This window comes from Cervus canadensis, chromosome 9 (assembly GCF_019320065.1).
Source record: "Cervus canadensis isolate Bull #8, Minnesota chromosome 9, ASM1932006v1, whole genome shotgun sequence".
Lineage (NCBI taxonomy): Eukaryota > Metazoa > Chordata > Mammalia > Artiodactyla > Cervidae > Cervus > Cervus canadensis.
In genome coordinates, this window is record NC_057394.1 from 54018257 (window position 1) to 54306614 (window position 288358).

The 288358-nt window shown below is 36.4% G+C and overlaps 1 protein-coding gene across 4 annotated transcripts; it reads right to left on the reverse strand.

Moving 5' to 3' along the window:
• Positions 1 to 81325: 81325 nt before the first annotated feature.
• Positions 81326 to 193862, reverse strand: PCDH17 (protocadherin 17). Of its 4 annotated transcripts, XM_043478026.1 has the most exons (5): positions 189030 to 193862; positions 188820 to 188903; positions 153899 to 153957; positions 153593 to 153765; positions 81326 to 86038 (listed from the first exon to the last, which is right to left on the reverse strand). In XM_043478026.1, exons 1-5 carry the CDS (start codon positions 191388 to 191390, stop codon positions 85356 to 85358), a joined length of 3360 nt encoding a protein of 1119 aa, XP_043333961.1. In that variant the 5' UTR covers positions 191391 to 193862; the 3' UTR covers positions 81326 to 85355. The 4 variants fall into 4 exon arrangements, with proteins under 4 accessions (XP_043333961.1, XP_043333960.1, XP_043333958.1 ...); XM_043478025.1 differs by having other exon boundaries at positions 153593 to 153762; positions 188820 to 193862; XM_043478023.1 differs by having other exon boundaries at positions 188820 to 193862.
• Positions 193863 to 288358: the final 94496 nt, after the last annotated feature.

The following is a 288358-nucleotide window of genomic DNA, read 5'->3' on the forward strand; positions in this document are numbered from 1 at the left end:
AGTCTCTTCTAAAGAACTTGATCAAGCAGATTTGGAGTGAGGGTCCAATCATTTACATTTTGAACAATAATCCCTAGAGATTCTGATTCATGTGATATGCAGACCATGCTTTTGGCTGACCTCACCTTGAAACATCTATTAAACAAATGCTGCTTTTGCTTTGTTCTGTTATGGCTTTGGTTGAAACTCAACTATCCCATGGTCACCCATATGGCACCTTCACCACCTGGACACTTAAAGATTTAAGAAAAATTGCTTTAGAATCTAACTGCATGACCTACTGGAGTCAGAAGGAAAACCCTTCTGAATTCCACAGCCTATGGAATGGGTTAGGCTCTATTTTCATGATATCTTCATATCTACAAAGCATTTGTGCTCTCAGGATCCAGGTCCTATGTTTGCATATGTAGTTTCTAAAGGTGACATATAGAACTGAAACTCCTAGTGTGGGCTCTGCTTTCTCATCCCCATTTCTGCATTGTTGCCTGCAGTTAAACTATTCTAATCCCCAAGCCTTTAATAACATAATTTCTACCCAGTTTCATTTTATCCTTAACACGTTTACTATCTAAAATTATTTTATTTGCTTTATTCGGATATTATCTTTTTCCTGTCACTAGAAATTATTTTGTAAAAGTAAGGACTTCATTCATTCACCACTTATTCCCAACATTTGTTAAGGGCTGAATAGCAGATGCTTACTAAATATTTGTTTCATGAGAGAATACTAATTATATTTTTCAGATTCTACTCAACATAATATCAAAATTACTGCCACAGTGGGTCTTCCTCATAACCATTCCTCTATAATTCATTGTGTATGTTTTACCATACTTTAACCTTCCTTAAATATCATTTCATCCACACATCTGTAATGATTAAAATCTAGCCCCTCCTCTCTTTATAAGGTGCAAATTTCTCTGTTACTGTCAGCTATTAGACTTCTAACTACAAACAGTTTCTCGGTCTTTCTAATTCTCCAGTGCCCAAAGCAAAGCATGTGCCCCCACCAGGATTGTCTTGTCACTGTTCTGGGAACACACACGCTTCCTCCCTATGATTTGGCCTTTCCCATTTGTAGCTCACTTGGCCACATTCTTCTTGCTCATCAAAGTCTGGCTCAGGTCTCAGCTTTTTGAAGACAATGTCACTGACTGTGATATTAAACTGTATTTTGTTTCATAATATCCTTCTCTCCTGACCTAGTTACAACCTTTTTAAAGAAAGGGTCCTTAAGTCCTCTACAGTGGTGGTTTTTAATCTGTTTGTCCTAGATCTCAATGAACATTTTGGATGATACAGAATAACACAATAGAGTAGAAAGCAAAGACAGCATCAGAGTATTTCACAAATATAAACTTGTGTTTTGTTTCTAGAAACTTTCTTTCTGTTGAAGTGTGTGTGTTATACTGGTTCACAATATAAGAAGTATTGCTTAACTGTGGATCTTAGTTTCAAAAGTTTGAAAGCTCCTGTTCTGTAGAATGAATCACAGCACTGATCACATTATAGAAACTCAGTAAGTACCTTCCACTTGATTAGTTGAAATAGCTCACAATTAATACATACAGTGAATGATAAGTAATCAGGTCCAATGTTAGACGAAATAATCATATTGATGCTAAAGCAGTGTACTTAAATATGATTTATTTAATTATTAAATAATTGCAAAGGAGGAATTTAGATTACAAACATAATATGACTCACTTAGTGTCACTTAAACTTTGCATTATTCTGGTTTTTAAGTTTAATCTCCTCTCTAGTGAAAAATCAACTCCAGGTTGTTACTTGGCAAGAACAGGAAAACTAATGAGCTTGTGCTATATTTTTAAGCAATAAATAAGTAAGGGATTTAAAATTGACTTAATATGTTTTAGTTTAATGAATTTTAGAATCTGGGACCTTAACTTCGCTATAAACACACTAATTCTAAATCTGATACTTCTCTCCCTGGGATTTTCTATAATCTAGGAAGAAGAATAAAAGTTTTGAGCTTTTAGTGTCGGTATAAAAAGTGCCTAATTTCAGAAACTAGTCACCATGGAGGATGAATTAAATGGAATCAGTTTATAATGAAATCCGTATTATGCATGTTTCATTAGTTTATATTTCAGCATCAACCTTTGAGTGAAGCAGAAAGAATGGAAAGAGGAGAAGGATAGTTCTTTATTAACTAACTTTTAGTAACATATGGAAGAATATGGAGCTGTGTGAATCAAAGACAAACTCCTCTGAAGCACTGTAAGTGAATGAATTATAATCACTGCAGCATCCTATCACATTTTTCCATTCAATGTATTTTTCAGCAATTGGTTGTATTTAGTGTATTTGCCTAATGTCAATTTTTTTTTCAAAAGGGGAAAAAAAAAAAGATTTTGATTGTCTTTGTTTTGTTTTGCTTTCTTTGCTTTACAGAATAAAAAGGAAAGTCAAGGCAACACAGAGCAAATACAAATAATGAAAATATAGCAGACATGATTTTTTTGAGGGTAATGATAACTTATAAAACTATCAGGGTAGTAAAGTCTACTAAGTCAGGGGTGTGAAGAAGTGAGACTAAGCAAATGTGGTGAGGGCAGCTGCGGCCAGCATGGGGGATTGATATAACTAGCATGACCAAACACGGGGAAGAAAAGACATCTATCTCTTAGGTTATATTTTACTTGGGAATCTGAGAGTCATAAAATCTTTGCATTTTAAAGCTGGAAGGGACTCAGTTCAACATTCTAATTTCACAGAAGAGGAAATTGAATTATGTTCTGCTAAGTATGTAGTCCATGTTTGCAAAAATTGCAAGCAGATTTTCAGAACCAGGATTACACACTGGGTGAAATATACCTTGGTCTTCCTAACACCCTCCTCCACAGCGTACCATGAAAACTCTCTTTATCCTTCGTCTCCATTTACTTTCCATTATTATGTCTTTTATTTTATTCATTAATACACCAAGTGTCTTCAAATTTTCAAGCTAAATACTAGACATTGGATATATATGATCCTCGCCAAGTTCATGAACAAATGCGTGAATAAGATGATAGAGATAATAACAATACAGAAATATAAGTTAAGTAAAAACAGATTAATGCGTGATTCCTATGATTTTCATTAAAGTGACAACTCAGCCATTCTCTGGACATAAGGAGAACATGATGTTGAAGCCGAATCTTAAAGCCTTAGTAGAAGTTAATCAGTTTTATAAAGAATGTGGAATGGAATACATGTTTTATTTCCATTAACATATGTATGTGCAGAGGTGGGGGGAGAAGAAGATTGTTATATAGGCACTGATTTTACTGTAGTAATCTGAATGATCACGTATTTCCTGTTCAATAGACTTGCTTTTCTATCTATATTTACTCGCCAAGTGATCACATCCTGCCTTGTGATTTTAAATACCACCTATTTGCTGATAACACTCCAAGTTATCCCTTTAGACTGAACTTTTTCCTTGAACTTCAGGCTAGTGTATATCCAACTGCTTACTCAACATCTTGATTTAGAAGTCTAATATGTCCAAAAATAAGTTCTGCGATTCTCTTACAAGCCATTACTTACTGAGAATTCCCCACATCTAGTTGCTAAAGTAAAAACTTTAGAACCAGCATAAATCCTTTCTCCTTCAATCCAGATTATCTTAAAGAATCTCACTCAAATTTTACCATCTCTTCTGCAAGTATTACAGTTCACTATAAGTGTTGAATGGATCCAATCCTAATAGGTATCTTTGTGTCTACTATTGTCCCATCCAATCTATTCTCCTTACAGCAGCCAGATAAAAATGAGTTTCTGTGTCATTCCTTTGCTCAAAATGCTTGAAAGCTCTTTCCTATTATCTAGAATAAAAGCCACAGCCCTTACTATAACCATGTGGCCCTCTTGGCCTTATGCTACTTCTCTGCCCTAATTGCCAGCTTCTCATCCCAGCTTCACTCAGGCCTGCTCACATGGTCCTCACTCTTCCTCAAACACTGCAGGCACATTCATGCCCCAGGATCTTTGCACATGCCATAATTTCTCCTGGGGATACACTACCTCAGATATCAAGTCTCACTGTTGCTTCCTTCAAGTCACAACTAAAATTTTACCTTCTCAGTGAGAGATTCCTGTCCACTGAGGATTTCACTGTCCCACATTACCTAAAATATATTTATATGTTTTACTTATGTCTTATTTTTGCTTTTTTTTTTTTTGCAGGGAATGTTTTTGCTATTTTTGCTACCACACACTAGAATGTAATATCTAAAGGAACAACATTCATTTTTATTAATAATTGAGTCTCTCAAGTTCATACAAACCAACTTCAACACACCATTCCTTGTGGACATCTGTGATGAAAGTATTAGAAATTCCATATTGGAAATGTCTTAGAATAAACATAGATTTTGTATCTCTCTCAAATTGCAGCCACTCTTGGGCTGAGAAACATATCAAGTTAAATGAATTATTAATGCATTAGCACAAAATCATTAACTGCTTATTTTGCTTCCATGATAAATTCTTTTTAAAAAACACTAAAACTGGAATTTGGAAGATGGGGAGAAGAAATGGATAAGTTTGAAAAGTTATCTTTCAAATAACCCAATATCTGGGTCAAACAGATTGGAAGCTGGGGGCGGGGCGGGGGCGGCATTGGTTGCTATGTTGTGTCTGATCATCTTACCTCTGTGATTCTAAAGCAGCTGAGAGAACAGGAGAGCAAGATGCTGAACTGAAGGAGAAGGACTCGTTTAGTTTTCAAGGTAGAACCCTCAATGAAAACAGGAGAATTCAAATCAATGGAATTTACTCTATCGGTAAACTGGCAATCAGACTTACCTTGTAGATTGTTATATTGAAAATATATTGAAAATCTGAATTACATAGTACTTTTAAACAATGTTTCATATATAGCAAACAGTAACGACTGTAAGTAGGACCAGGAATTGAAGTACTTTGAGAATCCAGCTATTCACTGGTAGTTCATAGGGATACATTTCATTGTCCCCACTGGAAACACCAGATTACATACAGTTTATATTTTTAAGCATAAAGTAACATAGATACTCCACAGTATTTGTTAATAATGTTTGGCAAAGGAAGCTTCTTCCATAAAATCATTAATCATTGTCTGGCTTATAATAGTTATTGTTTTATACAAGTATAGAAATATGATCTTAGAAGATGTAGGATCAGTTCTATTTTTCTATGACTCTCTAAAAACAGATGATAGAGAAAGTCAACCTGAGATGGATAGAAATAAGTTATATCTTTTCATTTAGCATATATGTTATTCTTAGTCCTAAATAGTATGCAAAAGAAAGGCAACAATACCATAGGTTACAGATAAAGTTCAAGAAATAATTTTTAAATGAGTATAGATGTACATTTCTTAATGTCTTGCTTTGCTTTTTAGGTCTAGCAATTAGCCATGGCAAGTGAGTAAAAGTGAAGCTCTTACACTTCTCTGGCATCTACTTTGATATTTACAAAACTCAGCAGTCATTGCAAATTTTACTTTTTGTGTAAATTTCACATCTTATGGCAAAGTAGTACAACAAGACGTCATAAATATTTGATAAAAGAAGTCAGAAAATACCTGGGAGGAAGCAAAAAATGGAAAGGTCAGCGATGGGGGAGTTTAATCCAAATGAGTGAACAATTATTAAGGAGTCTGGCTTGAGCTGGACAGAGTCAGCATTGTAGAGGCATTGGATGAACTGAGGAATCGGGACTGATTAAGGACAGCTGTTAGAGGGAGGAGCTGAGAACTGCAGACTCACCCATGTGAATTCAGTGTAATTGACTCAGATTACCCCAGTAGCCTCAGCTCCTCTCAAGCTCTATAAGGCAGCTATTTCTTTTAGAAATAAACTCTTTTTGTCATTAATTTCTTTGATGTCCTGAAGAATTATCTTGCAGTAGCTCACAGATGTCTTTGCCAGAAAGCATCCAGACTCATTATGAAATACAACAAGAAACGGCACAACTCAAAGCAGCTTGGAAACAAATGCAGACAGTTTGTCTCTCCCGTTTTTCCCAAGAAAATGCCAGAAATTCAGAAGTATAAGTTTGAGAAATTCCAATCCGTATTTCATGTTTGTAATATGATTTGTTTCCAAGAACTGTAAATTGTGCTGCAGCGTAAATATCACATTCCTACTCAAACTCCAAAGGGAATAAGTAACTGTTTGGGGTGTTTTGGTACTCTACTTAAGGCCTCACTGAGACCTGGAAAAATCTGAATTTAACTTGTGAGGATTATGTGACATAGTACTTCAGCAGAGAGCCATATAAATTGGCTCTCAAAAAGAGAAATGAATATTGTGGATATCTAAAGAGAATTCTAAGGACTATGCCAACTAGAACAATTTAGTAAAAAATAGTTAGAAATTAAATAACACTTGAAAGAATATTTAAAATAAGTCTATATTCTCAAAAATAGCAGAAAAGAAAGTTCATACAAGAAAACATATCACCAGCATGGAAAATGTATCCAAAATTGAAAAATGACTCCAATTCTTTGGAAGAAAAGTTGAAAGGTAATTTTTTAAATTTCTTTGGAAATAAAAGCAAAATTTCAGATTTAGACTCCTTTTATATAAAGAATTCTGCACTAGCTTTAATCATTAAAAATATTATGGAATAGGATGGTAATAAATTTGTTATATGACAAGCAAAAAAGAAAAAAAACAGGTATTACTACATTCCTGTAATTAACCAGTTACTATAGCTTAAGCATGGCAGCTGCTATACTTCCCCAATAAATGAATGCTAATATCACAGGACTTTTAAGTGAATTGTGAGGTCATAAGACACTTCTTCACATCTAATCCTATACCATTCAGCACCTTTTATAATAAATTTGTATTTTTGCTTTTACTATTTTCTTAGTATGTATAGAAAAGGCCTTCTTGGGTCATGATAGTATTTAACTGGTAGAAAACTAAGATTATTTTAGACCAGTGCTCCTCAAATGACTATGCAGGCATATTGCCAGGAGATTTTGCTGAAATGCAAATTATGGCATACTGTTCTAAAATGAGGCCTCAGAGTCACCATTTCTGAGCTGCACCGAGGCTGATATATCACCACACTGCATTTGGAACTCAATGGCTATTGACCTTTTCTTTGAAATTGTTTGCTTAAGTACACGAAATTGCACATTGCCTCACCTTAAGACAATGTGCTGAAATATATGTCAGAAACAACATAGGTAACATCTACAAAGGAGAAACTGGTCATCAACACGCTTTTGCCTCTTTCTTATTCTTCCTCTGCATGCTTCACTGCTATTCTTCCTCGAAGCGAGAGAACACCTTAGCTAAAATGAACCCGTAACAGAAAGTGACATGAATACAGTTAAGCATGAAGCCTTCACAACACAGACTATCAGCCTGGATTTTGTTGACACTTTCTATTGCCTTCTCAAAATATGTGTCAAACATATTTTGTCCTAAACTTTGATTATCATTGCATAATATTATACCAATTTTACCATTAAACTTCAGATTTATATTTACACAATATTTTTAAGATTGAATCTACTAACTCTTTGTTTCAGGTTGACACTTGCCTTCCTCAGGCCTATTACCTGCCTTACATCTTGGGACTCTGAAAAGTCGTATTCAATTGCATTGATGGCTGCAACTGTACAGAATTCACACGTACAAACTGCTGTGGTAATCAGTGGTTCAGTATACTTCGTATCCTTTCCTTGTATGAGTGCATGCTCAGTTGTGTCCGACTTTTTGCAACCCCCTGGACTGTAGCCCACCAGACTCCTCTGTCCTTAGAAGTTTCCAGGCAAGAATATTGGAGTAGGTTGCCATTTTCTACTCCAGTCCTTTCCATAGTTACATACAAAGTATTGGAGACTGACTGATTCCTGCAATAATCTTTGCTAATGTCAGATAGTTAGATCTCTGCTAACAGGATCAACAGATATGCATCAAAATAATTGTTGATACTAAAGAAAGCCAAGAAGTGTTATATATACACTCAGAAAAATATGGATTATGGAGTAGTGCAGAAAGCAAATTATATGAACTCACATACTGATTGTAATTGCTAGTCCTTCAACAATTCAACCGTCATCTTAATATTTAGGAAAGGATGAAAATAGCAAAGGCAAACTTCCATGCAAATAACTCTTCTTTCTTCCCTGTCCTCAATTTATCTTTTGCATTGCATTTGGAGCCATAAGCAAAACCTCATCCACGTTCAGTATGCTAAGATCTTTTTAACATGGAATAGAAGAGTACGGTTGTAACAAAATGCGGGAACACACAATGCCAACTGTGATCCTGGCTGTGATCACTTTAAATTAAATGACCCAGGGAAACCAAAGGCACTGTCTACAGAACATCCAAGTAATTTCTTGTGAAGACTTCATGCACACATTGCCAGGAAAAGAGAAATGCAGTTTCCCTCCAACTGCTTGCTGCGAGTGAACAGATCTCAGATATCCTCAGATAACAGACCTGAGGCACTAAAGGTGAATGTTTCTGCTAGAAGGACTGTGGAGGTGTGGGGAAAGACACAGTAAATACTGAAGGGAAACTTACAAACACTGTTTTCATAGGCAGAAATGATGGAGAGAAGTTACTGATGATTGTAAATAGCATAATAAAAGAAAGTAACATAACCTGAATCAAGTAAATAAATTACAAATTGGAAAACAAAAAAACAAATTAGAGAATGCTTCTTAAGGTTAGCCAAAACAAAAAAAGAAAAGTCTTGTTTTTCTAAACTGGCAGTGTAAAAAATTATACATACAGCCATTTTGTGGCTAGACATTTATACGTGTATCATTTTAAATATATGGAATGATACGAAAGTGAAGTGAAAGTCTCTCAGTTGTGTCTGACTGTGACTTTCATGGAAAGTCTTGGAATGTACAGTCCATGGAATTCTCCAGGCCAGAATACTGGAGTGGGGAGCCTTTCCCTTATTCCAGAGGATCTTCCTAACCCAGGAATCAAACCAGAGTCTCCTGCATTGCAAACTGATTCTTTCCCAGCTGAGCTATCAGGGAAACCAGAATGATACAAAACAATTTTGCTTATGTACACCTAAAAAAAAGTTCAATTCAATGATAGAAGCACCAACATTATACTATAGGAAAACTAGTCACACTTTACACTATGTACATGAAACAGATCCGTTTCCACCACTGCTATGATCTGTTTTGGATTTTGACATTTCCTATATCCTTATTACAAAAACTACTCAAGATGTGCCAGAAAAGTAGTCACCTTAGTGCTAGGAGAAAAAAAAGAAAAGAAAAGAAAACTTAATATTTAATGTTCCATCTAATCTAAACTCTTTTTTAGCAAGCAAGAAATATATTTTTAAAAAATAGCCTTAGATCAAGAAAGGATCAATACAAAGCCTAGTATTTATTGAAGATAGAAGTTCATTTTAATGTTGAATTAACAATATTTTATGCTGAGTTGAGATGAATGCAGGGAGTTTCTTTGTGCCGCATTTTCCTTAATTTTAATTGCCCAATTAGCTGGGGCTGTGTTGTTCATGGTTAACAGGAGCAAGGCAGATCACTTTAGTAAACAGCTCAGTGGTTAGGTCTGGTAGTTTACTCATGTGTAACAAGAAAGCAAATTACCTTGCAGTCTTCAGAAGCAATATCATAGAGGAACTAATATCTAAAAATCTAAAAGCAATGAATATAATGAATATAAAAGATTGAGATTAAGGCTGCATGATTGTTTTACTCACTATTTTGCTTTATTTTCTGGAAGAATGTTACGAAAGAATACACCTCATCTTTATAGGCCACTTCGATGAGTTTTGTGAAAATTGCCACCTCCTATGAAATATAGTGTCAACATACATAAACATTTTTAACCTTTATGAATTTCTGAAGGCAACAGAGAAACTCTAAGTCTTCTAGGACTGCCCCAACTGAGGCGGCTTTTATACACAGTACAAAGGGACTCATGCATGGCCATGTATTAATTGATAGTTACTGCAGAAACTTTCTCCTTGAAGAAACATCACTTGCATAAACAGATTGCATTGAAACAACTTTGGTTGTTTTAACAAACTATGATATCACATCCTTTTTTACAAGTGTGTATTAAAATAAGTAGAGATATTTGCCCTCTGGGGCTACAGTGAAAATGTTTCTGTCAGATTTTGCAGTATTCCTAAATTCTATATGTATCCTGGAAGACTGAAAATGAAGGCAAAAAAATGAAAGAAAAGAAAATGCAAACATTATATTAAAAACTGGGAAAGTATACTCTTTTTCTTAAGTTGAACTTAATCATAATGAATCAAAAACTATGAAGCACAGCAGGTATTTAGTATAATTTGGCTTAATGACTGATTAAGTGGATAATGTTTTTACTAGTTCAGTTTGAAAGTTCAGATAGAAATAAGAAAGAGATAATGTAAAGGTTTTTTGTTTGTTTGTTTGTTTTTAACATAAATGTACTGCACCAGAACATAAAGACACGGGATCAATGCTCATACTACCAACACTAAACGCAAAATAAAATAGTATCAGGGAAAGAAAAGTTCATGCAAAATCTATGAATATATACACGATTTTGAAGCTTAAAGTGTAAAAGAAAATATGATAAGAAAAGGAAAGGTGTCAGATGAAAAGAAGATTGCAGATGACATTAAGACAAATAATAAGACATTTTTCAAGCATGGAAGAACAAAAGGTCAGTAACAGAGAGAGTGGAGTTTCTTACAGATGGCCAGAGCAATTTACTGACTGAAAAGACAGGCATTGCTAAAACAAAAATCAAATGAGTTCATTGCCTTCCTATTCTCAGAGAGGGCTTGAGAAACAGAATCAGAAATAGACATAAATCTCAGAGGAATAAGGAGAAAAAATACCAAAGGAGGACTGCACTGAAACAAGTGCTTAAAAATAAAATCAGTTATTTTTTTACAAGAACTGAAAATCGCTTATATTCTTAACAAACATGTTATTTTATATTTTTTTAATTTTAAATCTATAAAGAGTTTTGGAAGCAAAAGTATAGCAGAATCCCACTAGCCTCTTTTCCAAATTTGTGAGGTGACTAAAATTGGGACAATATGGGACAAATAGGATCTCCAATTTGAATTAGTTTCCCAGTAAGAAAAACAGCATTTGGAAAGATTAGTAGTAGATTTTAGGGGTCCTCAAATCTATATCAACTTCACTGAAGAGAAAGTCATCAGGTAACTAGGGTTGGGTTTACAATCATTTCTGTTATACAACAAAAGTAGCACCTGTAAAAAAATGTCTGTCTCAGTAGAAATGGCTAAACTAAATAGAAAATTCAACTTAAAATACCTATAAAGCATCACAACACTTTCATTAAGGGAAAGAATGCTAGAAAAAATGCATCTTGTTAGGTCAAGACCCTGGTTCCTACTGCTCAAACTCTTGAATTGCTAAGCTGATAATTTAAATGTATAAATAGCCCTTGAGTTAAATAGTGAGAGGTGGCTTTATAGCACATTCAGGTATAGAGTTAGTGAGCAAAAGTGAATTTCATTAGTACACCTTTATGACCAATTAGCATAAAGTAAGTAGAGACTGGTGGAGGTCAGCCTTGTAAGAACATAATCAAAAGAAGAAGGACTGTTTTAAGTGTAGAAGAAAGACACATTTGAAGAAGGTATATGGAAAGAAAAATATTTTAGATACTGTTAAATGCTATGCCATCTGATTTATGTTTTTTTGTGATGGATATAGCTATGAGGGGAGAAGGCAATGGCAACCCACTCCAGTATTCTTGCCTGGAGAATCCCAGGGATGGGGAAGCCTGGTGGGCTGCCGTCTATGATGGGGTCAGACACCACTGAAGCCACAGCAGCAGCAGCAGCATAGCTATGAAAAGGACCAAAATATTTTCCTTTCGGTCTGTAACTTTGGGTCATATATATATACATATATGTTGGGATGACAGGCTGGTTAATTTTATGTGTCACCTTGTCTGGGCCTGGGTGTTTCTGTAAAGGGGTTTGGATGATATTAACATTTAAATTAGTGAACTTGAGTGAAGCAGATTACTTTTCATCATGTGAGTGAGCCTTATCCAATCAGTTGAAGGCCTTAGTGGAACAAAGACTGACCTTTCCTGAACAAGAAAGAATTATCTCAGCAGATTGACTGTGGACTTGAACTACAACTTCTCCTGAGTCTCTAGTCTGCAAGCCTAGTGCATCTGTTTTGAATGCAACAAGCCTCCACAACGACGTGGGCCATTTCCTTAAAATGAATCTCTCAATATATAGAGAGTACATAAACATATACATAAATAGTAGATAGAGAGATGATAGAAGATAATGAATGAATGATAGATAGATGAGTAGGTAGATAGATATCCTATTGGCTCTATTACTCTGGAGAACTCTCCTAATATATTAAAATAGATGACAAGATTAAACAAGCACTGTATATTAGTACGAATTTTAAATCCCTTTAAATAACCTGGTGTCAGTGCACAGTTGAGGTCCAAATGTGAGTCCTGATGATGGGACTTAAATGAGTTACTCCACTAACTCCTTCATCTTGAAATCCATTCCACTTACCTCTTGTTTTGGGAATGAGATTCTTTCCAAAAGTTCAGGCAACTTGAAACCTCTTACAACCCTAGTCCAATAAAGTTTTAAAATAAAGTGTATCCTAGAGAGAAGCCAGAGTCAATTTCAGAGTGATGAGGATTCCAAGTGAGAAACAAAAGGGATCATCAAAGTGAAAAAATGCAGTGTCCTCAGTGTGAGGAAGTAAGAAGGATTAGCTCTTTGTTCTTTTGACAGTAAGTTCCAACCCAAACTGATTAATGTAGCTTAACAATTTAATCTTAAAATGATCCAAAGTCAGGTATTTCTCCAAAATTTGAAAAATGGGTGAAATAGAACCTTGGGGTTCTTCTAGAACAATGATTCTGAAGTTGCAAAGTGTATCAAGATTTACTCAAGGGGGGCTTTAAGTTAGTAGATTTTAACTGAGGTCTAAATTTGCAGAATTAAAAAATGGAGAAAATTCTGCAGTTGGTTTTTAATAATATTTCTTTACAATATAGAAAACCTACTTGAAGAAATTGGATTATTAATTAAGGTAAATTTTTAAAAGTGAAATAAAGAAAAAATGCTGAAGAATAGAAAATATACAAGCAGCATGTAAATGTCATATTAGAACTAAAAGATGAAAGAAAATAATTCTTAAGTCAGACTTAAGGAAAGGAAAGAAAAGACAAGAAACAAAGGAATAGGCATAAGCCATTTCCTTCAGTCATGAAGTGGAGAAAAGCTAACCATTAACCATAAAATCTACAATGGACTATAATGTGAGGGAGAAAAAATTTTTGATACATGTGATGTTAATTCAACTTTTATTTATTACAAGTAGCTATTATTACCCTAACTAACAAAAGCAGTAAATAAACAGTAAAATACTGAAGAAAATCAACTTAGTAATAATCATACATGATATGGTATTTTCTATGCTTTCTGCTTACAATAAAGAAAACAAAATTTTAGTTTTAAATAAAGTTAATGATAAACATAAATGTTAATTAAAGTATTCATGAAACAATTATATTTAATATTTTGCATTTTTAAATGTACATTATAGTCTTTGTGTTTATTAGAAATAACTGCCTTTGCAGTATTTCAATGTTCAAATAAAACATGTATAAATAAATTTATCATTTAACTCTGAAGTAAGAAAAATAGCAAACCAAGTTTAAGAATAGAAAGGGAAAAAATAATAATGATTAGTGTAGAGATTAATAAATTTTGAACTTAAAATATAACTGAATCACATCCCAGAGTAGGAAATTTTATATTAAAAATATGGTCAGAATTATAATTAGATAAGGGAAAAAAGGATATACAAATAAAGAATAAGAAAGCATATATTAAAAAATGGTTATATATTACTTGGTAAATTTAGGCTAACACATTTAAAAATCATAGTAAAATAGATTATATTAAAATTGAATTTAGACATTTACAAAAAAAAAATCTAAAACTGAAAACAGATTATCACCCATGAAAAGTATCAAAATGCTAGAAAATTTTTAAAAAGAAGCAAAATCCATGGAGTTTTAAATGAACTGTGACATTTTCTTGACTGTACTCTTATTTTCTTTACCTCACTCAAAGAAAGCAAAGGCCATAAAGTTTTCAATAAATTGTGTAAGGCTTCTATAGGTAAAAACAGTGCAAAAGAATACAGACAAATCTCACTCAGCTTACAGATATTCTAAATAAACTACAACCGAAATCACCCAAAGACACAAACCATGATCACTTATAATTTATTCTGTGTTTAATTTTACTCCAGAAAAGACATTACTATAATTCATCATGCTAGTGGGTTAATGTATAGATATGAGAGTTGGACAGTGAAGAAAGCTGAGTGCTGAAGAATTGATGCTTTTGAACTGTGGTGTTGGAGAAGACTCTTGAGAGTCCCTTGGACTGCAAGGAGATCCAACCAGTCCATCCTAAAGTCCTGGGTGTTCGTTGGAAGGACTGATGCTGAAGCTGAAACTCTAATACTTTGGCCACCTCATGCGAAGAGTTGACTCATTGGAAAAGACCCTGATGCTGGGAGGGATTGGGGGCAGGAGGAGAGGGGGACGACAGAGGATGAGATGGCTGGATGGCATCACCGCCTCAATGGACATGAGTTTGAGTAAACTCTGGGAGTTGGTGATGGACAGGGAGGTCTGGCATGCTGCAGTTCATGGGGTCGCAAAGAGTTGGACACGACTGAACGACTGAAATGAACTGAACTGAAGTGAGTTAAAGGTGGAGAGACTGTAGGTCTTGAGAAATATCCAAAATGCATCTGATAAATTTCAAAGTCCATTTCCATTTAAAATTGCAATAATGAGTAGAAAATAATTTTAAATTTTTATAGTAAATTAGATGTTAATATTTTGGAAAAAAGCCAGTAACAGAAATAACACAGACAGGGAAGGAGGCACTTTAGCTTAGGGTGAAGGTCCACTGGGGGTGAAGTGTAGACCTCATCAACAGGCTCTTTAGTTCCTCTTTGATTTCTGCCTATAGTAAAGAGAAAAATAAACCGCAGGAAAATGTCTATAGCATATTTGCAAAATAAAGGAGTATACTGTAAAGACTGCATATTGTCACTACGCTTATTTAACTTATATGCAGAATACATCATGCGAAATGCTAGGCTGGATGGATCAGAAGCTGGAATCAAGATTGCAGGGAGAAATATCAAAATCTCAGATACACAGATGATACCACTCTAATGGCAGAAATCGAAGAGGAACTAAAGAGCCTGTTGATGAGGTTCAAAGAGGAGAGTGAAAAAGCTGACTTAAAACTCAACATCCATAAAACTAAGATCATGGCATCTGGTCCCATGGTTTCATGGCAAATAAACACAGAAAAAGTGGAAACAGTGACAGATTTTGTTTTCTTGGGCTCCAAATCACTGTGGATGTGACTGCAGCTGTAAAATTAAAAGACACTTGCTCCTTGGAAGGAAAGCTATGACAAACTTTAGTCAGTTCAGTCACTCAATCGTGTCCAACTCTTTGCAACCCCATGGACTGCAGCACGCCAGGCTTCCCTGTCCATCACCAACTCCCAGTTTGCTCAACCTCACGTCCATCAAGTCGGTGATGCCATCCAACCATCTTATCTTCTGCTGCCCCCTTCTCCTCCTACCTTCAATCTTTCCCAGCATCAGGATCTTTTCTAAAGAGTCAGTTCTTCGCATCAGGTGGCCAAAGTATTGGAGTTTCAGCTTCAGCATCAGTCCTTCCAATGAATATTCAGGACTGATATCCTTGAAAATTGACTAGTTTGATCTCCTCACAGTCCAATGGACTCTCAAGCATCTTCTCCAACACCACAGTTCAAAAGCATCAATTCTTTAGCACTCAACTTTTTTCTTTTTAATGGTCAAACTCTCAAATAAACCTAGACAGTGCATTAAAAAGCAGAGACATCACTTTTCTGACAAAGGTCAGTATAGTCAAATGGTGAGAGTTGTACCATAAAGAAGGCTGAGAGCCAAAAAATTGATGCATTCAAATTGTGGTGCTGGAGAAGATGGTTGAGGTTCCCTTGGACAGCAAGGAGATCAAGCCAGTTAATTCTAAAGGAAATCAATCCTGAGTATTCTTTAGAAGGACTGATGGTGAAGCTGAAGCTCCAACACTTTGGACAGGGAAAGCTGAATTGCTGGGGTCCGTGGGGTTGTGAAGAGTCACACATGACTTGGCAACAGAACAACAGTAACATATACAGGTATGTATATACACAGAGAAAGAAATATGACAGAAATGAAGACTAAATATGACTGAGAAAAAATATGACTGAAATATGACTGAAAACTATGCTGACATTTTAATAGTGATCGATATTGTTTATTGTAATTTGGGGTGACATTTCTTTATATTTTATACAGTTTCAGGTTAAAATAAGCTTGTTATTTGCTTTATAACTAGAAAAGCAATTGAAGCTGATTTAAGTAAAATACATAACCTTTGAGACAGCAATTACTCCTTTGATATTAGACCCTAGTGAAATATTTTCAAGGAAGATTAAACCTACATTCAAAAACATGTTCATTAAAATATTATTGAAATAAAGGAAAGATTGTAATTAATTTTAAGGTGTTGACTATGTAATTGTTAGCATATGATAGCATGGGCAAAGATGATTTTTCCACAGCATATTATGGTCAAAAGAGGGCGTAGATAGGCAGAAGACTTGATTTCTTACATGAAACCCACCAGCAATGTAAACGTGGACACTGAGTTTTCTCCATCCCAGATACAATGGCTTAGTTTGGACAGTTGTATAAGGCAAAGTTTTCTCAACATTGTAACATCTTTCTGGTTCAGACCATTTTTATTTTGTTCCTAAAATTTAGAAGTTTCACCAGTAAATATAGAAGTGGAAATGAGACTTCATCTAAGTCTTGTGTTCATAGATAAAACAGGAACTAAAATCCTTTGCATAGTTGATCCATTATCATATGCTAATCAAAGAAACTGAAACAAGTTTAGAAGAAAAGAAATACGTTCCACCTTGGGGAAATACACAAAACTGGGGGAAAGAAACATGTAGGAATTAGACACAAGCCTGACACTAACAGTAGGAAAGTTCACCAGACCATTTTCCTTTCAGCCGAACTCAGTTCAGAAATCTCAAATTTCTTAACTAGACTACGCCTCCTTTAAGTCCCCACTCCTTATAATTGATAATCATTAATTAAGTAGAAGTCCATCTCTGGAGAAAAACAAAGGATAGAAATATTGTCAGTTTCTGAAGTCATGAGGTGAATTTGCAAATCCCAGCCCCAGTTTCTTCTTCCCCAGAGTGGGCTGACAGTAGTCCTCATAGGTTTTGTTTTATGAGAATTAAAAGTTATACAGAATATAACAGCCTAACACTGTGTCTGACACACAGTGGTTTCCACAATTTTTTTTAAAATTATTATTAACCTATGGCATGTGCAGTCACAATCAAGGCCAATTTCATGGGCAGGCAATCTGTGCAGTCACACACAAAACCACAGTCAGAGAAACTCCCATGCTTGAATTCATGCTTTGCTGTTACCAACTTGAAATTCTTAATAATTTTTTAACGAGAGGCTTCAAATGTTCACTTTGCATTTGGTCTCCCCAGTTACATAGCTGGTGTTGGTCAAGAAAAGAGAGCCCATATTATACAGAGTAAAATAAGTCAGAAGGAGAAAAACACATATATATATGGAAGCATATCTATGGAATCTAGAAAGATGGCACTGATAAATCTATTTGCAGGACAGCAATGAGACACAGACTCAGAGAACTGACATGCAGACCCAGCGAGGGAAGGAGAGGGTAAGCCAAACCGAGACAGCAGCCCTGAAAACACATGCACTGTGAAATTGATAGCCAGTGGGAATTTGCCGTGTGACAAAAAAAAAAAAAAAAAATCCCTGCTCTGTGACCACCCAGGGGGTGTGAGGGAGAGGAGAGGGGAGGGAGGCTGAGGAGGGAGGGGACATATGCACATCCATGACTGATCCATGGTGATATATGGCAAAAACTAACACAATATTGTAGAGCAGTTATCCTCCCATTAAAAATAAATATTTTTTAAAAGTAAATAAAATCATACATATCACAACAACCACAAAAAGAATCATTTGACTTTATCAATGCAATTTAATTATTTTGACTAGTCATAGTACTATTTTATGCATTCTCATTCATCTATACTCCATGGCTGTTAATGAAACTTATGGCTGCTCTTTTTACATAATCTCTCTAGGGTAAGGAAGCATATGATACATATAGGGTGCCTTATGGATCCAATCTGATTTCAAAAAAGCACAGTCTTCACTTTGATCAAAATGATTTAAAATCCTGAAGATTTATGGCAATTTTTGAGAAAGACAATTTATAATTTATTACATGGACTGACGGATGTTGAAAGCACCTTGTAATTCACACAGTGTTATGCTAAAAGTACTCCAGTTACTTAATTAGCCACAACATAAAAAAGATGTATGCAATTTCAGGTGGCAAAACAGCAAACTTGCAAATTAGACATTATAGGAAGGCACAATTGTAGAGGCTTCTGCAAAGTCATCAAACTGGATTCTAATTAGTAGTAGAGTCCACTTTCATCACTTGAAAATATCTACTCCTGTATGTGTGTTTTTATAGAACCCACTTTGTTAAAAGCAGAATTCAGTAAAGGGCAGAACATCTTATCTGCCTCATTTAAGTTGTAAAGGATCAAGATCAGATTTTTGAATTGGATCTGACAAGAAATTGATGGCAAGTACAGAAGAGAGGTGTATTTAGTTCTGTTAGAAATCCATAGTGAATGATTTTTTAGGAGCTTCTTTCTAGGTCAGCACTTTCGGTTTTTCAAAGTTCCAGTTAAAATGTGCTGCTAGCATTAAGATACTAAATGGTATTAATCAGAACATTTTTCAAATATATTCCATACTCCACAGCTGTGAATTAATGTCTATATCCCAAAAACTTTTTTTTTCAATTCCTCAATGTATATAAATTATAAACAAATGTGATGATATCTGAACAAATAACCTGAATGACAATAATTCTTCTGGCAATTCCCAGGAATAATCAGCTACTGAAATGAAGTAACAGCTGTTCACTAGCGCTGTCATAAAACGCACTACTCTTTTAAAAGGAGAAGATAACAGATAGATAAAAACACTATTACACATCTTGCAGCATTTTTTTGCCTAGCATGTTTCAGACAAGTAGTAGGAATATTAAAACATTTATTCAGTGACCTTTCAATCCATGCCTACAGAAGCAATCTAAATGGGTTAACCAATGGGATATATGAAGAGGAGTAGAATGACCGATGTTTACACCTTACATGTGTGTGCTACATTGCTTCAGCTGTGTCTGACTCTCTGTGACCCTATGGACTATAGCTTACAAGGTTCCTCTGTCCATGATTCTCAAGGCAAGAAGACTGGAGTGGGTTGCCATGCCATCCTCCAGAGGATCTTCCCAGCCCAGGGATTGAACCCAAGTCTCTTGATTCTCCTGCATTGGCAGGCAGGGGATGTACCACTAGCGCCCCTAGGAAGCCACTTACACCTTACAACTCATAACAGATGTTTCTGTATGAAAATTGGCAATTGGGATTGATTCAATTTTTAACGTTCATCATATGATTGCTACATTCAAATTGCAGTGAAATGCAGTATGAAGATTAGAGTGCTGAGAACAAAATATGAACAAGGCATATCAAAATATGGAAAGGTTTTAAAAATAAGGCAATATTAAACACAAAAGTAACTCAAAATTTGTTTTTGTTGTTCAGTTGCTCAGTCATGTCTAACACTTTGCGACCCCAAGGGGTGCAGCATGCCAGGCTTCCCTGTCTTTCACTATCTCCCAGAGTTTGCTCAAATTCATGTCCATTGAATCAGTGATACATCTCATCGTCTGTCCTCCCCTTCTCCTGCTTTCAATCTTTCCCACCATCAGGGGCTTTCCCAAGGTGTTGATTAATTATATCAGGTGGCCAAAGCATTGGAGCTGCAACTTCAGCATAAGTCCTTCCAATGAATATTCAGGGTTGATTTCCTTTAGGATTGATTGGTTTGATCTCATTGCAGTCCAAGGAACTCCCAAGAGGCTTTTCCAGCACCATAATTTGAAAGCATCAATTCTTCAGCATCCAGCTTTCTTATGATCCAACTCTCACATCCATACATGACTGTTGAGAAAACCATAGCCTTGACTAGACAGACCTTTGTCGGCAAAGTGATGCTCTACTTTTTAATACTCTGTCTAGGTTTGTTATAGCTTTTCTTCCAAGTGGTAAGCATCTTTTAATTTTATGGCTACAGTCATGATGATGAAATTTCCACAGGACTGGGAAACAGAGACTCTCGGAGGGCACAAACAAAGCCTTGTGTTCAACAGGACCCAGGGGAAAGGAGCAGTGATGCCCTCAAAAGACTGAGCCAGACCTGCCTGTGGGTGTTTGGGAGTCTCGGGCAGAGACGTGGGTCGACAGTGGCCTGCTGAGGAGTCACGGACACTGACAGAAGCTGTCCTGGGAGGCGCAGTGTGCTGGCCTAAGTCCTTTGAAGTAGGTCACCATTGCGCCTACCATGGTTTGGCCTCAGGTTAAACTATAGGAAGGCAATACAGCCCTACCCCTCAGAAGAAAATAGAAGGAACTTGCCCACCAGAACAAGACCTAGTTTTCCCCACAGTCAGTCCCTCTCATCTATGAGATAGAGAAGACTCCCGAAGTGTTGAAGACTCTTGAATCCCTTGGACTGCAAGGAGATCCAACCCGTCCATCCTAAAGGAAATCAGCCCTGGGTGTTCACTGGAAGAACTGATGTTGAAGCTGAAACTCCAATACTTTGGCCACCTGATGAGAAGAACTGACTCCTTTGAAAAGACCCTGATTCTGGGAAAGATTGAAGGCAGGAGGAGAAGGGGATGACAGAGGTTGAGATGATTGGATGGCATCACCTACTTGATGGACATGAGTTTGAGCAAGCTCCGGGAGTTGGTGATGGACAGGGAAGCCTGGTGTGCTGCAGTCCATGGGGTCGCATGGAGTTAGACACAACTGAGCTACTGAACTTGGTCCTTCCCATCAAGAATCTTGAGCAAACCTCTTATCCTCATCCATCAGAGGACAGACAGAATGAAAACCACAATCACAGAAAAATCTGACCAAAATGATCACATGGAACTCAAAACAGTAATTTAAAAGAAAAGAGCATTCTTTGATAAAATATATATCTATAACTGGATCACTTTGCTGTATACTTGAAGCTAGCACAATATTGCAAATTAAAGCTTCCTTAATATAAGTGGATAATTAATAAGTAAATAAGCATACTCAAAAAAAAAAAAAAGAATAGCATTTTTCATGTAGGTCCTATGTCATTGTTTTATTTTTTAAAATTGCTTCTAGGTTTTTTTTTTTTTTTTCCCTCTCTTATTTTGACAAGGATATTGCTCTATTTCCATTTTTTGTTATTGGTAGTATAGATAAAATTTGATTGTTTTGTACATTTACTTTATATTCAGTCATCTTACTAAATATTTTTTATTCATTCCAACAGATTTTTATTTTTTTTCCAACAGATTTTTAAATGAGTTTGGAATATAATATACATGCAACCATACCAACTCTGAGCAAAAACATTATTTTTTTATTATTCAATATTGAATTTACCAATTGGTTTTTCACATCTTATGCATATTCTGTCCTTGAACAGTCTACTTTCAACAGTTACCATACTGACTACTTCTATCTTATTCTGAACTAACAAGCAGCATTTTTATTATTTCTTTAATGATGTTGTCTTGTTTTTAGTTTTGGTTAAGATTTTCTTATATCTCCTTAGTTTCCATCTAGTCTTATTTTCCTTAGCTTTTAAGTTAGTAGTGCTAGTTAAAATAAATTTATTTTTGGTTTCTGTTGCTAAATCATGTGGATTTTTCCTTAATGTATGTTGAATTTTTAAGGGATAGTGATTTTTAAAAAATGACTCATTACAAAGGAAAGAAAAGTTGATCCTTGATTTTCATTACATGAAAAAGGGCACTCTGAGTGATTTAAGCTATTAATGTGCATGATAAAAATATAATAAATCAAATATAGAATAACATTTTATAACTCTGGAACAAAAATATACCCAAAGAAAACCTATTTTTTAAAGATAAATGTTAATAGACACAAACATAGAAAAAAATAAGGATATTGGTTTCATGTAGTAGGTGATGACAAAGTTGACAAATATAAAGATAATTGTAACATTAAAAACCAACAAGAGATCTTTTAGAGAAATAACCTATACATGCATCTGACAGTTCAGCAATCTCAAACCTAGTTATGTCCTGGAGAATTACTGATTACTAAATATACATACACAAACAGGTTCATTGTAGGTTTGTCTATGCAGGTTGGAAATTGGACTGCGCAGAAGAGCTCCAGCTGTGACGGACCGCGCAGAAGCAAGCCGGTGAAGAGCTACCCCTGGCCCAAGGTCAGGGGTGGCGACCGAGAAAAGCTACCCCACGTCCAAGGAGCGGCGGCTGCGCAGGTGCAGTACGACCGAGAGGAGCTGCTCCACGTCCAAGGTCAGGAGGGGCGGCCGTGAGGAGATTCCCCTCGTCCAAGGTAAGGAGCAGCGGCTGCGCTGTGCTGGAGCAGCCGTGAAGAGATACCCCACATCCGAGGTAAGAGAAACCCAAGTAAGATGGTAGGTGTTGTGAGAGGGCATCAGAGGGCAAACACACTGAAACCATAATCACAGGAAAGCTAGCCAACCTGATCACAGGACCACAGTCTTGTCTAACTAAGCCATGTTGTGTGGGGCCACCCAAGACGATCAGGTCATGGTGGAGAGGTCTGACAGAATGTGGTCCACTGGAGAAGGGAATGGCAAACCACTTCAGTATTCTTGCCTTGAGAATCCCATGAACAGTATGAGAAGGCAAAATGATAGGACACTGAAAGAGGAACTCCCCAGGTCGGTAGGTGCCCAATATGCTACTGGAGATCAGTGGAGAAATAACTCCAGAAAGAATGAAGGGATGGAGCCAAAGCAAAAACAACACCCAGTTGTGGATGGAACTGGTGATAGAAGCAAGGTCCGATGCTGTACAGAGCAATATTGCATAGGAACCTGGAATGTTAGGTCCATGAATCAAGGCAAATTGGAAGTGGTCAAACAGGAGATGATAAGAATGAATGTCTACATTCTAGGAATCAGCGAACTAAAATGGACTGGAATGGGTGAATTTAACTCAGATGATCATTATATCTACTACTGTTTGCAGGAATTCCTTAGAAGAAATGGAGTAGCCATCATGGTCAACAAGAGTCCGAAATGCAGTACTTGGAGGCAATCTCTAAAACAACAGAATGATCTCTGCTCATTTCGAAGGCAGACCAGCCAATATCAAGGTAATCCAAGCCTATGCCCCAACCAGTAATGCTGAAGAAGCTGAACTTGAACAGTTCTATGAAGACCTAGAAGACCTTTTATAACTAACACCCAAAATAGGCGTCCTTTTCATTATAGGGGACTGGAATGCAAAAGTAGGAAGTCAAGAAACACCTGGAGTAACAGGCAAATTTGGCCTTGGAGTACAAAATGAAGCAGGGCAAAGGCTAATAGAGTTTTGCCAAGAGAACGCTCTGGTCATAGCAAACACCTTTTTCCAACAACACAAGAGAAGACTCTACACATGGACATCACCAGATGGTCAATACCAAAATCAGATTGATTATATTCTTTGCAGCCAAAGATGGAGAAGCTCTATACAGGCAGCAAAAGCAAGACTGGGAGCTGACTGTGGCTCAGGTCATGAACTCCTTATTGCCAAATTCAGACTTAAATTGAAGAAAGTAGGGAAAACCACTAGAACATTCAGATATGACCTAAATCTAACCCCTTCTGACTATACAGTGGAAGTGAGAAATAGATTTAAGGGACTAGATCTGATACACAGAGTGCCTGATGAACTATGGATGCAGGTTCATGACATTGTATAGGAGACAGGGATCAAAACCATCCCCATGGAAGAGAAATGCAAAAAGGCAAAATGGTTGTCTGAGGAGGCCTTACAAATAGCTGTGAAAAGAAGAGAAGTGAAAAGCAAAGCAGAAAATGGAAGATATACCCATTTGAATGCAGAGTTCCAAAGAATAGCCAGGAGAGATAAGAAAGACTTCCTCAGCGATCAATGCAAAGAAATAGAGGAAAACAACAGAATGGGAAAGACTAGAGATATATTCAAGAAAATTAGAGATACCAAGGGAACATTTCATGCAAGGATGGGTTTGATAAAGGACAGAAATGGTATGGACCTAACAGAAGCAGAAGATATTCAGAAGAGGTGGCAAGAATACTTAGAAGAACTGTGCAAAAAAGATCTTCATGACCCAGATAATCACAATGGTGTGATCGCTTACCTAGAGCCAGCATCACTATGAACAAAGCTAGTGGAAGTGATGGAATTCCAGTTGAGCTATTTCAGATCCTGAAAGATGATGCTGTGAAAGTGCTCCACTCAATATGCCAGCAAATTTGGACAACTCAGCAGTGGCCACAGGACTGGAAAAGGTCAGTTTTCATTCCAGTCCCAAAAAAAGGCAATCCTAAAGAATGCTCAAAGCACCGCACAATTGCACTCATCTCACATGCTAGTAAAGTAATGCTCAAAATTCTCCAAGCAAGGCTTCAGCAATACATGAACAGTGAACTTCCAGATGTTCAAGCTGGTGTTAGAAAAGTCAGAGGAACCAGAGATCAAATTGCCAATATCTGCGGGATCATTGAAAAGGCAAGAGAGTTCCAGAAAAAACATCTATTTCTGCTTTATTGACTATGCCAAAGCCTTTGACTGTGTGGATCACAATAAACTATGGAAAATTTTGAAAGAGATGGGAATACCAGACCACCTGACCCACCTCTTGAGAAACCTATATGCAGTTCAGGAAGCAACAGTTAAACTGGACATGGAACAACAGACTGGTTCCAAATAGGAAAAAGAGTACGTCAAAACTATATATTGTCACCCTGCTTATTTAACTTATATGCAGAGTACATCATGAGAAATGCTGGCTGGAAGAAGCACAAGCTGAAATCAAGATTGCTTGGAGAAATATCAATAACCTCAGATATGCAGATGACACCACCCTTATGGCCAGAAGTGAAGAGGAACTAAAAAGCTTCTTGATGAAAGTGAAAGAGGAGAGTGAAAAAGTTGGCTTAAAGCTCAACATTCAGAAAACTAAGATCATGGCATCTGGTCCCATCACTTCGTGGGAAATAGATGGGGAAACAGTGGAAGCAGTATCAGACTTTATGTTTTTGGGCTCCAAAAATCACTGCAGATGGTTATCGCAGCCGTGAAATCAAAAGACGCTTACTCCTTGGACGGAAAGTTATGACCACCCTAGATAGCATATTAAAAAGCAGAGACATTACTTTGCCAGCAAAGGTCCGTCTAGTCAAGGCTATGGTTTTTCCAGCGGTCATGTATGGATGTGAGAGTTGGACTGTGAAGAAAGCTGAGCGCCAAAGAATTGATGCTTTTGAACTGTGGTGTAGGAGAAGACTCTTGAGAGTCCCTTGGACTGCAAGGAGATCCAACCAGTCCATCCTAAAGCAGATCAGTCTTGGGTGTTCATTGGAAGGACTGATGCTGAAACTGAAACTCCAGTACTTGGCCACCTCATGCGAAGAATTGACTCATTGGAAAAGACCCTGATGCTGGGAGAGATTGGAGGCAGGAGGAGAAGGGGACGACAGAGGATGAGATGGCTGGATGGCATCACCGACTTGATGGACATGAGTTTGAGTAAACTCTGGGAGTTGATGATGGGCAGGGAGGCCTGGCATGCTGCGATTCATGGGGTTGCAAAGAGTCGGACACGACTGAGCCACTGAACTGAACTGAATAGTTGTCTATCACTAAGAGAAGAGATAGAAAAAGTATTGTCGTTGCTTATGGTAAACTACATGGTGATATGTAAATTAGATGGCTAGTAGGAAGTTGCTGTATAATCCAGGGAGCTCAGCCTGGCCGTCTGTAACAACCTAGAGGGCTGGACTGGGGTGTGGGAGGGAGAGAGGTTCAAGAGAGAGGGGGTGTATGTATATTAATGGCTGATTCAGGTTGTTGTATGGCAGAAACCAACACAACATTGTAAAGAAATTATCTTCCAGCTAATTTTTTTTTTTTTTTAATACCTAATAAGAGTTAAAATGCCATGGACTAGATGGGTATATGAAATGGATTGGGCTCAAAATCGGAACTGAGTTTTACAAGAATCTATCACTAAAAGGGATTTATAGAAATATGCAATTAAAATTTGTACATTTAAAACAACACTGTAGGGAACTGCCCTCTTGGTCCCGTGGTTAAGAATCTGCCTGCCAATGTAAGGAACATGAGTTCAGTCACTGGTCCAGGAAGATCCTACTTGCCACAAAACAACTAAATCTACACACCTCACCTACTGAGCCCATGCACGTTCTCTGCAACAAGAAAAGTCACTGCAGGGAGAAGCCCACACACCACAACTTAGAGTAGCCCCCACTCGCCACAACTGCACAAAGTCTGCACACAACAAAAACCCAAGGCAGCCAAAATTAAATATTCTTAAAAGCAACACTATATGATTTTTGTAATGTATGCTTCAAATATATCACAGATCACAACATACACAGATCATAGCATAAAACATGGAAAGGAAAGCAGAAGGATCTGCTTAGCTGAATATCAGGGCTGAGGAGTGAATTTCCTCCTATAAAGTTTGGACAGAGTTTTTTATAAAATATTTGAGTGCTATTTATTTAGTTATTTGAGGAATTCTTTAAAAATCTTTTATCTTACAGAACAGTTTTAAGAATAGTACAAATAACTCTTGTATCTGCAATCCTCCATTATCCAGAGTCCCCAGTATTTGGGATTTTACCATATTTGACCTTATCAATCATTCATCAGTCACTCATCAATTTGTATTTTTGTATGTATTTCCTAGGGAGAACACTCTCTCATAAACCACAATACAACCATCAATACCAAGAAAGTAATATTAGTTTAATACTACAGTCTGATTTATAGATCTCATTCAAATTTTGCTGGTATTTCCAATGGCCTTTATAGATTAGAATCTAACATAAGATCATGAGTGGCATGTAGTTGTCACAACTCTCTGTTCTCCTTCAATCAAGAGGAATTTCTTAGACCTTTCTTGTTTTTCATAACCTTGACATTTTTTAAAGAATATTTTTTAATAAACCAGTGATCTTTAGAATGTATCTAAAATTGAGTAGCTCTGCTATTTTCTCATGTCTAGTCAAGTAATGTAACCAAGGTAGGAACACCGCAGAAGGGTTGCTGTGTTCTTCTCAGCATACCACTTTAAGACGCACACTCAGTAAATGTCAATCTATAATCACTTGATATAAGGGTGTATGTTTGCCAGATTTCTCTGCTACTAAGTGATCATTATTAGTTGGCATTCTATTGAATTAGTATTCTGCACCATTATTTTGTTCATACATTTATTCATTTACTTATTTATTTATATCACTTAAGTGCTATGGGTGAATTGTAGCCTCCTCAAAATTCATGGGCTGCTTTCCTAAACTTTGTACCTTAGAATATGATTGTATTTGGAGACAGGATCTATACAGAAGTAAGTTAAAATCAGGTCATTTCAGTTGACCCTAATTCAGTATGATTGGTATTCTTATAAGAAGAGGAAATGTGGAAACGATTGAACACAGAAGGAAAGGCATGTGAGGGCATGGGGAAAAGACAGCCATCTACAAACAGAAGAAATAGGCCTGGAACCTCTGTGGTTCTCAAAAGGAACCAACCGTGCCCACATCTTGGTCCTGGACTTCAAGTGCCCAGATTGTGAAAGAATAAATGCACGCTCTTTAAGCCATCAAGTTTTGGTACTTTGTCATGGAAGCCCTAGCAAACTAATACATCAAAGACTCATGGATTTGACTAAAATATGTTATCATTTATTTTAACCCTTACATTAAATCTCATATTTCAGATTTCATCAGTCGTAGCCTCTTAAAGCTGGTTTTCTGGGGTTTTTTTTAAGACTTCCTCATTCATTCACTGACTCAATGGACCTGAATATGAAGCAAACTCCAGGAGAGAGTGAAGGACAGGGAAGCCTGGAGTGCTACAGTCCACAGGGTCTCAAAGAGTCAGACACGACCTAGCAACTGAACAACAACAGCAATGTTCATGGAATACTTAATTTGTGGCACAATAAAGTTTCTCAGGCCTATCTTATATATATATATATATGTTTTTACTTGGATCTAGAATTTGTAGTTCTTTCTAGTGGAGAACTTGCTCCAAAACCATGATCAACGCTTACCTATGCACTGGGTTACTGATATAATGCTACTCCCAAGACAATTTTTATTTAGAGAAGCTTAGGAATATATTTATATGTGCACATCATCATTTTCTTTCCACACACACAAACACACACCAAATGTATACATTAATATTTATATATAAATATATGTATTTCTTTTCATAGTTTTATTTTATTTGTGAAAAATTGTAATACTATCTTTGATCAGCAGACTCCATGATGGTCCCCAAATATGTATCTCACCTTGGTTCTCACTCACACTCTCTAGATCACAGACCTTGTGAGAAGACAACTTCAGGGTTATCAGAATGCCCCTTGCTGATGCCCACCTGAATGCCCTTGGAAGTGGACTGCCTCATTTTCTGATGGTGTGTTCAGATGAGATGTTAGCCTAGACCCACAGCTTGACTGCAACCTTATGAGAGACTTAGGGCCAGAAGAGCAAAGCTTAGTCAAAATCAGGTTTCTGACTTTTAGCAAATGTGAAATAATAAGGGCTCATTGTTTTAAAACACAAAGTACTGTGGTGATTTTTTTATGCAGCAATAGACAATTAAGAGGGTTTTCCAGTTGACCCAGTGGTAGAGAATTCACCTGCCAATGCAGGAGACTCAGGAGATGTGGGTTTGATCCCTGGGTCTGGAAGATCCCCTAGAGAAGGGAATGGCAACCCACTCTAGTATTCTTGTCTGGAGAATCCCATGGACAGAGAAGCCTGGCAGGGTACAGTCCATGGGGGTCACAAAGAGTCAGACACGACTGAGCAACTGAATACACAGATAACTAATACACAAAATTCCCGACTTATAATAGTTTGAATTACACTTTTTTGATGTTATAATGGTGCCAAAGTGATGCACATGTACTTGAAACCATACTTCGCATTTTGAATTTTGGTATTTTTCCAGGTTAGCCATAGGCCTTAGGATACTTGCTCAAGATGCTGAGCAGGGCAGCAGCTGCAGGTCTCGGTCAGCCCCACAGGAACTAAGACAAACAGCCAATAGACTGAGAACCCTACTGGACCCAGACAGCCATTCTGGTTTTCATTTTCAGCACAGTATTCAAAAAATTTAATTAAATATTCAGAAGTTTGTTATAAAGTAAGTTTTGGATTAGATGATTTTGCCCAGACAGTCAGTTAGTTCAGTTGCTTAGTAGGGTCCAGCTCTTTGTGACCCCATGGACTGCAGCACACCAGGCCTCCCTGTCGATCACCAACTCCCAGAGTTTACTCAAACTCATGTCCATCAAGTCGGTGATACCATCCCACCATGTCATCCTCTGTCGTCCCCTTCTCCTCCAGCCTTCAATCATTGCCAGCATCAGGGTCTTTTCAAATGAGTCAGTTCTTCACATCAGGTGGCCAAAATATTAGAGTTTCAGCTTCACATCCATCCTTCCAGTGAATATTCAGGACTGATCTCCTTTAGGATGGACTAGTTAGATCTCCTTGCAGTCCAAGGGGCTCTCAAGAGTCTTCTCCAACACCACAGTTCAAAAGAATCAATTCTTCGGTGCTCAGTTTTCTTTACAGTCCAACTCTCACACCATACATGACCACTGGAAAAACTATAGCTTTGACTAGATGGACCTTTGTTGGCAAAAAATGTCTCCACTTTTTAATACACTGTCTAGGTTGGTCATAACTTTCCTTCCAAGGAGCAAGCGTCTTTTAATTTCACGGCTGCAGTCACCATCTGCGGTGATTTTGGAGCCCCCCCCCCAAAAAGTCTCTCACTGCTTCCCCATCTATTTCCCATGAAGTGATGGGACTAGATGCCATGATCTTAGTTTTCTGAATGTTTTAAGTTTTAAGCTTAAATGTTTTCTGAATGTTTTCTGAGTTTTAAGCTAACTTTTTCACTCTCCTCTTTCACTTTCATGAAGAGGTTCTTTAGTACTTCTTCACTTTCTGCCATAATGGTGGTGTCATCTGCATATCTGAGGTTATTGATATTTCTCCCTGCAATCTTGATTCCAGCTTGTGCTTCATCTAGCCCAGCATTTCTCATGATTCACTCTGCATATAAGTTAAATAAGCAGGGTGACAATATACAGCCTTGACGTACTCCTTTCCCAATTTGGAACCAGTCTGTTGTTCCATGTCCCATTCTAACTGTTGCTTCTTGATCTGCATACAGATTTCTCAGGTAGCAGATAAGGTGGTCTGGTATTCCTGTCTCTTTCAGAATTTTCCACAGTTAGTTGTGATCCACACAGTCAAAGGCGTTGGCATAATCAATAAAGCAGAAATAGATGTTTTTCTGGAACTCTCTTGCTTTTTCAATGATCCAGTGGATATTGGCAATTTGATCTCTGATTCCTCTGCCTTTTCTAAAGCCAGTTTGAACATCTGGAAGTTCACGGTTCATGTATTGCTGAAGCCTTGCTTGGAGAATTTTGAGCATTACTTTACTAGCATGTGAGATGAGTGCAATTGTGTGGTAGTTTGAGCATTCTTTGGGATTGCCTTTCTTTGGGATTGGAATGAAAACTGACCTTTTCCAGTCCTGTGGCCACTGCTGAGTTTTCCAAATTTGTTGGCATATTGAGTGGAGCACTTTCACAGCATCATCTTTTAGGGTTTGAAATAGCTCAACTGGAATTCCATCACCTCCACTAGTTTTGTTCATAGTGATGCTTCCTAAGGCCTTCTTGACTTCGCATTCCAGGATGTCTGGCTCTAGGTGAGTGAGCACATCGTCATGATTATCCGGGTAGTGAAGATCTTTTTTGTACAGTTCTTCTGTGTATTCCTGCTACTTCTTAATATTGCCTGCTTCTATTAGGTCCAAACCTTTTCTGTCATTTATCGGGCCCATCTTTGCATGAAATGTTTCGTTGGTAGCTCTACTTTTCTTGTAGAGATCTCTAGTCTTTCCCACTCTATTGTTTTCCTCTATTTCTTTGCATTGATCACTGAGGAAGATTTTCTTATCTCTCCTGCTATTCTTTGGAACTCTGCATTCAGATGGGTGTATCTTTCCTTTTCTCCTTTGCCCTTCACTTATCTTCTTTTCACAGCTATTTGAAGGAAGGCCTCCTCAGACAACCATTTTTCCTTTTTGCATTCCTGTAAGCTGACATAAGGTATGCTAAGCTTAGCTATCATGTTCAGTGAAAGTGAAAGCATTAGTCACTCAGTCATTTCCAATTTTTTGTGACCCTATGGACTGTAGCTTGCCATCCTCTGACAGTGAAATTCTCTAGGCAACAATGCTGGAGTGGGAAGCCAATCCCTTCTCCAGGGGATCTTCTTGACCCAGGGATGGAACCCATATCTCCTGCATTGCAGGCAGGGTCTTTACCAATTAAGCCACCAGGGAAGTTATCATCATGTTCAATAGCTTCTCTGTATCAAATGCATTTTCAACTTAAGATATTTTCAAGTTTAGATTTGCCTATCAGAATGTAACCCCAATTCCATCATAAGTCAAGGAAGAGCTACATATTACTGATAGCAAATTCAATGGTCATATCTTAATTACAAATATTTAGTGCATTCACATTTAATTTGAATATTCTACAATATAATATTTAAGTGCCTATATTTGGAATTATAAATGATAGGTGAAGCTAAACTTCTGCTTCTTTTTTGGATTTCCTTCCCAGTTAAGCAAACATTTTGGTTATCAATTATTTATGTAGTTCTGGAACTTTAAAAATATATATATAATGCTATGGGTTTGTCCCTTTGAGAAATGTTCTGTCTGATGAGTGTGCAGAGAGGTATAACTCATCTGTGAGGGTGATTTCAAGATGTCATAAAGGATCATGAGTGGTAGGGAGCAAGAAAGGAGAATGTAAAAGCTAATACACACAAGTGAAAATGTCCTTGTCTCCCTTTATAAAGTATTTAGTAGAATGACACTGAAAGGTTGTAAGTATGTGATGGCAAAGATTTGATAGTCTCAACTTTCCTTCAATCACAAATGAAAATTCTGCTAAGTCTCATTAGAAGTATTGTCTTTGTATTTTTGTCGTCAGTTTTCTTATTCTCCACAGCCACTGCTACATGTTTAAATCTACCTTTGCCATTTTATTGCTGGAAGTATTGCAATCATTTTCTATTTGGCTTTTACTTTTAAATTTACTCATTCTCCTACTTAGAAGACTTAAGTGTCTACTCAGATTCTTTGAGTTACAATACTAAGTCTTAGCTTGCTTTCCAAACAAAGGATGCCCTTTATTATTATTCACTCACTTACCTCTTCAGGTTCATTAACTACTTCATTCACACCAGCAACAAAACTTTGTCAAATGCAAGGAATTTCTTCAAGCTTCCTGTAGGGACTATAGTTTTGTGGATACATGTATTCTGCTAGCTTTGCTTGGAATTTCTCTCTGGTTACTCCATTTCTATCTGCCCTCATTCTTTAAAATCAGCTCCCATAATGCTCTCTTTCTCAGTCAATTCCAACTTTTCTGAGGTTCTCCTCTTCTGCACTTAAAGAGCATCCTTCCTGTAATGACGGTAAATGTAGTAGTGCCTACCTAGTGAAATCTGGGCGGGGGGGTGGGGGGTGGCTTAGGCCTATTCAAATTATCTGTGTTTATCTATAGTTGCATAACTAATTACCTGAAACACAGCAAATAGAAACAAGAAACATTTGTTATCTTATCATTTATGAGGGTCAGGAATTCAGGAGCGGCTGAGCCTAGTGATTCAGGTTCAGGTTCTCTCAGGAGGTCACCACCGAAGTGTGGGCTTGGGCTGAAGTTTTCTGATGGCAACACTTGAGCAGGAGGATTCTCTTCCAGAATAACCCACTCACTGTCATTTGAAAGGAGGACTCAGTTCTATCTAGGAACGGAAGACTTCAGGTCCTTGCAATGTGGCCCCTTCCAGAGTGATAACAGGAGTGCCCTCAGTACATGACAATTGGTTTCTCCCAAAGCAAACAATCTAAGAGCAAAACAAAACTGCAGTGTCTCCTATGACCTAGACCTGGAACTCTGACTACACTCTTTCCTCAATATTGCATTAGTTACACAGGTTACAGGATTGTATTTGTTATCTGGTGTGAGAGAAGACCACACAAGGGCATGAATCCAGGGAGGTGATGATCATTGTTGGCTATTATGAGTTTATAAAATTGAAAAACTTTAACATTACAGAAGACTATATTAATCATTTAATATCATCTTAGAGGGTTTCCCTGGTGGCTTGGATGGTAAAGTATTCTACAGTGCAGGAGACCTGGGTTGGGAAGATCCCCTGGAGAAGGAAATGGAAACCTACTCTGGTATTCTTGCCTGGAAAATTCCATGAACAGAGGAACCTGGGGGTGAGGGGTGCTACAGTGTATGGGAGTGCAAAGGGTTGGACATAACCGAGCAAATAATACTTTTACTTTCAATATTATCTTAGAATGTTCTGTTATTCTAATTTAATTGTAGAAGAAAATTTCCCCAATGATATTTGCCTTCATGGAGATCCCAATTTAAGATAAAAGACAATAATTAAACAGTAAGACTTTTCCATGACATATATATATATATATATATATATATATATATATGTATACATAAATACATGGCTTCCCCCAATGGTTTAGTGGCTAAAGAATTCACCTGCAATGCAGGAGACACAGGAGAGTCAGGTTTGATCCCTGGGTTGGGAAGATTCCCTGGAAGAGGAAACAGCAACCCATTCCACTATTCTTGCCTGAAAAGTCCCATAGACAGAGGAGCCTGCTGGCTACAATCCAGGGAGTCACAAAGTGCTGGACACGACTGAGATAGTAAGCACACACTCGTGTGTGTGTATATGTGTATGTTTTATACGTGTTTCATTTTTACTACTGTATTTTAATTTATGAGCAGTCATATATTTAAAGAAATAATTAATCATTTATGAAGAACAAATAAGAGGACAACATTTTCTTCTGAGTAGTTATATAGCCTTGAACCATCTATGGAACTTACTTGCGTTTCACCTTTGCCACCACCCAGATCAGTAATATAACGAATTGCCCCTCACATCTCATGAAACTATTACTATGTCAGTCAGTTCAGTCGTGTTTACTTAGTTGTGTTTGAGTCTTTGCGGCTCCATGGACTGCAGCTCACAGACTTCCCTGTCCATCACCATGTCCGAGAGCTTGCTCAAACTCGTGTCCATCGAGTCAGTGATGCCATCCAACCGTCTGATTCCTTGTTGTCCCCCTCTTCTCCCACCTTCAGTCTTTCCCAGCATCAGGGTCTTTTCCAGTGAGTCAGTTCTTCACATCAGGTGGCCAAAGTATTGGAGCTTCAGATTCAGTATCAGTCCTTCCAATGAATATTCAGGACTGATTTCCTTTAGGATGGATTGTTTTGATCTCCTTGCTGTCCAAGGGACTATCAAGTGTCTTCTCCAAAACCACAGTTCAAAAGCATCAACTCTTCAGTGCTCAGCTTTCTTTATTGTCCAAATCTCACGTCCATACGTGGCTATTGGAAAGGCCATAACTTTGACTAGATGGACCTTTGTTAGTAAAGTAATAGCTCTGTTTTTTAATATGTTGTCTAGGTTGGTCATAGCTTTTCTTCCAAGGGGCAAGTGTCTTTTAATTTCATGGATGCAGTCATCATCTACAGTGATTTTGGATCCCAAGAAAACAAAATCTGTCACTGTTTTCATTATTTTCCCGTCTATTTGCCATGAAGTGATGGGACCACATACCATGATCTTCATTTTATGAATGCTGAGTTTTGAGCCAGCTTTTCATTCTCTTCTTTCACTTTCATCAAGAGGCTTTTAGTGTTTTCTGCCATAAGTGTGGTGTCATCTGCATATCTAAGGTTATTGCTATTTCTTCCTGCAATCTTGATTATGAGTGTAAAGAAAGCTACTGATAACAAGCAGCATTAAAAAGTTAGATGACTATGGAAAGGTAGTGCTAGTCACTCAGGCATTCCAACTCTGCCACTCCCACCAGGATCCTCTGTCCATGGAATTCTCCAGGCGAGAATACTGGAGTCAGTTTCTATTTCCTTCTCCAGGGACTCTTCCTGATTCAGGAATCAAACCCAGGTCTGCATTGCAGGCAGACTCTTTTCTGACTGAGCCACCAGGGAAGCCCTATGACAAGGTAAGATGCCTTCGTTAACTGATTTGAGAACACATCTCATAAACGGTATTTGGATATGTGTGCATTACATATACATTACATACAAATGATAATCAATCTAGCTATTGTACAATGCTAGTTTCTGGTGACTTTTCACAAGGCACTCTTTTTTGCTACCAGATTAGCTCTTCAAAGAGGTAGATCCACAGTGCCACTTGTAAAGACACTATTGACTGTCAAGTACCACAAGTCTTTATTCAAGCTCAGTATAGAAGTGCAAATGAAATTGCAAGACTGGGGAGGTATGTAAAAGTACTAACTTTATCTACAAACCACAGAACATTTAAAAAGCCTTAAAATATTAGTCATATTAATCTATTTTAGAATGTAAAAGGCAAAAATTAAAGGCCATATATGAATGAAGCAAATTACCCATTTATTCAAATTTCAACTTATGGGCCTTTCAAGAAAAATAAAAATATCAATTGATAATATTTCAAGGCATTTATAATTAACACACAACTGAAAGAATGGGCAGATAAATTTCAGAGGGATTTCAAAGCAATTGCATCAGTTATGTGCAACATTTCCACAACAAACTGTGGAAAATTCTTAAATACCAGACCACCTTACCTGCCTCCTGAGAAATCTGTATGCAGGTCAAAATGCAATAGCTATAACTAGACATGGAACAATAGACTGGTTCAAAATTGGGGAAGGAGTATGACAAGGTTGTATATTGTCACCTTGTTTATTTAACTTATATACAAAGTATATCATGTGAAATGCCAGGCTGCATGAATCACAAGGTGGAATCAGGATTGCCAGAAGAAATATCAACAACCTCAGATACGTAAATGATACCACTCTAATGGCAGAAAATGAAGAGAAGCTAAAGAGTTTCTTGATAAGGTTGAAAAAGGAGAGTGAAAAGGTTGGCTTGAAACTCATGGCATCCGGTCCCATCACTTCATGGCAAATAGAAGGGGGAAAAGTGGAAGTAGTGACAAACTTTACTTTCTTGGGCTCCTAAATCCCTGCGGATGGTGACTGAGTCATGAAATTAAAAGATACTTGCTCCTTGGAAGGAAAGCTATGAGAAACCTGCTGCTGCTGCTACCAAGTCGCTTCAGTCGTGTCCGACATTGTGTGACCCCATAGACGGCAGCCCACCAGGCTACGCCGTCCCTGGGATTCTCCAGGCAAGAACACTGGAGTGGGTTCTCATTTCCTTCTCCAGTGCATGAAAGTGAAAAGTGAAAGTGAAGTCACTCAGTCGTGTCCGACTCTTCATGACCCCATGGACTGCAGCCTAGCAGGCTCCTCCATCCATGGGATTTTCCATGCAAGAGTACTGGAGTGGGGTGCCATTGCCTTCTCCGATGACAAACCTAGACAGAGCATTAAAAAGCAAAGACATCATTTTGCTGACAAAGATGTGTCTAGTCAAAGCTATGGTTTTTCCAATAGTCATGTATGTATGGATGTGAAAGTTGGACCATAAAGAAGGCTGAATGCTAGAGAATTGATACTTTTGAACCGTGGTGCTGGAGAAGACTCTTGAAAATTACTTGAACTGCAAGATCAAAGTAATCAGTCCTAAAGAAAATCAATCCTGAATATTCATTGGAAAGACTGATGCTGAAGCTGAAGCTCCAACACTTTGGCCACCTGATGTGACTAACAGACTCGTTGGGAAAGGCCCTGATTCTGGGAAAGACTTAAGGCAAAAGGAGAAGGGGCAGCATGGGTTGAGATGGTTAGATAGCATCACCAACTCAACCGACATGAATTCAAGCAAACTCCAGGAGATAGTGAAGGACAAGGGAGCTTGCCATGCCACAGTCCAAAGGGTCACAAAGAGTGGACACAAATGAACAGTTGAATAACAAGAACATCTGAAGTCATGTACTCATCTAGAAGGAAGATTTGACTCAGATCTTCACTTTATAAAGTATTTTTTAATGTATAAAGTGACCTATTATTAAACATCATTTATAATGATTTATCACTGGCAAATTAATTTGTTCCTACTTCAATTTTATTTAGAGAGAAAAGTAAGAAACCACTTGACTTACACAAAGATTTGTTGCCCTTAATTTGACTTATTATTGTTTTAAATACTTGAAATTTTTTTTAATATGGAATTTGTAACTATTTTTTTAAAGAAAAAGTTAGTTGAGGCAATGATGTTTTCCCCTTTTTCAAGGGGTTAGTCAAAATAAACCTTGTTTTTAAAAAATTGCTTAAAATAATCAGGACTGTATGGCTGATATAGAAACTGCAACCCAGATATGGTGTATTGTCAACACAAAATTTTTATGTCACTGCCTTAGCACCCTTGCTGTGAGTGACTAGCGAACTAACTGATAATAAATCTAGAAGGAAAGTAACCCAGCTTTCTCAATGGTGAAATTATTATTAATGTCTCCCACCATAATTTGTAAGGCAAATAATGTTGTTTTAGGAGAAAAGGTTGGAAAACAGAAGACTAGTAACATGTACTAAGCATCATTGACTGGATTTTTACCAGATCTTAAGAAAGAGATGATTTCAAAAAGAACTGAATATTTCCAAGAAGAGAAGAAAAAAGAAAAATCAAAATTCAGAAACTTGAAGATTTAGAAAATACAAATATAACTCAATGCTGTTCAGTTCAGTTTAGTTGCTCAGTCATGTCTGGCCCTTTGTGATCCCATGGACCGCAGCACGCCAGGCCTCTCTGTCCATCACCAGCTCCCGGAGTCCACCCAAACACATGTCCATCGAGTCTGTGATGCCATCCAACCATCTCATCCTCTGTTGTCCCCTTCTCCTCTTGCCCCCAATCTTTCCCAGCATTAGGGTCTTTTCAAATGAGTCAACTCTTCGCAACGGGTGGCCAAACTATTGGAGTTTCAGCTTCAGCATCAGTCCTTCCAATGAACACCCAGGACTGATCTCCTTTAGGATGGACTGGTTGGATCACCTTGCAGTCCAAGGGACTCTCAAGAGTCTTCTCCAACACCACAGTTCAAAAGCATCAATTCTTCAGTGTTCAGCTTTCTTTGCAGTCCAACTCCCACATCCATACATGACCACTGGAAAAACCATAATCTTGACTAGACGGACCTTTGTTGGCAAAGTAATGTCTCTGCTTTTTAATATGCTATCTAGGTTGGTCATAACTTTCCTTCCAAGGAGCAAGTGTGTTTTAATTTCATTGCTGCAATCACCATCTGCAGTGATTTTGGAGCCCCCAAAAATAAAGTCAGCCACTGTTTCCAGTGTTTCCCCATCTATGTGCCATGAAGTGATGGGACTGGATGCCATGATCTTAGTTTTCTGAATGTTGAGCTTTAAGCCAACTTTTTCACTCTCCTCTTGCATTTTCATCAAGAGGCTCTTTAGTTCTTTTCACTTTCTGCCATAAGGGTGGTGTCATCTGCATATCTGAGGTTACAGATATTTCTCCCAGCAATCTTCATTCCAGCTTGTGCTTCCTCCAGCCCAGCATTTCTCATGGTGTTGAACAGTAGACTATTAAAATTAAAACATTTATAAAAGTCTGTTTAGAGGCAAGGTCCAAACAGTGTTTGCCTTTTAACTCATTATTAAAATACCTTGAATAGCTAAGTTAGTGCATAGTAAATCTGTTTTGGACAAAAGAAAGAAAAGCCATGCCTCCACTATGAACGCTTAATAAAACAAAATAATTGCAATTGCTTTGAATGTATGTGAGAGCTCATGTGATGGTGAAGAGAATGCAAGAAAATAATAGAAAATTTAGTAAGTATGTCCATAGAAAAATAGAATGTAGATACATGATGTTGACTGGAATCAAGTAGATAAGAAGCAAACTACATGTTTTAAAGCCATTCTTTCAAAGAAATTAACTCTCAAGGAGAATATGGTCCATAATATTCAACTCAGTTATGGAAATGGAGGATGGTAAGAAACAAAAACACTGCTAGAACAATGAACTTGAGAACTAGCCCTCTCAGGGAACAGAATTGAATCCAGTCATAAAAAGCTCCTCTTTCCCAGAGTAGGTAGCTCTCCCCAGTGTCAGATTTTTTTTTTCTTTACAGTAGGTCTTTGTTAACTATTTAAAATATATCAGTGTGCACATGTCAATCCCAAACTCCCAATATATTCTTCATCATCATCCTCCCCTTATGAGTTACATAAGTTCATTTTCTAAGTCTGTAAGCCTGTTTCTGTTCTATAAACAAGTTCATTTGCGTGAATGTTTTAGATGCTGCATATAAGCAATATCATGCAATATTTGTCTTTCTCTGTCTGACTCACTTCACTTAGTAAGATAATCTCCAGGTTCAACTATGTTGTTGCTAATGGCATTATCTCATTCTTTGTAATGGCTGAGTAATTGACATTACTATTATATGTCTCCCACTCTTCTCCTTTTTACTGTGTATGGTTATTGTTATGATTCTGATCATATCTATACTTTGTAAATTGAGTGTGAAACAGAAAACTCCTTTTTGCCCATAATTCTCAAGAGGATCCACAAAAAGGAACTATCCAGAGATCACCATCCATCATCTCTGATTAAGGGCTATTAAGATCCTGAATATTGAGCTTGATGCAATGGTTAGCTGAGAGTTTTGGATGGTCTTTCCTGGACAGAGGTGACAGGGGTTTCTGTTTGGAAATGAAAGTGGACTGAATATTTGGTAATCAGAAAAACTAACTCTTGTAGTTATTAACATTCCTTACAGATACCCTACCACACAACCAGACTGGAATTCCAACTGGTTAAGAATAAATTTTTACTGAGATAAATCAATTTCTATCAACGCATACCTTGTTCCAGGATTTTTTTTTTAATGCTTACACATAATAATGTCTTCTCTAATAACGCCTCCTTCCCTCAGTCATCCTTTTATCCTTTTTTTAAATGGGGAAATATTCAGAGTTCACCTGTGACTCTGATTTCATACTACCTGCTCCCTGAGTGACCTTTTCTAATTTTATGACTTCAGCTATCAACTGTACCTTGGATGAATATTAAATTTCAGTGTAGATTTCTCTACTGAATTTTAAACTCAAATATCCAATACTTAATAGACATTTCAAATGCATTATCACTTCAGATTGAATTGATTATTTTTATCACTGTGAATACTGTTGTCTTCCCAAGATTACCCTTTCACTGATAGTTATTGAAGGTCAAAAACCAGAGTTTTTCTGAATTTTTTTTCTTTATCTAATTACTCACCAAGTCCCATAACTGAAAATGCCTAAGTACATCTAGAACGCTTACTGTTTTCTCTGCCCTCACTGTTACTATCTCACTATCTCATGGCTTTGGCATCCACTGTAATCCTGGACCCAAAGGACTCAGAATATCTTTTGAGACAGAAAAGGAATTTCAGTGATTAGGATAAAATATAATACATTCTGTAATAGACATTTGCAGGGAGAAATATTGAGGAAAGACATCTGAAGTTAATCTCACTTTGAGAGATCTAAGAACACTTCTAAAGCATTTTGCTCCTTTCATTCATTTCACAGATGTTTATGATATGAATTCTCTATGACAGCTTATCCTTTTCCTTTGTTTCTCTTCTGTGCAACTCTGGATAATCTATGACACCATTCCTCTTGAATTCACTGAAGAAAATGGTGAGCAATAATGGTGTAGGATACAGTGGAAAAAACATCAATCTCTAGGAGATTAAAAAAAAAAAAACTGAACCTCAAAATACTTACTGGAAACTGCAAAACATACATTTTGTAAATGTCAGTATTAAACTAGATTAAGACTTTGTATACCATGTGATGTTTTCAGAAGATTATCCTTATAATAAGAACCCTAAGAAAATAATCACATTCTATAGAAGGTGCTGTAGGACATGGTAAGAGAATCTTCCCTGTGTTCTAGCCCATGGGGTCAAATAAATTTTTACTTAAGTTTAAGGAAAGAGTAGCTTTATCCTTAGCTAATGTTTTAATACAATTGGTCAAAATGAAAATTAAAAAGTGAGATTAACCTAAAAAAACTAAACTTGAATAAAAGTAAAATTCATACTTTACACAGACCAAAATATGCCTTATTCAGGAGTCTTCAGTGGCTCAGTGGTAAACAATCCGCCTTTCAATGCAGGAGACCTGGGTTCAATCCCTGGGTTGGGAAGATTCTCTGGAGAAGAATGATAACCCACTCCACTATTCTTGCCTGGGAAATCCCATGGACAGAGGAGACTGGCTGGCTACAGTCCATGGGGTCACAAAAGAGTCAGATGCAACCAAGTTGCTACACATCAACAAAAAATAGTGTGACAAGGGGAATCAAAAGAATGCAAAGATGAAACATAACATTTTATCTGTTGGGTTTTTTATAAGTAAAATAATCCTTTTATAAATATTTATATTTTGTAAATTTTCCCAAGTGCACATGTATTATTTTATAATCAGGAATAATAAAGATTCCAACAAATGTATTGTTGATCCTCTCATGGGCTTTCTGATAAAACAACTATTAGATGAAAAATAAATAATTTCTTATTATATTTGACATATATTAAGAAACAAATAGTCATAGAAAATAAATGCACTCACGACCTCCAACACCCTCTGAGTTATGAGCTGCCACTGATTGTTCAAAATTTCAAATGTGGTAGACTATTTGTCATGGTTTGCTATTTTTTATTAAACATGGATACTTCTAATAAACAATGGGCCAAGAAACTTGGTAAAGAAAAAAAAAACCATGAAAATGCTAATTTTGAATCCACATGATCTTAAAAAAAATTGAGAATTGAACAACAGAGTTTCAGCTAAGCTTCTCTTTTGTTAGTAAAATAAGTAGAGTATGCAATTATTTATTAAATCTGGCAAGCTTACATAGTCACTCTAAGCAAATCATCAACATTGCTTGCCAATTATTTTCTTTGAACAGACACTAATAAAAATTATAAAGTTTTAAATATTTTAAGTCATCCAAATTTGTTCTTTGCGATAATGAAAAGAAGCTATGCAGCTGATTATTTGATATGTAGAATTTAACTGTATTCCACACAAATCTTCAGATGGATGTTTATGGCACCTTTATTCATAATTGCCAAAGCTTGGAAACAGCTAAGATGTCCTTCAGCAGGTAAATAGACAAATTCAGATGCATCCAGACAATGTAACATTATATAGAAGTAAAGAGCATTGAGCGATCAAGTCATAAAAAGACATGGAGGAAACTTAAATGCATAATACCAAGTCAAAGAAGGCAATCTGCAAAGGCTACTTACTGTATGATTTCAACTATATGATAGTCTAGAAAAGGCTTTATGGATACGATAAAAAGATCAGTGGCTGCCAGTGGTTGGGGAAGGGAAGGATGAATAAAAGCACAGGTGAACGAATTATTTTTAGGGTAAAAATAGTCCATATGACACCATAATTATAGATGCATGTCTCTATACATTTGACAAAACCCATAGAACGTACAATACCAACAGTGAACTGGAATCTATGCATTTTGTTTTTAATTAATGCATTAATTTTTTGGTTGTGCTGGGTCTCTGCTGCTGCACATGGGCTCTCTCCAGTTGTAGTGAGGGGGTTCCTCTTCGTTAAGGTGTAGGCACTGCTCATTGGGTGACTTCTCTCGTGAAGCGCGGGCCCCAGGGCACGTGGGCTTCATCACTTGTGGCCCACACTCAGTAGCTGCAATGCGCGGGCGTTAGCTGCCCCTCAGCATGAGGAATCTTTCTGGACCAGGGCTTGAACCTGTGTCCCCTACATTGGCAGGTGGATTCTTATTCACTCTACCATAAGAGGCATCCTCAACTGGAATTAAAAGCACAGACTGGGTGATTGCAATGTGTCAGTGTCCCCAACAATGTCCCCAGCAGTAACAGATGTACAAGCTGGGGGAGCTGGGTGGCGTGTTGGTTGTGAGGAAGCTGAGCACGTAGGGAGTATACAGAAAGCTCTACATTGTCCTCAATTTTGCTGTGGAATGAAAACTCTCTTACATTTCTTTTTTTTAATTAAAAAAAAACCTTTGTGTTGACTACAAGTCTTCTTTAAATGTCTTTAAAACTTTTCCATGCTAATACAAGTATTCCTCACATATATTATAGGTTCAGTCTCAGATCATCCAAATAAAGCAAGTATCAGATAAAGCAATCCACACAGATGTTTTGGTCCCAGAGCCTGTGAACGCTGTGTGGACACTACACTGTCAACTAGTCAGGGTGCAGCAGAATTACATCTAAAAAATGCACATATCTTAATTAAAAAATATTTTATTGATGCCTCCAGCAAGTCATAACATTTTTGCAATTGTAACATTAAAGATCACGGATCACAGATCACCATAACGAATATAATAATAATGAAATGTTTGAAATATTGTGAGAATTACTAAAATGTGATGCACAGACATAAAGTAAGCCAATGCTGTTAGAAAAATGGCACTGATAGATTTGATCATTACAGGGTTGCCACAACCTTCAATTTGTAAAAACAATGTCTGCATAGTACAATAAAGCAGAGTGCCATGAACTGAGGTACACCTGTAAGTAAAAGCCAAATGTTCAATAACATCTTGTCTTGAAATATTCTTAAATGTGGTTTCTTTCTTATTTTGCTTTGAGGATGAATAAAATTTGGGTCACTTATTGAAGATGGTTTGATATACTAGAGCTGAAAAAAAGGAGAAGAAAGAAATAAAAATGAAGTGAAGTATATTTTAACCACACATGTAATACTTTAATGAGTATGATGCATGGTAAGGTTTAAGCCATAGATCTCCTTGGACATATTACATGGGTCCTGAGCATCGAAGAGAACAAAGCAAGATTCAGTAGAGTTACAGATTTCAAATTCAGCATCATGTTTAAGAATTATAGCTTTTGACACCAGGCTAAGGAAATTAATGGTAAAGAATCCTCCTGCAGTGCAGGAGACCTGGGTTCGATCCCTGGGTGGGGAAGATCTCCTAGAGAAGGAAATGGCAACCCACTCCAATATTGGATTAATCAAAAGGGAACAGTCAGGATTTGCCTAATTTGTTGGCATGCTATAGCATCCTGGTTGTTAAAGTTGAAAAACTGAACAAATTCAATATTTTGCCTCTGATTTCTTTTTTGCCTTTTGTTTTTATCTCATTTACCAGTTTTTTGACTCAGTGATTTAACCAAATAGAAATGAAAGTTGCTGGTTATATAGCCAGGATCTTAGCCAATAAATTGGGAAATTGGCCCAAAAAAAAAAAAAAAGCCAACAAATATTTTTGCCTGCTTTTCATTGAACTAGTAATATGCATTGCTATGCCAGTGTAACCCTTATTTCATTGGTGGCTCTCCACTTACTCCTGCGGGTCCCTAACCTTCTGTTCAATCTTCCGTGTGATTGCTGGTATTGAACAAAGGTCTTAATGTGCTCATAAGAAAGTATGTTTACGTCCTTCCTATTCACACAGTGCTCTCTCTGTTTCACACAAGTGCAGACTTATGATTCCAGACTTTCTTAGTTATTGTAGTGAAGAAGCTGAATCATTTTCTTTATTATTCTGTCTTAGGTTAGAGGATCATTAAAGCTATCCTGGTTTCTTCTCCACCGTTTTAGAATTCCAATGAGAGTTGCTTTCTCCAGTCTTACTGATGGATCCAACTGTGGACTCAGAGACAGCTTTGAGTGCTAGATACGTCATGTTGAATTTAGAATCACTCCTTTTTGATTACAATATTTCTGTTATTCTGCTCACTTTTCTCCCTTACCTCGTTCTCTTAGGATGACTTTTCTTCTAGGTAACAGAAATGCAAAACTACTTCTGGTTGGCTTATTCCATAAATCCTCAAGACATGAGTAAGCACTGTGGATTTGCTTTGGTGGACACAGCTGGGGTTTGCTACGATATATAGCTGAGGTGTTTGATTTCTTAAATAAAGATGATGAGCATGCTTTCAAATAAATATATGGCAATTTATCCCTCTTCACATATATACTCTTTCCACTGGGAAATGCAATCTATCTAGTGAGTGTAACCAGAACAGACTGACTGACTTATTTTTCACCTGCACTTATTTTTAATTTAGTTTATCCAACTTATATTTAATTTATTTTCTCTGGTAGCAGTATATGTAATTTATAAGCATTATGAATATAATCCTTGCAAAAAAAAAATGACTAAGCAAGTTTCCTTAACGAATTCCAATGTCACACAACAGCTCTATCTACATATAGATAATATGTTAATAACAAGCTGACATATAATTAAAATATGACAATATTACAGCTTGGGATTTAAACTTCATACATATAAACATCTTTCACGGTATAATTTTTATCAGCAGTATGTCTAGTGGTAAAGAACCCATCTGCTGATGCAGGAGACATAAGAGACCGGGGTTCGATCCCTGGTTAAGAAGATGCCCTGGAGGAAGGAATGATAATCCACTGCAGGACTCTTGCCTGAAGAATCCCTTGGAAGAGGCTTCTGGGAGGTTACAATCCACAGGGTCACAAGAGTCAGACGTGACTAAAGCATCAGCACAGCGGTGCGTCAGTAAGAGATTAGTAACTCGCTTTTCAGTAGGAAAAAAGCCCTTATGTATAAACTTTGCCGATTTCCATGGTGTAGATACTCCCACAATGACTGATTTTAAGCTACAAAAATTAAAAAAATAATGTCCTTGAACATGCAGTTGAGACGAAATGTAGAAAATCAGTTCTGCTCACTAGCTGATCCAAGCAAGTATGAACTTTCTACAAAACACTATTACCTGTTTTTATATACTTTACAATAAGTACTTTGAAAGTTTCTATTTCTAAGCTAATATATTTTTAATTTTGAAGTAAAATTCAGTGTATTTTAAGTGCTAGTATTATATAATACCCCTTAAAATGTCAATCACTAGGAACTTACAACTGCAGATAATAAAAATCCTGTATCTTGGATATCAAAGATAACTATTTCTATTGCAAGGAAAAATAATAGGACACACCTAAATGGGAAGGAAATCTATTAATACAAAAGAGGGTATATATTCATTCTTCTATCTATTTCGCTTTGCTGTACAGCAGAAGCTAATACAATATTATAAATCAACTCTGTGTGTGTGTGTGTGTGTGTGTGTGTATATATGTGTGTGTGTGTGTGTGTGTGTGTGTGTGTGTGTGCGCGCGCGCGCGCTCAGTTGTTCCGTCGTGTCTGACTCTTTGCGACCCCGTGGACTGTAGCCTGCCAGGCTATCTCTCCACGGAGTTTTGCAGGCAAGAATACTGGAGTGGGTTGTCATGCCTTTCTTCAAAAGCAACTATACTCCAAAAAATTAATAAAAATAATGGAAGAAAAGTCTGTAAGAACCATAAGGCCTATGATGATGGAAACAGATAGGCAGGCATATTCTTTAGGAAATTTTCCTCAACACATTTAAGAATGGCCTAGATAAAATTAACACTCTTAGTAAAGAAAAGAATTTAATACTGAACTCAGTTCATTTTACAGAAGAAAACAAAAATTCCATGGTGCTTACTAAAATCTTTAAAACTTCATTCTTCTCAAAATCCTGGCTTTGAATTTTGTAAAATATATGTACTTGAATTTTATGATTCAAGTTCAATCTTTTAAATATTTCTGTCAGAAAGTTTATAATACATGACATAAAACAGTAGATTGGAAATTTTAATTTCATATGCCTCTCACAACTAAACTTCCTTCAGTAAATCTATTTTATGGTAAGATATAATTGTATAGGATTTAAGATACCAAAGAAGACACTCAAAATAATATTGATTTGAGATAAGGTCATAGCCTCTCAGGGTTAGAAAAAGGTCATAAATTTAATTTGTTACATCTATTCACTTCATATTTAAATAAGCTCAATAAAAACATTTCTAGTTCAGAATACGTGTGTTGACTGGCAACTTCGTTCTACTTTTGGACAATTCTCATTATGATAAATGTCTCCACATATTGTCTTTTTGTCCTTAGGTTTATCCAACAGAACAATATAAAATGATGTTCTTAGTCTAAGTCTTTCAAGTACTGAAAACAGCTTAATATTATAATCTTTCTTCACCTACCGAAACCCATTTTCATCAGCCATTAGTCACAAAAGATCATTTTGTATTCTTTGAGTATTCTGATTACTTTCTTCTGAGGACTTTCCAATTTTGATATTATTTCAATGGTTTGTTTCTAGAACTGAAAATAATTTTCCAGGTGTGGTACTGCCACTGGAGACTAGAAAAGAACTTTTATTTATTATACACAATTTCTAGCAATTCTGTTCATAGTCTTCTGCTAATTGTCTAAGCGAGTTTTAAGTGTTCACACACACACACACACACACACACACCCCACCACCACCACCCTCCACAGATAGAAGTATACATTCACATTTTTTTCCTAAGACAGATTGCACACCACACTCTTTTCTCTCGCAGCTGGGACTTTACAACAATAACAATGGCTGTATAATCAAACCAAAGACATAGTTGAAGCTAGGGTCAGCAAAATATAAAAAACAAGAATAGAAATCCCTCTGTTTTCTTAATAATACTTTCTCATTTATGAATACTCCAAGATCCTTCCCATAGAAGGCCAAAGACATTTTAAATGACCACAACAATACCTGTGGTTTCCTTTAAGCAAAAAAGTAAGCAAGTTGATAATTTTACCTCTCTTCTAGCTGCTAATTTTGTCACTTGTTGCTTACTTAGATACATGAAGCTACTTTTGAATGATGGATTTAGAAGAGATTATAAAGCATATCTACACAAAATATTGATTATTCATGTTACAAAATACAAATATCATATTTCAAAAGATCAGAAAATATCATCATCCTCTTTTCCTCTCCCTCATCCCTTTGGCTCTGCTCCTAAGAGGTCAGATACATGATATATGATGAGGGCTAAGGTCCTACTTCTATCTTTGCAGAATTTTTCCCTTGGAGTTCTTTCCTCTACAGTTACACCTTTGCTGTATGTATTTCTCTATTCTATTTTCTATTTAGCCATGAATATCTGGTTTCTATGTATAGTAGCTTCAACACTATTTGTCAGACAGGATACCATAATCTTTCCCTTATGTGTGGGTGTGTGTATAAGGAGAAATGGCTGACAAATGTCCCCTTAATAAGGTTATGTGAGAGACAACTGAGGATAATAATTGGAAAATTCATTTGTTCTTTTTCTACATGAGGTTTCCTATATAATGCATAGAAAGTATTAAGTGAGTGTTCCATTAGCTAAATTAAATACATGTGTGAATCCCAGATTGCAAGATTTGTTAATTATTGCTAAGAGAGATTAAATTTCCAATACAAATTCTGGCAGGTTAATTACATTATGAATCCAGGATTTACTGACTAGAGAATGACCACATGTCATTGATCATTGCTTGTACCTAAGAGAAAGAGATCATGGATCAAATCCTTATCTTACACACATTCTGGAAATGTTAACTTGCTCTTCCTGCAAGTTTTCAACCAAAATTCCATTAAAACATTTCTAGGTAATCTATACCATAAATTAAATCATACAAGAGATGACATCAGTGTTATTTCATATGGTGATGCTATGTAAAGATGGTCTGTGTAGAGATGAGAGTAAAGATGTAAAGACCCAGGGTATATTTTGATAAGTGTTTCTGATACTATCAATTGTGCCACATTTTAAAAGATTTTATAATGTCTAATTCTAGACTTTTCCCCTTCATATTCTATTGCTCTGTTGTAGTTCTAGTGAGCCAGCTCTCTGCACTGGCCCTGATAGATATTCTTTGAAAATAAATGGAGGGTTAGAAACTAGAATTTCAAAAAGACTTCAGGGAAATGTGCTTCTAATCAGTATTGAATAGCATGCCTGCATTTCCCCTGGCCCTTTAAACCAGTATTCATTTGACTTTCGGTGCATTTTTTCCCCGTCTTTTCTACTTCCCTCTTTACCTCTGTCTGCCATGATGGTTATAAGCGTAAGTTTCAATCAATCCATTTCTTTCCTACACTCTTGGCGTTGACATTTCTCATTGTGATCCGTGCTGACCTTCCCACTTCCTGTATCTTTGGCCACAGAACCCTTCGCTCTCATATATACACAAGCCAGCCACCTGCTCTGATTCAAGCCAAAGGAGGATACTTCGGAGTTACTATAGAAAGCAGTGGAAAAAAATATATTAGCACCCTACTTATGGTTATGTTACAAAGTCATAATAGTTGTCTTGCTAATATTTTGACTTTCACATGTTTCAAAATCTCTACAAAAAATGTTAGGATGAATTAAAAGCAAGATGGAGGAAGTGATTTAATTAGAATGAATTCTTTCTTCAACTGCAAATTATTTTGTATGTAAAAATTCAACAATAGTCATTGAAATAATGCCTAGAATTTCAGTTCAGTGTTTAAATGTACATTGATGTTTTGGGACTCTATCTGCAGTTTAAAATACATGAGCCTAAAACAGCGTTTGGCAAAAAAAAAAAAAAAAGTGTGAAAAATTACATCTCTAAACTGAAAAAGGTGGCTCAGACAGTAAAGCATCTGCCTACAATGCAGGAGACCCGGGTTCAGTCCCTGGGTCGGGAAGATCCCCTGGAGAAGGAAATGGCAACCCACTCCAGTACTCTTGCCTGGAGAATCCCATGGACGGAGGAGCCTGGTAGGCTACAGTCCATGGGGTCGCAAAGAGTCGGACACGACTGAGTGACTTCACTTTCACTTCCTTCTGTAATTGCAAGGGAGCATTGGTAAAAGATGTATATTAAAAAATTTACCCTCTTGCATTGTCTTTCCAACATGATCTCTTAGTCATGATCTTTCAGTTATATAATGTGGCAATTTTTACTAAGGTAATTCAACTGTTAGAATCTGCAGTCTAGGGGTTTATTTGTTTTTTTCTTTCAACAGTTTAAACTACCCTATGTAGGAAATGGAATTACCTTTACTAACTCTTCACTGGTTTGAAACCTAAAAAATCAAAAATAAAACAGGATTTTTATGTCACAATGGTAAGGTGTGGTAAAGAAACCAACATCAAAAGGTGAATGAGTTCTAACAAGTGCGAAAATATTGTTTGAGCCAATGCAACTCAAGCAGACCATAATAACCTGTTGGGGTTAGAAAAGTTCATGCCAAAAATGGATGATTTCCCTAGAGCCAATCAAAATGATGGAAACTGGTGCAAAATCACAGCTGAGCAGGTTTAGTCCTCTCTTCACTAGCTACAGATGGCATGCAATTTAGGAATGCCCATTTGGTGAAATTTACCAGTTCCTCTAGAGATCACACATATGGGTTTGCATTTAAAAAGCAATTGCGCCACGAATAGCTTTTTAAACAACAGATGTAAGTATTGACAGTAAAAGGATGTCCAAAAAGCAAAGTATGTCCACATAAGAGAAAAAAAGAGCTTATGTTATTCTTTATAGCACTATAAGTGGCCTTTTAACTTAAAAAAAAAAAAAAGACCAAATAATTATGAAATCAATGCATACAATATTTGCCAAGGCATGAATTAGATATGAGATTCTGTCTTCACACTATGTTACTTTCCAGTATTTTACTTCTCTTTTTTCACCTTTGCATATTACAACCACACTCTTAAATCCCCAAAGAGTCCAAAAGTACCTTAAGAGGAGTTTGAGATGTGAGTCAATCTGAGCTCTTTACTTTTCACAGCTCTGTCTTTTGTTTGTTGTTTGTTTCTTACAAGGAGGTTAATAATGGATCTGTGAAAACCCCATCATCGTTTAAAAATTGAGTGCGTGTGTGTTAGTGTACACACAGGGAGAAATTTCTGTTTGTAGATGTGTGCACTAGTTAGTAAAGGATTCTAGTTATAAGTTGTGAGGTTTCCAATTGCCTGTCCTTTATTGCTTCCTTTAAAGAAGGAAATTAATTGTGTAAAATTGCCTTGCTGGTAAAGTGATACCAGATTGCAATGGCAGCATTGACCTAATCAAGCAGTAAACAGGCAATCACATCATCAGTGAACACTCATAGAAATATTTGATTTCAGGAGTGTGCAGGACCAAAAGTTTCCCTGGAGAGGCACGCACGTAATTTCTATTCTTGTAAGTAGTCCTGTTGTGGATTTCTCCTGAATAGTGTAAGCTTTTTTTGTTTTTATTGAAAGATAAGGTTGTGTGCCTCACAGTACAGTCCCATATGGAAAGAAACTATAATTAAAAGGTTAGGTCTGGACATCAGCCTTTTGACACTGATTGTTTCTTGATTGAATAAAATATAATGTCACTTTTCTCTCATTCTCTGAAGCAATGATGCACTGGAATACTAATAACTATGCAAATGATGACATTAACAAGAAGATTCCATTTTTCTGGCTGCTTATGACTAGCATCAGGTGAAAAATTGTGGGAGATTGAATTGCTTTTGTTTAGAGGTGCAGAGATGGGCAATTGGTACTATCCCAGGAAGCAGAAGAAATTGAAATTGCTTGTACAAAGGGATGAACAGATTCACATTAGTACTCAAATATTTATGACACCATTAAATGGATGTAGTGAGGATGCAGAATATGGAAAGCCCAACATGTACATATTCAAATAAGAAAACTGTTTTTATCGTAAATCTTCTATATTCAGCTTTATCTTTGTACCGGATATTTACAAAGAAACTACAGCATTGCTCAAGCAGTATTAAATTTTTGTATTAAACTAATTCAAGTGCTTTTTTATTTCACTTAACAGACAATATTAGAAGTACAATTGCTTGTATGCATTACATATATCACCATAAATGCAATTGATTATTATATTCCCACAGTGTGCTAACTGCCACTGTTCAGTTAGACAAAAAGCCCTGATTTTAGAAATAAAATTGAGAAAATAAAATAAAAAACTAAATAAGGCTTTCACAAAGTTATCAATTGCTTCCTTAGAAATGGAATAATTTATGTGCAATTCCCTGCATATAGGAACGTGCATTAAAGCAAGTCTGAAGGAAGAGATCGTCTACAGAGAAGACAAACTGACAATTCCAGACATACGGAACCCTCCAAAGGTGAAATCCAGAAACAAATTGCACAAGTAATTGGGAAGGATCAATGGTAATAAGTTGTTCCGTCACTCAGTCTTTACGACTGTTTGCGACCCCATGGACTGCAGCCTGTCAGGCTTCTCTGTCCATCACCATCTCCCAGAGTTTGCTCAAACTCATGTCCATTGAGTTGGTGATGCCATCCAACCATCTTGTCCTCTGTTGTCCCCTTCTCCTCCCGCCTTCAATCTTTCCCAGCATCAGGATCTTTTCTAATGAGTCAGCTCTTCACGTCAGGTGGCCAAAGTATTGGAGTTTCAGCTTCAGCATCAGTCCTTCCAGTGAATATCCAACAATAAAAGGGGGTATTGAAAAGTTGGTCCATTGTGACCGTATGTTGCAAAATGCTTTGTGGAGAGTTTGTAGGTCTGATTTTTCCTGTACTTCTGATCACTCTGGGCTCTCTCCATTGCTTAGACTCAGGAGTCAAAGCAGACCCTAACGTGATTATGCTTGGACATTAGACTTCAAAAATTGTATTTTAAGTGTAGGAAAAGGCATGGGTTTCAGAAGTGACATTCTGGATTCAGAGAAAGGCTAAAAAATAGGCAGAACAACTATTTGCTGCAAATCTCCTTTTCTCTACCCCCCTCCTCCATAAACACACACACAGGACACCCCTGGCCCTAGGAAAATCATTTCAAATAAAGAGAGAATTAAAGAGAAAAATAAAGCAATGTAGGTAGGTCCTGGGTGTGCTGGTGAAGAGATCACATGTCCACCCTCCATGGAGAAGAGGCAATCATGGCCTAAAGGGTAGAGATAAGAGAAAGGAGGTATAGGTCAGCCTTGTGGAATATCTCTGCTCCTTGATGAGAATAAGAAGAGCCCGCTTTTTTCTCAGACCTGAATGTGCCCTGAACTAGCAGGCTATATTATTTTAGGTGAGATGAGGAAATCATGAGCTGTTCACACATCTGCACCCACCACACTTCCAGCCTCCCACCCCAGGTCACATAAATATCGCAGAAGCCAGATGACTTACTAAGGAGAAGTTCGGAAGATACAGAGCTGCTTTTGATCAAATTTATCCTGAAACAACTGGGGAAACTCTCAAGCAATTGAATTTATACTGAATTGATAACATTAAGTTTTTCATTGCCAGATAAAATGACTCACTATAAAAATTTACTTCAGTTAGATTTTTTAAAATGTTAGATTTTTGCACATCTAAAAGCATGAATGGATAGTTCATCCATGTTTTATAAATTAATCAATAAATAAGGATTTGGGAATATAGCTGTGATTTCTAATTAAGGTTCTTTTGTGGCAATAGTATTACTGTACATTAAAACAATTAGTGAACTATCCATGATGGTACATAAGTAGGTACTAAATTGTGTGATGCAGACTACTAGTGTGGACACTTGGAAAAGAGAAGATAAATAAAGGTTGGGGAGGTCATAAATGGTTTCCCAGAAGTTTGGAAAAGGTGGCTATGCCCTGAGAGAAAGGATATTCGAGGATGGAAGAGGGACAGGAAAAAGCTAGCAGACAGGCACCGGAATCACCATGAAGAAAAGGCCCTTGCCCTCTAAGCGTTGGATTGATAATATGCAGTCTGACATATTAGTAGACACAATAATTATGGAATTCTTGATTCAATATGGTCATTATAAACTTCAAATACAGCAAGATTAGTCCAGGGTTTCCCAGTGTCTGAAGCACTGATGTTCTGGAGCAGATGACTACTTGCTGGGTGCAGCTCTCCTGTTCATTGCAGCACATTTAGCATCATCCCGGCTTCTGCCCACTAGATCCAAGTAGCAACCACTCTCCCTCAAGGCACAGTAAGCCAAAATGACGTTCCCAGAAGTCACTTGGAAGGCAAAATAGTCCCCTAGTAAGAGCAGCTAGACTGACCTGACGACACCCTGGCAAGGAAATGAGGAATCGAGCTGCGACAAGGAGACTAATTGAATATCCTTTCATCGATACAGGCTTCCGTGTTTTACTGGGCTGAGTCACGGCTCTGTTTTCCTAATGAGGCACCGTTTGTTTAGTTCATAGTCTGTCCTGGTATTGTATTTATAGTAATTATTTAAACTCTGAAATAGGTATTGTTATCTGTATTTTGCAAACAATGAATTACCAAAAGTCCTGCAGTTGGATTTGTACCAAAATCTGTCTGACTCATATTTAACATTAGGCTATCCTATTTCTTTATAACACTATAAGTTTCTAGTACATTCTGACTCTTAGATAATAGGTTTACACCCAGGTGTAGCCATATCTATAGAGAGATGAATAGATAGATATACACACATAAAGATACTTGCTCATTCTTACGACATAACACACATTGATTACTTTGAAAATAAGATTATCTGGAATGAGATGTGTATTTCAATTATTACCTGAGCCATATGAATCATACTTTATTCAATTTGAGTACAGTGTTGACTAACACTTCAATTAGTTCCAGTTTGCTTGATTTCACACCCCATAAAAGTTAATGCTGGCTGTGTCTACACAGACCAAGTGGAGATGTGATAATTACTGCACAATCATAAGGAGCAAACACACATTCTGTTATTGAAGAAAGTTAGCCCAATAATTCTGAACTATTCAGATTGGCTTTCTGCGTCCAGGACATAATATTAAAAGATATAAAATTGTTAACTGACCCTTAGCAAACCTTATTATATGTGATATTCATCTCAGCAAAAGATAAAATGAAGAGTATTTCCAGCCCTACTTTACAACTAATCATAAAATCATATAACTCTAAATCTGTTTCGTATGCAAAACAATTCCCCTGAATTGTGTAATCTCGTTCTCCTGCTGCTGCTACTTAAGCAAGATGGCTGCTGCCTCCCCCAATAACTTAGAGGCTGAATTCAAGGTCCTCAGGCCTCCAAGGTCAGACAAACTTAGTCTTTTGATGTGCAGTGACTGGATTGAAGTACACTTTTTTGTGTACATGACACGATGGTCATTCACACTCAAAATTTAAAAGGTGGTGCAGGCACTGCAGCTCCCCACCTCGGGTCCAGAGGCTCAGTTATGCCATCCTGGAGTTACTCATTTAATTCTCAAGCTTTGCTCCTCTTCTCCAGTTTCGTCCTTTCAAGCAGGGAGTCTAATCAGAATCTGTTAAAAATGCCATAATAGGTCATGTTATTATTTCTTGTCTTACTTGCCTAGTAGTCTAAACTGATTATCATGAAACTAATCTTATATTGCCTATCTTTCCATAGAGATAGTGATATGGAGCAATTAAATTTGACCACCACAGTTTCACTGGGTGGATTTGAACTGTAGTTTCACCCTTACCATGTGGGTATCTTTGTTCAAGGTAGGAAACTCTGAATTTTAGTTTTACTCATTGATACAATTAGAGTAACAATAACAATAACACATAACTACATAGCAATATTGTGAGGAATAAATAATTGAAAACAATAAAACACTTGTAACTGTACCTAATAAATACCTAGTAAGTCTTTACACAGCATTTGCAACTTTATGTTATATGATTATTCAGGACTGATCTCCTTTAGGATGGACTGGTTGGATCTCCTTGCAGTCCAAGAGACTCTCAAGTCTTCTCCAACACCACAGTTCAAAAGCATCAATTCTTCAATGCTCAGTTTTGTTTATCGTCCAAGTCTCACATCCATTCATGACCACTGGAAAAACCATAGCCTTCACTAAACAGAACTTGTTGACAAATTAATGTCTCTGCTTTTTAACATGCTGTCTAGGTTGGTCATAACTTTCCTTCCAAGGAGCGAGCATCTTTCAATTTCATGGCTGTGGTCACCATCTGCAGTGATTTGGGAGTCCAAGAAAATAAAGTCTCTCACTGTTTCCATCGTTTCCCCATCCATGTGCATGAAATGATAGGACTGGATGCCATTATCTTCGTTTTTTGGATGAGGTTTTAAGCTGGCTTTTTCTCTCTTCTCTTTTACTTCCATCAAGTTCCTCTTCGCTTTCTGCCATAAGGGTGGTTTTCTGCACATCTGAGGTTATTGATATTTCTCCCAGCAATCTAGATTCTGGCTTGTGTTTCATCCAGTCTGGCATTTCTCATGATGTACTTTGCGTATAAGTTAAATGAACAGGGTGACAATATACTGCCTTGACATACTCTTTTCCAAATTTGGAACCAGTCCATTGTTCCATGTCCAGTTCTGTTTCTTCTTGACCTCTGTACAGATTTCTCAGGACACAGGTAAAGTGGTCTCTTTAATAATTTTCCACTGTTTGTTGTGATCCACACAGTCAAAGGCTTTAGTGTAGTCAGTGAAGTACTTTTCTGGAATTCTCTTGCTTTTTCTATGATCCAACAGATGTTGGCAATTTGCTCTCTGGCGCGTGTGCTTTTTCTGAAACTAGCTTGAACATCTGAAAGTTCTCGGTTCACATACTGTTGAAGCCTAGCTTGAAGAGTTTTCAAGATTACTTTTCTAGTGTGTGAGATAAGTCAACACAACTTAGAGATGTAGGCAGGTTTAGAATCTATTTTGATTATAGAATAGATTGGTGGATTGAATAAAAGCAAAACAAAAGCATGAAAGCAGACAAAGCAACTTAAGGATAGCTTTCAGGTTTTTAGTTGAATAAGTGAGTAAGCTGTGGTATTTTCTGCGGTGGGGAAAACAAGTAAGGGGACAGGATTAGCCACAAGTAGTAAAAATTTTCAGTATGGTTACTTTTGAGTTTCACACTCAGCTATTAAATCTACCTCATTGACTTAATTTTTTTCTGACTTTGCCAATCTTGTTCCCAATATTCTTGTTTTTAATTATCTTGTATTCTTTTTCTTGCTTCTAATTATACACTATTTTCTCTGAAATCTTTACTTGATCAACTTTCTTAATATGGTAACTCATCTGCCAATTATTTTCCATTACAGCACCCATTTTATTACCTCATGGCATATATCAACATCTGAAACTATCTTATCTGTTTACTTAATTATCATCTGGACATATTGTCAGCTCCATGACAAGAGGGCAGTGTCTGTATTGTTCAGAATTTTATCCCAGAGATAGGTAACACTGTCTGACAACTAGGTAAGTGAACAATGACTAGATAAATGTACGACTTTCTGAGTGAAGACATAAACAAAACTGAAAGGGCCAAAATGGAAGCACACAGTAATACTAGGACTATTTATGGATTATATCATATTTATCTCTATGAATATGTTTTAATTAAGAAAATGATAGTTTATTTATTTTCTTAAGCCTTCTGTGTATTAGAATTCAGGATGAGAGAAATTCTCAGTCTTACAGTTCTCAAGTAGGCAAATCGTGTCATCCTTGTCTATCTGTTAAACTTCCTGATTCTACTATTGATGATCACAAAGACACCCATGTCATACTTTTTGTCAAAATTCACTTGTTGCTTTGCTTTATTCCTGCCTTTTGTGGGTTTTGGGAAGCAGCAGAGTAGATGCTGTCTAATCAACTTCGCCTTCTACATTATTTATTTGCTAAAGTTATAATCATAATTTTCCTACTTGTTAATAAATTTAGTTACTTTGAAATTCAAGTTAGTTCAACCGATATTTACTGAAGGCCTATTATATTCAAAGCATTCTGTTCTAGGTGTTTGGAATGTAATAGCAAAGAAAATAATATAAAAGAATAACATAGATCCTCTGCCTTAGAAAGCATATATTCTAGTAATGAGATTAGTCAATAAGCATGAAAAAATTACTTTTTTAGAAAGTTACAATTGTTAAGAAAAGAAGAAAGCTTATGTACAGGAGACATACCTCTTGAGAAACCTGTATGCAGTTCAGGAAGCAACAGTTAGAACTGGACATGGAACAACAGACTGGTTCCAAATAGGAAAAGGAGTACGTCAAGGCTGTATATTGTCACCCTGCTTATTTAACTGACATGCCGAGTACATCACGAGAAACGCTGGGCTGGAGGAAGCACAAGCTGGAATCAAGGTTGCAGGGAGACGTATCAATAACTTCAAATATGCAGATGACACCACCCTTATGGCAGAAAGTGAAGAACTAAAGGGCCTCTTGATGAAAGTGAAAGAAGAGAATGACAATGTTGGCTTAAAGCTCAACATTCAGAAAACCATCATAATGGCACCCAGTCCCATCACTTCATGGCACATAGATGGGGAAACACTAGAAACAGTGGCTGACTTTATTTTTCTGGGCTCTAAAATCACTGCAGATGGTGATTGCAGCCATGAAATTAAAAGACGCTTACTCCTTGGAAGGAAAGTTCTGACCAACCTAGATAACATATTAAAAAGCAGAGACAATACTTTGTCAAAAAAGGTCCGTCTAGTCAAGGCTATGGTATTTCCAGTGGTCATGTATGGATGTGAGAGTTGGACTATAACAAAGCTGAGCACCGAAAAATTGATGCTTTTGAACTGTGGTGTTGGAGAAGACTCTTGAGAGTCCCTTGGACGACAAGGAGATCCAACCAGTCCATCCTAAAGGAGATCAATCCTGAGTGTTCATTGGAAGGACTGATGCTGAAGCTGAAACTCAATACTTTGGCCACCTGATGTGAAGAATTGACTCATTGGAAAAGACCCTGATGCTGGGAGGGATTGGGGGCAGGAGGAGAAGGGGATGACAGAGGATGAAATGGTTGGATGGCATTACCTACTCAATGAACATGGGTTTGGGTGAACTCTGGGAGTTGGTGATGGACAGGGAGGCCTGGCATGCTGCAGCTCATGGGGTCGCAAAGAGTCAGACACGACTTAGTGACTGAACTGAACTGAACAGAGGACATGGGTTGCCAGAGAGTGTAAGTGGGGTGAGTATGATGCAATATTAAGTAGAGTGATCAGAGTAAGTACCAGTGTCCAAGTGAGAATTCAGTCAAGACTTTGTGTGAAGGCTTTAACCAAAGTGATGTCCAGAAGAAAGAGGCCAATGTTCCTGAAACAGAGTAGAGGGATGGTAGAGTGGTGTATAAAACAAAGCCAGTAAAGAGCAAACTCACCTTGTAAGCCTTTATAAGGTCTTTGCTTGTTTCTAGTTTTTCCTCTCTAAAGGACATGGAGAACTATTTGCCTATTATGATTTCAAAGGATCACTCTGCATTCAGTTTGAGAATAACCATTTAAAAACGCGAAGCCAGAAGCAGAAAGACATGTCAGGATATTATAAAGGAACTTGGGCTAGAAACAATGGTGTTGGACTGTGGTAGTTTAGTGGAAGCCATGGATAGTGGAAGGTTTATGCATATCCTGAAAGAAGTAACAACTTGTCTGACAATCTAAATGCATCTGGGGGAAAAAATGTTAAGGAGGCCTCTGTAGTTAGGACCTAAGCAACTGAAAGCTTAGTTGGCATCAACTAAGATTCAGAAGGTTATGAATGGATTCTTTTGCTGTTTCATTTCATTTTAATTGTGAAGATCAAAGGTCAGTTTTTTGAGATGTTAAACTAGATGTAGCAAGTGGCAAAATCAAGGAAAGAATTGGGTACACGGAATTGGTGACTCCTTTAGAAAAAGGGATCTAGATGAGAACTATAAATTTTAGAATCATTGGCACAATGATTAAAGCCATGAGACCAGTAAAGACTACAAAAGGAATGCATATAAGTGGAGATATAAGTGATGTAAAGACTGAATTCTGAGGTGTTCCAATTTAAGAGTTAATGAAGAAAAGGGAAAGTTAGGATACTGAAGAATCAATCCATCTCAGAAAAAAAAAAAAACCAAGACAGTCCTGTAATCCAAGTAAAAATGAATATATTAATGAGAAAAGTGTGAAAAGTGTTAGTCACTCAGTCATGTCTGACTCTTTGTGACCCCATAGATTGTAGCCCACCAGGCTCCTCTGTCCATGGAAATCTTCAAGCAAGAATACTGGAATGGGGGATCAAACATAAGTCTTACCAACCTGAGCCACCAGGGAGCCCATATTAATGAGAAAGAAGTGACCAACTCCTTGAAAAGAGGCTCATGAAATTGACTATTGCATTCAACAACCTGGAAGTCAGCCTTGGTTTCAGTAATTTTGGTAAGAGCAGTGTCATGAGAATGAGAGAAGAGAACAAAAGCTTAATTGGACAGGACTTCAGAGAGAACAGAAGAGTTGAAGACAATAGCATAGAAAATTTATTCAAGGAATTTCATTGTAAATGGGGAAACAACAATATATGTAATAGCAGGTGGGGCAAGGGGGTCAAGAGAAATGCATGTGTATGTGTGTTTATAAATAACAACACATTTGTTTACTAATTGCCATGCTCAAAAGAAACCAACTAATTGATCATTCAGAAGTGGCAAGAATTGCCTAGAGTAGTCTCTGAGAAGATGGAAATTGGTACAGAAATGGAGAAACAGATTTGCTTGGGAGAACAGAGCTGTCATCCATGATGACTCTGGAGGAGGCAGAGGATGTGGGTGCATATACTATTTTCTCTTTTGATTATTTCAATTTTCTCATGAAGTTGGAAGAAACATTGTGAGATTTGAAAATGTATGTTGATATATGTAAAGAACAGTTCAAGTCATTATAATTTTCTAACAGGAAATTGCCTCATCAATTCTTTTTAACTTTTTTTTTTTTTACTCTATCATACATTATTTTTCTGATGGGCAGTTTCAAAAACCTTTCATTGTCATCTTTGATAAGAAATAAAAACTCGTAGCAATCAAGGACCTCCAAATCTAGAACATTTTAAAAATCACATTCTTGTTCATTCTTTCCCATTCTATACTCCAATTGCGTGGATGTGCTACCCAATATCCAAATGATGGATGAAATATCAGCCACATGTACCTTTGCTCTTGATGTTCCCTTATCCCAAAATTCTTTTCAATCTTCCTACCCATTTCATTACATGAAGGTCTAGTTTGAGTGGTACAGGCATTCCTTGGAGATATTGAGATTCACTTTCAGTTCAGTTCAGTTGTCCAGCTCTTTGCAACCCCATGCACTGGAGCACATCGGGCTTCCCTGTCCATCACCAACTCTTCGAGCTTGCTCAAACTCAAATCCATTGAGTCGGTGATGCCATCCAACAATCTCATCCTCCATCATCCCCTTCCCTTCCTGCCTTCTATCTTTCCCAGCATCAGGGTCTTTTTCAAGAAGTCGGTTCTTCACATCAGGTGGCCAAAGTATTAGAGTTTCAGCTTCAGCATCAGTCCTTCCAATGAATATTCAGTACTGATTTCCTTTAGGATTGACTTGTTTGATCTTCTTGAAGTCCAAGGGACTCTCAAGAGTCTTCTCCAACAACACAGTTCAAAAATATCAGTTGTTTGGCGCTCAGCTTTCTTTATAGTCCAACTCTCCCATCCATACATGACTACTGGAAAAACTGTAGGTTTGACTAGATGGAGCTTTGTCTATAAAGTCATGTCTCTGCTTTTTAATATGCTGTCTAGGTTTGTCATAGCTTTTCTTCCAAGGAGCAATGTCTTTTAATTTCATGGCTGCAGTCACCATCTGCAGTGATTTTGGAGCCCAAGAAAGTAAAGTCTGCCACCGTTTCCCAATCTATTTGTCATGAAGTGATGGGACCCGCTGCCATAATCTTCATTTTTTGAATGTTGAGTTTTAAACCAACTTTTCACTCTCCCCTTTCACTTTCATCAAGAGGCTGTTTAGTTCTTCACTTTCTGCCATAAGGGTGGTGTCATCTGCATTTCTGAGGTTATTGATGTTTCTCCTGGCAATTTCAATTCCAGCTTGTGTTTCATCCAGCCTGACATTTTGCATGAACAGTTCAGTATTCAATAAAGTGAATATCCCAATAAGCAAGTCAAACAAACTTTTTAGTTACCCAGTGCATGAAAAAAGGTATATTTATGCTGTGTTATAGTCTATTAAGAGAGAAATAGCTCTCTTAGTGTTTTTAAAAAAATCCATGCTTTAATTAAAAATACTTTATTGGTATATATATATATATACTAATCATCTTTCTAATATCTAATATATATCTAATATATATATACTAATCATCACTAATATACTAATCATCATCTGAGCCTTTAGCAAGTCAGTACTTTTGCTGGTGGAAGGTTTGAAAAATTTGTGAGAATTATCAAATGTGACACTGAGACAGAGAAGTACACAAATACTGTTAGAAAAATGGCACTTATATAGACTTGCTTGATGCAAGGTTAAAACAAACCTTAAATTTGTTTAAAAAACAAACAAAAAAAAAAGCCACAATAGTATGTCATCATTAGTTATCTATGTGGAAGTTTACACAAGGTGCTATCTGACCCAAATGGGAAGGGAGTCCAGGAGGGAAGGGATATATATATGTATGCATATGTGGTGATCCCTCTGCTGTCCAGTGGATACTAACGCAGCCTCGGGAAGCAGCCGTGGTGGTGCTGGTTTAGTTGTTCAGTCGTGTCCAACTCTCAGTGACCCCATGGACTGTAGCCCTCCAGGCTCCTCTGTCCATGGGATTCTCCAGGCAAGAGTACTGCAGTGGGTCGCCATGCCTTCTCCAGTAAAACAACTATACCTCAGTAAAAATGAATGAAAATGAAACAAAAAGGAGAAACACTCCACAATATTTTCTAAGTACAATTAAGCAAAGCACAATAAAATGAAGTATGCCTTCAAAATATAGGTATTCTCCAACCCCTGGAGTGCAATTTACCCAGACGAAATATGTTGTTGAAAAGGCACACCTTTCAAAACTTGGTTAAAATCCTGTGTGGGTTGTGTCAGACTTCAGTTTTCTTATGCGTTAAAAGGGAGATAGTAATAAAAATATGTAACAAAGCATTTATTTTTAAAATTAAATAGATAAAATATATCAAATTAATTGGAAGAGTGTGTATCTCTTGCCACCTTCCTTAATACTCCCACATTCACTCATGTATCTAAACCCTCTTGCATTAGTAATCTTTTATTGTACACAGGAAGTAGAATTTTTATCTCATATCATAAACACTATCACTCTTATCTTCACAATAACATAATGAATTACGTGTAATCCTACAAATGAGAAAATGTAATTCAGATAATTTATAAATTATCCAAATGCACCCAGATTACATGAGTTTGAAGTTGATTTGCATATATTTATTTCTGATTTCAAAGCCTGCGCTCTTAATAAGTGATCTCTAATTAAAGATATCTCAAATTTGAAGTAGAGAAACTTTTGAATGAGAATAAAGAAAATGAAGTGAGCTTTATAGAACTTCTTACATAATGAAATTCAAATAAGTTGTTTTCCTCTAGCCCAAGTTTTGCACATGGTGAAATAAATGTATATAGATATTCATGTTGTGCAATGTACATAAGTAGTGCAACTCAATCTTTTAAAACTAATCTATACAAGAAAGACAAAATTTTAAATGCATAGGGTAAAGAGAGAACATGGCATTATCCTAAATTCTCTCACAAATGAGATTCAAGAGCACCAAGCCAAGCAAAGGTTATAATTTTGATAACATACAAATATTTGGTAGAAAGCTTCACTAAACGTAACACAATGCACTACTTTGATATAATTTTTTTTTTCCCCTAAAATGTTCCCTTAGGGACAACCAGATCTGTTGTTCAAACACTGCCACCCACATCCATATGTATCATCTTCCCTGCCAATGTTTTTCAGTTTTTGCTTTGTTTTGTTGTTTTGCTTTTAGCCACCATGTAGACCTTAAACTGCCAATATATACACATACACGTTTATTATGAGAAATACGTGGTGCAGAAGACATAACAAGAAAAAGTACTTTCTGCTAAAGTGTAATTGAGCAATTCTTGCTAAACTGAGGACATATTTGAATTCATTGCTAGTTACCAAGTATCTTAGCAATATGAAGTAAGACCTTTTAGAATCTAGATAATTAATACAAATAACACGCTGGGAAAACATGCCAAATTATCACTTCCTTTTGAAGGAAATTTCTTATTTCCTTGGAAAAAACATTTGTCTTCGTGGAACAACTCTTTCACTCTAGCTTTTAGCACATTGTTTTGTCAGTTTATTAAAGCTTGAAGTAGGAGTCATTCAGATTAGTCTACAATGCCTTTTTTTGCTTTAGCACTAAATTTCTGTTAAAATGGAACACTTCATTATGTTCATTCATCATCATTTGACTGTGAGGCTGCTGTAAGTCAAACATAGTCAACACTTGTGGAATGTACAGTAATTGAGAGCAATAGTAAATTGCATTTTAAGGGTTCACCGAGGTGAGAATGAGACCCTTCAGTGCCACTTCTTGCTTCTTTGTTAGGAACTTCGCCAAAGTGGAGAAATTTAAAGACGTGTTAAGCAGTGTCTTATCTCATTGACCTTTCTTCCTCTGGAAGATTACCACTCCACCTAACCAGGATCTCATGTTGTGAAGGTTTGCTGGATGGCACTGATTTGCTTTTTTTCAACTCACTTGTAGATGAAGGCAGACACCCTTATTTAGAGTCATAAAATCAAATGCAATTGCTAAAGCCAAACCATATGTCTCTATATTTCTATAGTACATTCTGATGCATCTCACAATTTAATGCTTGCATTCTGGAGAAAAAACATGGAGAATAGGATAAGGAGAACAAAAATATTTTGGAAAAAAATAAAATAAACCCAGGTTAATAAGTGATCACCATAAAATATCTTTCTGTAATAGTTTCTCTCAACTGGGGCCAATATGTTCTCTGGAATATGCAGACATACCCTTGAGTGTCACAATATTTTCTATCTCAGTTTTCAAAGTATAAATGTTCACCTTAAAAATCATAGAAACTTTTAGTTACTAAGACCTATCAACACTTATTTATTGTACTAGGCTAAAGAGAAAAGAATAGAGACATAATTAATATGTAAATAAAGCATTCATTCAGAAGATATCAGGATATGTGTACTAATAAATGTTTTACAGTAGGTCAAAAAGAAATATGCAGTAGATTTCTGTCATTACGAGATTCACAGGCGTTTAACAATGCCAAACTTGCAACCAACTGCAGCCATCCCTAAACAGAGTGTTGTGCCATGATCATGCTTATGTTTCTAGTGGCAGTTTAATTTCACAAATATAATAATATCCTACTACCTTACACTAATTGTGGTTTATTTGCGTTTTATTAAATGTGTATTCCTGTTTGTACGTAATTTGTACTTTCTTTTTTTCAGTTAAAAAATATCAGTGTATGGAATTCATATTTAGTTTATTTTGTACCCAGTCAACTTGCAAAATAATACAAATAATCTGTTAATAAACTGAGAACTTTTAGATATGTTTTCTTTTAAGGAAGTAGCACTGCTCCAAGGAGATATTGAGAAATCTTGGTCTATACCAACCTTACCAAGAAATCATTCTACAGGCTGTTACTTTGACAGCAATAATCATTCTAGTGAAAAATTTCCTATTAATATATTTTCCTAAACAAGTCAAAATCTTTTGGGCATCCAGGTTTTGTATGCATTGCTTTCATTTCCTAGAAGTCCATACTTTTCATCAATTTCTCCATCCCTTTGTTCACTGTATAGACTTAACCTTGAGAACAGTGAGGTAGTTCCTTCATGTAGCAACACTTTTGATGAAGATGTTTGGGAGAATCAACTTATACAGGACTTGGATACAAAATTAATTCAGGTTATATTTCTCAGCATGGTCTTTGACTATCCTAACCAAACTGACCACTAAGCAAATTGACTTAAAGTCCTGACAATATTATGATACATCACTTGTATTAATTGGGATTCTCTAGAGAAACAGAACTAACAGGACATAGATAGATAGATAAATACAGATAGATATTACATGGAATTGTCGTGTCTTTGGGACCCCATGGATGGTAGCCTGCTAGGCTTTTTCATCTATGGGGTTTTCCAGGCAAGAATACTGGCAAGTATACTGCCTTTTCCAATTCCAGGGGATCTTCCCGACTCAGGGATCAATCCTGTGTCTGTGACATTGGCAGGCTGATTCATTACCACTGAGCTACCTGGGAAGCCCCACATATAGAATTAAACATTGCAATCCATATATAGTTCAAAATAAAAAACTTTATGGAAATAAAACATTTGTGAGATCCAGTATTTATTTAATAGTCCCCATTATCAATTTGACTCTTTAAAAATATCAAATATGACAATCACTTTAAAGCTTACTTCTAATTTTATACCACTGCTTTGCTGATGTTCTGAACCTGGACACAGATTATTCACGGGGAGATCCAGGTACCATTTATACCCCCAGCTGATCTTCCACACTTAGATTCATTAAGTTCTCAAATACTTAATATTAAGTTATGAACTGAACATCAAATTTAGCTATTACTTATTGAGATCTCTGAAATGAAACACTAATGAAAGTTGAACAGGTATAGTTTCTTGAGAAAAATCTAAGTCAAGATACTGAAATGAAATGGAGGAAAACACAAAAGAATCTATTGTTTAATAATAGATAGTATATGGGTTTTGTAGTATATGACTCATAGGTTGTCAAAATTATTTGCTTGAGTTTATTGTGGATGTTTAAAAGTACAATAACATGCAGGGTCCCTTTGTGTCAGGTAAGGTGGGAGATCTGATTTGATTTTGAGACCCCCACCCTTCTTCCCTTCTCCAGTGTTCAGTAATGCCTAAATATTTTCCGGTTGGCAGAGATGAGAGCATTGTAAGAATTAAAGAGGACTATTTCTGGGACTATTAGTTTTCTTAGGTGCTCATTTTTTTTTTTTTTTTAATCTTGAGCTGGCCTTGTAGGCACATCTACACTGAAACATTTATTTTTTAAGGACAGTTTGGTCTTTAGAGAAATTAAAAGGAATACTTTTATTGAATAGAAGTATTACTAAAAACATGTGTATATCAAGCACGAATTACATTTTAAATTTTCAGAAAGTTATTTTTGATTTACTTGATCTACTTTTGTAAAATACTATTTGATCTACTTTTGTAAAATACTATTGAAAGCACGTTGTTAGATTACATTTTCAATTTGACTTAAAGAACCTTTCCTTTAACTTTTCATTTTTATTTAAAATAAGTCACATAAAAATTGTTCCTATGTGGATTATCATCACGATGTCTTCCTGTGGAATCCTAAAAGTTCAGATGTACTAAAAATACAAGAAATTTCTCATGGGAATTTTGTTCTTTCTGGATAAGATTATAAGAATATTTTACTTTCTTATGAAAAAACACAATGGAACAGGTGTTAGGTTTTAGGATTTTGGGGGAATCAGAAATTAAGTTACTTTATCCAGATTAGCTACTCATTTTTTAAAAAAAAAATTAGTGCCGACTTTGCTTATATAAATTTAACTTAATCCTATGTAATTATTTTATGTAGGTATTAAAAGCTGTTTTGATGAGCTTTGCAAGAAAAGAAAGCTAAACACAATTTTTTTCTTTGAATTTTCTTTGCTTTGGCATCTTTTTCTACTTATTTAACAATAATTTTATTGATCTCCAAGAAACCTTATTAAGCCTTTGGAGCTATTTTTTTTTTTAAGAATTCACAATAAAGGACAACTTTTTTCTTCTAATAAATTATCCTTTTAGTTCTGAGCATGTCTTTTCAAGTTCTTCTCATAGTTGCCTCCTCAGGCATTTGTGATCCCCTTGTAATTTCCAGGTGTTTGGTTTCATGCCTTGCCTATGCTACACAAAGCTCAGATTACTATAATCAAATGCTTAATGCAGTACTTTCAGTGGAACACAATTATAAATGATTCTGAACATAAACTGAGGAAAGGTCGGTTCATTATTTTGAATCAGAAATACTTTCAATAATGATATATATATTTTTCTAAAATTCAATAAACAATAATCTTTTCTGCCTGTTGACTTGACTTTGAGAAAAGATCCATAGTTTTAACAGCTATCTGTTTTACAAAACAGGGCTCAATCACACCAGCTGGTATTGACTGATGTATTTAATAATGTAATAAAGATGCCAACCATGACAGAATTGGTTAGTTTGATATTGGGGCAAAATGCCATTTCTTCCACAAAGTTGGCTATTAAAAAATATTGCCTACAATATGATGAGACCTGTCAAGTGAATTGATAATATGCAAAATTCATAAGCTCTCAAGTGTTTCTTTGGAGTTTGGCAGAATGGGCAGCCTATAGTGTGTTCTCTGTTTGTGTAAGAAATAAATTGAATAGAGGGTGAGCTGGCTAGTAAGTGGTCCACATTACAAGTGATTAATTGGAAATATTTCACGTTTTATATGCATCTTGTATCAAGAATATTCTTCTTTGGAGAGTTCTATATTTCACATTTAATTTTTATGTTCACTTGCAAGTTTCTCTGGTCTCTCAATTCAAAGAGAGTCTGTTGAAGGGGAAATTAGAGGCTGTGATTCAGAATTCAGTGAGTCTAGTCCCTGCAGAAACTTGGCAGAGGATAAAATCAGTTCTTAGGATGCCAAATTGAGTGGCCCTCGGCCAGATGCTAATTTTGAATGCATGGCACACATCACTTTGTGTCTCGATTAAGCCATGTCTGTGAATCCCATGCAAGCCCAGCAACAGATTTTATGCAACACATGTATTAGTGTTCAGCACATCATAGATTTAATACTGGCTTTAAACATGTAAAAGAAATCACTTCTTTTAGATTAATAAACTCCACCTCTTTGAAAAAAATCAATAAGGAATTTTAATTGACTTTTCGTCCATGATTCCTTATTTAAAATTTAATCAATTTTGATCATTTCTTAGAAAAGTACATCCAAAAAGAAAGATTTAGTCTTACACGAATGTAAAAATTTGATAGTAATAGCATAATTTTCCCCTTCCATTTATATGCTTCTTTAGTATATATTAGATAGAAATGTATTAATGAATGTGCATTTGTTCATTAGCTAATTCAGTAGTCGTCTTAGAGAAGACTAATAAAATTTTTGGAGTGAAAGAAATTAAATATCAATGTCTAAAAACTGGATTAAAAATGGTTTTATTTGATTGTCAGTATTTTCACTTTATTGGAATCATACTGCTGTTTTATCACCTGATAACCTCACCAGAATGTTCCTCTCTGTTCGCCACATTGGAAAACTAAAACCGTCAGTGTATGTAAGCCTTCAGAAACATGACCCTTTCCATGGGAGTGGTTTTGGCATTGTTCTTTTTTGACATCATTTGTAAATAAATGAATGAATAAATAAATAAATAAATAAGAATTTTAATGTAAAAAAATAGTTCCTATTGCATTTTTTTTTAATGGACCTATTGAGTGATAGGATTAATGTACTGTCTTATGACTTTGAACTGTGCCAACTTTCTCTGTTTTCCTCCAGATTAAAAAGATCAGGGTTAATCAGATACACCTGGCTCTGTGATTTACAATAAAACATAATATTCTTGTAAATATATTGTCTTGAGAGGTATACACAAGTCTTCTACCTATACTAATAAGTTTGAAAAAAGAAACAATATATGAGAAATCTTTCCCTTTTGTTCAGAGAAAAAAGTCTTTTAGTTAATTGATTGATTTTGTGCTTAATTTTTTTTTGTAGCATTTTATTTCTTTTCTGTTTTGTTTTATGCCACTCTGAGGCATTGTATTTAGTCACCATTGAATACTTAACAGAGAAAGGAGAGGAAAAGGCAAGGACCAAACTAGAAACTCTTTTTTAAATTCTTGACTCTTATTCCAGCCAATCTTCTGGAGTCAGAAATAATGTTGCCTTGTGGTTTTTTGTTTTCTTGTTTGTTTGTTTGTTTTTGATTTTGAAATTAAAGGGAAAAAGAGTTTAGTGTCAATTATATTGTTTGCTTTCTTTGGCCTAAGGGAAACACAAGTTGAAATAGGACAAACTTGTGAAGCGCAGTGGGGAAAAACCTTGTTTTCATCCAACACTGGTTGACTTTGAATGGATCTCGTCTAAATTTTGGGTACCGTGGTCGTATATAAGAGAGATGAAATTGGAAGGCTTGACGTATCTTAATTTATTTATTTCACCAGCATAATGCTAGCCACCTCCTGTTTTTATTATACCAATTTAATGCCAGCCATTTCCTGTTTTCATTAGACCATTGTAATGCTAGCCTCCTACTGTTCTCATTAGAGCAGGACTGTGTAATGGCAGCCACCTCATGTTTTCATTATAACAGAGCTGTGTGGTGCCAGCTGCCTCTTGTTTAACTTTACCGAGAAGCATTTGACCACGGACTACATACTTCCGCTGCTAGTGGCGAACAAGGTAAAGGTATCCCAGATTCCGGTAAAATAGTGCTAAGTGCTGAAATGACTTATCAGCTGCTAACGTGCAAGGAGTAGTGACTGGGGATGACTGGGAAATGGCAATAAACAGAGTGAACCTTGGGCTATTTCATTATTATTGTTTTTTTGGGGGTTTTTTGCTTTGTTTATAATAATCTAAGACCTTCAACAAGATTTTGCAATGATATATTATGATTATGTGTGGCTATATTTTAATTACTAAGATGAGTCTATTTGAGATAATAGTGTTCATTGAGAGTTTTCTATATGTTCAAAATGCTTCTAAGCTCTTTATGTTTTGCCTCATTTATTCCTTACAATTACTTTAGAAGTCAGTTACTCTTACATTTTACAGATGGAAAAACTGAAGTATCTAGTAGTTATGCTGCGTGGGTGGTTTAGTGGTAGAATTCTGCCTGCCAGAAGTGGCAGAAGGCCTGGGTTGGATGTCCAGTCCGTGCAGCCATAGCATCCCTTTTTGGGTTTCCCAGGTGGTGCAAGTGATGAAGAACCCATCTGCCAATGAAGGAGGCTAAGAGATGCGAGTTCAGTCCCTGGGTTGGGAAGATCTCCTAGAGGCGGTCATGGCAACCCACTCCAGTATTCTTGCCTGGACAATCCTGTGACAGAGGAGCCTGGCAGCTTACAGTCCATAGGGTCACACAGAGTTAGACATGACTGTAGCAACTCAGCATGCACTCATGTGTAGTACTTCATGTAAATTTACAACGTAAATTTCCTCTGTGAAGGGCCAGGCAACTTTATTTATTTATTTATTTATTTATTTTTTACTTTGTGGGACATACAGTTTTGTCCCAGCTATTCAACTCTGCTGTTGCCAGATAGACAACATATCAATAAGTGTGGCTGGTTTCCAATAAACATTTATTTACAAAAATAAGCTGGGGATTGGATTTGACCCAACAGCTATAGTTTGCCCACTCGTGATATAAGGTCACACCACTAGAGAGTGGTAGATAAGGGTTATGTCTCTGAGGTAAGAGTCTATAACTTTTAAGTTTTGTACTTCCTTGCTGTAACTTTGTAAATGGAAATACTTCCATTTTCATTTATTTGGGAAACTTTGTATGATGATCAAAGCTTTCAAAGAGAAAAACAACTTTGCTTAATTATGCTTAAAATTTTTTTCTTTATATTTTTAGTTTGGTCCCTGATGCTTTTTATATGAAGCATCTAAGAATTCTTCTGAATAATAACTTTATGAAATTTATTATTAAAATAAAAGGAGTCTTTTCTTACGAATAAAAAATAAGCTTTTGAATTTATTTGATCTATATTTTTGTTTCCTTATGTAAAAATGTTATGGAATAGTTTTTTGTTTTTTTTTTAAATCCACCACTTTGTTACCCTCAGATTGTTACATTATTAACTTTACCAAATAGGGTAATTGACAGATGTGTGTAAGTTTGTTGAAATGATTAAAAACTGTTGAGAATTGTAACTTGCCAGAGTTCCCTGAGAAAAAAGTCCTATCCATCTGTTAGGGGACTCTCCAAATGACTGTAATGAGTCACCTTTAAAATGGCAGTTGTCACCCTAGGATTTGAACCTTGAAGCCCCCAAGGAAAATGCACATATATAATGATGCATGTGCTTCAATGACAAGGGAAAGTTTATTGCACCAAGTTTCATGCTCTAGATCACAGGAGGTCAGAAAACAGTGCTTTATTACATTAGGCTGTGATCTACAATTAGCACCCCCATCTGTCTGAGGCCAATAATAATCAGACAAGCAGGAGTGATGCTGAAATTTGGCAAGACATTCTATGTCTCACTTGTCTTTTACATTTCCTAAAATGAACATACCCTCACAATGAACTTTGTAGGACTCAACATCACCTGTAGAAATTACCTTTATTGAACTGCAAGCACTCTAAAGATGAAGAAAGAGAAGACTGAAGCATAAAGTCAGTGCACTAGTCATGAGGGGAGAAAGCACCTGGGTTATTCATGCTCTCTCCAGACTCCAGGTTCAGTATTGCCAAGACGGGATGAATGGGTTCAGTTCAGTTCAGTTCAGTTCAGTCGCTCAGTCGTGTCCGACTCTTTGCGACCCCATGAATCGCAACACGGGTAAGAAGGTTCTTATATTCATTCTCTTCTGTTCTCTCAAACTGTTCCCATTTCTCTTTGCTTTGGTGTCTCATTCAAACTAGGGCAGGTGGCATGTGAGAGCTTGTCTATATGGATGTGAGAGTTGGACTATAAGAAAGCTGAGTGCCGAAGAATTGATGCTTTTGAACTGTGGTATTGGAGAAGACTCTTGAGAGTCCCTTGGACAGCAAGGAGATCCAACCAGTCCATCCTAAAGGAAACCAGTCCTGAATATTCATTGGAAGCACTGATGCTGAAGCTGAAACTCCAATACTCTGGCCACCTGATGCGAAGAACTGACTCATTGGAAAAGACCCTGATCCTGGGGAAGATTAAGGGCAGGAGGAGAAGGGACGACAGAGGATGAGATGGTTGGATGGCATCACCGACTCAATGGACATGAGTTTGAATAAACTCCAGGAGTGGGTGATGGACAGGAAGGCCTGGCGTGCTGCAGTCCATGGGGTCGCAAAGAGTCAGACACGACTGAGTGACTGAACTGAACTGAACTGAGGGGCAGGTGGAGTCACAACATTTTCTGTGAAATAAAATGCAAATTTCACTACGTAAATAAACCATTAGGAAGTAAATTACCTTGAACAGTAGTGGTATTTCAGCTGTTATATTGCTTTTCTATATAGAAAGATTCCAGCATAAATAAAACCCAGCAAGTTTGTGCATGTGCTGGAGGGTGACCGAGTCCCTCTAGAAAGAACACATCATAGGTTCAGACTATGGTTTTCCCTTTCACAATGTGTTCCTGGTCTGTTGGTAACACCAGCCTTCACTACAGTGTATGTTAACTTTACTTTTAACTCACTTAGTGCATATTTAGCTGAGTTTTACCAAATAAAATCTCAAATGTGGATTGGCTATGGTAACTACTATTTGTATTAATTAGCCTGTCAATGTGCAGACTTTCATCTTTGCCACTGGAGTTCCTGTCACCCTTTTAACACATTACCATTATTATTTTTAAACCAGAGTCATTTCAAGTTCAAATTCATAAAATGTGCACTGGAACCGCCCACCCTGCTTTACAGATGGGTAAAACAGAATATGTGTCAAAAGAAATAAAACTTTTAAGAAACCATTTGCACTCACCTTCCCCTCACCTCATTTAGAAAGTCAGTCTGACATTTTTGGCATTTCACATATTACTTTGAAAGAATTAAAGTCAGGTCAGAAGATGCCCAAGAAATCAATAGAAGCATTCATCCTATAGCATCTGGACATATTTACGATCCCCTAGCTTCTGTTTTAACATTGCCATTTGTTGACCTGACACCTCCCACCACCATCACTTTTTCTAATACCTGGCCCCACAAACTCCCAGTGTCATGGGAGTGACAGATTCCACACACACGCATTAAGGACAAGTGACTTGAGTTTGGAGCATAAATTAATCTTGTCATTTGACCTCTATGGCAGCAGTAGACCGGACGTTTGAAATAGTCCCAGAGGCAGATTCTTCCCTCCTTTTACATCTGGGGAATTTCATTTTACCTGCCCTTCCTAAGGGATCAGCGTTTGACTGCTTCAGGAGTAAAGAGCCATTCCAAGCAGCACCTTTCCATGGAGATTCTTTCAGTGAGTTATTGATACTGATTTGCTGTTGTTCAGCCATGTCTGAATCTTTGTGATCCCATGGACTGCAGCACACCAGGCTTTGCTGTCCTTCACTATTTCTCGGAGTTTGCTCAGTCTCACGTCCATTGAGTCAGTGATGCCATCCAACTGATTTTAAACGTGATGGCGCCCTTCCTACCATCCTTTGGTGGCTTCTCCTTTGCCCTTGGCCATGGGATATCTTTTCTTGGTGGGTTCCAACATTCTCCTGTAGGTGGTTGTACAGCAGCTAGTTGCAATTTGGTTTTCTCACAGGAAGGGATAAGCTCATGTCCTTCTACTCCATCATCTTGGAGTGACTCAGTACTGATCAAAGCCTGAGATTATACTCACGACTGCAAGACACATTGGCATGCCAATCTCCAGAGCAGAATATATCTGTAAGAAATTTTAAATAAGTCCTTATGTTAAGTTATTAGGAGAATTTCCAGAACTCTTCTCAAAACTCAGGAAGAAAACATATCAATTCATTTAATAGTCAATGATTGTTTCCCAAAACCTAATATTTTTCACCCCTCTTTTCCTAAATACGTCCTTCCTAAGGCAGGATATCTCAAACCAGACATTAGTGACATTTTTTTGTTAGGTGGGGGGGAACAGTCTATTTTGTGCTGCAGAATGTTTTATTCTTTATAAACTTCTGTTTGTTTATTTTTGGTTGCTCTGGGTCTTCCTTGCTGCTGGAGGGTGATCTGTAATTGTGTCGAGTGGAGGATACCCTTTAGCTGTGGTCAGCAGGCTTCTCACTGTGGCGGCTTCTCTTGTGCGGCACAGGCTCAAGGGAGCTTGGGCTTCAGTAGTTGCTACACGTGAGCTCAGTAGTTGTGGCGCATGGGCTAAGTTGACAGTATGTGGGATTTTATTTTCCCGACTAGGGATCAAACCCGTGTCTCCTGCATTGGCAGGTAGATTCTTAACCACTAGACCACTAGGGAATCCCTGCAGGATGCTTAGTAGCTACTAGATGCCGGTAGCAACCCAGTTCCCCCCACTTGTTAGCAATCCGAGTTTCCTCTGTATGCTGTTCAGTGTATCAGTCTGGGGTGGACGTGTTTACACTACTGTGTAAGATGGATACACAACAAGGACCTAGGGTATAGCACATGGAACTCTGCTCAGTGTTATGCGGCATTCAGGATGCAAGGGGAATTGTTGTTATTCAGTTGCTCGGTCGTGACTGGCTCTTTGCGACCCCATAGGCTGCAGCACGCCTGGTTTCTCTGTCCTTCACTGTCTCCCAGAGCTTGCTCAAACTCATGTTCATCAAGTCGCTGATACCATCCAACCGTCTCATCCTCTGTCTCCCCCCTTCTCCTCCTGCCTTTAATCTTTCCCAGCATCAGGGTCTTTTCAAATGAGTTAGCTCTTCACATCAGGTGGCCAAAATATTGGAGCTTCAGCTTCAGCATCAGTTCTTCCGATGTGTATTCAGGGTTGATTTCCTTTAGAATTGACTGGTTTGATCTCCTTGCTGTCCAAGGGACTCTCAAGAGCCTTCTCCAGCACCACAGTTTGAAGGCATCAATTCTTTGGCACTTGGCCTTTTTATTGTCCAGCTCTCTGTGAAATACTACTGGGAGGGCACAACTGAGCCCAGTTGGGAACCAGTAAGCAAAGGCATTATTTCTTATGGTGGTGGTGGTGATGGTTTAGTTGTTAAGTCACGTCCGACTTTTGCAACCCCATGGACTGTAGCCCACCAGTTTCCTCTTTCCATGTGATTCTCCAAGCGAGAATACTGGAGTGGGTTGCCATTTCCTTCTCCAGGGGATCTTCCCAACCCAGGAATCAAACCCTGGTCTGCATTGCAGGCAGATTCTCTACCAACTGAGCTATGAGGGAAACCCATTATTTCTTATGTCAGTGTCTAAGTAATCAATAATTAAAACCTCCTCTCTGATATGCATGGAATATTATGGAAGAATTAAGATAATATATCTATATCAGCCTGGAAGGCCCTGGGTCAATGGACATAGATTAAAAAGAGAAAGAAAGAAAATTACACACGGAATCACTCTGCCAAACAGGTACCAGATTGGAAAATCTGGGAATGTTAAAAAGTCAATTTTCCATGAGATGAAACTCATCTATGCTCTTGGTCTTTACCTTTCTCTTCTCTCTGCCTCCTAAAGCTTCAAACATGATTACAATTTCAAAGAAAGAGTTATTTCTGGGAAGCTGGAAACATACACATAAATACTCTGCTGAGAGCTTGAAGCTGAGAATTGCAAGATTCAGCAAAGTTGGCATTGCCTCTAGGTAGTTGGACCTGACCCAAGAACAAGGTGCTATTAGGCAGCATCTTATAAAGAATGGATCACCAGGCAGCAGCAAGCTGTCCTCGTGTTATTTTCCTGAATTCACATTCAGCTTGGCAAGACTTTCACAGAGCTCTCCCAGTTAGTGAACCTAATTCAGGTTTCCTCGAGTTTTCTCTTTCACTGGAGTAGAAATTCATGTGACATGGCAGCATCAGTACAATCCCCATCTTGACCTAACCTACCTTCCCAAACCTTCCTAGCTTTCTATTTAGAGAATATTCTGACTTTATTTAAATGTTTTGCACACACTGCCTCTCTCTGCTTCCATAACGCATTTTCTGTACGTCTCTGCTGCCAAAACCCTGTCCCACCTTAAATTCTCAATTCAAATGCTGCCTTCCCTCTCCACCTCTCATCTCCTTAGCCGAAAGTACTCTGTCTCTTTTTTACCCACTGCAACTTGTACTTCTTTCATAGTACCAACTACAAACTGCATTGTGTAAATAACTTCCTTTCCCAGTGTATTTTAAATCTATGGAGACAGAACCTGCATTTTGTTAATATCTGTATGCTCTATTATATTCAGAAACACAATACGTGCTCCATAAGTTAATATTGAATTGAAGTGAAATGTCACATTCTTGGGAAGGAAAATTACCAGAGAAGTCACTTTTGACCCATTCATTTATTTCCTTTTCTTCTTTGGATTATGAACACAGATTAAATTTTAGTAGTTATCCAAAATGAGAGAAATGATGAAATATGTATAATAGTTGAATTTTAGAGGTATTTGAGGGGAAAAGGCAGACAGAAATCATAAGCATATGTCAGAAGGAAGGGTCTTTTCTTATCTTCAGTAAAAGCCAAACATTTCACATGATGAGTTTTCAAAATGAGAATTTCTTAACATGTAGGCACTAGTAATAGTAGAGTAAGATGATTCACTTTCTATCACTTTTTCAAATTTTCAATGAAGTAGTGAGGCACTCTTGCATAAAGATTTTTAACTAAAAACCCTGTATATTAATTTATTTACCACTTGTATACCTCTGTTATATTTTATTAAGCATTTTGTCAATTTTAACACTCTACGTAGGCTACATCTAAAAAACAGTTGTTTCCTAACGGTTAATAAAAGCAATTTGAACATTTTCTACTTGCTGTAACTATTAGATTGCACATCACTACCTCCATAATTGATCCATGAATAAGAAGACATATACAAATATATTTATATGAACATACATAATGGAAAAATAAATAGATGATAAAGACTATATAATACTTGATATTGATAGAAAATTATGAAAATAAGAGACTGGTCATATGCAAGACAGTAGATAATGCTATAAAAATTAATGCTATAAAGATATCTATATAAATAAACCTGATTTTTAATAGAAAGAATAAAAATTCAAAAATATTACATCAAAGCAAATTATCATAGTGAAAACATATTTCAGCTGCAAAAATAAGGAGGAATAATATCAAAATATGATGGCAAATAGATAGTTGAGATATTCAGCTGATCAATAAAGTGAAGGAATGAATACCATATCCCATCTATCTGAATTTAAATTTTCAAAACATAAAACCGTTAGTGATAAAATTACATTAAAATTTATTTCTGGACCTCTTGAGAATAAGGTTGGTTTTCTGTAAATTGCAAAGAGAGATATTTAAAAATGAATGAGTAAGCAAAACTCAGGAAGAATCAGAACACTTCACTTTTGATTAACCAGACTGAAAATGACTTAGGTAGCTATAGTAATCTCTCTTTTTCATCAGATTACTGAAAACAGCAATGATATAATATTTTATCAAATGTGGATGAGGAAAGTCATAAATGAAAAAGTGTGCTCATCCTTTATCCATATTGCTACTACTTAAATTCTCTTCTTTATTTTGTGATACTGCCTTTTGAAATAACTTGACTCTCATGCCTCCATATGGGCATACGGATCCATATGTATGAATGCAATATTTAAATGTCCTTTCAATATCATTAGTTTATGTGATTATTTCTAAGAAGTCAATTAGTAATCTTATTGATTCAGCATATGCATAACCTTATGATGTAAAGGAATTAAATAAAATCTATGAATATCTTCCATGAGAATATATTAAGTTCATGAGAAAGCAAATCTTCCATAAAGTTTCAGGATATTTTGGAGACCATACGATCAATGCTGTGAAACAACTTTATAAATGACAGTAAAGAATTGAAGGCAATCTTAAGAGAGGCTCAATTCTTGCGATGTCTTTTGTTTTTCTTGTAGAGTATAATCCCTATTCTCTATTTTTAAATTATTTAATGTTGTTATGAACCATTAACATAGAGACTATCTAGGTTATACGATGTGACTGTCAACTATAAGTGAAAGGCATATTACTGGCATAATTTAATGTTTTAGTACAATAAATTTAAAATACTAGAAAGGCTAGATGTTAAATAGGGCAAGATTTTGGAATCCACAAAATCAGCTGCAAATAGAGGAACTGCTCAGTAAGTTCAAGTGTGGTCTTAAGACTTCCAAGCTCAATGCCTTTGGTTAAGTTTATTTACCTCCTTGAGCTTCAGAATTTCTAATTTTGTAATGCCTTCTAAATTTGTGAAAATTCTCTGGGAATTGGAAAATTCTCTATAAATAGAATTTATCAGTATTAACTAGGCTTGTGTAACTATTATTTGACCTGTCTGATGTTACAAACCCTTAGGGAAATAAGCACAATTTTCATATAAATAGTGCTGACCAATATTTTATACAAAATATCATGATAAACTGTGTAAGTTGAACAATAACAAAGAAAGCTTCCAATATTGTTTCTGTGTTACAACAATCTTTGAAAAATATTATGAAATAATTTGATTGAACATTGTACCTTCAGGAAAATAGATTTTGAAATATAAATAATAATTGAAATTTAGTTCATTAGAATGCTACAGATCATTTATAAATTGTTATTCTCAAAGTGAAATGCTTCATTTGTAAGATAAAGAATGGAACACATCTAATGGGTGAAGTCAGTCTGTGTGATACAAAATTTGTAAAAAAAAACAAAAAAAACAAAAAACTCAAAAATATTTCCTCTCTAATCAATATTTGTATATAAGATACTCATTAACATTTAGAGTAGCTTCAAAAACTAATCTATTGTTTGGCAACTTTTTCTGAATTATTTAAAAAGGGAGAACAGGGAAAGAAGTTGCACCCTTTTATAAATCCTAACGGACAGTGGATTATCCAGCATTATTCATTTCTAATATGAACAGAAAATGATATATTTCCTTGGTGAACCATGTGCAACCATCTACAAAAGCATTTAATAAATAGTTTGAAGATGGTCCATTAACTTGATGATCTAGTTCTCTGTGCTGTATTGATGCTGTAGTGATGTTTAAGAATTTGTTCTCTTCATATCCTACAAATGATTGCTCTCTGATTGTCAAATAATTGTATCTTTGGGGCATATCTACTTAAAAAATACCCTAATCTGAGGGGCTTTAACAGCTCATTGACATGAAGGAAGCTTGTGATACATGTTGCACACATGACTTCCTCCTCATTGCAACCTGGCCAGGTAGAGTTGTTCATCTGAATGACTTCCAAATCCTTCAGCCCTGGTCAACTGGTTCAGGTGAGTCAATTAACACACTTGAAAGCAATAAATGATGTAATAACAATATGGTTTTGCTCTACTTAACACAGAAATATTTTTATTATAAAAGGTAATATAAGGTCAATTAATATGAGGCAATATAATTCAAGGCAATATAACATCAATTTCTATGTTAGCATATACCACCTAGGTACAAGCTATAAGTACTCTGAGGGTAAAATGTAATTATTTTAGTTTTTTGTACCTTAGGACCATTGTATGGAACCTGACATCTAAGTGGTGCTCATTGAAAAAGAAACAGACACGTTAACCAACAAATGAGGACAACAATGGATAGGACATTTAGTCTATTCTAGTAAGTCTAAACCACAAAGATTTTAAATATGGAAAAGCAAAGCACATTTCTTGATGTAATTTATACTGTCAGAAGAAAAGTAAAATTAAAAGAAAAAAATCAACAGGGGCAGAACATTATGTTGGTTTGTAATCACTGGGTGTGAACTGGCAGAGATGTGGGATGTGTGGTCTAGCTGAGGGAAAATGCAAACAAGCAAATCTAGTTCATAAAGAGTAGAACTTACCTCTGTTTCTCCCACCAGACTACTGTGACCCAGGCACCATTCAGATTTTACCGTTTACTCCTGGGGCATAATTGCCCAAGGAAAACACAGAGTAGGAATTCAGTAAACATTTGTTTAATAAGTAGAAAGAGAGGCTTATTATTTTAAGATGCCACAATAAACATGTACTAACTTTAAAACACCATTTATAAATAGGTGGTTTTATTAGTCATGTAAGCTTCTGAGAGGTCTTATAAAAATGATTTTTCTGAAATCCTTTAGGATCTTGTACCAAAGTATCTTCAAACCAATCATAAATATGAAAAGTCACTAGTATCATTAGGCTATGACTCCATGGTAAGTATTTGACTATCCAACTTATCAGGCTATCTGAAAGCCTGGTAACGAATTCCCACTGAGTAACATTATTATTAAATAAGTTTTCCAAAAGCTTATTTTACTGGCAAATAAAGGAATAGCACAAACATTTGTGATGTCACAACTGCTTTCCAAAATAATTATGATCAGGGTCCCTGCGGTACACAGTGTATTAGAGAATTCAAGGGAAGGCAACACCACTATTAGTAATAGCTTTTTATTCAGAGTCCTCATTTTCCAGATAGGTCACATTAAACACAGCCATTAAACAATAGCGTTGAGATAAATCCATACAACGTATGTTGCTTTGTTGTCCTTGTTCACCAATCACTTGGTGCAGCTAAGAACCGTATGGAGTGATGGGGCTGACAAATGGGGATAGCCAACCTACGAAACACGGAGCCAGGAAAGTCAGACTTTATTCAGGACTCATTCAATCACATTTCGAATCAACACATCTTGATAGCCAAAACTCTCATTTGAATTAATGCTCCGATAAGTGTTGTGTGTTGTCAAAAGAATATAATTAGACAATAATGAGTGGGCATATATTATGCCAAACCTCAGTCTACTTGTTGACCTCAGCAACTTCTACTCCATTAGGCAACAAACAGCTTTTAACCTGGTTCTAATAAAGCATACTGCTCCATCACTACATTGCTTTTTTTTTTTTTTTCTTTTTTATGGTGTCATTTTTTAAATTGAGCAGTACCTAGATCCTTTAAAGGGAAGTCATGTTTTACAAGATCTCAGCTAATTTAGAAAAAACAAAACAAGTCAATTTCCCAACCAGGAATTCAATTAATTTATGGAGTAGTGAGCCAATATTTGCATATTGCCTGCAGTAAGGATTAAGTATGCCAGGTTAAGAAATAACATGAAAGCATTCTTTGAAACTGCATAATGCGTCTCTTTTATGTTTACTTTGGTATAGGTACAACTAACACTGATTCTCACTACTTTTAATTTTGATGAAAAGATCTTTTATCATTAACACATTAACACTGAATGGAAACACTGCTTTGTTACCGGTACATTTTTTAGTTCATCAGTAAACAATTTTTAGAACTTTGACTTTCTTATGAAAAATTCTGTAGATTCTTTTTCTGTGCTTGATACAGTTATTTAAGGACCTAAAAGACAAAGTATTTTTTTATTTATTTTGATTGTGTGTGACTTTTTTGAGGGGCTAGTAATCGGAGCATGTGAATTAAGATAATTTTTCACATTCTGAATTGTGACAAAAACCCCTTGAAATATCACTGCATCACCCCTTAGAGCAAGTTGCTCCCCAAAGGGGTAATTTTGGCATCTCAGAGACTTCCATGGAAGCCAAGCACCAGAGGTCTGTGATAAAGGCAGTTGCCAGCCAAATGAATAAAAGCAAGATTCCCTTCAACTCAACTATAAAAGCTTAGCGTCCTGACTGCTGAATTACCACCAACTGGTAAATAAATAATCACCACTAAATACAGATAATGTGTTAAACAGCTAACGCTAGTAAATCACTGGTGACAGAGAGCCTAAAGGTAATCCCTCACACGTTGGCACAACCAATTCTTAAAATCTGATAGTGTTTTAATGTCTTCAGACACCTCTAATAAATTGAACAACTGGTTACTCAGCATTAAGAACATTTTAAAAATGAACCCTACTCTCTTTGTTGATTTCATTTACATACTGCCTTAGATTTTACTACTTGGCTATTGTCTAGAAAGAGAGAGGCAAACTTGGTAAGACTAAATGGAAATCAGTTTTCCATCAAATCGCAGCTATCAAGCTAAATCAACCTGTAGTCTCCTGGCAAAAAATAACATCATATAACAGAGACGACACATTTCAGATACATAAATTGTCCAAAATATAGTCAATTAAGTTTCACATGTACAAGATCCTTGCTTTTCTAATTTAAACATTTATGAATAATAAAAACCAAGAGTAGAGCTTTGGAAAGGCTGTTACTAGGAACCAAATACAGTTCTCAAGAGGATAAGGCTGATGGGAGTCGTCCACTCTTCCCTTTCAAAGCAGTTCTGCAGACGAGGTACAGTCTTAAATCTTGACAGCATTTGACGGAAATCTTTTCAGTTGGATTTTTCGAGGTTTAAAATTACAAAACTCAATTCACCTCTGTGTTTGTTTTTGCTTTTGTTTTTGATATAAGGATTTTTATGACATTTACGCTGTTACTACACTGGCTTGGGGGCCAGGAAAGAAGGCACAGAATTCTCCACCAGTTTGCAAATAATGCATTTTTCTGCTCCAGTGCACAAACAGCCTTTATTTAACTCAGCACCACATATTCTAAGGTATGGGCTGGAAACTGTTTGTCATGAAGCTGTAAAATGCCAAAATTTTTAAACGCTGAAGGAAAATGTCAATCAAGGCATTTTCCCATCTGCTGCTACTTCTGCAAGTGCTAATTTTACTTTTTCCCAATTCCTGAAATTTGAGGTTTCCTAGCCTCATATGGAAGTAAGTTTGAAACTTGCTAAATGTCACAAGGAAAGGTGCAACAAAATGAAGGAATAGAAGGTGTATTGTTCTCAAAGGACACCAATAAAAAGAGGCAGAAGAGCACTGAAAAAAAATAGGCAAACCTTTTGTTAAGACCAAGACCTCTTGTAAAACACGACACAATGCAAGTAACCAGTGCTGGTACCACACATGCATTAAAGCATTTTGCATGGTTTTGAAATATAATGGGAACACACATCTTGAACCACTTAGGATACTTTTGAGAACTAATCAACAGTATGATATCTACATAGGCAGAAGCTGCAAGTTATCGAAAAACATGAAGAAGTTTCAGGTATTGGTACAAATGTAATTCTTGTGATTTAGCGTGACTTTAATAAAAGCTTCCACAAAGGACTTGCACATAACCGTGACTGACAGATGTATTTTTTGACCTTTCAGTTAGCTCCATCAGCTCACTCAAACACATTTTGAACAGATTATGTACTGTAGTACTTGGTAGACTATACATTAAACAAGAGACTTTGCTCTGAGGCACTGCTTCCAACACTCCATGGGGAAAAGGAAGCAGGAAAAAACAAAACTCATAGAGTTCGACAGCTACCAAGGCAACACTTGCCATTTACAATATAAGCCCAAATATTTTTGCAACACAACTATATATTAATTTAATAAAATACACAATATAGCTCTTATACACTCAACAATTTGGCTCATATGCACTGAATCTGCAATAAATCAATAAAAATATGTCATTTGATGTAAACACATTTAATCTTCTTACATTTGCACATTTAAATGGTCATGTGATTTGTGTATGTCTAAAACATTTTCACGTTCCTGAGCTATTTTAGTGTCCACAAATGAATAAAACATATCAATCATGTTAATTGTCTCTGAATATCAGCACTCAGTGGTAACTACTTTTCAGAACTTTTCCAGGGCAAATTTAAAACATATCCATTGTTACATATATGTTTGTTGGACACTAAAATGCTAAAGAGGGATTTTAAACCTTTAAATTTTCTTCTCCTTTCATGAAGTGAGTTAGTCTATGTGTGTGCAGGACAAAATGGAATATATCTTTTTACATTTAACTTTCATACGACATGAGGTGTTTTACAAATGACCCAGTTTTTAATTTTTTTCGACTAATGATATGGAATGTTCTCTGTGTTTATATGTGTGGCAGGTAACTTTATACAGAAATGTTTACCACAAATATGTGTTAATGTTTGGTGTAGCTTGGACTACTGCAAGGTCTTTTCGGGACGTTCAGTAGAAGCCTGTGGTGACTGCTAGAAATTCTACCACAGATCAAAAATTATGACCCTGCTTTGTATGGGGTTTATAGGTAAACAGTTAAGTCAGCATTAATCATGGAGGACAGTCTTAGAGCCATCAGAAAAAATCTTCCATTCTCACACTGCATACCTTCCTAACAGATTGTCAAAAGGTAACTTGCTTCATCATCCTCTTTTATCTCCTCTCCTTTTTCTTCTCTGTTTGTCTTTCCTCTTTGAGCTTCTGTTAATTCTGTCCTAATATAATTCTGGTCAGAACAAAACCATCGTTATCTCTGAAAAAGAAACAGCAGTGAAAAGAACATACTCGTGGGCACTTCAGATGTTCACTAAGAACCTGAAAGCAGCATCGGTCTTTCTTCATCCCTGTAAAACGGGGTTGTCACCAGGAGGGATCAGTTTTCAATCAAAAGAAGAAACAGGAAGATGCCAGTGCCTTTTGTTCTTCTTCACTTCCTCACAGCCACAGGGTCATTTCCCCGGCAGTCCTGCAGAAGCTTGTCGATTTCCCTCACGACCTCCTCTGCATCCACCGACTCTCTGCCCAGATCCTGGCCGGGGTGGTCAAGTTGCTCCAGAACGGTGCCCATCTCGCTGGAATCCCGGCTGGCTCTCGAATGCACGTCTGCGAAGACCCTTGCCATCTGCTCAGAAGCCAGGAAGGGAGGGTCTCTTGGCTGCTTGCTGGGGGACAGATACTGACTGTCAGTGGGCAAGTACTGGCCGCTCGCCTCGGCCAGGGCTCCTGGCTTTGCTTCGCAACCATCCAGGGAGCCTTTTGTGGAAGTGCAAGGCTCGATGCACGCCTTGGTCGGGCTGCTTGATGCTGAAGGGACCTCTTGGAGGAGAGGGCTCAGGGCACGTTTGGCTTTTAAATAAGGTTTCACATTGGCAATGAGAATCGTGTGCTCTCGCTTGTCTTTTCCAAATGTACAAAAAGTCTTTTTCCCAGTGGGATTCACAGTTTCATAAGTCTCGGTCTCAACATTCGCTTCAACTGTGGGTACAAAGAGATTTGTGCGGTAATCTGCATTTTCAGCCTGATTGGTTGCAGGGAACTGTGGCATCCAGCACCTGTCAGAATGACCAAGCACTCGGCATTCATCTGTGCAATTAACACACTCTTCCGGTTCTGCAAAACAAAAGGAAGACAGCAAAGCCAATCACTAGGGTTGCCTTTACATTTCTACCGAGACTGTGATCCGCTCTCCCTGGGTTTGCTTGACCTCTGGTCTCTTAATTAAAAAGGAAAAGAAAACAATAATTAAAACATTTCAGGATGGTTGCATAAACCTGCTGGTTGAGACAATGGTTTTATTTAAGTCTATTCTCTAGATATTAACGAATTCCCATAGCCTGGAAAGAAGTAAAAAGTGGCCATTGGAGAATCATTCTCAGTAGAATAGAACATCACTGTAAACTAATCCCCTGGGGATATCAGTTAGTCTTTGTTCTGTATAACCCATCCTGGAAACAGGGAACATCAAAAAGGATTACCAGGATTAATTTTTCAAATCAAATAACAGTACAAAAACTGAATTGCAAACTTCCATACCAAGTCCTAAACTGTTTTTTATTTTTTTCATGTTTTATTCCTATTTTGCTTGTAATTGTTATTTTGGTAACAGTCATGAAATAAAACTTTTCTTACTGAGAATGGCAAATAGAATTTTCTATCAAAATGTGTAATAAACAACCTTGTCAAAAATGTACATAGTCCTATTGTAGTAGATTTGCAGATGGATCACGTAATCAGGTTTCTTCACTTCAATTTTGTTTGTTTGTTTTGTTTTTGGTGTAAGTACGTGAAAATGGATTTAGTCAACAGATATAGTTCAGAATGAATGACAAATCTTGATTTCCTAAACAGTAATACTTTCTGGGAGAATTTCACTTCTCTTTCACGATAACATGTAGATAATCTAAATAAACTATTCTTTTAATCACCACTGTTTCAAACATGCTGAACAAGAAAATATGAAAGAAAATTCCTTCACTATGACAACAGTCCATGAACTCAATATTTTAAATTGTAACTTTGAACTATATCTTCCCAGTTTTCCCTTTCACCAACAAATGGTTGTCCTCCTTATGTTTAATGATCCTTTTTAAAACAGGGACTTTTTTTCAGGAGAGGATATTTACAATTTAACTCCATGCGATGGGAATAGAATTCCCTACACATTTGGGAACTCTTGGGATTACCATTTAATTGATGCAAGAGGATCTCTATAATGTATAGTGTCCTATGTGCAAGGGAAAAATCAGCAAATTTAATAGCACTGATAAATTTATATAGCTACATTTAAAAGTCATATACAAAATCTGTTTATATTTAAAACACATAAATAATTCCTTATCCAAAAAGAAAAAAAAGAACACAACTTAATTCACCTCAAAAGGTTTTAGGATAAAATAATTTTCTATGAAACTAAACTCTTAGAAAGGAATCAAAATAGTGTTTTGACAGAACAAAAATTCTGTGATATTTCATAGCATGTATCATTCACACATGAAATGTTAAAAGGAAGTATCTAGGTGTCTTTTCCCTATTTTAATTGTCTTTCTTCTTTAAAATACATTTACCTAGCAGTGAATAGAATATGTTAAGCTTATTATGTAATGCAGTCAAGAATGCTGAAATGTAGTCTCAAATTAAACTATCTACTATCTACTCACAAACTCAAATACTGTCTATGATGTGAAAGGTTGTCAGACAGATGGACACAAACAGAAGCAGAGAAGCTAGGCAATTTTCTGAAAACCTCCTTGTGCAGATTTAAAGTAGAGTAGGATTCAAACAACAGGATATTGAAAAAGTTTAATATCAGGTATCTGTTTAACATTATGTATTCTGAAAGTAAATCATTAATATTATACCTGTGTCAGTAAGTTTTAGAAAAAACATATGTATCATTTCACTCAACTAATTTTATTCTTCAAAGATCCAGTGAAAAACTTTACCATCCATTTCACTTGGTAATATTTCTATATCTTTTAGAGTTGTGATTTTTAAAAACTTCATTTACAGCCCATACACTCTCTTTGAAATACATTAATGTTTTATTTTTCAATATTGAATGGCCTCAATTTCAGCAACTTGGAGAGCCCAGCTCTGAATGAATTCAATATGTATTTAAGAAGAGAGTGAACGAGATAGAGTAATGCAGATGTATGATAGTATAAATCGACCTTGAATTTGAAACCATCAACATAAACCCTGCAGTTTTACTACTCAACTTCATGACACAACTAAGGGAGAAAATTTCAAGTACTGATTATGACACATTACATGCTGTTCCCCTTGGGATTAGACTGTAATTCTGATAGCAGCCACGACACTAAGGAAACCCCAACTCTGTGGTTTCCCCAGTTTAGTGGTTATCATGTTCCCCCAACATGCACAAGGTCCCTGGTTGGAAACTGGGCAGAAACAGCTTCACTTTTGGGCTTCCCTGTGGCTCAGCTGGTAAAGAATCTGTGTTCTGTGCGGGAGACCTGGGTTCGATCCCTGGGTTGGGAAGATCCCCTGGAGAAGGGAACTGCTACCCACTCCAGTGTTCTGGCCTGGAGAATTCCATGGACTGTATAGTCCATGGGGTTGCAAAGAGTCGGACTCAACTGAGCAATAGGCTTGATAGCAGCAGTTCACAGACAGTGAAGAAAATTAAATGGACATGTTTGCATAAATAGCAGAAACTATGAGCATAAAGTGAACTATAATTGCCAAGGGTCAAATAATTTATGAGAAAGTCAAATTATTTCTGAAGTAACATAAATAAATAGATGATTAGGTTGGTACATAAAAGAGACATTGGTAGTAAATAAAGAATGACCAGCTAGACCAACAAGAGAAAAAAAAAAAAAAAACTGACCAGCAAGACAAAAAGAAATAGAGAGGGTAGAAGGAATTCTAAGTGAGAAGAGAGAGGGATGGAGGGAGGAACTAGAGGCTTAAGGGGAGAGGAGTCATATTGGGAGGATTTTTGCTATGCACACCTTCTATTATAATTTTTAAAATCTCCTCAATAAACTAAGTGTGTATAATAAAGGATAATAACGTGGAGGATTTTCTCCAGCTCTAGAGCTATAAAGGTAGATAATCAAACTTCTTTCTGTACCTTGGGGAAATGAAATCCAGAATAGACATGTTGAATTATGAACTATAAAAATGAAAAAAGAATCAAGTTCTATAGACAGCCACTATTTACAGAGTTTAGATATTCGCATCAAAAGAGAAAAAAAAAAAAATGTAAGGATCCTGGACAGTAAACAAACTTAGAGAACTTTGACCCAAGATTCACTTTTACTTCTGGGCCAATCTGGGATTACAAGGAAATTATTTACCCTAATTTTTGTCCTTTCCTCAATATAACATGATAACTCTTTCACAAAATCACCGTTTGCCAAGAAAGATCAGATAATCCAAAAAGTATACAGATGAGAGTAACCGAGATATTGCAAAGTGAAAACAACTCTGAATTCCAACAGCTGGAAATATGGGCAGTTCTGTCTATAAAGTTTACAGTGTCTAATCTTTTAAATGTATAATTATCTGAAGGACCATGTGACATCTGCATACATTTAAATTCTTGTTTACTGTTAAGAATCACTTTCTACACTACTATGGACTTCCCTGGTGGCTCAGATGGTAAAGAATCGATCTGTAGTGCAGGAGACCTGGGTTCAATCCCTGGGTTAGGAAGATCCTCTGGAGAAGGGAAAGGCTACCCACTCCAGTATTCTTGCCTGGAGACTCCCATGCACAGAGGAGTCACAAAGCGGGTCACAAAGAGCTGGAAATGACTGAGCAAGTAGCACTTTCTTTATCACTATGGTCATATCTGGCTATTATATAAGATCCCAAGGGGAGGGATCTAAACATAGTCATCTTAATTAGGTCAATTTTAACTTATATGATCTTTTTTTTCCAAAAGATATAGTCACTCAAATTACGAGAAATACTTGCAATTCAGCTGCCACCATAAACTACACACACACACATACACATGTACAAATCTCTATTTGTATGTGTGTAATAAAATTGAGCTTACTCCAGCAGATAGTGCAAACAAAATTTTAAAACTCAAATGCATTTCCAATGTATTCCTGAAAATTAAAAATCAGTAACTACCATAAGAGAAATACAGGTGAATGAATAAAATGCACAGAAAAGTTATATATTAGTAATATAAAAGCTACATATTGGTAATATAAAAGTTGTGTATTAGTAATATAAAAGATATATCTCTATAAGCATATATATGAACATTTTCATAATTTAAAGAATTTTATATATAATTTACGTGTATAAATCTTTTTATTTAAAATCACCAATAAACAACATTTTAATCTTTCTCTGTTCCCTTCAACTGAGTGTGAAATCTCTGACTGAATAAACAACTTGACTACTGATTTTAAAATTTTATATAATTCAAATAGATTTAGAAATAAAGATGTTTGAAATCTGCATATTCATTTTGGCTGACAAATCTGAAAGCTCTTTCGATCTTTTTTTAAACCTAGACTAAGCTGTTTAACAACTTAATCTTAAAGATATTAGGCAAGCAATCATTTTCTGCCAAAATATACCTTCAAAGGAACAGTCACTGTGAAAGTTACATATGTGTGAGGAAAAAAGATTTAGGTAATACATGAAATTATCTGTTCCCAAAGTACTGGATTTTAGCAATCTTCCACAAAGGTTACCAGGACCTAATGTTCATAACGTGATTTTAACACTGTGATGTCACTACATCATTAAGAGTGCACTGCCGTTTCAAGATGGGTAAGAGGTGCCAACAATCGCTATGTATGAGACGAAAATTTGAAGTCAAAACACTATTTAAGCCAGCAAGGATTATTAAAGATGAAGGGGCATCTGTTGAATATAGTTATTTTGGGAAAAGTCAGAGGAAAAATATCCTTGCGTGTTGTGACTCTAGTGTTCACCCCAAAGGAAACATGTTGAGGAACCAGTTCATAAAATTCCTTACTTCAGAGTAAACCTATCTCTTTATTTGAATCTGTATCACTCCCAAGAAGTAAATTATAAGATAAGCTTATTTTCCCTGTCTTCAAAGCATTATACCACACCGCCCAAAGGGAGATATTAGCAACTAATTTGTTAACATTTAGGGAAATACTAGAAAACATAAAAGGGTTTCCTCCCCTTAGTTTCAGCTTTGCCTGCTGCCTCTGGAGCCCACATATTTGTACATCTGAAAACATGCATATTATTTCTGGAATAGGAGTCTCACATATGCATCTGATTTATTTTTTATAATGATGAAATAAAGTCTCTGTCACAGAAATCTGAAAACCAAAATCCATAAATCAGAACATTAAGTAAGGAAGCTCTGAAGGGTTGTGGTTGTGGGGGAAGGCCATCTGAGAGAGTTTTCTGTGCTTCATGGCTGTCAACAGAATAGCTTTATTTCTGTTTTGTAAATAGCTTTAAATAGGAAAAGTGCTCTTCTGTTAGTGTGGTGGTTGCTCCTGTTTCTAACAGCATCTTAAAATTAGAGTTGTTTCCAAGTAGACAACTCTATAAATGGAAGTTCATTTTTCATTTGTTCTCAGTTTTCTTTTTTATTTCTAGTTTACCTTCTTCCGAGCTTCCCTGGCGGCTCAGACGGTAAAGCATCTGCCTGCAATGTGGGAGAGCCGGGTTCGACCCCTGAGTCGGGAAGATCCCCTGGAGAAGGAAATGGTAACCCACTCCAGTATTCTTGCCTGGAAAATGCCATCGATGGAGGAGCCTGGTGGGCTACAGTCCAACAGGCTGCAAAGAACTGGACAGGACTGAGTGACTTCACTTCTCACTTGACCTTCTTTCACCAATGTAAGCTTTCATCAGACCTAATTAGCTGTCTGGGAAAGCAGAGAGCTGGCACCCATCTATATTGGTGGCTGGCCCAAGTGTTCTGGAGATGAACTCTGCAGAATCTAAATTGACCCCTCTCACAGATTATCTGCCAGTAAACAATGACAAACCAAACCTTAGACAGAGAGTGTATACCAGTGTTCTACTGAAAGTTTTTAATGATGTAACCACATCTTGCTTTGCTATTTTTCTCTTTCTTCAGCACACACACACACACACACACACACACACACAATTTCAAACAAGCATGGACACTTCTCTATGAACACAACAAATTACAATTAATCCAAATATATTCCAACAGAAAAAAACACCAATACTAAAATACAAACACTAAATACCAGTACAAAACACCAATACTAACTAAAATTCTAGTCAGAATACAGTTCAACAACCTCAAATAAAATGTATCTTTCAGTAAATTGACACAATTCATAACATCCTGTGAACTGACAGCTTTCTACCGTAAACCGTTCTCTCCTTTTTTGACAATGTTGATGATTATTCACTTATTTCCCTTTATCATCCTATAAACTCCTTACGCTTGTTACATGATAGGGTGAGTCATTCCATATAAATAGCACTTTAACAATCTATTCATTCTATTATTTGCATTTATGATTTCTATGTCCCATTTACTAGCACATTAGTTAAAAATAAACCTGATTTCCCTCTATCTAACGATGAAGGGGCTAAAAATTCCACTTTCAATATTATTTCTTAAGACAGCGTTGGAAAGTTGTCTCAAAACATCTTTCTCTGCTTTGGGGGGAAAAAAAAGGAGTATCCTCATAATTTCATTACACACTTTTTTTTTCTGCTAGTGTTCACATGACTGCCAGGATTAATTTTAGTACAATTTTTAATACGCTTGGTGTATCCCTATGCAGGGAAGAAAAGGGAAAAATGTGGCATCAGAGAACAGTCACTTTTCTTTAGCTGAGTGATCTCATCTATTGCCTTGTATTTTCCGTGTTTCTCACTTGTGCATAGTGATCTAGGTTGTTCTACTCATCAAATAACTGATACACAAATGCATAGATGTGGAACGTGTTTTTACTTCTTTTGCTTTTTAATGTAAGATCACGTATCTTATTACAACATGCTCCTTTGCTTATTTCCTGAGGATGCTTGTTACATTTTTCCAGTGATATCATGATATAACATTGTGTATAGACGCCAGGAATTAAATTATTTCCTAATAATTGGCCATAAGTGATTAGGATTTAGGAACATAGTTCACAAAATAAAAATACTATGAGATAAACGTATATATTTTAGGTGGGTGCACTGCCAATTTGGCTTCCGGATTTGACCTCAGTTGTGAAATGCCATTCATCTGCTTTTGATAGGCAGAGAGCACATTTTGAAGAGGAAGTTGGTATAATACTATCAAATAGTCAAACCGCGACGGCTTTGAAGTACCAGTCCTCTGGCGAGCACTTGCATCACACAATGTTTCAGAATGTATTGTCCCGGCTGCATTCAGACACCAGAAACCACTGATCTATATCACATTCAACTGAATCCAATTGCAACCGGGTCTCTGGAGTGCCTGGAGCATTTACATTTACTATTCAATGCACCTGCACACCTTCAGGGATGGTTTCAAGTGTTTGTGACTCTTTAGACATAATAATAGGGTCTCCCAGAATGAATTTTCTGGCATATATGTTGACAATCACAGATAATGCTCTGAGACGAAGAGAAAAGAAATTAAAGGGGAACATATATTAAGGAATAAAAGCAAAAGGATTTTATTTCCTTATAGGAAATCTGATATGGAAGCACCAGAAATTTAAAAAAAAAAAATGAGAGTGTAAACCATGCATCAGGAACCTGTGGCACAAATATAACTATGTCTTGTGGCACACTGTTCTGAAATTAACTCTCAAAACATAGCTGTTCCCCTCCCCTGATCCCACACTACAGATGCAGTCATCACTGCGGCAGAGGCAGAACCTTGGAAGTGAAGTCACAGATAAATGTGGCCATCTCTTTCTTAACAGGTACCCTAAGGAGAACTGACTCTGAAGCTCAATTCTATAATAACTGGAACAAATTTGTTTGTTTTCTTTTGTTTTTTGAATAAAGGACTCTGACATGACCTCTCGAGGAAAAACAATTCAACTGAAATGCCCCACCAGATTAAAGACAGCTCTAATTCAGTGAGAGTAGTAGATGTGTGTGATTCAACAGTTTAAAAAAAAAAAAAAAAGTATATTCAGTCATTCATAAGGTTAAGAATGAACTAAACACTGACTTTGTGCATTGGAAGTTTTTAAGCAAAGGCATCTTCGATAGAATTTTGTGGAATAGGTATTATGTCAAGCAAAGGTATGTGCTAAATGAACTCATATTTACCCACCTCTAAAATTCACCAGTCTGGAAGAATGTATCTTTTCACCAAGGAGTTTACACTTTGACTGGAAGCTAGAAACTTGATTTGAAATTAGGATAGGGAAAATAATTCATGAGAAATTATAATTTAAACTATGTTATAGTAAGACATATATGTTATAGGAAGACAAGACTCTTGAGAGTGCCTTGGACTGCAAGGAGATATAACCAGTCCATCCTAAAGGAGATCAGTCCTGAGTGTTCATTGGAAGGACTGATGTTGAAGCTGAAACTCCAATACTTTGGCCACCTGATGAAAAGAGCTGACTCATTTGAAAAGACTCTGATGCTGGGAAAGATTGAAGGCAGGAGGGGAAGGGGACGACAGAGGATGAGATGGTTGGATGGCAGCACCGACTCAATGGACATGAGTTTGGGTAAACTCTGGGAGTTGGTGATGGACAGGGAGGCCTGGTGTGCTGCAGTCCATGGGGGTCTCAGAGTCGGACACAACTGAGTGACTGAACTGACTGAACCGATAGGAAGACAAACAACAGAAATGCAGAGAAAAGCATAAACTGTAATATTGTGAAAGGCTTTGTACAAGAGATAGTGCTTGATCTGCAACTCAAAAGATGATCAGGGTTTCAACAGCCGGTGGAGAGCAGGGAGAGGATGATGTAGGTAAAGAGAGCAGAACCTGAAGCAACCAGCACAGAGAAACGTGCACTTCACGGGATGGTGAGAGACCAGCTGCAGAGGTGGAAGGACACAGATTGCAATACCAAAAATAAAATTACATGGGAAAAATTGGCTAGAATTTAAAAGAAAGTGACAAAGCTCTGAATAAAGGGCCAAATTTAGTGCAACAGGCCATGCAGCACCAATGTAAGTATCCGAGCAGTTTACTGCATGAATCGGAAGATTTCTAAAATACTCAGGAGCTCAACTGGAACACTCCTGAGCAACACTTACAAATATAAAACACTGGGATGGCCACAGGGCAAGTAGTATTCAAATCAACACTACCTCTGGAAACAAACATATAGCATTTTGGCTGCAACCAGGATTTGTTTCCAACAGAGCACCAAGGACCTGACATGACTCCCTGGCACCATCATTCCAACTCCAGGGCTACCCCAATCTGCTTACATCCCACTTCTAAACTAAAGAAAGCCTTCATGTGTGATGAGTAAAGAGATATTTGTATTAACAACATAAATACTGTGTTTCATAATTCTGAATTCAAAAAATATCTTTTTCTTCCCACATCTACTTTATCTCTCTTCCTGCTTTCTCAAATATGCTGTTATTATTTAGTTCAGTTCATTTGCTCATTCGTGTCCGACTCTGCGATACCATGGACTGAAGCATGACAGGCCTCCCTGTCTATCACTAGCTCCCAGAGTTTACTCAAACTCATGTCCATTGAGTCGGGGATGACATCCAATCATCTCATCCTCTGTCATCCCCTTCTCCTTCTGCCTTCAATCTTTCCCAGCATCAGAGTCTTTTCCAATGAGTGGGTTCTTCTCATCAGGTGGCCAGAGTATTGGAGTTTCAGCTTCAGCATCAGTCCTTCCAATGAATATTCAGGACTATTTCCTTTAGGATTGACTGGTGATCTCCTTGCAGTCCAAGGGATTCTCATGAGTCTTCTCCAACACCACAGTTCAAAAGCATTAATTCTTCAGCACTCAGCTTTCTTTATAGTCCAACTCTCACATCCATGTATGACTGTTGGAAAAACCATAGCTTTGAATAGATGGACCTTTGTTGGTAAAGTAATATCTCTGCTTTTTAATATGCTGTCTAGTATGGTCATAGCTTTTCTTCCAAGAAGCAAGTGTCTTTCAGTTTCATGGCTGCAGTCACCATTTGCAGTGATTTTGAAGATCAAAAATATTAAGTCTGTCACTGTTTCCATAGTTTCCCCATTTATTTGTCATGAAGTGATAGGACCAGATGCCATGATCTTACTTTTCTGAATGTGGAGTTTTAAGCCAACTTTTTCACTCTGCTCTTCCACTTTCATCAAGAGGTTCTTTAGTTCTTCTTTGCTTTCTGCCATAAGGGTGGTGTCATCTGCATATCTGAGGTTATTGATATTTCTCCCTGGAATCTTGATTCCAGCTTGTGCTTCATCCAGCCAGGCTGGATGTACATATGATGTACTCTGCATATAAGTTTTATCAGGGTGACAATATACAGCCTTGATATACTCCTTTTCCAATTTGGAACCAGTCTTTGTTCCATGTCCAGTTCTAACTGCTATTTATTAACCAACCATAAGATTGCATATGACCCCATATCAGGAAGATTAAATATTCTGGAAGTTCAGAAGAGGGAAGGGCTAGAAGAAATAAGATCATTATAGGTATCTAGGAGAGAAGTAATAAATACTCCTACAAGGCAAGGAAAATGTTACAAATAAAGCAGATGTTGAATCTCAGAAAGTTTTCAAAATTTATTCTGGCTACTCAGAAAAATAAATAACGAAAATTCCTGAAAGTATTTTCCAAAATACATTTCTATTTTAGACAAAGATAATGCCTCAATTTTCCTATTGTACTATTTTTTTTAGCATACTCCATGCCTCTTATTTTTTAATCTATTTACCTCATTGAGTTCCCTATACTCCTTGAGGATCAAGACTCAGGCCCTGGTATATTCTTTCATGCTCTATTCCTTGAGAACACACTCAACAGTCTCACTTCTGAATTTGAACAGAATGCTACTATGGATATAAAGGAAGATTATATTAAAAAAGAATCAAATACTATTTATTGGCTATCTATAATACAAATGACCACTCCTTACAGATTACTCAGCTCATTTATGAGAACGTAATGTCAGTTTTCAAAACAATACCAGGACCTTACAAAATTATGCATAATAGCTCTGTTTTGCTATCAGATACACAGTACTTAAAGTAACATCAGATCTGTTAAATGCTATATTTATATAAAATTCCAAAGTTCTGTATTTATTACTGAAAATTATCTTATTATTATCAGTACCATTTTCAATACTATAAATAAATCCTACCTGACATATATCCACTGGAACATGGAAGTCAGAATATTTTCCACTGAAGATAACTTTTTAAACTAGTGATACTGTTATTGACATTAAAAAATATATTTAAATAATCATCTCTTTATAATTTTAAATTACAAAAACAGTGAGTATTCTAAAAATCCTACATGTCAGCATCTGTAAGTTTTTTTTCTTCTCTCCTAGGTTCTCCTTTTGTCTTTTTTTTTAATACTGCATTGTTGGGTCAAATGCACCAGTTTCTCTCTTTTGATTTAAGGTAGCTGCCTCAGTGTTTTATGGTTTATCTGATAGCTTCCATCAACATATTAATTAATTAATAGGCTTTTGTAATGTTAGATTCTTAAAAGGGTTAATGCAACTTCCAAAATTCCTGATTTATATGCAGTGAGAAACCTACACTCTGGCATGCAGTAGTTAGTAAAAGCTGTTTGGTTTACAAGGACAAATTTAAATTTCTAGCAACTTAAATAATACTGTGAATTTCAGACCCAAAACTATTCAAATATACTGCTATGGAAGAGACATTTTCCTTCTGTTTTATCACTTGTGTAACTAACCGTATCTCTGATAATGACACCACTATTGATGCCATGGATGAATACATCTAAAATTCAAGTCATTCTCCTAAGCAAAGTGGTAACTCTGCAAAGAAGGTCAATGAAAACACACCTGTTAAGCCAAATTCTTTGTAAGAAGCAAGCAAGATCGTCTTTTTAGTGTTTTTCTCTCCTGTCTGCTATCTGATTTCTGTCCAGATGAGTATCTATTTACAGTTTAAGTGTCACTGTTCACTTTGCTTCTATCATTTGTTTGTTTTCCATTGCTAGAGACAAATAAACAGAATTGGTATCATTTTTAGCATTCTCAGAAAACAGTTAACTCAGATGCAACTAATCCCATCCTACTTATTATTTAGTAATCAATGCCTGACAGTAGGATTTGGGAACCCCAGAAGGTGGATTTTTTAAAAAAGATTTTAATACTGTTATATTTTAATGACGTTCTGATCTCCAAAAGCTCCATTAAATTCATAGAACTCTACTCTAGAGACAGAACTAAAGTTTCAATTTGGTTACCTTCAATTAGGTGGACATAGTTCCAAAAGAACAGACGAATGTCTTGTTCAGGTCAGTATTTTTTAAAATGTAATTTTTAAAAATAAATAAGTAATACAAAAGATGTTTTCTTTTAAGATTTAAAATGGGAAAATAGATGAAACTATGATTATCAACATATATAATTCCTATAAAATTACTTATTATAATCATTTAAAATAAACTGAATCTACATATCCTCAATATGAATGTATACACATGCACAAATATGTATCTTCACCAAAAATGCGTCCTGTTAGAGAAATCTTTCTGAGAGAACTGTTAAACTTGACAATGAGTCTAGGTAGATTCAGAAAAACAAATAGGTCTTTTGAACCAAAACAATTTGGCCCTCATCATACTAAAACAACTCCTAAAAAAAAAAATAAATAAATAAATAAAACAACTCCTACCACAAAGTTGCTAATACTACCACTATCATTGCTACTATTATTATAGTTCAAAATATATGAACCGTAGGAAAAGAGAGAGTGACATTTTAATTGACATTTTAAATAAAGCCTGTTCTCGGAATTACATCTCTAAAATCATTAAGTTAGTTTTTATTACCTTTACTATAACTGCAAGTTTACAAAGCTGGTGTTGTTTACCCTGAAAGAGTGGGGTCACCCCAAGAATGAATATTTAAGCAAAGTCAATATACTCAATATCCATGTACTAGAGTAAATATACATAAATGCATGTTATCATGGGTTTTACTGACAATAACAGGCCATTTTTCTAATAATAGTTTTAATATTTCATAATCATTAAAACAGACTGAAGCAAAAATATTGGGGAAAAAAGTATGAAACTCACATACAGAAAGAGGATACAGGGCCTTCTGGGTCACCCTGATATGTAATCAAACTGAGCATCAAAACACTATTGGAAAAAGCTATTCTTGAATCAGAGCAAAGATTAAAATGTGTTTTAAAAGGATATGAAACATGTGCACACATAATACAGTATAAACATCAAACGGTGCCTACAGTGGTGTTTTAAGTACTTTTTATCTTGGAGAGCATTTTCTGATGTTTAATTAATAGTCAACTAAACCCAAAGCATAGAACAGATGATAAACAAAAAGGGCCTGAGTAATAATAACAGGGAAATAACTGTAAGTATATGAGAACTTATTTTATTTTCAGACTCATAATCTAAACTAATCTAAAAGGAAATCCATATTGAAGTCACAGGGGAAATTCATAGAGACAGTCTTTTTTAGATTGAGCATACTGTATTTGAGCTTTTCCCTTTAAAAATATGTATGCTCAGTCTCAGAAAGAAGTGATCCTTTGTGCTGTCAAAGTCATTTTTGAGTAGCTGCTTAACAATTCCACGGTCATAATGAAAACAGTCATAATCTGAACTACTGAGTTTGTTGTTCAAAGCCCTCCTTAATCTGGCCCAAAGACACTTGCTAGGCAATTCTATCATAAAACAACAACAACAACAAGCAACACCACCACCACCAACAAACAAATTCTAACAAGTCTAATCTGTACACTTTCTTTCTCAGCAAATCTCTGTAATCTTTAGGAAATGGCAGCGATTTTGTAACTGAACTCTAACATTCCTTGAGAGCCTTATAGGACTTAAGTCAGTTGGAGAATGTATTAATACAATCTGTCATTGACACATAGTCAGGATTATAAACTGTCTGCTTAAAGGAGAGGAAACTTGAATTGAGAAAGTAGGACTCTCATCTTAAATTTTTCAGTTCAGTTCAGTCACTCAGTAGGTTTTGACTCTTTGCGACCCCATGGACTGCAGCACGCCAGGCCTCCCTGTCCATCACCATCTCCCAGAGTTTATTCACACTCATGTCCTTTGAGCCGGTGATGTCATCCAAACATCTCATCCTCTGTCATCCCCTTCTCCTTCTGCCTTCAATCTTTCCCAGCATCAGAGTCTTTTCCACTGAGTCAACTCTTCACATCAGGTGGCCAAAGTATTGGAGCTTCAGCCTCAGCATCAGTCCTTCCAATGTATATTCAGGACTGATCTCCTTTAGGATGGACTGGTTGGATCTCCTTGCAGTGCAATCAACTCTCAAGAGTCTTCAACACCACAGTTCAAAAGCACCAATTCTTTGGTGCTCAGCTTTCTTTATAGTCCACTCTCACATCCATGCATGACTACTGGAAAAACCATAGCTTTGACTAGATAGACATTTGTTGGCAAAGTAATGTCTTTGTTTTTAATAAGCTGTCTAGGTTGGTCATAACTTTCCTTTCAAGGGGCAAGTGTCTTTTAATTTCATGGCTGCAGTCACCATCTGCAGTGATTTTGGAGCCCAGAAAAATAAAGTATGTCACTGTTTCCATTGTTTCCCCATCTATTTGCCATGAAGTGATGGGACCAGATGCCATGATCTTAGTTTTCTGAATGTGGAGTTTTAAGCCAACTTTTTCACTCTCCTCTTTTACTTTCATCAAGAGGCTCTTCAGTTCTTCTTCACTTTCTGCTATAAGGTGACTTAAATTTTTAGGTGACTTATTTTCATTTTTGAGGTTCAGATGAGTGTGTTTCTCAACCTAATATTACCTAGTATTAAAATACAAGGTCCAGGCTAAATTAAAATTAAATTTTACTATTTAACTTGGCAAATTTCTAATAAAATGTTTTAATGTTTATTAACTGAATTGATAAAAATATACATGATCACAAAAGAAAATTATTAGCTAATTATTATAAATATGATTATAGTGTTAAGTACTGTTACACACTGGGAAACTGCTAAATTAGGAGTATGCAGAAAAATAGAACTTTTGTATCTATTTGGCAGTCATTTTATTATTAAAAACATATACCTGTAAATAATTTTGCATAAAATTTCAAACATAAATGATGTGTTGTGAGATTAAGCATTTATTTTAAAAAGTATGCAGTCTAACATTAGGTCACTGAGCTACTTATTTCCATAAACATAAGAGCTGTAGCTATAGAAACCACACATTTCTGCACTTCCCCAGTGGTTCAGTGGTTAAAAATCTGCCTTTCTATGCAAGGGATGCAGGTTCGATTCCTGATTGGGGAGCTAGGATCCCACATGCCAGGGAGCAAACAAGCCCATGCACCATAACCAGAGTCCGTGAGCCGCAATGAAAGGCTGCTCATGACACAACTGAGATCTGACACAGCCAAATAAATATATATTAAAAAAAAAAAAAAGAAACCACACATTTTGGAGGTAGTGACTTTAACAAAAAGATAGTTATTCTGATTACTGAATAACTTACATATATATGATGACTGTGTTATATATAATAATTGTAGTATAACAATAAAGGAAATATATATATTCTATATATAAGCAGAAAAGATTACGTTCAGTGAGCTCCAATAATTGAGTTCTAAATTGAAGAGTTTTATACTAGCTTCACTATTTTGATACTTTAAAAGAACTATATAAGTTTGAAATAGTAAGATGACCCCAATATGTCTGATGATAATCAACAAATAAATACAACTGGAAAGCAACTGGGCATACCATTATGCATGGACCCTTTGTACACACCATAAAGGAACACATTCCCGCGCCAGATGGAAATGAATGGCAGGAGCCTTGCTTAAGGGCACAAATCCTCAAGAACCATTTAGTGAGTGTTAAACAAAAGCGGCCTCATCCACGTAACAACACCTACTGGTTTCCCTGGTGCTCAGTCACAGGGCCCAGATGGCTCCATGTTTCAAGCTGGAAGCTGGCCATGGAGGCACAGGTGTGTACTCACACACACAGTCACAGGCAGCACACCCACACACAGGGACAGAAAGTGGGTCTCAGACTGAGAGAGAAAGAGTCTTAAGAATACACAAAAGGACAAACAAAAATGTACATTTTACAAACTGAAATGCTCTATGGGTATAAATATTATCTTTGATTCAATTTTTACAGAACTGGAAAATAAAACTCTTATACCCAAGTGGACAGCAATTTAATGAACATGAAATCACAACTATCTAAGGATAATAAAAAAGACTTTATAGATGTGTGTGTGTGTGTGTGTGAGAGAGAGAGAGAGAGAATGTCTGCACATCCACATTGTCAAACTTCCCAGTTCACCCTCCAAAATCAGGAACAGATATAACTTTTTGACTCTAGTTCTGTGCCTCAGGTCTTTTCTTTATTTTCTCTCCAATCTCCATTCATTTCCATGCAAACCTGATGCAATCTTTTTCTGGCATCAGTAAAGCTACACAAATAAATACAACAGGGATAGTTAGACTGCTATCACATACACGTATATTTTTCAAGCACAGCAATATATCATATATGTATAAAAATCTGTATTAGTGTGATGTGTAAACATTTTACAAGGTAACATGTAAAGGAGCCTTTAAAGCATTTCTACAAAATAACACTTATCTAATGCAAAATGAAATTATATTTCCAAAAGGAAACAAGAATTTGGGGATCCAGTTTCTGAGGTAAAGCATAATTCTTCAGTGCCAAACAGTGAAAGTTTGCTCTATACCCATATATAACATCCAAAGAAAACAACCAGCTCCGTTTTCTTGTCCCAATTCACTTTTCATTCCATTAGTTTCTTACTTTGCTTTTCCTACCTACATGCTTTCCTAAGTGAAATTAGTGCAAGTAGTAGATTTTTTATATTAAATAATTAAGAATTAAGTCACTTAAACTCACATAGGAATAATAAATATTAACAACAATATAAACAAATATTTATATTCTCTTTTTAATCCTTAATATCAGATAGATTTTCCTGGTCTACTAATAGTACCAATGCACATATCACTGGATAAATTACTTATTTACTATGCTATTTTTCTTTAAAAATAGTCTACATGTTCTGCCTGGATATATATACATATATGTGTATGCATATACATGTATATATATATACATATATATAAAATGTATGTGTGTCTAGTCCTCTGACTGCCATCATTTAACAAGTAAAATTCGGATTACAGAAAGCAAGCTAGCAGATGAAGAAATTGCTCACCTGGAGGAGGCAGATCAACAGACTGAAGTCTACTTGTGATGGTGTGTAGGGTGAGGATAGCAAAGGAAAGCAAAGTCGGGAATGCTTGAAAAATAAAATATTTTTAGTTAACAAATAGAAAAGCCAAGTTGGAAAATAGGGCCGATAGAATCACGAATCCTTCTCTACTGACTTCAAATTTTATACTACAATTCTCTAGATGGATCAATCCTTATGGACATGGTTATTGGCATTTCCCCAAATACAAAAGACAGTCTTATTGGAAGGAAATTACTTTTTTGGAGTATTTCAGTTTAGATGAGATAGAAACATGCAAATTAACTATATGAATGCCTAGGACAATAGGGAAAATAATCTTGTGATGATGATAGAGTCATTTTTCCTAAATAAAATAAAAACTTTTCTTCAGTAAAGAAGATGTAAATAAGCAGGATCAAAATTAAACTTGCAAACTGTTCAATATCCCTAGAGAGTAAGGCTTTCATAGTTTTAACTGCATTTTTTTTTTCTTAATGTTAGTTACACAATATATGTTGTTTGGTACTTGAAACAACAGACTGCGTGCAATATATTTAACTCTTTACTCAGTTGCTTAGAAAGTTTTGATTTTTAGAATGTACTGAGAGTACTAATGATGAACATATGCATTTCTGTAACATTTTCCACTCTTTTTCCACACAACATAAGTTATTAAATATAAAATTAAGGAAATGTGGCTTTTGGGTGTTTTGTTTGCTTTTTCTGAACTTCTGCCTAACTTAGGTACATACTGATCAACTTAGACTAAAAAAGGAACATTTCATTTGCATTAATGCTATTGAAATGTGCAGTTAATATATGAAACTGATTGCTGCCTAAACGTTCTGCCAAAAAAAAAAAAAAAAGCCTGCCCGTGAGCAAAGTAGCTTTATTTTCTAAATAGTCTCAATTTCTTATGTCAACCTTTATTCAGCATCAGTTGTTTGCCCCTCCCCAGCAATGTAATTACGCAGAATCCAATGTAAAACAGGTTGAGTAGTTAATAACAGGCTGCTCAAACACTTTTTTTGCCCTGTTGCCCTACAGATGTTTCCTTTTTTTTCCCCTCTGTCTTTGTGTTTAATTTGTGTATGTTTCTCTCTTCTTCTTAAAGTATATTCCCACAACAGATGGAAACACCTGAAAATAAGTCTGCCTCATGCACAGGTTTAAATAATGCTTATTGTGATTTTTAGCACAATAAAGAGAATACAGAACACATAGAATATTAGTTTAGGGGGAGAAGAAGAATTAATCTATAAGTCATCTTGTTATGTACTCAATTGAAAATTCTGAAAAGACAATTTAGTTCTTGCTGAAGACAGATGAGAAAAAGTTATAGTCTACAATCTTCATTTATTCTTACTTTGTTACCAGATTCATTTGTCTTTTATAAATTTGACATGATTCTCTTAAATTTTCAGTCCTACCACAAACAATTTTTTTCTATTCACTGACCATTTTACTGTGTAAAAGGCACTTCACATTCATTTGATAATAATTCAAAAAAGAAAAAAGAAATCAATATCTAACATTTTTTCAGATATATTAAAAAATATCTTATATTTTTAAAATAGCATAACCAAAGTCACATAAAGTGTAGACTTTTTATTCAGAAAAATGCACCACATTCAAATTAGGGATAAAGAAGCTAAAGGTTATGCACTGGGTTGGATATTGTACCCCAAATATTCATGACCACCCAGAATCTATGACCTTTGGAAACAGGGTACTTGAAGATGTAATTAAAGATGAAGTCATACTGGATGATAGTTGGCCCTACTCAAAATTCTGGTGTCTTTTTAGGAAAAAAAAAAATACACAGAGAATCACACGGGGGGACAGTCACCCAGGGGCACACCCTGTGACAATGGAAGCTTGCAGTACTGTGTCTAAGATTGCCGGCGATCACCAGAAGCTAGCTAGAGACAAAGAGTCCTCCTCCAGAGCCATCAGGGAGCAGGGGCCTGATGATACCGTGATTGGTTGGTTGGTTTAGTTGGTTTCGTTGTTCAGTCATGTCTGACTCTTTGCGACCCCACAGGCTGTAGACAGCCAGGCTCCACTGTCCATGGGACTTTCCAGGCAAGAACACTGGAGTGGGTTGCCATTTCCTTCTTCAGACACCTTGATTTGGGACCACTAATCTCCAGAAATGGAAGAGAATAAATTTATATTATTTTAAGCCACATAGTTTATGGTATTTTGTTATGGCAGCTTTAGGTAACTAATAATGATTTTGGTACCAGAAGTGAGGTGTTACTTTTAATACATAACCTAAAAATGTAAAAGTGACTTTGCAATTGGGTGACGGATAGAAGATGCAAGGTTTTGAAATTTATGTTTTTTAAAAACCTTAAATTGCCTTAAGGAAGCTACTGGAAGAAATATGGATATTAAAGGTGATTTTGCCGTGAGCTCAAGAAGAAGCCAAGGAGAGCTGTACAGAAAGCATCTGTCATCTTAGAGGAAACCTATGTGGTTATCACGAACAGAATGTAGATAGAAGTACAAAAAATACAGCTGCTTCTTGTGAGAGCTCATAGGGGAATGTTACTGGATTCTGGATGGCAATTGTTGTTATAAGTGGCAGAAAACCTGGCCAAATTATTCTGCGCAAAGTAGACTGTATAATCAATGAACTTGGATATTTAGCTGAGGAGATTTCCAAGCAAAGTGCATTAGATGTGGTCTGGTTTCTCCTTGCTGGTTATAGTGCAATGTAAAAGAGATTAAATGAAGAATGGACTTTCAAGCAGAAAGAAACCACCACTTGATTTGGAAAAGTCTCTGTTTATCCAGATAGCATGCTCTGGAAATAAGGACAATGGTGGACAGTCATTTGCTACAGAGATTTGGCATATAAATGATGGATCCACTCAATCATCTCAAGAGAAGTCAGAATTAGGAATGGGATTATCAAGGAATAATCTATGGATGTGTATCTAATGGCATGGATCCCCTCAACATCCACAGAAGACAAACATTTTTGACAATTACATTCTACTAGAAACACTGCAATTCGAACTGAAGGGGACAGATATGGGATAAAATGCAGGGACAGTGTGTCCAAGAATACAGATGCGGTGACCAGGAAGGGTGGGCTAAGTGCAGAGGGTCAGGACAAAGCATTAAGACACAGTAAAAACACAGACAATTACTTTCAGGCCTTGAAAACTAATGGAAATTCCCCTGCTGTGTTGTCAGCATCCTTTAGATTCAGTTCAGTCACTCACTCTGTCTGACTCTTTGTAACCCCATGGACTGCAGCATACTAGGCCTCCCTGTCCATCACCAGCTCCCAGAACTTGCTCAAACTCGTGTCCATCGAGTCAGTGATGCCATCCAACCATCTTATCCTCTGTCGTCCCCTTCTCCTCCTGCCTTCAATCTTGCCCACCATCAGGGTCTTTTCCAGTGACTCAGTTCTTCACATCAAGTGGCCAAAGTATTGGAGCTTCAACTTCAGTATCAGTGCTTCCAATGAATATTCAGAACTGATTTCCTTTAGGATTGACTGGTTGGATCTCCTTGCAGTCCAATCGACTCTCAAGAGTATTCTCCAACATCACAGTTCAAAAGCATCAGTTCTTCAGTGCTCAGCTTTCTTTATCATCCACCTCTCACATCCATACATGACTACTGGAGAAACCATAGCTTTGACTAGATGGACATTTGTTGGCAAAGTAATGTCTCTGCTTTTTAATATGCTGTCTAGGTTGGTCATAGATTTTCTTCCAAGAAGCAAATGTCTTTTAATTTCATGGCTGCAGTCAAAATCTGCAGTGATTTTGGGGCCCAGGAAAATGAAGTCGGTCACTGCTTCCATTGTTTCCCCATCTATTTGCCATGAAGTGATGGGACCAGACTCCATGATCATAGTTTTCTGAATGTTGAGTTTTAAGCCAACTTTTTCACTCTCTTCTTTCACTTTCATCAAGAGGCTCTTCGGTTCCCCTTTACTTTCTGCGATAAAGGGTGATGTCATCTGCATATCTGAGGTTATTGATATTTCTCCTGGCAATCTTGATTCCAGCTTGTGCTTCATCCAGCCTGGCATTTTGCATGATATACACTGCATAAGAGTTAAATAAGCAGGGTAACAATATACAGCCTTGACGTATTCCTTTCCCAATTTGGAACTGGTCTGTTGTTCCATGTCCAGTTCTGTTGCTTCTTGACCTGCATACAGATTTCTCAGGATGCAGGTAAGGTGTTCTAGGACCCCCAATTCTTGAAGAATTTTCCACAGTTTGTTGTGATCCACACAGATCCTTTAGATTAGTAACACCTCATTCTTTCCAATTTCTCTTTCAGAATGAGAATGTCTAGCCTACGCTTCTTCCACCACTATTTTAGAAGCAGATAACTTGTTTTCTAGTTTGATAGGTCTGTGGCAAGAAGTAAACATTGCCCCAGGATGGACCATGCCACACCTGATTGAGATGCTGATATTTGGACTTCTCAAGTTGATATCTAGAAAAGATTCAGGACTTCGAGTTCATGCTGGAAAGGGTTACGACAGTGGGGTGAAGTTGAAAGGGGGTAATGGATTTGCAAACTGGATAGACATGAATTGGGGTCCAGAGGGTCAGTCCACCCTCTGGTTAAATTAGCATCCTCCCAAATTCATGTCCACCTAAAAACTCATGATGTGACCTAATTTAGAAACAGAATCTTTGCAGACATTATTACTTAAGATGATGTCCGTTAACAGTAGGAATGGCCCTAATCAAATGACTGGTGTCCTTATAAGGAAAAAAAAAAAAAAGAGAGAGAGAGATTCAGAGACAATCATACAAGGGGAACACGATATGATCACGGAGGCAGACACAGGACTGATGCGTCTGGGTTTGCTACCAGGCACCAGAAGCCAGGAAGAGGCAAGGTGTGTCTAGGAACTAATGCATAATGTCAAAAAAAAAAAAGAAAAGAAAAGCCTAAAAACTTATAAAATATAGAATACTCAGTTACCTGTCCAGAATGACAATGGGGAAAATAAAATGTAGATTCTAGAAAAGTGAAACAAGATTGATATGAATAAATTAAAATGTTGTTTTCAATATTATGGCTTATAAATAAGCTAAACTTAGCATCAGAGATTAGTACATAAATCACTAAAACTGATACCAGGAGTAGAAGTCTACACTGAAATTACCCAGGAAAAATATCTGTGTAAGATTGTTCTCAATGTTACCAAAAACTGTGAAACAGAATTTTTTGTAATGCTTTGTCCTTATTTCCTCAGATTGCTAGCTTCTCAACTTATATTACTTTCAACTTTTTATGTATAATAATCATATTTTACTGTCATCTGCATGGTAAATTTGCTTAAAATTCCCATGTATACTAGGGGACTATTAAAAATGTGCACATATGTACATGAGTATTTGGAATGACAATGAAGAAAGAAATAATCTCTTACAAGAAAGTATATCTTCATATGTGTAAATGTAGCTTCAAACACATGCATATTTTTAGTGAGAATATTTTTACTATGGATAGCTGGAATATATGATTCAAATCCACAGATATTCAGCATTATCTCAAACCATGTATTAATAAATTTCCTATACCTTTGGAAAATGAATGTATTAACATTAAAATATTCAGTTTTTATACATGGATCAAAAGGCAGTTGACTATATTTTTCACCCAAATAGAAAAAATAAGGCAGACATATATTTCCTTTAAGAAACATGATACTGAATTTCACTAAAATATACTGTACATTTGCAATAGTGATATGCATTATTAGCAAAGGCATTTTTAAAGTTACTTCAGTACACACATGTACATTGTGTTTCTTTAGGGCTTTATGTCTCAATATATTAAAATTAACTCATTTTTTCAGGGAATTCCCGGGTGATCCAGTGGTTAGGACTTAGCACTTTCACTGCCATGGGGAACTAAGCTGCAATCCGTGTTCAGTGAACTAAGATCCCACAAGCATCACGGCATTCCCCCCCAAAAAAGAATCAAAAATAAATAAATAAGTCGTTTGTATAAGGCACTTGTCCTAGTCTGTTTGGGTTGCTACAACAAACTGTTATAGGCTGGAAGCTAATAAGCAATAGAAATTTATTTATCACAGTTCTGGAAGCTTAGAAAACGTCTAAGATCAAGGTACCTGCAGATCCAGAGTCTGGAGAGGACCTGGCTTTTGGTTCAGGGTAGGCTGTTTTTTTCCCTCTGTGTCCTCACACGGAGGAAGGAGGCCTCCTTTACAAGAGCATTAATGCCATTCATAAGGACTCCACCCTCATGACTTAACACCTCCCAAAGGCCCCACTTTCAAATACCATCAGCTTGGGGATTAGGTTTCAAAGAAAGAATTTGGCAGTAGGATACAAACAAATCTTCAGTACATAGCAGAATTCTACTTCATGAAATAAAATCAATATTGTAGGAGGGGAGAAGACTGAGAGTCATAGATCTAAAAAGAAATTGAATATATTTTTCAATTGATCTGTTATAGAACTAATAAATAATAATAATAATAAAAACTTGATACATTTTTGTATGTTGTATTAGTAGCTCAGTCGTGTCTGACTCTTCACAGCCCCATGGACAGTAAACCACCAGGCTCCTCCGTCCATGGGATTCTCCAGGCAAGAATACTGCAGTGGGTTGCCATGCCCTCCTCCAGGGGATCTTCCCAACCCTGGAATCAAACCCAGGTGTCCTGCATGGCAGGCAGATTGTTTATCATCTGAGCCACCACAGAAGCCTTCACACACATATGTATATACACACAAATACATATATATGTTAATTAGTGGGATTGATGGCGCCCTTTGCAATTTCAAAGCGTTATCAATCCATCCAAGTTACATAATAACTCTAAAAGTGACTGAATCTAAGGATGTGGTAAAAAGTGACATTGGTATCTTACACACAATGCAAGAAAATATCTCTTGCTGTTTTGTGATATTTTTCACAGTAGAATCTTTCTGCTGTGTTATTTCAGTTTCTTTAAATGAAAATCAATGCATGGTTTTCTGTAGCATAGCAAATTACCCCCTGTCACTTTGTTTCAAATAATGTCTTTTAAGTACCATGCCTACATCTTAGGTTTCAGTGGGTTCTTAGTAGAAAGTTTAGTCACTGAGCCAGGCTTTACAATAGGAAACAGCTACTAAATTAAATTTTATCCTGATATTTGGTTCTCAATTATTATACAGATATGGAAATATGATGTAAAATTAGTTTTTAAAAGCAGATTTATATTATCAGAATAGTAATCAAAAGAGAAAAACTCTCGATACACTTTGGGTTTTCTACAGAATTTCTACTGACTATTGGACAGCTCCAGTGAGTAAATTTTGTAATCTATGATGCCTACCAAAATGTCAGGAGGGCATAATAGCCATACTATCATAATTATCCTTGACAAATGCTACAGAAAAGGGAGACTGTATTTAATTCATATTACTTTGATGATAAAACAAAATGGCACAAGGACAGTTACAGGCTGAGTTGTGATTAAATCACAGAGACCACAAACCTGCATGACTGAATTCTCATTCTTTTAGTCTTGAAATTAGAAGACAGGTATCTAAAACCATTCAAACATCCAACTAAAACAGAATAGATCTTATCTGAAAGTTTCTCTGTGAATTTCCTCCACTCAATCAGTTCAGTTCAGTCACTCAGTTGTGTCTGACTCTTTGCAACCCCATGGACTGTAGCACACCAGGCCTCCCTGTCCATCACCAACTCCCAGAGTTTACTCAAACTTAGGTCCATTGAGTAGGTGATGTCATCCAACCATCTCATCCTCTGTTGTCCCTTCTCCTCCCACCTTCAATCTTTCTGAGCATCAGAGTCTTTTCCTATAAGTCAGTTCTTCACATCAGGTGGCCAAAGTATTGGAGTTTCAGCTTCAACATCAGTCCTTTCAATGAACACCCAGGATTGATCTCCTTTAGGATGCACTGGTGGAATCTCCTTGCAGTCCAAGGGACTCTCAAGAGTCTTCTCCAACACCACAGTTCAAAAGCATCATTTCTTCGGTGCTCAGCTTTCTTCACAGTCCAACTCTCATATCCATACATGACCACTGGAAAAACCATAGCCTTGACCAGACGGACATTTGTTGACAAAGTAATGTCTCTGCTTTTTAATATGCTGTCAAGGTTGATCATAACTTTTCTACCAAGGAGCAAGTATCTTTTAATTTCACGGCTGCAATCACCATCTGCAGTGATTTTGGAGCCGAAAAAAATAGTCTGTCACTGTTTCCACTGTTTCCCCATCTATTTGACATGAAGTAATGGGACCAGATGCCATGATCTTAACTTTCTGAACGTTGACTTTTAAGCCAGCTTTTTCACTTTCCTCTTTCACTTTCATCAAGGGGCACTTTCTGCCATAAGGATGGTGTCATCTGCATATCTAAGGTTATTGATATTTCTCCCAGCAATCTTGATTTCAGCTTGTGTTTCATCCAGCCCAGCATTTCTCATGATGTACTCTGCATATGAGTTAAATAAGCAGGGTGACAATATACAGCCTTGACGTACTCCTTTTCCTATTTAAAGCAGTCTGCTGTTACAAGTCCAGTTCTAACTGTTGCTTCCCGATCTGCATACAGACTTCTTAAGAGTCAGGTCAGGTGGTCCAGTATTCCCACCTCTTGAACAATTTTCCACAGTTAATTGTGATCCACACAGTCAAAGGCTTTGGCATTATCAATAAAGCAGAAGTAGATGTTTTTCTGGAACTCTCTTGCTTTTTTGATAATCCAACGGATGTTGGTAATTTGATCTCTGGTTCCTCTGCCTTTTCTAAACCTAGCTTGAACATCTGGAAGTTCATGGTTCATGTACTGTTGAAGCCTGGCTTGGAGAATTTTCTTTGCTAGCATGTGATATGAGTGCAATTGGAACGAAAACTGACCTTTTCTAGTCCTGTGGCCACTGCTGTTTTCCAAATTTGCTGGCATATTGAGTGCAGCACTTTCACAGCATCATCTTTTAGGATTTGAAATAGCTCAACTGGAACTCCATCACCTCCTCTAGCTGTGTTCATAGTGATGCTTCCTAAGGCCCACTTGAATTTGTATTTCAGGATGTCTGGCTCTAGGTGAGTGATCATACCATCAAGCTTATCTGGGTCATGAAGATCTTTTTCTATAGTTCTTCTGTGTATTCTTGCCACCTCTTGTTCATATCTTTTGCTTCTGTCAGGTCCATACCATTTTTGTCCTTTATTGTGCCCATCTTTGCATGAAATGTTCTTTGGTATCTCTCAATTTCTTAAAGAGATCTCTAGTCTCTCCCATTCTATTGTTTTCCTCTATTTCTTTGTATTGATCATTGAAGGTTTTCTTATCTCTTCTTGCTAATCTTTGGAACTCTGCATTCAAATGGGTATATCTTTCCTTTTCTGTTTTGCCTTTAGCTTCTCTTCTTTTCACAGCTATTTGTAAGGCCTCCTCAGACAACCATTTTGCCTTTTTGCATTTCTTTTTCTTGGGGATGGTCTTGATTCCAGTTTCCTGTACAATGTCATGGACCTCCATCCATAGTTAATCAGGCACTGAGTCTATCAGATCTAATCCCTTGAATCTGTTTCTCACTTCCACTGTATAATCGTAAGGGATTTGATTTAGGTCATACCTGAAGGGTCTACTGGTTTTCCCTACTTTCTTCAATTTAAGTCTGAATTTGGCAATAAGAAGTTCATGATCTGAGCCATAGTCAGCTCCCGGTCTTGTTTTTGCTGACTGTATAGAGCTTCTCCATCTTTGGCTGCAAAGAATATAATCAATCTGATTTCAGTATTGACCATCTGGTGATGTCCATGTGTAGAGTCTTCTCTTGTGTTGTGGGGAGAGGGTGTTTGCTATGACCAGTGCATTCTTTTCAAAATTCTATTAGCCTTTGCCCTGCTTCACTCTGTACTCCAAGGCCAAATTTGCCTGTTACTCCAGGTATTTCTTGACTTCCTACTTTTACATTCCAGTACCATATAATAAAAAGGACATCTTTTTGGGGTGTTGGTTCTAGAAGGTCTTGAAGGTCTTCATAGCACCATTCAGCTTCAGCTTCTTCAGCCTTACTGGTCAGCACATAGACTTGGATAACTGCCATATTGAATGGTTTGTCTTGGAAACGAACAGAGATTATTCTGTCATTTTTGAGATTGCATCCAAGTACTGCATTTTGGACTCTTTTATTGACTATGATGGCTACTCCATTTCTTCTAAGGGATCCCTGCCCACAGCAGTAGATATAATGGTAGTAGATATAATGAGTTAAATTTGCCCTTTCAATTCCATTTTAGTTCGCTGATTCCTAAAATGTCCAAGTTTACTCTTGCCCTCTCCTGTTTGACCACTTCCAATTTGCCTTGATTCATGGACCTAACATTCTAGGTTCCTATGCAATATTGCTCTTTACAGCATCGGACCTTGCTTCCATCACTAGTCCCATCCACAACTGGGTGTTGTTTTGCTTTGGCTCCATCTCTTCATTCTTACTGGAGTTATTTCTCCACTGATCTCCAGTAGCATATTGGGCACCTACTGACCTGGGGGTTTCATCTTTCAGTGTCCTATCTTTTTGCCTTTTCACACTGTTCATGGGGTTCTCAAGGCAAAAATACTGAAGTGGTTTGCCATTCCCTACTCCAGTGGAGACAATAATGATAACATTAAAACAGTAATAATAACATTAAAAAGGACAAGATGAGTCAGCATTCTTATGACAGAAAGCAAGTATCACTAGTGAATATCCATGCAATTGAAAGTACTGAGTGTATACACAGACACACACACACATATATTCCACAATTGCTAATGAGCTATGTTCTGAAAATTTATTCATTATCTTTACTAGGGAATTCAAAATATACTTTACTATATTTAAAAGTCATAATAAAATAGATTTTTGGTTTAGTTTACAAAAACTAAAACTGCTAAAGTTACAGTGTGGTTGGACAATAGTACCATGACTACTAACTCTGGCTTTAATTTGAAGATCTAGCAATAGAGAGCAATAGAATATAATAGGAAGTGGAGAAAGAACACCTAATTCCATCCTTCAAAGATACAGAAGTGTTTTCATGAAGACAAATGAAGCGAGCTGCATTTACTCCCCTTTCCTTATCTTTTCTCCATTTAACACACTTTCTCTTATCCTAAATTTATTTGACTTCCTTCATATTTCCAATCGGGAGGATCACCTTGGCCAATTTACTCTCCCCATAAGTTCAGTACTCCCCCACATTACCTATAGATTTTTCCTTTCTCAAGAGAACTTTCTTTCATGCCAAGCAGTTTATATCTGGCATACGTTATACCTAAAAGCAATCTGATTAAAAATATCTAAATTCATTTGATTTAGCTGCTAATTCTCTCAAAATTTAGGGGGAAAAAAGAGGGAGTTTTTTGAACTCTTTAGTAGCTTCCTGGCCAAAGAGATCACATCTTTACAAAAATGGGAACACATAAAACTAGCTAAATGTCTCAATTGTAAAATATTCATAAAAGTAAATTGATGACATAAAAACAAAATAAAGATAGACTACACAGATTCACATGTGCACTTGCTCACACATGCACATGCAGTTTTGCAGAGACACAGTCACATGAGAGCCTGCTGGCATCCGCAGTCACGCCTATTTCCTTTTACTGCTTTCTGAATGCAGTCAGCAGCAGGGGTTCAGAATGTGGCAAAGACCGTGAGGAAGGGAGAGTGTCCTTCCATGCATGTGGGAAATTTATAGGTCAGAGAAGGCCTGTCTTGCTACACACAACTGCATATGCACTGCTGAGCCCATTCAGTACTCGGAGAGCATAACTGAGGCCATGAGGGAATACTTACACCATCCCTGAGGGCCATGAAAATTTCAGTGTCTAGAGCTGGATTCTTACAAGTGTCAATTGTGTTTAGCAACTGAACTATTAAGGAAGGGCAGAACTTGAATGTGGTAAACCCAATAGCTGGATCTGCATTCTGGGTCAAATCTCTTAAATTCTATACTCTTTCACTTTCTCATCTATAAAATGGGGGTATCCTCATAGGATTATTGTGGGGGTTAAATGAGCAGATGCAGGCAAAGCACTCAGTTCACAGAACCACTGAATGAACACTAGGATTAGGTTATAACCCTATGGCAGGATCAGCAAGTCAAGGAATGTATAACACAATTTGGACACCTAAGTTTGAAGGCAGAGCCTCTTTCAAGTAAGAGCTACTCATTTTTGGACTCTTTTAGAATCACAAAGCAAAACATATAATTGGTGCTTTTAATATGCTCACTATAATATTACTTACCATCCCAATTTAAGCATTGAATGAACAGAACACATAATCTTCTGAGAAGTGAAAGTGAAAATCAATCAGTCATGTCCAACTCTTTACGACCCCACAGACTGTACAGTCTATGGAATTCTCTAGTCCAGAATACTGGAGTGAGTAGCCTTTCCCTTCTCCAGGGGATCTTCCCAACCCAGGGATCAAACTCAGAGTCTCCTGCACTGCAGGCAGATTCTTTACCAGCTGAGCCACAAGGGAAGCCCAAGAATACTAGGGTGGGTAGCCTATACCTTCTCCAGCGGATCCTCCCAACCCAGGAATGGAACCAGGGTCTCCTGAATTGCAGGAGGATTCTTTACCAATTGAGCCAGCAGGGAAGCCCCTAATCGTCTCAGGGTGAAACTAGTTTACAGTTGACATGAAAAAGTCATAAATGCACAGTACTGTTTCGTTCTGAATGATTTTTGAAATGATGGAATCAGAATCCCAGAGCTGTATCTCTATGCTTCTCTAACAGAAAAGTGGGTTCAAATACACAAAAGCAGAAATAGGCAAGATACATGTTCCCAAAGAAAAATATTAATAGATGGAAAATAAGTCATTACTGCTCTGTAAAAAATATTGTCATAAAACAGCAAAATTATGGGTATTTTAAAATTAGAACATGAGAATCAAACACCTGTAATAGTCATTTGATGATTCATAATCATACATTTACTATCTTTTAGTGGAAACATCTGAGAAATACCAGAAAGGTGAAGAATTTGACATGGGCCACATGCAAATTAGAAGCAGACCTGGAGGTCAGATGGAATGTCTCACATCTACAATATAGGGTTTTTTCCCACCCTCCACTTTTACAATTTATGTGACAAAAATCAGAGAGTCAAAAGAGATAAAGCAATGCTGAGATATGGTAATTTGATAAACTACAGAGAAAGTGATGTTAATTTTTGCTTTCTTTGATATTTTTAGTAAACTAAATTCCATTTTAATAAATATTTTCCATTATATCTTTACTATTAGAAGAAAATAATGAGGAAGGTTTATTTATAGATGGGCCTTCTATTCATTATTTACTTATGGTTTATGGCCACTCAAAGAAACAATGACACAGGAAAAGTACATCTTATTTAACTCTTATTGAACATTGTAGAAATAACTGTCTTTATAGAATTGCTTGGCCTGAACTTTTTCTTGGTTCTAGTTCCGATTTCCATGTATATGACTGACTGCTCACATACAGAATGATAGTTGAATTATTAAATAAATTTGTTTTATGTTTTCCAAAGGTATTGGGCAATATCAACAAAGCTCTAAGCAAAAGAAAGCAAATATTCACTCCTACAATCAGGCCATCTCTTAAATAAAACATATTCATCTAAGCTAGACTCCTTGTACCTGTTTTTATATGTATACTCCATCTTTGTGCAGTTTAAATCTCAAAAGAGATGCAATTAGGTGTGATAATTTATATTTTAGTAATGAGAGGGATGCTCGGGCTTATTCAAGAAAAAAACGTCTTAATTTATAGGCAGGAAAACAGCTTCAGAGTAGACAGTGGCAAAACAAAAATTATTCTCCTGATTCCAAGTAGAGTTCTTTCCCCATATTTCTATATCTAAGTATTTTTCTTCTTGTTTTGCTGTAGTCACCTATACTAGGGCAACTACATAATCTGTTATCCAAACAAAAGTATTTTTGAAAGAGATAGAAGCCACTATAAATAATTATGTCTGGACAATAGGTATAAACAGAGATTTTTTTTTTTTGAGGAAACCATGACCTACCCAGAGTGTAAATAAAAAACAAGTATAGAAATCTTTGATTTGCTCCAAGATCATTTAAAATAAAACAAAAATTTCATTTGGGATCCACATTTTGTCTAGAAAATAATATAAATCTTTATCTTTTAAAATCAGAAAATAATTGTATATTTATTGACTGCATTAAAATATGTTTCATCCATATACACAGAAAAATGCAGTAGGGAAATATTTACTGCATTTTTGAGAAACAATAGTTACCACCATGAACAAACATAGGGGAATGGTTGATAAAATCCATATAAAATATTAACCTAATCAAAAAACTTCAAATCAAAAAAAAAGAACTTCAAATCAATTAAAAGCTATAAAAAGTAGCAATAAAAATGTCTTGTAAAAAATCTAATAGAGAAAGTAGCAAGTAAAGTACAGCATATAAAAATAAAGGATAAAAAGGCAGTAGATACAGAATAAAAATGTAAGTACGTAAAGAGAATGAGTCAACTAATCATACAAAGAAAGATATGTAATGTACAAATTTGATGAAGGAATCTGATGGTGCTCACTTGAGTAATCAAAGAATGACAGATCAATAATGAAATCAGAAAGAGAGCTAAGAGAATAGTTTCTTAAAAATTCAGAAAATTAATAGAAATGTTTGGCATTTTTTATTAATTTGGGGATGAAACAAGGCAGAGATATTAATTATTTCACACATACAAATTTTCAAAACACAAATGAATGAAACATAACTATAGATCTCTAATAGCTCTTTTGACACAACTTCAATGCCTGCAAGGGAATGCATGCATTACAATCATACAAGCTGAAACCATTCAGATGTACCATGGCCAATAATTATCTAGGACACTAAGAGATGTTGGCAAAAGTTAATCTAATAAATCTACCATTATCTCTAATGCTTAAAATCTGTGCCTTGAGCTAAACAGTTGTCAAATGGGGCTCTGTTTACATAGAAATGAATCAGAGTAGGGGACAAAGATGTCAAGGCTTTTTAAATTATATTTTTTGTTTCAATTGTTGGCATAAAAATGGTTAGCTGGTATATCTCATATTGATTTTCTACAAGATGCCAAAGGTCATTGTTTTTCCTCAGAAATATATGCTCTGTAACATGAGGGTGAACCCTCATTTGAGTTCTCTAGCTCTGAAAGTTGTGTTTGGTGGTGTTCAAGGCATTTCTACAAGGCAACATCTCTGATCATTTTATCTTTATGGCCTGAAAGAATTAGCTAAAGAATGAAAGACAATATGTAATATTTTTCAAGAGCGTCATATTACTCCAAGATTTCTGTACAATAGATAAATTCAATTCACTACACAGTGCTCAAAATTACTAATTGAAACTATGCAAAACATAACACTATGTCAGTATTTCCAATTACATGAGCAGGAATAATTACCAGAACCCTGTAATCAGCATCTGATTATCAGGAAAACTAAAGAGAAAGAACTTTGATTTAACTTCAAATCTGTTTCAAAACTGTGACTCTATACATATGCTGTGTAGCCTCAATTTCTCTATCAGGTCAGTAAGAAAAGTTTGTTCCCATAAGAGTCTATCTTCCAGTAAAGGCACTGAAAATAACTGTGTGAACAAAGAATCTTCTGCTATTAAAAAATAAACAAAGCATCCTCTCCTCTTTTTATATCTATTTCTCTATACATTCTCCACATATTTATATACTAAAAAGCAATAATTCAACCCAGAACATTTATTGGTCTATGATGTCACAAAGAACATCAGGTCAAGGTAAAAATCCACTTGATGAAATCTAGGTGTACACTGTTACCCCGAAATCTACACTTTACTTACCTATGAAGATTACAGATATTTAGTGTCATTGAATTTAGATGCCCCATTTCTATGACTTGTTTACACATGGAAGGAACCAAGAATATCTGGGATACTATGCTATACTTTTTGAACTTTCCAGGTGGCACTAGTGGTAAGGATTCCTCCTGCCAATGCAGGAGACACAGAGCCAGGGGTTCAATTCCTGGATTGGGATGCCCCCCTGGAGAAGGAAGTGTCAACCCACTCAAGTATTCCTGCTTGAAAAATTCCATGGACAGAGGAACCTAGCAGGCTGCAGTCCATGGGTTCACAAAGAGTCAGACACGACTGTCTGCACCCACACGCATACTATATTTTAACATTTTTAAAAGAATGATGAAAACCCAAAATAGAATTAAGATCTATATGATTTTGTATAACAAAAATATTTTAAATTCATTTAATGTGAAGTACTCCAGACTTGAAGTCTTGCTCGTTTTGATTCTGACCCCTTTCCCAACTTTCTTTGTAGATTAACAACAACAAAAATTACTTTTGTTATGCATTACAGGATAAGGATGCTAATAAGCATGTAGACTCCAGGGTTCAGAGTTTCGTTACAGTATTAGTATTCTCGGTGCTCAGCCACTTAGTTTTGTCTGACTCTGCAACTGCTTGGAATGCAACCTACCAGTCTTCTCTGTCAGTGGAATTCTCCAGGCAAGAATACTGGAGTGGGTAGCCATTTCCTTCTCCAGAGGATCTTCCCAACCCAGGGACTGAACCACATCTCTTGCATCTCCTGCGTTGGCAGGCAGATTCTTTACCACTGAGCCACCGGGGAAGCTCATTGCGATCTTTTAAAAAACCCAACTTTCCAGAATATTTGACTTGTAATACCATATAAGAGGATATAAAGACAATCATCTCATCTTGCAATTTGGTAACAACTTTTTTATAGTTCATTTTTAGTAGAAATGTGTCATAGTAAACCTAAATAAGTAGCAGAGAAGAATATAACTGAGCTATTAATGTTGGATATAAAAGACAGATAGCTTTTTAACATAATTTCCTATTTTGATTATTTGGCAAGATATTTGCATCTTTTTTTGTGTGAGTTGTATACAGTGGATGTTAAACACATTAACCAACACAAATGTAAACGTTGGGTTAACAAACCTAGCATCTTTTCAAGAATAAAGTATCTTAGATTTCTAGCACAAAACACTCATGAAAAAATTTGCTAAATTGCAGTTCTGCAACATGGCTAATGTGCATAAAAAACATTTTATTTCATGAATAAATAAGAACTATTCTGTACAGCATAAAGTTCTAGAAAGAGTGGAAAACCAGCCTGTATTTATAGAGTTTTCACTTAATAAAAATAAGTACATAGAGTTCAATGGAGAGAGAATCATCTGAAAATGTAAGCAGGTGCCCAAAAAACTAGAAGGATGTCTCCTTAGAAGATGGATTTCCCCACTTTAGAATAAAACAGCAAATCATTGCTCTAAAAAAGTAAAATGCTAATAAATAAATAAGATCATAGACAAATGATTACCCTTGATGCAAGTATTTCCTAATGATTTCTTCACGTCTACTTGAAAATTCAAAAAAATTAAGAATTATTTAAACAAATCGAGTGGGCTATTATCAGTTTGTTGAGAGCATCAATCAACTGTGAATGTGGGAGGAATTTAAGTAGATAAAAATATTGCCAACATTCATATATGATTCTTTTCTCATATTAACACTTTAGAAAAACTTTAGCAGTTTCATTACCACTCAGAAGGAAAATATTTTTTTTTCTCATAATGAATTTCAATTTATAAACCCTACATAACTTTTATTGTTAATGTTCAAAATGTGTAATATCATATTGTTTGTAATAGAGAACTACTAACTTCCATTTTCCAGTATAAATGATAACAATAAATTTAAATGTCACTATTAATGCTTTGAAATATGTAGTATATTTTGCTGGATACAGTTTAAGACTATAAACAATTAATTCTAAGGCACTTAAAAGCAGTCCTATTATTTTTATGTTCCTTGCAAAAGTATTATGTGTATTTTCCTTTGTTAAAATAATCTATTTAAAGTAACACTGACATTTTTATTGATATTCTATTTTAATATGTTTATCATTAGGTTTATTTCTTAAAATTTTAGGACTAAATACAATTAGTTATACAAAATTTCAAGTCCACTTTTTTTAAAGGGACTTACCTTGTATGTTTTTATTTAAAAGCCCAGTTTCTGGCAGCATGTCATAGCCAGGGAATTAAACTAGAATTGCTAAAGGAGAGGCTATGATTTACAAACAAACTAAATGTGACATATCCCTCTTTCTTATGAATTAGTTTTTTAAGATGTAAAATAAGGACAATTTGACTATCCAAAACTGAAGATTTAAATAATTTTATACAATCTGATCTCCTTTTTGCATTCTAGGATCAAGATAGTATTTTCATAAAATGCTAACTGGTCTGGAAAACCAAAGTAATCATTACAAATAAAATGTGAAGATCAACCTATTCCTACTTCCTACTAAGAACAGCTGTTACAATAACATCGTATATAGAGAGAGTTTAAACCGTGTTTACATGTATCAACACACTTAAACTTCATCTTTAAAGGAGATGGAGCAGTTGTTATTAGTTCCGAATTTCAAAAGAAAATCCAGAGTTAAAGGGACAAGTAGCAGAAATAAACCAGCACCTGGGTTTTGGGCTTCATGTCCATTTCTTCAGGAAACAATGAAGATAATTTGAGCAGACTCAAGTACAAGAATAGTTGCTGATTCATAATCTCTTCTTTGGTAACCTGCAACCAACTTAAATTACAGAGCTTTTTTCTGTGAGGACAGTGCTGACATATGTAAAAGGTTGGATATAAAGTAGAGACGGTAGTAAATGACAGATATGTGCTCCACTGCATTGGTCCATAATTTTTAATTCAACCTCACTTTTCTATCCAAAATTTACCATGCTGCAGACAAGATTATTTTGATGGGAGAAATAACAGACTATAACTTAAAAATGGGTTATTTTCATCAAAATCATTTCAGTAAATATAATTTCACCTGAAGACATAACTTACTTTTAGAAACCAATCTTCACCCTTCCTTTCCCCTTTCTATTTCCTTTCTTCCTTCCTTTCTTTTTCTTTCTTTTCTTCGCTTCCATTTGTAATCTCAACCTACCTTGTATGTTTTTATATAAAAACCCTGTTTCTGGAAGCATGTCATAGCCAAAGAATTAGGCTAGAATTCCTAATGATTTACAAACAAACTAAATGTGATCATGTCCCTGTTTTTTATGAATTTGTTTTTTAAGATGCAAATTATCAACATACCTGGAGCCATTGTTTTATACCAGATATCTAGATAAAATATGATAGAGAAAAACCCACTCAAATTTCCCTTCTCTTCCATACCCTTGATTTTAATTTATTTGGAAAGGGAAAACATAGTTTATTTCATTTCTTGCAGCCAGTGGGGAACTCTTTTAAAAATTATATTCAACCATACAATGAGACTTTCACTTACTGGAACAAAAGTGTGTCCTACTTAGCAGGTACACTGAGCAGTAATCAAGCGGTTAATAAAATAGAAAACACTGAAGTCTATATAGCACAAAAGGCCAATATCTCTCTACTCCTCATCAGGGAGTTATAGAAACATCCTGACCCAGCTCTTTGGACACACAGGAGTTACCATCTGATTCAGATCCTTGATTAATATACTCTAGAATGATACATCTGGCAATGGCCTACATATGATTTCTCTGAGGACTGGGGGAAAAAATAGACACTATTAAAATGGAACAATTATACTACCATATATTGCTACTGTTTTACAATCTGTGGTAAATTTTTTAAACAAAAGGTTATTATTATTATTTTTTTTTTAATAATCAAATGCTGATTTCAAGAGGAGAGATTTCAATTCAGGATGTGTGAAAATAAACATAAAATTTTTCTTGATATTTATTTTAGGTACTGAAACTAGTATTAAGTGTGTTTATTCAACAACAAATGAACTCACACAGATTTCATTTTGGAAGATTAAACATTTGTTTCCCACTTCTGAGTTAGCTAATGCTTCATAACACTTATCTTAATGCTGAACTTGCTCCTTTTCACAGGATAAAGCCCAGCATATAAGATCAAGACTGAACAGGAAAAAAAGTTCCTCATTCTCATTGAATCCTTTTCATATCCATTACTTACTGGATACTAACAATTGCTCTCTATGGTGAGATGCAAGGCATTGCTGACATAATTCCACAGATAAGAAGGTAGCTCTTACAATGTAGCAGTTAGAATGTGCCCTAAAATCTACTAGAGACAACGCCTATCCATCAGGCATTTGTAACAACAAACACCTTTTGCTGAAAAAACACAGCGTACAACTTATATACATGGGCTGGTTTACCTGCTTATAGCATTCCCATCTCAATAATTGAATTAACTTTTGCCACATCAAGGTAGGCTTGATTTCATTTTATATCTACCTTGATCTGGAAAAAAAAACCCATACAACTTGTGTACTGCCATCAATTATCTGGGCCTCCTTGATATGCCATTCTTTATGTAAATTGCCTTAAGAAAATCACTGAATACTGTAATATGACCTCTATAATTTATGCATCAACAGTGTATACATTGGAAGCATTCTTACAAACTATCTTGACTTTAACTGGTTTCTGAAGACATGATTTGAATTGTTATAAAAGAATATAGGATATAAAACTGCAAAATCTCAATACACTGTTTTTTTATTTTCTTCTTAAATCAGGGATTTATAAAACTGCATTAGTTTGTCTCTGACAACATGTACACCCTCCAAAGACAATAAAGAGATCATAAAATGTGAAAAAAGCAACATAAAGTACTTTATATAATTAAGAAAAGTACTATTTGGAGTAAAGTGCTATGTAATAGTTTAACCCTTCTTAAAATATATTTCTTTGTAGCTGAAAACTTAAAACTAAAGCACTTATGAATGCTGAATTATTATAATATTTAAAGTAATAAATACAAGTGATTTTATGCAATTTTATTTCATTCACTATTGCCAAATAAAATACGTAGAATCTACCTCCACTGATCTACCTGTAGTTCTTCTAATAATATGCTGAAGCTTTAAAAAATAAACTATGAAAAAGCAAAACAAAAATTTTAGTAGATCTGAATCTTGAAATTTGAGCATTATTTGAGAAAATATGAGATTGAATATACCAGTTTCCTTTTTAAAAATTTACTTTGAATATTTCAATTCTCAATGAATTATCTTATTGAAATAGAAAAAAAATGTTGATCTATATTCCATTGTTCACCCTTACTACTTTAAGAACACTAGCTTTCTTGGTATCTGAAAATTGTGAAAGTATCTTAATGTGGAAGTGCTAACAACAGACACATCCCTTAAGATGAAGCGTCAGAAGCTGTAGCCTCCAATCCAAGCTGCGTCATGGATTTCTTTTTAGCTATGAGAAAGCTATGAATCCAAATGTCACTATTTCTTCAATTGAAGAAATCTTTAAAGTTCCTAAAAGTATATCTGTTTATGTGAGAAATGAACATAAAATAATTTAATTGTAAAATAAACTCATATAATCCAGACTGCATATACAGATTATTTTACTGCCAAATAGATGCATTTATATAAATATGTGTGTATACATATTTTTATTTTGAAACAGTCACTTTGAAAGTGAAATTTACTTTTATAGTCAAAATTGGAAAAATTAAACAGATTTTTCCTCTTCTTTGAATAGGAATCTAAAATAGAAAAAAAAAAACAAAGAAAAATAATAATCTAGGATTAGTGAATTTTAAAATACACATTATTCTGTGTTCTTCCCCACTATTCTAGATTAGTTCATCTAATACTGCTACTTTTAGAAATGTCCCAATGATATGTGAAATACACACATCATTTTAGAATGCCCAGAAGTAAATTTTCTATATGAAGAAAAATATGTAAGCTACTATAGAGGTAGCTAAATCAGTTTATGGTTTATTTTAACTCATCTTAATAAAAGACTTACAAGATTACCACATATCAGCCTAGCTAACCTCAAAAGATATTATAATATTAAAAATGTAAAAAGCAAGAGTAAACTTGCACAGATAAATTTAATTGCTGATAAGCCAAGAGAGAAGCTATTTAAAGCAGCATTCAGTTGATGTATGGAAGTGAAAACTGTCAGCATGCTTCCTGGATATGGCTGAGAAATGAAGAAGCTCTCATTTATTTATTCATAAAATTGCAGACAACTTAACAATAAGCATAGAACTGTTTCTCAAAGCATGAAAGTGCTAAATATCAGTGTCTGTATACCAGGAAATAGTGAATGAATGATAAGAGAAAGTTGTACCAGTCTTGCTTGTGAAACATCATCAAGTTGAAATTATCTTTCTGAATTTTATAAGCCTTTAAACTTCCTGTTCTCACTGGCATTTATTAAACCATAAGTCACCTTAAATAGGTTTATCTGTATTAAAAATTAATAAACTCTAGTATATATTCAAAGAAAGACACAGTCTAATATGCATTCATATTAAGATTTGCCTTTAATTCAAAAATAAATTACCTTTATTAGTTGCCATAATATTAATATATTTATTGATTTAGGCAAAGGCAACATATGGAAGGACAATACACTTTCACTTTGGTAGCAACTAAATTTACTCTAGACATGCTGTTTTATCTATGAATTAAATTTTAAATAATTTTTTTTTCTCATGGATTCCCTTTCAAATGATCCATTTTCACATCTAAACACACAGGGAAATGGTTAAAGCTATTAAACTTTTAATTGATGTGTACACATTCTACATCTAAGAGTAACAAAAAAAGCTAGTATTCTTTTTAAAATTAAAATTCAAATGTTGAAAACTTTAACACTTAAAAAAATCATCATAGAGGAACCAAATAGAAAAATATCAACCTTTACTTCTCATTTTTAAATCTCTCCATTCTACTTATATTTTGATTTTCCTGCACAATCACTTTTTATCCCATTGTTTTTTAAAAATATTCCTGTATATAATTCCTATAAATTCAGATTTATCTTGAAAAATCTGCTTCAATTGATGTTTTAAAAAGCCTCTTACATCCTAAAAAAATGAAACGTTTTGGATAATAAATAGTATAGTCAACCCATTAAATTCTGCCATGAATCAATGAATGAATGAAATTAATTTCAAATGAAAAAAAGCTCGTTTCATTTTCTTTCTATTTTTTTCATTTAACAGAATTTAAATATTTGCCCATAACTTTTAGTATTCAATTTAGGAAACATTTTTGATTAATGACTTGGCAAATAGCCATCAAAAATCATTAACTTATTATAATTCCAATAAGAAAGGACAGAAATTAAAAGTATATTGTAGACATTTTTCAGAAACTGTAGTTTTTAACTCAAATGCATTGAATTTAAATGTCTATGAAATGATTCTGCATTTAAGAATCACAAGAGACACAATTTTCAAAGGTTATATAGCTACACTATGTGATGAAGGACATACTAGTTAGAGTAATGCATTAGTGAACATGCTCTGGTTAGATTATTTTGAAATTTGTACCTGGCAAGAGGTAACGACTTCACAATTTATATATTACACATCATCACACATAAATGATGCTATCTGGACACATACTATAAAGATTTGTACTATGACTCATGTATTGAATCATTTTTTGCTCACCCATGAAGATTTTCAGTTTTATTCAGAAGTCAAATTCTCTGATAATAGATATATACTAAATATATTTTTCACCTACTAAAAATTCATGATTTTAGTAATCTTCACCTTTTTCATTTGACTTCTAAATAATTTGATAATTTGATAAAATAAGGTATATTCCCTCATGAATATTATGGCAATATGTTTAAGTTTTCCAAACTGCAGTATCTGAAAACAAAAGTCCTTTATTTCATTAAATGATCTCTTTTCATTCTAATTGGATAAAGAGCCTTTGAACACAATCCACTAAACTCTATTACATTAAGCTGATATACAGTAATACTTAAAACTAATTTGTGAAAACATTTTTGCCCAAATAAGACCAACAATATAATAAAAACTCAGCATGAATACAGTTAAGGTGCTGGTTTAAAAATTCAAATAATTATTTTTTCATACATGATTTTTGAAGTCTAGTTAAATATGAAATATGACAAACTAACTATATTTCCTGCAGAATATTTCCTCTGTGGACATAATGGACAATGGGCTGGTTTTGCATGTGAAAAATTTGAGAAATCTATAGCTTATTTATTTTATTTTAAATTCTATGAAATTTTAGTGTTTAATCAAGAAATTTTAAGAAAAGTTATGTTTTTTGAAACAGTAATTTGCTCCTAGGACCACTTCTTAGGAAAATAATAAAATATATTATTGTAAAAGATATCTTCAACAGTATACTGCCTGTAAGAGTAATTAGAATAGTTCATTAAATATCAAAATAATTATAAAGTATATGTATATATGTATTACATACAATTTTACCAAATAGAATTATGCTTCATTAAAGAATTGTTCAATCAAAGGTTTGAATTTTGACTTTAAATACTGAGAGGAATCAGACTACTACATTGGAAGAAATTAAGGGATCAGGGATTTGTTCAAGACATATTGCTAAGTGTTAAAGGAAATGTACAAAATATATTTTGGATGAATCCAATTGTGATGTATACAGTTATAGATTGCTGCTGCTGCTGCTAAGTCGCATCAGTCGTGTCCGACTCTGTGTGACCCCATAGACGGCTGCCAACCAGGCTCCCCCGTCCCTGGGATTCTCTAGGCAAGAACACTGGAGTGGGTTGCCATTTCCTTCTCCACAGTTATAGATTAGACATAGAGATACAGATAGATCCATTAAAAGACACCCATCGAGAAACTATGCAAATAGGTCCAAACAGGTTTGATTTACTCTATTATCCCCATAAAAATCTTATATTTTAATATAAGAGAACCCTATTTCAATGATTCTTTCAATAAACAGGGCCATAAGCATCATCAGTAAGATAAATAAGCATGAATTGTGTCTTTTCCCTGCAGCCCTAATATTATCGATTTACCACTTTCTCCCCTTCTCATCTGACACCACCTTTGCCTCAAAGTCACCTCCTCTCCCCAGCAGCGTTGGACTTGGTGCTTTTTATTCCAACTCCAGGCTAACAGGAACTGCACAGGTCACTCTCTGCTTGGAACTCTTCCCTAGAGAGCCACCTGGCTGTATCACTTCCTTCATGGCTTTACTGCCCCAGTTCCTTCCATATGGTGGCTAGAAAGCCATATTTTCAATGAGGACTCTTGTCTGCTCTTTCTAAAATGTACCTGGCTTATTGTAGACACACAGTGAAAACATGCTACATGAATGAACCTTCAGTTCAGTTCAGTTGCTCAGTCATATCCAGCTCTTTGAGACCCCATGGACAGGCTTCCCTGTCCTTCATCAACTCCTGCAGCTTGCTCAAACTCATGTCTGTTGAGTTGGTGATGCCATCCAATCATCTCATCCTCTGTCATCCCCTTCTCCTCCAGCCCTCAATCTTTCCCAGCATCAGAATCTTTTCCAATGAATCATTTCTTTGCATTAAGTGGCCAAAGTATTGGAGGTTCAGCTTTAGCATCAGTCCTTCCAATGAGTATTCAGGACTGATTTCCTTTACGATGGACTGGTTGGATCTCCTTGCAGTCCAACGGACTCTCAAAAGTCTTCTCCAACAGCACAGCTCAAAAGCACCAATTCTTCGGTGCTCAGCTTTTTTTATAGTCCAACTCTCACATCCATACATGACTACTGGAAAAACCACAGCTTTGACTAGACAGACCTTTGTTGGCAAAGTAATGTCTCTGCTTTTTAATATGCTGTCTAGGTTGGTCATAGCTTTTCTTCCAAGGAGCAAGCATCTTTTAATTTCATGGCTACAGTCACCATGTGCAGTGATTTTGGAGCCTAAGAAAATGAACCTTACTGCCTAGAAATATTTATTAATATATTATCATCCTTATCATTAGCAGCAATAGGTTTTTGAAAATTTGGATGGTACGAATGAATTCCCTCTCTAATGGATGCTTATTGCTATCACCTATGTAGAATTAATCATATTTCTGCACTGAGAAAATAACCAGATTTCAAGCAGAGCTGGCATTACTTTTCAGTTTTCTTGTGTCAGTATGTAATACAGCACTGTAAGGTGGTAAGAAGGGATAGGCTACCCACTCCAGAATTCTTGGGCTTCCCCTGTGACTCAGCTGGTAAAGAATCCACATGCAATGTGGGAGGCCCTGGGTTTGATCCCTGGGTTGGGAAGATCCCCTGGAGAAGGGAAAGTCTGCCCGCTCCAGTATTCTGGCCTAGAGAATTCCATGGACTGTACAGTCCATGGGGTCGCAAAGAGTCAGACACGACTGAGTGACATTCACTTTCACTTTCAAGTTAAGGTCACAGTTCAAGACACAGATATGCAACTGGTATTACTACTGAACCAGTACTAGAACTGAAGTCTACTGATTCCTTTTCTAACATTCATTACAATATTTTTAAAAGTTTCAAGTCATCTTCTGTATATTTGATGATAAAATAAAACAACTTTATATACTATATGGCATTTCTGCAAATACTTAGGCAACTATAGCTGATAACTAAATGTCAGTATATATTTCCAAACGACAAAAATGATTTTGAGTTAAAGAGAAAGATCAGTCTCAGATATAATAGTCAATAAACTTGCTTTTACTCAACAAAAAAATAGATAAATAAAATGATTTAGTATGTTTTGCTAGTATAAAAATGGAAATTTTATTATACTTGCTGTATACAAATACAGCTTTCCCCATAGAATTTTTAAATGCATTAACTACCTAACTGTGCAGAAAGATAAGTCCATGACCTCTAATGATTTCAGAGTAAATGGAAGGAGTGGTGGTAAATGAACTTAGCTTTTTCAGCAAAGGAAGCATTTCCAGGCTGTTTGGAAGCCACTGCTCTCTAAATGATTTAAATGAACAACTTTTCTCTACACAGCTTATCCTGAATAAGTGCTCTTACAAGATTCCAACAATTCTGATTATATTTGCATCTGATTAGGGAAAATAATCTATCAGACTCCAGAATCTCCCCCTATACAAGGGAGTGCCCTCCACAGCTTTGGTATCCGTAACTCATCCTCTTGTGTGAACAAAAGTCCCATTACACTTTTCAAATATTCATGGTGGAATTAGTGTCCAAAAGTATACATCTTTTATCCATTTCAATCATAAAATTATGCCACATTTTTCTGAATTTAAATGTAAAGCGCTATACAGATCAACATTACCAGATGGCCAACACCAAAATCAGATTGATTACATTCTTTGCAATTAAAGATGGAGAAGCTCTATACAGTCAGCAAAAACAAGAACAGGAGCTGACTGTGGCTCAGATCATAAACTCCTTATTGCCAAATTCAGACTTAAAGTGAAGAAAGTAGGGAAAACCACTAGACCATTCAGGTATGACCTAAATCAAATCCCTTATGATTATACAGTGGAAGTGAGAAATAGATTTAAGGGACTAGATCTGATACACAGAGTGCCTGATGAACTATGGATGGAGTCTTGTGACACTGTATAGGAGGCAGGGATCAAGACCATCTCCAAGAAAAAGAAATGCAAAAAAGCAGAATGGCTGTCTGAGGAGGTCTTACAAATAGCTGTGAAAAGAAGAGAAGTGAAAAGCAAAAGAGAAAAGGAAAGATACACCCATTTGAATGCACAGTTCCAGAGAATAGCAAGGAGAGATAAGAAAGCTTTCTTCAGTGATTAATGCAAAGAAATAGAGGAAAATAGTAGAATGGGAAAGACTAGAGATCATAGAGATACCAAGGGAACATTTCATGCAAAGATGGGCTCAATAAAGGACAGAAAAGGTATGGACCTGACAGAAGCAGAAGATATTAAGAAGAGGTGGTAAGAATACACAGAAGAATTGTACAAAAAAGATCATCACAACCCAGATAATCACGATGATGTGCTCACTCACCTAAAGCCAGACATTCTGGAATGCAAAGTGAAGTGGGCCTTAGGAAGCATCACTACGAACAAAGCTAGTGGAGGTGATGGAATTCCAGTTGAGCTATTTCAAACCCTAAAAGATGATGCTGTGAAAGTGCTCCATTCAATATGTGAGTAAATTTGGAAAACTCAGCAGTGGTCACGGGACTGGAAAAGGTCAGTTTTCATTCCAATCCCAAAGAAAGGCAATGCCAAGGAATGCTCAAACTACCGCACAATTGCACTCATATCACACGCTAGCAAAGTAATGTTCAAAATTCTCCAAGCCAGGCTTCAGCAATACGTGAACCACGAACTTCCAAATATTCAAGCTGGTTTTAGAAAAGGCAGAGGAACCAGAGATCAAATTGCCAACATCCGCTGGATAATCGAAAAAGCAAGAGAGTTCCAGAAAAACATCTATTTTTTCTTTATTGACTATGTCAAAGCCTTTGACTGTGTGGATCACAATAAATTGTGGAAAATTCTGACAGAGATGGGAATACCAGACCACCTGACCTGCCTCTTAAGAAACCTCTATGCAGGTCAGGAAGCAACAGTTAGAACTAGACATGGACCAACAGACTGGTTCCAAATAGGAAAAGAAGTATGTCAAGGCTGTATATTGTCACCCTGCTTATTTAACTAATATCCAGAGTACATAATGAGAAACACTGGGCTGGAGGAAGCACAAGCTGGAATCAAGATTGCAGGGAGAAATATCAATAACCTCAAATATGCAGATGACACCACCCTTGTGGCAGAAAGTGAAGAAGAACTAAAGAGCCTCTTGATGAAAGTGAAAGAGGAGAGTGAAAAAGTTGGCTTAAAGCTCAACATTCAGAAAACTAAGATCATGGCATTCAGTCCCATCACTTCATGGCAAATTGATGAGGAAACAGTGGCAACAGTGGCTGACTTTATTTTTGGGGGGCTCCAAAATCACTGCAGATGGTGACTGTAGTCATGAAATTAAAACACGCTTACTCTTTGGAAGTAAAGTTATGACCAACCTAGATACTATATTAAAAAGCAGAAACATTCCTTTGCCAACAATGGTCCATCTAGTCAAGGCTATGGTTTTTCCAGTAGTCATGTATGGTTGTGAGAGTTGGACTGTAAAGAAAGCTGAGCGCCGAAGAATTGATACTTTTCAACTGTGGTGTTGGAGAAGACTCTTGAGAGTCCCTCGGACTGCAAGGAGATCCACCCAGTCCATCCTATAGGAGATCAGTCCTGGGTGTTCATTGGAAGGACTGATGCTGAAGCTGAAACTCCAATACTTTGGCCACCTTTTGCGAAGAGCTGACTCATTAGAAAAGACCCTGATGCTGAGAATGATTGAAGGCAGGAGGAGAAGGGGATGACAGAGGATGTGATGTTGAATGGCATCACTGACTCGATGGACATGAGTTTGAGTAAACTCTGGGAGTTGGTGATGGACATGGAGGCCTCGCGTGCTGTAGTCCATGGGGTTGCAGAGTCAGACACGACTGAAAGACTGAACTGAACTGATACAGATCAACAATGAATGTGAGGTCCTTTCTCCCACCCACAGAATCATTTTTTTTTTCCTTTTTTTTTTAAATTTTGTTTTATTTTTACTTCATTTTGTCTTTTTGCATTTATTCTTTAAAAAAATATATTGTCAAAGTCATCAGGTAATGTTTTACAAACATCATAACACCTGAGATTCCCAGACCATTCTCTGAAGATTCTAGTTTAGTAGATTGGAGCCAGGCCTGAGAACTTACATTTAGGCTTTTCACACAATTCTTAATATTAGCTAGCATTTAGAATCCATGTCATAGGCAAAAATCAAAATGAAACAAACAAAAAAGCTCCCATTGTTATGTGGTGGTTATTGAAAAATTATCATTAAATACTTTCACAATTACAGAATGATTTTGAAAATAGCACAAAAAAACTCCCGCATGTCCTTCACTGTATTTCCCAGTTTTAACAATTTGCTCCATTTGCTTTATCATTCAGAGAATCATTTTATAGCTATTCTTTTGGTGATGCAACTTTAGAGTTTTTGTTAATGAAGAGTTGGTTTCTTTCATAAGAATGACCGTAAAGAGCCAGTCAAGTCAATAGAATGCAAATTTAAATCCAGTTGAGACTGTGTTTAATCGAAATTTATTTCTAACTTGAAGACTTTAAATGGTCTACAAAAACCTTCTGGGAAACTTGATCGACATCAAAAGGACCGTTTCAAACAACAGGAATATAAGTTTCAGTGCTCTCTCTCAAGTCATTACTGGTGTTTTGTGGGTCAATTTCAAATTTGATAATTCCAGACCATTTTCTTTTCTTTAAAAGTTTCAGAAGTAATTTATTTTCCACTTGTGAAATACAGAACATAAAATTACTTTTAATAATCAAAGGTAGAAATGTAAATGAGAATAAAATAAAAGTTAACTACCTAAAATTTCATTTCATCAAATGAATTTGGAATTGGAGCAGTGTGCCATTCTTAGACTTCTATTATAACCATTAATTAATATTCTGAATATGTATTAGAGATTACTGATTAAGAGATGTCTGGCAACTGGAAATTTTCCTATTTTACTCCTCATTCTTAGTTTATGCATTAAGTTCATGATGTGCTTATGAGAAAATATGAATATTTAAAATAAAAGAGCAATCATTATCATAACAAAAAAAAGTTGTAAAACAGACCACAGTGACACTGTAGGCTGAAAAATTCCAAACATTCCTTGTTCATTGCTCAAGAGATTTCAAATTATTTAACCAAAGGATATTCCTGAAGGAAATGATTAAATTTTCATTTAACCTTGGGAACTCAAATTTGTCTTCCTTTACCCTAACTAATATAACACTATCAACAATTGTAATTTCTAAGTCTAAAATTACATTTTAGTTTTATTCTATATGCAGTTTATTATGTCATACATCTCTCCTCTAAGTCACCCACACTTTGTTTTTCTGATAGGTTTCATATCCAATAAATTGACAAATACTGTTAATTACTTATTTCTACTGTGTCTAATCTTTATCTTTACAGTAACACTGACGAGGACATTAATTCTGCCTTTATCACTTTGTATGGAAATTACTGAATTAGATTGATCTCTTGGAAATCACCACTCCCGTCCTACAGTTTGTCTACGCAGTACTAGGAAATGGTGTCCCTAAGTGATTACTCCTTGGAAGGAAAGTTATGACCAACCTAGATAGCATATTAAAAATAAGAGACATTACTTTGCCACCAAAGGTCCATCTAGTCAAGGCTGTGGTTTTTCCAGTGGTCATGTATGGATGTGAGAGTTGGACTGTGAAGAAAGCTGAGTGCCAAAAAATTGATGCTTTTGAACTGTGGTGTTGGAGAAGACTCTTGAGAGTCCCTTGGACTGCAAGGAGATCCAACCAGCCCATCCTAAAGGAGATCAGTTCTGAGTGTTCATTGGAAGGACTGATGCTGAAGCTGAAACTCCAGTACTTTGGCCACCTCATGTGAAGAGTTGACTCATTGGAAAAGACCCTGATGCTGGGAGGGACTGGGGGCAGGAGGAGAAGGGGACGACAGAGGATGAGATGGCTGGATGGCATCACCGACTCAATGGACATGAGTCTGGGTAAACTCCGGGAGTTGGTGATGGACAGGGAGGCCTGGCGTGCTGCGATTCATGGGGTTGCATAGAGTTGGACACGACTGAGTGACTGGACTGAACTGAACTGAACTGAAGCGATGCAGTAATTATATTAGTCTCCTCCCCACACATTTTCAATGGTCCCCTACTTGTCATTAAAAATGCTAAAAAGTTTCAGTTAATATCTAAAGTTCTGCACAACTTGGTATCCTCATTTTTTCCTCTTCCAAAGTTAATAGTTTTTAAAATAATTTCAAAATTTTAGAACAGTTTTAGATTTACAGAACAACGGAGAGGATACTAGAGAGTTGCATGGATCTCTCACAAAATGGGCCTGTCTTAACATCCTACATTCATATGGTACATTTGTCACAATGAATGAGCCAACATTGATACAATAATGTCCATACTTTATTCAGATTTTACCTCATCTCATTTTTCTCTTCAAGGATTCCATGCAGGATATCATTCCTCAATATTTTTATTGGCATGAAGGGAATATAAATTCCATCCTACAGCTTTCACAGGTGTAGGTAAGATATACTTTTATCTCACCTAAGTTTTAAAGCTTATTTCCACATAGCTGCTGACTTTTCACATGGTAGATCTAAGTTGTGTTTTTAGACTGGTGTGTCTCAGTAATAAAAAGTCAAATGAGATGTTCCAAGAACTTTTAATGACACAAACATCTACTGAGGTGAGCAACAAAAGATCAGGACTTAGGTTTGTTTTGTGTATAATGTCTTTCCCTAGTGCCATGTACGGTTTCTGGAACAAATATTTGAGAAGATAGAAAAAATATGTATCATTTTAAGGTGTCAGTTTAATTTATACATCAGTATAATTATTACCAAGTATACATCAATATAATTATTACTAAGTGGGTTTATTTACCTTTTGGAATATTTTAATGGATATTGAACATTAAGAACAGAAGCAGAACTATAAAGGGGTACTTATAGTTCTAAAGGAACAAACTACTTTTAGTCTCCCTTAAATAAATTAGAGGCAAATTATAGATAACACACTAATTACTATCTATCACATCTACTTATCTTTGAAGATGTTAATAAGGATTTATATGGCAACATACTATTGACTCATTTGAATTTCAGTACATCTTTGAATTAAAACAAGATAGAAATCTATCTTCTTTTAAAGCAATTCATGATGCAGATAGGTTCCCCCGCATATAGAATTACTGACTGTACTGTGTTATTATTAAAGTGAAATTGAGTAGTTTAACATTATTGAATTAATATCAGAGAAAAACTGGTTATATCTGAAGGAAATGATAGCAAATCACTCAAACTCTGATTTAATGGTTTTAATAAAAGTATCCAGAGTGTTCAAATTAACTGATGTAATAAATATACTGAAATGAATGTACATATTTATATTCAAAACACAATTCCAAAAGCAAATTAAGAGAAACATGCAACCTCTATTCATAAAAACCTATTACTCAAAACGTAAAAGGGCCTCCCTGATGTCTCAGAAGGTAAAGAATCTATCTGCAATATAGGAGACACAGGAAATGTGTGTTTGATCCCCGGGTTGGGAATATCCACTGGAGGAAGAAAATGGCAACTCATTCTAGTATCCTTGCCTGAAAAATTCCCATGGACAGAGGAACCTGGCAGGCTACAGTCCATGGGGTCACAAAGAGTCAGACATGACTGAGCAACTAATGCACATTCATAACCTAAAAATAAGTAAATTGCCCTATGACTTTTTTTAAAGACTTCTCTTTTTATTCTTTTCCACACTCAAAATTTTGTAAATGATGGTTAATAAAATATTGTCATGTGGACACAGAAATAATTAGGTTGTTAATGGGTTTTGAATACTCTTGTGCTAATGAATCTATTTGAAGACGCATTATATATTGTTCACACATTTTGTAATTTCAAGGACAAGTCTCTAGTAACCTGATATAATTTCCAAGCACAATTACAATACATTGGAGAAGTTAATGATATTCTTGTGGATATAGGCTAAGTGTAATTTAAAAAAATAAGCTTTTGTCATTCAAATATTGAAGATATAAATATAGGTGAACACAAACTCACCTATGTTTTCATACAAATATGTGTGGGTATAAAACAGAAAATAAATTTAGTAATCAAAAGATAGATAGTCACAGTTACATCCCATAAAAAAATCTAGTAGGAAGTGTATTTCCTAACCTCTGGAGTTTTATGTAGCCTAGATTTTAAAATCTCAATATTTTATAGAAGAAAAGAGAGAGCAAAAACATACTACCGGTGTTCTCAGTAAAATGTAGGGAAGAAATCTAGAAAACTTTGGCCTTTAGAGTGTTGTTTCTTTAACCTTTATTATTTTAAATATATGTTCTTGTATGAATTCAAGGAGATCTCACATCATGCCCTGAAGAACTACACTAGCTCTTCTTTTTAGTAACTATTCAATGTAGGAGTACTTTCATGCCTTTTCTTAGTATCATCTATTATCACTTTTGGCTAAGCCTTCATTTCCACTATTATTTTTACCACATCTCTATTACTTTAGGTGGACTTATATAAACTGACAATTTAAAAAATCAGTACATGTATTTCAGCAACAATATCAGGCAGGATACAATCCACGGGGTCGCAAAGAGTGGGATACGACTAAGCATGTATGCATGCATGCATGCACACATCAGTATTTCACAAATAAATGAATCCTACCTGCTGGGATCAAAATCTAATTATTTTACTGCAAATGTAGCTCTGGGCCCAGTGATACGAAGGAGCACTTCTAAGCCCTATGGAATCTTTACTGCTGCACTCACTCACAAGATAAGCTTTCATTTTGCTAATTTGTCTCCAGTATTTCATAGAAGCAACCTGATTTACTATTTTCCTTAACATGTCAGCTTATCTACTTGCTCTAATTTTTGTATATATCATATAGTCCAATATTAATGAGACACTCAAAAGCTAACGCAAATGTATCCACTTTTTCCTCAATAATGCAGTATATTTTGAATGCCTTCATTAACATATTTCAAATACAGAAACCATATTTCAAACAGATTGTACTTTTTGCATCATCCATTTCTCTTTTCACCCAATTCTATTGTACTATGTACTTTGCATGGTGCTTTAGCCAGTCAATACTATTAAGTAATCCAACCATATTGTTTAGACTTGGTGGAAGTTTTTAATATTGCAGAATTTGATGACTATCTCTTACTCCCTTCCCAGATGTTAAGGTCTTTATTCTCCAAATATTGTCATTCCAATGACTCCCTTATTTCCACTATCGTTTAGACTGGTTAGAACTTTGTTATTTCTCATGTGGCCACTGCTATTCTGAAATAATGAAAAGACCCATAAAATTAGAATCAGATCCCTAGGCTAAAATTCTGACTCAGTCACATAAAAGTCTGATGATCTTAGATTGGTCATTTCCTCTATTTGAAATGGAAATGACAGTGCCTATCTTGAAAGTGAAAGTTGCTCAGTCATGTCCAACTCTTTGCAACCCCATGGACTATACAGTCCACTGGATTCTCCAGGCCAGAATAAAGGAGTGGGTAGCCTTTCCCTTCTCCAGGAGATCTTCCCAACCCAGGGATTGAACCCAGGTCTCCCACATTCCAGGCAGATTCTTTACCAACTGAGCTATCAGGGAAGCCCTTAAAAAACTACCTATAAAACTACTTTGCCTACCTTATAAAGCTATTAAAAACTGTATAGAGTAAATGAGATAATTCAATTAAGTTACTGGAAGTAATTAAATGTTTGTTGGATTTGTTAACTATAGAACTGGCTTTTCTAAAGATTAATTCAATGTCATGCTATTTACCCCATCAAGATCCTTTTAATGTTTATCCAATGACTTCAAGTTCCCTAAAATCTTAGTCTTAATCTGCAGTTTTATCACAATAACCCATTTTTTAAAAAACTAAACATTGGGGTAGCCCCTACATTGGAGAACAAATGTATCACCTTTGTGCACAGAGTATGCAGATCCCTGGGAGAGACAAGTTCATGCTAAGAAATGCTTCTGCACCTGAAGCCTCTCTCTTGAGTGAGCAAAGAAGAAACTGCAGGAGCCGTCCAGGATTGTTGTATAATGAGCTAGCAGGAGAGTTATCAAACGTGAGGATTCACATGGTCAGTGTCAGAAGTCTAACATTTTTACAAGCCCTCTGGGGAAGCCATTAAAGAGTTTTAATTGGAGTGAAATCTGAACTTTTATCTCAAACAAAATATAAGTTTGAACTTATATCTCAAACAAGACAGCCAGGAAAGCAGGTGACCACCTACCCTGGGAAGGTATGACGGTGAGAAAAAGAGGTAGCCTCTGATGGGTAAAATACATCAAAGGTAAGTGAACTGAAGAAGTAGAACTGGCTCATGGTAACAATAGGACTCAATGACACAGCTAAGATGAGGAAGAGATGGGAAATAAGAGGAGTCCCTGTGTTTCTGACCGGAGTGACTAGACAGATGGTGGTACCAGTAACTGGGATTAGAAGGGAGCTAGTTGGGGGAGCTTGGGAAAGTAGAAATAAAATGTGTTGGGGGTAGAAAAATGAAATAAATAGAATTTATTCCATTTTTGCTCCATTTTAATTGAACAAAAACCTTGATCAAATATCTAGAGAACTGTGACATTTCTTAAGAAATATATGGACTACGGTGTTTTACAAATTATGGGTTGTGAATAAGTGGAATTAAATTTGTGTCTATAATAGATAACTTGAAGTAGTCTGTCAGAGGCTTAAAAGTAAACTAATGCTAGAGCTTGATACAGATAGTGCTTTAAAAACAGAATGTATTTTATTTATTACTCAAAAATAGTAAAAGTATCTTTTTTTATCAAACTTAATGGAAATGAATGAAGAGGTAGAACACCGTATCTGGAACTATCTTGTTACATTCTGTGTTTAGCAGCAATTACACATTGATAAAATAGCCCTCACATATGAAGATGGTTTTTAGAAGTATATGCAAAGTATTTTCCAAATAGTATTAAAATGTTAGCATGGCAAATATTGTGCCTTCTTTCTAATGACTGGGTTAACTGTAGGATCTGTAGTGCTGAAATAAATGTTATTTGGGGTAAAGACAAACAGTCTATATAAGGATGAAAAAGCAATCATCTCCTTATTAGATACCACTGCAGAGGAAATCATTGATGATACTAATAAAATTATGTCAATGAGATGACTATATGTGGTACTGAAGAGCCATTCATATTTCTATACACTTAGACATACATCATCAGATTCAACTCTACTTTCAAAAGTAAGATACCCTATTTTCAATTTAGAAATACTAGTATAACTTCCCCGTGAACTCTCCTTTGCACATTATTATTGAAGACTGTAAATAAGCAAAAAGAACCAGAATGAAGAGAGCACAGACGTGACATCAGGGTGATAAGTGCTACACTGCTGAGGGCATCAACCGCGGACAAGCTACTTCAGTCCCTTATGCTCAGGTTTTTCATCTGTTAGAGATAACAGCCATTTCATCAGCTTGCTATGAGGACGAACTTGCTTAAAGGTGCTTGGTGCAGTCCTTGACATATAGTAGCTGTTCATTTTCTTTTCAGTGACCTGTGACTATCAGCTGTTCTTTTGTTATCTGACTGAATAAGTCCATACAGTTTGTTATACATTTATAATCTTTTAAGGGTTTCATTAAGATTGATATTTAAGGTACAGTTTTCAGCTCTGCTATAAATAAAAATGAAAGAGAAAAATCAACTTTGTTCATAATTGACAGACACAAATAGATGGTCCTTTGAAGTGAATAATCTGTATTTTGAGTTACATTTATTACTCAGAATGATTTCTATGAAAACTCTTGGGCTCAGCAATTAAATTAGGATACACAAAAATTAGAAAATATTAAACATGATACTGTCCCTTTGAAATTTGATGAATGATTAGTGTTGGCCTTTGATCTCCTTTGATTTCCAACCCTTCTTTGGTATAATATTAACTGAATCATCTACAACAAAATTCTGATCAAGTAACTCAAAGTTTTTAATGGCCTATATAATTAGATTCAAAATTCTTAGTGTGGCATTTAAGGTGTTCATAATCTGACCCTAGTCCATTTATTTGGCCCAACTACTCTCCATTATAACTCTATACACCAAACTCCAATAAAAATATCCCTATTTATCTGCCACTCCTGGATCATGCTATGAAAGAAAGTGAAGATGAAGTCACTCAGTTGTGTCCGACTCTTTGCAACCCCCTTGGACATAGCCCACCAGGCTTCTCCGTCCATGGGATTCTCCGTCCATGGGATTCTCCAGGTAAGAACACTGGAGTGGGTTGCCATTTCCTTCTCCAGGGGATCTTACCAACCCAGGTATTGAACCCCGGTCTCCTACATTGCAGACAGAAGCTTTACCGTCTGAGCCACCAGGGAAGCCTGGATCATGATATGACTTGTGACATTTCTAGCATGATCTTGGATCTTGCTATTATCCCATCTTCAGATATTCAACTCACCTATATCCTGCAATCCTACTCTACTTACAAGACACTATTAGAGGCTCATCTAATTCATGAAGTAATTCTCTATTAATTTTTCCAGCAGAATTAATTTTATTTTTACTTATTACACATACTACAGTATTTAACAAATGGAACTATAGCTAGATGGACAGAGGAATGACAACTTCAAAAACTAAACACCTTGAAGGTAGAGTCATATACATGGGTACTGAAATAAAATGTATGGAATTAATTCATTCATATATTAATGCTAATGAAAGTCATTCCTGAACAGGAGTCACAACTCAAAGAGTGAAAAAAAAAATTATCAGGTATATTTACTTAAGATTCAATCTGTTGTCTATTGTTTTCCAACCGTGTGGAGGAACACATGTCATGAAGGCATTCTGCATGTATTAAAATTTTCTGAAGTTTTCTTGCCATCCTTCTTTTAAATATCTTTAAAAATGTCAGCTTTTAGAGGTAAAAGCTCAGATGGCTATAAAAGGATATTATGTAATAAACAGAGTAATTAAAATTAGGAAGGAAATGACTCAGGGCAAAAACAAAACAGAGTTTCATCCCTCAGTATGAATTTTCAAAACCTCAAAAAAAAAAAAAAATCCAGGGCAGACGAATCAATCTCCATGAAATATGTATTTTGTTTCAAAAATATATCCTGTATCAGAGGTAGCAGGGCATTTGTTATCTGTCTACAAATCCTAAAAGTACTACTCAAAATCTTCTTATGACATGATTAAACATTTAAGTGTCCTTCCCAAAGTAAGTGTTTACCACATTAAAATGATTATAGAATATTTTCATCTCCATTTGATCTTAAGTAAGACTCCCCCCATTGCAGATTTCTATTATGACTTAATAGGAAACTCGGTTAAATAGTTTCTCTTGTTGATAGATATATATTTTTTATTATCATGTTACTACTGGGATCATCATCAATACTATTAGTTATCAAGAGTTTAAGGAATGAAAAGCTCCAATATGCAAATTGAGTACAAGTCTACAATTTCTTGTCCATTTTGAAATAAAAAAAAACATTTCAGGTCTGGATGTTATTTTGCTACTCATTTGGTGGAAGAAACTGACTTGAATTGACATAGGCTATCTATATTATTCATTTATTCCATTTAGTGTGAATATTTAAGACTTTTCACTGCAAAACTGATAATGTGTTTAATTGCAAGTACTGGCACAGATCCCAGTGGGGCTAAAACATAATATATGGTATATGCAATATATCATCTTTCTAAATAGAATGTGAAAGAATATAATTCTAGAAAAATCTAGACTTTAGGCTTACGCATCACATCTATTTTGAAAACTCCATGCAAGCTATAAAATTGAAAAGTACACGAGGAGCTAATTTAAATATGTTAATGTATTCAGGTTGGTATAGTATGTTATTTTGTCAACAATTATAAATATGAAATAATAGCAGTATTTGTTTTTGACAGATGTTCATTTTGCAATAGATTATCTTGGTAATTGTCTGAACTTCTCTAGCTTTTCACAAATCTGAGTGTCATTTATATTATACAAGTGTTTCTGTGAAATAATGAGCTTAATGAAATCTGCTTTCCACTTTATAGAGATCGGAACCAACAATTACTTTACTTTTGCCTCTACATCCCTGTTTATCTTTTCAAATCTTCTGTTTTCTTTACTTTACTTTTGCCTCTACATCCCTGTTTATCTTTTCAAATCTTCTGTTTTCTTTACTTTACTTTTGCCTCTACATCCCTGTTTATCTTTCCAAATCTTCTGTTTTCTTTCCCTTACAGGAAAAGTTTATCTTCACTTTAAAGCTAGCCTCCCCTTTTATGCTCAGATAATATCTATTTAATTCAATTCTTCAATAATTCCTTCTAGGTGGATTGTTTACTTCAGTATATTGATACTCAGTTACCTTGAATAATTAAAGCAATTTCCATCTATAATACCACCTTCTTTAGCTTTCCTCCCCTTTCTTTCTCTTATTCCATTACTATCTTGGAATAAGAAAAATGTCTGTCTCCAGTTCCTGACGATGCTTCGGTTATATAACCTTTAAAAATCTGTTTCCCTTTTTCATTATCCCATCATAACTTCTCTCATGGAAACCAAGATAGACCTGTAGTAATCAGATTGAACTGGTGTCCTTGAGCCTCATTTTTTTGTTTGTTTGTTTGTTTTTAATTTCTCTAGAGTCAACACGCCTCTTGTCTATCTTTGACCACAGTGACACTATCACTGCCTATTTCCCCTTCTTTACTGACTGCTCTTTCCTGTTTCCATTTGCATATTTTCTTCCTTCTATAGGTTTTCCTCTAGACACACCTGAACTATTCACTATCCCTTAAATATCACGTCTGTATCCTATGGTTGGTTTATGGATTTGTTCTATTTCTTCTATCTCAGAGTAAAAACTTTGTTCATTCCTTAAGCCCTAGCTCAAATTTCATCTTATGTATGAAGTCTTCCTGGAATAATGATCAATATTCTATCCCTCCTTTTGAAACTCTCACACTTTTATTTATATCTAATCAATGGTGTGTTTCTTTCTACATTTTATATTTTCTGACTATAACTTCTGTGAGAATGGGGTTCATGAGTCTGAAGAGGGTTCGAGAATCACATTCTCATTCAAATGTAAGGTCCATGCGAACAGGAATATTTATTCTGTTTATTACTCCATCCTCAGCACTTGGAGAAGTACCTGACACATACCAAAAACCTAACAAATATTTGTTGAATAAATATTCAGTAGAGCTTCTAAGACAGTGCCATATACTATATATACTAAGTTACTGCAGTCATGTCCAACTCTGCAACCCCATGGACTGTAATCTGCCAGGCACTTCTGTCCATGGGACTCTCCAAGCAAGAATACTGGAGTGGGTTGCCATGCCCTTCTCCAGGGGATCTTCCCATATACTATATACATACACATAATAAAGAAGAAATGTATAATAAATATACACAATAAATACTACACAAAAAATTACTGAGTTACAGTAAAAATTCAAAACATGATTTCAGGTAAATGTTCCTTTAAGTGGTGAGTTCTGGAATCACACATTTATGCCAGTGATGTGAGATCATGTATTCAGAACTGTCCTCAGATTTTGTTTTGAATAAAAACAGACTTGTCTAGATTGGCTTAATGAATTGATTTAATTTGACTCTAGATTATGATGGTTGGAAATGAAATCTAAAAACTCTTGGCTTCAGTCAAATAATTCATGTAGCTGTCCTCCAGATTTTGCATTGTCATACAACACAGCTCGTATGCCTTGTCTCTGCTGATTGGACGACTGTTGAACTTTACTCCTTACTGTTGTTCTCAGCCAGATTCTATCACGGCTGCTATTGCCTTTCCTCTCAGCAATCCCGTCGCGGGTTGACCTTAAGTGTGATACTATGTCAGCGGTCTCTACGTTTGTGTCGCCAACCTCTCCTCTCATCCAGTTCAGTTCAGGCGCTCAGTCGTGTCCAACCCTTTGCGACCCCAGGGACTGCAGCACGCCAGGCCTCCCTGTCCATCACCAACTCCCGGAGTTTACTCAAACTCACGTCCATTGAGTCAGTGATGCCATCCAACCATCTCATCCTCTGCTGTCCCCTTCTCCTCCCGCCCCCAATTCCTCCCAACATCAGGGTCTTTTCCTCTCATTACCAAATGGTAATTTTAAGTTGTCTCTTTGTTAATCTCCTAAATGGTTTTGACTTTCCAAATGCTTTCCCCATGATACTCTCATCCTGTTTCTACCACTTTGCTAAAACTCAGTTACCCAATTCACAATTCTGATTCATTAGCACACCAAGTTGTATACTACCTCAGTGCTTTCTGAAACTTTTCTCAAAGATCTATCAAACTGAAGTTTTCTCCTTGCTTGTTTTTCTCTCTAGCATTCTTGAATGGTAGATTTCTTTATTAAATTGATTCCTGTGTACAAATAAACATTGATCTTTTAGAGAAAAAGCTAACATCTCAAATATTTATGTGTTAATTTACTATATGTGATATATACTACATAAGACTTACTTAAATGCATTAAAATGCATTAAATAATTCAAGTGATATTCCATTTACTTGGGCATCAAATGATTTTTTTTCCTTTAGAAATCCTTATATCAAAATCAATTTCAAGTGAACACTAAGCAATTCATTATAATCATAAAAGTAATGACATATCCTAAAACTTTTGAATCTTTCACTTTATTCCATTCCTTTCTTTACCACTCTAGGCCTCATACTGTCTTGCCTTGTGTTACTTGCCCAGCTTTCTAATTGTATTCCTATTTCCCAAGACACTGCCATAATTATCATCCCTTTAAGAAGAAGTTTGAACCGTTACCTCCCAGGGCTACATTTCAGTGGTCCCATCATTGGGCTTCTTATTCACCTCCCCAGGCTCTATTCCACATTCCTATTCTCACACATCTCTATTCACATGCCTCTAAGCAGCTTGCCAAACTTTGCTTCCTTTCCTGTGTTTCTGAGAGTGCCCGTCATCTTCCCACCCACCCCAACTTCACCATGCCAAATGAGCTAAACATATGCTGAAGAATCAGCTCTGATGTCTTCTTCTCCAGGAATGTTCTTTGATCCTCCAAATCCGGGCAAGGTTTCCATTCTCTTGACTTCATTAATACTCAGGACAAACCTCTCAGTGCACCAATCTCATGACTTGTATGTCAAATTCCCTTAATACAGTGTGAACTTCTTGAGGACCCAGCCTGTGTTTTCATATATCTTTGTATCCCTGACACAATCATTTATTAAAATATCAAATGAATGAATGGAAATCTCTTCTGGCACCCACGATTCCTTAGCATGCTAAGAAGGTATCAAGGACCCACAGTTAGGAGACGTGTAGGTGATGTATCCAGATTGAAAAGAATATTTATTTCAGAATGCCTCGTGACAAATAATCCAGAAGCATCAGTGTACAGCTTAAAGAATGATATATTTAGTTGACCTTTTGGAACTTAAATTCAATATCTTTATTCAATATATATATGATATATGGATATGTGAAGTATTTATTCAATATGTATGAAAGAATCAAGCTCTGGAGCATAGAGGTTGACTTCTTCAGATTAATAAGGAAAAGAAGTATGATGATGAATCTGAAGTGCCTCTTCAGAGATTTTGAGGTGTCTCTTAATGTGACACAGGAATGACACAGAAGGAAGGTAAGGGCTCTAGACAGAAAATTATAAACCTGGAACGAGTACTACCTCTTCTGCTAGCTTGAAGACCCCATGGAAGTCAATCTGTTTTCTTATCTACACAATAGAGGAGTTATACTTGAAGGATTCTTACCATAAAGTTTTGCAACATGGCTTTCAAAAGAATAGAGAACCTGCAATGTTATAACATGTTATTAAAGTGATATGACAGGAAATTACTGGGAGGTTTTAGACCAAATGACATGATTTTCTTGCAGTTCTTAATTAACAAAGGAGCTGATAACCATTTTATATTTTTAGCATTTATGGGCTCACTCCTGCTTTCATAAAAATGCATATGACTAGTATAGAATTTTATTTATAAAAATTTAAAAATACATTATAATGATTTATATATATTATTTAAAAAATTAAAATCCTCTAGTTGATTGGGAATATTTCAGAGTGTGTAATTCTAAGGCAGGGGAGGGTTCTGTTGTCCCAAGTATACAGCAAAACTATCTTCAAAAGTTTGGGAAATACTCTCCCAACATTTCCTAATTGGGATGTTTCAGCAAAAGTCATTGCTGTGCTTATTAAAAGCAAGAGAATCTCAAAATCACATTGAGTCTATAGTAAATCATGCAACACTTGTTAGAGAGGCTTTACGATGAGCAACAAATGTGAGGGTGATAAAATCTCTCTATTTTCATGATACCAGATGCTGAATTCTAGAAGCAGATGTTTGCACATGAGAAAAAGAGATGTCATTGAAACTTTTAAAGTTAGGTGAACTATGGGACAGTTGCAAAGCCTGGTAAGCAAAAATAAAGTGAAGCTGCTCACAGTTTGAGAAACATTTTATCTAGTAAAATGTAAAGCCAGATGAATTTGGAAGGTACTAAAAGACAGCACAGGGAGGTGGCGAAAATGATATTACAGTGCTCTTGGATAGATGCAGCCTAATAAAAACTCACAGGGCTTGAAAATAATATGAATTCTTGGCAAATAATACGATTTCTTAAACACTATGTATGCAAATCATAAAGCAGAAGTTCCCCTAAAATTTCATAAATGATTTCTCTCTGGCATTAAATATTTAACAGTTCCTTCCCGCCCCCTATATATGGCTGTAATTTTCCATTCCCTTCTTAAGACAAATTTCCTATTAATAAGTTTATAGCAACATTTCTTTTAAAAATTATTTTCAGAGACTGCCAGATGGCTGCTGAGAAGATGGACACAGTCACCATCTTCATGTTCTTACTTCTGTAGATTTGCTGTTGCCTGTTCTGGGTAGGCCTAGGAAAATACACTGCTTGATTCGAAGGTAACCACAATGTAGACGAGAAAACAGAACAAAAGCTTGAGAATATAGAAGTACTATGCTAGCACTTTTCTATTCAGGGTCAGTTCTAGGGGAAACTGTAACATACGTCACATTTGTGTTCAGCCTCCCAACCCTCTGTCTCAATAAGCTCCTCCTGGATCCTGAATGCACAGCTCCCCCTTCACTCCGGTGAACAAGGATCACGACCTCTACTCTCCTATTTCCCTACTACTGCTTCTTAGACAGCTCCGTCATAGTAAAGACGAGGTTGTGGAAACTGCTTCCTTTCCAGACATAATCAGAAATATGGTGACATTGCAATCATTATGCAGTGAATTAGGGAGGGAGAGTAAAAGGAGTGGACCTCAGAGTCTCACCAAACTCTGAAATCATATAACAAATACTGCAGTCATTGAAACTAGTATAAACCTGCCTCGAAATATGGGGTCCACAAGCAACATTCAAACACTCACTTAAACAAAAAAAGGAATAGCTACAAAAAAAAAAATCCCTTAACTTTAGTTTTGTAGTTTTCTAGAATGTCCTCTGGAAAGAGGAAGAAATCTTTTCCCAAAGAGGAAACAGCTACTGACCCTGATGAGTCAGAAAACAAGAGGGTCCCCAAGAGAAAGCGGAAATTGTCCAAGGAGGAGCCACTCAGCAGTGGACCTGAAGAGGCTGCTGCCAGCAAGAGCAGTGGCTCCAAGAAAAAGAAAAAGCTCCGAAAGCTATCCCAGGAAAGTTAGAATGGACATCTTCCTAGTGGGACATAACTTACAGAGGTATTCCCCGTCCCATCCCCTAGAGCCCAATAAAAATAAAAACAAACAAAAACAAAGAATGCAATTTAGTTTTAAAACTGAATTCACTGGAGCAAACCTACTTTGTTTGGTATTTCATTTATTCTCAACTTTCTACTGATTATATTTTTATTAGATTATAATCAGGGATTCCGTTGTGAAATGTTTTGAATTCAGAACATAATTTAGGAAGTCAGATTTTTCTGGCAGTAGAGAGAACAGGGGAGACACAGACTTGAATAAAGGAAATTATAAGGCAATTAAATAAAATAAGAAATGAAAAAGAATGTGAAAGGAGCAACTCCTGAGGCTCAGAAATGTCCTGCAGTCCAGTCCAGGGAGGGGACCAACAATCTGGCCCCCACAGGGTATTACACTCCAGGTGGGTGGTGTTCCATTGCGGTCTCTAGCACAAGCCAGGCCATCTGTACTCGGGATGAACAATGCTACTCCACTAGTGTCAGACTTCAATTCAAGGACTTGGTTTCAGTGAACTATAAACATATCAGAAGACCGATTATCCTTGAAAAACTGAGAACAGTCACTGAGCTATCAATAAGAAGCTCAGAAAAATTGCTGGTCAGCATTTATAAAAACTGCACATTTATTATTTGGGAATCAATAGCGACTACTGAATTTTAGGGAAAGCTTATTACATCTTTTAAAAGAAAAAAAAGCAATTATTGCTAACAATCAAAATACTTTACAGGGCTTCTGATGGATAGAAATTCAAGGGTACCGTACTTCCTTGAAGTCAAAGTATAAATGGTATTCTGAGGTATAAGTAGTAAGTTACCTTCAAAATTTTTTGAAAGAGTTTTTCTTCTTTGTAAAATTGTGACTCTTGTTTACAGAAGTAACATTATGTATTTTTACTAGTTCTTGATATAAATTAGCTTTTCTCATTCCAAAATATAAAATCAGCAAGAATAAAATCAAATGTATTTTAATCAATTTTCTGTGTCATTTTCCAATAAACAATGACTTATTAAATAATGTGTGTGTGTGTGTGTGTGAATGTGCTACTATTGGCACCATATGAATTCAAAAACATTCAGATTGTTTTATTATCTCCCTCCTTCTATCTACCAACTAACCTACCTATCTACATTTAATATTTGATGGAGAATATATGGGGGAAAATCTAATTGACAGAGAGGCAGACAGAAAACTGAACTCAAACAGTAAGAAACTAAGTACATTCTTTGAGAGGTGTTTTGTTTTGTTTTAAATCACACTAAGAGAAACTAAAATAACTTCTTTCTATTAGAGGGTTTATTAACATAAAATCCTTAAAGCTATCTTCAGCTATAGTGCAGTACACCACACCATCAATTAGCTACTGAATCCTCTCAAATTTTTTTTTCTGAAATAATGGGCAACACATACTGGTGCTGTATATCTGGGATGCTTAAACTGATGGTAGCAAAAATACACAAATAACAGCAATAAAACAAATGGAAAAAAATCTAATGGTACAAAAGAGAAAATAAAACAGCAACAGTTGAGTTAAAGAAATAAAATTTCAAATGTACTAAGCTATTTGCAAAGGAAAATCATTATTAGCATAGAAAATGTCCATTGAAAATATGAAGATTATTTTTTAAATTGATTTTAATTTCTAATTAAAAAAGTATTTTAATTTAGAAAAAGAACATTATTTTTCTTAATAGAGATAATTTAAACAGGGAAAGAAGTCAACTAAACGAATATAAAAATAAGAAATATAACATGCTACAACTTTTTAACTAAAAACTATTAAGGCACTCCTATAAGAAAAAAGTGATAAATAGGTTTCTTTCTGTTTTGTTTTAAAGGAAATTTATTTCTGTTTTTTAGGAGATTTTTTAAGATATTAAAAATTAGAGTTTAACATATGAAACTTGGACATGAGATAATTATTTGAATACTGCTGTCATCTTCTTTCATCTGTAAAGGAAATTACTCTTTATAGGTGAGCATTAAATTAACTTAGCATTGGTGTTTGCGATGCTTTTCAAATAAATTAACAGAGTACAATGACCAAGACAATGGCTGATTGCTTCTTCAAACATTTATTTATTTATTTATTTTCTGAGTAAACCATTCATTATATGAATAGTATAAAGCATTGGTTAAGAGGACAAACCCTGAAGGCATGCTATTTTATTTCTAATGCTGACTTCACTACTTACAGCATGGAACATTGACAAAGTTTCTTAACATCTATAAACGTGAGAGGAACTATATTCATCTATTTATAAATGCAATGAATACTAAAAAGAATATTATGTTTTAGCCACTAATAATTCAACACATATAAATCATTTTGATATTTTCCCCCGAGGTTCATATACATGAACTCAATAACCTTCAACGTTTACTTGATATCTAGTCATAGCAATGAATCAGAATGTATACTTGAGCAAATTCTCCTATTTGGAGATAAAGTTTTATAGAAAAGATATAAATTTTGGTCATATATAGATCTAAGATAAAATTCCAACCTGTTCTGCAAGTTAACAAGTTCCCCATAAGCTCAGTTTTTTTTTTTTTTATATGTAAGATACAAATGCTAGCTATTTTAGAGTTTTCGGGTTAAATAAGCTAATGTTGAAATGAATTTAGCATAGTTTATGGTAAATAGTAAAAACAATAAATACTAGCCTCCTCTTCATCTAGATAGGCAGGTAGATAGAAGTATACATAAGATACATAGATAGGAAAAAGACAAAGAAATAAGGGAAGGGAGCCAGGGAGACAAAAAGATGATCTAGGTGATGGACAGAAAAAGACAGATTGGAGGTAGATAGAGAGCTAGGTAGGGAGATAGACAAGAGATAAAGGTAAATGAGAGAGGAGATAGGAGAGAGAGAGACACAGAGAGAGTCTCCTATCTCTATTACAGTTACATACAGTTTCTTGAAGGCAGGCTCCAAATCAAATTTATTTCTGATGTCCCCAAAGTATCTAACTTTCCTTACTATTGAAAACATTTAATAGATATTACTAAATAAATGAACTGAGTCAAATCCATCAATCAATCAATGAAATACTCTTTTAGTTAATCCTTCAAAAATCATGCTTTAAAGTACAAGTCAGTCTCCTACGTAATTCAGAGATTATCTTCTAAGTGTGGCTTTCAGATTCATAACTTTCTCATGTTTGTTAATAAGAATACATGGAAACTACTTTTTTATGGGAGACATCTCTATTGGCATTCTCACTCATAGACTAGAAGTTATTTTATGTGTAATACTAATTAAAATACACATCAACTATATGTTCTTTTAAGAACAATAGCCACCCTTCCAAGATATTACTTTTTGATACCAAAATAGGAAAAAATAATAGGTTTTCAGTATAAACTACATTTTCAGATATAAATGTCCTTTACCTATAGTTTTTTTTTTTTTCTTATCAATTACATTGCTCATTCAATGTATGGAAAGGAATTAAGAAGTGAATAGTGAGCAGCAGGCTGGTTTTAATTAACAAATTTTCTCATGAAGATATGACAGTAAATGTAAACTCTTTACTTACTCTATGCAGCTTTACAAATAGTAGCCAATGAATTACCTGCAAACCACTTTATCACACATGTAGATGAGTCTGTTAGGCTATGTATTCACATACCAAAATCCAAAAATTCATTACCTAAAATGTGCCTAACATATTTATATGACATTATCTAGTCAAACCCATAAAGACCACATAAGTCACATAAAGTAAACACTCAAATTTGCAAGAACTGCAAATATTAGGTAAGTATTCAAATAACTTTTGTTTAAAGTAATTTTTAAAACAATATAGACTTGTTATGCAAAAACTTGCTACAATATATCTGGCACTTATTACTTAGAAAAGAAGGCTTTGGAGAGGGTCATTCTTAAAATAAGGCCAGCATAATTATATTGAGTGCAGAAACTTAAATATACATATTAATTAATTTCTGTATCAAATGCATATATGTGTGTGTATGTGCATATTTGAATAGAAACTTCAACATGATTAGAGAAATTGAAAAGCATTCTATCTGCTGATGTATATGTGATAGGAGAGATTGCACTAGAGGCAAAAATTTACTTTCTATGAATCATCTATCATTAAATGACTTAGAAGAATAAATAAGTTCAAATAGTTTAAATATAGCTTCTCAAAACTTAAATATCAAAATACTTGCATATTATCAATATTTTGAAAACTAATATTAACTAATATAATATGCATTTGTAACTCTGAAATTCAATTTATGCAACAGTTCTTTTTACTTTTTATAACTGGATATAAAAAAGCTTTTTCACAACATCTAAGTCTTACACAAAAGAGTAGCTTAATTGTCTTTGGATGAATCATTAATAAACATTCTACTGTGTTTGAAACAATAAAAATATCATGATTAATAAAAAGACATATTGAGCTAATAAATTGAAGTTAGACTTTCAGAAAAGACATATATTCATGAAGAAGCATTTCTATTTTACCTCTATCAAACTAAACAAGTTCATGTTTATTTGATATCCAGGAAGACTTAGATGTAAATCAAAAGAAGGAGCCAGAACTCTGGCTTAGCTGTTATTTGATTCTTGAAAAACGACTTTGAAGCTAAACCCCACACTAAAAATAATACCAACCCTGCTAAGAGCTATACAATTTCAATCGAGTTTTCATTTCACCTAAAAACGTTAAATTTATTCATTTAATCTTTATATTAATATATTAAAATGTGCATATCTAGTTAGCATATACCATATTTTCCTTTACTAAAATGCAAAACAGCAAAGGTTAGTAAATGTTCATAAAAATAAGTATAATCTAGTGACTTTGGCAAAGTTCTCATTTTAGGAAGATTTCAGGCTAGAATCCATGAACTTCATTTTTCTATGCTTACTGAAGTATTGAAAAATTGCTTTTTGTCTGAGGCAACCTCGGAATTTGCTGTTTGTTTTGCTATATGATAAAAGCTCCATTCCAAGGTGATAAACTACAACTAGTATTCTGAGGTTTAATATGCTTAAGCTTCATACTCTGTAAGCATTGGAAGGCTTCACTCACCTTGTTCAAGTGGTTGGCTTTTAGTTGACGTCGTTTTCATCTTGAGCGCCTCCCTAACAGACATGTCACAGCAGGAGCCTTTGTTAGTGTCTTGGTCACTGTCAGCCTGATCACTGTCCCCGTGCCCACTGTCTCTCAGGCTGGCTCTTTCTGGGTCCTTAAACGTGGAGCTACTGAAATACATATAAAGAAAAAGAAGAGAAAGTATTGTCTCTACGAGTTTGAACCTGAAGTGTAGACTCTTGCAAAGCAATTTTGACACGAATGCAAATGGGGAAGCCGAGAAAGTTATTTAATAGGCCTTACCTTTGAACAAACTGCTGCCTGCTGCCCATGTAATTGGGCTCTGCGGGAAAATTGTCTGTCTGTGAAAAAGAAGGAAAAAAATACGTATAGTTGTACACTGGACAAATCTCCTGCAGAGCAACAAGATTTCCTAGTGGAAAAATGATTAATAATTCAAAAATTCCCTTAATCTTCAGATTTGTACATTTTAATTAAATTGGAAATTGCTGACATGTAATTATGTACTCAGAACAATTAAATGATTCCAGTCCACAAATTACCTGTTAAAGTAAACAATGAGCCCGTCATAACTGGCATCCTCTGTTAGTACCAGGATGGATAACACTCTCTGCGTTGTTTCATTACTTAGATATTAAGATTGAACATTTGTGGGAGGAGTGGAAAAATGACCTAATTTCTCCATATTAAAAGCATGAATTATTTAATAATACTCATTTTGAAACAAACTGGCATCATCTGCTGGGATTCTTTGCCCTCCTTGATGTAACATCATTTAAAGTCATCCCCGCCTCAGTTAAGAGATATAGGGCCTTTCCTTCAAATTGTACCAGTGACAAACACCAGCATAGCACCTATGACTGGACTCATCTCTGTAATTCATTCTTAGCTGCATCCTTACACTGGAAATTGTACTCAATACAAGAGAGAGGGGTGTTAGCTCTTGATTATTAAAACAAAGTGAAATCAAAATGAGAGTTAAAATGTTACTTAAAACATGGAGAATTAAAGACACTGAGAAATGAGGCTTGTTTTTGTGGTTGTTTTTACTGCTTCCAAACTGACATGGAGGTCTGCCAAATAGAACTGAATTCTCCTTGTACCATGGAACAGAGTCTTTTGGGAGAAAGAGAGTAGATCTTTCATAGATCTCCCTATACTGTACATTCATACACATTACTTCTTCTTGCAGCTGACTCAGTGACAAAGGTTCTCCTGTTTTCTGCCTCACTTCATATCACACCATTGTGCTCTGAAGCAGCTATGGGTTACTACAAGATCATCAAGTGTGCAAGTATCCGTGACACAGAAGCGCATAATTCATGAAGCAGAGGACCCAAGGTAAGGCTTAATGCAGAGCACTATGTGTTTTCCTTATAAATAAGGCTAATTTAAACTAATAAGACTCTTTTCTTGTCCCATGTTAATAATTTATTTGGCTTTTTAAACTATTACTGGAAAAAAAATGTTGAGAGTAATAGCTTAAAGTACTCTCTAAGGTTCACTGTCTGTTAAAAGTCGGGGGACAGGAAAAACTTGCACAAATTTCTTAAACTGTTTCTTGCTCTGTGGTTCTAATGACCTTTGTCAAGATAAATGCAAAGATGACGATAAAGAAGGTAGATTAATTTCTCACTCCTAATCTATTTTAACTAGTAGTTGGTAGCAGACTTATTTTATTAATGTTTTACAAATTTCCAGATTCTGTGAAGCACCTTAATTGCTTCCATAACTAGCTATCCATCTTTAAAAAATAAATATCTTCCATTAAAGTAGTAATGGAAACCAACACCAAGAGCAAAAATGTTTGCAAAAGAATTTTGCCAATTTTAAAAACTAAAACTACTTAGAAACTCCACATATAAACTTAAAATCATCTAGTTCATTTTTTTTGAATTGGCTGAAAACATGAATCAACCCATTATTGCTGTCAGCTGAAAGTTAAGCCTGAGTATTTATATCACTTCAGAAAAACAGAATCCAGTATTAGGGAGAGTGTGTGCCCAGTCTTGTCTGACTCTGTGCGACCCTATGGACCATAGCCAGTCAGGCTCTTCTGTCCATGGGGATTCTCCAGGCAATAGTGGAGTGTGTTGCCATTTCCTTCTTCAGGGGATCTTCCTGATCCAGTGATCAAACCCACATCACCTGGGCTTCCTGTGTCTGCTACATTACAGGCAGATTCTTTACCACGAAGCCACCGGGGAAGCTCATTAAGGAAAGAGTAAAATGTAAAGTGAAAAGTGTTAACTCCTGATATTTTCTATATCAGGGCTATTACAGCTAATCTTGTAATGTTAATGGCTTTGGTTATGTGGAACTTCATACAATATGGATCCCTATTCAGTTAGACACAGAGAGATAGACTAGGAAAACTTTTCTTCTCCTGATCTAACAGAGACAGTAACTAAAAACGCTTGCATAATATCAAAGTTCTAAGCAATTCTAAGAGACTTAAACTAAGAAATGAAACACATTTTCCAATTAAGTGAAGGGTTATTTTAAATTATTTGCTAGTGTGTGTGCAGACCTGTCTTTGTATGTTTGCATGTATGTCTCAGAGTGTTTGTGACCACTGGGCAATGGTAATGCTACCAAATATTGTTTTAATGAAAATAAAAACAAACAAACATGAGACACTTAGGAAAAAGAGAATTTTGGAAAGGAAAGAAAGAGAAGAAAATAAAGGCAGGGAGAAGGGCAAGAGGAAAATAGAGGAGGAAGAGTAAAATAGAAAGATACATACAGGAGGAGAAAAGAGAGTAGTTTAAAAAAAAGGCTAAAAAATGTTGGTTTCTTATTATGGAATTTCACAAAGTACAATTTTAGAAGTCTGAAACTTAATAGTAGCAGAGATTCAGAAGTTTACTAATAACGTCTGTCTGCATTTTTCCATTAAAATAGGCAGGCATGTGAGAGAAGGTGTGTGCTTATAATTACCATAATGAAATAGCCATTTAGCCTTTAACAAACTTATGACTAATGCACTATAAAAAACACACTGATTTTAATATAGAAAATAACATTTTCATTATCCAGGCTCCAAGGGTGTCTGAAAACTCATTAAAAATAATCTGAATATAAAATAACAGCATTTACAGTGTAAAACAGAAAACAGACAAAAAGCCACATATCTCAAGTGCTAAATTTAGAAATAGAAGGGCTTTTAGCTATTTTCCAACATGTATTCTAAAAATCGAGTTCCACATTGTATATTTAAAATTCTTAAATTTTAAGTCTAGAAAGAAAGTAAAATTTGAAGTCAAAGACAGACTTTTAGGTCTCAGCAGAGTAATTAAATTATGAATATGTTTAACTCTTGAAAACTTTATTCTTTCCATAAAAATGAATCATTAGAATGTTTTCCCTTCAAATGCAACTTGAACACAGCAACTTTTACCATTTATTTTTAAAGCATATAATTTGTTTATTATTAAAAAATGGATCCATGGAATTCATGAGTAGTAACACAAAAGTTCTAAAGTAAACATTTTGAATTAAACTGTAGGATATGATGATCATGTAAAACTATTTCACTCAGAAATAAAAAGCCAAATGTTTTGGTACTTTTTTTTTAAATGATCATTTGCTCAGAATGATTACTTAAAACAAATCTAAACTAATTTATAAAACTGCTTGACCCTCCTAATTGATTTTTCTGGTTTGTTGTACTGATTTTTGATGAAGATAAAAATTTAGATACTCTTTACCTTCTTTTTTTACATAAAACATAAGCAAATAAACAAGTAATCAAGTAAAGAAAGCAGATAAAATCTGTATGATACAAATGGTTTCTTTGATATTTGCCTTTATGCATTTCTCTTCTAGTACTCAGCAAATTGTAGTAAATTATAAATGATACTTGAAATCATAATTTTTATTAGCAGTAGGTGGTAATTAGCTATTCCTAAGATATACTATTTTCTACTACTTGCTCATCTGTTAGAACTCTAAAAATAAATCTATAAAATACCAATTTAAAAAATTAGTATCTCCAAAAAAAAAAAAAAAAAAAGAATGCACCTACTAAAAGCTGGACCACGTTGCCTGAAATTGGGAAAACTTTTTATTTGTGGAAGTAGATTAATTTGATATGACCACTTATATGTACATAAAAAAGTTGAGCTGAAAATAGCAAAAGGAGTCAAAATAATTTTTTTAACTATTAGAAGCATACAAATAGAAATTTTAAAAATATGTCCAACATTTGACACAACATCTATTAATGATAAAAATTCTCAGCAAATAGGGATAGAAAGAAACTTCTTCAGTTGTAACAACAGCATCAATCAAAAAAGAGTATAACTAACATCACTATGAGAAACCTAGACAGCATATTAAAAAGCAGAAACATCACTTTGCTGACAAAGGTCCATCTAGTCATAGCTATGGTTTTTCCAGTAGTCATGTATGGATGTGAGAGTTGGACCACAAAGGTTGAGAACTGAAGAACTGATGCTTTTGAATTAAGGTGCTGGAGGAGACTCCTGAGAGTCCCTTGGACTGCAAGGAAATCAAACCAGTCAATCCTAAAAGAAATAAACCCTGAATATTCATTGGAGGGCTGATGCTGAAGCTGAAGCTCCGACATTTTGGCCACCTCATATGAAGAACTGACTCATTGGGAAAGACCCTGATGACGGGAAAGATTGCAGACAACAGGAGGAGGGGGCAGCAGAAGATGAGACGGTTAGATACCACCATGGACACAATAGACATGAATTTTAGCTAGTGGAGGACAGGGGAGCCTGGCATGCTGCAGTTCACAGGGTTGCAATGAATTGAACATGACTTAGCGACTGAAGATGACAAATATCACACTTGAAAGACTGAAATCATTCACCACTTCGATTTACCACTGCATGAAAGCCATAGTATGGTCAATAAGGCAAGAAAAGTAAAAGAAGGACACACAAATTGGAAAAGGAGGAAAAATTTTTCCCATAGTGTTGTTGTATACTCAGGTAATAGTATTGCTCAAGCAGAAAATGAGGATCAAGACAAGTGAAAACAAACAAAACTTCTCAAAATCAACAAATAAATTAAGCAATGTAGCCATATTCAAGGTCACCACACAAAAATCAATCATATTTCTATATTATAGCAATGAACTATTTGGAAACTTAAATGTCTGAAGCAACAGATTTATAATATTTCCCTGAGAATCAAATACTTAAACAAATAGATAATTTAGGAAAAAAAAAAAAAAACAAGTACAGAATCTGTATGTTGCACATTACAAAAAGTGATGGAATAAGTCAAAGAAGGCCTAAATAAATGGAAATATATATCACGTGTATGGATTAAAAAATTCAACATAGTCAAAACATCAATGTTCCTCAGATAATCTATACATGTAATATAATTCCATTCATATTCTTTGCATGACTTTCTGTAGCTATAGACAAGAGGATTCTAGAATTTAAAACAAAAAGAACTATAATATTCAAAATATTCTTGAAAAGAAAAAGATTAAATTTGAAGGAATCACATTACACTATTTTAAGATATACTATGAAGCTACACTAATGAAGACACTGTAGTCTTGAAATTGAAATGTAGTCTTGTCAATGGAAAAGACACATAGATCAATGTGACAGAGGAGACTATTCAGAAGTAACCAACAGAAATATTCAACTGATTTTCTACCAGGTTGCAAAAGGCAATTCAATAGAAATAAACAACTTATTAAAACAAAACAAAAAAAAAACTTTAAAAACTTGAAATGGACCACAGATCTAAATGAAAATATAAAACTTAAGAAGAAAACCCTGCAGAAAATCTATGTGACCTGGTGTTAGGCAGAATTCTTTGGCATAATACCAAAAATATGATCCATAGGGGAAAGAAAAGAGCAAAATTAGCCCAATAACTTGGTATTTACCTTAAATAAATGAAGACTATGATCACACAGATATCTGTACATTTTTCAAGAGCTCTCTTTGCCAAAACTGGAATCAGCCCAGATAACTTTCAACCGGTGAACAGACTGTGGTATATATATAGAATGAAAACTATAAACAACAACAACAAAAACAAACAATTGATCCAACAACTTGGATGAATCTCAAAAGCATTATGTTGAGTGAAGGAAGCCAATCTCAGAAGAATTGTACACTGTATGATTCTATTTATAAGACTTTGCAAAAAAGCAAAAACTGTTACGACAAAGAATAAATCAGTGGATGCCAGGGTTAAGATTGACTATAGAGATATAGTATGAGGAAGCTTTCTAGGGTGATAGAACTCTTTAGTATGCTGACTGTGGTGTTAGTTTCATGAAGTTATACACGAACACACACACACACATTCAAAAAAGGTTCATTTTACTGGATGCTAATAACAGGTAATTCCAAATATAAATGTATATAGTGATCTGCATCTCATACACACTGAAGATACTTCTGTTTTACAGACAACTATAAAACTAAAATTGTTTTCATTAAGTGGTCTCAATAAAGAGTATTTCTGAACTTTGTCTTTAAAATTTATACAGTTAACTTTCAAAACACTATGTAGAAATCCCATGTTTATTTGGACAGGCTACAAAGGGATTTGAGATATAAAACTCTATATAGCCACACTAACAAACCCAAGCAACACAAGACAGTCATCTTAAATATGAATTATTTAGCTTAATTTTCTTTTTTTTCAAAGATCATTTTCTTGTGTGTAGTTCTTGTTTACCCAGCCATAATTACATACTTTAAATAAATAAAGATTTCAGACTGCATTTATGGCAAAGAAGCTTTTCCTTTCAATGCATGAAAAAACGTAGCTGTATCATGAAGCTGTATCATGAAGAACTAGGAACCAGCCTTAAAATGGTGAGATTTTTAATTTAGAAAATATCTCATGAAAGTGACTCTATATTTGGAAATAAGTGAATCTTTGTAAAGACTAAAGACTCTGCATATGAAATTGCTAGCATCTAAGATGCCCCAAAGTGTATGAAAAATTGTCAAAATAATTTTACAACTTTGATGGTATCAAAGGATAAGACTATCTAAAATGTGGGGTTTTATATTTTATATGAGATAATATGTGAAAATTTCTTAGTTGTATAATAGCTTTCCTGTTATAACTTTTTAACTTTTTTATTTTTTGACTGTACTTCACAGGTTGCAGGATCTTAGTTCCTCAACCAGGAACTGAACCCAGGCTCCCTGCAGTGGAAGCGCAGAATTCTAACCACTGGACCACTAGGTAATTCCCACTTTTAAAATTTTTTAATCCTATAAGCAGCATTGTAATAATCTTGAAATGATGATAACTGGATGAAAGTCCAGTAAATTGTAAAACACTACCAAATTTATAGAAAATGAGAAAACTGTGGAATGAGAAAAATAAAATCCTCATCATTTTGAGTCTTATTTCAAAAGAACTTTAAGAAAAAAATCAGAATACTATTCTCCAATTGTATCTCTACAAAAGGAAGAGAGAAAAATATTGTGAGCATTAGGAAAGCAGATTCTATAGTTATTTTTTCACCGTCATAGATACTATTTAAGTAAATGATGCTAGAACTCAATCTATGATTAGTGCAATAACTATGTGATAAATATATACCCAATACCTTGGTGCTAATTTACCAGCAATATCTGATATTTCCCATCATAGAGTCATGAGGCAGACAGGAAACTTCCTATGGAGAGATCAATTTTGACAAACCGAACAGCTCTGGCATTTCCAGAATCATTGTGGAAACACAGAAGACAGTGGTTTAAAAACTGCTGGCATTTTTTGGATGTTATTTTGTGTTTCTATGTCTGTTTTTTACCAAAGAGGAGGCCTTTGGAACAGAGGTTCAGTAGGTAAACTCATTCCACAAGCATACATTTAGCTCAAACTATGCACAATATAAAAATCTAGCATTCAACAATGTAAAATTTGCAATATCTGAGATTCAATCAAGAATTACAAGGCATGCAATAAACCAGGAAAATATAAACCATATCTAGGAGAAAGATCAACCAATAAAAAAGAGACCCTGGCATGAAAAAGATGACAGAATTAACCAACAAGGACCTTAAAATCTCTTAGAATATTGAAAATATGACCAGGAATGTAAAGCATGACCCTGAGAGTAAGTGCCTCAAGTTTTGAGCCCTAAGAACCTCTCTTGCGGTATCCTCCTCTCGGGTCTAAAGGCAAGAAATAGAGTCAAAATGAAAGTTCTAAAATTGAAAAATTAAAACTAAAATTCAAAACTATAATATTTGAAAATAAAGATACAATAAATAATACTGACAACAGATTAGACAATGAGGGACAAAGATGTAGCATTTTGCACCAAGTTCTAGAAGCATCTACCTCACCAATTATATATATATATATATATATATATATACGTACATGTATATACACACACACATATACGTATATATGTGTATTATAATATAAATGTTTTATGTTTATCTGAATAAGCTTTATACATCTGTGTCAGCAGCCTGTTTATAATTTTGTAACATATGAGAGCAGACAGATATGTCAAATACAAAAAGGTTCTTTCAAAGGTTGCAATACAAATAACAAAGAAAGCTTTCATTCTAGTGTTATTGATCTAGAATTGGAATTATTGAAGAAAAACGAAAGTGTGTATTTGACTCTTAGAAGTCATCATTAAGAGAAAACTTCTCACAAATGAATGTTCAGTTGGATGTGTAGTTATAGTTTCAGTTATACTTAGATGATCAGTGTTTTCCTAATTCAGAGGAACAGGGGAGTGAAATTTTGAAAGTACCTTTGAATTATGGACAGAAGATTGATAGTATGTATTGATGCCACTGGGTTGAAAACAAAATGAAACAAGTTGAACTTTTCCCTTAATTCAAAGGCACTACTTTTCACATTGATAACAAGCATTCTCTTTGCAGCAGTCTGAACACAAGGGAGTGTTAAGAGGTGAATAATTCACTTTAAGCCTTTTCATACTGACATTGCTTCTGATAGCTCTGCCTTCAACAGAATATATGGTGTGGTTCTCTACACATTGCTGAAGTAGGCAACAACATTTTAAGTCACCACTTATAAAGTTATCTGACAGCACCTATGGCTTTGAAATTTCTAAAGTGCATGAGGTATGGCAATAACTGTATTTATCAGTGATTTCCAAAATAATACATTTTATACAAATACAATGTGGTCCACACTTGTGTTACATTACTAAAAGCACAAGGGAAAAAAGAGAGAAATTCTTACCGCATTGAGCAAACACTAACATTACTTTAAATTAAAAAATGAGGGGACAAGCTATATCCTGTAAGTGAAACTTGTAAGTCCACTATTCAACTCGGATGACTTAGATGAATTTTTGAAGTGATGTGGCTATATCTGAAAAACTCTTGAAAATGTTAACCCTTTTATAAATGGCATTGATAACTTTAATAATAGCTGGTATGCCAGAAATTAATTATGCAATTTGTGATCTTAAAGTCATCTTTGACAAGAAAGAAGAAAATTGAAATACTCAAAAAGTAAAATGAGAGCTATTTGTTACCTAGAGAGGCACACAAAATAGAGAATGCTGCACATTCTCTTTATATATTTGCTGAAAGTTGGATCCACCAAATGCTAACTGCGCTGTTCCACTGGCAAGGGCAGCACATTAGGCATGAGTTCATGTCTTAGGAAAAGAATCCAAACCAGTTTACTGAAAGATTGCTAACTTCAACATTCCTAATTAATCCATTCTCTTCAGGATGCTAAGCATCTCCATCTCAGCCCTATGCAATATGCAGTTCCCTTTTTCTTCCAAGTAGCAGAGGAAGTTTGATGTTCTTTTGTTTTCTTTTTAACTCTTCATCAGACAGTTAGTCTTAAGAAACTCTTCTCTGCTTTCCTCCTATTGTACTTTTTCCACCTCTATGAAGAATATGGAAGGAATTTTTCCCCTGGAGGGAATATCTGAAACTAAATTCTCTGCAAGTGGGCCTCCAAGAAACTAATGACACAAATATACATCACCAACAAAAATTCATTATAAGCCTGAAAGTCTAGAATGTTCCACATAAGAAAAGAAAGAACAAAAGGGGAGGGAGAAAAATTAGTGACACATTATTTGACTTCTTATCACTATGAATGCTGTCTTTCTGCAAAATACATTTCTTTAAAATCTAATTTTATTAATTTTGAGAAACTTGCTCATAATCAAATGGAAATTTTAAAAAATTGAATTATTTGCTTCAAACCAGCTTTTAGTCCAATTAACTTAGCTAATATGGAAATGCTTTGAAACTCTACCTCACTGCATCTAAATGCATGTAAATGGTATCACCGTGCCTATTCTGTACTTGGAGATTTGCAGTATGCTGCCCTACATTAGGATCTACAAAATAGTATTATTGATATTTACTATTCATTCTCTTCAGTTACCCTAGGAGACACAATACAGTCACTGTCCACATTTATTTTTAAACAGAGAAACTCCAGCTGACTTTAATAGGGTCACTTGTCATATGCCCAATTCACTGTAGAACAGTAACACTTGCCAAAGACTGCCAGGAACCATTGGTTGATATACTGCGACTCTGAGAAATAGAGAAAAATAATGCTTCCTCCCCCAATATTTTCAGAAATAACTTAATGAGACATTAACGTGAATTGCCTTGAAATGATCTGAAAAATTATTGTTACATACTAAGCAAAATAGTACTACTATTACCCCGATAACAAGATGGCTCTTTGTGCATTTGTACCTTTCTTTTTATACTTTCATGTTAAATTATTTTAATATGCTTAATATTATATTTAATTCTAATGACTATATTTTTCCAGTCACTCAGTCATGTCTGACTCTTTGTGACCCCATGTACAGTAGCCTGACAGGCTCCTCTGTCCATGGAATTCTCCAGACAAGAATACTGGAGTGGGTTGCCATTCCCTTCTCCAGGGGATATTTCCGATGCAGGGATCAAACCCATGTATCCTGCATTGCAGGCAGATTCTTTACCATCTGAGCCACCAGGGAAGCCCTAAAAAGGTAATAATGGCATCTATTATCAAATATATAATGCATACAGTAAGCTTAACTGTATAATTACCATCAATATAGTTATATAATATCAATTGTTAAAATAGGCACTTCTGAACACTTACCTTTTAAAGTGCAAATTTAAGGTATTACACTTAGTCAATCACTAGGTAAAATTCCTAAAAAGCAAATAACTAACCTAAAAAGTAAACCAATCTGTATGGCTGTTATCCATTTCATTAGTTTATTTTTTCACAATACACTAAAATTTAAAACTTTATGCATTGAATGATTTGGTAAGCACAATTCACCAGTCTTGCGCCTCAAAATATTCACAGTCAATTATTTTTAAAATGATGATTATACTCACAAATGCAAGAAAAAGTTATCAACAAGATCACTTTCTGATATAATTTTGCATCAGCCTTTCAAGTCATTGGCTATATAGATGCATTCCAATTCTTAAGAGAAGAAAAAAGTATGAGGAATTCAATATGAAATTAAATGGTGTAGCACCTTTCTCACATTTCCTTCCTCTAATGCTTGATACACATAAAGGATTTTTAACTCTTTATAAGTAATGATTCAGCCAACCAGTTGAACAGACAATGTATTTTACAGTAATTAGTATATACTTTTGAGGAATTCTGAGTCCCCAACATGTTGCAAGGATTTAAAGACAATTTACTAACTCCTTCCAAAGAAAAAATTATATAAAAATGTAAACTAAAAAAATACCCATTGGATTTGAATTTCTGGCTTAAAAACAAAAGAGTAATTTAAAAGCACAATTATGGAAATTAGAAGATAACATACAGGAATCTGGAAGACTTGTCCTCAGAAATGAACATTACAAAGAAAAAGGCATTCCTATATTTGAGGAAAAATTAATTATTAATCAAATTTATGAGTATTAGATTACTAGAATATTTTTCATTTCCCTCTGAAATATAAGAATAAGTATCACATTTAAAATGCATGATTCAAAGGAAATAGTCTATTTTAGTTTAGTGTTCTTACCTGAAATTAAAATAAAGTTAAGTGTCTTTACTAACGTTAACATATTTTTAATTAAACATTACCACAAAATGAAATGAAATATCTCTACTCTTTATCAGGCTGTCACTTAATTCTTAATTCAAGCACTCCCCATTCTCTCCTTGCTTGAAGACTTTAATTCTAAGAATTTTTCTCCTCTAGTACTCTTACCTAGAGAATCACTTCATGAGACAATAAGAAAGCATTCTTCCAATATATCAAATGTCTAGTTTTGAAGTAACAGATAGTCATTTTTATTTTGTTAGAAACCATTTAAAGTCTGGGCTTCCCTGGTGGCTCAGTAGTAAAGAACCTGCCTGTCAAAGCAGTAAACTCAGGTTCTATCCCTGGGTTAAGAATTTCCCCTGGAGAAGGAAATGGCAACCGAATCCAGTATTCTTGCCTGGGAAATCCCATGGACAGAGGAGTCTAGCAGGCTCCATGGGGTGGCAAAAGAGTTTGACATGACTTGTAAAGTCCAAGTAGTGCAGTTTTTAACAGACACTCAAACAGAAAAAATTAAGAAATATTATTAACAGGAATGACCTACAAAATTGGTTGGTGAACTCTGGGTGGTTATGGGTCTCATTCTCTGTTTTTGAAAATAAAGTTTTATTGAAACTCAACCATGCCCTTTCATTTATATGTTGTCCTTGGCTGCTTTCGTGCTTCAATGGCAAAGTTAAGTAGTTGTGACAGAGACCATACCACCCCTGAACTGTAGAACAGATACTATCTCTCCCTTCATAAAAAAAAAAAAAAAAGTTACAGCCTCCTGACTTAGAAAGACTAAGTCTCACTTCTTAACATATAATTAACCTAGATAGCATATTAAAAAGCAGAGACATTACTTTGCCAACAAACGTCTGTCTAGTCAAGGCTATGGTTTTTCCAGTGGTCATGTACGGATGTGAGAGTTGGACTGTGAAGAAAGCTGAGTGCCAAAGAATTGCTGCTTTTGAACTGTGGTGTTGGAGAAGAGTCTTGAGAGTCCCTTGGACAGCAAGGAGATCCAACCAGCCCATCCTAAAGGAGATCAGTCCTGGGTGTTCATTGGAAGGACTGATGCTGAAGCTGAAACTCCAATACCTCGGCCACCTCATGCGAAGAGTTGACTCATTGGAAAAGACCTTGATGCTGGGAAGGATTGGGGGCAGGAGCAGAAGGGGACGATGGAGGATGAGATGGCTGGATGGCATCACCGACTTGGCGGGCATGAGTTTGAGTAAACTCCGAGAGTTGATGATGGACAGGGAGGCCTGGCGTGCTGCGATTCATGGGGTGGCAAAGAGTTGGGCACGACTGAGTGACTGAACTGAACTGAACTGAACTGAACATTTTTTACTCTACTCACTTCTATAGATAAAATATTAATAGTAATGAGGCATTTTCACATATATGATTAGTTGCTCAGTCATGTCTGACTCTTTGCAACCCTTTGGACTGTAGTCCACCCGGCTCCTCTGTCCGGGGGATTTTTCAGGCATGAATACTGGAGTAGGTAGCCATCCCCTTCTCCAGAGGATCTTCCTGACCCATGGATCAAATTGTGTCTCCTTTGTCTCCTGCATTGCACGTGGATTCTTTATCTGCTGAGCCATCAGGTCATGATTTAGAAAAAACACAAGTCATTTTCATCCTCTGTGAGACACAGACTTCCTCACAGAGTATGCATTTAGAAGGTACCTGATTGAAAAACGAATCATATTTTTAAGCAGATTTAGGCCTTAGGTGATTTGTAATATGTTTATATTCAATTCCAAACAATTTAAAACTGCAGAAACAGTACCAGCATGGGAACACTTGAAAGCAAAATGCACCTAGACACATGAAGTTTCCTGAACTGTATTTTAAGTTCTTCTAGAGTGTTCTTAAGAATAACAGTAACCCAGTCCTTCCCAAAGAAAAGAATTCTTCAGTTTGCTGAACATTGTCTCCTGTGCTTCTTTACATTTTGGAGGTTGATGTCATCACAGTATTTCAACTCTTCCAAGTCTATTATCTCCTTTCAGCCTGACTGACTGGTGCTATTATAATTATTTCTATTTTATGGATGGAGAAACTGATGCCTGTGGACTTCATGAAAGACTAGCCAGAGGTTCCAGTGTGAGTAAGTAATATGAAGAAGTTCTTTTGACTCAAAATTTTGCACTCTTTCAAATAAAAAACCTGCAAGTGCTATATGATTCATCTTACTTTTGTGTGTATTATCCTTTTCTTTCTATTCTATTCTATTTATCATTGTCTGAAGTATCTCACAGATTATTTTCATTCTAAGCATGCTTGTTAACCAACACTCTCTACAGACTTCTAATACCAGGTCAGACCCACTTCAATGGTTTTATTCCTATAACTGGTCAGCCCTGAAATCAAACACAAATAAAAGTAATGACGTCTACTGGACAATTTTTGATGAGAATAAAAGAATCAAAGCCAGTTCTATAATTAAATATGAGACTCCAGGGCTGCTTCAAGAGTCTCCAAAGTTTGAAAGTATTTTCATTATTTAGGAACAAGTAGAGAGCCTCTTGGGTTATGGTTTTTCCAGTGGTCATCTATGGATGTGAGAGTTGAACTGTGAAGAAAGCTGAGTGCTGAAAAATTGACGTCTTTGAACTGTGGTGTTGGAGAAGACTCTTGAGAGTCCCTTGGACTGCAAGGAGATCCAACTAGTCCATCCTAAATGAGGTCAGTCCTGGGTGTTCATTGGAAGGACTGATGCTGAAGTTGAAACTCCAATACTTTGGCCACCTCATGAGAAGAGTTGACTCTTTGGAAAAGACCCTGATGCTGGGAGGGATTGGGGGCAGGAGGAGAAGGGGACGACAGAGGACGAGATGGCTGGATGGCATCACCGACCCGATGGGGATGAGTTTGAGCAAACTCCACGAGTTTGTGATGGACAGGGAGGCCTGGCGTGCTGCGATTCATGGGGTCACCAAGAGTCAGACACGACTGAGCGACTGAACTGAACTGAACTGGCCTCTTGACTCTACTGCTGGTTTCCCACTGGAGAGCCCCTGTGACAACATGCTGTACATGGGCTCCAGCGGAGTGTTTGATGCCTACTATGTGGAAGCCTTAAAGAATTCTCTTTTAAACTGACTTGCAGTTTAGGAAGTAAGTTGTATTACTTCATAGCAGCAATTTTCATGCTATAATATGTTCTCATGCTCTACAGATACCTCAATAGAAATGCATGTCAAATATGATATCCCAACTGGTGTAGGAGTAAACACCCTAAACTCTGAGTCAGATGACATTAGTTCTCTATTCCTGGCAAGCTGTGATAACATTTCTGTGCTTCAATTTTCTCACATGAAAAGAAGTGCAAATGAAATCAGATGCTGTCATATGTCTCTAACTTTCTAATGTTCATTGCCTACAACAATTCTTTCATGGAAACTTCTCTTCAGTTTCTACCCAGTGAGCTTTATTTCTCACAAGGTGTCCCGAAATAAAAAGCACAATTCTAAGGAAGACTTAATAACATCTCTCCCCTTCAGAGTTTACTTTGGTGGTTTAAGACGTTTTAGACATCTAGAAACAAATTTTCACAAGACAAATTCTATCAAAAATCAATCATATTTTAAAATGTCTAACATTAAAGCAAAAGTGATCACTCTTAATTGAGAGAGGTCAAAATAGAAATTTACAGTAAAACAAATTTGCATTCCAGTAAAATTACATTTTTATAATCATAAATAATCTAGGATTGAGACCTACTGAAATTTTGCTTTTCCAGGAAATATGTCTACATATTAGAAGCCCAAAGTATAACTGCTCCAGAATGTTTTCTGTCTTCTGGTGTTAACAAAAATACTAATATTGGTTAATATTTATTTGGAATTTAGTATCATGAATATTATTTTTCAGCACAATCATATTTCAATCTTAACACTTACGACAGCATTATGAGTAACAAATATTATTATTACCCCAGGTAAGAAAACAGGAAAAAAGAAGTTAAGCAACTTGCTCTGGACTGAAAAGCAAGTTTTATTTGCTTTTAAAAGCCGAGGCCTTGAAAATAGAATCTCACTGTAAGGAATCTGCCAATCATGTGGATATGGGGAAAGTGGGATGAACTGAGAGAATAACACTGACACATATACACCACCATGTGTAAAATGGATAGCTAGTGGGAAGCGACTGTATAGCCCAAGGAGCTCAGCTCTGCAGTGACCTCCAGGAGTGAGTTGGAGGGGTAGGGGTGACCTCGAGTGAGACAGAGGAGTGAAATGGGGAGGCCCAAGAGAGGGAGACATACGTATACACATAGCTGACTCACTTTGTTGTACAGAAGGAACTAACACAACATTGTAAAACAATTATACATCAATAAATAAGTAAAAATGAAAAATAAATAAATAAAAACTAATTTGAATAAAAAAGAGTCTGTCAATGAGAGTAAGATTGAATGAATTGTAACATGTTCATAATTGGCTAAGAATTCCAACATTTATATGAAAATACATCATGGACATAGAAAGATACCTATGCTATATTTATACAAATTTGAGTAAAAAGCAGCTTTAATATACTGTTTTGAATATATCAGATTTTAAAATTGAAATACAGCTGCCCACAATATTATACAGTATATACTGCTTATTGTAAAAATCTAGTTGTGTGTGTGTGTGTGTGTGTGTGTGCATATGTGTGTGTATGTATGTCATGTATTGCACATCCCAGCAGGGACTGGTACAACAACTCAAAATTAAACATATTAATATTTCTTTGGTAAAAATATCTTTGTTAACACTAAGTGGGATAAATAAAAATTAAAAATAACCTTAAATCATTTCAGGGCTGAGTTCTCTAGATTTTATAATTAGAGAAGGGGCTGTGGATCTAAACCAAACAGCCACCTCTGAGTCCTAATTTATAAGCAATTATAACTTTTTAAATTCAAATTTATCTTCAATCTACAAGTGTATAGTGAATTCTAACTATATATCAAACATTGTTATAGATATGGCTTATTTAGCAGAATTTTTCCAATAAGTAAGAATTCCTCTTAAAATTAGGGAAAAATATAGGCACTTAATATAAAAAAATTGACAAAAGAAACCCAAAGACACATAAACTGAAAAATAAATTGAAATTACTTTAATTGAAAAACTGAATTTTTGCATATCAGGGTTTTGTAATAGTTGTTGTTCCCAAGAGTAAACTGTCTTCTTATGGAAACTAGTGACTTGCTAAAAATCAAACAGGAAGGGATTAACTTTTCCTGTGGTCAAATGCAGTCCCTGGAGGCTGACTACAAATTCCCAGTTTGATGATCAGTTCAGTCGCTCAGTCTTGTCTGACTCTTTAAGACCCTATGGACCGCAGTACATCAGGCCTCCCTGTCCATCACTAACTCCCGGAGTTTACCCAAATTCATGTCCATTGAGTCAGTGATGCCATCCAACCATCTCATCCTCTGTCGTCCCCTTCTCCTCCTGCCTTCAATCTTTCCCAGCATCAGGGTCTTTTCCAATGAGTCAGTTCTTCACATCAGGTGGCCAAAGTATTGGAGTTTCAGCTTCAACATCAGTCCTTCTAATGAATGTTCAGGATTCATTTCCTTTAGGATGGACTGGTTGGATTTCCTTGCAGTCCAAGGGACACTCAAGAGTCTTCAACACCACAGTTCAGAAGCATCAAGTCTAGAGTAGTTGAAATCCAAAAGGCACTTGACCAGCAGTGACTGGGTCTTAACTACACAGATATAGAGGCACAGTCTTAACGGAGCAACTTATTTTTTAATATGTCACACACAAAAAATTAATGGTCCAAAGATTTTATTATTCAATATGTATTTACATATCCATTGTCCTTGAATAATTTTTCTTTATAGGTTACCTAATTCTACATGGGATTTTTGGTTGGTGTTTGCATAGTTATTTTATTAAAATGTATAATTATTCTTGAAACTTTATTTAAAGTCATTATCTGAATATTTTCTGGGTATGCCAGGTCTTCTGGACAAATATTCTCTAGTTTATTTGCAAACACTTAGCTTTTCAGAAAAATCTGTTTTCAGACCTGTGCCAATTGATATGGAAATTATCTTTTAATATCTTTGGCCATGAAGGATAGTTAGGTGCCTTTCCTTGCAAAATAGAGATTTTCCTTTCTTCCAAGCAATTTTGATTATTTTTAGAGCTGTAAGAATTTTTTAAGAAAATTTTTAAAGATCACTTTCATTTACAGTAACTGCACTATTCCCCATCTTGTATAATACATCTTTGAGCATCTCTTACACCCAACGGATTGTACTCCCACCCCTATCTTGCCCCCCTGCTCACTGGTAACTACTAGTTTGCCTTCTCTATCTACAAGTCTGCTTCTTTTTTTTGTTATATTCACTAGTTTGCTATATTTGTAAGATTTTACATATAAGTACTATCATACTGTGTTTATATTTCTCTGACTTATTTAATTTAGCATAATGCCTTCCAAGTTCACTGCAAATGTTGCTGCAAATTGCAAAATTTCATTCATTTTTATGGCTAAGAAGTATTCCATTGTGTATTATATATAATACATGTTACACATCTTTATTCATTTATATGTTGATTGACAGTTAGGTTGCTTTTATATCTTGGCAATTTTAAATAATGCTGCTATGACCTATGAACACTGGGGTGTATATATATTTTCAAATTAGTGTTGTTTTCTTTTTTTTTTTTTTTGCAGATATATATCCAGGGGTGGAATTGCTAGGCCATACAGTAGTTCTAGTCTGTTTCTTGTGAACCCTCCATACTGCCTTTCATAGTGGCTTCACCAGTTTACATTCATTCATATCCACAGTGTACAGGGTCCCCTTTTCTCCACGTTCTTGCAAACATGTTATTTGTGTGGTTTTTTTTTTTTTTTTTTATGGCATCCATTCTGACAGCTGTGAGGTGAGGGGTTTTGATTTGCCTTTCCTTGATGATTAGCAATGTTAAGAATATTATGTCTCTTTATTTCTGGTCCATTAGACACATTTTTTTTTACAAATATAAGATGCAAAGTAGATACATTTCCCAAGAGAGATAAAAAGCAGAAGAATTGTTCTATTTACTGATAGTCTGTTTCCTTTTTCCTACTTTACGAAATAGGGAATTGGATGATCGCATATAGTTTGAAAAATAGGTTTTTCCTCTCTCTGAAGGAGCATGAGTTTATTATTCAAGCAGAGTCAGGTAGTTTATAAAGCCATGCACTTGATAGAAAAAAAAGACAAAGTATAAAACTCTTCCTAGTCTAATTTGATTTAAGGATCTTGATACTTTTTTCTTGAGAGGACAGAACGTCACAAATATGAAATGGTGCATCTAGTAGCATGGTGCATAAACAGCTCAAACTGAAAGCATAACAATAAGTTCTCCATCTATTATTACAGAACCAATAAATAAGCAAAATGAAAATCATGACACATTATTATATTACTCTGTATTGCCTCTATTCATTAAAAAAAAGATGAGTGCAATTGAAATAATTTCATATGTCAAATGACATGCAAGGCCTTGCAACTGAGATGATGCTAAAGGGGATATTTGTAAAGGGCAGAAGTGTTATCATATATGGTATATATCAAGATTATGATAAAAGTATGAGAAATCAGAGTAATAGTTGCTTCACACCAAAGTGGTAGTAGCATAGTATCTAAAACATTTACATCATTCACCCACATCGTGTGTTTTCTAAGAGAAGTCAATTAAAAAAAAAAACAACAACATTCAGAAAAGCTTCAGAAAAACCCTTCCCTGTCAATGAACCCTTAATGCATTCTTTTTCAGTTTCCATGTCGATTTAATATACTAGATTACATTAACAGTGCTGGCTTGTAAATAAGGAAGATCTGAATCCTATTAATGGAACTATGCTGCCAAAATAATCAGCTTCATACTTAACAAGTTTCCAAGTATTTGGAAAAGCTGCGAAATGGGATTATAAGGTTAAGCTTTGTACATCTGGCTCATCACTATATAAATATTTCAGAAATTTGATCTCATAGGCTGAAGAAACACCTGTTTAATCATGATTCTTTTCCAAGTTACATGAACTTGAGTGAACAGAGCAATACACAAACACTGACAAGAAATCATGATCAATTTACATATTTATTTCTTCTGTTAGGCATGTAATTTTATTACATTTCACTCTTCTGAGTGAAGTGTAAGAAATATTTTAGGAGGGTTCTGTAGCATCATATTTATGTTGGCATAACGGGCTTGAGGAGTGCCAAATTTTTTTTAAATTAAGGATAATCACCTGTAATACTAAATATTGTTTTTTCATATGTCATGGTAGGTAATTTCAGTGTAATTGGATGTTGTAACTATAAATTAGTGTAATATAGATCTGGAGAATAATTAATGAGAAGTAGGAGTTTGTGAATAAAGTAACATAAAAAGTTTGCCAGTCCTTTCAGTTAATAGAAACCTTAATGAAGTTGAACATTAGTTGCTTTAACCAGATCCAGAATTAAATAACTATGTTGATGCTATTGTCAAATACACACCAGCCCATTAAGCCTGAGTTTATTTTTTGAAATTTTGTTCAAAAAGGTAATTGAGTTAAAAATGTACTGAGTATGGTTCTGATCAAATTAACTTCAAAATCCAACTCGAAAACATAGACTTTGGAACTATGATCCAAAATGGCAGCTAAAGGTCAATGAATCAAATTTCCAATTATATTTCCTGGGAGCAGATGGGTGCAATAAAACCTAATGATTGAATTTTAAATGCTTTCATGCACCTTTTATCTATTTCCCAACATGTTGATTCTACCTTAATGCTCTAACAAGATAATAGGTTTACTACAATTAACCAACTGAAATGATATCTCCATTTTCCAATTATTTATATCATATTACCTGGGGATACTGAATTAGAGCCCCTTTCCTTTTCCAACCCCTAGCACCTTTGCATCCCACACTTCCACCAAACAAAACCCAACCTATAATATCATTAAATAACAGATGTGTCCTTGGAGATTAAATTTCTCTAGTTAGACGATGACTATTTAAATAAAGCAGTTCACTGAAGCTTAACAGGAAATTTCAAATGAAAATAACTTTCAAGAATTTGTTGACAAAGTTTAACTATAAATTCCCTTTCCTTATGTTAGGAACTGATATGTTAGTCTATTTCTCTGACTTGCATAGTCATAAATAAATAAAGAAGATTTATCAAGAGGTAAAAAGCTAAGCTTTCTATTTTCAGGAGTGGCAGATGGAGAATCCTTTCTCTACTATATCTCAATAGAGCACACTCTTGCCTGAAGAACAAAATGAGGGAGTCATGTGGAGAGGTTCATTTTATCATTTTTATATAAAAAGAATATCAACACTTTACTTCTTAAAATATACACTCAAGTCTAGATTAAAGGAAATAAGAAGATTTTAGTTTTAACTAAATAAATGTATCTTGTCTATTAGGTGCATTTTAATAATGCCAAACATAGTACTTTGAATCCAACCCATCTGAAATTCAACGTACCCCTGTACAGCTCCACTATATGAAATCAACTACATGATCTTAAGTCCAATGTACATATGGTCAGCTCTCCATATCCTCAGGTCACACATCCCCAGATTCAACCAATCTCAAACAAAAAGCATTTGGGGGGAAAAAATTCCAGAAAGTTCCCAAAAGCAAAACCTGAATTTGCTATAAGCTGCAACTATTAACCTAGCATTTACATTATACTTACAACTATTTGCATAGCGTTTACATTGTCTTTGGTATTATGAGTAATCTAGAGATAATTTAAAGTACATGGAAGGATATGTGTAGGCTACATGTAATTACTATACCATTTATATATGGGACTTGAGCATCTTTAGATTTTGGAATTCAGGGTGTCCTAGAATATATCCCCCACAGATACTGATGGGCAACTGCACAGTTAAGTACTAATTTGGTGAGAAATACCACCATGGTCTCAATCAACCTATACATATATTTTTTTTTCTTTTAAATATATATACATATTTTAAAATATTTAAGTTATACACAAATGTAGAAGGTTCTTAAGTTATCCACATAAAAATATATTTTCTGAATGGATATCACAGGAAAGACATCAGAGGGCAAAGATAAGAAAAAAAGAATTAGAACAGATCAGTATAAAATATAAACAATAATTTCTTTCCATTTGCTTCACTCAAATTATGTGTTTTGATGATACTTTTCAGTTATTTAAACAACTTTTTGAGAAATTTAAACAGATGACACATGTGTTTAGATTATTTGGTTTTATGTGAAAAGAAATTAAACTCATGAAAACTAGTACTTTTGCAAAACATTCACATTCTACCAACATTATTTGCAAGTCACCTTTCCAGAAGATTTCTCACCTGTATTCTTAAAAAAAAAAAAAGCATGTATGATAGTTCAAGAATAAGCACATTATGGAAAGAAGTAAAATTCAGACAGATTATGCAATGTTAATATTTCAGGTCCAGCTTGGGTCCACTGTGTAAGGGAATGTCTGTCCTGGATACACGGCCTTTGGTATCTAGTAGTGCCATGAATCAAGACCCAGCCTGACTGCTCATCTGGACAGAACAGCACTGACTGTTGATGGGCCTTCTTCCCCCCCAAATAACAAATATTCCAGGGTGAATTTACAGATGGACTTGAACTATAATGTTTATATAATTGTGAATATAAATATCCCCATTGAGAACTTATTATTTATAGGCTAATCAATGTAATATTTGACACTGTTAGTTCACTCTTTATGAAAGTCTTTTGTGTTTTCATAAATGGTAGTTGACAATGAATTCTGAACTTCCTAAACTTATATCTCTATGCTCCTTTCCATTGTTTTTTTCCAGCATTTTGAATCTCGATTCTTCTGTCTAATGGGGATAATTAAATTTGTAATATGGTGTGAAAGCTCATTCTGCTTGAAGCCTTTATTTCACCAAGCCTCCTTATTGTTTGACCTGAATTTTGCCATCAAAATTTAAAATTCAGATAAATAGCAATTAAGTTCTGTAATAGTTTAAAAGCAATGTGTGTATGCATGTGTGCATTTAGTCTGTCTGACTCTTTGCAGCCCTACGGACTGTAACCTGCCAGGCTCTTCTGTCCACGGATTTTCCAGGCAAGAATAGTGGAATGGGTTGCCATTTCCTATTCTAGGGTATCTTCCCAAGGCAGGGATTAAACCTGAGTCTCTCGCATCCCCTGTGTTGGCAGTAAAGTATTTCAATTAAGAGTTCTTTAAAATATTTCATGACTTACTCTTGAATTAATGATTATGGCTTGAACTACTCTGAAGAGTGTGGATACATTTTAAACAAGAGTACTGAGATGGGAAAATATTGTTTACTCGAATGTGTAGTTTATATTTCCCCAATATGTGAACTTAAGCATCATATCACCTACATATGGTAGATTCTGAAATTTTAAGAAAAGTTTTGTAAATTGGATTATTATTACTACATGAATTTGATAACTGCCCGTAGTGATTTTCTTCTCCCATTTATAAATGGCAAATGGCTGGTATGAAAATGATTAACTCATAAAATTAGATGTCAATAAATACAAATAAATTTAATCAAAATTTACTTGTTACCATTTATCTATGATTTCATTTTATTAAAAGTTAATTTAGAAAATAAGTACATTTTATGGAGTCTCTATACATATAATTATCTTAAAATTAAAACATAGAAAAAAGGATCACATTAGTTTCTTTTTTTAGTCTTTATTGAGTTTATTTATTTGGTGTGGTACACAGGCTTAGCTGCTCAATAGTGTGCGGGACCTTAGTTTCTCAACTAGGGATAGAACCTGCATCCCCTACATTATAGCGTGGATTCTTCACCACTGTACTGCCAGGAAAATCTCTAGTTTCTTAGTTTACTACAGCTGTGGGGTTTTCAAAGCCTTAACATATATAACATATAACATCTGACATTTTTATAACATACAACATCTTAACATTTAACATCTGAATTGCATAGTTTCAATATTTTATAAACCATACCAAGTAATAGAACAAAAGAAAGACATTCTGACCAACACTGTTTCTGCTGATATGATGTAAATTAAAGATAACATATATACTATATATATTTATATTTATATATGCCTGTATTCTAAGTCATTTCAGTTGTGTCTGACTCTTTGCCCCTCTATGGACTATAGTCCACCAGGCTCCTCTGTCCACCGGATTCTTTAGGCAAGAACACTGGAGTGTGTTGCCATGCCCTCCTCCAGGGGATCTTCCCAACCCAGGGATTGAACTTTCATCTCTTAAGTCTCCTTCATTGGCAAGTGGGTTCTTTACTACTAGTGCCACCTGGGAAGCCCATATTTATATATCTACACACGTAAATATAAACATATTATGGAAATTGTGAACCTTGACCACCTATTTTCTTCCTATGGACTGGCAATATAATCAGTATAACTTGTAGAAATTTTCATTGCAGTTATTAAAAATGTAATAACTATGGATAAAATGATCAAATAAGCCGCCTTCAAATACATTATTTACCAACAGATCAATATTTCAACATGTTTCTATAAACAACCTTAGCTTTAACCTTAATAACTTCTAGGTTTGAATCCAAGACCCGGCTCACACCTGATCAGTGATCAAATGACATCACATATAAGTCATATTTTAAGTGCCTACTATGTATTAAACTATGTTAGGGTCTGTCAACTACAGAGACAAACAAGATGGATGTGATCACTGTCTTCAACCATTCTCCTATCTAGACCACTCTGTGATAAATTAACTTTATGAATAAAGAGTTATAACACTGAACCTGAGATTCAAAACTATTCAAACTTAATAACATTAGTTATTTTGTGTGTAAATCAATTAGGTCTTTATTAAGAATATAGTTTACACATCTCAGGACTTCCCTGGTGGCTCAGACAGTATAGAATCTTATTGCAATGCAGGAGACCAGGATTTGATCCCTGGGCAGGGAAGATCCCTTGGAGAAGGGAACAGCAACCCATTCCAGCCTTCTTGCCTGGAGAATGCCCTGGACAGAGACTGGTGGGCTACTATAACCCATGGGGTTGCAGAGCCAGACATGACTGAGTACCTAACACTTTCACTTTACACATCATAATGAAAAGAAGGAATGAACAGAAATTGTGGAGTGTTAAATCTCTTGCTAGCTATCCAGTCTCAATATTTTTATTGTGGCTCTTTAAAAATCTTATGCATTAAGTAGCTAGAGATGAAGCACAGAATTAAAATATTTCCATCAGCTTCTGTTGATTAGATATTATTTCATAGTTCAAAAGACTGCACTTTTCTTTTTGCCTGCTAGTCTAAGTCCTGCTTTTTCAACATTGCCAAATGGTCCTGCTACCATTTACTTCAAACTTAACCCAGCAACAGAGTGTGATGGAAAATAATAACTACTTCTTTGCTGAGATGTTACATGTCAACTTTTCACCTAAGGCAAAATTTAATGGCTGACTTGTGAATCTTCATTTCTAGAGATTTATTATGGAAACACTGACATAACCTTTAACCAGAGCAAACAGAGCCACTCTAATAAGCAGGTAACACCAAAACTAAAAATGCACAAGGAACAGAAAGATCCTGGCAGGAATTAATCTGCCATTTTCACACATCTGCCCAAGGGAAGCATTGTAATTGCAAAAATTTACTCTAAGACTGCTGAGACTCATAGTAATTATGTTTCTTTCTTTTTTTTTTTTTAATAGAAATAGCCACAGGTGGTAACAAATTGGGTTTTGAAACTGGGAACCGGGCATGCATTCTAACCCAAATTACTATGTAATTGTCTCGATTATAAAAAAAAAAAAAATCATGGAAAACCTATTGCTCAAAATCAGGAAAAAAAAAAAAGTCTCCTTAAATGTATTCCCTGTCTGGTTTCTCCCAGCTTAGTCATTCTGCTTCATTTGTTGGTATTGGCACAGCTGACGTGAGGGCCACACTGCAGAATAGGCTTTTGTCAGTAACCTTATCTTGACTGGGAATGGGATTTGTTTACTAAGATAATTTCCTTATTTTCTGCCTTATTATCATCTAAGAATAAATACTAGCCTTCCTAGAAGGTCAGGATCTGGAAATTTATCTAATGGTTACTATCCATGCATCTGCAAACATTTAAAGTATCAGGTTTTAAACTATTTTTTTTTTCAATCTATGTATTGTATCAAAATATTTCCTATTTTTCATATAATATCTTCTCTCAATAAAGTGTCTTTATCCTACATTTAGATTCATGTATTAGCACCAATATATTTTCATTGCTCCTAAAATTACAAATGCACTCTGTGCCTATGCCATGCCAAGTAAGAGTCACCTATATCTCCAAACATTTCTCATTAATCAGAAATTTCTGATTTAATCAATCAAGATTAAAGTAAGAGAGTAAGGGTTGGTTTAAAACAGAAAAAACACAATTCATTAATGTTACACAAGGTCATCCAAAGCTAAAATAATAAACATAAAGCAATCGAGTGTCTTGCCTTAAAACTATGTGAAGGCAAGTTTGACACAATCTTTAATTCTATCTTAATGGGAATGCTTGTAATGATAGATGATTGATTTATCTTTCATTTTGTATGGTTTATATCTCCTCTTATTCATATTCTTAGTGCATTAAGTTGATTTGCGATAAACTATTTTAAAACAGATGCAAAACTGCCAAAGCAAAATAGAAATTTTGTGTCTTAAGAAGACACAGTAATAGAAGTCACCAATATCGAGCAATTTCCTGGGTTTTTGCTGATAGAACTATTGAAGTCAAAGCTAATTATTTTTCAAGTTGCCCAGAAATTTTTATTTATTTGCATCAGTAAAAGTGCATTTTGGTAACCTCATACTATGGATGGATAATCCTTCTCGTGGCAATTATAAGTGAGTTGTTTACATATATATGTCAGTTTTGCATATTCAGTTGCTCTGGTGTGGAAAAATAGCAAACATCTATCAAACATTCAGTCCTAAAATAATCTCAGTATATTCTGTTAAAATATGCTGTGTGCAAAATAAAATGAAGATCTTTTAGCAAAGGTTTTTACATGGGAATCTGTGAAAATAAAAGGAATAATATATTGTAAGTATGAAAACTATAGCTTTGCATCTTGAAACTGATACAAATGCTTGTATTGCACATAAATAAACATTAAAAATTGTTCTAAGACATTGTCTAAAATTGTATTCTAAAAATAAAAATGAAATTTTGACCCTGTGTACATTTCTTTCCTATAATAAAATAATTGTGATTCTGCTTTATAAAAGCTATCAAAATTTGGGATATATGTATATATATATATATGTATATATATATATACATATATTTTGAGTTTTACTGAATTGGAGGACATGAAAATTCTAGGTATAAGTATAATTCAGTCATTGCTTAACAATGATTACTGATTCAGGTAGAAATATTGTAAAAGTATACCAGTTGATGACTTATGCTTAAATTACATTTTTAAAGTTACCACCAAGTGAAGCTTAAGAAAACATACCTAAGCACCACAGTTATTGGAAAGAAATTAGTTGAGTCACGTAAGTTAAACCTATCACTTAAAAATATATATGCCATCAAAATAGCATTAGAAAAGTTGAGAATATAGTCACTATCCATATTATATATATCCATATTAATATAATTTACAAACATGTATCCAGTGTTTCTTGAAAACAGCATATATCTAAAAAACGATTATGAATATATAGCTTTGAAAACATGAAATAGAGCTTTAATGTTCACACTTTCATATTCTACAAAGGCTGCTTCTAGTTGATAAAAGAAGTAAACAAGAAATTTTCCTTTAAATGGCCCCTTTAATATGTTTCACTAATTAAAAATCAATCAAAAATATTACAAACCTAAAAAATAAATATTTTTCTTACAGCGTGTATTCTACCAAACAAAAGTTTACAAGATAATAGCCGTCATTACCTTGCCTGTTTTTCATTCAACACAAATATGGTTCATGACCATTTCAGAGAACAGAAATATAAATAAAAGAACTTAAATCTTTAAATATTTCATAATGTATGAAATAAAATGCATTTCTTATACCATTAAATTATTTTAATATATTCCATTCTCCTAATCAGAACAAAGTCTATTTATGCAGATTAGTTACATCTAAAGTCTAATTTATCCAACCTGTATTTATCCTTTGATCACAAAGCTTGTTAACTTAAATGGTCTTTTATTGTTATGATTCATTTTCCCATAATTATGCTGTTTAACTGCCTTATTTTTTGAATAAATATATGCAAACGTGCCAATCATATTTAGCACAGTTATGCTAGATGCTCAATGAACTGTAAGAGTCATTTCACTACAATAAAACTCCTTGGAATAGATCCAGGGCAGAGACTACAAATACCAGTAATCAGAATGTCACCAGGATCAGAACAGACAAACAGAAGTGTGTCACATGTATATCAATAGATTCTCTCAAACACTGTCTGAAACCAATTTTACAGTCTATCACTGGAAGAACACAGTGCACAAGAGTGAAAAATGCCACCCACACTCCACAACTTTGCATCTGTATTTTGTTACATCTTTTTTTTTTTTTGCTTTACCTTAAAAATATTGAATTTATACTTCTGCAGTAGCAAGGAAGCAAGACCAGGTTTCTGCTTAGTCACAGGACAGAATGTTGATGCCATTAAGAACTTCTTTATTATAACATAATTTATTTCAGGAGACCAAAGGATAGCAATAAATCACTGTCAAAGCTAGTGGTGAAAGCTATGACTAACTGTAAAATACTGTGTGCCTTTGAAGGGAATTCTTGTCAACATCTCCTTTGCTAAAACAGGTTGACAATAGGTTAGTGTAGGTCCAATGAAGATTTAAAAGTGTTTTGTAGATGAGTGTCAGAAGTCAACACTATCTTCAAATTGATAGGCAAGATGACCATTATGTTAGTCTCTAACAAATAGACAGTCATTGGTTGAAGGAATTCAATAGAAAAAAAAAACACCCTCTCCCTAATGACTTTACTAAAAGATGGCTTTAAGATAATGCCCAGTGGGATTTATTAAACAGAAGAATCACTGAGGGGAATACATTCTGAAGCAATGACTAAAATCACAATTAGCAGGTGCATTTGTAAGAATTTACCCACTATTGAGTGTATTGCAAGACTTCTCAGCATAGGGGAGTTAAGTTTCACTTCCTGACTGGCATCAGACCAGTTCCAGAGGCTTCACCTTCCCCCTCTGGTTTCATCAGCAGGCTCCCAGCATACACTCTCACAGTGCCTCTAGACACCCCACCGCACTACCCGAAGACTCAGAAAACTTGGGTTTCCGCATTGCAGGCCGATTCTTCACCATCTGAGCTACCAGGGAAGCCCCAATCTACATAAACTCCAACCTACTGTCCACTGAAAGCCAGTTATTCCTGAACTACTCTGGAATAACTGCCTCTATTTTAAGGAACTTCAAAATGTTTGAAGCTTTAAACAGTGAGATTATCAAGTTTAAAGATATTTTCAAGGAAAAAGAAAGGTTTGAGTTCAACCTAGAAAAGAAAATTACCTTTGAAATAAAAAAGTATAAAAATGGGCTAATATTTGTGCTTGACCCTTTATGTACATTATACTAAAAATGTAAGGACATATACACATGTATATGCATACATTAATTTGGCCAGGAAGTTTGATTGTTTGCATTTGCATAAATATGGGGAGAGCCAGCCTTCACTGAATTAGGCATGTAAACCTTTATTAACCTTAATTTTTTTTTAAATTTTCTTAATTTACATCTCTTACTTATATAGATGTATTTCTACCACATTTATTACATAAGCAGTACTAACAGTGAAAAATTTGAAACCTGACAATAGTAGTGAAACATGATAAAGTATAAATATTATCCTTTTCAACAATATTAAATATTTATCTACAGATTTAAATATGTATACTTCTTAGTCTTATAAGAGATAATATTTGGGATTATTTTAAAACTAACATTTATTTTAACCTCATATATAAATGTGAATCTATGCATCATAAAAAAGTGAATAAAATGTATTATAAGAGCAACTTTATAAAGAAAAGTTTTTAGAAAATATGTTCTTATTTTATTTTTTGAATGTGACTTGATCAATATAGTTATAGGCAACAGGTAATGCTTTAGAACATGTAAATTTATTTTCTTGACTAAAAATATGTTCAAGCAGTTGAAATAGGAATTTTATTTAGCATGCTTTTCTATGGCCTTCTATATTTCATGATTGCACACAGCCTTAAATAACAAGAAGATGCCAAGAATAAAATCCTCCATGCAGATTTCTATATAATAGTATTTATTGATATTACAAAATTCACTCATAGAATTCAAGAAAAATTGTAGAAGTCACTCAAAGAACTTAAATAAAATTAAAAATCATCTTACTGTTACATTTTAAAAGACTGATAAAGATGTAAGAATAAGACCTTAAAGATAATAAAGTACCATCTAGCTAATATTTTGAAAATTTTCTTGAAAACTAAGAAATAATTGTTAAAGAAACTATTACCTCATGAGCAGTTAAATCAGCTGATACTAAAAGTGAGCCTCAGGGTTCTAGTTCATATAGTAAAAATGTTATGACTTTCGATTTTTTATTTATTGTAAAATAGAGGAATGCACAGAGATTTACACTGCAGCTGAGATTTTCAAAAGCACACACAAAACTAAGAATAAAAATAATAACATATTAAGAATGATAATTTGAATTTTAAACTCGTCTCCAAAGAAACTCAAACTGCTGAGTATCCACCTTAACTGCTGAGTATCTTTTAAAGTTCATCCCTACTTTATTCGTACTATTTTTAATATATAGTAAAAACAGGAAGCCAGCTTCCCTGGTGGCTCAGATGGTAAAGAATCTGCCTATAATGCAGGAGACCCAGGTTCAAATTTGGTTTGGGAAGATCCCCTGGAGAAGGGAATGGAAACCCGCTCCAGTATTCTTGCCTGGAGAATTCCATGGACAGAGGAGCCTGGTGAGCTACAATCCATGGGGTTGCAGAGTCGGACATGAGTGAGCGACTAACACTTCAACTTCAAAAACAGAAAGATATGTTTTATGATTGTGTATTCACATGAATTTGAAGTAGAAATTAAACCTACTTTTTAAAAAACTTTAAAAAATGCAATTGGGCAAGATAATTCTAGAGGCATGCAGTAAGATAGGGATATTCCCTTCCTACTCAGCCCATCACAAACCCTAGAAGTAGAGACGTATATCGAGTTTATGGAAACAAGTGCATTTACCCAATAAAACTGTTTCATCTTGGAATAATACTGAAAAAGATTCTTTAAAATCATGAATGAAAAAAAAGTTATTCACATACTTTGTGCTTGTTACTGAAATGCCTACCATTCCAGAGTATGAAGTGAAAATAGAGGTCTTGAGAACTCATCCGGGCCCCAAGCCAAAAATCTCTTATATTAGAGAAGTAGGAACAAGACAGACAATGGTTAATGTTGCTAGGAAAGATGTATTTTGTCTTTCACCCTTTCATTCTAAGATACTGAGTTTATTGTCTACATTATGATTCTAGAGTCCTCTATGCCTCAATCTCATTTTTATATATTTGGATTGACTGAAGGTATTTTCATATGTTTAATTCACTTTTATTGAAAAGGCCATCCAGGTATATCAAAAGGATTTCCTCTTCCAGGATAAAAAGTCTAAAGTCAACCAGAATGTGAATCTTTTAAAATTGAACTGTAAAACACTGTGTAAGAATGTATTCCTTTCAAAAATTTATTTTAGTATATCTTATTCTGTTGGCTCAACATATTTTCTCCTATGACAGCATATTAAGATGACTACATTTTAGGTGCTATCAAAAAAAAAAAACAAAACAAAACTGAAAACACAGATGTTCAAACAAAACTGGAAATTCTCCCATCAGTGAGAAGTCCCCAGCCTGCTCCCTCTTGCAACCAGGACATCATTGAAAACACCTGTGGAAAATTTACCTGCCTAGCTAATAAATAATTCTTGATAAGTCACCTTTAGCAGTAACTCGTGACAATTAATAATGACCTCCACTTGATTTTAGATTCTCATACTAAATTATGAAATAATCCACATGAAAACTGCTCCGATGAAGAGTGTTTTTATAAATTTGTATAATAATCTATTTGTCTAACTGACCATAAAATCTGTATTCCTGTTTTCTTCCAAATTACTTTTGTGGCTTTAAAGTTAATAAGATATTTCATTATAATAGTATTGTATTATGACTCACACTACTGAGGATGTTTTAATCACTAGTCAATTGTTTGAACACTTTATAGACTGACTTTACATGGGCTAAGAAACTTGAAGAAAATCTGCAATAAAATACCTTTCCACAAACCACTGTTTTTATATCAGCTTATATGATTTTTCAGCATCTATTCTCAATAAAAATTCATGCTGAAAAATCTATAGATATTAATCTTAAAATTTTAGAGCCTGCAACTCACACAAAATCTTTTGAGAAATTTTAATTTGAGTTGTACCATAAGTCTTATAAATCCCAAAGTTCCTAAATTTCATTTCACCACCCTTTAACAGTGTATCTCAAAACAGTATTTTTTTTTTCATTTCATCAATAGAAATGCACTGGGAATATTCTAAACAGCACCCAAGATGCTGGAAAATAAAGATAAACCAGACCCAACAGCTCCTAGTCCATCCGTATTCTGTGGATTAAAATTCTTCCTTCAGAAATACACGGGTTTAATAGTATGTTTCCTCAGCAGGCTGTGTTAAATAAACACACACTAATAAATGAACTTGAAACAAGAATATGGGATGCCTGAACACTTTAATTTGAGCATGTCACTTCAGCATAAAGTGGTTGCAGCACATTAGTTTTAAAAAGAAAGAAAAGAAGCAAGGTCACTGTACTCAATTTACTCTATTCCCCATAATAGGTACTGAGAAAAACCTGACACACTTAAAAGGAAATTAACATATTAGGAACTTAAAAGGCATCCCTTATAAGACTGCAAAAACTCAGTAGAAAACAAAAGAGCCTGTTTTAACATTGTATATTGAGGATATTCCCAGGGTAGAAGCAATATGGGCAACTGAGCCAGGTTGGAAACCATTTCAAGAGCTTAAACTTATCCTGTGCCTTTATGTCATGAAGTAAGATTCTGGAAGAAAGGGAATAGCAGGAAAACAAGGAAGTTTGCCTCCTTTGTTTTCTGTTCAAACTTTGTTTTCTGTCTCCCCAGCCTTGTTTGACTCTGTGTGTGTGTGTGTGTGTGTGTGTGTGATTTGCTCTGGCTCAAGTTTTACTGCTAATGAGAGGAATCATCATCATCTGTCCCTCGGGCAATGGCCAGCTTCAAGAACAGTATGGTGTAAACACTGTAAAGGGACCCCTGTCCAGCAAAACCTCCTGGGTACTTCCACCCAAGATCGCTCCTCACTAAACTGATCAGGAATCAGACTTGCTGAGGATCTCACTGCACAAACTTCATTCTTATTGGACACTAAATAAGAATTCAACTCATAGTACTTGAAGTGGAAGATTACGCATTAACCCTCTGTGATATCTTTTTAGCTGTCAATGGTAAAACTCTAAGAAAAGTATATAACAAGTGTATTTATAGAAATTATCAAAAATACCAGTTTTACCCACAGACTTTCATAGAAACTATAATTTTTCATGGGAGAAATTTCTTGTTCAGTTGTATAGAGATCTCCAAAAATCACGATTACTAGTGTATAGTAAACACTGTAAAAAATGGGATTTAAAACTACAGTGGATACTTTAGTATTCAGTAGTATTCAGTATGAGTCTGATTTATAAGGACATTAAAATATTATGACACTGTTTTGCTGAGTTTTACTATTTGTTACACTTCTGTTTAAAATGATAAGATTATGAAATTCTACTACTGTTTTATAATAATAAATGTTTTTAATAATAAAAAACATTACTGAGTCAAGTGTCACTAAAAGGTATTTGTTTTTTCAAAGCACAAAATTCTGAGCAAATTGTTTTCATTTGCCCCAAACTAACTTTCCTCCCAAAATGTCACTTTCAGTAAACTCAATTTCAAATTGCAAGTATTGCTCATCCAGAGTAATCTTTAGCAACACACAATGATAAGCAAAAATTAAGTTTGTTTTTATGATACAACTCCGTAGTAGATAAAGAAACTAGGTAGTAACTAAACACAGCACAGTCAACTGCTTTTGTTAGTCTAGCGCCCATGCTGGGTCAGTTAGGTTTTTTTCATATACCAATAATGTGAATCTACTATCTGATGTATATTAAATATCACTTAGATATACTGAAAATATGCAGTATGCAAATTAAATGCATCCTGGAATTCTTTTTTGGTACAGGTGCCTTTAGTGCAACTTTGCCTCCTGTTTTCACAGCAGAGAATGAGACCGCCCCTCTAGTGTATCTGTTCATCTCTCAATGACCGTAAGGAAACAGATCAGGAAAATCACAGGACAAAATAAATAGAAACTTTTCATAGATATATACAAGTCATATCTAGAGCCTATACTTTTTCAAGTTTCTCAAAGATCTTCAGAGTATAATTCACATTTCCAAGCTTAAGCTACACTAATGCTCTGTCTGCAGTTTCAGCTGAAGAATTAATAAGATTTGTGTCCTTTAGAATACTTTTCAAAGAGAAGCACTGATTTGGGGGGTGGTGGTAAAAACTGATATTGAGTCAGGCTCTGAAAATTCTGACTGGTGGTTGCTATGCTGTACTTAAGTAGTTCGCTTCTTTTAAAAAGTAGTTAACTACTTAATATTGGGGAATCCATTTCTGTCTTTTGCCATCAGATTTTTTTAAAATAAAATACAAACATTTTAAGTGAATTAACAGGAAAAAAAAAAAAAGTTCTATTCTAGTAATCCTCTTTTGCGGAGAGAAATGCAGACCAGCAAAGTAAAATAAACTGTGAACACTGAACCCAGGTAACATTGTAAAACCTATAAAAAAAAAAATAAACGTTTAAAATGCAACAAAAGTAAGACATTTTACATCTTGTAGGTTTTCGACTATTCACATGGGAGGGGTTATGTGTAGAATATATTGGTCAGGCAGTGGCCAAAGTGGAAATCCTAGTAAGTGCCCCTCTCACAGCAGCTGGCAGTGTGGCTCGTCCTGTTTCAAAGGTTTCAGGACAGCTCCCCAAGCCAACAAGAAAGTGAAGTCCCAGTGACGCTAAAAGTCTCCTACCTGAATTATGGACATCCGCGTGGCTGGGGTCTCGCTCGCGTTTGTCCCTTGCCCGGTGAAGCTGGTGTGGCAGCCCGCGTGGCCCTGGGGAACAGTCAGGTTGTTGGAGGCCGGTTTGAGATACATCACCTCGGACCGCGGCGAGCTGAGCGGCAGGCGCGTCTGGTAGTCGAAGTACATGGGGGAGGTGGCCAGGGAGGGGCTGCTCACCACATTCATGACGTTCATGGCGTTCCTCTCCTCCACCTCGCTCTGCACCAGCATGATATCGTTCTTGTTGATCTTCTTCTTCTTGCCCTTGCCCCCGCCCAGCTGCGGGTGGCTGTACTCGGCGATGCGGCAGTTGTAAGTGCGAATCTCCTTGTTCTCGCGCTTGCACTTGACAGCGATGGTGATCATGGCCGCTAGGAGGATGATGGAGATGGTGCTCAGGGTCACGATGAGCGGCAGCGACATGTCCCAGTGGCGCTGCTCGCCGTTCACCCGAGGAACGCCCTCGGGCAAGGAGCCGCTCACCGAGCGGATGATGAGCTTGGCCACCGCGGACAGGGTGGGCTTGCCGTGGTCCGTCACCTTCACGACCAGCTCCACCACTGGCGTCACGTCTTCCCAGAAGGGGTGCAGCGTGCGGATCTCGCCGCTGGATGGGTCGATTTCAAACAGGTGGTCGTCGTTCCCGTCCACGATCTCGTAGGTGAGGCGCCCGCTCTCGCCGAAGTCGCTGTCGAGGGCGCGCACGGTGCTCACCAGGTAGCCCAGGCCGGCATTGCGCGGCACCTGCAGCTCGGCCGTGTCGTTCTGCAGCGTGGGCAGGACGATCACCGGAGCGTTGTCATTCACGTCCAGCACTGTCACCCTCACCGTGGCGTTGCTCTCCAAGTGCGCGGGCGCCCCGGAGTCCTTAGCAAGCACCTTGAACTCAAACGCCTTGGTCTGCTCATAGTTAAAGGAGCGCAGGGCGTAGATGGCCCCGTTGGTGGGGTTCACGGACACGTAGGTGTAGATGGACACGTCGCCGATGTGCGAGGGCAGGATGGAATAGGACACCGTGCCGTTTTGGCCCAGGTCGGGGTCCTGGGCCAGCACCGAGCCCAGATACTCTCCCGGGATGTTGTTTTCGTGCACCTGCAGCACGTAGAGCCCCTTCGTGAAGCGAGGCGGGTTGTCATTCTCGTCCAGAATCTTGACGGCGAACGACTTGGTGGAGTTGAGTGGAGGCGAACCCCCGTCCCGCGCCACGATCGTCACGTTGTACTCGTCCTGGGTCTCGCGGTCCAGCGGGCGGTCGGTCACCACCGTGAAGAAGTTGTCGTAGTTCTCCTCCAGCTTGAAGGGCACGGAGCCCCCCGGGCCGCCCAGGCCGCCGCCGCCGCCCGGCCCGCCTCCTCCCAGGACCCTGCACTGCAGCTGCCCGTTCTTGCCCGAGTCTCGGTCGGTGACCCGCACCAGGGCGATGACGGTGCCGGGCGGGGCCGCCTCGCTCAGCGCCCCCTGGCGCACAGAGACGAAACCGATGGACGGCGCGTTGTCATTGCGGTCGATGAGCTTGACCGTGACCTTGCAGTGGGCCGGGATGGGGTTGGGACCCAGGTCTCTGGCCTGCACGTCGATCTCCAGCATCCCGTTCTCCTCATAGTCCAGGTTGCCCTTGACCCGGATCAGGCCGGTCTTGGGGTCGATGGAGAAGAGCTCCCGCACGCGGTCGGGCACATAGCTGCTGAAAGAGTAGAGAACTTCGCCGTTGGGGCCCTCGTCGGCATCGGTGGCGTTCAGATCAATGACCACGGTGCCCAGCGGGGCGTTTTCGGGCAGCTCCACCAGGTAGGAGGGCGCCTCGAAGACGGGGCTGTTGTCGTTCGAGTCAATCACCTTCACGTTGATCTGCACCGTGGCGGAGCGCGGCGGCTCGCCGCCGTCCAGGGCGGTCAGCACCAGCGTGTGATGGTTCTGCTGCTCGCGGTCTAGCGCCTTTTGGATAACCAGCTCTGGGAACTTGGAGCCGTCGCCGCGGGACTTGACGTCCAGCGCGAACAGGCCGTGGTCGTCGCGCGTCAGCAGGTAGGTGCGGAGCCCGTTCTCGCCGGCGTCGGGGTCGTGCGCACTGGTGAGAGGGAAGCGGGTGCCCGGGGCCGCGTTCTCTGAGATGTCCATCTCAATCTGGTCCGAGGGGAAGGAGGGAGCGTTGTCGTTGATGTCCTGGATCTCTACCTTGATCATGCAGATCTCCTTGTCATTGGCGAACACCTCGAGGGACAGCTGGCACTTGGCGTTGTGGCGGCACAGAGACTCGCGGTCAATGCGCTGCTTGGTGTAGAGGAGCCCGCTGTCCGCTTCCACGTCCAGAAGGTGCGGCGCCGAGTTTTCCAGCACCCGATAGCTGCTGGACTTGCTTCGCCCGCCACCACCGCCGCCTCGCTCTGCGGGCGGAAGCCCCGGCTGCAGTCGAGCATCTTTGCCGATGTTGCCGATCACCGTGCCGGCCCCTTGCTCCTCCGGCACTGAGTAGTTTAGGTTTTTGAGTGTCAGGGCAGGAGCCCATAGGAGGAAACAGCAACAGATGGAAAGGTACATCCCAGACCGGCGGGGTGTTGGCAGAAGCAGCCGGACTGGAGGGGCTAGCGGATGGGTGCGCGCCAGCTTGGGGCCCCGGGCGCAGCTTCCGCGCCCGACGCGAACCACAAATCTCTGGATCCTCTCTTCCTTCCGCTCCCGGGATGCGGCACCCGGCGGTCTCTCCTTATTCCGCTCAAGTTCCCCGAACCTGTTGATCTACAGCATCCGCACTGGGCTGGGAGCAGCGGTGCAGCGGAGCTGCAGGGGCTCTGAACAAGGCGGAGGCTCCCTGCGGCTGGGGGCGAGCCCGGGGCTTTGTCTCTCCCTCCTGGACTTCGGGTGACTCAAACTTGAGCGATGAGACCAGCGATAAGAAGGAAATCGCGTCTGGGGAGGGTGGTAATGAGCTGAAGAATCCGTAGGTTTTCCTCACTCCCGCTAGGGCGCTGCAAATCCACTCCAGCTTTTTGCCTCCGGAATACTCTTCACATCGAGTGGGGGAGGGAGCTGGGAGGTGTGTCTCTAGGCAGATCAGAAAGTGAAATCCTTACTTGTTTCTCTTCTCCAGTGATGAAATTGATGGGAATGAGGAACAACGAAGAGAGAGAGTCAGATATATTGAAGCTTCCCCGGAGCCTTGTGAGATGTCTGCTTGCTTCGCGGGTTGGTCTGTTTTCAGGCAGCGTTTTGCTGCATTTAGAGATCTAATCTTGCATTGGCGGCTGAGGCAGCGGTGGCGGCAGACTGCATCTCCAAGCCAAGGGTGTTTCTTTCTTTTTTTTTTTTTTTCCCCCTTCTCTCTCTCCGTTCCGAGCAGCCGAAGGGAGGGGAGGAAATGCAGCGCAAAGAACTAGTGTCCGGATTTGTAGTTTCCTCCCTCCACGAGGCTCCTCCCTCTCTTCCTCGGAAAAGGCTCTCCCCCAAGTCGAGGAAGCCACAGCCTGATCGGCGTTTGCGGTTTGAGTCTGTTGGGAGGGGGAAAATGTAGAGATGTATCTCCGCCTCTGTTGGTAGAACGCACTCTGATTTCTCTATGCTGAGCCAGTAGCCACCGCTACCATCCCATTCTCTGCCCGCGAGCAAGGACTTCTCTCCCTTGCAGTTTAATTCCAGTTTGCTTTTCTTCCCAGGCGAAAGGAAATCAACAGGCAACTCATGGTTGGATGTGCAGATTTGAAGGGGGAGGGAGAGGCGGAATAAAAAGAAGGGGGAGCCACCCTCCCAGTCCTCACACACACACTCTCCCTGTCTCTCGCTAGAAGGGAAACAGTCTCTGCATTCACAGGGCTGGGCTGTCAAGTGCCTCTCTTTTCTTTCTATTCAGCATCGCCTTCCAATGGCCCTGCCTCCCAGTCCTCTTCATCTAGAAAGGAAAACCTTGGCGAGGAATAAAAGTGGTGAATATTTGAAGCGAATAAAGTGCGGGCTTTTTCTTTTTTCTTCAATTTTTTTTCCCTATAGTAGGAGTGGGCTGGATGAAAGGAACACATCAAGGTTTGGCGTGATGCATTCTGCAGTCTCGCTCTCACAGTCTCTCTGGGCGAGTCGCGAGGGCAGCGGACGAAGAGCTGCGGCCGCGGCGGTCCAGCCGGGGCACTCGCCCCGGGGAGCTACCGCCCAGGGGATGCTAGGCACGGGTCTGTCTACACATTATCTCGGGTTCTCGAGGCGCCTCGACAAACGGGAATGACACATCCAGAAATGCAGGTGTTCCGATCTGCCGGATGAGTCAGAAGCAGCGGAACGAATCGAATTCACTCTCGCCTCATGGTCCTCCCTTCACAGACATTAGTTGTGGCTTCTTCCTAACGCTTTCTCTGACTCACTCTACAGAAAGAAAAGCCAGATTCATGTTTTGGGAAAAAAAGAAAAAGCGAGAGAAAGGGAGGGAGGGGAGGAGGGAGGTGAAGCTGAATCCAGCAGCACTTTTACTCTACCTCTTTCTGCCGGAGTCCGAGGCTCTGGAAAGCAAGGCGTCTGTTTTGCTAGGTGTTTTTATTTTAAAAAAGAAAAATAAAAAAATAAAAAAATAACCTTCCCTTTTTGTTAGGCGTAAAGGAACCCCCAAATCTTTCAGAGTCTTGGGTGAGAAAAAAAGAGAAAAAAATCTGGATTAGAGAGACTGTTCACAGCTTAGCTCCGCATCACAGTTCACGATTTTCCTGTCAGTGTTTTCTATTCACAAAGTCCAGTACTGATGTGCGTAGTTAATTGTGCAGTCCGTTGTGGAGGCTTTTTTTTTTTTTCCTCCTTTTCTGTCACGGGTGGTCTCTTTCAATCTGGTGCCTGACAGGATCAGCTCACAGCCTGGGAAAGACGTGCGGATTTCAAAGCAAATAAATCCATGTCCGCAGGCACAGCACCGGTGGAAAAGAAAGGTGAAAATTCAACAGTTGGAGCGGCGTCCCCCCCGGCCGCCCTCCGCTGCCGCATCCGCCGGGCTCGCAGTCCCAGCTCTCTCCCCAGCGCCTCTCGCTGACTGACTCTATTCACCTCACGCCGCCGCTTAAACATTGATACTGATTCCCCGCCAGCCAATAGGCGCGAGGCGCCAGACCCGGCCTCCCCGGTCCCGGTCCAATGGGAACGCCGGACAGACGGAGGGGGCGGTGCCTCCGGCCCCGGCGCCTCAGAGCCATTGATCAGAGCCGCGAGACCCGGCCCGGCCGGGCTGGCCCAGCCCCGCGTTTGCCGCGGCGGGGGCGCCCCGGGCCTCGCCGCAGGGTCCCCCGAGTCTTAAACTGCCGGGAGAAACGCCTCCTCCGTCTTCCTCTGGAAAAAAAGAGAATCTGAAAAAAAAAGTTTGACAGCGATTTATTTATTGTTTTATCCGATGTACGCGGAAGCCGGAATCGCAGCGTGCTTGCAGAAATAAGATAGCTGCGGTCTTCCTGATGGGCTTCTGCTCTCTCTCTCTCTCTCTGTCTCACACACACACACGCACGCACGCACCGTACACTCACCCATACCTAGGAACGCGTAGATCTTCCGGCTGCGCGTGGACCCATCTAAATGAGGCGCAGAGGGGTGTGTACGTGTTTCTGAGGCAGGGTGTGTGTGTTGTGTATTTCAGCGTGTGTGTAAATGCGAGGGTGCTGGCGCGCCCGCTTCTGCCCGCGCCGGTGCAAACAAACCGCGAGCAACAGCAATCAATACGTAACTTTCTGCATCCTCGGAGAAAAATCAGCGGTCCCCAGGGACCCCGGCAAGGAAAGTCACTTGATTATGAAAGTGCTTCAGAAGAAAAGCAGAAGCCCAGTGAAAGAGAGGCCATGTCTCCCCAGAGGAAAAAGCGCCTCTCCTTTAAGGAGAAAGGCTCACGGTCAATTCAAGCTTGGAGCTTGTTAAAACCCAAATCTAGCTAGTAATACTTAGAGCTTTACCCTTTAAAGTCGCCAGCATCTCAGCCCAGATTCAAAGTAAAGCTGACATCCATATATTCACTCATAGTAGTTTTCGAGGTATTCTGTTTACCGTGATCTTGTTATTAAAGTTCCATGTGGAAATTTGAATGCTGTGTCCTTAAGACCAAGTAGGTGTTGATGACCGTATTTGCCAAAGCTTCTATGCGTAGAAACTGAAACATAAGCAGGAAGGCAGATCAATGGGAGATCTGGTAAGATTCGTACTTTCTACCACTACCACCATACACGTATATAAACAAACACACACACAAATACACTCCTGATTCATCTACTTTTTCTACAACTTCACTTCCTAATCTCAGAGATTCTTTCTCCCCAAACTATCATCACAAGCATCCACAAGGGAGGACTTCTTTGTTCCTGATCCAGTCATTCTGGGAAAGAGTTAAGAATGCAAAAGAAAATTGAAGTATTGAAATAGAAAAGGTGAGTGTTTTGATTGCTAGAGTATTGATCGCAATTCATAAATACTAAAGTGAAGTTGCCATTTATAAATTGTGAATGACTAACGTACAAGTCTGTAACATGAATCATTCAAGATTCAAAGAAATCAAATCCAGACCAATTACAAGAAAGTTCTGATGACTGTTGTTGGGATAATTGCTTAAAGATTCAGGTAAAGGAGCTATTATTTCTCAGAGGAGTCAATGAAATAACCTATAATATGAATTTGCAGATGATTGGATCCAAAGTTAACCAGTTCATTAAAAGACTATCTTTAAGAGTTTAAAAATGCAAAGAGGAATTCTTTACAGCCAGTCCTTCAAATCCTAAAATGTATTTGGATTTTGTGAAGAGGTAGTTTGTCATGCACATTCATTTGCTAGACAGGAGAGCTAGAGCTTTGTTGAAAGCTAGGTTATTTTGCCAAGTGAGTGCCTAACCACACTGCCCTGTGAAACATTTCTCAGGCAGGGGTTAGTACCTCTATCCTAATGTGTGTATCTTGAAATCTGAGGTGTAGAGGCTTTAAAAGCAGCCACTAACTTAAGTCAAGAGTAGAGGTTACACATTAATTTATTAATCATTACTTTTTTTAAATATGAAAAATCTGGTTTTTTTCCCATTGCTTACTCATTCAAGGAAAGTCATAAAATATTCTTACTTGAGGTTTACAATAAAGCAAAAACAAGAGAATGAAAAACTTCTTAGGACATGGTAATATGATTTATTGGTTATTCTTAATTTGATCTTCTATTATCCAAATGAGGGGAAACCCACAGTGTCTCAAAAAGACCAGCACATCATCATAGACACCAACTTGCCCACCTCCCCTCCAAAGTAATTGTGTCATACCTCCCCCTAGTGTATGGAAAGAGAACTACCATGCTTATGGTGACTACCCCAGGGTTTCAGTCAAGGGGAGCAAAACAAAACTACTGCGTATCAGGTATCTTCTTGTTGTTTTAGTTGCTAAGTTCTTTACGGCTAAGCCACCAGGGGCGCCCTTAATTCTAATCTTTGTCTCATCCCTATTTCATTTTTAAAGGAAATTGAATCAAATGATACTTCCCATTGTTTGACTTCCCTTTAACCAGATAGAATTTTTAAAACTATAGTCACTCCTAATTTGTAACACAAATTCTGTTTTTCCTAAACATTTTTTCTGTTTTCAATATTGTTTTTGAATAATTTCTTTCTAACTATTCTTAAAATACTGAGCTCAATTTAAACAAAAAGAAATTATGTAAGTATTGTTAACATTACAAAGATCCGATTGGTTTTTATACCATAAGAAGCTATGAACATATGAGATTTAATAAGGAATCCAGAGGACCATAAAGTTGAGCATAACTCATGATATCTAGAATCTCATATTTCTCAAGAAGAAACTGGTTGATAATCATGATTTGAAATTACAATCGATAGTCTTAACCTTAAACCAAAATCATATTATTCTTTTGTTGTTGTTTAATCATTAAGTCATGTCTGACTCTTTTGTGACCCTGTGGGCTGTACAGCCTGCCAGGCTCCTCTATCCATGGAATTTTCCTGGCAAGACTACTAGAGTGGGTTGCCATTTCCTTCTCCAGTGGATCTTCCTGACCCATATTCTTCATTGCAGGCCGGTTCCTTACCACTGAGCCACCAGGGAAGCCCCATGTACTCTTCTTTTATTATCACATATATTGAACATCCAAAGCTTTTGTGTGATTCAAACAAAATATATATGCATGATGCCTCATTAAGAAAGAGTACTGAGAAATACTCACATAGACATAGCATTATTTAATTAATAAGATAACATATTATAGGTGAGTTTTAAAATAAATTAAGTTGGAAAGCTTCAAACAAATATTAAGGTCTCTTTTTATAGACTGATAAAGGGTGATTAATACTATTACATTAAATCAATAATTGAATATCATTATTATTCATGATTTTTAATTACAGAAGATATTTAATTTTGCCTCCAAGAGACTCTTTAACATTTATATTGACTAGCTATAGTTGTAGTTCCAAGAGTTTATGCATGTTGTCAAAATGGCAGCAATTATAACATTTTTCCAGAACTTGTCCTACTTGCTACATTCTTGAATTCAATAAAATACAGTTCTTAAGAGAAATCTTTGCTGCTGATAGTTTCAAATGTTTATATAACTGAAAAATTCCCTTCCCACTATTTCCTTTTTTGTCATTTTTACCATTATTTCACTACCTGATTTCATATATTTTTATTTAACAGATGATTTTTAAAAATGACTTTAACAGCTAAACTGTTTTAGATTTAATAAGTATCAAAAATTGCCATATCATATTTAAATTTACAAGTGAATTTTTTATTCATAGCTAGTTCTAGTTCCCATTGTCTGTTAGACATACCTGAGGTTCACCTCTACATATAGCTATTGATCAATTGCTAACTTTTAATCAAAGCTTCCCCTTTTAATAAAAAACAAATTTATACTACTAGTAGAACAATGACTAAAACATCTTTCTCCTTTATGAATGTGAATAAAGATAAGTAAAATATGTTTTTAATAAAGTAATACATATTAAGTATAATTTTTAAGTTTCAAGAGAAACATTGTATAATTAAACTATTTTTATTACTAAATCTCTCCTCTATAATAAATTAGAAAAGAGTAAAGCATATCTATAAACCATATGATAAATTGAATGTTAACTTTTTTCTCATTTTAATTAAAATGATTAAATCTTGCTACTAAAAAATTTGTCAAGAAATGATATATATTAAATATGTTCTATATGATATGTATGTTATATTACAATATGATATAGTCACATACAGGTACCCTTCTCCTGGACACAGGAAGTAAGTTCCCAAAGAACAGTCAAATTAAAGTTACAGGATTAACCTTACAAAAACTTGGAATTTCTAGTAATTTGACATTCACACAATAATAAACTAAATTTCCAACTGGTGCTACATATTTTATAGACATATATACATTATTTTATATACATATAAATCAGAAGTGGCCATTCCTAAATGAGTCACCAGTGATCAACTTTTGAATATATTTTAGTCTGTTTATTTGAAAATATTGAGGCTTAAATTTAAGAGGTAATTTAAAATTTGTATATTTAAGTTTTACAGTTGCAAACTATTTGGAGCGGTTTAAACCAAATGTGTGCATGTACTTGTGTGTAGAGTAGCTGAGACAGAGGTCATACAGAAAACAGGAATTGTTGCACTAAAAATATATATGTTACAGTGTGTCTAATGGATTAATTAGCATACATTAAAAAGGGGAGTTGGATTACATTGTGTATAATGTAAGTCTGAGAAAAGTTATCTTCAACTTCATAAATTTCTAATGGCATTATTTATATCTTTTTATGCCTTAGCTAGAAATAAGAGGTCAGTTAATTGTGAAAACTCCACGCTCCTGCCCCATAAGAAGTTGCATGCTAGCTCCCCCTTGTGGCCACTTTGACAATAAAAGAGACAGGCATTTGTTTAGGAAATTCTCTGCGTTAAAGAACATATATTTCTTCAATCATTCTTTGTATACTAGTTTTCAAAACAAATAAAAAAGTTTTTTAATGAAATGGTTAATTTACAGATGTAACTGATGACTTGTTAAGATAAAATGACTGAAGCTGGGAACAAAAATAATTATTTCATGAATGGTGCAACAATCCCATGCTAAGTTAAGCGTGTTAGGACAATTTTAAACCTTATAGTTAAGCATGTTAGGAGGATTCTAAAACTGAGAGACCAGCCCTTGGAGGGAACCGGGGCAATGATTCAGTAGGTGGCACTCTTTCCTCAGAGTCAGTTTTGCTATGATGACCTGAAATGATGTTTCAAAAAGCTATGTCATTGGAGGTCCTGCCTTTCAGGTGAGGCAAAACCCAAGAGCTTATAATCACTTACGATTATAACAGGGCAGATGTTTCTTTCCATTATTCTGAGGTATTTAAACATCCTTTCACATAGCTATCGCTCAGAGATCAATGAAAAGAATAGAATATATAAGAAGTACACTGAGCTCTTCAGAAAGCAAATAAGTACTCTACAAATCCTCTGCATTTTAATTATCGTCATAATCATTAACCCTCCCAAGTCTCAGTGACAAGGTCTTACTTGGATAATTATGTCCTACTTATGTAAATTCCTCTTTTCAGTGAGCTAGACACATTATTTCCTCTTATCTTTTAAAAATTCGGAGCAGTTCAATTCAAAACCAAGCACTGTTAAACAGCTATTGTCTGTCACCCTGGAAATAGCAGACTTTTGTTTTAGGTAGGGCACATTTGTTTAGCTTTTCCCTTCTAAACATACACAAACAAGTACACATCTAATAACATTATTTCTGCTCTCAAGTGATGAAGTGATGTTTTTGAAATCATGCTAAATAAATGGAATCACTGGAATGAATCATCTTTAAAAATAATATGGCTGGATGGATTTTTAGGGTTGCTGAAACCTAATTTCTAACATCAGCCTCTCAGAGAGTGTCCACATCTTTCCAAGTCAGTGTTAACTGTTTCTAGAAAAGATGAGAGAAAAAAAAGCCATGGTCACTTATAAACTGCCAATACTAAAACAGAAATATAATGAAGTATTGTATTTTAATTAAATACTGAAAAACTTAAATCCAACTTTGGTGGTAAAAGAGCAATGTGTCTTTATTTCTCACTAAAATTAGTTATTGCAGTGTAAGTTTGATATGTGGCAACCATAAATACAATATTAAACAAAAGAAAGTTAAAGGCTTGAGTACTTGTTTAAATATTGTCCAGCTCAACTTCAAAAATGGACAAATTAAATCCTGAAATGTATTGGCTATAATAAATAGATGAGTTAGGATTATCTATGTTTTTATTATAGATGATTTGATCGAGGCATATGAACCAGAGGAAAGCATAAAAAATAATTTAAAATTATTGCACTGTTCAGTCATTTATACAAATATAAATGAACAATATTCTGAAAGTGTATCAATAACATACAGTGGTAATTAAATTCTTTCTTGACAAGGATCCTTTTGAGAATCTGCTGAATGCTGCAGAACTCCTTTCCAATAAGTCTGATGGTGATCTATAAATTCAGTTTGTAAAAATATTTTCACAAATACTTTTAGGAATTGTATATACTTCACTAACATACTCACTGTGTACAAATATTGAAATAACTCTTTTCAAAAATGGTACAAAAGCAGGTTTGTTCTGCTAATATTAAAATTTTAAGAGAAATGAGAGGAATTTGTGTGATGTGCTGCACTTCATGATATATTTTAATAATTGAAAAATCAATTTTTTGAAAGAAAAAGCTTCCTGTACTTTGATCAGAAACCTCACATGCAGAGGGAAGCTTAATTGATTGTAACTATTGTGCTACAAGCGATCCTCACAAGCAGCAGGGAAGTAAAAGATTACCCAGGGAGCAGCCTCTCCATTTTACTACTCAGGTTTAGCAGCCAAAAGACCACTGAGATAGAGAAACCTTCCTCACTCTGATCAGTGAAAGATGGACATATAATTCCGCCTAGTTAGAGGTAAAGGGCCCTGTTACTGTGAACAGACAAAAACAATTGGAGAACATACTCATGGTGAGGATTTAAACAATTATTTTATGACTCAGCCATTTCAACAAATATAAATTAGCAATATGCCAAAAGTGGTCACTAGATTGTTAAGTTATGGACCTTTTCAGGAATTTGCTGAATGCTTTAGAACCAATTTCCAACACATTTTCATATAAAAACATACATAGAAAATAGTACATAGTTTGTAAGGGAGCACTTATAAAGATGCAACCTATAGAATTCCTTGTGCTCCGCAGACTCCTGATTAGAAGACTCTTGAGCACCGTGGACAGCATAGTGTATCTCTCCAAATTGTTTCAGTCAAGACTGAAAGCATTTAAGAAAAGGAAATCAAAGTACTTTGAAATGCATGCATACATGAAAAGGGGGAAATAGTTCTGATTAATCCAAGTCTAAAATCTTGTTTAATTGGAAATATTAGTTTCAAAGTGAATTGGTGACATGTGTGGCTGTCACCTATTCCTCCCTTGCCTCAAATCTTGCTAAATTATGATTGACAATATCATTAGAAAAATAAGGGGAAAATAACGAAAAGTGTGCATCTTGTGAAAAAGGCAACGACATAATTGAATAACAAAGAACGTTTTGTGGATATAGTTGAGATGCAGCTACATGGAAGGAAACTTCTGAAATCTTAGCTTCCCAGAGTCACTTACCTGGGTGTAAGAGGCAGAGATTTGGAAAAATGTAAATATCATGCCCACTGGAAAGAAAGGCTGAAAAAGCAGGTGGTAGGGAGAAGGTGGTTGCATATTTTATCAGTAGTTCTGGGAATTGCAGCAGATGACTGAGCCTTTGCTTTTGTCTGGATCTGATCAAAATCTGCACAGTCTCTTAGGGAGCTGTCTACCTGTCTTTACCCTCTGTGAAGATGAACCAGGTAAATGTATTACTCTGAAAGATAGGTACTGCAGAGGGGAGTTTCAGAACCACATTCAGGAAGTATATATTCTCTTGTGAAGTGAAATTAATGCAGAAAATCTTTCCAAAATTTTGGTTCATATTCTCAAAATATTTTTGGTTATAGTGAATCCAAAATATTTGAAGAAGTAGCCATGCAAGGGAAATAGTACAACATTTGAAAAGTCATGACTGAAGTTTGTAAAACTACAGTAGGTTCAGTCAACAACAGAAAGAATACTGGGGGAAAAAAAGTAGAGAAATATATGAAAAAAATCACCTTTTTTTCCCCCTGTAACTCAGAGAAAAGGAGTCAATGTAGAGAAGTTAACTCAGATAAAAAACAAATACAATGACAGGTGCAGGGTATCCATTAACAAAACACAATAGTAAATAACAGAAATTGTAAAAGAGACAAAGAATAGGATGGGAAAACGAGGAAGATCAATAACCTTGAAAATATGAGGGAAAAGGTTTTGGGGCTAAACAAATAACCAGTTTTATTAATTGAAACATTTTATTGATTACCACATGAACTGTAAAAGTCAAGTCAGAAATAGTCCTTTAATTTTTGAATTTCAAGGATGATAAGAATTATTGTTGTGTTATCTCCAGGTGATGCCCCCCAGTGCAGCTCTGTGGGCAGAGAGAGCAAATGAGCAGCAGTTGATATATTTGTTCAAATCCCAAGCCCACTGGTCCCAGGGGTAGGCTTCTACTATGTAGGATAAGTGACATTTTCAGAGAGCAAGCTGATGGGAAGAGGAGCAAGACAGCATGGAAGCTGAATTCCTTGACTCGTAGGCAGCTATTAGAGCTAAACCATAGCAGAAAACAGAGCTCTACAGTGTCCCAGAAGCTCCTTAGCATTTGGACTCAATTTAAGATTTTTATAAATAATGCACATTTCTCCTCTCATGACAGCCTTTATTAGATACACTCATTCTACACTCCTCCCTGTAACAAGCTAGTGACATTTCAGTCTTACATAAACCTTGACTCCATATACTCAGAGTCCTACCTTCTCTTTTCTTTTCTCTGTACCAGAGTAAAAGTGCAATGTTCACAGTTATGCACATTTCTGCTCCCTATTTTGTTTCTTTCTTTAAGGTTAGCTGAACAATACGTTTCCTGATTTTACCAAATGATTTTTTTTAAATTTCTAGTAACTAATTTTGGTGCATTTTTTTTTCTCCTACAAGATAGATTCTTCTTCTAAATTTCTCATCCTAACAATACTACTGTGGTGTTGGAGAAGACTCTTGAGAGTCCTTTGGACTGCAAGGAGATCCAACCAGTCCATCCTAAAGGAGATCAGTCCTGGGTGTTCATTGGAAGGGCTGATGCTAAAGCTGAAACTCCAATACTTTGGCCACCTTATGAGAAGAGTTGACTCTTTGGAAAAGACCCTGATGCTGGGAGGGATTGGGGGCAGGAGGAGAAGGGGACGACAGAGGATGAGATGGCTGGATGGCATCACCGATTCGATGGGCATGAGTTTGAGTAAACTCTGGGAGTTGGTGATGGACAGGGAGGCCTGGCGTGCTGCAGTTCATGGGGTCGCAAAAAGGCGGATACGACTGAGCGACCGAACTGAACTGATCAATACTACACGTTTAATACAGAACTTCTGGCTCCTTCAAATCAAGAAAAATGGAATCATCACATGAGACCAAAAAAAAAAAAAACACCTGTACAAGTGATATTGAAGAACAATCTACACATGCAGAAATACAATTCATTCACCTATTTAGTAAATGAGATGTACATTTGAGGTTCTGGAATTATAATAGTTAACAACGCAGACAAGAAAATTCGTCTGTCTGTGATTTAGTGTTATTGGCCAAATTCACATCTATTTGACCAGAAGAGTGAGGTCCCATTTTTCAGCCAGGAGTTTCCCTCAGTTCCCTGAGGCTGTCTGCATTACTTGTCATGTTTTCCTCTCCATCTTCAAAGTAGCAGAGCCGGTTTCTTCTCAAGCTTTGAACCTCTCTGACTTCCCTATCTGTTGCATCTCTTTGCTGCCAAATGGAGAAAATCCTCTGCTTCTAAGGGCTCATGTTATTAGATTGAGTCCACTCAAATAACTCGGGCAATCTCAAATTGAAGTCTGTAACCTTATTTACGGGCCTCTCTGATGGCTCAGACGGTAAACAATCTGCCTGCAATGCAGGAGACCTGGGTTTGATCCCTGGGTTTGATCCCTGGGTCTGGAAGATCCCCTGGAGAAGGGAATAGCAACCCACTCCACTATTCTTGCCTGGAGAATCCCATGGACAAAGGAGCCTGGGGGGCTACAGTCCAAGGGGTCTCAAAGAGTCAGACATGACTGAGCGACTAAGCACAACCTTATTTACACCAGTGAAGTCCCCCTTTCCATATTCTGCAACATATTTGCAGATTACAGGGATTAGAATGTGGACATCTATGGGAGTGGTGTTTTGCCACAGGGCTTTACACTAAGAGGTCGGGTAAATAAGTTACAGAACAGCTGTATGTTAGCATTCTACTTCAAAGTTAATGTAAGGTAAAGTAATGAAATGCAACAGCCCAGAAATTTACATTAAACAGCATTTAATAAAGCAGTGTATACAACATTACAACTTTCTCAAAACTTGTATATACATACTTGTACATAAAAGTTAAGTGGGCGGTAAGCAACAAGCACTTGTAAGGACATTCCATAAGCATTTATGTCTGGGTGATAGGGCAGTGGGTGGCTTCTTACTATTGTTGATTTTACAAATTTTCTGTTTTGAACAGAAAACAATTTATGTTAAAGAAAATACACTATGTCTTCTTTGGAGAAATGTCTGCTCAGTTCTTTGGCCCATTTTTTGATTGGGTCGTTTATTTTTCTGGTATTGAGCTGCATGAGCTTCTTGTGTATATTTTGAGGTTAATTCTGTGTCAGTTGCTTCGTTTGCTGTTATTTTCTTCCATTCTTAAGGCTGTTTTTTCACCTTGCTTATAGTTTCCTTCGTTGTGCAAAAGCTTTTAAGTTTAATTAGGTCCCATTTGTTTATTTTTGCTTTTATTTCCATTCCTCTGGGAGGTGGGTCATAGAGGATCCTGCTGTGATTTATATCAGAGAGTATTTTGCAGACATTTCTCCAAAGAAAACAGAGGTGGCTAACAAACACATGAAAAGATGCTCAACATCACTCATTATCAGAGAAATGCAAATCAAAACCACAATGAGGTACCATTTCACACCGGTCAGAATGGCTGCTATCAAAAAGTCTACAAACAACAAATGCTGGAGAGGGTGCAGAGAAAAGGGACCCCTCTTACACTGTTGGTGGGAATTCAAACTAGTACAGCCACTATGGAGAACAGTGTGAAGATTCCTTAAAAAACTGGAAATAGAACTGCCATATGACCCAGCAATCCCTCTGCTGGGCATACACACTGAGGAAATCAGAATTGAAAGAGACACATGTACCCCAATGTTCATTGCAACACTGTTTACAATAGCCAGGACATGGAAGCAACCTAGATATCCTTCGGCAGATGAATGGATAAGAAAGCTGTGGTGCATATACACAATGGAATATTACTCAGCCATTAAAAAGAATGTGTTTGAATCAGTTCTAATGAGATAGATGAAACTGAAGCATATTATACAGAGTGAAGTAAGTCAGAAAGAAAAACACGAATACAGTATAATAATGCATATATATGGAATTTAGAGAGATGGTAACAATGACCCTATATGTGAGACAGCAAAAGAGACACAGATGTAAAGAACAGTCTTCTGGACTCTGGGAGAAGGTGAGGGTGGGATGGTGTGAGAGAATAGCATTGAAACATGTATATTATCATATGTGAAACAGATCGCCAGTCCAGGTTCGATGCATGAGACAGGGCGCTCAGGGCTGGTGCACTGGGATGATTGACCCTGAGGGATGGGATGGGGAGGGAGGAGGGAGGGGCGTTCAGGGTGGGGAACACATGCACACCCATGGCTGATTCATGTCAACATATGGCAAAAACCACTACAATATTGTAAATAATTAGCCTCCAATTAAAATAAATAAATTATTTTTTTGAAAGAAAATACACTAATAACCTAGTAGTACTATTTCCCCTCACCAATACTTTAATTCCAATCACTTTACTCTTGTGATTCAGTGGTTGAGAATCTGCCTACAATACAGGAGACATGAATTTGGTTCTTGGGTCAGGAAGATCCCCTAGAGGAGGGTATGGCAACCCACTCCAGCATTCTAACCTGGAGAATCCCATGGACATAAAAGTCTGGTGGGCTATAATCCATAGGGTGGCAAAGAGTCAGACACAACTGAAGTGACTGAGTATATGCCCTTGTTCATATAAGCAATGTTAATTTCCATGTTTGCTTTTGTTCTTCTCACCTGGCAAGTCTTTTCCTTGCAGAAATTATTCAGTTTCCTGAAGCACTAGAATTCTAGAGGAAACAACTGACTGCTAGTGATTACTTTCTCTTGTTTTCTATTGTTACATTCATCATAAATAATTTTTTCTCCAAGTAGAAAAGCAGCATCCTTGGGGTAGGCCCTTGACTGATATTCTGATTTATTTTAGTGCATTGTTGGGAAATCAGTCAACGTTAAAGAGAAGAATTAATGTATATGAACATGAAATAAGAACCCTTGATTTGGTATACTGTAACATAACATTTCCAGAGAAGCCAATGGCAGCCCACTCCATTATTCTGGCCTGGAGAATCCCATGGATGGATGAGCCTGGTGGGCTGCAGTCCATGGGGTCACTATGAGTTGGCCATGACTGAGTGACTTTGCCTTCACTTTTCACTTTTATGCATTGGAGAAGGAAATGGCAACCCACTCCAGTATTCTTGCCTGGAGAATCCCAGGGACGGGGGAGCCTGGTGGGCTGCTGTCTATGGGGTCGCCTAGAGTTGGACACGACTGCAGGGACTTAGCAGCAGCAGCAGCAGCAGCTGAGTTGATTTAACAACATTGTATTAGTTTCAGGTGTACAATAAAGTGACCCAGTTATACATGTTCACGGATCTATCCTTTTTCAAATTATTTTCCCAGTTAAGTTGTTACTAGTATTGAGCAGAGCTCCACATACTACGCAGTAGGTCCTTGTTGGCCATCCATTTAGAATATACCAATGTGTACATGTCAGTCTCAAACTCACTCACTAGTCCTCCCCTGCACCCTCCCCCTGGGTAACTGTAAATTTCTTCTCTGTGAGTCTGTTTCTGTATTGTAAATAATTTCATTTGTATCCTTTTTTTTAATTATTATTTTTAGATTCAGCATACAAGTGATGTCATATGATATTTTTTTGTTTCTCTGTCTGACCTACTTTACTCAGTGTAACAATCTCTAAATCCACCCATGTCACTGAACATGGGATTATTTCACTCTTTTTAATGGCTGAGTAATATTCCATTGCATATATATGCTGTTCTGTGCTGTCATGTCTGACTCTTTGTGACCTCTGGATTGTAGGCCGCCAGACTCCTCTGTCTATGGGATTCTCCAGGCAAGAGTACTGGATTGGGTTGCCGTGTCTTCCTCCAGGGGATCTTCCTAACCTAGGAATCACACCTATATCTCCAGCATCTCCTGTATTGCAGTCAGATTCTTTACCCACTGAGTTACCTGGGAAGCCCTGTATATGTACTATATCTTCTTTATTCATTCTTCTGCCAATGGACATTTAGGTTGCTTCCATGTCTTGCTACTATAAGCAGTGCTGCAATGAACACTGGAGTGCATGTATCCTTTCAGACCATACTTTTCTCTTTGACTATATGCCCAGAAGTGAGACTGCAGAATCATATGTAGCTCTACTTTTAGTTTCTTAAGGAACCTCCACATTGTTTTCCATAGTGGCGTCACCAATTTACATTCCCACCAACAGTATAGAAGGGTTCTCTTCTCCCCACACCCTCTCTAGCATTTATTGTTTGCGGATTTTTTGATGATAGCCATTCTGACTGGCGTAAGGAGATATCTCACTGCAGTTTTGATTTTTGATTTGTATTTCTCTAATGATTAACAATGCTGAGCATCTTTTCATGTGCTTCTTAGCCATCTGTATATCTTCTTTGAAGGAATGTCTATTTAGGTCTTCTGCCCGTCTTTTAATTTTAATTGTTTCTTTTGGTGATATAAAGCTGCATGGGTTGTTGGTAAATTCTGGAGACTAATCCTTGTCAGTCACTACATTTGCAAAAATTTTCTCCCATTTGGTGGGCTGTTTTTTAGTTTTGTTTGTGTTTTGTTTTATTGTGCAAAAGCTTTTGAGTTGAATCAGTTCCCATTTATTTCCATTACTCTAGGAGCCTGATTGAAAAAGATATTGCTATGATTTATGTCAGAGAGTTCTGCCTCTATTTTCCTCTAAAAGTTTTATAGTATCTGGTCTCCTATGTAGGTCTTTAATTAATTTTGAGCTCATTTTTGTGAGTATGGTGTTAAAGAATGTTCTAATTTCATTTTTTATGTGTAGCTGTCCAGTTTCCCCAGCACTATTTGTTGAAGAGACTGTCTTCCCTCCGTTTTATAGTCTTTACTATTTTGTCATAGATTAATTGACCATAGGCATGTGGGTTTATTTCTGGGCTTTCTGTCCTGTTTAATTGATCTATATTTCTAGTTTTGTGCCAGTACCATACTGTTTCGATGACTATAGCTTTGTAATATAGTCTAAAATCTGTGAGCCTGGTTTCTCCAGCTCCATTTTCTTTCCCAAGATTGCTTTGGCTATTCAGAGTCTTCTGTGACTTCATACACATTTTAAGATTTTTTTGTTCTAGTTTTGTGAAAAATGCCATTGGAAATTTGATAGGAATTGCATTGAGTCTGTACCTGATTGCCTTATATAGTATAGTTGTTTTGACAATATTGATTCTTCCAATCCACGAACATATCTTTCCATCTGTTTATGTTGTCTTCAATTTCTTTCATCACCATGCCTTTGGAAGCTTTATTTCTAGGGTTGTTTTTTTTTTTTTTTTTTGATGTGATGGTAAATGGGATTGTTTCTTATATTTCTCTTTTGATCTTTTGTTCTGAGTATAGAAATCCAATAGACTTCTGTGTATTAATTTTGTAACTTGAAACTATCAAATTCATTGATGAGCCCTAGTGGTGTTCTGGTAGCATCTTTAGGATTTTTTATGTATAGTATGTTATCTGAAAACAGTGACAGTTTAACTTCTTCTTTTCCAATTTGGATTCCTACTATTTATTTTTCGTTTCTGATTGCCATAGCTAGGAATTACAAAAATATGTTGAATAAATGATAATAGTGGGCATCCTTGATTTGTTCCTGATCTTAGAGGAACTGCTTTTGACTTTTCACTGTTGAATATGTTAGCTGTAGGTTTGTTGCATATGGCCTTTATTATGTTGAGGTATGTTCCCTCTATGCCCAATCTGGAGAGGTTTTTTTTTTTTTTTTTTTATCATAAATGGGTATTGAACTTTGTTAAAATCTTTTTCTGCATCTGTTGAGATCATGATATGGTTTTTATTATTTAAGTTGTTGATGTGGTATATCACATTGATTGATTTCCAGATACTAAAAATTCCTTGCATCACTGGGATAAATCCCACTTTATCATGGTGTATAATCATGGTATATGGTGGATTAGGATTGCTAATATTTTGCTGAGGATTTTGTGTTTCTGTCCGTCAGTGTTATTGGACTGTAATTTTCTTTTTGTGTTGTATCTTTGTCTGGTTTGGCTGTCAGGGTAATGTTGGCCTCATAGAATGATTGTGGGAGTGTTTCTTTCTCTGCAATCATTTGGAACAGTTTAAAATGGATAGGTGTTGGTTCTTCTTTAAATATTTGATAGAATTCACCTGTGAAGCCATCTGCTCCCAGACTTCTGATTTTGAAGTCTAATTTTATAATTTTCTAATCACAGTTTTCTAATCACAGTTTCAGTTTCAGTACTTGTGACTGATCTGTGCTTTTTTTCTATTTCTTCCTAGTTCTTTCTAAGAATTTGTCCATTTCTTCCAAGTTTTCCATTTTATTGGCATACAGTTTGCTTGTAATAATCTAGAATTGTATTGGTTTATAATTACTAATTTTCTGATCATCCTACAGGTCATTTGTTCTCAAGTGTTCCAAATGTTTAGAAAGGTGCTTTCTAGGTCAATATTTTATTAGGTTATCTACTAAATATTTTACATATTTGAAAGTAACTGGTTTTTGATTTATGATTATCTGTAGAGAGCTGAGTAGGTCACAGTCTTACTTTTGGTTACTTTTTCATTGTTTGCTCCTGCATGTGTAGAAGCATAAACACAGCTGTAAAGAGCATAGATAAGCTCTCAAAATGTTACATGGCATTTTACCCAAACATCTGTCAAGTAAAAGGTTAGAATTTTCACTTTGAGAAGAAAAACATACACCAATTAGCAATAATATTCAGCTGCCTATTGCATGACTCTCTGGTAGGTGGGGATTGATGTGTTTCTTGATTATATAGAGGGCATTTCTACATGGGGCTTTCTTTGGTGAATATCTGTAAGTTGATTCAAAAGATAACTTTTACATATTGTTTTAACATTTAACACATAGACATTTATCTTCAGCATGCAATTTGCACTATATACTGGACATGTTATCAAAAATTATCAGTTATATTAATTAATAATAACCTTACATATTCCAAAACACTAGTGAATACAATTTTTCTGAATTTATAAGAATTACTATCAGAAATCCTATGCTGAATGAAATACTTGAGGTTATGATAATATTAATATTTTTAGATGTCACTAAAATTCTTAGAGATATCTAATGTCAGAAAACTGCTAAGTAGTAAAATTTCTGAAGTTTTTAATGAGAAGTTTTAATTATTTAGATTGGAATTAAAATGTAATTTGAAAAATATTCTACCTTTGTGTGTTTGATATGAAATAGTATTTAGAACAAAATAATATTAATATAAAATTTTTTGAAATGTAGTTCAGTCATAGTATTTATAAAAGCAGCAACACCATGCCACATTGGTAAGATACACCACATAGAGAGGGTCGTTGTTGTTCAGCCACCCAGTCATATCCAACTCTTTGCGACCCTGGACTGCAGCATGCTAAGCTCCCTGTCCTTCACCATCTCCCAGAGCTTGCTCAAACTCATGTCCATTGAGTCAGTGAGGCCATCCAACCATCTCATCCTCTGTCATTCCCTTCTCTTTCTGTCTTTGATCTTTCTCAGTATCAGGGTCTTTTCTAATGAGACTTTTCAAATGAGTCTTTTCATTTTCTCTAATGAACATCAGGGTCTTTTCAAATAATAGGTAGGGTAGGTATGTGATTACAGTACTAATCACACCTTTATATTACTTATTTTTCTCTCAGTAATGATAAATCAGGCACGTCTTTCCATAGCAAAACATTGGGTTTTATTGTGTGACACATCATCATGTGTTATTAAACTAATTCTTAGTAGATATAAGATTGCTTTTGATGTTTTAAAGTATTGAAATTTACACAATTATTAATATATTTTTCTATACATGTGGAAATATCTTCACACAAAACACATTCATGAGAAGTTAATTAGCTATGTCTAAAGGATGTATATTTTAATAAAAAAAAAATATAATGTGCTAGAAAGATAGGTGGTTTCCCAGGTGGCATGGTGGTAAAGAATTCACCTACAAATGCAGGAGATGCAGAAACTACACGTTCAATCCTTGGTCAGAAAGATCCCCTGGAGGAGGAAGTGGCAATTCACTCCAGTATTCTTGCCTGGAAAATTCCTTGAACAGGGAAGCCTGGCAGGCTGCAGTCCATGGGATCACAGAGAGTCAGATAAGACTGCAACTAAGCACACACAGTAAAAAGTTAGGAGAACTATATTCTTCACAAATGTCAGTGTCGTAAATGACAAAGAGAGGCTTTGGAAATAATTCAGATGAAAGGAGACTAAAGAGACATGACAATTAATTGTAATGCCTGATTCTGATTCTAGACAGAATTCTGTACTGAATTTTAAAAATGATATAAAAGGCGTTATTGGACAAAGTGACAAATCTGGAATACACATAGTCAATTAGACAAAAATGTATCAATGTTACATTTTTTCTTGCCAATAACTGTGCTGGGGTTATGTAAGGCAGTATTCTTATTTTGAGAAAATATACATAAAAATATTCAGAAAATAAATGTCTATGGTATATAAAACTTTCAAATGATTCAGAAAGAAAAATGTGTGTGTATACACAGATTGTATACACATGTGTATATAAAATACACATAAGCTTATATAGATGACTTTGCTTGCACTCATGTGCCATATAGAGAAGATAAGAAAACAAATATTGTAAAATATTTATAAAAGGTAAATCTAGTAAAGGATATATAAGTATTCTTTGTACTACTGTTATTGTTGCAATGTTCCTGTAAGTTTGAAATTATTTCTAAGTAAACATTTATAAAAATCAATAGACATTTACAAGCAGCTCTCCAAAAAGCAAGACTGATGGTTCCTGTTCCTCTTTTGTTCCCCCTCCCTCTCTTTAAACAGCATTTACCACTTGCATCACTCTATCTTCCTCTCTCCTTGCCTCCCTCCTTTCTTCCACTGTCAGCGTTCCCTGATGCAAACTCAAATGAGGTAGGCAGTCCTGGGCAAGGCAGGCTTACATCAGCATAGGAGCCACCCTTGTGAGGTGTGGGAGCCCCGCATCAGTGAAAGATTGGCTACACTCAAGAGGATTGACAAAGCGGGAGTTCTACTTCTCAGTCCAGCAAGGAAACCATAAATTTGGAAGTGGGTAAAGGCAGTGTGACCTCTGTACTTTTGAAGTGAAATTGAAAGTACTGATTTCATGGTTATCAGCATATATGCATAGATATGTATTCATTTTCTGACTTTTTCCATCCAAAGAACCTGGGGCATATGAAACTCCAGTATCAATGAGCTCTTCTAGTTCCTACTTGTTCTTCAGGTATCACTCTCCAATTAAGAAATCATTGAAGAAAGGGTTGATTCTAGGTCTGCGGTAGAGACAAAAGTCTGAAAAAAATTGTTTTGTAATGAAGTAAAGAAATGACCAAGGAATGATAGTGATAAAGTAAAAAAAAGAAAAAAAAAAAGAAATAAAAACTAAGTTGAAAAGATTCCTACTGGCCAAACTGATAGGTTAGAGTATCAAAATAATGTTAGTGGTAGATTATAAAGACCAGGCTTGCCTGGTGGCTCAGGCAGTAAAGAATCCTGCTGCAATTCAGGAGACCTGGGTTCAATCCCTGGATCAGGAAAATCCCCTGGAGAAGGGATATAACATAATCTCACAAAGGTAGTTATTACTGTTAATAAGTAACATTACAGTGGCAAAATGTGATATCAGCATTAACATTATCTATTAACAAAATCACTAACATTAACAAAATCTATTAACATTACAGTGGCTGATCTATTATCAGCAAATAATTAATATTAACACCACCAATAAAGGTACAAATAGATATTGTGTGCTGTGCATTGATGTGCAATAAAATGAAGCAGCATATGTGATATCCTTACTAAAAATACTCAAGAAAATACTGGAAAAACCCAAAATGAGAGACTGTGATAATCAGAATAAGGTCCATATCCCCAGAATGTCAGTATTTTTGGCTATATGGCAAAGAATTAAGTTTACAAATGGAACAAAGGTTGCTAATCAGATGACCTTAAAATAGATTATCCTGGATTATTTCGGTGGTTATAATGTAATCATAAAGGTTCTTTTAAGTGAAAAAAGGAGTCAACAGAGAGAGAATCGTAGAGGCATCAGTGTGTAAGAAGACTTACCCCAATGTTGCCGACTTCAAACAGGGAGGAACAGGATCACAAGCCAGGCAAGTTCTTTACCACTGAGCCACCTGGGAAGCACTCATCGCTTTAACTAAATGCAAACGCAACATCTTTTAAAGATGAAAACTAATCAGTTTTCAAAACAGAAGTTTCTTTAAATGTGGTTCATTGCAAAGATATGAATTATTAATTTGAATTCAATGTAGAATGACTAAGAACAGAATGAGATCAAGGAGAAACTCGACAACAGAAAAGACTGTCAGTGAATTTGCTTATACTTTTGTTGGTTTGAAAGTGAAAGTGAAGGTCGTGTCCGATTCTTTGCAAGTCCATGGAATTCTCCAGGCCAGAATACTGGAATGGGTAGTCTTTCCCTTCTCCAGGGGATCTTCCCAACCCAGGGATCAAACCCAACTCTCCTGCATTGCAGGTGATTCTTTACCAGCTGAGCCACAAGGGAAGCCAGAATTTTGCAGTCCTATGTGCTACGACTTTTCTAAATTATCCCTTTAGGTTGCTTGTCAGCACAGTGCAGGAGGGCTCAGTTTTCCCGCTGAGAAGCCAAACCAACCTGGAGAGGTTCAGGGTAATAAGGCACAAGATCTGTGAGAAGATGTGTTCAGTTTGGGAAGCTACCCAGAAGAGGGCAATTTCTAGGTGGTCTAGAAGAGAAGGACCTGTGTTGATAAAATGTTCTGATTCATGCAGAGGTAGTTGGAATGGTTAGATCATGCGTGAGAGAAAGGAAACAGTAAAAGACAAGACCAACAAAGTAAGGAGAATCTTGTGAAGAATTTGCTGTACCATGCCAGGGTGTTGAATGCTGAAGCATATTGTGTGGGGATGTGCTTTGTAAGTCCACAGTTTTAAAAAGATCACCCCTAGCATCTAGGAGGATGGATTTATAGAAAGGCAAAATGAAGAGCTGAGATATCAGTAGGCTTTTATGCTGGAGAGGGAAGGGGATGGTTAGGAAAACAGTCATAATGATGCAGAATGTAGCACAGAACTATAAAGGAATATGACATACTGTAATATGGACCCTACACTTACGGCAGACCATGACCCCTGTAAATTAAAAATCTGCTTTTATCTTGCTGATGCTACAGTAGGAGTTAACACCCTCTACTTTTTGAGCCATCATCTCCCTTTCTGTTGTGAATCTGAGTTTCCAGTTACTTTCATGATACCCTCCATCTTGTAATCTCTTGGTCCATGTTAAGCATTGGCCTAACTGCATACCCTGTGTAAATCTTCAATACCTAAAGAATTTTTTTCAAAGGCATAAAAGGGAATTAATTTTCCAGTAGTCGTATATGGATGTGAGAGTCCATATAGAAGGCTGAGTGCCAAAGAATTGATGCTTTTTTGAAAGCCCCTTGGACTGCAAAGAGATCAAACCAGTCAATCCTAAAGGAAATCAGTCTTGAATATTCACTGAAAGGACTAATGCTGAAGCTGAAACTGCAATACTTTGTCACCTGATGCGAAAAGCCAATTCATTAGATAAGACCCTGATGCCGGGAAAGAGTGAAGGCAGGAGGAGGAGAAGGCAGGAGAAGGAGAAGACAGAAGACGAGATGGTTCAATGGCATCACTGATTCAATGGACATGAGTTTGAGTAAGCTTCAGGAGACAGTGAAGGACAGGGAAGTCCGGCACACTGTAGTCAATGGGGTCGCAGAGTCCAACACATCTGAGCAGCTGAACAACAAATGATATGCATTATTGTATATAAAGACATGCATTGCTAAATATAAATTATGTGCTTGACTTGTCTTTTTTGAGTAAAAACTTTTGTCTGTGTAAGACTGAGTACCTTGATAAAGCAGCAAATCTTTATCAAGAAGATTTAAATCTTCCTGATCCAGAGATCAAACCCAGATCTCCCACATTGCAGGTAGATGCTTTGTTGTCTGAGCCACCAGGGAAGTCCAAAGAAGCAAAACACTGCTTAAATCACATGCTCTGCTTATACAATAATAATTGTATTGAATTAAATAAGTGTATTGAGCTTAAAAACCTGAAACGAATGTAGGAAAACTTTAAAGAATTCAAAAATAGGTTTTTTTTACCCTAAGTATATATTTTAATGCACTTATTCATTTTTTAAGGCCAAAATGAAGCATTTCTTCCCTCACTGAAAATTGAGGGATTAAGTTGTAACTTTCTGGGCCTATTGGACTGATTTTTATTTTTTTTTTTTTTTTTTGATTTTTACTTTTATTTATGTGTTTACATTTGGAGGTAAATGGTAATGGTAAATATGATATTAACTAGAACTCATATTCTATCAGTTTATAAAACACTTTATACTTATGTTAATTATGCAATACTCGTCTGAAATAGATATGTCAGAAATTATTATTCCCATTTTTCAAAGAGGAAACTGAGGATCAGAGAGATCAAATAACTTTCCCAGTGTCACAGAGCTATCAGATGTATAACCAAAGGATTCATGGCTTTTTGAATCTATTTTATTTTTCCTTTTTTTGTTGTTGCTGTTTTGTTGTTTAGTCGCTAAATCATGTCTGACTCTTTGAGACCCCATGGATTGTAGCCCACCACGGCTCCTCCGTCCGTGGGATTTCCCAGCCAAGAATACTGGAGTGAGTTGCCATTTCCTTTTCCAGGGGATCTTCCTGATCCAGGGATCGAACTCACCTCTTCTGCATTGGCAGGTAGCAGGTTCTTTACCGCTGAGCCACTTAGGAAGCCCTTTATTTTTCCTTACTTTATGTTAATAATGTAAAACGGGGAATGCTAGATGAGGCAGCTGAGCTTTATGCTTCAGGCTGAAGGTTATGAAGCCAGTCTTCCTCAATGTGAATCCTGTTTCCACCATTTACTTGCTCTGTTACTGCAGGCCATTTTCTCACTCTGTCTGTGCCTGTGTGTTCTTTAAGTAGCTAATGATCTCTTAGATATAAAAACCTTGATGCAAGTCTTGACAAGTAATGTGTGAAATAAATGTTTTTATTATTATTATTAGAATATAAAATAAAAGTAAGTGGTATTGATCTAATAAAATAAATCAACACTATTGGAAAAAAAAAAAAAAAAAAACCAGTTCATGATATATCAGTGTTAAATCAGTTACTGAATGCAAATTACCTAACTCAGAAGCTGTAATAATAAAGTTCAGTATTTATCATCATCAGCAGCAGCATTATCATAATCATCCTATAAGGAAAAAGTACATGATGTGACCTAACATAACATATCAAATCAATACAAAGGAAAAATTTAAACTCAAAAAGTGCTAGATAGATTTTTCTCTTTTTGAATGCACAGAAACAAAAGCCCTAATTTTTTTTTTTTAATTGATATATAGTTGCTTTAGAGTATTATATTAGTTTCAGGTGTACTACATAGTAATATAATATTTTATATATTATATTTCATTTAAAGTTATAAAATAATGACTATCTTTCCTTGTGTTGTAAAATAGACACTTATTATCTTGTTTATTTTGTACATTGTAGTTTATGTCTCAGTCCCAAACTCCTATCTCACCGCTTCCCACTACCTACTCCCTGTTAGTAACCTCCAATTTTTCTCTATATCTATGAGTCTGTTATTTAGTCATTAAGTCGTGCCTGACTCTTTTGGACCCCATGAACTGCAACACACCAGGCTTCCCTGTCCTTCACTGTCTCCCGAAGTTTGTGCAAACTCAAACTTTGTCCATTGAGTCAATGATGCCATCCAACCACCTCATTCTCTGTCACCACCTTCTCTTGCCCTCAATATTTCCCAGTATCAGAGTCTTTTCCAATGAGTCAACTCCTTGCATCAGGTGACCAAAGTATTGGAGCTTCAGTTTCAGCACCAGTCCTTCCAATGAGTATTCAGGACTGCTTTCCTTTGGATTGACTGGTTGGATCTCCTTGCTGTCCAAGGGACCCTCAAGAGTCTTCTCCAACACTACAGTTCAAAAGTTTCAATTCTTCACTACTCAGCCTTCTTTATGGTCCAACTCTCATATCTGTACACGACTACTGGAGAAACCATAACTTTGACTACACAGACCTTTGTCAGTAAACTTATGTCTCTGCTTTTTAATACACTGTCTAGGTTTGTCATAGCTATTCTTTCAAGGAGCAAGTGTCTTTTAATTTAATGGCTGAAGTCACTGTCTGCATTGATTTTGGAGCCCTCCAAGATGAAATCTTACTCTGTTTCCAAATTTTCCCTATCTATTTTCCATGAAGTGATAAGACCAAATGCCATGATCTTTGTTTTATGAAAGTTGAGCTTTGATTCCAGCCTGTGATTCAATCTTGACGTCAGTTTGTGATTCATCCAGCCTGGCATTTTTGTATGATGTACTCCGTGTGTAAGTTAAATAAGCAGGGTGACAATATACAGCCTTGACATACTCCTTTACCAATTTGAACCAGTGTTGAAAATTGGGAAAGGAGTTAAAGATGAGTCTGTTACTGTTTTGTTATGTACACTCATTTGTTATGTTTTTAGATTCCATATATAAATGATAACATAAAGTATTTGCCTTTTTCCACCTGCATTATTTCACTGAGCATAGTATTCTCTAGCCCATTCATGTTGTTGAAATTGGTAGAATTTCATTATTTTTATGGCTCAGTAATGTTCCACTGTGTATATGTGCCACATCTTTATTCATTATCCATTGGTGGACACTAGGGTTGCTTCCATATCTTGGTTGTTGTAAACAATGCTACTATGAACATTGGGGTGCATGTATCTTTTTGGATTAGCTTTTTTTTTTTTTCATTTTCTTCAGGTATATACCCAGAAGTGGAATTGTTGGATCATATAGTAGTTATATTTTCAGTATTTCGAGGAACCTCCATACTGCTTTCAATAGTGGCTGCTCCAGTTTATAGTCCCATCAACAAGGTACTTGTATTCCCTTTTCTCCACATCCTCCCATTATTTATTATTTGTAGACATTTTGATGATAGCCATTTTGACAGATGTAAGGAAATAGCTCATTGTGGTTTGGATTTGCATCTCTCTGCTGATCAGCAATATTCATGGGCATGTTGGCCATCTGCATGTCATCTTTATGATAACATCTATTCAGATGTTGTGCCCATATTTTAACTGACTTCTTTGTTTCTATGATATTGAATTATATAAGCTGTTCATATATTTTGGTTGTTAAGCTCTTGTCAGTCATATCATTTCAGAATACCTTCTCCTAGTCAGTAGGTTGTCTTTTCATTGTGTCACTGTTTTCTTTGCAGTGCAAAACCTAAGTTGAATTAGTTCCCAATTCCTTTCATAGTTGTTCATTTCATCTTTTGAATGATGTTTTCAAAATTAAGACTGAGAAATGTATTTGTTTTCTTGTACAATTGTCCCTTTTTATGCAATGGGGATAGGTTCCAGGACCTCCACAGATACCAGAATCAGTGGATTATCAAGTCCCTTATATAAAGTGGAGTAGTGTTTGCATATGACCTATTTACATCCTTCATTATTCCTTAAATCATTTCTAGATTAATTATAATACTTAGTACAATGTAAATGCTATGTAGATAGTTGTAAATACAATAAAAATGTCATGTAAATAGCTCCTGGCATGCAGTAAATTCAAGTTTTGCAGTTTGAATTTTTTTTTTTTTTTGTAATGTTTTCCATTCTCAGTTGGTTGTATCCATGGATGTGAAACCAGGGATATGATTTCAGTTAGTTAAAGCTTGGACTCTTGACATTTGCCCCAATTCTATGTGAATTCTCCTCTGCTCAAGTTCCTCCATGAGTATGTTAGGTAGTTAGAATAGGAAAAAGGTGTTTAGAAATGGCAGTGGCTTAAAGACAAGGAAGGGAAAAGCCTGAAGCCTGAGAAAATAGAACAAAGGAAGGTCCAAGGACTGGAGTGAGGATCTCAGGTAAAACAAACAGCATTCCTGGCTAGCCCAATTTACATAGGGCAGGACCAGGGGGAGGAGAAAAACATATAAAAAGAGGAGCCAAAATTGAGTGGGGGGACTCTCTTCTCTTCACGTCTTTTGGCTCAGCATGCCCTCACACCTCGAGAATGTATTTTCCTTTACTTTCTAAATAAAACTGAGCTGTAACATGGAGCTGTAGCACTGATCCGTTCGAGGGCGGTAACACTGGCCCATCTGTCACTTCAATTTTTTGTTGTGATGAGACAGAACTGAGGAAATTATACACTCGTATTTAACCTGGCTGAAACAACCTCAGCATGGCCCCCGCAAGGAGGAGGCCAAGCACAGCAGGAGCCCTACTCAGCGAAAGCCCCCGTGGTGGAAGCTGAACGCAAAGAAAACCCAGCACAAGGGAAGTGACAAGAAGCCCAGAGTGCTGGAAACTGGGACAGCGAAAAACGAACTCAGCAGAAAGCTCTTGCGGCTCAGTCTCAGATTCTAGAAGACCTCTGGTTAAGGTAGGAGGTCCTTGCTCCTATAGCTGGAAGGACACATGCCTAACAAAATCTTAATTCCTTTACAGTCTCTCTTTTCCTGTTTCCTTGAACCCCCCCGTGAACAGGTGAGCAGCCATGGATGCAGTTGTGGGACTCTGGCAGGGGCTACTCCTCAGTGTGTCCCAAAGGCTCCACTCACTATCTGCTGGGCCCCAGTAGCTATTACCCAAGCCGGTGGGGGTTCTTCTGTCCTTAACCTTCTTTGTGCCAAGGATCAGGTCAATGAAAACTGTGAGCACAGGTCAGGTATTTAGATTTTCCAGCAGGTTATGAAGGGAGTTCCTTGGCACATTTTTCCCACTACTTTTTCCTCCTGTCCTTCAGCTGCCCTCTCCCAGGACTTGAGACTGGCCAAAACCCAAGGTGCCTGGCTTCAGGATCTAATGAAGCTCAGGCTCTGATGTCTCATTGCAAAAATTCAGTTAGAGACATAGTGATAGGTAAGAGGTGGATTTGTTCTGATATAGAGAGAAGCACACTTTGCAGGGTGTGGGCCATTGCAGAGGGCATGTACTTTGGCCAAGGAATGTGGTGTGGCTAGTTTTTTCCAGCTAGATGAATTCATATGCTAATGAGTGGGAGGATCATCTGAACCATTGGGGAACCACTGACTCCTCATTATTTTGACAGTGCCTTGGAACTGTCCTGCCACCTGGGTGTGCCCTTTAGCTTGCAGTTTGGGGATCAAGCTTTCGTTGAATTTGACTTGTCATCTTGGACCTATTTGATTTTAATTGGTTAATGTTATGCCCTTGTGCTATGTCATTCTTTCAAAAGTTGTGCTCTGCCCTCTTCCCTCCTGTTTCATGCCCTTTTCCTGAGCTCCGTCTGGGCCTACAGTGTTGCCTCTACAGTCTTCTGGAGGGACAACCAGAAAATAGCTGGTCCTTGGGAGGGAAATACTGTATAATATCCACTCCCTCTAGATATTCAGGCCTTCATCTTCCATGTTTCACAACATGTGTAAAATCAGCATCTCTCAGTGAACCTGCTAGGGCAGGAGACAGGCACACAGTGCCTGCTACAAGTCCATCTGTTGGCATCCGTTCAAAGGCAGTTGGGCTTCCAGGTACAATGTTTGCCACTTTGGGAGTTAGACCTACAGGCCATTTGGGCCCAAAGCCTTACCAACCTTCTCCTAAATTTATAAACATACCCTGGGATCAAATCTCAACTCTACTTTTATGGAATATTTGGTCTGTTGCCTCTTATCAATTTGCTCTTAAGCCACTTACTAATTCCTGCAACTAGGACCTTGCCCCTTGTAGGCAACACTGCTCCACCCAACCTATTATTAAAATACTCTTAATACCCCTAAAGGATCAAATAACCCACTCCTTTGTCATTACTTCTGTTATTACCTAAAGTGGGTCTATGACAATGAAATCTTTACCTTTGGAAACACCCTAAGCTGCTCTTATGGAGGACTAGGGGAGGAAATCAGTGACCTACCTTCCCTTAGAGCAGTAAGAGGATAAGGCTTATGGCTTTTTCACCAGGTTCCCAGTCTCAGAGCACAGGCTTGGATTGCTTTACATCATTATATCTATTCCCATCTGCAGTGAACAAACTGGCAATGAGTTAAAATTACAACCCTTTAATCCTACCCAGCACTGGTCACACTGGAGACCTTGGGGACGCCCAACTCCAGTCCGGGGGTCCCAAGAGGTCGACCTGCCTCAGTTTGCCTAGGGATCTGTCCCTCAAAATGTTGTCATGCCTCAACCTGCTCGGGGATCCACCAGTCCAGAGGTCACAGGAGGTCAACATGCCTTGACCTGCCCAGGGACCCAATTCTCGGGAGGCCAACATGCCTCCACCTGCCCGGGGATTTGATCTCCAGGAGGCTGTCATGCCTCAGCTTGCCTGGGGAACTGCACCCTGACCCAGGGATGCCTGGGTCTCAGGTTGCAACAGTACTGGGTAGGATAAGTTTCAAAAAGGCTTACCCCTAAGGAAGTCCACCCATGGAAATTGAAGGAGGTTTATTATTATTATTATTATTTTCCTTCCTTTAATCACTGTCTTTCAGAGAGGAAATAACTAATCCACTTACCAACAGACACCCTTTAGATGCATCCTTGATAACTGGAAGTTGTTTGATCCTTTAACTCTAAGGAGAAGTTGCTTAAAATTCTTTCGTGCCACTGCATGGCCATGCTATCCTCTGGGGGACAAGGAACACTGGCCTGAGGATAGGAGTTTAAATTACAGTACCATCCTGCAACTAGACTTATTCTACAAAAGACAAGGTAAATGGACAGAGATCCCTTATGTCCAAATTTTCTTCTGACTAAGAGATATGAAGGAACTCTGTCTTAAGTATGGGATTGTTGTATGCCCTAAAAGTGAGCCTACTAAGCAAATGGTGTCAACCAAGGGAAGGACCCCCCCCTGTGAAGGCCCACCTTCCACAGCTCCCGAGTTGCCTGGTGCTCCTTCCTTGTATCCAAACATGCCCCCATATCTGGGAGCACCCCCTCCACAAAAGCCAAGTCGAGTATGTCCCTTAGTTGAAACTGGAGAAGAATCAGGCCCAACCCGGGTCCATGAACTCTTCTCCTTCTTAGAACCAAGACAGATCAAACAAGACCTGGGAAGCTACACAGAATATATAGATACATTCCAACACATTACCTTGGCCTTTGACTTGACATGGGAGGATATCATGGTCATATTTAGTCAAATTAGGGTTTTAAAGCAAGCCTGAAGGTATGCTGTGAAGCTTCACATGTCAAACAATAAATACCCAGTAAGGGAAACTGCAGTCCCCTCTTCAGATCCTAATTGGAATTATAATGACCCTGAGCACATCTGGGAAAGGGATCATTTTCTAATCTGTGTGAAGGCAGGACTGAAAGCAGCCCAGCAGAAAGTAATCAGCTATTCCCAGGTCTTAGCAATAACTCAGGAGCCCAAAGAGAACCCCACTGCCTTTCTGGAAAGGCTAAAAGAGGCCCTCCAAAAGTTACCAATCTGGACTAAGACGCTTAGGAGGGACAGGTGATTTTAAAGGACAAATTCCTGCCCCAGTGCGCATCAGACATCAGGATAGTTACAACAGCTACAGCAGCAGGACCCTGCAGCCTCTTTGGATGAGATGGTCCAGTCAGCCACCAATACCTTTTATAACAGAGAACAGGAGAGGGAAGCCAAGGCCCAGGAAAGGGATAAAAGGAAGAGATAAGGCATGCCCAGATGCTGGCCACCCTCCAGGGAAGCCCTATGGCAAACTCTGAGTCCTTGAAGGACAAGGCACGAGACAGATGCCTAATCTGTAGACAGGCAGGGCATTGAGCCACAGAGTGTCCAAACCATGACAAGTCTTCTAAACCAGCTTGCTACAAAAGCACTGGGCATTACTTATTATCTCTGTTGTGCCTGGAGGCCTCAGTCTTCAGGAAATGTAAAAAGAGCCAACCAATTCTTAAAATCAGCGATAAAAAAGATAACTCAGGAGACCTCCCTGGGATGGAAGGAGGGTTTACCAATAGCTCTCCTCTGCACTCACATTGCCCCTGAGGAACAGGTTGGTCTTAGTCCTCATGAGATGCTATATGGGAGACCTTTTGTTTATGTCAATTACCTCTTCCTAGATCCAGAGGCTCAGACCCTGTGGTCTTATACCATGGTCACTGGGCAATTCCAACAAGATATATACTTGTTGTGTGTCAACCAGGACCCAAAAGATTCTAAAGTGTCTCCACTATGTACTCCAGGGACTCAAGTCCTAATTAAAGTCTGGAAAGGTGGGTCCCCCAATGGCTCAACTCTAGCCCACATAGAAGGGCCCCTACCCTGTAATACTTTCTACCTCCATAGCAGTTAAGGTACCAGGACATGACTGCTGGATTCACTACTCATGAGTAAAGCCATGGAAGAAAACAGAAGAGGGCATTCAATACACCCGTGAGCCCCTGGGAGATCTCAGATACCTATTCAGAACTACAAATGAGTGCCATTCTAATGATCACCCCCAACATCTAGTTTCTGGGGATAAGATTTCTCAGGACAGCTCTCAAGAGCCAACATAGCTTGGTAGGGGTTGTACTCTAAAACAGACAGGAGATAGATTTCCCGATTCCTGAACAAGGAGGGACTTGAATCATCTTGAATGAGACGTGTTGTTTCTGGGTAAATACCTCCAGCTAAGTTAAAGAAAGTCTCACAGCCCTCAAGAAAAACATTCAGACCATACCGGATCTCAAAGAGCAAGCTGGAGAGTTCTCGGGGAGGCTACAGTCTCTCTTTGGGGAATATTCCTGGTGATGGGAATTTGGAATTGGCTAATGCCTCTACTAGTCCTTGTTATCACCATATTGATGCTGCTTATGATTGCTCCATGTTTTATTGATTGTCTAATCCATTTTGTCTCTGCCCAGGTCAACAAGCTACAACATGCAGTGCCAGTTCAACAAGGATGTATAAAACTACAGCCGACCACGAAGCTGTAACACCAGTTTATTCAAGGGCTATAACACTGGTCCATCTGAGGGCTGTAACACTGGTCCGCCGCTTCACAATTTTTTTTGTTATGAGATAGAACCGAGGAAATTACACACTCCCCTGACAAATACGCATATACCTTTAGCTTAAAACTTCCCTAATTTTGCTGTTCAGGGAGACACTGCTTTAGGAAGAATCCCAGGTGTTCTTATTTGCTTCAAGTATCCTACTCTTTGCCTTGATTGTGACTTTAACTTCCATCAAGAGGTGAACCAGTTTTTTAGATAACTCTACCTGTGTTTGTATCTCAGCCCAAGCAAATGTTAGATGTTTGACCTTGGATAAGTTACTTTAACATTTCTATACTTCCATTTCCTCAATGATAACAGGGAGATAATAGAAATGTCTGCTTTAGGGTGGTATGATGAGATTAAATGTCAATGGCAAATGAAATAACACATCACTTCAGTGCTGGTGTCATTGATATCACATTTGGAAGAATCCTAATATTAAAAAAAAAAAAAAATCCTAGTATTTAAGGTATATTAATTAACAAGGACTCATTGGAGTCCAAAGTAAGCAATAGAAAAATTGACAAATTATTATTAGTGTCATCTCCACTCTTCACAAAATGCTCACTTTAAGTAAAACGTGAAAAGAAAATTCATCTTACCAAGAAGGCCTTCACTTTCTGCTTAACTCAACTACAGACAGGATTTGGCCTGACTCCAGGCCTCTGACTTTTCATAAGGTATTTACTTAGCAAACTTGTAATTGCAGATTCTTTCTCTGCCTTTTTGAGATGTAAATCTTTGACAACAAAGAAATGTATTTCTGGAATACCTGAGAGTCATCTCTTTGAAATGTAATTATCCCCCAACCTTCTGGCTAGCTTCTATGGTGATAATTAGCAAATACAGATAACCTCAGTGACCAAACCTCCCCATTAATGTTCTCTAGTCCTTTTGTACCAGCTCATCCCAGTATTTAAAAACTCTCTTGCATTTTTTTTTCCCAGTGAAGTTGAGTTCAGTCTTTCTCCCTTATTTCAATGGTCTTTGATAACATCTCATTGACTGTTTAACTGGTAGAATATTTTTGTTATCACAGGAACTGTCTCCAGAGTTAGAGAATTTATTATATTATTATCTATGAAGAATTATAGTAGTCTGCTAAGTTTTCAGAGAAGAAAGTCATAAAAATTCAATAAGAATTTATATTTATATTTTCATTTTCCATAGATAGTTATCAATTTTGACACCATGTTAAATACTTGACAGGATTAGTTTTTCAATCATTTTATAATATGTCTTTTAACTTGCTTTATTGTTTCAATTATCCTTATGAAGTTAATTTCATTTTTTACTGATGTGTCAGATCCACAAATTTTAGCAAACTGCTTCATTCTTATGTGTCATGCATATAATTAACTTGATGCTATAGTTTAAGACCTGTTATGATAATTAATCAAAAGAGCTTAATTCTACTTTAAGATGAAGACTCAAGGAATCATTTCTATTTCTTTAGTCATTAGCTTGATCTTAGAGTTAAAAATAATTTATAAGATAACAAATTGTCATAAGTACAACAGCTTGCTGTTAAAGTTTCAGTTACAATTTATTAATATATAGTGTTAATCAATATAATAAAAATATTTATATATTCTACTTTTATACATATTTCATGTGATAAGTATACAAAATAAGTTTTTTTTTTTTTACTTAAAGTGTAGATGTCATAAATTATTAGAGAAATGTAAAAACTACAATGAAAATCACCTCACACCTGATAGAATGGCTACACTTTGAAAAACCTACAAATAACAAATGCTGGAGAGGGTGTGGAGAAAAGGGAACACACCTATATTGTTAGTGGGAATGTAAATTGGCACAGCCAGTATGGAGCACAGTGTGGAGGTCCCTCAAAAAACTAAAAATAGAGTTTCCATATGATCCAACAACCCCACCCATGGGCATATATCCAGACGAAACTATAATTCAAAAAGTTACATGCATCCCCTATGTTTAGAGCAGCACTATTTGCAATAGCCAACACACAAAAACAACATAAATGTCCAGTGACAGATGAACAGATAAAGATGTGGGACAGTAAGTCTCCTACATATGAATGAGTTCCCTTCCTAGAACGTGTTCATAAGTCCAAATTTTTCCTACGGCCAACAAAGTTAGCCTAGGTACCCAACTAACACAATCAGCTATTTGTGCTATGCTCAATCACTCAGGCATGCCCGACTACTTGCAGCCCCATGGACTGTAGCCTGCCAGGCTCCTCTGTCCATGGGATTTTCCAGGCAAGAATACTGGAGTGGGTTGACGTTCCCTACCCCAGGGGATCTTCCCCACCCAAGGATCAAACCCATGTTTCTTGAATCTCCAGCATTAGCAAGTGGATTCTTTACCACTAGTGCCACCTGGGAAGCCCAGATTGGCTCTGTAATACTGCAGTATAATAGGTTTATAATATTTTTCACATAAATAATACATAAGAAAGCAAACAAAAAATAAAGCAAGCATTTTAAATCTCACAGTAGTACCTTGAAAAGTATGATAATACAGTAGAACAGTTGGCATACAGGGGATGGCAAGAAGAGTTATGGACTGGAGGAGGGAAAGGAAGTGGAAGATGGTAGAGCTAAAGGATTGTTCACAAAAGGAGATGGAGGGCAAGCTGAGATTTCACTCACGCCTTATGTTGGTGGCACAGGTTCTGATTCCTTGCTGGATTCAGTTCTATCTACCCTCTGGAAAAAATGATCCAGTGATGTCTGGGTAGTAACTTAATATGTATATATATATATATAATAAATATATTATATATAAATATATAAAAATAAATATATAAATATATATATATTTTTCCTCATCATAGATGGCATTTAGTACTGGATTGCATTATGAATGACTGCTGCAACCTCTGTGTACAATTCTATATTAGGTTCCTGTGCTTCAAAAACTAATAGTACCATCTCGAATAACTAACAGTGTCTCCTCCTTCTCCTCCATTTTCTGTGATATGAATCTCTTAGGTTCTTCAGTTTACTTCTTCCTCTTGCCTCTCTTTGTCCTTTCTCTGGGCCCCCAATTCCATCAGGTCTTCATTAGTAAGCTCCTAGTGTTGTACAACAAGGAGTTCAATGAAGTTGACCTCTGGCAGATCCTACTCCAGCTTGTCATGAAGGTTACCAAGTTGCTGAAGACCTCTTTGGACCGTCTCAAAGCCACAAAAGTCATGACCAAATGGTAGGCAAATGTTCTTCCAGACCCCACTCATGGTGAGAGCTACAACCTCATGCCAAGCAAAGTCAATGTCATTATGGCCTTGTAGATACTATAGTTCTTCCAAAATTGTCACAGGGTTGTTCTTGACTCATCACTCACCTTTACCATCTGATGAAAAGTGTGATGTAAGTAATATTTCTTGAGAGTCACTGTAACTCCCTGGTCCATATGTTAGATGAACAATGTGGTATTCAGTGGCAGATGTACTACTTTAACTGGAGATGAAAATCATCCAGGAATAGGGGGTGATCCAAAGCTTTCTGGAGCAGCAAAAGAATGTTGAATGGGATTTCTTTCTCCAAGCAATATTTCTCCACATCTAGGATAAAGTGGTGAAAAAATCAGTCATGGAAAATAGCTTGCATAACCCAGGTTTTGGAGTTGCTCTTCCACATAAGAAGAAGAGAGCTCTTAGCTAAGTTTTCAAGGGTTCTTGGGTTTTCTGAATGATAAACTAAGAGAAGCTTCTGCTTCATATTGCTGGAAGTATTGCCATCAAGCAACACAGTTAGTCTATCCTTTGCTACTTTTTAACCTGGCATCAACTTTTCCTTCTTACTGATGTAATTTCGGTCTGATATCCTCTTCTAGTACAGTCTTGTCTTATCCACATTAAAAACCTAACTCGGTAAAGATTGGCTCTAGTCTTGAACCAATGAAACCACTCATGGCTAGCATTAAAAGATACACCTTCTGATTCTTTCCTGTGTTTCTTCTTCAAGTCTTCATATAGGTTTTTAGTTTTCTCTTGAATTAGCATTAAACTAACTGTGTCTTGATGCTGATCCTGCATCCACATATTGAGAAGTTTCTCCATCTCCTCCATCACTTTTCCATGTTTCTTCAATATTATCGTCAACATCACTGGCACAATGATTTTGTCCTTGTTCTTTGGAATCCTTCCAATGGTTGAATGATTCATGTTATAAGAACAAGTGACATCTACTGTCTTTTCACTTTGTTCCACTCATTTTCACCTTTGTTTCCATTGTTACCCCTTGGCACTTCTTAGCAGTATTAGCCACATCACTGTTGCTTTTATATTTGCTTCCGGACATCCTAAACTTGAAAAAAAAGATGCTGTACTACTGCAATCTATACCAGCGTCCCCAACGCCCACAGCTGGTTAAGAACCAGGGTGCAGAGCAGGAGTTAGATGGTCCAGTGAAGTTTCCCACATGAATCATCCCCTCACCATCCTGTGGAAAAATTGTCTTCCGTGAAACTGGTCCCTGGTGCTAAAAAGGTTGGGGATTGCTGCTCCATACAACACCATACACAAAAGCTTGGTCACTTCTAGAGGATACATGCACATTACAATGTACACCAGACACATGAACTAATTTATGGGATTGGACATGCAAATGCATATTTGCATCTTTGAGTTTGCAACTTGAAGATTTGTATGTAGTAAAATTTTTTTGTGTATGTATATGTATATACACACAGATACATATATTTATATATATATATATGTATATTTATATATATAAAATAAAATATTACTCCATCAAAAAAGAGTAAAGTAATGCCATTTGTAGCAACATGAATAAACCTAGATATTATTATACTAAATGAAGAAAGTCAGAAAGGCAAATATCATAACATGCTACTTGTATGTGGAATCTAAACTATGACACATATGAACATATCTATGAAACAGAAATAGACTCAGAGATTCAGAGAACAGATTTGTGATTGTCAAGGGTGAGGATGGTTGGGGAGGAACAAACTGGGAGTTTAGGATTAGCAGATGCAAAATATTATATATAGGATAGATAAACAACAAGGTCTGACTGTACATCACAGGGAATTATATTAATTGTCTGTGATTAAACCATAATTTTATAATTCTATGATAAATGCCATTGGTAATTTGATAGATACTGCACTGATTCTCTAGATTGCTTTGGGTAGTATAGTCATTTTCACAGTATTGATTCTTCCCATCCAACAACATGGCATATATCTCTAACTGTGTCACCTTTGATTTCTTTCATCAGTATCTTTTAGTTTTCTGGGTACAGGTCTTTTGCCTTGTTAGGTAGGTTTATTCCTAGGAATTTTATTCTTTTGAAGAAACGGTAATGGGATTGTTTCCTTGATTTCTCTTTCTGACCTTTTGTTGTTAGTATATAGAAATATAAGATAATTGTGTGTGTTAATTTTGTATCCTGAAACTTTACCAAAATCACTGATTTTTTTTTTTTTTTTGCCACACCACATGTCTTGTGGTTCTTAGTTCCCTGGCCAGGGATTGAACCCAGGATTAAGCCTGGGCCCAACAGTGAAAGCATCAAGTTCTAACTGCTGGACCACCAGGGAATCCCCCTATACTTATTTTTTAATGAACTAATTAACATAGTACATTTTCTATTCCAAATAAGTGAACAAGTGAAGGTTGCTCAGTCATGTCTGACTCTTTGCAACCCCATGGACTGTAACCTTCTAGGTTCCTCTGTCCGTGGAATTCCCCAGGCCAGAGTACTGGAGTGAGTAGCCATTCTCTTCTCCAGGGAATCTTCCCAATCAAGGGATCAAACCCAGAATAGGAGAACTATAATTAAATCTATAGTTCTATAACTATAATTAAATCTATATAACTATAATTAAATCTATAAGGGGACAACAGAAGATGAGATGGTTGGATGGCATGACTGACTCAATGGACATGAGTTTGAGTAAACTCCGGGAGTTGGTGATGGACAGGGAGGCCTGGTGTGCTGTAGTCCATGGGGTCACAAAGAGGTGGACAAGACTGAGTGACTGAACTGAACTCAATTAAATCTAACATTCTGATCACAAAATAAATAAATGTAATGAAAAGCAACATATAAATATGAATTAGTAATCAGTGATTTCAATATGCAATAAAAGACAAAATACTTTAGAATATGAGAAGTATTTAAAAATATGGTAACTTTTTAAAAGATCACTTAGATTTTTAAATATTTCTAAAGGTAAGCACAAAATATATCATAGTTATTTGACCCCAAATTTCATTTTCTCACTTTTCTATTGACTTTATAAGAATAAAGTTTCTTATTTTAATTTGAACTTCAAAAGAAAATAATCCAAAATATTCTTAACTGATTTTTAATAGATCATACGTAAGTTTACTTGACTTTATTTTTTAGTTGATGTATTTAACAAAAGAGGAGGCTTCCAATTATAGTGGCAAAAGGAGAAAAACAGTCAATATAAAAATATAATTTAGGAATCATTTTCAAATTTTAAACAAACCATGCTCATAAAATTTGCAGGTGTCATTTTAGAGAGACAATAGACTATGTACCCAATTACATTCCTTTTTCAGACAACAGTTTGCAATCAGGAGAATGTGTGATGAGGTTTAATCAAAGATTAGAACTTTTTAATTAAATAGGGCCTTTTGTGATTAGCCATTTGACATTAATTACTGTTTTAGTTGAATTCCTTTTGATTTGTAAAAGGCCCTGAGCACTGCAAAAATTATATCGTATCACAGAAATTGTTGATAATTAAAACAAAAGCTTGTCTTCATCAGCCCATCACATACCTTAAAAAAGAACATCATTTTAAATGTTAAATGGCTGCCTTAGATAAACAGACTAGAGGGTTTTAAAGGAAAAATAACAGATGGCATGTCAAGCCAGTTGCTTTGGATGGACAGTTTGAAAGTTGTTAATTGTAATGATTTATAAGCTGTTTTAAAATGTTCAGTTACATTTTTAGGGACTAACTAATGGTAGGACATATATGTGCAGTTCTAAAAGCTCAAGACCCTTCTGGGAATCATAAACCTGGCTCAAAAAGTATGAGTGCAATGATAAAGGTCATCAGTCAAAATTAATGCTAAAACAGAGTGGTCAAATAATATTTATTTGTGGACTCATGGAGAATAACATGAAAGTTGAAATTATTTTTGTAAGATGATAACTCTAATTGCAACTAGGTTACTCAGAAAGGGAACTACTATTCATCTCTCTGTGATTCAGAGTATAACATATGCAAGGGATAATTAAAATGAAAATAAAGGTTGCAAATATCAATCAATGAACTATTTGTTTCAAAAGAATCTGTGAAGAAAGAACTTATACATGTATAGGTAATTTAAGAAAATAACAATGTGGTATGTTTATGTATGACTACAGTGATTTAAAAAGCTCCTGGTGGCTCAGAGAGGTAAAGGGTCTGCCTGTAGTGCAGGAGACCTGGGTTCTGTCCCTGGGTTGGGAAGATCCCCTGGAGAAGGAAATGGCAACCCACTCCAGTACTCTTGCCTGGAAAATTCCATGGACTGAGGAGCCTGGTAGGCTACAGTCCATGGTGTCGCAAAGAGTCAGACACGACTGAGCGACTTTACATACTTACTTACTTACAGTGACTTAACTTGTTCAGACATAGAAACTAAATTGTTTTTCCAGTTTGGATAAGAGAATCATATATATCCCCGGGCTGACTGCCTTGTAATGGAGGGCATTCAATTTTAGTACAATTTGCCTTAGGTTAGGATTAGGATCTGTGGATAGAGTAAAACTAACTGGCCTGAACACAGACGTCACCCATGCTCTCAACTTCATTAGCAGCATGTGCTAATCAACTGAGTTAAATAGACACAGTGATAACAAAAAAAAGAACTTTAAAAATAACGGTTGTATGAACAAAGGAAAGTCCCTTGGACAGCAAGGAGATCAAACCAGGAAATCACCTTGAATATTCACTGGAAGGACTGATGCTGAAGCTGAAGCTACAATACTTTGGCCACCTGATATGAAGAGCTGACTCATTTGAAAAGACCCTGATGCTGGGAAAGATTGAAGGTGGGAGGAGAAGGAGGGAACAGAGGACGAGATGGTTGGATGGCATCACTGACTCAATGGACATGAGTTTGAGCAAACTCTGGGAGATAGTGAAGGACAGGGAAGCCTGGCGTACTGTGGTCCATGGAGTCGCAAAGAATTGGACAGGATTTAGCAACTGAACAAAGAATAATGACCAAAGGATATGCACTACTGAACACCAAACATATAATGATTAATTTTCCCTTTATTAGATAATGTGTAAAAGCTAATCCTCTAAAATATATATAATATAATTGTACTTAAGTACCTTTAAGATAATAATCTCTCACAATAGCAAAAATTACTTAAATAATATCAATAACTGAGGCAACTTCAATTTCTATTAAAATAAAAATTATAACTATAAGTTCATAGGAGGAGCTAATCTATGTTGCCTGATGTATATTTATTTGGACATTTTATTAGCTAAAACATTATATTTTATGCTATTTTCATGTCCAATGGAAACTTAATATGAAAACTACCAGGAGAAATAATTAATTACTCATAATGGTAAGTAGCTTGAGAGTGGTAAGAAGATTTTCTTGACCCCACTTCTCTGTTCCCCAGCACTGGGATCAAATAATCTGGCACCACAGCAAAAGGCAGCAGCTACAGTGCCAAATTTTCTAAGATAAACATAAAAATGGACTGTGCCATGGTTATATACTCCAAATATCACTAAAACTGAAAATATACCATGGGGTTTCCTAGCAAGCTGCAGAATTAAAGAAGTGCAAGATTAAGAGAACATGGGTGAAGCTTTACATTTGTTGATAATAACTATTTATTTATTTCTGAGCTTTCATGTGTGTCTGCCAAGTTGTTTCAGTCAAGTCCGACTCTTTGCAACCGTATGGATTGTAGCCCATCTGGCTCCTCTGTCCATAGAGATTCTCCAGGCAGGAACACTGGAGTGGGTTGCCATGTCCACCTCCAGGGGATGCGGGGATCCAACCTGAATCTCTTATGTCTCCTGCATTAGCAGGCAGGTTCTTTACCACTAGCACCACCTGGGAAGCCTAATTGCTGACTTTAGGCAGCTTATTATGTGTAATTTAATCATTCCAATAACATTTTGATAGATGATTATGCTCATTTTACAAATGAGAAATTCAGAGAGGCTAAAAAACTTTCCAATATGACATGGTTCGTAATGGACTAGTTAGTATTTAAATCATAGTCATATCTGGAAAACAAGTCTAAGGTTTAAAACTAAGATTAGGAAAAGATTAGGTTTAGATGCTCCATTTGGTATCTATATGTGGATTCCATTTCTCTTAAATGTTGAGGTATCACAGAAGATATGAAAGGCTAGATAGAAAAATACTGGGAAAGATGAAGAAATGTGGGGATAAAATAGGCATTGGGAATGTTTTTACATTGAAGGTGCACAAAGTGAAACTGAGGATTCTTCTCCTGAGCATCTGTGCAGCCCAACCTTTGCTTCAGTACTTCCTAGCCAAACTTAGCCCTTGGGACCCAATTTGGTTTTTGGCCAACTATCAGAATCAAGGATGTTCTCTCAAATCTCTCTTTCTCTCACTCACATACACAAAGATACTTCACGAAAAACCAAGCCTCCAGTTTTTCTTTCACTCTTAAATAATCCTACAACTCAGTTTGGTTAACTGATGCGAAGGGGATTCTCTATCCTTGGGTCCTTACGTCAGCCCTGCTGTCTAGATTCCTCTTCCAGGTCTTACAAACTCCCCAAGCAAGTCTCCCATATATAAACAAAATCAAAGATTTTACATTAATACCCCTTAAGGTCACATCCCTTTTAATAGCTATTTTCAGAAAATGTGTGCTCTTTTGTTCTAGAATCACAGTTCCTGGGCCTCCCCAAGAGCCCCTCGGCCACTACATTGAGAAACTAGGCAGCAAGATGAGCAAACTCAACAAAAACGCCCATTCAATATACTGATTCTTGGACTTCTCTTGGTCTGTAGTGAAATGTTTAGTCTCGGGTGAGGACATTTTTATTTCTCTTCCAAGTAAAAGGAATAAAGCCAGAGCTACTCTCTGACAGGAACAATCTTTGGCATGGCATTAATCAGACGAAGGTTGGAACCTAAGAAAAAAATTTTGTCTTGGTGTCATACTTTACTGTTTTTCTTTTTTTTCCCCCTAAGCAACTAGCAGAATGATGATGACCTTAAACTTTCTCTTACTTTGTGTGTGGTCAGTGGCTCAGTCTTGTCTGATTTTTTGCAACCCTATGGACTATAACCCACCAGGCAGCTAAAAAGATAAGAATAATTGAAGTTTAAAAAAAAAAAAAATCTGACTTCTTACTCCCGAGAGGACATTGATATTTTGAGTTTGTGAATGAAGTAAATTCTATTCCTTATACTCCTGAAAGACACGTTCAAGCCTAATCAAAATATGAGAGCACATCTGACACGATAGAGTTAAAATTGCAATACATGGGTTGCGCTGCATTTAAAAGGAAGATGGTAATTTTTTTTTCATTTAATGTTTTTTAAACTCAAATATATCTCATTAAGGACAATTAAATATAAAATCAATAATTATTATAAGAAATTTACTTGCAATTGAAAGAATTAAATAATTTTCCTCTTAAAAGACATACAAAATTAAAACTGTTTGGTATTCTTTGCATTGCTTCTTTTCCTGTAGAAAGGATATCAGTTAAAATGATGAATTTTAACCTTCTCCATTTTTCCCAGAGAACATTTAATTCATATTCTTCAGGCTTTTTGGAACTGGTTCCCCATACTTATGAAGAAATTATTGTTTTTATAATATTTACTAAGGCCCAGGTACTGAAACTTTCTCAAGGACACTTCATTTGCTTTTAATGTGTAAATCTCTTGAGAATCATTTTGGGAAAAAAGGCAGGCAAAAGTATTAATATATGCAGTTAATTGTACGGTTTAATGAATTCAAATAAAGTCACAATGTATCATATTAAATATAATGCATGTGGTGAATAGGAAATAAAAGGATCATGACATCTAAGAACAGTAGGACCAGAATTAGAATACTAGTAGAGCAAACATATCCTGTATGAAATATTATTTTACTCTGAGGGCCAGATTTTTTTCTTTTCAATCTGATTGTTCTTAAAACTACTCTAAAAGTCAGTAACGTTATTTTGTAGTGTTCTTTGACTTCAAGAATGTACAAGATTATGTTATACATTAATATGTGCCATTTTCAGAAATAATTAACTAAATCATAATGTTTTGAATATTAATTATCTGAAAATGTGCACAGTAAGCTATAATTTAAGAACAACTTCTTGAATATCTTTATGATGACAGACATTGAAACACATTGTTCAGAAGATGTTGACTCAGGTAATAGAAAAAACCACTACTTAAATGGTTGCCTCAGAATAGTTATCTAAAAAGGTGTATGTAAAACTGTGGTAGCTGGAGCTAGTCCACATGACTTTTTCTAGTTTCTTCCAACCTACAGAGGTTGTCATTGAGGAATAAGAAGAGAAACATCATCTTCTAAATCTTTGCTTCATGATCCCTCTGTTGTATTATTGGGTACTTTCTAATGTGTGTTTTTGCCTATACAGAACCTTGTTACACATATTAATTTTTACTTCAAAACTGCTTTCCACAAATGTACTATGATAATAGCACACTAGTTGGTGTTTCTTATTCTGTTCATAAATATGGTTTGGTGATGTGTGTTTTAAACGTTATAAATTACTATTCCCTATCCTTTCCAGTTTCCTTTGCCATTTTCTCCCCTTGGCATAGTGATATGAGTATGGGCTCTGGAGATACTGTTTCTGTCAAAATCTGGGTCTACTCTTCCTAGCATTATCCTGGAGAAGTTATTTACAGTCTCTATGGCTTGGATTCTTCATCTGCAAAATGTTAATATTAATATTAGCAATGTTGTAAATGCCAATCTTGTTACCCAATTTATAAAGAAGGAAGCCAAATCTCAGAGTTGATGTTATTTAGCTGAAATCAAAAGTAACTGGCATGAAATGATATGTTGCTGGTCAATAACCAGCAACTAGCAAAGTTAGGATTTGAATACAGAAGGAACCGTTTTTCCTTCTTTGGTATTAGTGAAATTCATTTCACAAAGTAGTATAAATTCTACCCCGGAGGTCTTCTCCCTAACATAATATTAGCATCAGTTTATCAAGGGATTACTTTACAGTCCAGCAACATTTAATTTTGATTCAAATGTTTTTGTCTCAGATCTTTCAAAGCAGGCGATTCAAATCAAGACCAGCTTGAAAATCAGTGATCTTCAGGAACTGGGTAGGACTGAATGCCAATGGTTAGTTATAGCAGCTAAATATTTCTTCCTTCACCCACCATGCTGTGGTACCTTGCCATTGTCCTTCTTGGATGTCACCACTTACAAGGGACAAGTACAGAGGCCAATTGAAACCTCTTTGATGTGATCAAAGTTTTGAATCCTCAGAAGTAATAGAGCCTCAAGATTTGAACATGTTAATGATCTCTGAATAACCCTAAGCTTAACTTTGTCACTGCTTTATCCTGAATAGGAATAACTGTACTCTTCTAAGTCTCCTCTCTTACTTAATCAGACAAGGTCCTCTTTCAGGGGTAGTGATGGAACAGTACAGGAAAGGATAGTACCCTTCAATCATGTCCCTTACTCACTCTATCCAGCAGATATTCATGAAAGTTTCTAGAAAGTACTTGGCAATTAATTGCTACTCCTCCATTTATATGTGTTATTGTTTATTGTTTTGAGAATTTGTGAGAAGAGTTGATAAATAGCTATACCACACTATTATTGACCTTGGAAACCTTACCAGAATATTGTACATTCATTTAGTTATTTCAGGGACTTGGAGGTTGTATTTAGGTTTGGCATCATAAAGGAGGCTTTTTCATACTCACACTTGTACACACACACACACACACACACACACACAACCTAGATGATTGAAGTCATACAATTGAGGATGCCCCATTTTCCCAAGATTTTGCTTCTCAGGTGGAATTTTGCTTCTTTAGACGTAGTAGTGATAAAAAGAAATTATAGGTGAAATAAAGTAGTGATCAGATAGTACATACTGTGCTTACATGTCTTTCTGACCCCGAACTAGTTGCCACCCATTAAGCATGCCTTATGTTTTCCTACACATTTCCCTGTTAACTAGACTGCCTTAGTACCTCATCTCTACTTGTGTAAATTATACCAGTCCTTTACATTGATATTCCATAAGGTCATCATTTAATATTCTTTAAGTTCCTCTTAAAACCCCACATCTTTGTGAATACTCTCTTGATTCCTTACAATAGAATATGATTCCTCCTTTTAAAGCTGTTATGATGATTTATATATAACTTTTGTGATACATATTTTATTTTCTTCTGCATTATTCTCTGCTTAATTACTGTATCACTCTTCTCCATCTGAAATAATAAAGACCTAAAGAAGAATGATGTTTTCCATTTCCTATGTACCCCACAGTGTCCCATACAGTGTTTTGCAAAGCGTATCCCTTGAATAAAAGTTGAAATGAATTAGTCTGCTCTTTTCTAATAGTGCCTGTAACCATGTTATATTCCTTCTGACAGAAAATTAACTGAACACCTGGAAATTCAAGAGTATGATTCTTCAGTTATCTTAGTACACAATAAATACAAGAACTATGAATTTCTGCCTCTCCACTGACTTCTGCTAGTCCAGATCTGAACAACACTTAGTACAGTTAACAACTGAGCCTATAAATTAAGAAAGAAAAAAGGATGAAAGCCTTATCATTTATGAATCATTATAAATAAATGACATCAAATAAATATAGATATATTTAGTATCCATGCATATATTTATTTATATAAATATTTGATATATGTACATAACAAAATATCTAGGATACATAAACAAAAGAGACATACAGTTATCATTAAGGTCATTTTCTAAAATCATAGCTCACATAATCCCTATTTTGCAAATAGGATATCTTAGTGCGTTACTTTATAGTCCTAAAATTATTGCTTAATTTTAAAGGATTCCATTTAAACGTCTTAAAATACGACATGGTAATCATTAGCATAATTTGTATGAATAACAAATAACAATGATGATACTGCAGTTCTTTTAATGAAATAATTTGTTATTTAAGCTATCTAAGCATTATGTGTGACAGTTACCCTATCAGTAGAGGAGTTAATTCAATGCACATGGAAGAACAGCTTAAATATTAAGCAATCAATCAATCATTTTCTCATCCAAGTTAATGAATAAGACTATTACTTCAGTTTCTTCTCTACTGCAAGGATGAACACAATTAAACTGGAATTTTATAGGAAATGAGGAGACTTAACATTTATACTCCATATCCATATACACTGCTCATAGGTGAGAATTACTTGTGAATAATATTAAGTAGATTAATGAAGATTCAAACCTAAAGAAATTATATTTTACCTCTAGTCAGTCTTTGGTAATATGATAAAATATTTTAGTTTAAATCATTTGCACATATTTTATTAACAGGATAGGCTTGTTTCAGGAATAGCAGAGGTAATTTACCAAGTTTTAAATATACTCTAGGTATCAGAGAAATTTTGCTGTGTATTGCACCATGAAAGAATAATATCTGGTTTCAGTTGACTATGGGTTTGTACCAGGAAAGACTCTGAATTATATATGGAACAAATTCATCTATATAAAAGTATTATAGGTTTTGAAAATACAGTAGCTAAACTAAGATCTTTACTGCACTCTTACAAATATGTAAGCAGAGAACACCTGTAGATAGGAACAAGATATATTTCAATCAAGAAATAACTAAAAAGATTTTGATAAAAAGAGATAGTGCAGTTTTGTCCCACATCTCCTGAAAATACCCAACAACCAGCACAAAAATTAGAAAGTTTTATAATGGGTTTTGTGTAGAAAGCAACAATCATTCAAGCCTTCAGTTCAGTTCAGTCACTCAGTCGTATCTGACTCTTTGGGACCCCATGGACTGCAGCACACCAGGCCTTCCTGTTCATCACCAACTCCTGGAGTTTACTCAAACACGTCCACTGAATTGGTGATGCCATCCAACCTTCTCATCCTCTGCCGTCCCTTTTCCTCCTGCCTTCAATCTTTCCCAGCATCAGGGTCTTTTCCAATGAGTCAGTTCTTTGCACCAGATGGCCAAAGTATTGGAGTTTCAGCTTCAGCATCAGTCTTTCCAATGAACATTCAGGACTGATTTCCTTTAGGATGGACTGGTTGGATCTCCTTGCAGTCCAAGGGATTCTCAAGAGTCTTCGACAACACCACAGCTCAAAAGCATCATTTCTTCAATGCTCAGTTTTCTTTATAGTCCAACTCTCACATCCATACATGAATACTGGAAAAAACATAATATTGACTAGACATTTGTTGGCAAAGTAATGTCTCTGCTTTTTAATATGCTGTCTAGGTTGATCATTACATTTCTTCCAAGAAGCAAGTGTCTTTTAATTTCATGGCTGCAGTCACCATCTGCAGTGATTTTGAAGCCCAAGAAAATAAAATCTGTCACTGTTTCCACTACTTCCCCATTCAAGCCTTATTCTATTAAAAAGAGCTCATGTTGAGGAAATATCCAAGATTCTTTTCAAAAAGCAGCATCTTAGCATTTCTCCTTCTGCCAATGAAGACAGTTTAAATTAAATGAACATAAAAAATGTGTATGTATATTTATCAGTAATAGATAGAAATTACATATTAATAGAGTGAACATTAATGTTTGATTACCTCATTAAATTTACAAACTATCTTAAGAATTTACCTCTGAATTCTTATACTGAATACTTATTATTTAATTTGAAATAGTATTAAAAAAGGATAATAAGAAAAGAATACTCATTAAGATTTAAATATAATTAGCAATTTAGCTAGTAAATATTTGAGATACTGATTTTTACAGAATTCAAAAAGCAGAGTTTGTTCTATAAAAAAGAGTAAAAGTTCAAAAATTCAAAACAAAAAATAAAATGGACAACAAAAATTGCAAAAGCCTTTTTATTCATTCTGTTGAATTGATAGAGTATATACAGCAGTGTTCCCTTTCTCAGAGTCTACAGGTGGTGGAGACTTCATGAGGCTGCATATGGAAGATAAAATTGCCGTTACAAAAGGACCACTTATAATATGACCATGGATATTTCTTCTTATTTAGTATCAGCTGTTCTTTGGTCTATCACATCAAAACTGCTTCAGCTATTTTCTCCTCCAAAATCCTTTATTTCAAACATCCCACAATACAATAAAAATGCATGTTTTTAACAGTCAAAACTGAAATCTGAAGAAAGATGCAAGATTTCATGAAAGAAATGGGAGTGATGTCAGAGAACTGCAACTGCTGGAATCAAGTGCAAACTAATAAAAAACAGGTAATAAGAAAATGATAACCACCATTAAAAGATTACAAGGGATCTTGACAAGGTTTATTTATTTATTTTTTAATTTTTAAGTTAATCTCCTAAACCTTCCTTGCATGAAGGTTTTTCCTTCACATAAGATTTTAATCTTTGTTTTAGTTGGATTTACTTTGAGTGACTTTTTTTCCTGGAACTGATTATCCTCAGATAATGAGTTCTTATATTAAAATAATAAAATAGTGCAACCATTATATATGCCAAAAAAGTATATAACAGTTGATCAAAAAATTCCTTAAATATAGAAAAATACCTTGTGTTGGATTTAGGAAGATAAAAGAGGAAAGCAACCAGCACCTGCAAACAACAGAGAGAAAATTTTCTTCCCAAGTAACATCAAACAAGCCCTAAGTTCAGGATCAATAAATTCAAAGGGCAAAAGATGAGAAGAAAATATTGTCTAGGTAATTTTTTGCCCCACTTTAATGAAAACGTCTTAGTTGGCCTGAGCTTCCTTTCTTTCATCCTCTTACCCTACGTACAAAGCACAGGGAGCATGCTCACACCCAGATTTATAACTGAGACCCACTCCTTCAGTTACCTGACAGATAAGGCATGGGTAGCTTCAAGTGGGTGCTGGAGCCCAAGAAAAAGAAATCATAGCTTCTGAGAGGAGAAGTTTAGAAACATGTAAGACCACCTTGACTTCATTTGTGATCAAAGAGCAGAGTTTCTGCACTCTGGCAGCCAGGCTATGTTCAGGCACTCTGCAGGGTGGTGTCCTGCCCATAACCATCCTCTTAGGTGAAGAAGCTCATCAATCTTAGTCTTCTTTACTAGGAAATGATGTCTTGAGGAAACAGACCTATAGAGCCAAACCTGTGTCAATACCTGGTATTAAATGACATGGTCTTTTTCATAGAACTGAAACATGCATACAAAAAATTGTATGTACATAAAACAAGGACATGAAAAAAGACTAGGTAATTCAGGAAGAAAACAGAAAAGTAACAACCAAGGCACAATCATACCACTACTCACTAATACATGTCTATGGAAAGATTATTGCTGTTGGTGGTGAAGTATGTCTGACTTTTGTAACTCCATGGACTGTAGCCCTCCAGGCTCTTCTGTTTAAAGATTAGGTGGTCTAAAATACACATTTAAAAACAGACTTCACCATAACAAAGTAAAGAACAAAGGGAGCAAGTAAAACTTGCTTGATTTTTGAAAAAGAAATTATTGAATAAACTGAGTAACACATTAGCAGGGCTAAAAACCACCTTCTTGATAAAATAAGTAGCCAAGTTTATTTAGTGGTTACAATAGACTAGGCACTCCCCTGGAAACTTGAAATAGTCTTAAGTCATCTCATTCTCACAACAAATCTGTTTGATACTCTTATTATCTCCAGTTTACAAATGAGGAAATTGAGGCAAAAAGAAGCTGACTAGCTTAAGACCATTCATCTAGTAAGGACATCGTGCTAGTAGACACATTCTGAATAGGTTCTGTGACAAAACCATGTGCCTACCAACTGGGTTTGAGTAATCTTACAGACAAAGTTAACAGACTAACCAAATGCTTAAAGCCAAATTGTAGAGTTTTAAAAATACAAAAGAAATAAAAATGTTGAATGAAAAATACAAATATTTTATATATATATATATATATATATATATATACATATATATATATATATATAGAGAGAGAGAGAGAGAGAGAGAAGAAACCAACTAAGTTCACTATTGATTTAATGAGAAAAACAATATAAAATATTTTCTGTGTGGAAAAAAATATATATGGGTCTTTATACTGAAAATCTCCACTGAAAAACAAGAAAAAATTTTCAGGACTCATTCTTAAATGAGTCGAATTTTAGAACACTGAGGAGGTTGAAAAATACTAAAAGTATTCAGAAATAAAAACAAGGTCACCTACAATACAAAAAAGAAATAAGAATGACATCAGATTTTGACTCAGCAGTTGTTGCATCTAAGGGTAAAATGTGATTTTTTTTTAGAGCATAAAAATATTATAAAATTATTGATATGTTTATCAACAAATACATAAAATATTTTCTGTTTGTTCAATAAAAGGATCTGTCTATCTATTCATCACATGCTCAGTCAGGTACAACTGTTTTTGATCCCATGGTCTGTAGTTCACCAGGCTCCTCTGTCCATGGGATTTTCCAGGCAAGAATACCAGAGTGGGTTGCCATTTCCTCCTCCAGGGGATCTTCCTGACCCAGGGATCAAACTTGCACCTCCCACATCTCCTACCTTGAAAGCTGATTCTTTACTGTTTGGGCCATCAGGGAAGCCCAAAAAGATATATAAGAAATATCAAAAGTTATAGTAAGGTTTGGTAATCTTTAGAAAAATTAGTCTAAAAGCAGCTGAATTCTAACCTGTCCTGCAAAGTGGACAAAGACAAATGTCTTAAAGTGATCCTTCAATAAGGAGAGGATGAGTTTAGTAACATCCTAAAATCAACAACAGCAGCAACATTGAATGGCATCTAACGATTAACTACAATATTAAAATTTTATTAAGGAATACAAATGCGAACAAATGGAAGTAAGGAGCATTGGATTTAGAATGGAAGAGGGATAGAAGACATTTTCTGAGCATGAACACAGTTTAATAATGAGCCTAATCCCATCTGGGACCAAGCATACCACCTGGATCTGCAATAACTAATATAAACACAATGCTGCAAATTCTATACATGTACATTGTAATTACAACTGAAACTTGACCTATGAGCATTAATAACATGACACAGCTGCAGAGCTGAGGCAGTGTTTATAGAAAATACACACATAAAACTACTTCATATTCAGCTATACAAATACAATTTTCTGCTATTACATCAACTAAGACGGTGTTAATTAGGAATGGTAGGTCTTCTAAATGTTCATATTGAGCTTCCTGAATTTTACTTATTTTTTTGTATATTCAAACACAATATCACCTAGTAAATAGTTATTCTCTTTGTTAAATATTCTATACAGGACTATACCATTTCTATATTTCTCAAGATACTGATATTAAAGGACTTTGATGAGCAGGAACTGGAAAGATATAAATTGGTAGGTGGTTTAACTGTGGTGCATTTTCATTCCATTATACTTGCTTTCTCTCTAAATGAGAAATATATTTTCTTTCTTCTTTCCCTTTTACTCCCATTCCTTTTCCTTATCCCCATCTTCAAGTTCTAAATTAGGTTAAAATTAGATAACTAGGGCCTAGTATTTGAAAAAGTGGGTAGAAAATGAACCAACTATTGGTCTATTATATATTCATTCATCATATTTATAGCTTCTTAATTATCTTAATTATTTTTAACTCTCCAAATTCAATGCATAAACTCAAGATCAAATTATCATTCTACTTCAGTTTTCAACTGATAATCAATGACTTTTTTAAATGATTTTAAAATCTTTTTTAAAAATTAATTTTTTAAATGAAGGATAATTGCTTTACAGAATTGTGTTATTTCCTGTCAAACATCAGCATGAATCAGCCATAGGTATACATATATCCTCTCTTGAACCTCCCTCCCATCTCCCTCCCCATCCTACCCCTCTAGGTTGATACAGAGCCCCTGCTTGAGTTTCTTGACCTATACAGCACATTCCCGTTGGCTATCTGTTTTACCTATGGTAATGTAAGTTTCCATGTTACTCTTTCAATACATCTCACCATCTCCTCCCCTTCCTCCATGTCCATAAGTCTATTCTCTATGTCTGTTTCTCTATTGTTTCCCTGCACATAGTTTCTTCAGTATCATTTTTCTAAATTCCGTATATATGCATTGTTAGAATATGATATTTATCTTTCTCTTCCTGACTTACTTCACTCCGTATAATAGGCTCTAGGTTCATCCTGACTCAATGGACATGAGTTTGGGTAGACTCTGGGAGCTGGTGATGGACAGAGAGGCCTGGCGTGCTGCAGTTCATGGGGTGGCAAAGAGTCGGACATGACTGAGCAACTGAACTGAACTGAGGTTCATCCACCTCATCATAACTGACTCAAATTTGTTCCTTTTTACGGCTGAGTAATATTCTGTTGTGTATAGTACCACAACTTCTTTATGCATTCATCTGTTGATGGGCATCTAGGTTGCTTCCATCTTCTAGGTATTGTAAATAGGACTGCAGTGAACAATGGGATACCTGTGCCTTTTTTGATTTTGGTTTCCTCAGGGTATATGCCTAGGAGTGGGATTGATGGGTCATATGGTGGTTTCATTTCTAGTTTTTTAAGGAATCTCCATACCATCTTCCATACTGGCTGTATCAATTTATATTCCCACCAACAGTGCATGAACATTCCCTTTTCTTCACAGCATTTTCAGCATTTATTGTTTGTAGACTTTTTGATCATGGCCATTCTGACCAGTGTGAGATGATATCTCATTGTAGCTTTGATTTACATTTCTCTAATAATGAGCAATATTGAGCATCTTTTCATGTGTTTGTTACCCATCTGTATATCTTTGAAGAAATGACTGTTTAGGTCTTTTTCCCACTTTTTGATTGGGTTGTTTGTTTTTCTGGTATTGAGCTTTATGAGCTGCTTGTATATTTTGGAAATTAATCCTTTGTTAGTTGTTTCATTTGCTATTATTGTCTCCCATTCTGAGGGTTGTCTTTTCACCTTGATTATAGCTTCCTGTGCTGTGTAAAAGCTTTCAAGTTTAATCAGGTCCCTCTTGTTTACCTTTGTTTTTATTTACACTACACTAGGAGGTGGGTCATAGAGGATCTTGCTTTGATTTATGTCAACAGGTGTTCTGCCTATGTTTTCCCCTAGGAGTTTCATACTTTCTGGTCTTACGTTTAGGTCTTTAAACCATTTTGAGTATATCTTTGTGTAGGTGTTAGGAAGTGTTCTAATTTCATTCTTTTACACGTACTGTCCAATTTTCGCAGCACCATTTATTGAAGAGGCCATTTTTGCCCCATTGTATATTCTTGCCTCCTTTGTCAAAAATAAGATGCCCATAGGTGCATGGGGTAATTTCTGTGCCTTCTATCTTTTTCCATTGGTCTATATTTCTGTTTTTGTGCCAGTACCACAGTGTCTTGATGACTGTAGCTTTGTAGTATAATCTGAAGTCAGGAAGGTTGATTTCTACAGCTCCATTCTTGTTTCTCAAGACTGCTTTGGCTCTTCAGGGTCTTTTGTGTTTCCCAATTAATTCTGCAATTTTTGTTCTAGTTCTGTGAAAAATGTCATTAGTAATTTGATAGGGATCACATTGAATCTGTAGATTGCTTTTGGTAGTATAGTCATTTTCACAATATTGATTCTTCCAACTCAGGAACATGGAATATCTCTCCATCTGTTTATGTCATCTTTGATTTCTTTCATCAGTGCCTTATAATTTTCTGTGTACAGTTCTTTTGTCTCCTTAGGTAAGTTTATCCCTAGATATTTAATTCTTTTTGTTGCAATGGTGAATGAGATTGATTCCTTAATTTCTTTCTGATTTTTCAGTTTCAGTATATAGAAATACAAGTGATTTCTGTGTATTGATTTTGTATCCTGTGATTTGCTAGATTCACTGACTGGCTCTAGTAATACTCTGATACTATCTTTAGGGTTTTCTACTTACAGTATCATGTCATCTTCAAACAGTGAGAGCTTTACTTCTTTTCTGATCTGGATTTCTTTTATTTCTTTTTCTTCTCTGATTGCAGAAGCTAGAATTTCCAGTACCATATTGAATAATGGTGTCAAAAGTGCACATCTATGTCTTGTTTCTGATCTTAAGGGGAAAGCTTTCAGGTTTTCACCTTTGAGAATAATGTTTGCTCTAGGCTTATCGTATATGACCTTTACTATGTTGAGGTAGGCTCCTTCTATGCCCATTTCTTGAAGAGTTTCAATCATAAATGGGTGCTGAATTTTGTCAAAGGTATTATCTGCATCTATTGAGATGATGATATGGCTTTTATCTTTCAATTTATTAATATGCTGTATCACATTGATTGATTTGCATATATTGAAGAATCCTTGCATCCCTGGGAAAAAACCCAACTTGATCATGGTGTTTATTTTAGCATGTATGGATGTGAGAGTTGGACTGTGAAGAAAGCTCAGCACCAAAAAATTGATGCTTTTGAACTGTGGTGTTGGAGAAGACTCTTGAGAATCCCTTGGACTGCAAGGAGATCCAACCAGTCCACCCTAAAGGAGATCAGTCCTGGGTGTCCATTGGAAGGACTGATGCTGAAGCTGAAACTCCAGTACTGTGGCCACCTCATGTGAAGAGTTGAGTCATTGGAAAAGACCCTGATGCTGGGAGGGATTGGGAACAGGAGGAGAAGGGGACAACAGAGGATGAGATGGCTGGATGGCATCACCAACTCGATGCACATGAGTTTGAGTCAACTCCGGGAGTTTGTGACGGACAGGGAGGCTTGGTATGCTGTGATTCATGGGGTCGCAAAGAGTTGGACACGACTGAGCGACTGAACTGAACTGATCATGGTGTATGAGCTTTTTGGTGTATTGCTGAATTTTTTGCTAAAATGTTGTTGAGGAATTTTGCATCTATGTTCATCAGTGATATTGGCCTGTGGTTTTCATTTTTTGTGCTGTCTTCATCTGATTTTGGTATCAGGGTGATGTGGCCTCGTGAATGAGTTTGGAAGTGTTGCTTCCTCTGCAATTTTCTTGAAAGAGTTTTAGAAAAATAGGCATTAGCTCTTCTCTAAATATCTGATAGAATTCTCTTGTGAAGCCATCTGGTCCTGGACTTTCATTTTTTGGAGATTTTGGATCACAGTTTCAATTTCAGTGCTTGTATCTGGGTTGTTCATAATTTCTATTTCTTCCTGGTTTAGTATTGGAAGATTGAACTTTTCTAAGAATCTGTCCATTTCTTCCAGGTTATCTATTTTATTGCCATATAGATATTCATAATAGCCTCTTATAATCTTTTGTATTTCTGCATTGTCTGTTGTAACCTCTCCTTTTTCATTTCTAATTTTGTTGATTTGATTTTTCTCTTTCTTATTCTTGATGGGTCTGGCTAAATGTTTGTCAACTTTGTTTATCTACTCAAAGAACCTGTTTTCAGTTTTATTAATCTTTACTATTGGTTCTTTCATTTCTTTTCATTTATTTTTTTCTTTTCATTTATTTTTGCATGGATATTTATTATTTATTTATTTCTACTATTTTTTTGGGGGTATTCTTTTTTCAGTTGTTTTACATGTAAAGTTAGGGTGTCTATTCAATGCATTTCTTGTTTCTCGAGGTAAGATTTTATTGCTATAAACCTCCGTCTTAGAACTGCTTTTGCTGCATCCCATAGGTTTTAAGTTGTTGTGTTTTCATTGTCATTTGTTTCTAGAATTTTTTTAAATTTCCCTTTGATTTCTTCAGTAACCTGTTGATTGTTTAGAAACATGTTGTTTAATCTCCATGTGATTGTTTTTCTTACAGTTGTTTTCTTGTAATTGATATCTAGTCTCACAGCACTGTTGTCCGAGAAGATGCTTGATACTATTTCAATTTTCTTAAATTTACTGAGTTTGATTTGTGATCCAAGATGTGGTCTCTCCTGGAGAATGTTCCATGTGCACTTGAGAAGGTGTATTCTTCTGCGTTTGGATGGAATATCCTGAAGATGTCAATGAGATCCACCTCATCTAATGTGTCATTTAAGACTTGTGTTTCCTTATTAGTTTTCTGTTTTGATGATCTGTCCATTGGTGTGAGTGGGGTGTTAAAGTCTCCTACTATTAGTGTGCTACTGTCAGTTTCTCCTTTTATGTCCGTTAGTGTTTGTCTTATGTATTGAGGTGCTCCTATGTTGGGTGCATAGATATTTGCAATTGTTTTGTCTTCCTCTTGGATTCATCCCTTGATCATTATGCCTTGTACTTCCTTATCTCTTGCAATATTCTTTATTTTAAGGTCTATTTTGTGTGACATGAGGATTGTTACTCCAGCTTTCTTTTGCTTCCCACTTGAATGAAATACATATTTCCATCCTCTTACTTTCATTCTATATGTGTCTTTAGGTCTGAACTGGGTTTCTTGTAGACAGCATATAATGGGTCTTCTTGTTTTTGTATCCATTCAGCCAGTTTGTGTCTTTTGGATGCAACATTTAATCCATTTACATTTAAAGTAATTATTGATATATATGTTCCTATTGCCATTTTCTTAATTGTTTGGGGTTGATTTTGTAGATTTTTTGTCTTCTTTTGTATTTTTTTTTATTGATATGAATCCACCACGGGTATACATATGTTTCCCATCATGAACTCCCTTCCCACCTCCCTCCCCATTCCATCTCTCTGGGTCATCCCAGTGCACCAGCCCTGAGCACCCAGTATCATGCATCAAACCTGGGCTGGCGATTCATTTCACATACGATAATATACATGTTTCAATACCATTTTCCCAAATAATCCCACCTTCACCCTCTCCCACAGAGTCCAAAACTGTTCTATATATCTGTGTCACTTTTGCTGTCTCGCATACAGGGTTATCATTACCATCTTTCTAAATTCCATATATATGCATTAGTATACTGTATTGGTGTTTCTCTTTCTGGCTTACTTCACTCTGTATAATAGGCTCCAGTTTCATCCACCTCATTAGAACTGATTCAAATGTATTCTAGTGTATTCTTTTTAATGGCTGGGTAATATTCCATTGTGTATATGTACCACAGCTTTCTTATCCATTCATCTAGGATGGACATCTAGGTTGCTTCCATGTCTTGGTTATTATAAACAGTGCTGTGATGAATTTTGGGGTACACGTGTCTCTTTCAATTCTGGTTTCTTTGGTGTGTATGCCCAGCAGTGGGATTGCTGGGTCATATGGCATTTCTATTTCCAGTTTTTTAAGGAATCTCCACACTGTTCTCCATAGTGGCTGTATTAGTTTGCATTCCCACCAACAGTGTAAGAGGGTTCCCTTTTCTCCACACCCTCTCCAGCATTTATTGCTTGTAGACTTTTGGATAGCAACCATTCTGACTGGTGTGAAATGATACCTCATTTTGGTTTTGATTTGCATTTCTCTGATAATGAGTGATGTTGAGCATCTTTTCATGTGTTTGTTAGCCATCTGTATGTCTTCTTTGGAGAAATGTCTGTTTAGTTCTTTGGCCCATTTTTTGATTGGGTCATTTATTTTTCTGGAATTGAGCTGCAGGAGTTGCTTGCATTTTTTTTGAGATTAATTCTTTGTCAGTTGCTTCATTTGCTATTATTTTCTCCCATTCTGAGGGATGTCTTTTCACCTTGCTTAGTTTCCTTTGTTGTGCAGAAACTTTTAAGTTTCATTAGGTCCCGTTTGTTTATTTTTGCCTTTATTTCCAATATTCTGGGAGGTGGGTCATAGAGGATCCTGCTGTGGTTTATGTCAAAGAGTGTTTTGCCTATGCTTTCCTCTAAGAGTTTTACAGTTTTTGGTCTTACATTTAGATCTTTAATCCATTTTGAGTTTATTTTTGTGTAAGGTGTTAGAAAGTGTTCTAGTTTCATTCTTTTACAAGTAGTTGACCAGTTTTCCCAGCACCACTTGTTAAAGAGATTGTCTTTCCTACATTGTATAGTCTTGCCTCCTTTGTCAAAGATAAGGTGTCCAGAGGTACATGGATTTATCTCTGGGCTTTCTATTTTGTATTTCTTGACTATATAAGTCCCTTTAACATTTGTTGTAAAGCTGGTTTGTTGGTACTGAATTATCTTAATTTTTGCTTGTCTGAAAAGCTTTTGATTTCTCCATCAATTTTTTTTTCATTTATTTTTATGATTTCTCCATCAATTTTGAATGAGATCCTTGACAGGTACAGTAACCTTGGTTGTAGATTTTTCATTTTCAGTACCTTAAATATGCCCTGCCATTCCCTTCTGGCCTGCAGAGTTTCTGCTGAAAGATCAGCTGTTAAGTGTATGGGATTTCCCTTGTATGTTACTTGTGGCTTTCCCCTTGTTGCTTTTAATACTCTTTATCTGGTCCCATCACTTCATGGGAAATAGATGGGGGGACAGTGGAAACAATGTCAGACTTTATTTTTTGGGGTTCCAAAATCACTGCAGATGGTGATTGCAGCCATGAAATTAAAAGACGCTTACTCCTTGGAAGTAAAGTTATGATCAACCTAGACAGCATATTAAAAAGCAGAGACATTACTTTGCCAACAAAGGTACGTCTAGTCAAGGCTATGATTTTTCTAGTGGTCATGTATGGATGTGAGAGTTGGATTGTGAAGAAAACCGAGCACCTAAAAATTGATGCTTTTGAACTGTGGTGTTGGAGAAGACTCTTGAGAATCCCTTGGACTGCAAGGAGATCCAACCAGTCCATCCTAAAGAAGATCAGTCCTAGGTGTTCATTGGAAGGACTGATGCTGAAGCTGAAACTCCAGTACTGTGGCCACCTCATGTGAAGAGTTGAGTCATTGGAAAAGACCCTGATGCTGGGAGGGATTGGAGGCAGGAGGAGAAGGGGACGACAGAGGATGAGATGGCTGGATGGCATCACCAACTCGATGGGCATGAGTTTGAGTGTACTCTGGGAGTTGGTGATGGACACGGAAGCCTGGTGTGCTGCGATTCATGGGGTCACAAAGAGTCAGACATGACTGAGTGACTGAACTGAACTGAACTGATGTTGTTTATTCTTTGTTAGTTTGATTAGTGTGTGTCTTCGCATGTTTCTCCTTGTGTTTATCCTGTATGGGACTCTTTGTGCCTCTTGGGGTTGACTGACTGTTTTCTTTTACATTTTGGGCTGATTTTCAACTCTAATCTCTTCAAAAATTTTCTCATACTCTTCATTTTTCTCTTCTTCTGGGACCCTTATAACTCGAATGTTGCTGTGTTTGAAATTGTTGCAGAGGTCTCTGAGACTATCCTCAGTTCTTTTCAATCATTTTACTTTATTCTGCTCTTCAGAAGTTATTTCTACCATTTTATCTTCCAGCTCATTGATTCATTCTTTTCCTTCAGATATTCTGCTATTGATTCCTTCTAGATTATTTTTAATTTCAATAATTATGTTGTTTGCCTCTTTATTTTTATTCTTTAATTCTTCTAGGTCTTTGTTAATTGATTTTTGCATTTTCTCCATTTTGTTTTCAAGGTTTTTGATCATCTTTACTCTCATTTTTCTAAATTCTTTTTCAGGTAGTTTGCCTATTTCCTCTTCACTTATTTGGACTTCTGTGTTTGTAGTTTGTTCCTTCCTTTGTGTAGTATTTCTGTGCCTTTTCATTATTTTTTCTTTTTTTTAAACTTATTGTGTTTGAGGTCTCTTTTTCCTAGGCTTCAAGGAAAGTTGAATTCTTGCCCTGAAGAAGATTGAATTTTTTCATCTTTTTGGCTTCTGCCCTCCTAAGGTTGCTCCAGTGGTTGTGTAAGCTTCGTATGGGGTGAAATTTGTGCTGATTTTGTTTGTTTTTCCTCTGATGGGCAAGGCTAAGCAGGGTGGTAATCCTGCCTGCCAATTATTGGGTTTGTATTTTTGTTTTGTTTGTTGTTTAGGTGAGGCGTCCTACAAAGGGTTCTACTTACTGGTGATTTTGTGATCCTGGGTCTTGTATTCAAGTGGTTTCCTTTGTGTGAGTTTTCAGTATTTGAGACTCTCTAGAGTTAATTCTCCTGTATTCTAGAGTCTTTAGTCAGTGCTCCCACTCCAAAGGCTCAGAGCTTGATCTCTGGTTAGGAACGAAGATTCCACAAGTCAATGAGAGATCAAACATGAACTCCAGGTGAATAGGAGTTACAAAATCTGGCAAATAATAATTAAAATAATGGAATACACACATACACACACACAGACACATATGCATACACCCATGAGCAAAGTCAAAACAATCCAACAAAAATAAACTACAGTAGATTGACATGGTGAACACAGGAAATTAAAAAAAAAAAAAAAATTATAGATACCAGTTATGAACATAACAACTAAAGCACAAACTAGAAAACAAAACTGAAGCAAGGTGCCATGTGGGGAACAAAGCAATGAAAACAAAATGAAAGAAAAGAAAGAATAGATGTGAAAAGTTGAATAGAGGTAGGTGAAGAAGATTTATACACATTAAAGATTAAGTTTAAGGTGGAAAGACCAGTATGAAAGCCAAACAAAGGAAATAAGTGATTTTTGAAAAATATATGTCTAGTTAAATGATAGTTTGGAGTAATGAAGACAGTTAATATTATTAAAATGGAAAAACTGTCAAGAAATCCAACAGGTGTTTGATAATAGAAGGAAAAACATGATCCATTCATTTTCATGGTCACTTAACATTAGACAAAGTTCAAAACCAGTTTACTACAAAAGAATTTGAGAACTTGTGACATCTTTTGGTTGTCCTTTGTTTTCAGTTCTATTTGTAAATATGCATTCTACCTAACTGCCAAAAAGCAGACACTCTTTGCATTTCATGACTTTAAAACCCTAGGACATAAGGAGGATTCTGTCAGGTAAGATAAATGTACGAATAAACAACAGAATCCACACCTTTTTAGCAGCTACATGCTGAAACATTAAGCATTCGAGAACATCCTATCTGCACTCAATGAAAATTGCAGTTGAATTTAACATACCAAAACCCTTCCTTTGCCAGAGGCTTTGGAATTGCTCTGCTGAAAATACTTTCAGAATCCTCAGGGGGTCCGATATGGGATAAGCTCCCCAGTGGTTGATTAATACTTTGTCTCCTAAAATACTGCAAGGCTTCCATGGTGTTTATACTAGCCATTCCACATATATAAGAGTGCAAAATCAACAGAGAAGCATTGCTTTGAATTGCTGCATCCACTTTACAACAGTGGTTTTGACACAGCATCTTAAAATTTCTGCAACAAGCAATCTACTCTGGGGCACTCGTCCATCCACAAGTACATGAAATTGCTTTGTTTCCCAGTCCACAGCCAGTTTTTGTTGTAGTTTCTGCTGCTGTTTCCTTTGGGGGAGGTAGGAGATATATTGGGAGAAACTTTTATAAGAACCACTAACTAGAGGATAACATCTGTACTACCAGCCATATAACCATCTATATTGAGAATTAAAATTCCCTTGTTGTGGTTTGAACACAAACTGCAACTGCAATATTACTTTTACAGAGCTCTCAACTATATTTTGTTCCAAAAATGAAATTTAATAAATATCACTCTAAAGTGGGGTATGCGTGTGTGTATGTGTCTGTGTGTTTGGTACTCTATGTTTCAATATAATATAAAGAGAATCTCATGTTGACATCTCATTGTTCTTGCATCTAAGAAAATTGTGTTAAAAACAGTATATAGTTTTGTCAAAAAGAAAAAAATGTTTGTTTTAGACAAAGAGCTTAGTATATACTATAATAATATAATAAATTATATTATTATTGTCATATCATATCCTCTTTAGGTATACCAACTCTACCTGTAAAGTAAGTTTGTTTGGTTTATTTTTTTCATTTAATTTTAATGCATTTGTTCTGAGTAAAGAAAAGCTTTTGTGTAGTTTGGAAACACTTTGAAACATTTGCTAAAGTTATGCAATTTCCTAATGTCATTACTGTTTCTATAACACCACTCTCCTTGCTAAATCTTGTGATTTTCTTAATTTCTTAGAAGAAAAATGGGGCTCATTGTTTTCACAAGAGTAAATTAATAGATTTTTTACATTAGCTGATCAGTTGAATAGATCATAAATATTATATGTGGATTCTTTCATAAATCAATATAGGGCCATAAGGGGGTGATTGTTATTTTTTATTGTATGACAAAACTTCACCATAAACTTAAATCTTGGGGAATACAGACTTGAGTGTATAAAGAGGTCTTAGCCTTTAGTAGAAAATAGTGTACAAAAAAAAAAAGAAAAAGTGCCAGTTTTCACCAGCAGCTAGTTTCAAAACATGGCTTACCAATTACTTCATACTGTAGTTCATTCAAACAGAGATAAAAACAAAACAAAACCCACTGTCTTGGTTAAGTTCTGATGTGGACAGAACCGTGCTAATAATTGATTTTGACTACTGAAGTGGCTTCAAGTTAAAAAAAAAAAAAAAGTACAATGGTTGCTGAACCATAATTTAAACTCTGATTTTCTCATGCTAAATCCAATATTAAAAACTGTATTGTGCTGTTATTTCATAATACAAATTAAAATAAAGAATAATATTGTGGCTACATTGTATATCGTTCAATTTTGGTTTTAAGCATTCCTAAATTAAAGTCTTCCTATTCCTTATCAAGAGTAATATTTCAAGAGATCTACAGCTACAGGTGGTAAATATATAAATATATATATATAAATAAATAAAATGTATATAGATATATATATCTTCCAGTTTTATAAGACACACTTGATTAAAGATATTTTTTTGAATTCTAAGATGCTTTTGTCAGGCTAGTGTATACTCCTCGGTTTTTGTCTCATCACAACAAAGATTTGGAGTGACGAACATTAAAGCCCTTGGCGTGTCACAGCTCTCAGGTCTTGGACGGACCATGTTATAGCTCTCAAGTCTCGAACGGGCCATGTTATAGCTCTTAGACAAATCAGTGTTACAGCTCCATGTTACAGCTCTATTTTATTTATATAATAACAGGTAAATCCACCTTCGAGGCATGAGGGCATGCCGACCCAAAGGTGCAAAGAGAAGAGCGCCCCAGAGTGCAGGAGAGAGAGAGCCCTTTGGCTCCTCTTTATTATTATTATTATTTTTTTCTCTCCCCCTGGGCCTGCCCTGTGTAAATTGGGCTAGCCAGGAGTGCTGTTTGTTCTACCTGAGGTCCTCACTCCAGTCCTAGGACCTTCCTTTGTTCTATTTTGTGGGCTTTTCTCTTCCTTATCTTTTAGCCACCGCCATTCTGGATTCCTTTTCCCTATTCTAACTACCTAACACTTTGAACTAATTTAAATTTAGCCGAATAATAAAGCTGATTTTATACTAATTTTGCTGAAGCTTGTCAAATCCTTGATACAAAATTTGTTCTTTATAATAAAGCCTTTTACAAAGCATGAATTTTCGTAAGTGCTTGTTAACAAACATTTCAGTGAACTATTCTTTTATAAACAAATGAGATCAATTCAATAAAAATTCTATAGATTTTTTTCTTACTTTTGGATTCTTAAAACGAAATTTTTCGTTTTTAGGCTTGTGAAATGGCCACATCAATAAACAAGGATGTCATGTACATCAGCTATTCCGGCTCTCCAAATTTGAATTTTTGAGCCTGGAGGGTGCCCCGGAAGTGTTGTAGCCACTGGCTCCAGGAAACAAAGTCACTCAGAAGGACAATGCAGATAGTGCAGTGCAGTTTACTACACTGGCGGGCCCAAGGCAGAGTCTTCTCTCAGCCAAGGACCCCGACCAGTTTTTGTGAAAACCTTATATACCCTAAGTGTACTTGCTGAAACCCACCTCCCCAAATTCCTTGAAACTAGTCTGGACAAGATAAAAGAGAGATGTGATCAAAATTAACTCATGATTAATGTGTCACAAGACTAGATAAACAGTGGATATTTATCGATAGGCCTGTGGTCATATCCCAATAAACATAATGGAATTTACCACTTTGTTCTGTTACAGAGATACTTAGCATATTCTTTTAGGCATTGGAGAGTCCAAGTACAAGTCATGAGGCTTTTTTATTCAGAGAGTCTGGTTTTCCATTGTTACGCCATTTCTACAGACACCGGGCACAAAGTTCAGAGTCCATTGGGAGGGTGACTATGAGTGTAGCCTAATGTTTGCAGCCTGGCCTAAGATGGAGTCCAGCTCTGTCTGTTTCCTCCTTCAAAAGAACAATGCTTGCCATCCAGCAATTATTAGGCTGTAGCTACTCCCTGTGATCAAAGCTATAGTTTTTCCAGTTGTCATGTACGGATGGCAGAGTTGGACCACAAAGAAGACTGAGCACCGAAGAACTGACACTCTTAAACTGTGGTGCAAACAGATGGGGAGACAATGAAAACAGTGACAGGCTTAATTTTCTTGGACTCCAGAATCACTGTAGATGGTGACTGCAGCCATGAAATGAAAAGATGCTTGCTCCTTGGAAGAAAAGCTATGACAAACCTGCTACTGCTGCTGTCACTTCAGTCGTGTCCGACTCTATGTGACCCCATAGACGGCAGCCCACTAGGCTCCGCCGTCCCTGGGATTCTCCAGGCAAGAACAATGGAGTGGGTTGCCATTTCCTTCTCCAATGCATGAAAGTGAAAAGTGAAAGTGAAGTCTCTCAGTCATGTCCGACTCTTTGCGACCCCATGGATTGCAGCCCACCAGGCTCCTCCGTCCATGGGATTTTCCAGACAAGTGTACCGGAGTGGGATGCCATTGCCTTCTCCTAGACAGGTATTAAAAAGCAGAGACATCACTTTGCCTACAAAGGTCTGTCTAGTCAAAGCTATGATTTTTGCAGTAGTCATGTATGGATGTGGAAAGCTGAGCACCGAAGAATTGATGCTTTTGAACTGTGGTGTTGGAGAAGACTCTTGAGAGTCCCTTGGACAGCAAGGAGATCCAACCAGTCAATCCTAAAGGAAATCAGTCCTGAATATTCATTGGTAGGACTGATGCTGAAGCTGAAACTCCAATACTTTGGCCACTTGATGTGAAGAACTGACTCAGTGGAAAAGACCCTGATGCCAGGAAAGATTGAAGGCAGGAGAGGAGAAGGGGACAACAGAGGATGAGTTGGCTGGATGGCATCATGGATTCGATGAACATAAGTTTGAGCAAGCTCTGGGAGGTGGTGAAGGACAGGGAAGCCTGGCATATTGCAGTCCATGGGGTCGCAAAGAGTTGGACACGACTGAGTGACTGAACTGAACTGAACTGAACTGTGGTGCTGGAGAAGACTCTTGAGCGATCTCTTAAGGGTCACAAAGAGTTGGACATGGTCAAGTGTCTGAACAACAACAACTCCTTATGGTGAGTGAGGAACTAAGGATGTGAAAATTCAAATTGTAGGATGGTGGCCCAAGATAGCTGAGATGCATATGAAAATGATAATTTCAGTAAGCCCAGACTCTTGCATTTCCCCATATACAGAAAAGCACAAAATTCCTTAATTTGAGATATCTGGTTTTCCTTAATTAACAGTCTTTTGATATTAAGACTTGTTGTTTTCCCCATGTTGCAAAGTTTCATATAACCTGACTCCTTGACACACCCTCCCCTTGCCACCCCACTCCAAGGAATAGTTCTCTCGGGGTCACCTGAGATGCCGTCTCTCAGGTTTGAATTTCTAAAACTTCCCACCAAATAAAGCATAACTCTCAGGTTCTCAGTTGTGATCATTATTATTATTATTATTTTTAATTTAACAGGCTACTAGGGTGATAATGAATTGATAATGCAGAATGGAATGATTATAACAGCATGGTTTCTAGATATCACTACTATACCAGTGCCAACTTGCCACATATAAACTTGCCCATGGTCAGACTTTTTCATAATTCCTATAGCAACTACTCCAAAGTTTTAGGGACTTCCCTGGTGGCTCGGACGGTAAAGCATCTGCCTACAGTTCGGGAGACCCGGGTTCAATCCCTGGGTTGGGAAGATCTCTGGAGAAGGTAATGGCAACCCACTCCAGTATTCTTGCCTGGAAAATCCCATGGACGGAGGAACCTGGTAGGCTACAGTCCATGGGGTCGCAAAGAGTCAGACATTACTGGGCGACTTCACGTCACTTCACTTCCAAAGTTTTAGTCTTCATACTCTCCTTATTCAACCTGTACTGGAGCAAATAGAACAAATTCAGTGATTAAAGTGTTAGCTTCCCTCAGTGCCCTGATAATATACTTCTCTGTATCTGAATCCTTCTTTCATTCCTTTTGCCTCAGTCACCCTCCTTATTGTATTGTTTCTCTTGATTTCTCTTCATTTCTAGACTCAATGAAAATAACCCAAAATAAGAAAAAAGTTTTCCATTTTCTCAAATCAATTCATATCTCAGGACAGCTTTTGATCTACATTCCAAATTTCTATTGCTACTGAAGTCATCTATACAAAAGCAACTCTCAAATTTTCATTTACTCTGATCTATTGTTATATTTTGACAGTTCTGCCCACTCAACTAAATTTGTGAAACTCTCTTTTTCCTTGCATCTCATGAGCTTTCTCCCCTGTGGTCTTATCCTATGTTCAATGTAGCTATGGCTCTTAACAGATCTCTGTCCTTGTACACACAATAAGTTTTGGTGCTCTCTGTTAAACACTGGCCTGCCTTTTGCCTCAGATGCTGTTTAAGAGTGAAGTTATCTTCAGACTCATTGTCTTTCTGACTTTCAGTCTATGGATCATTGCCATATCTACACATTTCCTCTGTTCTGAGATCCACTATCTTTTGTGTATATAATAGACAATTTCATGTTGACATAATTCAGTTTATATTCATTAGCCTCTACTTCTAAGTCTTACTCCTCCTGTGCCATTGCTTATTGATATCATCATTTACTTAATTTTACAAATAAGAAACACTAGAGTCAACCATAACCGCTTTCTTTTCCTCAATATCCACTATCAATGTGTTTTACTATTTTGTTAGTTAAATAATTTTAGGATATAGCTTTGTGGGGGGAAGAAAAATATTTTATCTTTCTTCTGATTGGTCTAATAATTAAATTGACATGACACAGGTTAACAGGAGAAAATCAAAATTAATTTTATACTTCTTGGGGTTCCATAAGATAAGGAAGCACAAGGACAAGTTAAGCAATTTGAAGCTCATGTGTCATCGAAAAAAAGTGGAGGCAGGAGGTCGGGACTTCAAAGGGTAGCAATGCAATTTTCTGGAAGATGAAAAAGAGCAAATTTTGGTAAAAGAGTGTTTGCTGGTCCATGCAGAGACAAAGGGACACAAGCAGGACTTTAATCAAACAGACCTTGCTAAATTTCCCTAAGTCCACATCACCTAGTTCATCATATGTTAGCTATTTATGAGGATAGCTTTGCTGGAACAAACCCTGTACCTAAATTAATTTAGGCAGTTAAGGAGAGGAGGTAAATGCTTTACCTGAGCCCTTTGCTTCTTAAAAACAATCAGCCCCAAATGATCCTCAAGCCAAAGAGACACATTTTGGGGTGGCAAGTTTTGTTTTACTAAAGTCTAAATTTGTTATCTAGACATTGTCAAGACACTGACTTCAACTTACACTTTGGAACATATAGTCAAGGAAAAAAATGAAAAGAGAAAAACAAACTTGGAAAAGGTTCATGATACTTTTGTATCTGTCTTTTAAAGAATGAACATGAGGTTAGATAAAAATATTTCACCAATCACACAGTCACTTATTTTTATGATATTACATTAAATCATAAAGCCATACAATTTAAAAAAGAATAAAATGTTAGAATCCAATTTCAATCCATCTGTTTTTCATCATTTTTACTGTAGTTTTTGTACATCTCATCATAATGTACCAAATCTTCTCATTGTTCTTCCTGACTTAGAAACTTTCCCCTTTCTGTCTCTCCCCTGCCCCACTTTTTGTTTTTACTTCCTTCAGGGTTAGCTTTCTAAAAGTCAGAATTGTATAATCAATACACTATATAGAAACCACTCAAATGTGCAAAGAAAATTGAGTTTTTGCACTTGTTCTTTATTCAATTTTATAAATAAGCCCTTATACCTAATATGTAATTTTAAAAAGCTAGTTTTATTCAGTTTTGAAAATTATTTTTATAATAATTTAAGTAACCTATTTTACATGTTCACTTTTTTTAAGGGGAAACTTATTTACCTGTTACTTTTAGTTAGGCAAACCCTCCTACCTTCCCAAAGAATTGTCTTAGAATGTGGAGGGATAATCTAGTGGCCTCTAGGGGTAACCTTGCTGATATAGTGGTCTCTGCTATACTGGTTCTAGTGACGCTTGTTCGGTCCCTCATCCAGGTACTGGTGATTGACTCAGCTCCTCCTTTCCTGACTCACATAGTAGCTTCTCAGGGTGTCTCCCATGCCTTCCTTTGGAATCTTGTACTCATTTGCTTACCATGCAGTCTCAACTTCTGGGTAAAGTTTCCCTTTGAAATAGTAGACATCATGTAGACCTCCAGCCTTGACATCAACTACTTTCTCAGCCTCCTCTATGCAGTGCCAGAAGGTTCTACAGACTAATGGCTGCTTGTCAGTACTAGGCAGTTGGTAAAGTCAAAACTGGATTTCAAGTAACCATGATGTCTATAGCTGTGGACAAAATATGTCTCCTGTCATTTCAGTAAACAAAGGATGCTGGGCTATAACCATCAGTCACTGCACTCACCCCCAAGAGTGTACATTGAGGAGAATTAAGAATGGAGAAAAGCAAGATACTGGCCTTAGATAGTTAAGATGCATATCAAAAGAATAATTCCAATAAGTCCAGATTCTAGCATATTTTTGAATAAGATGCCCGCCTCCCCCCACACCCAGACACACTGGGAAAGCAATTTGAGTTCATTCCTTGAGGAAAGAAACTCCGAACTATCAGTAGAAGTTCAATCCAGAGAGGAGGCTGGGCTTTCCCAAATAAAAGATAAGAAACCACGTGTTTCTCATTCTTGCAGTCAAGGAAACTTCCCTGACTAGAAAGATCCTTGGAGGTAAAAGGGGAGTAATGTCAAAGCTATCCATAGGTGTCTTCATTGGAATCCCTCTTGGCTGAGAGATACATGCACACCCATCAGAAGATTCTGAAATATACCAAATAATCAAAGTGACTAACCAAAGAAGCCTGGAAGAAATACCACATGTAAGTGATTTAAACTAACACAGGAGTGCAACTCTCTCCAAATCCACCTGTGTGTTTATTCATACTGTACTTTTTTTCTACCTAACAAACACCTCACTTGTTTTAATACTTTCTGTCCTTGTAGGAATACTTTTTCTGCAAAGCTGAAGGGCCAGGGCCTTGTCACTGACTAACCAGTGGCTAAGATTCAGCTTTCTCACTGCTCCAGCCAACCTCAGTCTCTGGCCTGGAACTGAAACCCTGCTTCAAGCCACTGAAGGCTGAGGCCAACTGAGATCATAACCGTACATACAAGTTTGCTCAGTCACTAAGTCATGTCCAGTTCCTTGCAACACTGTGGAGGGTTGCTGGTTAGGATTCTCCACCCATGGGATTCTCCAGCAAGAATACTAAAATGGGTTGCCATTTCCTCCTCCAGGGGATCTTCCTAAACCAGGGATGGATCCCAGGTCTCCTGCCTTGGCAGGTGGATTCTTTATCATGGTGCCACCTGGGAACCCTTTCATTAACATGCATGGAAAAGTACTAAGTCATTAACTTGAAATGTCTCCTTTTTGTAATTAGTTTTAATTTTTTGATGTCAACTATATTTTTTTTTCCCAGAATAAACTCTTCTATATATCCTGGATTCTCTCTTACTTTTTGAATCAGTCTCTCAGAGCTAATTGAGAGGCTATGTCCCTAGCTATAGTCTTCAGTAACCCTGTCAAATAAACCACAATTCTCAACTTTTAAGTTATACTTTTTTTTCCCCCCAGTCAACACAGAATTGTACCGTGATGAGGCCATCCTCTGAGATAGTGTGAGGGTGTAGCCTAGAAGGTGATCACTCATCCCGTACGTGAGTTGTAGACAGTAATGTTTGTCTTTAGCACAACATCCCTATGGAATCTTAGAGTCTAAAGAAATGTACAGGTTTCTTTTGTTTTTTTTTCATGAAAGTGTGATGGATACATTCTGAGCAATTTGCACTTCCGTTTTTCTCTTCTTTCTCACCCTCTTTTTTTTTTTTTTTTGTTATGAAATATAGAAACAGACTCTCTCTCTTCTATTTTTAACACAATCCTTAAGAATTGGAAGTGACCTGTTTTTCTGTTTTCTACTTCTGGCCTGATTAGGTCTTCCCTTATCTAAAAGTTTATTATCAAGTTTGCCAGTTGAAATCATTAGCTGATTAAAAAAAGAGAGAGAGAATGATAATGAAATTTAGCTTACTCACTTTTTTGTTACACAAGATAATGTCCCATTCTTTCTTGAGATAATCACTTTCTTGGCTTGATGGAGGTGGAAGGCTGCAAAAGAATACTGTAAAGGATTATAGTGTAAGCCTTGACAGTTGATTTTTCTTCTTTGTAATGCAAGTGCCTGACTTAAGCTTTGATTGCCTAAAAATTCACTTCAAAGAGGCATCCACTTCAAAGGCCGCTATCTCTAATAAACATATTTTCTCATGCCTGACTAGATAAAGAGTCAGCCCCCCAGCCTCCATTGTTTTAGAGATCTTGGTTGATTTCTATAAATGACGATTTAGGAGCCCTGTTTTTATTTTTTTTTAGTTTCAGAGATTTAATTCTCACTCTTCTGTTTCAAATTCACCAGTAGAATCAATTCCAGAAAAAACTAAGCTTCCATAATAGACCAATAAAAACAGAATTCTAGATCCCCCAATTTTCTCTCTCTCTCTCTCTCTCTGCCTGTGACTTTAAGGGGCTTCCCAGGGGGTGCTAGTGGTAAAGTACCTGCATGCCAATGCAGGAGACATACGAGATGTGAATCTGATCTCTGGGGGGCGGGGGGCAGGGAGAGAGACTCCCTGAAGCAGGGCATGGCAAGCCATTCCAGTACTGCTGTGTGAAATGAAATGTTTTCTGCTCTACATACTATCAGTAAACAAGCCTTTTCCAACTGCAAGTTTCTGAAACCAGGGGAAAAAAAGCCAGCTATTTGGAAGCCATGGGCTACTTTCTCCCTGGTAAGCATGAGGAACTGAGGGGATGGGCGGCCAGCCACCACATTCACCATCTCTTATGGTAAACAAGGAATTAGTAAGTGAACAATAAAGAAAGCATGATTGGCCCCAGAAAGCTACATGCATATGAAAGAAGTAATTTCAGTAGGCCCAGACACTTGAATTTTCCCATATACCAGTTCAGTTTAGTTCAGTTGCTCAGTCATGCCCGACTCTTTGTGACTCCATGTACTGTGAAGAAGGAATTCATAGGGCCTGGACTCCATCTTAGGCCTGTTCATGCTGACCATGTTTGGCCACCTCTCCAGTAGACTCTGAACTCTGTGTTTAGTGTCTGTGGAGACGACAACAGAAGGAAAAGACTCCCTCTAGACAGGGGAACCTTGAAGATCGTATCCTTGCTCATTGCCTAAGAGAACACATACACTAATCACCCCTTCCTCCAGACAGGCCATACGTTTTTCTGTACCTGTTGGAGTGTTACTTCGTGCTTATTGATTATTGGCTAATTGTTTAAGTGTCTGAGCACATGGCACATGAGTGATGGGGTTATTGGGATTGTATTTACCCTTCCTTGGTTTATGTAAGTCTCAAGGAATTTGGGGTGGTGGGTTTGGACATATATACATGGGGTATAAAAGATTTTCACAAATGCTGGTTGGGGTCCTTGGCTAAGAGGAGACTCTGTCTTGGGCCCACCAGTGTAATAAACTGCACTCCACCATCTGCATTGTCCTTCTGAGTGAGTTTGTTTCCTGAAACACATGGCTACAACAACTGCAGCACTCCAGGCTTCCCTGTCCATCACCAATTCCTGGAGCTTACTCAAACTCATGTGCATCCAGTCAGTGATGTCATCTGATCATCTCATCCTCTGTTATCTTCTTCTCCTCCTGCCTTTAATCTTTCCCAGCATCGGGGTCTTTTCTGATGAATCAGTTCTTCCCATCAGGTGGCCAAATTATTGGAGTTTCAGCCTCAGCATCAGTCCTTCCAATGAATATTCAGGACTGATTTCCTTTAGGATGGACTGGTTTGATCTCATTGTGATCCAAGGATCTCTCAAGAGCCTTCTCTAACACCACAGTTCAAAAGCATCAGTTCTTTGGCACTCATTTTCTTTATAGTCCAACTCTCACATCCATGCATGAACACTGGAAAAACCACAGCTTTGACTAGAGGGACCTTTGTTGGCAAAGTAATGTCTCTGCTTTTTAGTATGCTATCTAGGTTGGTCATAGCTTTTCTTCCAAGCAGCAAGCATCTTTTAATTTCATGGCTGCAATAACCATCTGCAGTGATTTTGGAGCCCCCCAAAATAAAGTCTGCTGCTGTTTCCACTGTTTTCCCATCTATTTGCCATGAAGTGATGGGACCAGATGCCATGATCTTAGTTTTCTGAATGTTGAGTTTTAAGCCAGCTTTTTCACTCTCTTCTTTCACACTTATCAAGAGGCTCTTTAGTTCTTTGCTTTCTGCCATAAAGGTGATGTCACCTGCATATCTGAGTTTATTGATACTTTTCCCTGCAATCTTGATTCCAGCTTATGATTAATCCAGTCTGACATTTTGCATGATGTACCCTGCACATAAGTTAAATAAGCAGGGTGACAATATACAGCCTTGATATACTCCTTTCCCGATTTGGAACCAGTCTGTTGTTCCATGTCCAGTTCTAAGTGTTGCTTCTTGACCTTCATATGGATTTCTCAGGAGGCAGGTAATGTGATCTGGTATTCCCATCTCTTTAACACCTTTCCATACACAGAAAACCACTAAACCTCTTCATGTGAGAGATTTAGTTTTCTCTTAATTAAAAAAAATTTTCCATATTCAGATTACTTGTCCCTTACTGCAAACATCACCAAAGAATGCTCAAACTACTTTGCAATTGCACTCATCATGCATGATAGCAAAGTAATGCTCAAAATTCTCCAAGCCAGGTTTCAATAATATTTGAACCGTGAACTTCCAGATGTTCAAGCTGGATTTACAAAAGGCAGAGGAACCAGAGATCAAATTCCAACATTCATTGGATCATTGAAAAAGCAAGAGAGTTCCAGAAAAGCATCTATTTCTGCTTTATTGACTATGCCGACGACTTTGACTATGTGAATCATAACAAACTGTGGAAAATTCTTCAAGAGATGGGAATACCAGAACACCTGACCTGCCTACTGAGAAATCTGCATGCAGTCAGGAAGCAACAGTTAGAACTGGACATGGGACAACAGACTGGTTCCAAATGAGGAAAGGAGTTTGTCAAGGCTGTATATTGTCCCCATGATTATTTAACTTATATGCAGAGTACATCATGTGAAATTCTGGGCTGGATGAAGCACAAGCTGCAATCAAGATTGCCAGGAGAAATATCAATAACCTCAGATATGCCAATGATACCACCCTTCTGGCAGAAAGCAAAGAAGAACGAAAGAGCCTCTTGATGAAAGTGAAAGAAGAGACTAAAAAAACTGCCTTAAAACTCAGCATTCAGAAAACTAAGCATGACATGGGTTATTAAACCATGGTTTACATGGTTTCCATGGCATTGAAAACCAAAACATGGCATCTGGTCCCATCACTTCATGGCAAATAAGTGGGAAACAGTGGAAACAGTGACAGACCTTAGTTTTGGGGGCTCCATAATCACTACAGATGGTGACTGAAGCCATGAAATTAAAATACATTTGCTCCTTGGAAGCAAATTTATGACCAACGCAGACAGCATACTAAAAAGCAGAGACATTACTTTGCCAAAAAAGGTCCATCTCGTCTAAGCTATGGTTTTTCCAGTAGTCATGTGTGGATGTGAGAGTTGGACTATAAAGAAAGCATAGTTTCAAAAAATTGACGCTTTTGAACTGTGTTGTTGGAGAAGACTCTTGAGAGTCCCTTGGACTGCAAGGAGACCCAACCAGTCCATCCTAAAGGAAATCAGTTTTGAATACTCATTGGAAGGACTGATGTTGAAGCTGAAGCTCCAGTACTTTGGCCACTTGATATGAAGAACTGATACATTGGAAAAGATCCTGATGCTGGGAAAGATTGAAGGCGGGAGAAGAAGGGGACAGCAGAGGATGAAATGGTTGGATAACATCACGGTCTTGATGGACATGAGTTTGTGTGACCTGTGGGAATTGGTGATGGATAGGGAAGCCTGGAGTGCTGCAGTCCATGGGGTCACAAGGAGTCAGACACCACTGAACTGAACTGAACTGCTACAAACTTGTATCTAGCCTGGCTCCTCCCCTGCCTCCTTGGGGTCCGCTCCCTTGGGGTCACCTGAGATGCTGTTTCCCATGCTCAAGCCCTAACATTCCCATCAAGCAAAGCCTAACTCTCAACATTTAGGTTAAGCACATTTTTATTTTTAGTCAGCATTTGCTTGGAGAATTCCATGGGCAGAGGAGACTGGCAAACTGCAGTCCATAGGGTCGCAAATATTCGTGCACAACTAAAGAGACTTAACACAAACTACCTGTGACCCTACTGTGTGACTCCACATGTACCCTTTACCCTCTAGGAGTTTTAGTAAAATCTTGTTCTTTTTCTTCCCTAAAATTCACTGATTTTATTGCTGAAGGTATCCAATCATAGAAGACCCACAAGGGCTGGTCCAGTCACTACATTGGTTGTGGGTAGGCTAAGATAGGTACAAAAGGAGGATAAAGTAAAGGTTTAAGTTAATGTTTTCAAATTGTTTTCCACATAGTACTTCCTTGGTAAAATTTAATGATACTTAAAATTTTTTTTACCCAAATATTAAAACAGGACTTGGGAAACTATAACCCAATTCCTGTTTTTGTAAATGGAACAGAAGCACATCCATTCATCCACATGTATAGGTGCCCAGTATGAGAGATTTAAATATAAAGTGATAGCCCAGAGAGATGCACTAAATAGAGCAGTAAACATTGATAGAGTAATAGATATCCAGATTGCCATAGTCTTACAAATATGTGGACTTGCTAATGAGTTTTTGTAACCAGAAAGAGTCTGTGTTGACTCTTCCACTCTAGAGCTATGTTTTTGGCATCTTTTGCTATTATAATTGCACATAATGGCCTGCCTCAGAGAATCCTGCCCCTCTGCCTGGCTGTTAAGCTGAAGTGCCTTTGTTCAGAACCCTGTCACCTGTGGATGGCAAGAAAGACAATATTAGCACATCCTCCTGCCTGAGGCTTGCAATTTTAGGAAATATTTGCAAGATTAAGTGGCCTTTTTACTTTGTTTCTTCACCTTTCCTCTTCCCTGAACCATTAAAGAACCTAGCATCCAGATACCTACAAAATGGTTATTTTGAGACGTTAGTCTGCCATCTTCTCTGTCAGCCTACTTTCAGAATAAAGTCTTAATGCTTGCCTTAACACCTCATCTCTTGGATTCATTGTCCTCTTGCACAGCAAGTAGAGCAAACTCAGACTCAGTAACACTCGCATGAGCTATTGAGTTTTTGCCTACAAAACACTGAGAGTTTCAAATCTTCTTTATGGCTGCATCATATTAATCTACCACTGATCTTTTCTTAAACCCCACTTAAAGTTAATTACTAGAATTCAGTTACTAATAACTAATATATTTAACTTCATTTTGACCACAAGTCTCTGCAAAGTAATTCTGCTGCTAATATTAATGCTGCCCTTCAGCATGCTGCTTACTATCTAATTGACATACCAAGATAATAATGTCTGGGGAATGTGTACTTTCCTTGGTTCTGTCTTACCACAGAAAATTTTGAAGTGACGGGTGGACCAGTGTTATAGCTCAGTTTTACTGGAAAGGAAAGGAAAATACATCCTCCAGGTGTGAGGGCAGGCCAACCCAAAAAATTCAAAAAGAAGAGAAGCCCGTGGCTCAATTTTAGCTCCTCTTTTTATATACTTTTTCTCCTCTCCTTGAGCCTGCCCTATGTAAATTGGGCTGGCCAGGAGAGCTGTTTGTTTTACCTGAGGCTCTCACTCTGGTCCTTGGACCATCCTTTGTTCTATTTTCATGTTTTTTTTTGTTTGTTTTTTTGTTTTTTTCTTTCTTTGTCTTTTAGCCACCACCATTATGGACTCCTTTTCCTATTCTAACTACCTAACAATAACAATGATTAATATTTATTCAGTATTTCCTATGTGGCTTACATACCATAACTCAGTTAATTCTTGAACAACTCTTTGAAGTATGCAAAAATTGTCATTTGGCTTTACAGACTTTAATTTTTCTGGAGACCCATAGGCCCATAGTGGCACAGGGACTTGAATCAGGTCTTTGTCACTGATTCTGAGGTAGGAGATAAATGGGCTTCATGTGAGACATTTACAATCAGCCAGGCTCCTATTTGCAGTTCCTGAGACAAGAAATAGGTGGGCTCCAGTTTTGGAATTTACAATCAGCCTCTTGTTTGCCCTCCAAAATGGAAGTAACAACAGAAACAGAAAGACTGGGTAAATGCCCAGGCTTTGTCTTTTGTAAACATCTTAAGGAAATAATCATGGCAAGGATGGAGAGGCAAAACTCTCCTGAGTAAAGGATTAAGTGATCTCCATTGCCCCATTTTTAGGATAAGGGAGATACTACACATGCACAGAAAGACTCCTTGGGGTCAAAAATCAGAGGCTAATTTGAGACCATAATGAATCTTGCTCCTCCCAAAAGCATTCACTTCAAGATTCATCTTGGCTGAGGGATGTGTGTGCACCCCAGGGGAGAGTCATAATACACATTAACCAGGGAATGGGGGCCATGGGGGAGCAAAACAAAATGACTGACTTGAAAAAAGACAAAGACTCAGAAAACTGCCCCTTTATAAAGGATTTTAACTTCCCAAAGGCACAGCTCTCTGAGCTCACCTGTATGCCTCTCTGCATGTGCTTTTCTTTTCAATAAATTTCTTACTTTACTTATTTTACCTTCTGCTTCCTCACATGAATTCATTTTTGACTGAAGAGGTAAGGATTGGGGACTCTATCCCTAACTGCTGGTTCCTGTGATCTAGTGCTTAGGACCCCCTGGTCCAGAAAACTAAGACTTTGCTTCCAGCTACCTCTTGCTGCTGCTTGCTGCAAGCTGCCACTTACTACTGAGGGACTGAAATAATTTTTTTCCACAAATAGCCCTAGGTTCAGGATAATAAAGGGCCTATAGCCTGAAGCATATGGTTCATAAAGTTTCCTAGATCATTTAAAAGTTTTCAGTGGCAAAACCATGCACCAAATGGCACAAACGTGAGTGAGATGTGATCTCTATCCACATAATACTGGAGAGATAAAACATGCGAGTAAATTTCACATAAATAATGCAGCAGTGGCCCTACAGGTATACTGGTAAAGTCTACCTGAGTGATAATAGCAAGAATGTTAGGAAAATAATAAGAAATTTTAAAAAATTGTGAATTTAGACTGAAAATATTTGCAAATGATACTTATAGCAAAGCATGTCAGTATTAGTCACTCAACCATGTCCGACTCTTTGCAACCCATGGACTGTAGCCTGCCAGATCCTCTGTCCATGGAATTCATACTGGATTGCCATTCTCTTGTCCAGCTGATCTTCCTGACCCATAGATTGAATCTAGGTCTCCCACATTGTAGGCCATCTGAGCTACAAGTTTCCATAAATAGTCATGAATAGGATGTTGGTAGATATATACATGTTAATGATGATTGTGATGAGGTCTCAGACAGAAATAAGAATGATGTTATTGGGAACTGGAGGAAAAATCATTCTTGTTAAAATGTTATAAATGTTAGAAAAAACGCCGCAGGAGGAAAAAAGCCGCCTCTAAGGACCGGTGGTAAAGGCCTTTATTGGGCGGTCGCTCTCGGGCAGAACTCCCGGGGGCGGGTGAGTGAGGAGACAAAGGGAGACTGCGAGGTATGAGGGGTGGGGAGGGGTTTTATAGCCAGGGTCAGTGTCCAAGCCAGGTCTTTTCATATAAGGAAGAAAGCGCGGGCTACAGCGGTGGTCAGTGTCCGAGGGCTCTATGTTGGTACCTGATTGGACCAGGCTGCAGGGGGCCAGCCCCTGGAAGTTTAGCCAGCCTCCGGAATTTGCCTTGCAGCACTTTTCCCGGGGGCATGCCCCGACCTTTCAATAAACTTTTAGCTGGACAGTGTTCTAGTGTTTTTGTGAAAGGTAGAACTTGAATGCAAAAATTTTGTATATTTAGCTGAGGAGATTTCTAAACAAAATTTTGAAGGACAGTCTTGGCTCCTCCTAACAGCTTATAATCAAATGTGACAGTAGAGAGAGAAACTAAAGACAGAATCATTAAGCAAGAAGGAAACATAACTTGGAGGTTTGGAAACTCTCACCCTATTCTTATTTCAAAAAATGAGAAAGCCTGTTCAGAAGAGAGCACTAAGTGTTGACTAAAAAGTCATAAGGGAAGGAAATAAGCATGGGTGTGAATGTTGGACTAAATCAGCCATTCAGGAATAAAACAAAACAACAAAACTGTCAGAATGAACTAAAGGAAATAGAGAGAAGAAAAATGAAGGAGGGGATTCCCTGGTGGCTCAGGGGTAAAGAATTTGCCTGCCAATGGAAGGGATGTGTGTTTGATCCCAGGGTCAGGAAGATCCCCTGAAGAAGGAAATGGCAACACACTCCAGTATACTTGCCTGAGAAATCCCATGGACAGAGGAGCCTGGTGGGCTACAGTCCATTGGGTTTCAACAGAATTAGACATGACTTAGTGAACTAAACAATAAAAACAAAATGAAGGAAGACTGTCAGACTTCTTAGACTATACCAGACCATATCATAACATTTTCAGCCTCAAACGTGCCTCATTCTTTAATACAAGGAAGAATGACCCTGAATATGATTCAGAGACCTTCAGGGCTGCCTCTGAGGTTTTAAAGGTGGGGATGGGAGTCCATTTCCCCAGTTTCAGCAGACTAGATAATGGTTATCTGGAATCATAGGACAGGGCCAACTGAGCTGTGGGAAAAGGGTGTCCCAGAGTCTTGGGGGTACCAATCCTGCCTAGAAAAGGTGCAAGCTTAGTATGATAGACCCACTGGGTCTGAAAAATGGGGCTGCTATCCCTCTAGGTTGAGAAGGCAGAGCCTCAAATCAAAAAGGATTATTCTTAATAGTGTTTTTCTTGCTAGGTTTTGAACTCTCTTAAGACACATCATATCTTTTTGCCACTTCTTACTGTTCATGGGATTCTCAAGGCAAGAATACTGAAGTGGTTTGCCATTCCCTTTTCCAGTGGACCACATACTTTGGCCACCTGATGCAAAGAACTGACTGATTGGAAAAGATCCTGAAGCTGGGAAAGATTGAAGACAGGAGGAGAAGGGGATGAAAGAGGATGAGATGGTTTGATGGCATCACTGACTCAACAGACATGAGTTTGAGCAAGTTTTGGGAATCAGTGATGGACAGGGAAGTCTGGCATGCTGCAGCCCAGACTGCAGCATGTTGTGAAGAGTCGGACAAGACTGAGTGACTGAAATGTACTGAGTTGGAGGACCATCCTTCCCTGTCATTGTGATGTCTCCTTTTAGAACAGGAATGTCTATCTTATGTCTATTCTAGCATATTTTGGAAGCATAAAATCATCTGGTTTCACATGTTCACAGTTAGAAAGGAATTTGTCTCAGGACAAATCATATCTCAAATTCTAACCATATCCTATTTAGATGATGTTTTAGATAAGACATTGAACATTATTTAAAAATATTTTTCTCTACTTATTGCTATATTACTGATATATAACATACATATGTAACTGCAAGTTGTACAATATGATTACTTGATACACATATATATTGTAAAACAATAACATCTCCATTCATATATATATTTATAAATATACTTATACTTTATAAATATATATGCATAAAGATATATATGTTGTTTGTTGTTTTAGTCTTTAAGTTGTGCCTAACTCTTTGGCGATCCCATGAACTATCACCTGCCAGATTCCTCTGTCCATGCGATTTTCCAGGTAAGAATACTTAAGTCAGTTGCCCTTTCTTTCTGCAGGGGATCTTCCCAACCCAGATATTGAATCCATGACTCCTGCTTTGGCAGGTGGATTCTTTACCCCTGAGCCCCCGGGGAAATTCCTGCCTATATACATATGTATATATAAATATATACAAATTTTTGTGTGTGGTGACAACATTTAATTAATATTTATATTAGCATCTTTATGCTATAGTCTCCATGCTGTACATTACTTACTCATCTTAAATCTGGGAGTCTGTATCCACTGGCCAGTATCTTCCTATTTCCTCCACTTCCCTATCCCTTGACAACTGTCATTCTACTCTCTATTTCCATGAGTTCAGGAATTTAGATTCTGCATATAAATGAGAATATACAGTATACTTACTTCATTTTGCATAATGCCTTCAAGGTCCATCAGTGTTGTTGCAAAAAGCAGAATTTACCTTTTTTATGGTTGAATAATGTGCCATTGCATGTATGCGTGTGTGTGTGTGTGTGTGTGTGTGTGTGTGTGTGTGTACCACATTTCTTTAGCCATTCATCTATTGATGGACACATACTTTGTTTCTATGTCTTGACTGTTGCCAAGAATACTGTAATAAGCATGGGGGTACAGATATGCCTTGCAAACAGTGTTTTCACTCTCCAGAAATAGAATTGCTGAATCTTATATATTTCTGTTTTAAAATTTTTGAAGAACCTTCATACTGTCTACAAGGGCCAGTGTGCGAGGAAGCATGGATTGGTGGGAACCATCGGGGAGCTGTCTAAGGCCTTGGGTTTCAGCCAGGTGCCCAGGTTGGCTAGCTCTGGAGTCTGTCATGAAGCCAGGTTCACTTCACTCTCTGTGGGAAAGGTGTCTCTCTTCAGCTAGACTTCAGAGGCTTGAGAGAGGGCTAATAGAAGTGGTGTGGATCTATCTTTCCTACCTTCCTCAATGTGTCCTCTCTTATTTCTGCCTCTCACCCTGGCTCTTACGAAAAGGCAGATAGTTGTTTAAATTGATGTTACTGGGGGTGTACCAAGAGAGGCAGAAATGCCGATGCCACCATTTTGCTGGCATCACCCTTACATCATGACTTTGAATGACAGACATTAGGGTTGATGCTGGAATGAGTTAACCTCCTTTTGGGGTTGTTGGGAATGTAATGGATATATTTTGTCTGTGAGAAAAACATACATTTTGGGGGTCTAAGTAGAATGCTTTGGATTGCATTTTTATATATCCCCCAAATATATATAGTGAATTCTTAACTCCAAATGTGATGGTATTCGTAGATGGGGCCTTTTTTTGAGGTAATTAGGCTTATTTGAGGTCCATAGAGATGGGATCCCCATGATGAGACTAGTGTACTTATAAGAGGAAGATGAGGAAGAGATGGGAGTTTGCTCTCTCTGCCTTGTGAGGACATGGGAGAGTCATGTGTAACCATATAACCACATGCAAGCCATGATGAAGATTTTCACTAGGATCCAACAATTCTGTCATCCTGATCTAGAACTCCAGCCTCTAGAATTTTGAGACGCATACATGTATATACTATATTCGAGGCTTCCCAGGTGGTGCAGTGGTAAAAAATCTTATCTGCCAATGCAGAAGATTCAAGAGATGGGGGTTTGCTCTCTGTATCAGAATGATCTCCTGGATGAGGAAATATAATCCACTCCAGTATTCTTGCCTGGAAAATTCCCCAGGCAGAGGAGTCTGGAAGGCTGTAGTCTATGGGGTTGCAAATAATTGGACATTACTGAGCACACACACATACACACACACATATATACAATGAATAGCAAAAACTATATATATGTAGTATTTTGTGCATTTTGTTATGGAAGCCCAAGAAGACTAAAATTCTAAAATACTGCCCTGCTACTTGTCTTCAAAATTGTTGTCTAAACTTGAATATTCCTCAGGCACACAACTATTCTATGTAATAATAATATGAAACTAAATAACACATAATAGCATAAAACATTGGAAGATCGGGAGATGCTCTGGGGTGAAGAGAAATATATATTAGAAATATGCTTTTTTTCACCCATAAGATTTAAGTACATGCATTCTGTTGGGGTAGGGGGAGGAAGAAGAAGATGTAACAGAAAGAACTAGTAAAACAATAAATTGAAATACTAATTGTTCCCTTGAGAAGAAAAACAAAAGACAACAGGTGAATAATGATAGAAACAAATGCCACATCAGAGTTAAAATCATTGTGACTAATGCAGAAAAAAGGATGAGTATTGTAAAAATAAGAAAATATAAGAAGTTATTATTCTGGAGAAAATAAGGGAATAGAAAGGGAAGCCTGAACACAAACACTCAAAGACAGAATGGGAAAAAAAAAGAATTTTCTACATTGAGATTTTTCTTAAATAAAGACATGTTGTGTGGAAGAAAATTATTTGAAAATAAATTATTAACTCATATGCAGAGTACATCATGAGAAACGCTGGGCTGGAAGAAGCACAAGCTGGAATCAAGATTTCTGGGAGAAATATCAATAACCTCAGATATGCAGATGACACCACCCTTATGGCAGAAAGTAAAGAAGATCTAAAGAGGCTCTTGATGAAAGTAAAAGAGGAGAGTGGAAAAGTTGACTTAAAACTTAACATACAGAAAACTAAGATCATGGCATCCAGTCCCATCCCTTCATTAGAAATAGATGGAGAAACAGTGGAAACAGTGTCAGACTTTATTTTGGGGGGCTCCAAAATCACTGGAGATGGTGACTGAAGCCATGAAATTAAAAGATGCTTGCTCCTTGGAAGAAAAGTTAAGACCAACCTAGACAGCATATTAAAAAGCAGAGACACTACTTTGCCAACAAAGGTTCATCTAATCAAAGCTATGGTTTTTCCAGTAGTCATGTATGGATGTAAGAGTTGGACTATAAAGAAAGCTGAGCACCAAAAAACTGATGCTTTTGAACTATGGTATTGGAGAAGACTCTTGAGAGTCCCTTGGACTGCAAGGAGATCCAACCAGTCCATCCTAAAGGAGATCAGTCCTGAATATTCATTAGAAGGACTGATGCTGAAGCTGAAACTCCAATACTTTGGCCACCTCATGCGAAGAACTGACTCACTGGAAAAGACCCTGATGCTGGGAAAGATTGAAGGCGGGAGGAGAAAGGGACAACAGAGAATGAAATGGTTGGATGATATCACAGACTCAATGGACATGATTTTGAGTAAACTACGGGAGTTGGTGATGGACAGGGAGGCCTGGAATGCTGCTGCCCATGGGTCCGCCTATAGTCAGACACATTTGAGTAACTGAACTGAACTGATTGAACTAAAATTTCCCCACACATTAATGGGTAAGTAGGCCAAACTAAAGAACTTAAGATGGAAATGTATAATTGAACAAATAAATAGTAGGCAATTTGCTCTTCTCATAGGCACTGTGGTAGTAGCACAGTGGTAAAGAGATTTTAAAATGTGAGTAATTCAAAAAGTCTGCTGCCAAAAAAAAAAAAAAAAGTCTGTTGCCACATACTTAACCATGTAATGAAGTACTCAAAGACTGAAATAATGAAAACAGCACAAAAAATCAAGCATCCACAGAGGATAAATGCAGTATAAGACAGACAACATAAAATAAAAATAAGAAATAAGAAGAATGGAGATAAAATAAAACATTAGGAAATTAAATAGCAGAGTTAAAAGTTTTTAAAAAATCATTAAAGATAAATTCCTACTTAATTTGAGGATAACAGATAAAGCTACAAAATTAGGTCAAAGTTTTATATATTTCCAATTGAACTATTTAGTAAATATAGTTTCAGAAAACACTTAAAAATTAGAATAGAATAGAAGATTTTTAGAATGTATAAAGATCAGTAGGTCTTAAAGAAGAAACAGAATAAAGTTAGACTGACAGCAAGGATGTAATGAAATAACATGCTCAATAGCTGTCTTAAATAGAAAACACCAAGATCATATAATATTTAAGGTAAATTATTTAAAATTTGCTGTGAATTTTTTTTAAACATATATCTTCAAGGCATTCCAATGTATAAAATAGGATACCAGATTTCTGAATTATTTTATGAGGCTAGGAAACCTCTGTTACCAAAACAAGACAACAGTACAAAAAAGAGTATTAAAGATACATTTCATGTTTGAAAAATGAAGTGAACATCTTAGTTTAATATAGGTGTATATATATATATATATATAGTTTATATATATAGTTTAAAACAAAACAAAAGTAGCAAACCATAATCAAGCAGGATTATTTTCTGGGAATTCTTAGAAATGATAATATAATCAGCCTACTAATGTTTCAATATATTAATATAATTCATTTAATCATAGGTCAAAGGGAAAAATATAACTATGTGATAGATACAAATTGATACAATTAAATAGATAACATTGATAAAATTTGTTAATGAAATAGGAACAGAAGGATATTATTTTGTATATCATAAGTATAGTTATTAAGAGTTCCATTTAATTTATAAGAGCTTTTTCAGCTATTGCATTAATTTTGAATTTACATCCCATGTAATAAAATATAAAATAACACAACTCTTGTTACAAAAGTGCCTAACACTTTTTATTTTAAAAATAAATCTTCCCTCTAGAAAAGGCAAAAATATTGATTCAAATGGTCTCAGAAATAATAAATTAATTGATAAGACTGTTTTAAAATAAGAATTTAAAAAAGCAAAATTTTCCCATATTTGACAATAATTTGTTAAGTAGAATAATAGAACAGGAGCTCCTTTTCATAATTAACCAAAAATATAAATTAAAAAAGTGTTTAGCCAGAAATTTAAATTCCAGTAGGATTCAGGCACTGGAAGCTTTTCTGAAGGTTTTATTTTCAAAGATGGTTCATTTTTGAACTCCTAAGATTGTAATATTGGAAGAATAATGAAGTTCTCAGTGAATCACATGGATGTGATCTGCTCTCTACAGATGAGCAGGTGGTAAGGCTTTTCAGCACAATTCACATAACGATATGGGCTGTGTGGGTTGTAATTAAGGAATTGTAAATGGCTCTGTCAGAAGCTACCTCAAATTGCCCAAAAATGCCATACATTTCCAGGGACATAGACTTTGAATTTTTGACTAGAGAAACTCCAGATATATACACCGAAGCAGGAATGCTAAAAACAAAGTTGTAGTTAGGTTGATAAGATTATAAATGTGTATTTTCAAGAGTGCTCTTTATCCTTCTCGGTGGTTTCATGCAGATGCTCTGAAAATAAATTCAGTTGAAAAATTATTTTGTTACAGACTTAATGTATTTCCTGGTAAGCAAGTTGCATTATTGATTTGATTGATTTTTTTAAATTTTTAATGAAAACCAGTGAATTTTGCAAAGTCTGAATTTTTGTGAAAGAACTGGTAGAGCAAATGCTCTATAAATTGAATCTATAAATTTTAGATTTTCATGTAACATGCTATTTCTTCAATTTTCAGATAAAGCAAATTATTTTAAATGGATGCAAAAATGACGACATATTGGTAATCCATTTTCATTGAATGATTATGTTGCATAATGGTGGAAGGGGCTCACTGTTATATACTGCTGTTCCCTTTTGGGTGTGGATAATTTACATGCAGAGAAGGAAGAGAAAACATAGTGTCCTCTAAATTGTCAACTTTTCACTGAATGCAGAGACACGGAGCTGTTTGCTACATGTCATCAGCAAGGTTTCAGCAGAGTGGAGCCAGCTTCAACTCAAAAGTTAGGCATGGGACCAAAGCACAGCATGGGAAAGAGCAGGAAAAACTCCCGACACCACGTTACATGTTTCTAAGATAGCAGCCCAGTGTGAGCCAGGGAATAACTAGTTTCTCTATTGCTTGAGAAATTTGGTCCAGGAGAAGTCCTGGGATTCATACCTATGCCCTGGGAACAGTTCTACCAGTCAGAAATTGCTCAGCTGGACAGATATTAGTGTTTGCTGTTACTGTTGTTATATCCTATATCTTAGGGAAATTTCCCCGTTTTCATTATTTTGATCTGGAGCTATAACAGAGTCAAGAGTTTGGAAAGCTTGAAGGGGGTAATTGTATCCGGTGTGTTGGAAGAATGTAAATGATTTGAGGGAAGAGGGCCAACTCTGATGAATTAAAAATAGACACAGGTGCTTTGCCCCTTTTCTTTCATGCAGTAGAATCTAGTTATCTTCCCCTTGAATCTTGACTGCCTGTGATGGCTTTGACCAGGAGAGCATAGCAAAAATGACTTTCCTAAACCAAGCCAATAAGAAGCTGGAAGCTTAAGCCTTGATTTCTTGAACCCTGAGATGACATGCATGACATTCATAAACTGCTAAAGAAACCATGTGGAGAAGTCCTGAGATTAAATGGAAGGGGACCTTTCTAGCTCTCCATGTTGGAATTATGGGCAAGGGAATTATTATATATGTGAATTGTTAGGTATTAGATATGTGAATGAAACTGTCTTGGAAACTTCAGACCAGCTCAGTCAGACTGCAATATCACCAAATGGCCCTAATTGAACCTGTGTGGAGCAGAATTGCCTAGCCAAGACCGGTACAAGTTTTTGATCCCCCATCTCCATCATAGGATATGATAAGATGTATGTCACTTTAGGCCACTAAGGTTGCAGGTAGTTATACACTAATTGATAACTAGAAAATTCTCTTTGGATGAATATCACCTTTTCATGCAATTTCAATAAAACCCAAGTTCTATTTTTTAACTGATAGAAATATCTCACATGGGAAAAAAAAAGTGAAATCCAAATTAAAAAAAAAAAAATTGTAAAAGAAAGTTAGTGGAGAACTGTAAGGCCAGATAATTAAATGCATTCTAAACTTTAAATAATTTAGGAGAGTATGATACTGGCGCTATAAAACACAACCATGGTAATAAAACTAAAGTGAAAATACAGAAAAAGATCTCAGCTTGCATAAGGGTTGTTGTTTCACTCAGCCATGTCCAACTCTTTGCAGCCTCAAGGACTGCAGCACGCCAGGCTTCCCTGTTCATCACCAACTCCCAGAGTTTACTCAGACTCATATCCATTGTGTCGGTGACGCCATTTAGCCATCTCATCCTCTGTCGTCCCCTTCTCCTCCTGCTCTCAATCTTTCCCAGCATCAGGGTCTTTTCCAACGAGTTGGCTCTTCGCATCAGGTGGTCCAAGTATTGAAGCTTCAGCTTCAGGATTAGCCCTTCCAAAGAATATTCAGAATTGATTTCCTTTAGGGTTGACTGCTTTGATCTTGCAGTTCAAGGGACTGATTTTATGATAAATTTGTCATTGGTGAATAATTTTTTCATAATGTATCTTGTATATTACTTAGCATATTATAAGCATTTCTAAATTAGACAAAACAAATCCCTAAGGAACTGGAATAGAAATGTGGCTGATTATTAGATTGGCATTTTTATAATTATCTAAAAAGCATATTTATACATACATTTTTCACTTGCTTAGTTGAATATTTTTTATGGGCAGAATTCATATATTTGTCTTTAATCTCTCACAGTGATTATCACAGTTTAATATTTTTATGAGACATTTTGTACTTTCTTCTATATATAATCCTTCTTCCAAAATGTATAAATGTGATGATTTAGTAACAACCCTGGATTATATTATTAAAATGTAGACAACTTTCCCTAACTAGTGTGAGAAAAATTTGCATGCAGTCAATTTTTGTTCTCTTAAAGAATCTTGCTTCCAAGACATCAGAGTACAGAAAGATATTTTTGCAGTTAATACACTGCCATGTGGGAAAATATATAGTATCCCATGTGCAAGGGCTCATGATATCATTGAGTGACATTTAGCAGTATTCACCTCTTGGCTGCCAATTCATCACTTTGCATTATACTTTTTTTACATAAAAACTGAGACATAGGGAAGTTTTCAGTTGGTATGTCTTTGTGGGATGATAGCATGGTTAACAAGAGTGATCAATGCAGACTTCGAATGTACAGAGACAGCCATATTTTCACCCTCTGACATTAGGCCGCACCTCAGACTTCCTTGCTGAAATGCTGAACAATTACAGAAGAAAAAATAAAAAAATAAAAAACAAAAAAGCAGTGCATCATGGAAAAAAGTAGTATAAAAATAGATAACACTAAGTACAGTTGCTATATGGCATACCATTCACTATATGACAGTTCTATTCTTTCTGGGTAGTTGCTTTAAATACCAGTCAGTGAACAAGGCAATACATTCATTTTGGAAGAGATTTGCACGTGTAGGCAGTATTATAAAACATGTTTTAAATCAAAGAGATTGACTCTACAACATTTCAAATTGAAAAATTTCTTACTTTTCCTGACACATTACAAATAAAATCATATTTTTCTCCAAATTGCCACTGAATATTCTGAAGTGCTGTAATGTGAATGCTAGTTGCTTAAGTGAGTTTAAATTTTATTAAATTCATGCTTGCATCACTGCTACTTTTTGTCTCCTCACACGTGTAACAGGGACAGAGGATAGAGTTGAATACTTCACAGCTGACAGACCTTGAATGGCCATTGAAAGCACAAGTGTGTGTACTCAGTCTGTTCAGTCGTGTCTGACTCTTTACAACCTCTTAGACTCTGTCCATGGGATTCTCCAGGCAAGGATACTGGAGTGGGTTGCCATGACCTCCTCCAGGGGATTTTCCCGAACCAGGGATCAAACTTGAGTCTCCCACGTCTCCTGCATTACAGGTGGATTCTTTACCCATTGAGACACCTCAATAGAAAATTGAGCTAATTTGGTAAGCAGATTATTCAATAAAGTAGGAGCATACATAACAATACTAGTGAATAGATATTAAAGTGCTATGGTGTATTAGAAACAAGATGGTGGTTGTAAGTTATATTTTTATTGTTTAACTGAAACTGACTCATTAATTTACACAATTAAAAATGTTTATTGATTATTTGCTATCCATAACTAGTCAAAAATGATAGGAATTAAAAAAATCAATATAGGTTTGAGGAGGTCACAATTTAGTGAAAACATGTGAGATTGGTATATTCTCAAACTATTATTTTACTAAGGCTATGAATCAGATATACAGGAAGGATTATAGAGAGAGAGGGAGAAAGGGATCTAACCTAATTAATCCTCTCTGTGGACTTTCCCTTAGTAACATTAATGAGTTGCGCCTTGGGGAAAACTTCTATAGAAATATATACATATATATTATGCATATATATTTATTCACATATATACATATATATATATATATATACACATATGATACTTTCACTATAGATAGTGAAAAAAGTTCTATTAATAGAAAGCAAAGGCCAGTAGAAAGACAATATTTAGTATAACTATGCTAGAAAGCAAAGACAATTAGTATCAATGTCTTGAGGAGATAAGACGGTACTAGTAACTGAAGTCAGATGATGGAGACCCAGGAAAATTCATCTTTACTCTTCACTGAATTTAGGTTGTTAGTACAGGTGTGACACTTTCAGTTTCAGGTTTTTAGAAAGAAAATGTTGACAAAACCACAAAGAAATTTTGTGAGCTGTGGAATACAGTTGGGAATGATTGTACAATTCAGAACAGACATAACCAGCACAGAATTTCAGGAGCTGGGAAAGTGAAATTCGCTCAGTGTGTCCGACTCTTTGTGGCCCCATTGACTGTAGCTGGCCAGGCTCTTCTTTGCATGGGATTCTCCAGGCAAGTATACTGAAGTGGGTTGCCTTTCCCTTCTCCAGGGGGTCTTCCAACTCAGGGATTGAACCCAGGTCTCCAGCATTGCAGGCAGGCTCTTAATCACCTGAGACACCAGGGAAGCCAAGGTTATAAGAATGGAAGGACTTATTGATGACGTAAAATATTCAAATTTAAGCCATTGAGAATTATGGAAAATCACTAAGAAATAGAGCTCAGGGAAAGTGAGTGGGGAAAATGCTTTTTCTTTGGGATGTGTTGAGATTAGGACAACTGCATGCTATGTATCTTTGCAATATGGAATTTGGGAGAGAAATCATGTATATAGGCTCATCTCAGAGTTATTTTGGGTTTGATTTCAGACCACTGTGATGAAGCAAATTTCAATGAAGCTAGTTACACAGTTTTTTGTTTCCTAGTGCATAAAAAGTTATGTTTATATTATAATATTGTCTTTTATTAACTGTGCAACAGCATTAAATATATATATGTATCCTGATTGTTGCTTATTGCTGTTCAGTTGCTAAATTGTATCCAACTCTTTTGTGACCCCATGGTCTGTATCCATGGGGATTTTCCACTTTATTGCTAAAAAGTGTTAATCAAGATCAACCAATCATAGTTTTTAATGCAATAGTAACATCAAAGATCAATGATCACAGATCACCATAACAAATATAATAAAAATGAAAGAATTTAAATTATTGCAAGAATTACCAAAATGTGATGCAATGCCTGTTGGAAAAATGTCGTCAATACACTTGCTTGCCCCACAGTTGCCACAAAACTTCAGTTTGTAAAAGCAATGCCTATTATACAAAGTCTGGTATGCCAATTTTGGAAATCACTTGTGAAAACATGAGTTTGGAAGTCAAGTGAGGGGATGAACGTGACATGGAAGAGTCTGTGAATTAAGGAGAGAAGACAGACATAACTAGACAAAATATTGGGGAAAGAGAGAGACTTGACTGAAGGAATCAAGCATATGGCCTGCAGTGAGTTCAGAGAAATACCAAGAGAAATCTGTACTGCTGAAACCAAGGAAGAGGCTTAAAATGGGTGATGGTAAGTGTTTCAAGGAGACCAAATATTGAATAAGTCTGTGATCACTGAAAAGGCAACTTTATCAACATTTTGAAATGAACATGAGATGTCAAAAGGCTGAAGAGGAAATGATTGAAAATAAAGCAACAGAAATTGATTTTAGACTATTTATCCATTGAAATTTATAAAATCAGGGAAGAGATCAATAGCTTGATTACAAATTGATTTGAACATATACTTTCCCACTGCCAGTTAAAAAATTAACATATTCTTACACCAAGGAAGTAGCTAATGATGATCAGTTTAACATTTACTTTGATGTATTATAGAATTACCCTAAAATAATACATGTTTGTTTTAAAACCATACATGTTCATTCTTTCTTTCGAAGTAAGATCTTATTTTGATCTGTAGTAAGTGTGGGAAAAATATAACTGAAGATTAATATCTATTTTGTGGGTCGAATAAAACATTGTTATAGTTGCTGTGACTATTTCTGACATCTTTGAGCAAACACACTGTCATTATGCAATGTCTGTGGGCTGATGGGATGGCAACATTGTTTGGTCAATAACTAGAAATAATTATCCAACATAGTACTTCTATATATTTTTATGATAGGCAATAATTTTAATTCTATGTAGAGGGAACAAGGAGCTGCTTAATAGTAACTTTACCATTTTGGAATAAGAACAAATCTGGTTTTTGTCACTGTTTTTGCCACTTTGTGGCCTTTAATACTACTTAACAGATGTCATTTCTAGCAGTATTTCTCATTACCATATTAAATGAGCTCAACAAAGGCGCATTCACCCACTGCCACCTCCTAACATTACTCAGTGCTGCCTGAAGCGTCCCAGTCACTTTCCAGACACCAAGCAGTGTGGGACTAAATATTTCAATGCTGTTGCTTTGTGGTCTCCTTTTTCTGCACTTTGGCTGTATATTTATTTTTTAGAAAGGCATTCTCCCATAGTACATATAATATGCATCACAGAAGAACTAGGTGGCCCTGTAGGATTTGTAGTGTGAAGTATCCATCCATGTACTTACGGCTTTTCCTTAATGTTATTCCCATTATTCAGAAGATTGCTTTTGTTGGACTGAATGATATCCACTGGTGCAAAGAAATTTTATATTAGCTTTCTTAGGATTTCAACACTTCAATGCATGCCTGATCTGTAGGTTTAGCTTGTTCTATTGTACTGCAATATATTTGCCATTCTGCAGTTTCTCACTGTTTTGATCATTTTGAATTATAATGCTTTCCTCCTTACTAAGACATTTCTTATAATGTTTCATCAGCAACACTGTTTCTTGTACTTGCAGAGACTGTAGAATCTCTTTTTCTTAAATAAGCACACACATATGCAAGCAGACATATGCACACACGACATGCATATATATATATATATATATATACACACACACACACACACACATATATATGCAAGCATACATATATACGTATATTTTAAGATAAGGTTAACCACAGGAGTTAACTGTCCAGTGTTTCTGCTGGGCTAGCTAAAGAGGACTGTATGTAAGGGTCAGTACTTGGGACTTTGTGTCTTCTTAGCTTTGGTGTCACACAAAATTAAGTAATTGATTGTCCATATGATGATTTGTGATGAGGAAGATGATGCAATCTAACTATTCATAGGCTAAGTGAAGCAGAAATTGGTGGCATAGGGTGAGTGATTGTCAACTTTTATTAATTGAAAAACTCCATTCTGATGATTCTATTGTTACTAAAATACAAGGAATTAGGAACACTCTGCAAGAAACTCACAGAAATGAATATTTTTTTCCTTTAAAAAAATGGTCCTATTTTGTCTATCTTACTCATGAGCCAATAAAACGCCCTCTTTAGAGTAGTTCTGATTATTTATGGATGACCATTGTTTTAATATTTGCTCTTGGTAAACATCTGCAAAACACTTGTCACCTGCTGCACTCAAGAGCTTTATGGGGAATCCAAGCAATTAAATGTGTTTGATTTGACATTTTAATTAAATTGTAATTAAAGGTTGGGTTTGGTTGACTAAACTTCAAATCTCAAGTAAAAGTAGCATAATGAAAGGAATGCCATTTAACTAAACAAAAGTACTTTTATTTTTATAATCTATGTTGAAAGAAAACGCTCTTGAAATACTCAAAAACTATCTTAAATGCTCATTATGAACATGAGAAATTATTTGGCAATTTATATCTTGCTTTGGGCTTTCCTGGTGGCTCAGAGGGTAAAGCATCTGCCTGCAATGTGGGACACCAGGATTCGATTCCCGGGTCGGGAAGATCCCCTGGAGAAAGAAATAACAATCCACTCTAGTACTCTTTTCTGTAGAACTCCATGGACGGAGGAGCTTGGTAGGCTACAGGCCCTTTTATCCAATTAATTTACAAATACTCTGTTTTATGAAAATCTGATGAAACATGACTAAAACCACAGATACAAATATGTATATTATTACTGTCTATGAGGAAAAAATGCTTGAAAAAAGAGGGCTGTATACTTTTTCATATGTCTGAAATATTTCACCATCATCATCATAAACAAATGAAGGAGAAACGAAGAATAGCTCAAATGAACATCATGGCTATTTATAAGAACACTATTATAATGGTATTATGTTTATGGGAAAATAGAGTAGGAATAAACAAACCACTCGGAATCAGCATGTGTTTTCTGAAAATGAATTGCATTTATAATTCACAGTAATGTAGGATGCTTTTGTCTCATCAGTATTTTATACAGTATGATACAAGCAATAAATCCTTCCCACTTTTGTGATTTGGTAAAAATTTTATTGTGTTAATGGCTTATGATTTCAAAAACATAGTAGACACATTTTGCTGTGATTTTAGATGTGTTTTTGATAATAACTCAATTTTGAATAGATGTTCAGGTTTATCGGATATTTTTAATTCCTCTTTGGCAAAATTCTGTCTCTCATTCACCTGTTTATTAATTGGTTCTACTGATTCATGTAAAATTTACATGGAATTTTTATATTATAAATTAATTAACTTCCTTTCCTGTTTTTTTTTTTTTTTACTGTGAATATTTTCTGAATTTTGTTGGCCTTTCTATAACTTGTTTTAAATTAAGTAATAGTAAAATTTGGCAATATTTTTCTTTCTGATATTTTCTATCAGTATAGATTTTTATTTTTCCTTTCATAATATATACAAGTTTAATTTTCTCTTCAGTTTTTTTGGCTTAAATCTTACTTAGTGTTGCTGATTATGACTCTTGAGTATGTCAAGGGCATTTACTTCTCCCCCTCCTCTGCCCTGAGAGCAATATTGTCAACCTTGATTCTGTAGATTATTGTATCAGTTACCTCATTCTTCTCTCCATTCCAGTTTTTCCTCTTATCAATCCACTTTCCATGATTCAGACTGAGTGATCTGTTCATTTCACTTTGATGCTTACAATCTGTTCTGGTTTTCTGATGCATGGGCAAACATTACCTCACGCCCTATATGACTGCCCACTGAGCCTTGTTCCCAGCACTTTAATGCTGTACATTTCACCTCACTCAAATGGAATGCTTTTTTAGTTTCATGAATGCAATAAACACTTTCTCTCTTTTGTGGCTTTTCATGCCTTCCTCCTGATAATTTCCTTTTTCATGTTTGCCTTCAAGTCTTATCCAAGTTCATGCTTACTTAATTCATTCAGCCAATATTCATTAAGGGCTATTTTGATCAAGATAGAATTAATATCTAATCTTCAGAATTTGCAGTTTAGTTGTGAAGACATAAAGTAGAAGAGAAAAGAAAATATGAAAGTAGATATGAAATTATAATTATGACAAATATTATTTTAAAAATAGGTCCAATGAAATAAAATAACAAGAGGTAAATAATTTGTGTTATAAGAAAATACAAAACAGTATCTGAAAAAGTGGCACTTGAATTTAGAATTGAAGAAATAGTGGAAATAAATCAGGATAAAAGTAGAATAAGAGTGCCCATGATTCAGGTAATTCTTTAGACATCACTATTTCTAGGAAACTCTGTAACTGCTTAATTAGCTTAAGCTCTGTGTTCAGAGAAACCTTCATCTCTTCTTATTATAACTTGTTCTTATTATAGTTAGTCATTAGATAATAATAGCAATGCACTATATGAGCTATAGATTTATATATTTTTTTCTATTTCTGGGTAAAGGTGCCACACTGTGTGGTCTGATATTATTTATACTCATATCAATTCACACCTATCACTTTCCCATCACAGTTATTTCAGAATCATATATGTGTATATAAGAACAGGGTAATATGCCTTCAGCTCTGATAGGCTCCAACTTGCAAAGGTCACTGATGTCTTTCCCCAGAAAGCACTTAAGTATAAGTGCTTCCAAAATTGCATTTTTGTGAAGTTTAAAAGTCTTGTTGCCATCCACAATATTTAATGCATAAATGTTATTTAGATGACTGTCCTGAATTCTGAATGGTATATGTAAGCTTCCCTATTTGTCACAGATCACTGCTATAGATCAGAGACATCAATGCTTCTCTCATTCACCACTGAAACTCTTGGCTATCCCTTGCTGATCTAGAGCTGAATGGTTATATTTAAAACATATTAATAAGGTTTTATTTTACAGGAATAATCATTTATAAAGTCACCTGAACTCCTTGCTGTAAGAATCTTCCTATGTTGTGTTTGCTGTTCCCTGGGTCTAGTTTGCTCTTCCTCCCCAAACTCAATGGTTCAATCCATCACCACTTTCAAGTGTCTGTTTTAAATGTCATCTCCTCAATAAGACTTTCCCTGACCAAGGTATTTTCTACAGCACCTATATCCCAAACCACTCATTATCCACCATCCAATCCCTTTATTTTTCTTCATATCAGTCAACCCAGTGTTATGAGGTTGATAGGATGCGATCAGTTAGTAAAAATTACAACATTTTGGACCTGCTATTCACTGCTTGATGAAGATGATATGTTCTATATCCTTAACTGAGAAAACACTGGCCCTGGTCCAATGAGAGTTTCAGCCCTGCCTCTAAGATTCAGCTACCGTAAGCAGTTTTATTATGTTTCTCCTATTTAGTTGTATTCTATTCTTTGTGACCCCATGGACTCTAACCTACCAGACTCCTCTGTCCATGGGATTTTTCAGAATACTGAAGTGAGTTG

Bases quoted from the DNA above. Each gene is read 5' to 3' on its own strand.
- PCDH17 (XM_043478023.1), bottom strand. From the start codon at position 191,390: ATGTACCTTTCCATCTGTTGCTGTTTCCTCCTATGGGCTCCTGCCCTG. The intron at 153,958-188,819 runs GTAGGAGACTTT...TCTTTTTCACAG, and splicing joins CGCGGATGTCCATAATTCAG to ACAGACAATTTTCCCGCAGA. The intron at 86,039-153,592 runs GTGAGTGAAGCC...TTTGTTTTGCAG, and splicing joins AAGCCAACCACTTGAACAAG to AACCGGAAGAGTGTGTTAAT.